The following is a 226,684-nucleotide window of genomic DNA, read 5'->3' on the forward strand; positions in this document are numbered from 1 at the left end:
TATTTTCTTTCCTAATATCAATTACATTAATTAAATTAATTGTTTTTTACTCAGAAAATATTTTGAACGTCGATTCAATTCAGTTCTGAATCCTTAATGTTGGTAATTTAATATTTTACTCGATATTGAAAATGATCTAATTGTTTATTGCAAGGTTTAGCTTACTTGATAATCTGTGATTATCATCTATTTAATAACAGGTGTCATAACTTTTGTTTAATTAGGTTTTGCATAGTAACACGTACCTACCACAAATGCACGATTAAAACTTTGGAGATGAAATATAGATAAAGTTAACATTCTAAAATATTTTTCGAAAATAAAATTTAAAAATTCTTAATTGCTTATACATACATATGCATATAGTTGATGTGAAAGTAATACTGTAGTTTTATTTTTTTTTACTTTTTTACATGTAAATCCGGCAAAAAGCAATTGTGGCATTGCAATTGTTACAACTATTCATTGTATAATACAATAGTTCTAAAAATAATGTCTGCATAATTAAAGAAAATCATTTTTGACTTTATATTGTTTACAAAAACATCAAAATTGTATGAATAATTGGAACATAACAGGAGTAATAATCCCCTAAGGTTATAAATCTGTGCGGGAGTCTACGTATTCACTTAATTCTTATATAAACTCAGTATTAGAGGTATGCCTGACCGAAATCAGTGTTACAATCATACTAAAAATACATTAAAAAAATAATATAAACGTGGCTTTTCATGGAAAAATTTTAATTTAAAAAAAATATAGCAAGAAGCACATCATAGAACAAAAGTAAATAAATAAAATACTTCTAATGACACTTAAAACATTTATTTACACTCATACGTGTAAATATGTGTTTAAAGTATTACTAGACTTATTTTTTTATTTACTTTCCGAACATTTAATAGCACGTACAAAGCTGATCAAAAAATGTTTATTAATAATTTAAAATCATTCCCAAACTATGAAAAACACGATGTTCTTTATATTAAAGTAATAAAAACGATTAATATCATTATAATTAAGTGGGTAGTTACTTTTTCACTTATTAAATTGGTTCTAGTTTTGCACACTTTTAATATGGTTAGGAAGTAGATTGTCAAACTTTGGTGTTAAGTACAAACTATATTTTTCTGAGAAAAGATTAATTGGGTGGCGGATCGTACATTTGATGTCGCACAGGTGTAAAATAAATTAAAATAATAATAAAAAATAAATTAAAAATAAAACATACAAAAATAAAAATACAAAAATAAATCAAATAAAAAATAATAAAATAAATTAAATATGAGTTTTTAGTATAAATATTATAGTGTCACTGATTATAAGAAGTGGGTAAGATTATACGCACATTGGTCATACTAACTGTTGCTGGAGCAGCCCAGTCTGTCAATTATCAAATTTACCACGTTGAGCTTATGAGGATTATTTTATTTCGAGAGATTCGAGGCCTACATGTTTTTAGTTATGTTTAAAGCTTTTGTTTACAATGTCAAATCGCCAAATAAAGCAAATTATTTCTATTTGGTAAACATCTCCTCTTTATTCTAAATGTACCTAATAAACCTTTTCATACGGTTGAGCAACCCATTATAGAAATGTCTACAATAAACTTATTTTAAAAACTGATGATACATAACATATGTTGACCAGCATTGTTGGGAGCGGATCACATCATTTGTCCGAGTTTGCTATAAATTACAAAATATTAGGAAAATCTGTTTTCCGAGGTTAGGTAATTAACTAATAATATATAGATAAATCAACTGACCGGGGTTTTATTTACTGACCGGGAGGAAAATTAATTACGTTTCTATAAGTTACAGGTATTGATAATTACATGTACCAGCATTGCAATTGTTACAACTATTCATTGTTCTATCAACTAGCTTTTTTATTCAATACCAATATTTTTACTTTCGCCAGTACTTCAGAAAGAAATTTTGACACTCATTGTTTCAAAGTATTTACTTTTAATCCTATAGTAAGAAGGATGATTAGGCATATTAAATACTAAAGTGATGATACGTACTCTCTTGAGTGGTTAGCTTAACCACATTCAAACTTTACTAAATGCTATAGGGGTGTTACAAGAGCGTTACATGTTCCCATGCGATGTATAATCACAATGGCCTGAAGCATAGAGTTGTAGATTCGCTGACATCACCATTTTGGATAAATGAATGATATTTTTTCCAAAATATCCAGTCATAGAAAAGTAGCTTCTAATTTTAGTATACTCTAAGTTACTGTATAGTGGCTTTTCGCGTGTTTGGGTTTTAAATATAGTTTAAGTCTCTTAAGTAAAAAATTTACCCCAAAACAAAAATGGGTTTGGACCATTTGCTCTAAAAGTGTCTGAGTACACTCATACCATAACTACTTTTAAAAAAATTCTCAGCCTTGGAAAATGAAAAATCACTTTTTATGTAGTGTTAAAATCTTTACCTACGAACGTTTGATAAAGTAGCCGTTTTAGTTCAGTTCTTATATTTGAAAAGATTCACATAACATCATTTTTTACTTACATAACAGCATAGTTTTACCATAGATAAAACATACTCCCTTAGTAGATTAGTCATCCTAATGGAACAGCTGAAGCCAATAGTATAGTCAGTTCTGTACCTCCAACTATAGAGGTTATGTTTTGTTTACAATTTGTTTCTTGTTATTGCAGTCATTTAAAACCTCGTTTAACCTAATAAAACGATATAATCATAAACAATAACTGGTCTCCTAGTTATATAACCAAATAGTAAAGCACAAATCATGAAAATAACCCTAAAATAATAGAAACAAAATGTTGTCTACACTAGCGATCAGTGTGGACGTACATGAACTAGACACAAAAAACAAGCTTCAAAATTTACAATGGGATGAGGAGACTCATAACAACACGGGTAACGTAACAATGAGGTTCAAGGATTGAGAGAGAAGAAGTAAAATTTGTATGATTCGAACTTCAGCTAATCAGCTGTTCAGGCCAATTTAATTGTTGAGTGGTGCAATTAGTGTTAGGTACACGTTTCGTTGCATCACTGTCAGTGGCAATGATACGCTATAAACGAAAACATAACCTTTTAAAAGTTATGAGTAGGCACGATTACTGGAAAAATACCGGTATGGATCATAAACATAAACAAATGACGTTTTTGGCCCGAAAATAAACATTATTTTAACATTGCTTAAATGGAACTGCCAAAACATATGTTCAATGCTATTAGTATAGGATTTAGGCCAACAACGTCATTTGTTTATGTTTTTATTTATTTATTTATTTATTACAAACGGCGATACACCAATACAAAAGTAATACAAATATGATGGGTTGAAAACAATGTCCAGTTTCACAGTTTGATTTAACACAGAATGAATTGAAAACAACTACATCCAACAAACAATCAAATTTTCAAATTAGTTCAAAAAAGGCAAGGTCGTAACATTTCATTTTTAGTAAGCAATAACAAATGAAGAATAAAGACTCCAAAAAATAATAACAATAACTTAAACTTTTACAAAAAATATAACAATAATAGACTTCAACAAATAGTAACAATAACAAGACGACAACAAAACCTATAATAACATAATTCGATAACATCAGCAACAATATCTTTCAACAAGAATATAACTATACAAATGATGACAATAACAACGATATGATAACAGTACGTAACAATATAATAACAATAACAATGGCCATGAATTAACGACAGATTAAATTTACAGTTTTCTTCTTAAAGGATTCTATGGTGCAACCAAAAAAGTCCAAGTCAGCGCAAACCTCATGTTTATGATCCATACCGGTATTTTTTTTAGTAATCATGTGAGTAGGTAACTATTTTTAATAATTAAACACTGTCGTGGGTAAAGTAGTGTACGAAACTCTCGTAAACAGTGTTAACGACACTCGTAGAAGTTTTTAAGGCACTCGCCAAGGCCCGTACCTTAATTTTTGTACTCGTATCGTTAACACTATCTTTACGCAATCGTTGCGTTGACCACTATAAAGACGGTATACGATATATCAAATAGGTTGAAAATGGTGTAGATGGAAATACAGCGCTTGGGAATAAGTGTCTGATGAAAAAATTGAAAGAAATACTGATTTATATATACAAGTCAAATGTACTTAGCCATATCATATCGAAGATTGTTTTCAAAAACATCCGTCGACCAAAAGCAAGGTTCTCTCGATTTCCGATAGGGTCTGATGGTTAGTGGAAAAATCTGACACCATTATATATTACCCTATACTTTTACGGTATAAATAAAATAGTAGAAAGACACATTTGTAATATTCGTATAAAATATGTTTACAACTAAAAGCTGTGTCCATATTTTAATATGTGGTAATAAATGTGTGGAACAATTTTATTTTTAAATAGCTCGACATTTGTCAAACAGAATGTGCAGTAACTTTAACAGCTCTAGTATAGCCTTTGAGTATAAAAAATAAATAAGTTGAGATTTTTATAATGTGGTAAGATTAATGGCTAATTCCGTGTAAAATGGATTACATTATAGGTTTAGCAAAATGTGATATGTTAAATCCAGGATTAAAGAGGACTGGCGAAGTTAAATTTGTTAATGAGGGAATGTGACACAGCCCGCATGATCACAATGATAACTTGTAAATGCTATTTTGTGGTTGGTAATAAATTGTGAGATTTGCTGTTGAAGTAATTTACCGCTGTGTTTTAACATAAATAGAAATTATTTAAATTATAACCCGTTCCATTCATTTAACTAAGCTATTTATATTTGTTTTGTTTGTCCCTGAAGAAGGCTAATGCCGAAACATAAAACTTTTTTGTTAAAAGTGTATGAATAGTTTTATAATAATATATATTTTAAATAGTTGTAATTTTTTAATTGTGATTTTATCATCGTGTGTGCGTTGAAATGAAGTAGTGTATGTTACACAAGTTTTTTTTATTGTACAAAATATAACCATCGTTTTATTAGTCACATTTGCAGCTATCTCTCTCTAATATTGACTGTAAGCCCTACTATTAATAGTTGTGGTTTACAATCAAAGATAGCTAATGTTGAAAACATTAGTATAGACTTGTAAACCTACGAAAGGGATTTGTGAACCAACCTTATCCTTATCACAAACCTCACGCAAGGCTCGAATTCATGCAACAGTTACTCTTCTTCTGGCCAAATAATGTAATCTACCTGCTAGCCATTTGTAAACAAGTTTTTATGCTTTTAACAGTTAGTTGTCATAAACAAATTATTATAAGAGTAATGGAATTGATTTTTAAAAGAGTTAAGGCTAATATCTCCATACTGCCAGTTTTACCGATTTGCATCTGAGCACTGATAGAATCATGTGCCATCTCTGTATGTCATTGATTAATCATGTGCTATCGAAACAAACAATTACTTGATTTTATAGCTGTTGTATAAAACAATCCCATGAATTTGGGAGCCTTGGATTGTTTTGTGTTGAATTAACTTTGAAATTTAAACCTGCAAATACACTAGAGTTGAGCTAAGCTTAGTGAGTTTTATTAAGTTTCGTAAATCCCGAGAGAGTAACAAGAATCGTGTCCAATTTGTGAAATTGGGTAAGAAATGTACTCCTTTACCTCGAGGAGATTCACTGTCGGAGCATAATCTAAACAGTTACACATGGTATTATATGGTGCAAAATAAATACTGAATACTGATATTTGAGGTAAGTGCTTTTTATACTTATTATTTTTAATAAATTTACTGTAAAAATTAACATAAATACCAGTAACCAATAGGTATGAAAAAATTTTCAGATCCAATGACTATGAGTAATATTTTACTACGCTCTTACATATACAGTACCTGGGGACCGAGCTTTGCTCGGGGAAAACCATTAGTATATTCTGAGAGTAATCTTTGGTAAATGCCATCTATCTGAAATTGCATTAAACTATAAGACATAAATTTAACTGATAACATTATTCGAACATTCATAATAAGATTGAACAAATTTACTTAGGAAAACGGCAAATAAACAATTATAAATTAAACAAATAAATGAAAACAAACAAAATGCTGACGCATCTTCAATATTTTAAATTTGATTGATAAATCTCTTCTATTACGTTTTGCCCTTAGGAGAGCAAATCGAAAAACTGATTTCCGGATAAGTTTACGGCTTACGGTTTTCTCAAAAGTTTGTATTCCTTATTAGCTTTATATAATATGAGTGAATGTTGATACTCGTTAGTGTGGTACGCGGGTCAGTAGTACCGTCCACAGGAGATCTATTACGTACTACAAAGGTGGGTTTTAAGTTTCATTTAAAGTAAAGAACAAAGTATGCTGGGTAATAAGATTCAAATCAAGTACGTGCATTTAAGAGTTTTAAAATCCAAAATGAACCCAATTCGTACCTCCCCGCTCATCATTTTTAAGCATAAAAAAATGTTAACTTAATTATGAATATTCAGAAAGAATGGGGCTTTAAAAACTCAAATTAATACTATATTCATACCCCTAAGAAGGCTGTCTAGATAATCTGCTTGGAAAACAAATGTCTATGATTTAATTAAAGATTGTGTATTTTTTGCAAATTTTAAGAACTATTTAATAAAACAAAATAAAAACTGTTGTGTTTTAGAGAAAATACAGCCAACCGTAAGTCCAAAACTCTCAAATACTGTAATATGTTTGCTTAACATCGCTGTTTAGCTTATACAGGGTGATAATTAAGTCTTAGGACGACTTTATAGCTTTAAAACGAAAAGATATATCTCAACCAAATTTGGCACGTCATTACCGGTACTGGTAATAGTAAGCTATTTTTCCGTGTACGCACATGGTGATCAGATTTGGGACGGCCTACAGGGGTAAGTTGAAAATTTTAAAGGTAAGCATATGTTGATATGTGCATCAAATTAAAGATCTTGTTTAACTATAAACACTGTCACCAACCAATCCTCAAATAGACAACCTAGTAAAAATGGCAGCCTTTCAAAAATGTCTTGAATTTGCCATTTAGAATCTTTAAACGGCTGCCATTTTTCACTCAGTTGTGTTTTTTTAGCTCAAATTTGCGGCATTGTATTCTACAAATAAGGGACCTTAAATTTTATATACAAATCGATCTATGCTTACGTCTATCACTTTCTTCCGCCTTATAGCGGGCGCCTCCCTGAGGAGGTAGCGTATACCATTGCAAATTCAATGAATCTTTGAACAGCTGTCCATATTTTTGGCACGATTGTCCATTTAAAGTCCAATTTGTGGCATTGTTTTTAGTTTAAAAGACCTTTAATTTTATGTACACATCAACCTATGCTTACCTTTAAGATTTTCAACTCCCTATGACGTATGATCACCATGTACACAAAAAGTAGCTTACTACTACCAGTAATGTTATGCCAAATTTGGTTGAGATATCTCTTTTTGTTTTAAAGTCGTCCTAAGACTTAATTGTCACCCTATATATTGATTTTGTGTTTGATTGAATCAATTTGCGTACTTTGTCTCTTGTTCTATTAACTTATTGTACTGTAAAAATAAACTCTTATACAAGCGATTCATGGCAGTACGGTAATTAAAAAGTTGGGTTTGAGCATGATTATTTCAACCTGATTAGTAAATATTCATATTAGGGGCCCGAGAGGATTGATGATACGAAACGGAACTTTTTTCCTGGAGGCTTTTATTTGAATATCATCAATCAGCTAAACGCTATGTGGTCATAGCGTGATTTTGTGGTGCTAACCCCGTCATAAGTTTAGGTCCTCCCTCTAGAATGAAAGGCTAGGTTTTGCAAATTATAAAAATGTTTTTTATTGGATAGTCCCATAAAAAAACGGTCACCCATAAACTAAATTAAAGATAGTGTATTATTCAATTTCTTTAAATTAAAAGTGGTTTTGCAAGTGTTCACGTTTCTGTTTGTTTGGGTTGAAGGCAAGCACTGTGGCTTACCTGTGTTCATAGGGCTAAGCAAAATGAGTTTGGCTGCAATATCTCAACGTTACGTGTAGTAGAGGTCAACATTTGCATGATAGAGACTTCCTACACATTGACTGACCAATATACCTATGTCATGAATAAGATGAACCAACCGAAGTTATTTCCTTAGAAATGCACATCCGCAAACGGTTATTCACTCGTTAAAAGTATCCCGGAACAATTATTTCCGCTATCAGATTCCTTTAACGTCTAATCATTTATACTTTTAACAGTGTCGAGTAATTCTCTGCTACTTTAAAGATGCAATTATATTTTAAAACTGAACCTTAATTACTGATTTAAATAACTAAGTTATTGGTTTATAGGGACTGGAGACGTTGAATAAAAAGACTCACTATTATCTTTTAAAACGTATTTGGCGTTTACGATCAATGTTTTTCCTTAACGAGCAAAAAGTATGTGTAACACATTAGGTGGTAAACAATTACATTGCTAAAATCATAAGTTTTTAATAAAGGTTTCATAAAGGACATAAAAGGAAATGTATTAAGATTTCACTTAGTAAACTAGCTTTCGTAAAGTACAACATTTTATCGAAATTTGAAAATAAATGCATACACTATTTGTTATTAGACCTATCTTAGTGAATCGTGATTCGTAGTAGTATTAAATTACTTAAGAGGGTTATTCAAGCAACGATAGTTTTTTTTTACATTTTAACAACATTTTAAACAAATATCACATTGAAAAACTATTTAAGGTTTGTAAAAGAATTACGGCCAGAAGATAGTTATTCGTGTAACTAGTAGGCGAAGTGGCTTTTTCCTGCACACGAGAGAAATGTTTAAGCACGAGCCGTAGGCGAGTGTGGAAAGTTTTTGAGTGCAGTAAAGGCAGTTTACACTCGATTTACACATTATATTTTTCCTACAGTTACTATAAATCATATAAAAAATTTGTCTTTCAAACACTGTACACTACGTGTTTAGGTTAGGTTAAATACAAACTTTGAACGAAATGGGAAACACTGCACCAGCTGATCGTAAGCGTAGTCGTAGTATCTTAAAGTGTTGCCAACTTATTTTCAAGAGTACATGGATTACATGCATAATAAAAGCATACGGTTTTGTTTTGTTTGGTTGGAATACTGGTGTGTGCCAAAGTAAAAACTGTGCACAAAAGTAAAAACTGTGCGCCAAAGTAAGACTTTCTGTACCATAATTTGTGCAAGGAAGCCGACTTTGTCGGGTGACTTAAAATTTAAAGGTTTGAAAGGGCACCCACAAGCTTTTTCTTCTATGGTTCCATTACATTTTGGAAGCATTATTTTTGCGTATTTTTTGTAAATTTTAAACCGTTTGTAATAATAATTGATAATCTTATACACAATCCTTAAATAATGTTAAGAGGAAGATTAAAACTAGGTTTAATGAAAGTAAAACAGCTGTCTTGCCCAAAGCACTTTAGAAAACCCTATATATAAACAAACGATCGGAGTCGATTTCTAGTAAGAAATAAGAATGTTTGGCGAACGTGATGATACTACGCACTGACCACTTCGAGATTTTATTGGCATTTTGAACAAACATTAAATGTTTGTCTCATGGAGAGCTGAAGATTTGTTTAACCTTAATTGTGATTAGGTAACTTTACTTCTAATTATAACATAAGAATTATTCCACTTATAAAGTACGCTGTATTTTACCATAACTTGCAAAAATGTAAAGATGCAATGGTTACTAAATGCTTAAAAATACGTTTTATTCTTACAGCCGTAGCCACAGAACTTAAATTAAATTTAAATAATTGATTTCAAAAGTTAATGTTAAAGGCACATGACCAATCCTTACACTGTACCTGCTAAATAAAATTAATCTCAAGAACTAGTTATTAGTACTAAGTAATTAGGCCTACTCGTTTTTGTACTCAAACCAAAATAGGAACTGAATTTTGAAGAGAACAATCTATATATTTATTCCGTAAGCAAAGGAATGAAAAAAGGTAGCATGGCTGTTGAGGATTCATTTTAAAGTTTAAGGTCCAAGAACGGTAGGGAAATCTTAGTACTAAGAAATTACTGTTTTTTGTACCCAAACCAAAATAGAAACTGATTGTTGAAGAAACCCATTTCATTGATTTCAATCAAAAATATCAGGTAAATCTATAATAAACAGTATTTTGGCAAATTCAATGAGTCTAGTCGCCTTCACAAGCAAAATGCAAATACATACAATTTAGAATATCTTAAAAACCATACAACTGTTGAGAGTATATTTTTGCTTTTACTTTGATTTAACTACTAATAGCTTTCAATTTGGCTAGGACAAAACATCTTCATTGAAAATCAATTGTTGAAATCCACGCTAAATAACCACATTGATCAACTTCTAAGTTAAAATGTTGTAAGGGGACTTTGAAAACAGTGGTATTGTAAACAAAAAGTTATATTCCAAGATTAGCATACCTTTTTCTTCACGTGTTATATTACTACGTGACAGAAGCTTTATTGCAAGTAACATCCTTATATTATCACATAGATAAGTCTTGTCTAAGTACAATTATTAAGAAAACTAATGGGTTGCGTGTCTTGGGACTATTTTCCAACACAATTCCCAGAAAAAAATTACTTCTTACTGCACCATGTGAATTGGCTTTAAGTATGAGTTTGTGAGTAAAATACATTAAATTTATTAACAGTATTTATCAAAGATATTGTAATTTATTTAAAAAATCTATTGCACACAGATGTTCAGAGAACAGAATTGATTCTGGAAGTTTCAGGACAAAGTAGTGAACTAATTACCCATTTAGTTACAAATAGTATTTTGGAACACTGGTTCTATAAGAGCAGTGAACTTGAAACCGTGATGGGTAATAGTGGAACTTTTTTGGTCTTGAGCAAAACATCTACTAAATTCTAAACTTTAAACATTTATTTCTCATTTTATCAAAAAGGATTATGAAATTGTTACTTTTAAAAAAAATTTTCAAGTAACAATTTCGCAATAGCCCACTAGATTAAACAACAATGATTGAGAACAATTCCGCAATCGCCACTAGTTGTATATTTACAACTGTACTGGTACACTTGTTTTTGATAAAACATACTCTGGGTGAAAAAATTCTCATTTCACAGAAATGAAAATTCCTGTTACTAAAACATAATATAAATATATTTATTACTTCTGTACAGTTTTGTACAGTTCTAAACACCGTCTTACGTGTTAACATAATCTGTAAAGTTACACAGCAAATGTGTTAAGCTTCTCCGACCTCAATACAACAAAACTTTCAATGGCTTCCAAAACTTCTTAATGACAGTTGAGTGAGGGTAGACTATTAATTAACAGGTTACCCTTAGATTACTGTTTAAGGTTTAAATAAGGGTACTTTTGAATTTATGTGATTTTAAAATATGTCTAATAGATTATGTTGTTCTATACAAAATACTTAGCAAGACTGATATCGAAGATGTTTTATGTTTAGTACTGTTAGCATTAAACACTATTTATTTATGTACAATGTATAATTCATTTGTTTTGAGACGGTATATTGTTAGCTCACTTCATGGCAGTTTGTTTATGCTACTATTTAACATTTTAATTATAAATATAAATCCTTAAAACTTTTCGTTAATAAGAATCGTTTTGTCGCCATCATAGCAAGTATTCATAAACATTTATTTCATAGACAAATTTATACTGTATGTTCAATTATTGAGACAAATTTTTAACTATAATTTTACGTTTGATTTTCTATTTCTTTCCTCTTTTTTGAACAAAACTTTAAGGAATCCACATTTTCCCGTTCTATGACGTACCTAATTTGCATTAACAATATATAATAGTCTATGCAAATCTGAGTGTGTTTATCAGAAATCGGTGAGAGGGGCACAGGATCGATTCTTGGTGTACCCCAAAAATAGTTTACGGGTTTGGTTGGTTTCCCCTTAAAATCGTCAGTGAACATTTTTAGTATTGGCACTGGCATTGATACAAAAAATTAAAAACCCCCGCCGCAACAAACCTGTCGATTAAGTTAATTTTATTTGCCTTATCAAATGTCTACTAATATATTCCACTATATGTTAGTTATACGCCTCATTAAAAAAACATAAGGTTTAGTGAGCACTTAAGCTTATATCTATAAGGAATTCCATAAAGGATATTTTTTACGGGTACTTAAATACATCATAAATTGATGTTGCAAGTTTATTAAGACTATTAACAAGTAAACTACAACACCGTTTACTTATTCTCATAAGATATTCTAGTAAGATCAAACGTTTGAGCCTTATTTGCTGCTTTGTTAGAATTTTTCCAACGTGGAGAGTTAGATTTTGAAGCTTTTTTGTAGCTATACAGTTTTTTTTCTTCGAGAATCTAATAAAATCTATTCCTCTACACAGGAATTGTGTATTGGTGAGTTATAAAGATGTTTGACTCTGCCTGAGTTACTTTTCATATTTTTAAACCCCTTGCTGAAAACGGGAGTGATGTTGTTATTTTATACAAAGTTGGTAATACGGGATGAAACTGTTTTACCAACTTCATTTTGGAGCAATATTCTGCTCCATCTTTATCCCTGGTAAACTTTCATGGCTTGTTTTCTTTTAAGATTTAATGTCTGTTATTTATGTAACTCTATATAAATAACAAAAACTTGTATGTAACTCTACTTTATAAAATATAAATGTTACTTTGTCTTGAATATTTAAAATATAGTTTTTGGGGCATTGCTATTATTTATTGCAAAGTAAGTATATTAAAATAGCTTATGAAACATTAATAACATATTTCGCTATTTAGCATTTTCTAAATTATAATCTATATCATTACTGTATAACAAATTTTGGTCAGTATTAAGACTTTATGAGACTTTTTATCTTTCGTATTTTGTATTCACCAAATTTAATTTAACAAGCCTTTTCTATAATCCGGTAAAGGTTGTAATAATGTACTTGAAAGTCTTTAACACAACTACTCATCATGATAAATAAATAATTCAAAAGTTGTACAAGCTACAGATAGCGTGTTAGGTGATGTGTTATGCCAATTACTTTATGTTAGTAAAGACATTTTTAACGTACATTTTAAGTGGTCCAAATCCTTGTGTAAGTACTATCATGATGACTGCATCATCTTTTAAAATAAATATTTTATGTAACACGTTGCCCACCTAACCAGCTGTCACACTCCTCTGTATGAAAAGTCTTGTGAGACCTGGCAATAAAGTTAAACTGACTTCTTGGATCTACAAGACTGCTCCTAACAAGAGAGCGAAGCAACGCAAGCAAAAATTTATACTTTACATAAAGTTTTCTATGTGATAAAACTTATCATACACAACATACGATAAGTTTCGTTTATACAAGATATAAAAGTGAAGCCAAATCCAGTTTACACCCTTGGAGCCATCAAACGAGGCAGATTGCTGACCAAGAGCCATTCACTGTGTTGTTACAGCTACACACTGTTTAATATAAGGTGTTTGTGACGTAATACTTCGTCTTCCGAGATTTCATCATTGGGTAAACAACAATAACTTTATTTTTTTATGTTTATTTATTGGAATCTCTCAAAGCTGTGATGTTTACACAAGTTGTAATGGCAAGTTACACAAGTTATACAATTTACATGGCAAAAATGTCGAGGCTTCCAAAACGGTACACTTATTTTATGTAATTACAAGGAGTATTAGCATTGTTTAAATGGAGAAAAGTGGTCATGCATTTGGAAAAGAAGGCATTTCTCTAATATTATTTATCCGTTCTTAACAAATAAGGTATCATTGAAAACTACATAAAATTTACTAAATTTTTTGTGTCTTGCAATTTTTTCGTAAAGTTAACGGTTTTCGTGAAATTTGGCATCAAATATTTTAAAGTGCTGCCATTTTGAAACGGTTAATGATTTTTTAGTTATAATTTTAAACTAAGATAAGTCTTAATAAGATAAACAGTTTTGCAAAATCTCAACGCTGTATCTAAAACCTTTTAGGAGTTATTAATGTTTTTGTAAAAAACACATAAATACCGACAGTTGGTAAACTAGGCACCGCAGACCCATGTTCCTATGGTGAAATGTGTTTGTCTTGACCTAAGCAATAACGCTATATACATATGTCCAGAGAGTTACGGGACACCCTGTATAAAGCATAATGCTACTGCGTCTATACTTCGAATCATAGTTGAACATCATTGTATTGATGCACAATGATTCTAGTTTAGCTCTCGACCATTAATTTGTTGTACGGAATAATTTCTCCAGTAAAATATATTCAAGTACTACTTTTGTCAGCAAAACATAGCCGACACAGAACAAGAACCTTTGATTGGATAATTTGTTTTACACTATTGCTTTTGGTTCAATTTATACACACATTGTTTATTTAATAAGCTTGGTTAAGTTTACACTCGTTTCATGTGTCCACGATCATCTTTTTCTAATTATAACTGAAAAGACATGTGAAATACATGTTAACAAATTTAAATAAAGTCGTTTGATATCGAAATTATACATCGTCAAGATGAATCTGAATTTATTAAACCAAAACTTGGGTGTGGGCAATACATAAGGTAGGTAGTCATTATAATAATTAAATTTGCCATAAAATACCTCTAAATAATCCTAGCGTAAATATAAGTAAAAATTGCAATTTCCTTCGGAATTAAGGTTCCTTCCGTTGAACTTGGCACTTTGATTAAGCCCTCAAGCTACTGATTTTCTTTTAAATCCATACTTTAGCTAGTAAAATTGATAAATATTTGTAATACCAGAGGATAACATAAAATACATAATCATTAATAGTTTTTATAATGTTTTGACTTATTTAATAATTTAACACAAATCTGACACACACACTACGCACACACTCTGGTTACACTCTGGTACACTAAGTCTTGTGTTATTTAAAACTAGCTGCCACAGTAAAATTGATGTTATATTATAGGAAATTAAATTAAATAGTAATATCTTACAAACGAGTTTTAAAAAACTTGCTTTCTGCAGATACGCTAAAATTACTTTGAGATGAAAAATATTCAATAAACCAAAATATAGCCTAAAGTCATGCTACTTTAAGACTATTGTATGAATTAATACGTAGTAAGTAGTTTGACAAGTTATTGCTTGTACAATGTACACCCACTCAATTACAGGCAGGATAAAGGAGCTGATGTCTTATTATCTAACGTAAAACAACTTAAGCCCCACAAAGTATTTTTTATCACAAGTGATGTAATATGTATTTTCAGTCAGTTTCAAAAGATGTATTTCGCACACTCTTCATCATAGTTCAAATTTAAATAGCTTAACTAACATATTATATTAGCTTTTTGACGTCCAATCAAAGTATGGATTGTTTGGTGGTCATAGAGATTTATTGGCTAGCTAATCATTCTCGTTGGTGGAATTCAAATATCACCTAAATTACAGTGATTGGTTAACTGATACCCTGGCCAATCCTAATTATCAGCCATCACTCGTCTCACCAATAAACCCTAAACCAAATTTCAATGAGTTCAAATTTTGATTGGCAAAGCCTGTAATGACCAGTTTTTCAACAAGAAATCCACGCTTTAAAATGTTTCAGTCTTGAAAACACTAACTGGCAATAATAACAATTATAACCTTACATATTGGTAGTCTGTTAATAGTTGTATTTGTTAACTAACAAACGTTGACGATTAAATATTGCAGCCTATATAGTTTGTATATGAGCTATATTTAATTCCATATAAATACAATTTTTTTATATATATATATAATTTTTTTATATTTTATATATATATATATATATTTCGGGACAGTTTTCAATTTCAAGCTTAGAACGCAAGAGATGTATGTGTACAGAGCTACAGACCACACCTGTAGTCCGAAAATGGGCCGAACGATTTTGATAACATTTACTATGTTGTAGTCCATTGAATTCTGAACAAAATTGTATAACTCCCATAACTGTAAAAATTACGGTTCAAAAGGTATTGTAACCTATGTTATTTTCCCATTTAAAAACCCAAGAAAAAACGGAAAATTTGAAATTATTTGTAATAAAACCCGGTTCTGATTGTAATTTATCTGTTATGGTCTTTATAATTCTAAACAAAATAGTCCGACCCCCACTCCTGTAAAATTACAGTTCAAAAGTTAATGCAACGTTTGTGACTTTACCTATTAAATATCATAGTTACTCTCATCGCTTACCCATGATAAAGGTTGTTGAAAAGCTAATGGGAGAAATTATGTGTCAGATTGCTGATACCGTTTATAACTCTAACTAATTATCTTCAGTAATACATACGTGAATGTCAGATACAATGATTTATTTTTAGATCCGTTTAACAAAGATAACAGTCATATATCAATTGAAGCCTTAGTAAATAAACACAATCCAAGTAGTGTTAGCTCAGTAGTCATAACTTCAGCTACACAATCCTCCAATAACGGGATCATCTCAACACAAATCTTCTTTGAAGACAATAATCTTGCAGAGTATTCGACATGACTATTGTCATTGTAGTTATTGAAAAATAACTAGGTACAAGCTTAAGTATTTAATTTCGTTCTTTAAATACAAACCTTAAGGATTTGTATAGTTTAAAATTTAAAATATAACGGAACAATTTTGTTAAATAGGTTGTAATAGCAAATTCACTTTGGCAGAATGGTGTGGTTATGTAGATGTTTACAAGATAAACTAACACTACTTGTAATTGATTACAAAGGAAACGGATTGGGAAGAACCTTGCAAGTAAAAGAGGACGGTGTGTTATGCCTGAAACGCAGAGTGAACAAGTGGTAAAGTTTGTATTTGAAGAAAATAAATAGTATCACTAAGAAAGTATAAAGAAGTATCATAAGTAGTACAGAAAGAGTTGTTTTTTTTTTTACAAGATTTTATTAATATTCTTCAGTTTATTTTTTGTTAGTGGTTACAGCAACTGTAAGAAGTTTGTACTAGGTCCTAATGATTTCCTCAGTGAAAAAATAGTTTCATTAATTCAATCATTTAGCAGAGAACTACTTTGGGAGATTTAAACCAAACTAGTGTGCCTGTTGCTCGAAATCGAGCAATTGCCAAGTACCGGTATTATACGGGCGTTATTTAAACAGTAATAACAGTCATAATTTTCGATTTCAATAAGCTTAAAAGACTCAAAGCTTATGTAACTAATTGAAATACTCACACTATTAATAACGGGCTGATATAATGAACACTTATTGTTAAAATATTTTTATCTCTGGTAAAAATATTTCATATCTCCAAGTGATTAAGTGATTATGTATCTGGATTCCTCACTGTTAGACCAGGCCTCCATTCTACTCTTCTCATTCGTAAAAGATTTCCTCTTAACCTTCTCCTGTTTTCAATATTTCTTCTTTTAAACTCAAGACATTTTCTGTTCTTCCAACAAAACTGATTAATTGTTTGGATTGGTCTATAACCTCAAGAATATTACAAACTTTATATATTTATACATTATATATTTACTACCAAGAAGCTGGCGAGTTTCTTTTTATATACAGCAGTTTTTTCGTTTTTTAATTTGTTCAATGCAATTCTTATGGTGGAAACCCGACCTTTGAAAGGGTCTCACGCCCTTAAGTGTAGAAACTTTTATAAAACCTAATGCAAAACTACAAATTGGGCCGAATCTTTTGACACCTTATACGTTGAAATTGGTCCACAAATAAGGGAGGAGTAAATTTCACAAAAAACAGCCCTCACGTATTAATATAGGAGATATAGTGGTTTGTGACTTTTATTTTTTAATCTTTTATTTTTAGACACTGTTATTTCAAACAGATCCCCGTCCTCAGTAGCTAAGTCATTACAATTCAAACATTTTCACACACTTGGACACTAGATCACTTAGACTTACCAAAAAGGACTGTAATTATATATTTTTTGTTTATATTGGAACGTTAACCGGTATAAATAGTTTACACTTACGAGTCATATTATGACAGGACATAAAGAGGCAGGGATCTTTTACAACATAGTAAAGCTATATGAAGCTATATTTAGTTCATCGTGTTAGGTTTATGCTGTAATAAAGAATTCAATATATAGATAACTATGACCATAATATTATGTCGTTCCTTAACTGAGGAAAATGCCTTAGAATTAATTCTTTGCATAGAAGTAAAATACTAAGTGATATCAAAAATGTTATCAAACACTACTTCTATTTTTGTCGTCTTGTATTAAACAATATAACCTTTATTGTACAAGTGGAGTAGAATTTATATTGCCAATCATTGAGTTGCCAACATTGTGTGTTGAACCCGAAATTTGTTGGTGACTTCATTGTGTAACTCCGGATAGACTCTGACAACTGGTTTGGCAAAATATCTTATCCAGAGCTCTTTAGAAACACACATTATACGAATGGTCTGTATATCTTACATGAAACGCATCTGTAGATTGCCTGGGATACAAAGTTCCTATGAGGAGTTTTATCAGTCTTTAAAATGGTCATATAACCTCTATAAACATAATTATAGTAGTTAACATACAGCAGGAGATTTTAATTCCTGTATATGTGGTTATTATTTCGAATTTCAAAATATAATGCTCCTGTACTTTGGCCTACAACTTTCATCATAAATATTCTTTTTCGTTCACTTTTGTGGGCAAAATTAAATAAAAATTCCTTATATAAACTATTTAAAACTAGCACTGCCTTTTTGTTAAAGAATTTGTAAAAGTTTTACTATTTAAATATTCTTTATGATATTGATTCTATTAAAACAGTTAAACTTTGTTGATCCACTATATTATCTCAAAATTAATTTTGTTCAGTAAAAACATTTAGTTAAGGGGTGAATAACTTTCAGATTTATTATTACATAGCCTTTGGCGTTTTCAGTCTTATGTCAGTTCGGAAGGTTTTATTAATTTCCTTGTTATGCAGCAGGTTGTCCGTATGCAGTCTCGTGTATAAACTTTTCTTACATTGAAAACGTATTTTCCACATCAAAAACGTATTTTCAAATCAGCTGTTATGTTTATCTGACTATTCTAATCAAAACAAACACAGTTATTTAATGACTCAGCCTGAAGTTACATACGAGTTACATAAGTTACATAAGTGCTAATTCATATGTCAGCGGATTATCTCAAGAGGGAACATTTCGATTGTTCAAACATCTCGCAATTGCGCATCACTATAGCATATGTTCCGGCGCCCACCGCTAGGAGTGTCGTGTAGCTACGGCGCACACCGCTGCAGCGTCTGCTGGTAGCATACGGCTCCTGCGCTCCTTGCCTGCAGCGGTGTGTGCAGCAACTACACGGCACTCCTAGCGGTGGGCGCCGGAAGCTTTATTTGATAGTCTATATTGTCTATGCCACAAATTATATCAATTCCTTAAGACACTTGAATCCATATGAATACAATGAATTTTTAGGTATCAGGTTTTTTGCTCAGCTTCAGTTCTGTGGAATGAGGGAATCATATAGAAATTAGGTTAATAAGTGGCAGTTGTATTACCGTCACATAGTTAGGGCCGCACTCGTAGGTAGCGTTAGTGCTGTAGCTAATTACACTATGTGCTATTAGGTGTTCGCTTTATAACGTATATTCTTAATAGTTTTACCGTCTTTTTCACCTGCCACCATGTTCACATGACCTTGTAATGTGTGTTTCTGATCATGTTTCATAAGGGGTTGTATGGGGTTAATATTGGTTTTTGCTTTTTGACTGTAAAATAATCCGAATTCCATAGGATTATGTGAATGATATAATACCCCCGCCGCAGCAAACCTGCAGACTAAGCGAATTTCCATTTGACTGATTGGATTTACACTGAAATGTCTACTTAAAAATATAACATTTATTCCCGATTTAAATAGAATTAGTTTAACAAGTACTTAGGTTTGCTGCATCAGGGAGGGTAAAATTGTTTTTTTTTTTTTTGTAAAATGTTAATAGTTAGTAAGAAATAAAAACATTTTCGAAATTTGATCAAAATATGTTCATAAACAAGTAAACTACAACCGTTTACTTATTCTCAATAAGAATAACATGGGAATTTTAAATTTACAATTTTTTTGAATTTTCTCCGTAACCGTTAGGCGCATAATAACGCTTCAATATACTAAATTATTTGTTTTTTTAAGCTCTACAAAATGGTTTGGAAATAAATTGCAAAATTTTAAGTTTTTTGGGTCAAAAATGGGAAAAACCTATTTTTACCCCATAAAACCCCCCGTAAACACCCGTTCCCATGGTCCGATCATGCTGGATCGCGAACTCGTTCGAATAAACGTAGGTTTACACGTTTGTACCAAATTTCATCAAAATCGGATCATTTTTGCTTGAGTTATCGTGCTGACGGACACACACACATATATATATATATATACATATATATATAAATATATATATATATATATGAATTTGAACGGATGGTGTTTTTGGCCTCTAGGGACCTCAAAACGAAAAAAAAATCGGTCCCGCGTCCAGGTCTTACCATGAGTACTACGGTAATAGCTTATTCCCTATATGGGAAATTCGCTAAAAAGAGCTTAAAATACAAATTTGTATTTCATGGCATTTATTGTACAATGAAGGGATGCAGAGAAAATGGTAAATAACTCAGTCGTAGCAAACCTGCAGACTAAGCGAATTTCCATTTGCCTTATTGGATTTACACTAAAATGCCTCAATAAAAATATCACATGTATTCCCTATTAAAATAGAATAAGTTTAACAAGTACTTAAGTTTGCTGGAACAGGAAGGGTAAAATAGTGTTTTTTGTAGTAAAATGTTAATAGTCAGTAAGAAATAAATGTATTTTCCAAATTTGATCAAAATGTGTTTATAAACAAACAAACTACTACAGTTGACTTATTTTCTATATGAATAACATGAGAATTTTGAAAATATAAAATTTTTGGAATTTTTTTATAATTTCTTTGTACCCGTTACTCGCACAGTAACACTTCATTATACTAAATTATTTGTTTTTAAAGTCTACAAAATGGTTTGGAAAGATATTGGGATTTTTTTGTTTTTAGGGTCAAAAATGGGAAAACCCTATTTTTACCCCAAAAACCCCCGTTCCCATAGTCCAATCATGCTGGTTCGCGAACTCGTTTGAATAAATGTAGGTTTACATGTTTATGCCAAATTCGTATAGGGTAAATATGAGTGTTTGCAATTAGCCTATATACTCTGAACCTAAAAACCCCTTGGTTTTGGTGTATGTGTTCAAAAGAGCTTTAAAAACAAATTAGTATATTGTGTCTTTTATTCTCTGATGAAGGGTTATGGTGGTAGTCTATAGGAAAAAAAGTATCCCATAAAATTTATAGTGACTACTGTTGATAAATTCCACTTTTAATATGATTGTATGTAGTGAACACACATCCAATATAATTTAGTTACACAAAGCATCCTAGCTGGACCATGAGAACATGCTTTCACAGGGGATTGTATGAGTTTTAACCTCAAAATCACATGGGTTTAGTGGATGTGTTAAAAAGGGCTTTAAAAATAAACAAGATATCCCGGGATGAAATCAAAAGCAATTAAACTGATGATGAAACTCCACTTTTTATAAGACTGGATGTAAGAGAGTGAAGACGTTTCTAGAATGAAAATTGGAAGCATCCTGGTGAAATGATGAGGACAGGCTTTCATAGATAGAGGGTTATGGGGTAAATATGAGTTTTGTTGTATTTTTAGCGAATTCCCCTATAGGGAAGTAGCTATTACCGTAGGTAGCACGGTAAAACCTAGACCCGGGAGGCCAAAAACACCATTCGTTCAAATTTTTATATATGTATATATATATATATATACGTCCGTGAACGTGATAGGTTGAGTAATTTTTGTCCGATTTTGATGAAATTTTTAAGGTGGTTCATGGTTTGATGAGGTTTTAAAGGTAAAACTTCCAGATTCCACATACTAACTAAAGTTAAAAAAAGCTAAAAACAAATACTATTTGTCATCTATTATTGTTTGATAAACCGAAAGGTGGTTTTTTGTTTAGGGTTACCATACGGAGAAAATTTACAATACAGATTACGAGATTTAGTTCTAATGCGACTAAGGATAAAGCTTCCCCATTAATGTAATTTTGTTGAATACAATAAACACTCCCTCATCAGGTTGAGTTTTACTAACCCTCTTGATTAGACCATGTGGACTGGCTTTCATACTTGCTTTATAGGGGTTGGGGGTGAATATGGATTTCTTTCTAATTTAACTTGAAAATATCCAACAAATTACAGATATTTTCTGATCTCCATTTTCATTAATGACATAAAGAGAGTTATCAAAACCAGTTTTCTTTTGTTTTTCTGAAAACTTGTTGTGGAATTTTCATCCCTCCAGGCAGGAGGTTGTTAATGATGTTCTCAGCTAAGTTTTTTTTTTTTTAAGACCAAAGATAATATGATGTTAACCCCACCAAGATTAAGTTGATAAATTTTAGCATAAACAAAATTCTCTGGACATTGAATATTTCTTAGATGGTAGCCTGTTCTGAATGTTAACCAACAGAAGCCATGGTGTTTTGTTGACTTGTCATTTAAGGTTAGGACCACACATTCACCACATCTGCACCGAGGCCTCAGGCAAGCTCGAAATTATCTGCTCTACAACACACTGTTTGAGCATCCATGCCTGCTCGATCCATTGTGCACCTAGCTATAGTCCTCGACACCCTAACTTGAGGCAACCCAAGGCTGCACGCCGTATATCTAAAGCGGCATTGGGCTGCCTCAAGTTAGGGTGGCGAGTACTATAGACAGACTACTTCGGTGTAGTCTAGTCGCCTTACTAACCAGCTCAGCCTTATTGACTGCCTTCGTTTCGTCCACACACGGGAAGAATGAGCGTGCACCTAGTTAAAATGCTGTCAGTGGGTTTGTAATTTATTCAATATAAATTAAAAATATATATTTGTGTCAAATATGCATTTTGTATTTTAAAATTTAGGAACAAATTAAATGAAAAAAATTACTATTAACTAATACCATAAAGTTCTAGTTGTGCTCTGTTCTTTAGCCATAGGTAGGCATATTACAACACTAAGGAAGCTATGGAAAAGGTATTAGGATAGTACACGTACAGTATTTAAATTTTTTTACTTTGACTCTTATAAGGATTTCCATAGCAACAAGGTAAATGTTCACTCTGAATTCGATTTGATTTTGATAAACAAGTCTAATTATGTGTTCTGTGTTTGACGTTGAATCTCTCGTCGAGAGGAAGCCCTCGAGGATGCGTGTCGTCCTTACTGACCTTGTCCGTGCCCTGCTCTACATAACAGGTATCATCTTGTGTTTTTTCTTTCCTGCAGTCCCGTTTGCCAAGTGGATCTCTGCCAAGTTGTGGGACCTTTTGAAGCAGCTTGTGAGCAAATACTGCAACACTCCTGAGATGCTAGACGACTACTGAGGTAAAAATTTACCAGACTCTACCAGGCATGAGCCACAAGCTACGGACTACATTGACTGCTGACTACGGACTATTGACTACAGAATGCCGACTACGGACTATTGACTACAGGATGCCGACTACGGACTATTGACTACAGAATGCCGACTACGGACTATTGACTACAGAATGCCGACTACGGACTATTGACTACAGGATGCTGATTGCTGACTGCTGACTTCTGACTATTATCTGATTACTACTGACTACTTGACCAGAAGGCGGGCTGATGACCCAGGATCCCCTCACACCATCGTAACATCTTATGGGAAGCCCGCCTACATCACATGACTCCGATCTACGAAGAACTGCACTACAAGCACAATGACTACACACACTTTGAGGGGGTCCAAACCCTGGTCTTGTTACTATCTAATTATTTTCATCAATGTGAAACTGATGATTGAGAGCAAATACGAATTTCAGAGTTTTTTTTCACTAATAAACAGTTTTAAATAATGAATCTAAAATTTTCTTTTGAATCTTTTCTCTTAAGAGGCTTAGGCCATTCGATAATAAAACTTAATAAATACTGTACAAATTTTAGTAGATGCTTTTAGAAATCGTCCTGTGAGGCAGAGTTTTAAGGGAATCGGTTCATACCAACCTTTGGCAAATCTACGCACTCTGGACTTAATTTTGATGTGTCATATTCTTATATTTTTGTCTGGTAAATTACCTTAAACGATGACCACAAAATAATTTGAATCTATTACATTAATAATATAATAGATGAATATGTGGTGGTTGTGATAACTTCCATGTAGCTAATAACGTATAGTTACCTCAACCTCAATGTTAGAGCTGATTATGATTCTGTTTATAATATATTCCAACGATAAAAATATATGTTACCAGAGTACCCGTCCTCGTCACGTGGAATTTGTAACTTGATTGTGATTGTTACTGTTTCACCCGTGCTTTGTGATTGCAACGGTGAGAAGATGAGGAAGAGATAGATGGAGGAAGTATATGTGGTAATCTGCATAGTTACAGCAAATACAACAGGTGTTACAATAATTTTTAGCATTTACAAAAACAAAGTTTACATAAATCCTCTTTCAAAACGCAACGATCAATAAAACCACTCCACAAATCCAACAGTAGTAATGGAAGCTAGAAAGCCGAATCTTAAGTTAGTCTGAACAAACGAATCGCAAAAGGATTAAACACAATGTATGGGCCACATGTCAGTTGAAAGATCAACCGCTGTAACAATATTTCATGATAGTGTAAGCCCGGGATTTGTGAAATAGACTAACTTATTAACCGTAAGTTCAACGCTGTGTTGTGATTAATATGATGTAACACAGTTTTCATGGAATAATGTCCACAAACCCTATGAAAACCAAGGATTATTCATTACTATAACTATGTGTACTAAGTCTTTATTTTTTTAAATGTTAACAACTTAAATTTTTACAAATAAATGGTCATAAAGTACCTTCACAGTAGACACAAGTGGTAAAATTCGTATCAGAGGTGAAACTCATAAAGTATCTACCATCCTCGTATATTTTGCAATTGACCTGGGAATTTGCCTTTTAATTTAGTTTTAGGGTCAATGGATCTATTTAATAGCCACTTAGAAACATACTCGAATATTATAACAGATACAACATGGATCATAAACGGAATACTATTTTAATGTTACCCCGATAGAGAAATTCATGAGGTATAACAGAAAAACAATGTACATGCTAAGTTTCTTCAAACATAAAATAAGCCTGTTTTGTAAACATCCTTATTGTCATTTCTCATGAAAACATTTAAATGACAAAACGTTACAGTAAACATTCATCTGTAAGACCTGTTTTTATGTACGTTTCTCTCTTGAAAAGAGTTTTACTTTTTTAAGAAATACTCATCATAAAATATGTTATCAAAATCATAAATTGAACATAAACACGTTTGTATCTCTATTGATTTAAATTATCTACTTAATCTTTTGACGGAATATTTTGCCGTGTAAAAATAGTTAAATATGTCTTAGAATGTGATCCATAAAAATCCAGTTGTAAGTGAAAGTAACGTATTTATTAATAAATATTCAAACAAATAACAATAAATAGGTAAACAAAATACTCGTAAACTTAAAGGAAGAAAAACACTAGAATAATTAGACACATTCTAAACAGTTTGAAGAAAACAAGCTTGATTAAAATTATTTTAATAACATCAAAGCTTTCTTCGTTGTCTCCGTTTGTTTAGAAAGCCTAATTAAAGCCAAGAAGGCAAACAATTGAAATGTAATGCTAATTAACAGTGTAAAAGAAATTAAGCCTTTGTCGTCCAATTAAAGTAATTTAAACGGAGGATGTAAGCATGACGAATGAGATTTTCTCTGCAAAGTGTAAACATCTTGTATTTTAGGTAAACAAACATATAATATTATACTTTTAAAATATTTCCTTTAAAACTAGTAAATATATTTTGGTTACTTTTGGTATGGTAGAAAAAAACAATATTGTGTGATATTAACATTATCTTATCTAATCTAATACTTTAATCAAGGTTAAGGACATTTGTTCTCATATAACAATTAATTACGGGTATAATTTTGCTTATGCACAATGTTTAACCGAAATTTACAGTTTTCTTTATGTTTTAAAATTATTTTTGTTAGTACGTGGGAACGTACCATATTAATTTGTTTGTTACTTGTTTACCTATTAATTTCTAACTGCCATAATAAGTTTTATAAAACAACTAGCTGGCCCGACAGACGTCGTCCTGTCCTAATGTGGTTTTATGTCAAATGCTCGTTCATTTTCAAGATGAGCACGTTCGCATGGCTCAATCACGTCTTGGTTGAAGTTCGTTCGCTACGCTCACTCACCTTTAAGTTGGAGCTCGTTCGCTGCGCACACTTGCTTTCAGGTTAGCTCGTTCGCTACGCTAACTCACCTCCAGGTTGAAGTTCGTTCGCTACGCTCACTCACCTTTTGGTAGCAAATTAGCTGTTGTCATAAATTGAAAAAAATAATAGTGCTGCATCCTGTTGGTAAACCTATTAACTTTTTAATGCTATTGAACATCATAGAATTAAATTCTTTAGTTGAACCAGCTGTTAAGAATCTTTAATTCCATTTAAATATCAGTACTCATAAGGTTAACATGGGAAACTCCAGAGCCACTGGGACGGAGCCCTTTTGACGGATCTGCACCAAACTTCACACAAACCATCCTTGAATAATGCTTAATTAATACCTGAAAGTTTCATTACAATCTGTCGAGCGGTTTCAGAGTCCATAAAGGACAAACATACATACAAACAAACATACATTGGATTTTATATATATAGATGATCAAGCATTTACATGATGTACTAAACATCCTTATTTATAATATTTAAAGCTCAATATGTTTTACGGTTTGAGAAAGATAATAGCTGAAGCTCTCTCATTTCATGTAGCATATTGTACCTACTGTATTGTATACTGTATTGTAGACTACTGTATATTGTATACAGTTTTCCGCTAAACTATATATTGTCCTAATTAAATGCAGATGCTCATCATCGTTCATAAATGTAGTACGTTGATAATTACACGAGAAAAACTACTTTGTTATTGCATATAATTGTTTTCCTTCAACGGCTCTTATAGTATCTCACGTTAGGGCGAATATTATAATTGCCGTCAACACCGTAATCCAGCTTGCCATTCCTAAAGTAAGCTAACTTCAGCAATGAGCAATGACATAGCTGATTATCGTCCAAATCGATCACAATCACTTTAAAAAAATATTACTAGGAAACTGGATACAAAATCTATAACTATAAAATTTGTTACTGGAAAGTGACACACGATAAATACACTCAATATTTCCGGAGAAGGACATGAGTCTATATATGAACCAATTGAGAGATTAGTCTCATATATAATGGTTGGAGAACTAAAAATGTTCACTTTGTTGATGACTGTTTATTGATATTATTGTTTCTAACCGCTAAAAGAGGCACTCTTTATTAAACAGCGAAACCCTATCTGATTTCCCGGAAATGAATCTACATTGGAGTAATTACCTCTCTCAATCATCTGTGGAGGGTTATCAGTGATTTACAGGTCGTTCTCATTATCAAGCCGAGGTTTAAAATATGTCGTTTGGAAATATTCAGATTTGAAAATGCACCTCATACTATACGAAATTAAAAGAAAGTGTAGGAGTATTATGAAATATTAATATGAGAGTACTAGACAGGAAATTAATTTTTCTATCACTGCATGGAAATGATTACATTGCCCACATGTAAACAGTACGCAAAATAGCTCATTTACGCAAACATTTCGAAAGCATTTTCGAGGCAATGACGTACTTTGCGCCTAATACACAAATAGCCAATGCACAATTATGTTGCATTTTCTTCGTCTCGAAATACAGTAAAATACGTTTTAATTGTACACAAATTTACTCGTTTAATTGTGCTGTATTTCAAAATCCATATTTCAACTACTCGTAACTACTTATAGGCTACAGGTGAAATGTACTTATTGAATTCTTCTACGTTTAGCTAATTTATATTACGAAACCATTTCTAAGCAAAGGAGAGAATATACAATTTGTTCAGCTATGTTTGCATAATTACCAGGATATTTTATAGTATTTAATTATAATCCATTGCATATAAATTGGATTATTTTGAATTTGTGCGCAGTACGCAGATGATATAAGTTTAACATAATTTCGTAATTATTTTTTAAGGTGCGTTTTCCTCCAACTTCAGTAACCGCGCTGCGTGCTACGCGATTAATCCAAAGAACGCTGCGTGGCCAGGAACAGCGTGATTAAAATTTTACGCTGCGCAAAAGTGTTTTCCTAGAAATCCGGCAATGCGTTGCGTAACAAGCAGATTCGCGGTTTCCACAGTAGCGTTCTGCTATGGATCAGAGAACAGTATGATGAAAGTATGTGATTTTTAGTTATATGTGACTCTATTCTGATACTGCTATGTATTTATACGAATAAAGTTTATTTTGAGTTTGACTTTGACGTAGATCTAGGAGCCATGAGGGTGCTTTTAGTACTCTTATTAATAGGCACCTGATAGACAATGAAGTCAAATTTAAGGAAACTTTTTAATTTAAGTAAAGTTGATTGCGGTAATTTTTTTGGCCTATCCCACTCCAAAGCTTGTCCTTCTTCAAGTTATTTTTAAAATCAGGATGGCTCATTTTCCACAGAATTTCAAACTCGGACACACAGTCAATTAATAAACTGTCATCATCAACAGTGAACTTGGTAACATCACTAACTTATCGTTTTCTCCATATTTCCAATGTAAACAATGGCCCAGTTCGGCAGCGTGGTTCGCAACTGACTGCTCTCGAGGCAGTGGTCCCAATCACGCTGCGCGCTGCGCACTGCGCAGTTTGTGGTTAGTCGCGCACCGCGCCGCTAGGAAAACAGTCTCATTAGTTTAAAACATCGATGTATAATAACTCTACTGGATAGCGCGCTAGGTGGTGGAAAAACGGTCCGTGCCCACCAGTCGAATTGGTGGGATACCGAGGCGGACGGGCCGAATGAACCTCTCTGATTTACACAAACATACATTCACTCAACCTGCTCTGCTACACTTATTTGTTAACATAAAAAATTCAAATTGATATATTATTTTTCTGGAAAACCCAGTGTTCATTACTATGTAGCTAGTTTTAACATTAACATATTTTTTCTAATTTATTTAGGCAAATTAAAACAGATGATTGTTTTTTAACACCATTCAAAACATGACAAATGTAGTAAGCGAGGAACTTTTTTATTTTTTGGTCAGGAAAAAAATTCCTGTGGCAAAGTTTTAGATCAAAGTATGAATTTTATTTTTCATTTGAAGCTTTTTTTGATACGGAGCCTGCTTGTATCATTTTTAAGCGATTAAAAATAGGCATAAAATCGCTTGGCGCGGCATTGGCGCTAGGAGCTCGGCCGGCTCAGCATCAGTTTACGGGATATAGAAACCGAGTTTTTAGCATTTAATTATCATTATATTACATCAAATATGGCATTACATTACGAAGAATGGTAACTAAATTTACAGGCGTATGTTTATGCATTTTTATGCTTACCGGTAGTCTATAGTTAAGAAAATTCTTTGAATCAAAGAATAAATGTTGGATTTTACAGCAGTATTTAATACCTAAGAAAATATTTTGTTATTATTTTACTTCAGTGAGAATAATGAATACATTTAAGATATTGGCATTCAATATTATACACTCATTTTACTTAGCAACATAATATGTTTTCCAAACACGTTAATCACAGTATGACAAAGAAACATACTATAATATAAACAAAATATATATTCTTAAATGATGCAAAGTCTCTCAATAATAATTGGGCCTCACCGAAGCAAATGATGACATGCATTTGTGATGAAATAATTATTGTGATATACTTTGCTCTGGTTAATGTTCAAATATAAATAAATCTAACTCTTTTATATCACCACTACATTTCTTATGAGATTTGCCTTTGACACATAGTCTATAAAGTGTGAGCAAGTACGTAGATTAATTATATCTGCTTATAAAACCTCCTTAAGTTCGTTACAATCAATTATTCTCGGAATATTTCCACAAAACTAACATAGCAATACACGGCGAGAGCGGGCGCGACGCTCGCCACTAGGGTGACTCATGCCTTTATCCCCACTCCTCGCGGACAGAGCGAGGTAGCGACGGACCGTTTTTCGAGCCCTACTTCAACCTGAGCGCGCAATCCAGGGAGTTATTATACATCGATGGTTTAAAAGGGATCGGTAGTTCCGGCAACCGCGGAGCACGAAGCACGCAGCGTAACAGGCTTAATCGCGTCGCTAGGAAAACGCCGCTTCACTTTATAAAATCAGGTTGGTTTGTAATAATTTGCTAAGAAATGAAATTTTAATGTCATTGCACATAATATACCTAAACAAAACATTTCGTTAAAATATACTTTACAAAGCATATAATGTATTTAAATCAAATTCAATCTAATTAAGTTTAACATGTTTCACAGGAAGTATAGTCAATGAAGATTCATGTTGTTAACGAAAAGCCAAACTGTTAAAGCATTAAAAGCTTTCGTAACACATAATGGACACCATTATCATTTAAACAGTTTAGGGGCTGTAATGGTACAAATACAATATTTATTTCCTGAAATACATTCTTTCCCAAGTTTTGTAAGGTTATAATAGTGGCACCAGCTATATTTACTCGTCAGGACGATGAGAATTTCAAATGCAATGTACACTTGTGGTTCGCTGACTATTCGTGCGTCTTCTTCACGGTACGTAATTTCCGAGGCACATTTAAGAGTAAATATTACTGTAACGTAACCTTTACTTACAACCAACGTTACCATAACGTATACCTCAGTAAAACAGTCCTCAAAATTATACAGCAATATAGCTCAATATAGGGAATCCTCAATAAAGAAAGATATGTGTTAAATTATGTACAGTGTGTATACAAACGGCCTCGAAAGATTTTATGTTTTGTTACTTAGGTCAAAACAATAAAAAACTTCGTATAAACATAGGTCTAAAATGTCTGTATATATGTATATGTGATTTTTTAAATGTATCTATAACTTTCGAATCCCTAAAGCGATTCGTTTTAAACCAAGTACATAAGTTGTAACAATAGGATCAATATCAACAAGAAGTATAACATTTCTAATTGTGTACCAATTCCAAATGGCAGCTATTTGATATTTTATACCCGTCCTGGGACTTTTTCCACCCGGTGTACCTCAATCACGTAGTTCATTTATTCTTTATTTTAGTACTTTAAAATAATTAAACTTTTGGCTATGACTTTCCAAATACTGTAGTATTAAGAGATCAATAGTTAAAGTTTCTTCGCAATAAAACATTTAATCGTAACAAAATTATAGTTTGTATTTAAATGGTTATTATTTAACTACTCTTTAACATAGGTTACTGTTTTACGAGGAACACAAAATATGCCTATAGGCAGCTGAAGGGAATACGTAATAAACCCTACAAAAGGTCGTTAATACCCCAGGAATGATAAGGTTCTAGTGAAATCCTAGGCTTTGCAGTTGGGTCATGGGATCGTAGTAAATCAAAATTCAATGCAATAAGTCTAAGTTACAGTATCTGAGTAACCTTAACTTGACAGATAATTCGGTTCTCACGTCTAAACACATTCTTTTTCAATGAGGTTTTTATTTTTGTTCATTTATAAATATTGCTGTCTGCCTGTTTGTTGACCCCATGAAGGAAACCATGCAACGAGCCAGTACGAACCAGGCCTCGAACCCAGGTCAGTGCAGCCTCGGTTCCCAGTCCGCTGCTAACAGAGCCACCGATTACTAGCCAATGTTCTTAGAAATAAGTTCAATTTATTGCGTCAATAAATTTACATTTTATGCCACTAATATTTACTTGGACATACGCTAAACAAGGCTAGAATATATTGGCAATCCAACATGCACTTGTGGAATTTTGTTGATTTATAAAACGCAAATTACCATTATCGCTAACACTATTTAATATTCTGTCCTACATACTGTCTATTCAGATATTCATGGATCACTTGAAAATTAAAATATCCAGTTGATAATTCACCAGGGGATGTATCATGAGTGGTTATAGTGATCAATATTCACTGACCAAACATCAACTCGCACGTAACACCACACATTTGTCTAGGTTATGTTGCTTTCATTGATCAATGTTTGGTGCGCTATACGAGGCCTTATACGGGCTGTAAGATTTCAAAACTGTGCCATGCGTTAAAAATATAATGTTATAAAAATATCCCAACTTTTAAAGCTGTTCGTGAGTGAAGTTTTTATCTGTAGGCCTATTCATAGGAATTAAATGTATAACATACAAGGGACAGTTTTAAAGTTGTCATAATTTTTAGCACTTTTTAGGCAAAATATATAAACAGGGTGTTTTTTTTTTTAAACTTGCATCTTTATTTATGTAAAACCCGCAATAGATAGAAATATGCAGTTTGCGGGATTCATTTATTGACATAGGGGGCCCAATTGTTTTGTGAATTCAACGTTACATTCACATCCCCCCCCTTTCCCCTCTGAGGCGGGTATCTTGCTATTAAAAAACAAGTTATGGGTAGGGGGAAAGGGGGGGGGGATTATCTCACAAATTCATGAGCCGATTTTAAATTTTTTTCACCAAAAAAATTTCTCATGCTCTTTCATTTGATATGTCACAAGGGGTACCTTGTCCAAAAAAAATTAAGTTCCGGGGGGGAGGGGGGAATATCTCACAAATTTATGAACCGATTTTCAATTTTTTTCATCAAACATTTTCTTTTTTCATGCTTTTTTATTTGATATGTCACAAGGGGTACCTTGCTATTTAAAAAAATTAAGTTGGGGGCAGGGTGGGAAAGGGGGGAATGTGAATGTAACGTTGAATTCAAAAAAATTTTGCCCCCTACGTCAATAGATGATTCCCGCCAACTGCATATTTATATCTATTGCGGTTATTACATAAATAAAGATGCAAGTTTAAAAAAAAAACACCCTGTATATCAGTATCACAATATATCAGTTCAACTGCATCAGCCGTACATATGATTTGTACTGAGAATGACTTTCAAACATAACTGGTAATAGACTATGTTCTCCTCTTAGCAAATTTCCAATAAACGAAAGTTATTACCGCAGGTTTCGCTGTAAGACTTAGACCCAGAGCCGTTTTAATTTTGTTTACGTCCCAAGAGGCAAAATACACCATCCGTTCAAATTCATATACGTTTATATATATATCCGTTAGCATGGTATCTTTGGTAAGCATTTTCCGATTTTGATTAAATTCTGTACAAATGTGTAACGAGTTCGTGTAACATCATGATTGGAACATGAAAACTTCTGTTATAGGGAGTTTCATAAGGTAAAAATTGTTTTCCTCATTTTCCCCCCAAAACATGTAGAGTTTAAAGTTCTTCCTCTATATGTTTGTAGATTTTTTTAAACAAATAATTTACTATACTAAACGTTAAACGTACGTTTAATGGTTACTGGAAAAAATAAGAAAACTGTAAATATGAAATTCCCGTACTATTATAGGGAACAAACTGTTGTAGTTTTGCTTGTGTATGGATATATTGTTTTCAAATTTATAAAATTTGTTTATTTCATATTAAGCTATTAATATTTTAATAAAAAATACACCTTTTACAATACCTGTAGCAGCAAACCCAAGTACTTACTAAACTTAATGTTATTTAAATAGGGAAGAAATATGACAATTTTAACGAAACATTTTAAAGAAAGTCCAACCAGGCAAATGGGATATTCGAATAGTCTATAGGTTTGCTACTGCAGGGGTATTTTATTTTAGTAAGGATTAGTAAAATACATTGAAGTACCTATTGATCCCGAAACGTTGTGTATTGTATTTTACCACTGTGATGCAAACTGTCTGCAATATACCTTTTAACAACGGTGTGCGTTGGTTGTAACATTTACAGACATATTTGAAGGGAAGGTTATTCTGCTTTTAATGGGATGTGTTAAAATTAAAGACTATGTTAGGCTATTCCGATTCAATCTTCTTTCTTATATTTTTTATAGTTTTTATAACTAAACCCAAGCTGCACTCAATCTCTAGATAAACCAATTTTGTACCTCTCAATATTCAATTCGTTTCATTCACCAGACATAGACTGGAATCTCAACATTGGAACGCTGTTATTGGTCTTGCTCTGACTCAAATTTCGTTTTCTGAACGTAAAGAGACGATCGTACAGTAGTATTAAAAAGATTCTCTCTGCTTCACGTGGGATTTAGTTATTATCAAATAACTTTATTTGATGCGTAACATGTTTAAAATCGATTAAATTATTGTGTGTGCACATAAATATTATGTTCTAATTGGTCGAACAAATTGTACGATTACTCAGCAAATTATCTCAGTCAAAAAAATAAGAATAAGGTTCTTACTTTGAAAAATTACATCATTCAATATAATCAACCTTTCTTCGTTCTGTGGAGCGATCCGTGTAGTTTCGTTTCGTATTTTAGAGGTTTTTATTTTGTATCTATACACTCAACTCTGTACAAAAGCCTTAATTTGAAATGTTGACATGAAGAATTCCGAAAATTAAAAAGATAAAACGTAAACAATGTGCTATGTGCGATTTCAAATCATACAAATTGTGAAATGTATGTTTCATTATAAATTTATTGTTCACTTACCGAGATTTCTACTTCTTGAAGCTCGCATAGGTATTTAATTCGTGCAATTATTTTTGCTCGATAGTTTGACTACCGGATATTTTTCTACCTAGGCGAACACTAAAACCATTTGTAATTGCAGATGTAAAGCTCAATAACTGATTCATAGTGGGAGTCTGACCTTTGATTTACGGGAGTTTGGAATACTCTATTCATTAAGTAACACCAAACAGTTTATATAATAAGTTATCTTACATTAAAAGAACGTCCTTTGAGGAACGCAATTTTACGTATATTTCTAGGCAGATTGTATCCCCAAAATTAACGAACGTAAGTTCTATGTACGTATTGTGGTAAGCTATGTAGAAGTAATAATTGTAAAGGGTAACCATTTGTTTTATTCCTTTTTTGTGTGTTTTCAACGCCAATTGCATTTTGAAAAGGAACGGTCCAAACCCTGGTCTTGTAACTTCCTAACGTCGACCTTTATGTTAGATAGCATAATTAATTCATAGCCCAATGACAAATTGTATCTGGGTTGGAATCAAACCATCAACCTCCATATTGTCGGTGAGCTTTGTAACAACTCGGCTATCCAGACTTATTATTTATGTTACCACAATATTTATAGCCTGAAGTAGTGTTCAATCAATCACAGTGTCTCTCTTAGCTAATTTAAGCTGCATTACTGGAGTGGGATGATATGCGTAGCTTTTCTACATATACTGTTTAATGCCTGATAAACTGTTTCTTAGTAAGGAGTAATTTGATTAAAACTCCCGGGTAAAGAGCCATGTTAGAGTCTCCAGACACAGAGTTGGTCCCATTAATGTCCCACAGCGGCAATCCCAACTTCGTGATGTCCCAACACTCGTTAAGTTGACTAAACGTTAATTTGTGTGACTGTAAAATGTTTACACTGTCACGTTAAACTTTGTTCATATGGCTCTATTATACTCAATATTGATTACTTTCTTTATTTAGATTTTTATTGTTAATTGGCTTAAGTTTTTAAGTTAAAAATGTAAGCCTACTGTAAGCAATAAAGATAAAAAGCTAATTTCACAATGAATGTTACCATTTAATTTTTTTTTTTTTTTTTTTTTTGAGGTTGGCGGCTTCTTTTAACCTTGCATTTGCCCGTCCACATAGACTAAGCGCCCGTGCATGGAACTGAACTTATTATTTTCCCATCGGTTGTTATCATTTTAATGTCCCAACACTAAGTTGACTAAACGTTAATTTTGTGTGACTGTAAAATGTTTACACTGTCACGTTAAACTTTGTTCATATACTCATATAACTATTATACTCAATATTGATTACTTTCTTTATTTAGATTTTTATTGTTAATTGGCTTAAGTTTTAAAGTTATAAATGTTAGCCTACTGTAAGCAATAAAGATAAAAAGCAAATCCCACAATGAATTATTATTTATTATTTTCCATTTATTATTTTCCCATCGATTGTTATCATTTTCAATTTTTTTTAAGCATTTTTTTGCAAAATACTGTGAACTGTTTTGTAAGAATGTTTATGGTGTATTTTAAATTCAATTGTTCATATCATGGGAAATGATGAAATATTCAATGATGATTCAAACACATGTATTTTTTTACACGCGTTGTTCTGATGCGTTTTATCGTCAATCCTCCAAAATATTGTAAACTTAACAATGTTTAGTCACAAAGGAGAGACCTATTAATATTAAGTTAATGTCTTAATTTTACTTAAGTGCAGTTTTAAATCATTCCATATGTTCCAAAATTGCGTACGTCTATATCTCATAGTGAGAACATTAACGATTATGTTTACTTTTAATATGTACTCATTCTAACATTAAACCTAAATTTGGTATTTTCTATGAAGCACCAAAAGTCATTTGATACCAGTTGAGATGGTATTTCTTAAAAGATATTGCAAATTTCTGACGTTAATTGAAAATCAAACTGTTAAAGGTTAAAACTAAAAGCACTCAGAAGGTTTGATAATGGAAACAATTTGCATTTTAACTGACAAAAGGTCTATGCAGTAATGGAAACTGAGCAAAAGACAAAGAAATACATTTCCAAACATCTTTTGTCAGTTACAAACTAGGATACTTAAGTTAGTATAAACAGAATTGACATTAAAGTTTAAAAAATCAATAAAACCGATATTTTTTTGAAATACAAAAAAATTATAAAAAAGGCAGTTTTTGTTAAAAAGGCAGTATGATAAGCCTTAAGATCTTGAACTCTGTGTATATTATGGCTAAATGTAAAGTGCACAGGTGACATTTTTTATAAAGATTAATCTCCTTACCTGAGGGGTTTCACCTCTTTAGGAAATATATTTTACTTACCGTAAGCAATTGATAACTGTTTTGATAATTTAATTGCTATTACCATGAGCTCAACTGTTTTATTACGTTTTAATAATGTACTGTACATCGATTTCTTCATAATACCATGTTTTACGTTATTCTCCCAAAGCAACCATTACACGTTTGTATGTAAACATGATTAGGAGAGCACGTGATATAATGTTATATCTCCTGAAAATTGGTGTTTTCAATATATACGTGTTAATATTTCTGACGACATAAAATTTCCGGATCACATTTGTAACATGCTACGTACAAAATATACCTTATCGCTATACAGGGTGTTTGTGAACTCTCTCGAAAAGATTCACAGGATTATTCCTTGGGTTAATACATGAATATTTTACATTTAACATGGGTCGCCGCAGCCACGTTTTCCGTCTGTCTGTCTGTATGGGTTTTTCTTTATAAATAACCTTATAACTCGAGTTTGAATCAAGGTACAAACTTTAAATTTGACACACTTGTGTATTTTAACGTGGTACACAAACATGCAAAATTTCATTTCGTTGACTATAGCCGTTTCAAAATGGCGGCCATCTAAAGTCTTTGACTTCAAATTACATGAAAACCACTAGAGTTACAAAAAAAAACACAAGAATAACAAAATGTAGGAAATTTTATGCCAAATCAAAGGACACATAGATCTTAAAGATCGGACAACAAACAGCTGAGTTATTATTTTTTTAAATAATTAATAATTTCTTTACTGGCTTTTAATTGTTATTGTTTATTCTTTAAAATCATCTGATTAAGAAATTGTTACAACAATGTAACCTTTCTAAATTGTTACAACAATGTAAGACAGCTGGTTTGCCCTAACAACAACATTTAGTTTTTTTACTAGATGGTAAATGTATTAAGTGTCCTATTTTTACCTTAACTATTGAGATCTGTTTAAGGTTACGTAATGTACGTAATGTTTTTTTTTTTTTTTTTTTTTTTTTGTACTCTGTATCAGATGATTTTAAAGAATAAACAATAACAATTAAAAACCAGTAAAGAAATTATTAATTATTTAAAAATTAATAACTCAGTTGTTTGTTGTCCGATCTTTAAGATCTATGTGTCATTTGATTTGGCATAAAATTTTCTACATTTTGTTATCCTTGTGTTTTTTCTGTAACTCTAGTGGTTTTCATGTAATTTGAGATCAAAGGTTTTAGATGTCCGCCATTTTGAAACGGCTATAGTCAACGAAATGAAATTTTGCATGTTTGTGTACCACGTTTAAATACACAAGTGTGTCAAATTTAAAGTTTGTAACTTGATTCAAACTCGAGTTATAAGGTTATTTATAAAAAACACATACAGACAAACAGACGGAAAACGAGGCTCCGGCGACCCATGTTTATAATTTAAAATATTCATGTATTAACCCAAGGAATAATCCTGTGAATTTTTTCGAGAGAGTTCACAAACAACCTGTATAAACATATAGGTAATGTAAAAGTATTATACATATCAATCACATAATAACAATAATCTGTACTATGGGATACAACTTTAACTACACATACAGTCCACTACCTAAACACCGTTATGTGTTTTAATCAACAAGAACTTAAATCTAATGAATTAACAAGTGATTCAAAAAAAGAAACTAAAATTTATAAGGTAGGGGAAAAAATAAGTTCACTGGTTGAAATTACCCAAACACATTGAATTAACAACATCAATTAACACATTGAATTATAACGAAAAGTCCGGATTTTATTTACTCAAACTAAAATATATAGAGTTTTTGTTTTATACATTCATCGTATAGATTTAATATTCTGATTGGAATATCAAGTCTTTTTTCGTTCAAAAGTCTTAAAAATTAGCTTGGAGACTGTATATTATAGCTATAAGTATGAAGTGAACTAACACCACCTTAACAAATATTGTTTACATTAAGTGTATATTATTTGTTCATGGTAATCCTAAGCTGTTTTCTATTATTTTTCACAGTGGTAGTGTAGGTTATTTAGAAAAAACTGGATACGAGGAATTGTAAAAATACTTTTCCTCTAAACCAATTAGAGAAAAGACCAACTGAAATCTACATTATGCAGTAATGAAATTACTATAATTTTAGATTACTTCATACGATCTTACTAAGCTATCAATAAATGTTATGACTGCCGAAAGAGTAAGACAAAGAAAGACTTTTGATGTATACAAAAGAAGATAAGGTATGCAATATATTACGATTACGTCCATCGTTTCTGCAAAATCTTCAGCTTACAATAAACAGTCCTTTGTCAGATTGTGTGTTCTCTTTAAACAGCGTGTATTGTTGTATTCCTTTAAAGTTCATATCTCAAAAATTCTTGTCAAATAACTAAATAAATCCTGTAGCATATTTAATTTATTTAATTCAGCTAACACTTTGAACTTCGTGTATTTTTAATTGCTTTAGTCATGTATATTTTTACAAGCTTTCTCTCATCTTATGAGCAAAGAAATAAAAGAATCCCCCAAACCAGTTTTTTTTTTTTTTGTTGAGACATACACATTAAGCGTAGTTTAAAAGTATTAAAATGTGTGAGTTATGATGAGTTTCCAGCTTGTTTAGTGAGATTTATGTCATGGAATTTTCACTAGCCTTGTAAAAAAAGAAAACATTTAAATCTCTATCGATATTGAATATCTGCCTCTCCCTCTATTATCGATTCCTTGCCAGGATCAACTAGTAACTGTTCATTGATTTTATTTGCAGTTTGAAATTTACGATGACTTGTACAAATGTATTTTAATTTTGATTTGAACTTATTTGACACATGAAAAAATACTTAACAACTTACATGAAATTTAGGGTTACTTTTTTTAGGATTAAAATGAAGAAACTATGCTGCAAAAATATTGTTCAGCTAACTAAGTTAACTTTTTAACCTATATGAACATATAAGGTCAAATAATAATTATCATAATTACAAAAGTAAAACTTTGTGCTGCTGTTTTAAGGTTACAACCCCCGTAGTTTTAGTAACACCGAGTAAAATTAAGAATTGGAATATTTATATGAAAATTTCAGTTGAGAAATCTCTTGCGAAATTAATAATTTCATTGATAATTTGGTATGTGATATTTGAATAAATGTATCGATCCATTTAATGCTAGCTTTATATTGAAAAAGTTGAATAGTATCCTACGGTAATATACAGTATTTATGAGGCTGATTTTTTTACTATACTACCATGTAGGAAAAATGTCGTGACAATGTAAAATTCTGTCAAATGAAAACTGAAATAGTAGTTAGACAAAATATTAATTTGAAAATTAAGTAAAGTAAGTCAATCAATATATGTAATAAGTAAATACCCCCGCCGCAGCAAACCTGCAGACTAAGCGAATTTCCATTTGACTGATTGGATTTACACTGAAATGTCTACTAAAAAATATAACATTAATTACCCATTTAAATAGAATTAGTTTAACAAGTACTTAGGTTTGCTGCATCAGGGAGGGTAAAACTGGTTTTTTTTTGTAAAATGTTAATAGTTAGTAGGAAATAAAAACATTTTCCAAATTTGATCAAAATAGGTTCATAAACAAGCAAACTACAACAGTTTACTTATCCTCCATAAGAATAACATAGGAATTTTAAATTTACAATTTTTTGGAATTTTCTCCGTAACCATTAGGCGCATAATAACGCTTCAATATACTAAATTATTTGTTTTTTTAAGCTCTACAAAATGGTTTGGAAAGAAATTGCTAAATTTTATGTTTTTTGGGTCAAAAATGGGAAAAACCTATTTTTACCCCATAAAACGCCCCGTAAACCCCCGTTCCCATGGTCCGATCATGCTGGATCGCGAACTCGTTCGAATAAACGTAGGTTTACACGTTTGTACCAAATTTCATCAAAATCGGATCATTTTTGCTCGAGTTATCGTGCTAACGGACACATTTATATATATATATAAATATATAAATATATAAACATATAAATATATAAATATATATATATATATATGAATTTTAACGGATGGTGTTTTTGGCCTCTAGGGACCTCAAAACGAAAAAAAAAATCGGTCCCGCGTCCAGGTCTTACCATGAGTACTACGGTAATAGCTTATTCCCTATATGGGAAATTCGCTAAAATCAAGTCTTTGAAAAGAACAGAACAAGATAGAACAACATTACTAAAGTATTTTCCTAAACAGAATAAATGTAAATATAACCCATTCCTGGGACTCCAGGATTGAGTAAAATAACAAAATGGCTAAAAGGCACCTCGTCAACGTCAGTCATTTAGTGTTGTAAGCTTGATAAAATAATCGATGAATGCCTCGAGGTGTATTAGTTTTGCATGTAAAACTAATTATTGCTTTCAATGTGGTAACTTACATTTGATTGGAAGGTAACAGTATATATAAACTGAAAGACCCATTTTAATTAAAACTTCGCACTGATTCGTTTGCTGAAGTAATCAAAACTGTTTTAATTATAATTCTCAAAATTGACGAAAGGGCTTATTTGGGTTTCGTTGGTTAGAATATTTAAAATTCAATTCAGGTCTCAATTATGTGCGGTTTGTAATTGTTTTAAACAAACTATTACGTATAAGCTTTTTGTGAAATCTAATATTACAAAGTAGAATTTGCACTTCAATAAAACATTCTTGTTATGTTATCGTACATATTTAAAACTTTTTCTAAGTTTTGTAATTAAAATTAGGATTGTAACGAAATTAATTTCTTTTTAAACATGTGTATGAAGGAGGTTACAACAAAACAAAAATAATAACTGTTATATGTAATTTTACAAAATAGCCGGTTGAAACTATAGCTCTAAGGTCAAATTATATTTTCATGCAATATCTAATGTGTCAGAAAGGTTTATTTTACAGCTCATTTCCTTCAGTTTGTTGAAACTTGTTATTAAATTTCTGTTATTTCTCGGATATTAAAGAACATTTTACTGCAGCTAAGATGTCGAAGGTAACATTTAATAAAGAAGTTGACATTCGATATCACTTTGCCCCGGCAAAAGATATTAAAGAGTTAGGAAGCAAATTAATAATTTTCTTGACTCATAAAGTTTAACTGTTTGAAATGTTTAACTCAGGATGTATAAAACTTTTAATCGTTGTATTTTTCTTCTTTGAATTGCATACGTTGAAGCTGCACTAATATCAAGAACTTGTAGCAGCTAATACTAAGAATTTCAGATAATTATCATAAAATGAAATCAACGCCCCTTTTAGTGGCTTTCCCGTATAGGGTATAAGCTATTACCGTTAGCCTAATTTCATTGTCAGCCTGATGGATTAACGGCTCTGGTAATTTTATGACGAGATGCGAAGAAGCGCCATTCTATTTGAAGAGATCGGCCAAAGATTTGGATTCACCACTTTACTTTGACAATTTGAATAATTTAATTAATTTTTTTAACCATGACATTTCCGTTAGGTTATTTTATTTTAGATTAGATACGTTATTGCCAAATGAGGATACAAAAAGTGTAAAAAGTCCTAAAATAGTGTATTTTATACTTTTCTGCTAGCCCGTAGGTTTGCTGTTGCGATGGTAATTATTAGTACAACAATGTTTTTTTTATAACCTAAACTGTGTATGTAATTGTGGAGTGCTGGAATTGTACCCCACCCAGATTGGTCACGTCACGACGAATTCTCGAACAAATCGTCGTATACGGGCCAGAATTGTACCCCTCGTACAAATTTGATATTGGTATGCACTGTAAGCCTGGGACAGTCAACAAATATAGCGGGGATCTTTTATTCTAAAGCCCCGGATTCAAATCCAACGTTTTACGAGTAATACAGTTTACAACCCATGGTACGTCTGATAGGAAATTTAATACAAATTCTAAACAAGCCATTGAAAATAATATGTTGGCTAAAAGTTTAGGAAATTTTTATTTGATTAGGCGGTGTCAAGAAATTTGAAAAAATCTAAAAATGGCTGTTGCCGGAGGTGAGTGAGACTAACTATCCAAATTGCGTATTTTGTTGCAATTGGCGTGAATAATAACGTCTTAAAATCTTTGGCACTGACTACCAAACACTCTGTAAATTACAGAGCCTTTTAAAAGCTCTCTTTAGAGCCAAGTACGTCCCAGGGGTAATGTCACATGAGACCAGAGTTTAGACTGCGCCTGGGGAAGTAGTAAATTTGTTAGACCGAGTTTAACGTGACATTGGTAAGTAAAATGTGTGCTAAAGTCCAAGGTTTACTCTCCGTCCTTTACACTTACCATTAAGCTGTGAATTATGTGGGAAACTTCATTGTTTCAATAATATATGTAAAAAAGGCTAATGTAAACCAAATATAGAATCGCCAATATTGAATTATGGATCTAATTAAAAACTTACTTATAAGTAAGTCTATATCGTGATGGAAATATTGAATGAGAAAATGTACCTTGTGATTTTTTTGTAAAAACTCCAAAAAATTAAACATTTTCCATTAAAACATTACTAATAATATGATTTTGGCAAAGTACCTAAAACATCAAGCATAAGTACTTAAAACAGTAATGCTAAAATGTGTTGACGTCTTTATGTGTAGGTTTCACTTTGAACCCATTAAAACCAAATTAAAGTACAGTAACTATTTGACAATTATCCATAAATTTTTGTAGTCAACAACACTTTTTAGCGTTCCCAACCATTAAACACGGAGCAAAATATGCTTCAGATTTTGTTAACAGGTTGAGAAGTTTTACTGTGGATTTAATAATCCGAAACCTCGTTACCATGTTTCTATTGTTCGTTGGGCTTGGATTCCAAATCATATTGTTTTGTACAATTTACCAAGTAATATGTCTTAGTATTGCTTTGCCAAGTACACGTCTTTACTTAAAACAGTAAACCAACTAACTCGTAATTCGCAGACGGTGGTGTTTTATGGATCGTATAAACCTGTAAACCGTTTTGGTCTCATCTTGAATTTTACGGCACACTTTGTTTACTTTATTGCAGGTTAGAATACTTTACCTCAGTTTAAAGGCTTGTAAAATACTTCAGGTAATTATACCAGTAACAGTTATATCGATGGCATCATTTGAAATAAGATTTTAAATACTGTGCTTTAGAAGTAGTGTTACAATTTTATAGTCAATGAGCAAAATCGGCCAACCAGTACTGATGCGTGATAAAATTTTCAGTCAACGGTAATGAATAATTGTCAAAAGCAAATTGACAGCCAGCACTAAGTAGCTGTTAGTAGCGTTATGTCATAGGCCTACGCCTACAGCAGGTAAAGTACTGAGAAAATAGTCAAGTGTGAAAGATAGATTTTAAGAATACTTCAATGACAATGTATTTTATTCTAAATCTACTTTCCAGATTAGCTCAAGTCAACAAACAAACTTGGAGTGGCTACACTAGTATTTTTCAACGGTATAAAATATTTACACAAAACACATCAGGAGTTTTAATAAGTTTATTGGATTATTGATCTACTATGCACGAAAGGATGATGGACAGTTTTATAGGTACGGTACCAGGGAAGGTCGTTGTGTGTGATAACATACATTGTTTAAAGGATGTGATGGTTGTATGTGATGACGTTCGTCGTATGAAGTATATGATGGGTGCATTTAGATAACATACGTTTACTACTGATATAATGGTTCTATGAGGTACGTTTTATATGAAAGCTTTTGTGGTTGTACCATTTTGTTTAGAGTTGAAAGGGCCATAAAAAACAGAATTTAAATCAAAATAAATTGAGTCGTTATTGTGAAAATAAGTTATTTTTGTATTTCACAGATTCTTTTAGAAAAATTCAATTAAAAATAAAAATTTCTAAAAAAGAAGAAATGCCTAGATATGCCATAGATTAGTACGGTACCCACATACCAAATTTCATCCAATTCGGACTACAGGGGTAGTCTGCAGCACTGTACACATCCATATACATTCATACATAGACATCACTTTGAAAACCACTTTTTTATTAAGGGGTACCCATAAATATATATTTCTACTTAAAGCTTTAAACTCAAAAATGTTGACGAAAACAATACTTTCGTCGAGATACGATACAATACAAACACAACAATTTTGAAAATTGTGAGGGCATCACTTACCTTTATACCATATTGTCTGGTGATATCTAGGACTCTTCACAAATGTTATACTGTACTGTTTTATATATATATATATATAAAACCAGAAATCTTGTTTTCAAAATAAAAAATACAGTGCATAAACGTAAAAATAGGAATAAGTAAAAATAGGAGTCTAAGCAATATAGAGTTTCTATGAAATATATTTTTATTGAAACCGACAACAACGTAGCACCTCTTTGCTGGTGACAGAGTTAATGGTTCGTGGGGTTTGGTGGTGGCAGACTTTATGTTGTGCGTTGTTGTGTGTCCACACCAACCGGGCTTTTGGGTTTTATAACTTTTATTGCAGTATAACTAACGGAGAATGTGTAAAACGACAGTATTTGGTTCCATACCTTTCGTACAGTTTATTTGGGATTTGGTGAATCAATTTACAATTTAAAAACGATTACAATAATTTAATAACAACAAAATGTAAAGAGACAACAATACTACTGAATAAACTTGAGGAGTATTTTATAAGATTGGATGATACCATTGACTATATACTATTATATAGTCAATGCTAGTAAAAAAATCTGAAACTAACTCAATTTTTAAAAATTTGCATTTAACATTATGAATGTACTACTTAATGACACCAAATCTAAGTTGATGAATTGTAAATTATTCTTCGTCTCCAGATTTTAATTAATGACAAATTGACGATGAGGTCTATATGCTTGTTTTCGTCATGTCTTGTCTGAAAGCTGAGCAACATCGTATATAAAAATATGGAGTAAAATAAAATATTAAAAGATAGTATATTGTTTGAAACATGAAAGAATTCATCATTGATTGTGGTGCATATTTTTTTTCTGAGCCAAAGATGTCAGATTTTTTCAGAATCTATAGATTTGTTTGATTTATGACAGCATCAACTGCGTCAGAGGAAAAAATACGTTTACGGTTGACTCTTACAATCAACGGATTGTACCACCAATTTATTTAAAATGTTTAAAACGGTCAAACTCGCTGTGTAAGGCTTGTGGTTAAATCCTACTATTAAACCTCCTTTAAACAGTAGTTTGCAAAATCTTAAAACAGAGGTCATCCAACCTGTAATAAAGTAAACAAAGTGCGTCATAAAATCAAGATGAGATCCAAACGGATCACGAGTTTACAGGTCCACAAAACTGTCACTGTCTGTGGTTTACAAGTTTGTTGGTTTATGGTTTTAAGTAGAGCATATTTAGTATCAATTGAAGGTAAGATTACATGGCTAGGCTTCCTCTATTGGACTTGTATTTTAATATTAAAGTCGACTCATTTTAACTTGTAATAACTCAAATTTGTTTAAAGTTTTTGCTGAAGAACTTTCATTCCTCATTGTGTTTGTTATGTAATGAAATGTGCTGGTAACCCAATGTGAATAAAAGATCTACCTTGCTGGTAACCTACTGAAATAAACAACATTTTTCATTCACGATTCTTTTCTATTGTTCGAATACTTTGGAAATAATAAAACCCTAATATAAATAATCAGTTTAATTGGAAACATTCCACATATTACGGTAAAAGTTTGAGTTATTCTAGCCTAAATAAATAAATTTTAAAATGGAATTCACATTTTTCTTATCAGATTGTTTAAGAGGTTCATTACATGGTAAAATTTGGTAACAAAAAATATTATTATTTCTACTTTTTGCTTACATTCACTACAATATGAGCAGTTCAATCTTTTTTAATTAACACTAAGCAAGTTTCTACAATGACCTTTGTATAATTTTAGACAGGCGTGATTTAAGAATGGGTTGTATAGTAAATCAATTATTTTGTATTCATTAATATTTAACTTATAAGTTTATCCCTACCGGTGTAATTTCATCTTGTACGGTCATCCTGTAAAAACTAAACCTCCAAAATGTAAAAAATGTTTGGTGTGTAGAGTTTAGTTTTTCTAGTGTGATCCATTACAAAATTTACAGGGGGTCTCCAGACTTGGAAAGCTGTAAATTCAATTTCACTACTGAGAATTTCAATTGACTGCCATTTTTTACTGGGTTGAGATAGATACCCTTAGTTTGCGTTGTTAAATTTCTTTTATCAAGACCTTCAAAATGAGGGGTCACTCGTGTCGATGTGTCTTACCATTTGAAATTTTTGAGTTTCCCCCAAAATCCCCCATTTCAGGGATGAACACGAAGTAGCAGTTATGTCCAAAAAGTACTTCATAACATGCCATAAAGGTGTGCAGAGTTTAGTTTTTCTAGTGTGAGCCGTTAAAAAATTGACAGGGGGTCTCCAGAGTTTTTATTAACCCTGTATACAGTGTGTATTCATTTTATACTAGAGGTCGTCCAGTGGTCAAAAACTCGACCAAACATATGTAATGTACAGACTTCTCTATTTTCACCCCACGCTGTAAATAAAACATGTAATTGTAATTTCTTCCATTTGTTTTGATATTCTATTTATATGTTGTTATTTCGTCACCTGCAACCCATATGGCCCATGTTAATTTTGTTTAATCTCAAACTCGTTTTTGGTGCTTATTTTTGAGCCTATTTTAATTTATTAAGGGATTCTGCACATCTACTGGTAAATATCTTTCCAACAGTATGCGTAGATTTTCCCTGCGATGCACAAGAGCTGAGATAAAAGGTTTTAAAGAAACATGCTTGCCTATTAATATAAAGATTACAGATTATATTAATCTTTGAACAACTGAATCAACCTTGTGACGTCCACCTGTAATGATATACCAAATTTGGATCTGATATCTTCTTTTTATTTTAACACGTTCACATTTTTAACATGAAATTTTTCATTCACATGGACCAGCGACGCACATATGCGACGGCCGGTTTCCACCCATAGACTGCTGTCGCATATTTGTGTCGGGGTTCTAATGTTATTAAAATGCTTATATCTTTGTAACGGTCTATTTGAAGGCACTGGATTCCCTGCAGAGGTCTACAGAGATGTTTGACGCAAAACTGTGTCGCTTGGTCTGTGGATGATGATTAGTGACATCACATGATAGTTTGAAAAACTGGTCTTTACGTTTCTGCATCACTGTATGTATGTATGCAGTATGTATTCTGCATTATCCTATGTAGCTTTAATATTTTTATTCAATTTTAAACTGTTTTATACTTTCACCTCAAAATACAAACAAAAATTAACTGTCGAATATTCAACGTTTGGTCTATTTCATAAAAACTATGATAATTTTCACTATTGTCTTCGCTGTAGACCGGGCGTCGCAAATATGCGACATAACAAAAGGTTATAAAAAATATAAAAAAAAAACAAGAACAAATTATTTAAAAACACGATTGTAGCGTATTACAATGTAAATGATCATTGTTTTACAGATTTTCGCCCGTGGTCTGTGTGCGCTGTTAACCAAGTGACACCCGGTCTATGCGTAAGATTCAAACGTGTACATGCGACGCTCAGTAGCGAACGTGTTAAAGTCGTCCTAAGACTTGTAACCCTGTAATATTATACATTTAAATTACTAACAGTACTCATTTTGTGTATTTTTTCAAAGCCATGAGCAATTTTAAGTTTTTTCATAGAGATACAGTAAAACCCTGGTATTGCTCTAATTCAACGTAAACTTTTTAAAGATTTGTATTAAAAGCCCAAAGATGTATTCTGTCTGACTTACTCTAACATACTCGGGTTTTTAAAGTAGTTTAGCTTAAAGCTGTACTGCTAAGTTCTTTTAAACATTGAACTATTGTTTAAAAAACATGCATAATTCACTTTTTCTTATTTTTTTAGGCACAAATGTGTTCAAACCTACATAATTAATGGTTGATGGAATATAATAAATTAATAGCTTATTCCCTATATGGGAAATTCACTAAAAAAGGTCTAGTTTGATTTAACATTTTCTTCAAATGAACACAGTTAATTGAAACCATGACTGTAATTTCAAGATTTCAACCAATAAAACCCAAATAAGCCCTTTCATCAATTTGAAGAATTGTAATTAAAGCAGTTTCGATTTCAGCAAATGAATCATTGAGTAGTTTTAATTAAACTGGATCTTACTGTTTGCTGATTCTAAACCTTCCAATCAAGGTTAAGAGTTTTCTACATTGTAAGCATTGCTAAGTTTAACATGCACTGTTTACATACATTAAGAAAAACTTTAGTAACTAGTTTATTACTATCTTAAGTTGAAGATTTTTTTTTTAGTAATCTAGTTCTTTTGGTATAGTCAGTAGCGCTGGTTTGGAAAGGTAAAACTTGTTATTCACTGTTTTGTTTGCCAAGTGTTTTTCTTTGTTTAAAAATGTAAAATGTATATTGTGCGAGTTGCCCTCGAAGAGCAGTTTTTCTTTCCAATTAATCCAATTAATTGTTCAACCAGTTACTGTATACGATTGCCAAAAAATTGTATCCTGCTATTATTAAATGGTGTGATGATCCTTAAATCTAGTTACAGTACCTAAATCAGCTGTAGGTCCATTTTTGGACTCAGCTCTAAATGTTGTAAGAGATGTTTTTTTTTTTTTTTTTTTTTTTTTTAACAAAAACTGTAGATTAATTCAAGTGATATTTAAATTGGTGAGCTAATAATAAATCAATCAATACACTCATTCCTTAGATTTAAACAAAGTTTGATAAGACTGTTTGGCTAGCCGAGTGGTTATAGTGCTCACCTAACAATCAAAAGGGCGCTGGTTCGATCCTGAAAAAAGTCAGTAGCTTTTTTATGTTTGAAACTGGAACTGGACCCAACTCTTCCTCATCATTGTGATTCAAATAAATTATCCTGGCTAATATAACAGCTGATCTGTAATGTGCTGCTTAGTCGGTAAAAGGCATTACTTCTCACACCATTCTCCACCATTTCTCAGATTGATAAACTATGGTATGGTGTTATAGGCATTATTAATTTGTAAATAATCTTTTCCTACAGTCACCCGACAAAGTTGGCTTCCTTGTACTGTTTATAGTACAGAAAGCTGCTAATTGCTGCATATTTATACTTTGCCGTACGGTTTATACTTTGCCGTACGGTTTATACTTTGCCGCACATCAGGATTCCAACGAAACAACACAAAACAGCGTGGTTCTATTATGCCCGTAATCCGTGTACGCTTGGAAATAGGTTGGCAACACTTAAAGATAATAATACTATGAGCAGCTGATTGACTATTATAACTACGATTTAACCTGTCATTTCGTGTTTATAGTTTTGGGATTTCTGAACTTTCTGGACTTTTCTTTTAAACGTTTTTAAAACATTCCTACGGACCGCGGGTACTACTTTCTCTAGGGCACCATTTGTGTTGCCAGCTGAACCTAAAAACGTGTTGTATAGTGTTTGAAAGACTAATTATTATTTATATTATAGTGACTGTAGGAAAAATATAATGTGTAACACGAGTGAAAAAGGCCTTTGCTGCACTCGAGATCATTCCGCACTCGCCTGCGGCTCGTGCGTAAACATTGCTCTCGTGTGCAGCAAAGTGCCACTTTCACCACTAGTTACACAAATAACTATTTCCTACAGTCACCCGACAAAGTTGGCCTCCTTGTACTGTTTATAGTACAGAAAGCTGCTAATTGCTGCATATTTATACTTTGCCGTACGGTTTATACTTTGCCGCACATCAGGATTCCAACGAAACAACACAAAACAGCGTGGTTCTATTATGCACGTAATCCGTGTACACTTGGAAAAAGGTTGGCAACACTTAAAGATAATAATACTATGAGCAGCTGAGTGACTATTATAACTACGATTTAACCTGTCATTTCGTGTTTATAGTTTTGGGATTTCTGAACTTTCTGGACTTTTCTTTTAAACGTTTTTAAAACATTCCTACGATCTTAATAAACAAGAAAATGCCTTTAAAGCATTTTTTTGGCGCGGAAACCACTTCAAATTACAAAAACATACGGAACTATATTCTCAAAACGCGGAGCACATTTCTTGCCGAGGAAAAATAGCGGAGTGATACGGACCGGGTACTACTTTCTCTAGGGCACCTATTTGTGTTGCCAGCTGAACCTAAAAACGTGTTGTATAGTGTTTGAAAGACTAATTATTTATATGCTTTATAGTGACTGTAGGAAAAATATAATGTGTACTATGAGTGCAAAAGGCCTTTGCTGCACTCGAGATCATTGCTCTCGTGTGCAGCAAAGTGCCACTTTGCCTACTAGTTACACAAATAACTATTGATGACAATTTTTTTGCAGAACACTGTGCCTTTTTGTGGGTAATTTTATTACAAGCAACATTTTGATACGAAAAACTATGCCAAGCGTATCTTTTAAATTAGTTTATAGCTACTACATTTTTCTCCTCACAAGCAATACTGGATCAAGAACTATATTTTGCACTTGAAACCTCCTTCCCTTGAATGATTCCTGAATTTCAATTGCCTAACAGTGTAGTAGGGTAGGGGGCAGATGGATCCACAAACTTTTTCAATCTATTCAAACTTTTAAAAGTTTAATGAAAAGTCAAGTACCCTGTCAAACTTTAATCTTGTGATCGAACCCAGTTTGACTTTTAATAAGCTTTATTGGCAGTGTAAGAATCGGAGATGCCGCAGTATACGTTGTTAGATGATTATCTCAAGCGCTAAAGAAATTGAAATTGTTATCTATATCTTAAAAGAAGAACTATGTATGTATGTATGTATGTATGGACTCCAAGACCACTTGACAGATTGTAAAACTTTCAGGCATTATTCAAGGATGGTTTGTGAGAAGTTTGGAGCAGATCCGTCAAAAGGGCTCCGCCCCAGAGGGTTTTAAGTGGTCCAATGTCAGACTTTTGGAACTACAATGTTTACAAATAAATATAATTTAAAAACAGATGTTTACTTTCACCAACTGTTGGTTTGAATAATCACAACATTCTGTATTAGTGATGATTAGGAATAGTGCCACAATATTTCCACAGAATGCAGCACAGAAAACTATTTTACTTTTAGATAAGACCAAATATATTAAACCCCAATCGCAGCACACCTGTGCACTCAACAATGTTTAAATTATTCTTCCCTACTATATTAAATAAGTAAACATAAAAAGTAAAAACCTTTATCAAAGTAAAAACTTATATATTCATACACCTAATCTAATATATAAAATTCTCGTGTCACAGTGTTTGTCTGCAAACTCCTCCGGAACGACTTCACCGATCGTTATGAAATTTGGTGTGTAAATTCTGTAGGTATGCGAATCGGACGTAAACTATTTCCCGTTTCGAAATTCTTAAAAGGGCTCCGCCCCAGTGGCTCTGGAGTTTCCCATGTTAACCTTATGAGAAATGGAATTAATGAATCTTAACAGCTGTTTCAATTAAACAAGTTGGTTCTGTTCTATGATGTTCAATAGCATTAAAGTTACAAGGATTACCAACAGGGTGCAGCACTATTATTTCTTTTACATTTATGACAACAGCTAATTTGCAACCAAAAGGTGAGTGAGCGTAGCGAACGAACTTCAACCCGGAGGCGAGTGAGCGTAGCGAACGAGCTAACCCGAAGGCAAGTGAGCGTAGCGAACGAGCTCCAACCCAAAGGTGAGTGAGCGTAGCGAACGAACTTCAACCAGGACGTGATTGAGCGATGCGAACGAGCTAACCTGAAGGCAAGTGAGCGCAGCGAACGAGCTCCAACATAAAGGTGAGTGAGCGTAGCGAACGAGCTCCAACCCATATTTACTAGCTGACCCGGCGAACTTCGTATCGCCTAAGTTATAGGTTTCCCCTAAGACAGACCGATGGAAAGAAAGTACCGTTACGTTTAATTTTCAAGATGATCTCGTTCGCATCGCTCAATCACGTCCTGGTTGAAGTTCGTTCGCTACGCTCACTCACCTTTGGGTTGGAGCTCGTTCGCTATGCTCACTCACCTTTAGGTTGGAGCTCGTTCGCTGCGCTCACTTGCCTTCAGGTTAGCTCGTTCGCTACGCTCACTCGCCTCTCTCGTTCGCATCGCTCAATCACGTCCTGGTTGAAGTTCGTTCGCTACGCTCACTCGCCTCCAGGTTGAAGTTCGTTCGCTTCAACCTGGAGGCGAGTGAGCGTAGCGAACGAACTTCAACCAGGACGTGATTGAGCGATGCGAACGAGAGAGGCGAGTGAGCGTAGCGAACGAGCTAACCTGAAGGCAAGTGAGCGCAGCGAACGAGCTCCAACCTAAAGGTGAGTGAGCATAGCGAACGAGCTCCAACCCAAAGGTGAGTGAGCGTAGCGAACGAACTTCAACCAGGACGTGATTGAGCGATGCGAACGAGATCATCTTGAAAATTAAACGTAACGGTACTTTCTTTCCATCGGTCTGTCTTAGGGGAAACCTATAACTTAGGCGATACGAAGTTCGCCGGGTCAGCTAGTAAATATATAAAGATATAGATTGTAAAGAACTATCATTATCATTTAAAATAATAGTTGTTAGCCCAGCAACGCGCGCCGGGTAACTGGTAGTTGAATGAAATGAATTAGTAACTTATCTTACCAATACAATTTATGCAAAAGAATAACACAGGGTAACTTAAATATCAAGTTAGATATGGAGTTTAAGGCATGTATAGAAATTATTACACAAACTAAAATAATGTTTTTTTTTATATTTAAAATGCATATTTATTTACAAGTTGTTCTTAAATAAATAACTTATTTATTTACAAAAAGTAGATCATTCTAAAACAAATGTCCACACTTTTTTACAAAATATCAATTTTGTAAATAAAACTTCCACTTCAGATCAAACTTGAACTACAGTGGGATATTCTTCGTCAAGTTGTCTAAACTCATAAGAAAACTTATTTCTTTCTGCATAGCAGCCAAGTTCATTGGCTAGAAGAGCCTAAAAAAACATAGAAATGACTTTAATTACACATTTTTTGTACAATTTTTACAAAAACATTTCCAAACAGATCCATGTTTCACAAAAACGACTCACATTTTTTCCAACTTGGTCTTGTCAGTCAGGTTGGCAAACACATTATAATTGCTAGATAAAACAAGTTTATAAATTAAAATTACCTTTCTGCTCTATTTAACAACCATTATTTCAGTTTATACAACTTTTAAGTTTTAGTGAAATTTCTCTATAGGGAAGTAGCTATTAAGAATTTATATAGTAAAATGTTATTTTTAGGAAAACTGTGGTGTTGTTAACTTGAATTGGCAATATAACTTAATTATTACATGAGCTTTTTTGGCAAAGGACTAATTGGTAGGACAACATGAGGTAAAAAAGACAAACCTGTAAATACACAGCTTCCTTTGCCTTGGTGTATGCCTCCATGTGCAGAAAGTTGTCTTTGACTTTGGTAAGAAGACGGATTGCATCTGCGATTACTTCCCTCCGAAACTCCGGTTCTCCCGACGCTACTGATGCAACCTTCACAACAATACTGTGGGTTAACAAAGTAAAATATAAATTTGCAGATTCTGTAAACTTGCACTTAAAATCTCTAATTTCCAAATAAGGACACAGTTTTTTAGATTATTTGGACATAAGTAGAGGGCTAACATGAGTAAAGAATATTATTTTAAATAAACTGAAAAGAATATATTGGGCAAACACAAAAGAATACATAAATCAACTAGAGGTTAGTAGCTGGTTGTATATTTATTTAGAGTGTACTTTAAAGAATAAATCCAAAACTGGTTAAGATATATTGTTAAGAGTCCTTGGAGGCTGGCAGTCATCTCGAATAATTTCAAACAGCTGCTGAAGAGTTAATCATCATCCAAAAATAGTTTTTCAAACACCAAAGAAGTGATTATAATTTAAATATCTGGTATACTATGAGATAATAAATTGTCTTTGTTGTTTTGAGTTGATTTCCAAGGGAGTTCATGGAAGCCAACGGCTAAATTGGATTTGTCCGTCATAAGATCAATGTTAATTTCGTTATTTTTAAACAGCGACTGAGGAGTTATTTACCATCTCAAAATATTTTTTTCAAATACCAAAGTGATTGTAATTTAAATATCTAGTATACTATGAGATTACAAATTTTCTTAAATTTTATTTTTTTTTTTTATTGTTTTATGACTTAGAACTAGAATGTATAGGCTCCAAGGACTCTTAAGGAACTTCCACTGCTTGATTTCTATTTCATTACCATAATAAGGAATATGAGCCTGGCACTAAAAAATAGTACAGCAGGGAAGGAAACGGCTTCTTTGCTCCACAGTTGCCTTGAGCGCCCCACTAGTACCAGTTCCTTAGTGAAATCGATAAGTTGATGAGTATCAAAGGGATATGATCCAGGATTAGAGATAGGAGAACCCAAGTGAACAAACATGTGTTTACAATGTGTAGGTTATGTTACCTGTTGTGATCTTGTTCTTGTGGTTAGACTACCACTGTTTAGAAGACTATGTCTTCATTGTCAAGTCTACGTGGACATTAAGCGTCACCAATCATTACTATTGTAATAATCATAGTGATCCAGAAGCTATCTACGCCACAATGAAACAGGTTTTTGTTCATAATATTTACCTTGCACTGAACAAACAACATGATTGCTGAAGCCTGATCGTAATGTCCTCCATGTGAGAGAACTACAAGGAGCGACTGATCCATCAGCTTGAGAGCTTGGTTGGGGAGGTTCATCTGCAACTGAACATGGACTAGGGTTATAACAGCGTGATTCAGGAAAAATTACACTTTCTGTTTATGCGTACTGTTTATGCGTGCAACAAACCTGCTACCATGTTATGTCCACAGTTTACTTACAACAAAATAGGCAAAAGATGAAAGAGAAATAGTGCACCTTTGACCCTTACTTTTACTTGTTTTTTTGTTTCAGCGTAGTTTTTTTTATGTTTAGTGGATGTGCCGGGCCGAGACGCTAAGCACTAGACTAGCATCACCCGAAATACACTCACTCATTCACTTGCCTCTCTCGTACCAAAGGAGGATTATAATAATGATAGGTCAATCATTAGTTCTTGTCGAGCAACAAGACATGCTGTGAATATCAAATCTGTACTCTGGATTGGTTAGGATGATATGCATCATGAGGGTGGCAGACAGTCTATACCCATCAAACAAACAAATGAGTGACAGATGCTCAGAGCAGTAAAGGTAGTAGATTTTACCATGTATGTAATTTCTAAAAAATATTTTTTTCATACTATATTATTTTTTGCTACTTGTTTGAACTAAAAGTCTGTATTTTATGTTTACCTGAACATAAGCCAATTGCATGGCGACCAAAGCAGTCAGATAGTCCAGGTAATGATAGTTAGCGATGGACAGAGCAGCAGTCAGTATGCACACAGCAGCAGACTGACTAGCTCTAGCAGCTAGCAGAAGAGCTCTAACTCTCACTGAGGGACACAAGGAAGGTCCTCCATCTAGCACTGTAGTCAATGCTGCTATGGCACCTACACTGTCTCCCTTGCACATGAGTAGCTCTCCCTCTCTGTAACATCAACACTATGTGCAAGGTTGCCACTCACACTTCAAAACTAATTTAACGGTTGGGTTTGATAGCGACACAGCAAGTGTTTTCAGCAATGTCACACCATGTAGTGGGGCAGCCTAGAGACACCCAGGTAAGCTGGGTTATCCTTGCTTTACATTTGGCAAGAGATGTGTACCGGTCGGGAGTAAAGTCCAAGGGTCTCCAGAGGTATTGTTGCCAACACTTCTCTAAAAAGGGAGAGTAGGCCCTAAAGAGGACGGGAAGATAAAATAAAATAATAAATATAATGCTGGAAAAACTTGAGTTTAAGGTTTATATGGCTATCAGATAGGTACCAACAATGAGTATGTAAATTTAGAGTTTAAGCAATGATGTGGACAGTACGATGGGTGAAGCGCGAATAATACCTAGATGACAATGTCCGCATGCCACCCTCCCTCTTCCAATATGGGATCAAGTAACTTTAACGTACGTCTCTTTTTTCTTAACATTTGAATTGACGTCACGTTATTCACCATTAGATAAACATAAAAGGCTAAAAAAGAACTAAGACAACTGTTACAACATAACTAAAATACAAAAAACAAAAACAACTAAAGATTACAATTAATTGATAATGTAAGGTCTTTCCTTAGCAATCCTATTATTGTATGTACTATCCGATATTAATTTCGGACCCGAAGGTCCATCTTCAGTTGGAGTCTAGGTAGACCAAATATTTATAATAGATTCCACCTGATGATTTTGACAGTTGCCGGCAACGTGTTCCCTGACTAGATTGAGGTTATCCCACACTTTTAAAAACCTTGGTTTTTGCCCCTAATCTTTATACCATATTCGTGTCGACTGTTATTTGTAATGTGTTAAATGTTAATAGCCTATACTATCTATGAAACCCATCGGGTGGATTCTACAGCTACTACAGTAAACCTTCAATAGTTCGACACTCCTTGTAGTTCGACACGGGCTGAGGCTGCCCGTCCAAACATTAGCGATCAATACTTTGTTTTGACACGATCGCCGGTCAATGACCAGGACCAGTTATTTCCAGTTAACAGAGTGAAAAACAATCAATGATCACAAAATATTTTGTCCAGTGATATTTAGCCTAATGGTTACTATTGTGATGAAAGTTGACTTGAGCATTAATTTGTCATTTATTGACTTGAGACTAATGAACAGTGAAATAAGCTTTTTAGTGTTCAATAAATTTGGGTGATTTCATTTTTATAGAAAATTACTATTTTTACTTTCCTGTATATTAAACTCCATTTACAGCCTATAGTTTGACACCCATATATATTTGGTCTACCTAGACTCCGACTGAAGATGGACTTTCGGGTGCAGGCAGCAAAGCACAATCAGTAGTTGTTGTGTTATTGAATGATTTTGTCATTTTCATATTCATTTCATGAAAGCATCAGTCAATTAGCAAAAGTATTGTTAAAAGAAAATTCAGAAAAATTTAGATTTTGACTAATTAATTTAAATAACTGGAATCTCATCTAGAGAATTAAGCAATCTACTAATTTAAGAGTGGCTTCACTAACCGTAGCAGAGCTTCCCACTTGTTGAGTGTGGCCATCTGTCTGACAGCGGTGTGAGCCGCATGCCACTGTCCTCGGTAGAGACTGCGAGTGAAGTACAACACTTGCTCACTCAGCTGCCACGAGGAGGAGTTAGGGTACCTCTCTCTGGCATGGTCCACCACCACCATCGCCAGATCATACTCTCCCTGCAAAACATTGATTCAGGATTAAGTGAGCAGTTTTGTCCACAAACAAGGAAAGGAATTCAATGTTGATTACAGGTCCAGATCTGCTTCTCTGAGAAACTCATTATCCAAATCAAGCACTTGATATCTAACCGTCAAAACCTTTTTACTTGGGATATATGAAGTACTAGCAGAGCACCCGTCCTTCGTACGGGGTTGGCATATAAGTATAAAATGCTTATTGCAGTTATACTCAAGCTTTGAGTTTGCAATGGGGGAGGACACAGTTTGATAAAATTTTGTTCATAAATTTACGGTATGATATAGTATAACACATCTACCATTGCCATAATGTTCTACCACTGCACCTAAACAATAGAAAAAAATAAATTTCAAACATTCGCACAATATCACAAATTATTCATTAAATTAAAAACTCAAACCTAACTGTAAACAATCCTACTTTGACAGTTCTCATTGTGTATCACAGCTTTTTGTTGCTGCTTAGTTCAAATTAGCTGTCATATAGCAAAAACAAAATAATAATAGTGTCGCACCCTGTTGGGAAACCTTTATAACTTTTTAATGCTATTGCATATTATAGAACCAACTAGTAAAGTTGAAACAGCTGACTAAATTCTTTAATTCCCTTTAAATATGAATACTCATAAGGTTAACATGGGGAACTACAGAGCCACTGGGGCGGAGCTCGAAAGGAATTTTGAGATAAGAATATGCCTAAATGTTAATTGGGAATGTGAGCTATCATCATGTCAAATTTCAGCCCAATCCGTCCAGTAGTTTATGTGTGATTGAGCAACGCACACACAAACTCACAAACTTTCAGATTTATAATATTAGTAAGATATGCAATTCCCTCATCTAGATCTCAATAGTTGTGAGTACCAGTTCGGTGAGTCGCAGCGCCATGCCACATATAGCCTGACACGTAGCCTCTCCGTTGTAAGAGTTGAGCCCTTGTATGGCATCTACTGAGTCCAGGTGTAGTAGCAGTTGGCTGGATAGTGAGGCCATGTCAGCCTTTCCATACAGAGTCCACAGGGCTGCCTTGTGTGCCATACTGCGATCATAACAGTGGAGTTGTCACATGAGGAAGAGAATTAAAAGAATATAATAGTCAATACATGTTGAGGAAATATAGCTCAGTTCAATCCATCATAAGTCATGGGTTTATATATTTTACCAAATAGGCTTGTATTTACTTAAAGAAGAAGTCAGAGATCTGTTAATACTGTTCAAACACAAAAATGTATGATTGATTTTAGTTAATAATTGTGTGAATTCTTGAACTAATTAAGATCTTCTACTCCCTTAAGTGTCTGGATGTTTTGTTTTATCTGTGGTTAAAACAGTTTATTATATATTAGTACTTAAAAAAATATTTCAAAATAATAGTTCAATTTTATTTAATAATGAAATACCAACTGGAACTGCTGTGTGCTGGTTCTTACCTATGAGCAACCAGGTCCATCATAGAGAACTGACAGTTTAATACATCACTTCTCATCAGAACCTGCAACATACACAGACTGCTTAGTAGTCAATCATTGACAAACTAGAATCATAGATTCAAAGTTACGACTTTCTAAAGAACTCTTACACAGAAACAAAGTACACTTATTATTTTTGTATAGGCATGTCTGTTTTGAGGTTTGATTACTCTATTCTTAATTTACTTCGCTACAGAATTGAATATAAACTACTTTAAAATAACTGTGTTATAATCTTTAGCAAAAAGTTTACCAAAATTGAGAGTTGAGTTTTCTAGTTAGGTAGACCTATTGCATTATCGTGGGCTATAACATTATTACAAATAGCTAAAAGTTAAAATGCAAACATCATAGCGACACTGACGTACATACCTCAAAAACAAGAGCTGGTTTTCCTCCAGTGGTCCCAGCAAACTGTGCGAAAGACTGAAGTCCCAGGGATGTGAGATAGTTTAGGCTTAGATCACTACACTTGGATATTGACCTCTCCATCAAAATCTCCTGAAACATGACTCCAGTTCCTTTAATGTTTTTTTAATTCCCATATTAAATAGAAAGTAGGACTTTTTCTATCATAGGCCAATAGAAATCAAATCAAATGTTTTTTTTAGAGGTTGGCAGCCTCTTTTAACCTTGCATTTGTCCTTGCATTTAACTGCCCATGCGTGGATGGTATACGGCAGTAACCAGGCACCGAACCCACGACATCGCTGCCTTGGGCCCGAAGTCCATGACGCTACCGACTGAGCCACTGACTTACCTAGAGCCAACGACTCACCTCACAATTTAAATTGGTTGCAGTATTTCAACTTCCTTTTTAACTTACAACTATTTCTTGCTGAATCATAATTTTGTTGGATTGGATATAAAAAATGAAAGTAGTATATGATAACCACCTTGTTATCCTCAGTTAGTTTGTAGAGCCAAGCTTGAGCATGTTGTAGACAAACATTGTCATTGACCTCGTGAGACAACCAGATGGCCTCCTTCAATGCAGCAAGCGCTTCAGACCTATTAAAAAAATATTTAGGCTATTAAAAACTTTACATTCACTGATGTAGGTAGACTATTGCTAATTTAATAAATTGATAAACACACAAAAAAATAAAAATATTTTGCTCCATAAGAACCAGATAGTGCCAGATCAATAGTGAGTGACCTGAAAGTAAAATTCCTCCTGTACAAATTATTAGCCTACATCAGGGGCGGCTCCAGGAATACTTTTTTGGGTAGGCCTGGCAAGGATCAAGAAAGAGTTTGATCTAAATCGTCTCAGCCTCAGACAGACTATTGCCATTATTATTTAAATTCACTATTAATAGAAATCATTCTAACATCTTTGATTATTAGTATTAATATTAATACAACCAGACATTCCATTCCCATGTTAAAGTTGTCGCCAGATTGTTAATCATAATTGCAGTATTTGATGAGAGCCACTAACAGATTGCGTTGATCTAAATCACTAATAATTACTGTCGAATACACAGACAGAATTTTAAAAAGTCTAGCAGCCGACGCCAGTATTTTACTCCAGCTTTGGGTATAATATTATTTGCTTAACGTAACAGCTGTAAAAATTTTACACAAATCCAGCATTTGGATGAAAATTAAATGACATGCGTAGGGTTTACTTATTTATACTATGTGTAATGCTATAATCATTGATACGTTCATTTATTCGGTAAGGGGATGAGAGTTTATTTAAATATACATAGTAAAATACTAGATATTGTAATTTATTTAGTTTGTTTTAGTGCAATATAATTTGTTATAACTACCTAACAGCTGGTTGAATAAAAAAATATCCTATAGAACTATGAGGTTAGTTTATTTACTCTGTGATTTTGTCATTGGTTATAGGTAATAAGTAAGATTATATAACCATTGCTGTACACGAATCGAAGCTCATGAATCTTCAAAAGAAAGCTTATGAAAACTATTTTACTACTCAACTTTTTGAGTAAAGGTTGGAAAAATAACAATGAAAACATGTTTTAATTTATCTTGCAGCTTTTTCTTTAATATGAATTTTGAACTCTTTAAACTATGCTTGAATTAGTAATAGACACGCTATACAGTGTGTAAATTAAGTATGGAAACAAATCTGTATTTTTTAAACCAAAATAGATAGAAATATTTGGTTTGTGGCATTGACTGTTAACCAAGGTTCCGGAATTTTTTGCATCAGAAAACATTTTTCACCCCTTCAGGGGGGGTTGGGGTAGGGGGTAACTTAATTTTTTTAAATAGCAACCCCTATTGAGTGACCTCTCATTTTAAAGGGTTTGTCAAAAGAAATACAATGCCGTAAACCTGAGGTCGATATCTTACCCCTAACCAGAATGGCGGCCATTTTAAATTTCGAGATGGGCAAACGAAATCCAGTGTGGATACCCATAATTTACCTTTTAAATGGGTTACATTGGGTAAGCCGAACTCCAGATACCATTATTAGATTGAAAAGTGGATGTTTTTATCGTATTCAAAATTTTGCCCCAGCCCCCAAAATAGGGGATTTTGGGGGCAGCCCCAAATTTTTAAACGCAAACCCCTATTGAGTGACCCCTCGTTTTGAAGGGTTTGTCAAGACAAAAGCAGTGGCACAAATCTTAGGTCGATATGTCATCCCTAGACGAAATGGCAGGCATTCAAAAACTTGATTGGGTAAAAAAGCGCCCATTTCACCAATTAAAAATGTTGAATGCCTGCCATTTCGTCTAGGGATGACATATCGACCTAAGATTTGTGCCACTGCTTTTGTCTTGACAAACCCTTCAAAACGAGGGGTCACTCAATAGGGGTTTGCGTTTAAAAATTTGGGGCTGCCCCCAAAATCCCCTATTTTGGGGGCTGGGGCAAAATTTTGAATACGATAAAAACATCCACTTTTCAGTCTAATAATGGTATCTGGAGTTCGGCTTACCCAATGTAACCCATTTAAAAGGTAAATTATGGGTATCCACACTGGATTTCGTTTGCCCATCTCGAAATTTAAAATGGCCGCCATTCTGGTTAGGGGTAAGATATCGACCTCGGGTTTACGGCATTGTATTTCTTTTGACAAACCCTTCAAAATGAGAGGTCACTCAATAGGGGTTGCTGTTTAAAAAAATTAAGTTACCCCCTACCCCTACCCCCCCTGAGGGGGTGAAAAATTTTTTCTGATGCAAAAAATTCCGGAACCTTGGTTAACAGTCAATGCCACAAACCAAATATTTCTATCTATTTTGGTTTAAAAAATACAGATTTGTTTCCATACTTAATTTACACACTGTATACAGTTTTAATGGGCTACTCTATTCCCGTACGTAGGACAGGCCAACAGCTCGTAATTTATAAATGAAAAACTTTTTTAAAACAAAACGTTTTTAAACGCACTAAAGTAGAAAATAATTTTTAAATATAATTGCATGCACCCCTCGTATTTCTTTTTAAATCTTACAAGTATTTATACTCTCCACATATTTAAAAATTATTTTCTACATTTTAGTGCGTTTAAAAACGTTTTGTTTTAAAAAAGTTTTTTTTATTTATACATTTTTTTTTTTGTTTGGTTGTTTGAAGTTTGATCACACATTAACAACTGGTCAGATTGGGCTGAAATATGGCATGAATCATCATGCCAATGTGAGCTATGTGTGATGGGAATGTGAGCTATCAAGCTCACATTCCAAATTAACATAATAGACATATTCTTATCTCAAAAATCCTTCGGGCTACGCCCCAGTGGCTCTGCAGTTTTCCATGTTAACGTTATGAGTATCTAATCTATATATTAATAGGCAAGTATGTTTTTTAAAACCTTTTTTCTCAGCTCGTGCGCATCGCAGGGAAAATATACGCATACTGTTAGAAATATATCAAATAACTCCCACTCCTACTTTCTATGTTAAGTTTGTTTGTGATTGGATTATAAATTTGGAACTAGAATTTTTTTGTTTATGATTTGAAATTTGGAATTCTTGATTTGACCATCGCTATCTTAAAGCTACTTGGTTATTATTCATTGAGGTTGGCAACACTTACTTGTGTCCGAACTGGGCATGCAAGATAGCCAAGTTGAGAGCAGCGTATCTGTAGCCCTTGGCTTCTTTGTCTTGGCTAGACGTGGTGTTGCGGTCAAAGTAGTGATACAGACTGTCTAGAGCTCCGGAGAACTCTTTCACCCGAAGACAGTTCAGATAACTCAGATAATGCTACGATTTAAACAACTAGTATTAGTGTATGCAGTTTAACATTTACTGATGTAGGCCTAGTGTGAAGTCAAGTTTTACTCTTTAAAAAAAACAACATTAGATGGATAATCATTACTAACTAGGTCAAAGGGTCCTTGAAGTTAACTGTCAAAACGTGCATTTTTACATTAATACTACATACTACGGTGATGTATTTTTTAAAGAAATTACAAATGAAGATACACGTCTATTCCTATTGCCTTTGCTCTTTGTGATGTAAGCAAGTTTGCTCTCTCTGTAAGCAAGTATCCAATTGCTCTTTGTGTGTGTGTAAAATATATATATTTTTTTGTTCTAACCAGATATTTTTTTATCTGATACTCAACCCTAGGTTTCCATATACAACTCTGGGAAAGACAGAATGGTAATATAGCCAGTCTTAGTCAGATTCCATTACATGTTTTTATGCGTTTGAAAGTGTAACGGTCAAAAATAGACAACTTAAAATTTTTGACCTTATACAGAATAAAAGACGTATTAAACAAGGAGAGAGGATTGTTTTATTTATTTGGAATTATGGTAGTAGCAACAAAAGGAGTGGAAAGTTACTGGGCTAAGTAAACGTTGCCCCCTCCTCACCCCAAGACGATTCTCCTAACGGCCGCTGCCTCGCCAGGCGCTAGTGTCGGGCCTCGAGCGGGGTGGGGGAAGGCAAGAGCGAGCGGCAACGGAGAGTTCAGTGAGTCAGTCTCGTCCTAGCCACCAGCGAAGTAAGACACATCCTCCCCGGTGAGTGTATTATACCCTTTGTTTACACGTTAGTAATACCGTAGCTACACTTTACCGCTCTTACGTCCGCTTAAGGCCTATTTTGCTTGGAGCGACTGTAGCGATAGTCGCACAGCGATTATCGCTCAGCTACTATCGCTGATGCGGCGGTCGTTTTGCTTAGAGCGATCGATTTTCGGCCGCAACGCGATTTTTCATAGTTAGTATTAGTTAAATACCAGCATTCACAATGGTGAAGTCATAAGTGCGTGTTGTAAGTCATTAAAGTATCTCCTCAGTGAGGAGTTAGGAGACGAGGCTCTACTCGACCCTAGTGAAAGTATCAATGGACGATCGATAGAAATTCATAGTGATACGTAGGATTTGGGACGGATACGTATCACTAGAGGTCACTAGATAGGATATAAATAGAAAACTGTAGTGATATCAATGGAAAATATATTTATATCAATCAAAAATTGTTATATCAATAAGAGTACATGAATGTCGGAAAATAAAACCTGGAGTCTAAATTTAAAAAAAAAAATTATTCATACAAAAACTGACACAGTATTAACGCCCAGCCCACACTACGTAAATAACACATAACAACTTGGAACAGTAAAACATTTTATATTTAAATTTGAATAGACGTGGATTACCTTAACAAATTTAAACACAACCATTTGAGCAATGACATTGCAAAGTTTGCTGAAAATAAAGAGTCGCCTGTTTCTTCTAAAATTTAATGTAGAAAATTAAATGAATGTGTAAGGAAATATAACCAAAACAGTACAATCGTAACAGCACATGAATAATTAATGTGAACAAAAAAGTAAATTATGGTTAATTTAACCCCTATTATGTGCCTACTGAGTGAACTGCACTGTTTTGAGGTTCTGTGCACAGTCGCTGCGCATCAGTCGCGGCGCTCCAAGCAAAACAGGACAACGCAAACTACGTCAGAGCAGTGCCCAGCTACTATCGCGGAGCGATTATCGCCACGCGACTATCGCTGCAATCGCTCCAAGCAAAATAGGCCTTTAGACGTTCGATAACATAATATATATTCGATCGTTGCTTTAAGTATTATTTCGTTTTCGTTAATTAGAAGAAGAATATACTTTTGTTTGCATTTTAGTTTTGCATAGGGGTTATATGCCGCTTTAAGTTGTTCTGGGAACCAGGGTCGCTCCCCTGACACCCAGGGTCACTTCATCGATTTTATTTGTAGCTAGTTATAGGGCCACTATCACTAGAGGTTAACCCTTTAAGTTTTAATCGTTTTGGGAACCAGGGTCGCTACTCTGACACCCCGAGTCACTTGATCGACTTTAACCGTTTGGGAACCAGGGTCGCTCCCCTGACACCCTGGGCCACTTGATCGACTTTAAACGTTTGGGAACCAGGGTCGCTCCCCTGCCACCTCGGGCCATTTGATCGACTGTAATCGTTTGGGAACCAGGGTCGCTCCCCTGACACCCCGGGCCACTTGATCGACTTTTAATCGTTTTGGAACCAGGGTCGCTCCCCTGACACCTCGTGCCATTTGATCGACTTAAATCGTTTGTGAACCAGGGTCGCTGCCCTGACACCCCGAGTCACTGGATCGACCTCGTTTGCCGTTGTTTGCCATTAGCAAACCTGGCACAATCCCTCGACGCTATCTCTCAGTTTAATCGTTAGAAGGTAGGAGTTGGTGATGATGAGCCTTACAGAATAAACCTTGGTGTTTCGAGTCTGGACAGAGTTTTGAGCCTTCTCCTACAAACAAAACTCTTGCGACCGTGTTTAGGCGAAAATCAATCTCGACCGACCCCTGGAAATTTGGGAACCTGCGCAGACTGATTTTGGGCATCGATTTCGATTCTGAACGCCCCATCGAAAACACGGTCACAAAAGTACTCTTTTAAGTGGGAAAGCAATCAATAAAATCTACAAGAACATCAATCTAAATCCAAAACTTTGCTTTGCCCTTTTAAAAATTATAAATGAGCCCTTTGGCAAAAGCTATGACATAACCTGTGTTTTAGAAACAAAAAATCAACAAAAGTTTTTGATAAAGCTACATTTAATGTTTATTTGTTGTTTGCAGTAACCTTATGGTGACACACCTGCACATACGTATTTAAAGCTTGTGCACCAGGTCTACTTACAGCTTCGTAATGCTCAGGGTTAGCTTTGAGTACTTGTCTGATGACGTTCTGCAGCTGAGCAGGAGGTAAGGCCGAGCTCTCATTATTCTGCAGACCAGCCGTCTGTCGAGCGATAAAAAGTTCAGCCTGACGGCGCGACCACAGAGCTGGCAACTCTTCTGGCAAATCAGTATCCATCTGTCTGAATACAATGTAAGTGTATGAAAAAAAACAAATGTGCAAATAATGTCCCAGCATTTAACTTACATGCTTGGTTTTCTATAACAAATAAATTAGCGTTTTTTGGAATATCCAAGTAATCCCTGGTATGAGCTATATGGTATATGGCAAAGACCTTTGCAAAGCGAGGACTACATGTGAAATGCCATCATTAGTGAACAATCTATTTTGTAAGGTATATAAAGCTTTATGCTTATGTTTTTTGATGTCATAGCCTATAAATAAAAAATAAAAAAATTTAGTAAGTATAGAATTGTTCTTCTATTTGAAAATTATAGGATCACGAAGAATGTTTTGTGATGTCGTCAGTGGCGTAGTCAGGTTTGGAGCGCCCTGGAGCAGAGTTGCTTAAGCGCCCCCCCCCCCCCTTAAACATTGAGCATCACCACTACGTATTAATGAATTTCCCTATAGGGATGTAGCTATTACCGTAGGTCTCATGGTAAGACCTAGGCCCGGGACCGATTTACTTTTTCATTTTGATGACCCATAGGCCAAAAACACCATTCGTTCAAATTCTTATATATCTATATACAGAGATATATATGTATATGTGTGTCCATCCGCAGGATAACTTGAGTAATTTTTGTCCGATTTTGGTAAAATTGGGTTTGAAGGTGTAAGGCGGGATAAACTTGAATGAATTCGCAAACCAGCATGATCGGACTATGGGAACGGAGTTTTATGGGGTAAAAATATGGGATTTTCCCATTTTTTTACCCTAAAAACACAAAATTTCACAATTTCTTTCTAAACTATTTTGTAGAGCTTAAAAAAACAAATAATTTAGTACATTGAAGCGTTATTACGCGCCTAATTGTTACGGATAAAATTCAAAAAAATTGTAATTTTAAAATTCCCATGTTACCATAACTGGACTTTATGCGTCAACTGTTGTAGTTTGCTTGTTTATGAACATATTTTTTGATAAAATTTGGAAAATACATTAATTTATTACTAAACTAAAGTACCTTTTAACATTTTACATTAAAAAAAACTTGTTTACCCTCCCTGTTGCAGCAAAACCTAAGTACTCGTTAAACTAATTCTGTTTAAATAGGGAACAAATTATGTGAAATTTTTAAGAAGACATTTTAGTGTAAATCCAATCAGGCAAATGGAAATTCGCTAAGTCTGCAGGTTTGCTGCGGCGGGAGTATTAATTTCCCTTACAATATTGATATTGATGATCATGTATTCAATAAGCGCCTAAAACACAAATTGTACCATACTAAACTTTTATTTCACAATATAGGCTATTACCAAACAGATTTTGGCACTCTTTTGTGTCATCAGAAGACACTTTTCGCTCGTGAGATGTACTATATTTTTGCCACACCACACCTCACTTTATGTTTCTTTTTCCAAACAAACTGCACCACCGCAAATAGTCACAACAGCATTGGCATCCATTTAAATTAATGGCCCTTTAATCCTAATAAAGTAATTAAATATTAAATAAATAAATACACACAACTTGACTGTCACAGCCATCGAAGTATATAACACATGGTCACAGCGCACAAGAGAAGCAATTCCACGCCTCACGTTTCATTAGGCTGTATGATTCACAAAACATACATTTCGTACATTGTTTACTATAGGATAGCCCTCAAAATGGTTTCCATCTGGTTTAACTGTTGAATGTGATTGCCAACAACACTGTTAACTGTTATTTTTAAATAGATGCATGAGTGTATTACTCCCCCAACACAATACAAAATTTCGGTTGTTACTTGAATTCTTTTACATATGAAAATGCATACAAGCCGATAAAGGGGTATTTTAGTAGTAAAATGTAACATAATAATAAACACAAAATACAATAATCAATAATAGCATTTGCCGATCAGGATTATTTTTTTTGGCCAAACCAGCTGACGACTTTTATAGCCCTTTAAAAGTGTACAGCCATGGTGGAAGTAAAATACATAGGTGTGCTATTCCCGTAATTTGCTGACGTCATCCAGATTGCAAACAAAAAATCAGCTGATGTATTGCTATATAAGTATACATTTGTTTTCATTTGATTATTGTTTTTATAATTTTTCTAAAAAATGGTGAAATTGTGTATGCAATCTGAGTGACGTCAGCATATGATGGGAATAACACACTTATAAATGTATTTTCCTTCCACCATGGTGTACAGCTAATATCCTCAACATCAACTGATTTATTTTTTGCCTATATGGAGGACATAACACAAATAACTAGTTTGGCCCGGAACGTAAGTACAGCACCTATTGAAAACAGCTGTTGTTGCTGCAGAATATGATAAAATTCAGCTTAAAATTGGTTAACAAAAATATAAATAATTTGTAAACACAGTATACATTTTTCTGCTTTATTTATTTAAAGGTGTTGGTCTTTACAAATAAATTTCGTAAAAACTAAAACCCATAAATAAAGCAGAGAAATATATATTTCACAATCTGTTAAAATTTTTTTGATTTGAGCAGTAGTTTTAGTTTTGTAAATTGCTACAAGTCGGGTGTTGTTCAAAAAGCAAAACAAATTATTTTCTAACTTGGTTTAATATGGTTAATGGTTTTGGTGGTTTAATGAGTAAAATATATTTTCCATTGTATTCAGTTATGATATTAATGTAACTAGGTAGTGACTCAAAAACATCACAAAACGTGTAGTTCAATGGACGAGTGCGAGTGAAATCTCAGCGGCAGAATATACACTGCTGCCGCCGCCTGGCTATAGGCGGCAGCGAGTGCCAGGGCAACGATCAACTATTCATCTAAGAATATTATAGTTAGGCTTAGACAAAAATTTAAAAGTTTATAATAATAATATTTGTTTTTTAGCGAATTTCCCTATAGGGAAGTAGCTATTACCGTAGGTGGCACAGTAAGACCTAGACCCGGGACCGATTTACTTTTTCATTTTGATGTCCCCAGAGGCCAAAAACACCATTCGTTCAAATTTTTATATATGTATATATATATATATATATATATATAGACTTATATATATATATATACGTCCGTGAACGCGATAACTTGAGTAATTTTTGTCCGATTTTGATGAAATTGGGTTTAAAGGTGTAAAGCGGGATAAACTTGAATGAGTTCGCGAATCAGCACGATCGGACCATGGGAACGGGGCTTTACGGGGGGTTTTATGGGGTAAAAATTGGTTTTTCTCACTTTTGACCCTCAAAACACAAAATTTCCCAATTTCTCTTTAGACCTTTTTAAAGAGCTTAAAAAAACAAATAATTTAGTATATAAAAGTATTTTTGTTCGATTGTTAGTAACGGAGAAAATAAAAAAAAAATGTAAATTTAAAATTCCCATGTTATTCTTATGGAGAATATGGTCAAATGTTGTAGTTTGCTTGTTTATGGATATATTTTGATCAAACTTGGCAAATTTTTTTGTACTAAGCTATCAATATTTTACTCAAAAACACACTTTGTTAGTTTCCTTGTAGCAGCAAACCTAGGTACTCGTTAAACATAATGTTATTAAAATATATTTAACTGAAAATCAATTCAGACAAATGGAAACTCGCTTAGTCGGCAGGATTGCTGCGGCGGGGGTATTTAATATTTACATGTTCAGAAAAGATCTTACTTTAATTTCGTATTTAAATGTACTGTAGGCCTATATCAGATTTTAATATAACAGTTTTATTTTCTTAAAGAAGTCCCACCCCCTAGAGCCTTCCGACCTGGAGCGACTGCTCCACTCGCTCCACGGTCGCTACGCCACTGGATGTCGTGCAAATCGGGATGACAAAATAGCGCAACCAACTTATTAATAACTTTGCTAGCTAAAATTTTATAAATTGATTACGCAAACTAACAGTTTTTCAAGCATTCAAAATTGTTTTGTAAGCCACAACAGAAGAGAAAGGTAGCAAACTTACTTGAGTTCCTGGAACAATGAGTTGGGCACAACCGGTTCGATCACAGAGCTCAGTTCCATGACGTTGCTGTCTACTGCAGGGGCCTGAGGCATATGAGGAAATGGCTTGAGTACTGCCGGGGGGTGCCTCGGTGTGGAAACTGAGCTCAAGTCCATATTGACGCTCTCAATCTCACTGGGCTCCTCAGGCTGAATAGGAGATTCTGTGTTCAATGTCCCGATAGATTCCAGCATAAGTGATGATCCAAACTCTGGACGGGTCCCTACAGCAGACTTGAAGAACAAATTACATCGTGGATCCAACTTCAACGACTGTTGCCCGAGCAGTACGTAATGTTTAAAGCCGAGGTAAAGGCTTATAGTTTGAGAAAAGTTCAGTTTATCGAAGAACAGCATCACTCTACGTAGATAAACGCCTGTAAAATAGTACATTTTGTAATTTTATATAAGTTAATAAATCAATTTAAATATTTGTTCATAAATTTGCTTTAGTAATTCAAAGTTTGACTTGATTTGAGCATTTGATTTGTAAATTTAAAAAGTATAGCTGTGCAATTACTTTTTACACAAAGTAGGTTTGTATGTTCTATGATAGCAATAAGATAAGGCCAGCGATAACAAATTCCACTAGTTAATAAACAGAAAGAAAAATATTCTAGTGGTAGTGAATTAACAGAAAAGGTTTACTCAGGTTTAGACCTATACCTTTCTCTGTATTAACATACTTAATCACTTTATAAAGACAGTGATGAACTAAGCCTTATTTATGTAGGCTATTTTAAGTTAAAAACTAATACAGTAGCCTACTGACTTAAATTACAATTTAGTAAAAGGATGGGATAGTTACTTGCCTATTGGACTGCCCTTGTTGACCAAACAAGGGGACATGAGAGAGTCAATCAGTAGATGCCCCAGGTTCGATATTGCATCTTGGATGCTTCCCACTTCATTGTGCGCAAACTTGTCAATCTCAGCCAAGAAGTTCTTTAATAAATCTGGCACAATGTAATATTTCGACGATTTCAACAAGTTGACAAGTTCTGCGTAATCCATATCAGGGCACTGTGTACAAAATATGATTTCAGATCAATAAGAGGCTATTTAGACCTATGTTTTAAAGGAAAAGTTAACATTTCATAATTCAAAGGATACAGGGTGAGTTTTAAATGAGTTTCCCCCCTACTTTTTTCTACATTTCTTAAGATATCAACTATGAACCACGTCAGATCATTGTAGAGTAGTAAGTACTTCATTTTGACTGGGTATAAATTTTTGGCACAATCTTGGATCCGCCATATTGGATACAAAGTTTTTTTCACAAATGTAAAGGTAGGGTTGTGACCCATCGTTTCAAACTAGATTTTTACGCTGAATACGATGCTGCAATTCATTAAAAAAAATCTTGATCCATTCTAAAGTTGTGAGAACTTTATATAGGTCATCTTTTTAATTAATTTTTTATGTTGAACTCAATGCCGCAATCCGTTTTTATTTTCATTTTTGGTTTTTAGATATTGAAATTTTAAATAAAATAATTGTAATATTTGATCAAGAATGCTTGATAACAAAAAACGGATTGCAGCATTGAGTTCAGCATAAAAAAGTAGTTCAAAAAGATAGGTCATAACACCACCTTCATATTTAAAATAATTCATCACATTTTAAAATGGCGGATCCAAGATGGCGGCCAAAAAAATACATCCATCATAGCCAAGTGAAAATAGGTAAAAAATGACTGGTGGTGTTACTTATCTTTATCTAGCATCATTTTGAGATTATGGTCTTAGTTTGTAAATGCACAATGTTAAAATGGGCCAAAAATAAAGTTATAAAAAGTCCTCATAACTTTAGAATAGATCAAGATTTTTTTAACTGATTGCAGCATTGTATTCAGCGTAAAAATCTAGTTTGAAACTAAGGGTCTGATATATGACCTCCCTCCACTATAATAAAATTAATATCTACCTCTAGTTTGTGTAGAGATAGATTTAAAGTTTAATCTAGCTATCATTATCATGCGTAGTTAGCCACATAGCATAGCCGTCTCTAGTAATAAGGCCGCGGCCTTCGATGTGGCAACGCCGCGACTCATCCCTACCCTGGTCCAACTCCGGGTATTACCGCCAGCGTTAAAACGTGCAACATTTCGCCAAAACTGCGCTTATTCACGTTTAAAGCTATGAAAATGTAGCCAGATCAATAGATTAATTTTTAGCATGAAATGCCGCTTACCATTTTTCGGATTGTATTACGAAATACTAATTAATACGTGTTTATATAAACGTATATCCACCACTTAATTCCAACCCTGAATATATTATGTTGCGCATAATGCACAAGCGATATACATTTGTAACAAAAACGTAACCATTTTGGAACCTAATGAGTTATGAAAATATATACTTTTACAAATAGGCCTAGGTTCCCTTAAAATTATTTTTAATTTTAATATGAACTGGTCGTCTAGTGGTCGAAAACTCGACCAAAAATATGTAATTTTCAGACTTATCTATTAACCCACGTTGTAAATTAAACATTTTATTGGAATTTCTTTTATTTGATTTGATATTCTGTTCATTTCTTTGTAATTTTGTCACCAGCATGGCAGCCCATGTGATTTTTTGTCTATTTACATTTATAAAGGGATTCTGCACATCTAAAGGAAAATATCTTTCTAATAGTATGCGTACATTTTCTCTGCGTTGCACACAAGCTGAGAAAAAAGGTTTTAAACACGCTTGCCTATTAATATATGGGTGATATTATAATTTTAAACTTAGTTTCGAGATATGCAAAGCTGTTTTATATTTCAAAATGTTGTCATTGAATGTTCATGCAGAACTGTACTAAGATAGAAGAAATATTGCTACACCTCTGACTAAATGCATAGGAAATGTATGCAATACATGTATAATAAAATGTACAAAACACAACTGCGCAAGACTTTGAAAACATCTTTGCCTATTTAAAATATTTCAAATTATCTGTATCAATAGTGTATTGATTTTTCATTTTGATAATACATAAGAGGAAAAAAACTGTTTGTTCATACTATTACTATTAATATTTTAGTTTTACATTTTTTATCCAATATGTTTTACTTTAGTTTTAATAAAGTAGGAAATGTGTATTTTCTTAATCAGAACGTGGTACTTGATTAAGTTTAAATTTAGGCTATAGCTCTAATCCACTCATCTTGATGCGGACCTTCTAAAGGGAAGTGAAATAATTGTATATACTCCTCAGTTTTTAATGCTTTTAGGTGGTTATTTTTACACCCCGGCACGACACACTTATGAGGCATAACACACTGTTACTACGAATACTATATTGTCTCTAATTGTGTAAAACAAACAGGTTAATCACCGGAGATGCGCCGTCTATCTGTGCAAACTAATGGCGGGAGCCAGCTGGACTATGCCTCGGATGCGACGTTGCCAGATTTCGCTCGCCGCGGCCTTATACTAGAGATGGCTATGCACATAGTCAATAAGTTTAATCATACCTGTATTAAATGGAGGATAAGCATGCAGAAGCTTCTACGATAAACAGGATATGGCATTTCAACTGGCGACTCAATCACATAATCAGGGTACTTTTTTGCTTGACGGATGGCTAAAACAGAGCAAATTTTCAGTTGGGAATAACTTAAAAAAGAAGTTTGGGCTTGGTTTGAATACTTGAATACCTACTTGATTCCTTCATCATGCCCAACAAAAGTTGGATAGATTGCGTCAAAAAGAATAAAAACTTATAAAAACACTATAAACATATATATAGGCCTATATATATACATATATATATATACAATTTAATCTGAACTGACGGATGTGACTCGGATTTTTAGAAAGGCGAGTGGTTCGTCAATCAGTTCCTTGATCGAGTACAGGGGCCTACTGACTAGGCTCTGGCGAAGTGCAGACTTAAGCCCCCCATACACGGGCGAGCATGTTCGCAAACTTGCTCGACCCTTGGTAGCGGTTCTTAGGCCTATTCTTGCTTCTCTTGTGCGCTGTGACCATGTGTAATATACTTCGATGGCTGTGACAGTCAAGTTGTGTGTATTTATTTATTTAATATTTAATTACTTTATTTGGATTAAATTTAAATGGATGCCAATGCTGTTGTGGCTATTTGCGGTGGTGCAGTTTGTTTGGAAGAGGAAAGCAAAAGTAAGCCACAAAAAATATATGGTGTAAAAATTGGCTCAAAAATAGAAAACGGTTCAGCCATATGTCCCTTCTAAGAGAACTATTAAAATTCCATCGTTGTGCAAAAACATATCTTGTAGTTTTGCTTATTATAGCCTTTCTTAGAATTATTTAATTGTGACAAATTACCACAGAATTGATTGTACACATTTGTGTAATAATATGCGAATTTTAATTGATGAACCCTCTATTTTGGAAACTCATTTAAATTTGTATTTATTGCGTTACAAACACCAATAAATATTTTTTATTACTGTAACTGGAATACATCAGAGTATCAACACCATGATGATTACAAGTGCAATCTGTCTATTGCGGCTACTTTGTAATAGCGGTAACGAAGTAATCGTTTGGAATCGGAACGGTTACTTTGTAATGAGTCCACAAGTGTAACTGGAATCATGGTAGCGGCTACATCGATGGAATCATTTAGCCTATCTCTACCCACTGTGGGTGAGTTGCAGCGGCGAACATGCTCTCGAACATATTGGTCGTCCCCACATGTTCGTGGGGAAGTATTAATGTTGGCGAGCATGTTCGTGTGTCGGGCTCGCCAGGTCCGACAAGCCGAGTGCCAAGCCCAACATGCTCGCCGCGACCGATCCCACACACGGGCGAGCATGTTCGACGCCAACACCATCACCGTTCCAGCTTGTGAACATGCTCGCCCGTGTATGGGGGGCTTTAAACTGGTTTTGGTTCTAGGGTCCGGATGGTTGTCGGTAGCGTATTGAATGATTTTATCGCTAGAGATGGGTATGAATTAAGCGTGTGGCTAAGTCGACAACGGGGTGCATCCAGGTCATAAGCTCTGCGGGTACCATAGTTGTGCTGCATGTTTCTGGTTGAGAAGTTGTTTATATTTTCTCTCAAAAGGACTAGGGTGTTTAACGTATACTGGCTGTAAACTGATAGAATGCCAAGTTCTTTAAAAAGAGGCCTACAGATGGTCGGTAGGGCCGGAGGATGTTATTAGTCCTAGCGCCTTCTTCTGCAGCAACAGCACACTCTGGGTCGCGTGGCTACCACGTACCACCAGTCCATAATTTATGTGGCTATGGAATAATGCATGGTACATTATGACTAGGTAGGGGCGTGTGATCTCATGCTTGAGTTTCCTGATCAGATATAATATTCTGCTTAGCCTAACGCATATTTTCTCCACATGGAGGTTCTAGTTGAGTTTGGAATCAATCCAGAATCCTAGCAGTTTGACCGCCTTGTCTTCGATGCCCTGTTTGAGGGTGCACGTGATGGATTGTGTTTTATCGTTACCGGTATTGATTTTGAGGCGATTCAAAACGAACCATTCTTTGGCTTCATCCAGCAGAAATGCTGCCTCGGTTCTTAGGTCGTTCAGGTTGCTGTGCCTGGTCAGTAGTGTTGTGTCGTCTGCAAAGAGCAGCATTCGCCTGTTAAGGGACAGTTCATTGATCATTATGACGAACAGGACAGGGCCCAGAATCGATACTTGGGGCACGCCGTGGTGTATTTGCCTGATAGGCCTACTATAGAAGGGTCCCTGCAGCGAAACAATTTGTTTCCTGTTTTCTTAGTAGCTGACTAATAATTTGTGGACTACTCCAGTGACGACATATTTGCCATTTGTTTGATAGGCCTTGATAGTAAACAGGATTAAAACAACAGCAACCTCGAATTCAACAACAATGTTTGTTGGAGAGCGTACCAATTGTATTTATTTCATCTATTTTGTATTCTTATATTTAAGATTGTTGTGAACTTTATTGAATATGTTTTCACTTCATTGATTTTCCTTTTGATCTGTTATATTTTTTCTAAACTACTGTGTTTTGTTTTATCACATGTTAAATATTTTGTATTGAATTAATTTAATTGTTTAAAAGGTTCAGTTTAGACTTTGGTATTAATAAAGAAGCTTACTAATCTGCTTGTGAAATAATTATTTTATCATTTCTGGTAATTATTTCAAGATTCAAAACATTTTGGCGACCGTGACAGGACATTTTCTTTAATTTAAGACATCTGGGTTATTTAATAGTTATAATAATATGGAAAGCCTAGAAAATATGAAAAAGAAAAGATCACAGATTAGAAGGCTATTCACCAAGGTTTATAATGAACTGGAAGAAGCATTTAATAATGAAGACCTGTCAATGAATGATAAAGAAACTCAAATAAAAGTAAACTTTTCTCAAATTGAAGACAAAATAACAGCATTAATGGCAATGGATGGAAAAATCTCTGATGAAATGCTGATGAAAGATGCTTCTGATGCTGATCTGGACAATGAACTGGACACACAAGAAGAATACAAGAAGAAATGGTACCTGATGAAGGCTAAGTATGAAATGTTTCTTAAAACACCTACCAACAATGGTGAGTCAAACATTTACAGACCAAACCGTAACTTTCATTTGCCTAAATTGCAATTACCTTCATTTGATGGGGATATTAGGAATTGGATTGGGTTTTGGGGTCAGTACAAAAAGATTCATGAAGATAGTGAAATTAAACCTGAAGACAAATTTCAATATTTAATTCAATCCTTGAAACCTGGTTCATCAGCTAGGGAATTAATAGATTCTTTTCCTCCTTCTGGTGAAAATTACATCAAGGCTATTGAACAATTGAAATCCAGGTTTGCACGTGATGAACTTTTGATTGAAGTTTATGTAAGAGAATTACTAAATTTAGTTTTGAAACAAGCCAACAAACAAAGTATCATGCCACTTTCAACCCTTTCTGATAAACTTGAGACTCAACTGCGTGCCCTAGAAACACTCGGGGTCACATCAGATAAGTATGCTGCCATGTTATACCCACTGGTTGAATCTGCTCTACCAACTGATACTCTCAGAGCATGGGAGCGGTACAGAACAACAAACAAAATAGGCTTAGGTGAATTTAAAGGTAGCGATCAGTCATCTAATTCAAATTATTTACAGCTATTGTTGAATTTTGTACGTTCCGAGGTCGAAAGCGAAGAACGTATAGCTCTTGCTCGGAACAGCTTTGCAGTCGACAGAGACATTACACCAAGTGACCGGCCACAGAAGAGATACCATCACCAACGTCCTGGTATGAAAAGTGAGTTTGAGAAAGGACTACTTTTACCTACAGCATCTACAATAGTTGCTACAGACAGCTCTTCAGTGGTGAGTAAGCCTACATGCTTATTTTGTAATAAAGGAAATCACAACACTCAAGACTGTTCTGGGTTACAAAAGCTTACTTTAAAAGAAAAGAGAGAGTTTGTGACAAAAAAGGGAGCTTGTTTCTCATGTTTAAAGTTAGGTCACAGCAGTAATAAATGTAAAGTTTTTGTATCCTGTGCTATCTGTAAAAGGAAACACTACTGCTTAATGTGTCCTATTTTAGAGAAAATGATGCACAGTAATACTCATGATTATGACAAATCAAATGTCATTGAAAGTGTTCAAATTAATGACAAATCTGAGTCCTTGATTGCTAATCAGAATAAGGAAACCTTATTACAAACTCTTCTAGTAAAAGTAATAGGACCTGACAAGCAATCTTTACTAGTAAGAGCATTGTTGGATTCTGGATCTCAAAGGTCTTATATCTCTAAGGACTGTGTAGAGAAACTTAAATTAATAGAATCTGGTGAGGAATCAATAGTTCATGGTTTGTTTGGAGGTATTAAAACTAAAGAGACTCCGCATAATCTTTACCAAGTAGAGTTACGTGATACAAAGGGTAAATTCGGCATTTCAGTTAATGTGCTTGATCAAGACAAGATTTGCAATTACATACCCAGATTAGATACAAAAAGGTATTTTCCTATTTTAAAGAAGAAGAATATATACCTTTCAGATATTGGACAAGATGCAGCAGAAGAAATAGAGTTACTACTAGGAGCTGATATCTTGGGCCAACTTCTCACAGGTAAAATTGAACAGCTAGATCAAACTCTGGTCGCTGTTCAGACTGTGTTAGGATGGACAGTAATGGGTCAATGTGGAAAAAGTAACCAGTCACTTATTAGCATTAGTTGCTTTGCTAAAATGGACATTTCAGATCTATGGCGTTTAGATGTTTTGGGCATCACTGATCCATCAGGTAGTAAAACAAAGGAGGCGAATGCATCAGATGTCTTGGAGCATTTTAACAAAACTATTGTAGTAAATAGTGAAAATAGGCACGAGGTGACTCTTCCATGGATTGAAGGCCATCCAGAGCTTATGGACAACAAAGTTACAGCCGAGGAGCAACTTATTGGAATGGTAAAGGAAATTTTAAGACGAAACTTGGGAAATTCTTCAGTCACGCAGGAAGAACTCTCAACAATTTTGTGTGATTGTGAAGCAACTGTAAATTCAAGACCTTTGACTTATCTTTCGAATGATGATGTCTGTTTACAACCATTAACTCCAGCCTTATTCTTACAACCAACATCAACAGTTGAATTACACGATTTGGAGGAAATTGAGTGTCTAAGTTTGAATAAAAGAGTGTGTTATATAAACAAACTAAGAAGATCACTAAGAGACAGGTTTAAGAAAGAATATTTGGCTACACTCGTTCACAATGGAAAAAACAAGAAAAGTAGAGAACCCATTATTGGAGAAGTTGTATTGATAGGAGATGATAACACAAAACGAATAAGATGGCCTTTGGGGTTGGTACAAGATGTATATCCAGGAAGAGATGGATTCTCCAGAGTCGCAAGACTAAAAACTGGAAATGGTATTTTGACAAGACCACTACAAAGACTTTTTCCATTAGAAATCACAGCTTGTGAAAAAGAGTGTATGAAAGAAAATAAACCACTTGAAGAAGAAGAAGTAGTTGAAAACGAAGTCTTTGATTTCGCTAAGAAGAAAACCAGATGTGGAAGAGAAGTAAAAGTGCCCCAGCGATTTTACTGATTTAAAATTGCACATAATTGTTTAGCAATTTTAAATGGGGGGAGGATGTTGTGAACTTTATTGAATATGTTTTCACTTCATTGATTTTCCTTTTGATCTGTTATATTTTTTCTAAACTACTGTGTTTTGTTTTATCACATGTTAAATATTTTGTATTGAATTAATTTAATTGTTTAAAAGGTTCAGTTTAGACTTTGGTATTAATAAAGAAGCTTACTAATCTGCTTGTGAAATAATTATTTTATCATTTCTGGTAATTATTTCAAGATTCAAAACAAAGATGTTAGAAGGTAGTTAGGTTATCCAAATGTCAAATAGGCTATTTAGGGTTGTTTGAACAATACCATCAACCGCCCGATTGCTTTGTTCAGCCATGGCAATTAGTTGGCTTCTTATTATAGGAGTTAAGACCGTCCTTCTGCGCAAGGAACATACAGTTCACATAAACTAACCCTTTCTATCTGTCTTGAGAATTGTTTAAGTTTCGGTTTAGCAAGCAATTCATTCATAGTTCACTCATTAATTCATTAAACAGTCCACTCATATCAAATTCATTTCAAGTGTTAACAAACAGTCCTTATTTAAAATAGATAAATAAAAGTGTTGTTTTCGTTATTCCATAACATCGGCATACCACCACACGTCACAACAAAGTTTTTAATCTTAACTAAATTGCCTACTACTTTAACCCTCCGAGTGTTATTTGTCGCTGCAGCGACACATAACACACCTTGTGTAGTGTTTTGTGTCGCTGCAGCAACTAACAAACACTGTTTACGGCGAAGGCTCTATAACTGACAAAATCGGATTGAACTGGATCGAGTTAGGTATTGTTTTATTAAGCAGATTCAGAGCTTTCTCCGGAGGTCTGTCTCTAAGCGCTTTTCATTTTAGTTCCGAAAATAGTGTAGCGGACAGCTGACGTGCGTATTTGTAAACAGCTCGGTTAACCTCGCACCGATGACTGATGTGTTTTATTACGTTTATTATTGTTTTAGTGTTAAAAATCAAAAGTAGTGATATACGTGGTGCATTATAAGAAGATTTAAGTGATTTTGAAGGGCTGTTTGATGATCCTGAAGAAGTAGGTAGTGATATTGATGTAAATTATCAGACAGATTCCTAGCTATGGTTAGGCTATGCATTCTTAGCTAAGTGCTATGTACCGAAATCTGTTTTTTTCCCATAACTTATTTATTTGCAAATCTACTTCCTTATATTATTATATATTTGTAATCCTCATAAAATTTAGAACAAAGTGGTCATTTCAAATATTTATAGGCCTATAATTTATACAATTTCATTGAGCGCAAACTTTTTTTTTTTTCCAAAATATATTTTTTTACTTAAAAAATTTTTTTGAAACAAATGTTCCTTATGTTTTATGTATAATATTGAAGCCCATGATTTTCCAAACAAAATGGTATATAGAACAGTATAATTAACATTGTTTTCAAGCTTCTCAGATCCGTTTTAATAAAACCTTGCAAATGCTTATTCCCTACACCCATTTGGGTCTTAGTTATTTGGATTTTATAGAGCTTTAACTTAACCGTCTCATCTTATTGATTAATCATCAGTAGCCTATCCTAGAATACACAGATTCAAAGTGAGAAAATTTTATAAATAATTGACACATGGTTTGTTATTTACACTACCTTCTGCTTTAATGTTACAGTACTCTTGAATCAAAATTACGACAGATATTTTGTGGGGTGTAATATGCTCTCTAATGGATTTCTTTGAAAGTGTACCGCCAAACCAGGAATCTTTGTTGGTAATTTTGTCCATTTTAATTAGTCTGCGGGTGTAAGCTTTGTTCTCGGGTGGTTAATAAAACTTTACAAAACGACAGAATGCTTTTAAAAAGTTATAATCACTAAATTATGGATAATAGGCAGTCACAACGTCTTGAAGACTGAGGTTAGACACTCCTTTTCAATTGACAACCGAACCGAATACCGAATAAAACTCCAAAACTCCACAACCAACGATGAACGAAAGATTCAAGATTTAAAAAAGTTAGGTTATGTCATGTCCGATGTCATCAATCAAATCACAGAAAACATAAATACAGCCGACGCTAGTGACTCTAGTGACTGTTACGGGTACGGTAAGCTGGCTTTGATTGGACCATGAAGTCAAATTCGCACTTTGATTAATTCATTGGTTATTGTCATTAGATACCTAATTCAGATTTATAGCATACTAGCTGTAACCCGCGGGCTTTGCCCCGTTTAACTTCTTAATTTTCAAGATTATCTCGTTTTATGGCTCAATCACGTGCTGGTTGAAGTTTGTTCGCTACGCTCACTCACCTTTAGGTTGGAGCTCGTTCGCTACGCTAACTCCCCTCCAGGTTGAAGTTCGTTCGCTACGCTCACTCACCTTTTGGTTGCAAATTAGCTGTTTTCATAAATGTAAAAGAAATAATAGTGCTGCACCCTGTTGGTAATCCTTGTAACTTTAATGCTATTGAACATCATAGAACAGAACCAACTTGTTTAATTGAAACAGCTGTTAAGATTCAATAATTCCATTTCTCATAAGGTTAACATGGGAAACTCCAGAGCCACTGGGGCGGAGCCCGAAAGGATTTTTGAAATAAGAATATGCCTATATGTTAATCGGGAATGTGAGCTATCATCATGCCAAATTTCAGCCCAATCCGTCCAGTATTTTTCGCGTTCACTTGTCACAAACATACATCCATACATCCATCCATACATCCATACATCCAAACTTTCTCATTTATAATATTAGTAGGAAGTAGGATGGTATTGCATTCTGTGGTTGCCACATAGTTTGGGATTAACTTAACCCAATATCTATGACAAATATAATTTTGTTAGATAAAATTGACATAAACATGTAACAATTTTTAAGACATTTCGTTTGCACGAATATTGTGTACAATAAATATTTAAAATTAAGGCATGTTTATAATTTCCAAAAAAATGAAAAAAACTATCGAAATGGTAAGGAGCTTAACATGTTAAATCAAAACCAGACATTTTTCGTTATTTTATGGGGTTTTATGGGAAAATAACATAATTTACAATAACTTTTGAACCGTAATTTTTACAGAAATGGGATTTGTACCATTTTGTTCAGGATTTAAATGGCTACAACATACTAAATTTTTATCAAAATCGTTCGTGCCATTTTTTAGAAAATCCGATTTTTCCGGTTTGTTATGGGTTTTATGGAAAAATCCCCATTAAAAATCAAAATGAAAAAAATGAAAAAACGCCTGGAGATACCATGGATTAGAACCTACATACCAAATTTCATCGAAATCGAACCACAGGTGTAGTCCGGCCCTAGCTCTGTACACATCCAGACACACACAGACATCACTTCGAAAACCACTTTTTTGGGTCCAGGGGGACAAAACAAATATATCCACTCAAACTCGAAAATTTTGACGAAAACAATACTTTCTCCATATACGTCGTATAGAGGGAGAAAGTAAAAATAGACTCTAGAAATAAATTAAACTTGAAGGGAATGAAACCCTAAATGAAACTATGTTCTTTTAAATTACCATTCGCACGTGCCCTAGATCATAAACTTTAAAATGAAAACACAGCCGTAAAAATTGATTTAGTACGTCGGATGGATAAGCATGTTACAGCTGGCTGGAGCTGATTGACGTTTTGGTAAACCCCAGGTCGAGCTTTTGTTTTAACTTTCCGTTTTCAATTTGGTGATATTGTCACCCTACTTCAGGAAATTCAAGCAGGAGTTCCCCGAGGAAGTGTATTGGGCCCTGTTCTCTATACATTGTTCACGGCGAACCTCCCTGAAAAACCCTAATGTCGAACTTCGCTGATGATACTGCTATAGCCTCTCATGAAAACCCTGTGATAGCTTCACAAATGTTGCAGACTGGACTCGATGGTTTCTCCGATTGGATAAGAAAATGGGGGATCCAAGTAGGGTAAATGAGAGTAAATCTGTCCACAACCTTTACAACACACACGCACACCTTTACAGATTAGACACGTGTCCTCCAGTTACCCTAAATAATGTTCAAATCGCACAGAGCAATGAAGTTGAAGCTAAATACTTGGACATGACCCTTGACAGAAGGCTTACTTGGAAAAGCCATATCTGGAACAAGAGAATTTCGTTAAATTAAAAATTTATAAATCTTTTTTGGCTATTAAATAAAAAATTAAAATTAATAGCAGCAAATAAATTGCTATTATATAAAACTATTCTGAAACCAGTGTGGACGTACGGTATCCAACTGTGGGGGACATCCAGCAAGTCAAATCCGGACGTCATCGAAAGATTCCAATCTAAAGTTCTAAGGCACATTCTCCAGGCACCATGGTTCGTTTAACGAAGTGCTTCACAGGGACAGTCGAACAGTCGAACCCCAACGGTCAAAGAAGAAATTACAAGGTTAAATGCCAAATACAGAAGTTAGAGTACCATTAACTACCTTGCTTTACATTTATTGGACGAGAACGAAGAACGACTTAAGTTGTCGCTTTTAGGAATTTATGGACTTTAAACTTTGTACCAAATATGCAAAGTTTGTGTGTTCTTAGCTTTATTTTTGGATTAAGACTAAAATTACTGTATTAAAATTTTAATATTTGATTTGCTTATTGTTCTATTTTTGTTGAACAGATTGTAAGTAAAATAAAATGTAAAAAAAACCTTCCGTGCTCTGCTAAGCCACTAAGGTCGCCTTTAACTCCAGGCCGCGGCCTTCGAACTGGCAACGTCGCAAGTGGTGTTGTAACAGCTGTTTTTGTTTGGAAGTAACTAATGGTATTTCTGTATTTACGAAAGATTGGTTACCGTACTGAACTATGACAATATTGACTCCTCTTAAAATGTACAGATATAGATTTGAATTCATATTGTTTCAATTTTCAATTCTGTATGTTTTATTTTCAATATTTTAATAATTTTATATTCATAAATTAAAAATTAAATCAATTAAGTGCGAATTAATGAGCTGATGCACGCGGATGTCACCTGTCTGCCATGTTATCTTATGGGATGTCTGTCACTGAAAAACACCACTTGCGAGGTTGCCAATTCTACAGGCCGCGGCCGTGGCTAAGCTGACTTCTGTTTTCATTTTTCAACCCAGTTCACTTTACTTCACTCCCACTGTCTTTGACTCTCTCTGGTGAAAGATTCAGTCAGCCAGCACTCAGCAGGTTACGAACGGTTCCCTTCCCTACCCCTACCCTAAGTTGCTAAGAGTTTGATTCCGTGAACAAAATGTAAACACTTAATGTAATTAAATGTTATCTGCTTTGAAGTATGTTGTATAACTTTTAGTTAACTAATCCCATTACTCTAACCTTTCTTCGTAGGTTGAGAATTATTGATATCCTCTAGTTTGAGGAACGCACAATGGCTAATACTCCACCAAATGGAGGAGGAAATAACTATAGTTTCAAGGTAGTGTTATTGGGAGAGGGGTGTGTTGGTAAAACGTCGGTTGTGTTACGATATGTGGAAGACAAATTCAACGAGAGGCATTTAACAACATTACAGGTATTTATTTCCAAAATGTACCTAAACTTAAGTTGAGTTAGGTAACTTAGGTCTAATAGTAAGTTACTTGAGTATGGCAAATAAGTTAGGCCTAACCTTTTAGTTTAGCTACCTTCTTCATTATGTAATCAATGTCAGTATCAATGTAAGGTTAAACCATAAGAACAAGATGGTTACTATTGCTGAAGACCCTAACCTAACCTTTTAGTTTAGCTACCTTCTTCATTATGTAATCAATGTCAGTATCAATGTAAGGTTAAACCATAAGAACAAGATGGTTACTATTGCTGAAGACCATAATGAAGAGACAATTCTCGGCATATTTAGAAAGCAACCATAGTCCTATTCTCAATGCTCTGCTCTCGGCATAGCTTTAGGAGTGGCCCATCAACATCCTCTTCTCTCTTGAATCTTGTCAATGCTAACTTATTAAAGATGCTTTCGGAGATAACAAGTTGGTGTTTTGAGACTTGCGACCTGAGCAAGGCCTATGATGTAGTTTCACATGACATTCTGTAGGCCAAGCTTAAGAAGTACAGTATCGGAGGCACAGTGTTGAACACCTTGAGTAGCTACTTGGCAGATTAGTGTCGCTAAACGAACCTCTTCAAGAGTGCAGATTATCCCCCACGGGGTGCCCCAAGGATCGGTGGTCGGACCTGACCTCTAAGTTCAGCATAATAAACAACGATCTACACATAAATAGACAACCTTTATTGTTCCCTGACTATACCCCAGCTTGAACAATAGGGAAAGGAGCATTGAGTAATTGAGGGCAGAAGGAGACAACATGCTAGAACAGTACAATGCTGTGAAGCTGCTAGGTTTTTAGATTGACACTAGATTCTTGGCTGGAATCTGGATCAGGCCTAGAGCCCTTGAATGTTATTAAACTAACGAAAAGGGCTAGGTGCATGTTTACTAGCGCTACCATAGACTAACCAACACAAGTAGACTTCTCATCCCATTTTAAATTTTGAAGCACGTTTTTCGTGTCTAGTTCATGTACCGTATGGTGACACTGGGCGCTAGTATCGACGCAATTTTGTTTCTATTATTTTAGGGTTAATTTCTTGATTTGTGCTTTACTGTTTGGTTATATAACTAGGGGACAAGTTGTTGTTTATGATTAGATTGTATTAGCCTATTTGGTTAAACAAGGTTTTAAATGACTGTAATAACGGGAAACAAATTGTAAACAAAACATGACCTCTACATAAACCGTACAGAACTAACACTAAAATTGTCTTCAGCTGTTCCATAAGGTTGAGTAATCTACTAAGGGAGTATATTCTATCTATGGCGCTACTCAGCAACAAAAACAATTTCATTCATCTCAAAAAAATTTCTCAAAGTGCACTGAGCAGCAGCCTAAAAAATACTATGTATCTTACCCAGATAGTAATCATAAAAAATGCTCAAACTCTATATATGGTACAGTCTAACCTTGATATAACGAACCTCGATTTAACGAATTCCTTGATATAACAAATTTTTTTAAATACCCTAGAACTCTCCATAAGACACAATGTATATTTTACCTCTACATAACGAACAAACTGGAACAACGACCTTGATTTAAAGAATTTTTCACGGTCCCGGCTAAAATAAGACACCTCAATGTAACGAATTTATCATTGTCAGAAACTCTACATAGCGAATTTAACCTCTACTTAACGAATTGTCTACGTTTCTCCCTCGATACAACGAACCCCCCCCCACCATTATTGTTTTTGAAAAATCAGTTTCTTTATCAAATGAAATGGAAAGGTGACGTCAATGATTGCGCTAACATTCGTCTGCTCCGTTTTAAGGTACGTTTTGCTTGGAGCGACAGGTGTGACGGTCGCGCAGCGACTGTCGCCGAGCGGCTGTCGCGGGACACTGATCTTAGGGATTTTGCATAGTCCTGTTTTGCTTGGAGCTACTGTCGCTAGAGCCGCGAGCTGCAGTCGCTGGGTACTGCTCCAATACCAGTCAGGAGTGACAGTCGCTTAGCGACATTTACATTTCTGATTGTTTATATAGTGAATAACATTTTGACAAGATCGACGACCTTTTATTTTCGCTATATGGCGTCGTCGGCTACCCGGACAACGCCTAGGATTAAGTTAAATTTTAGTGGTGAGGAAATTGGTAGTGGCAAAATACCCTGCGCTTTATGATTTAAAACATATCTCCTACAAAGAATAAAGGTAACGTCTGGTTGGCAATAGCTGGTTAAGTCGGGAGATCAGGTTAGTTTAATATTATGTTATTGTATTACAAGTTATTTTAATATAGGCTAGGTATTTTTTCATCTACAATACAATCAACAAAATATAATTTTCACTCTGTGAGGAGGTTGTTTATAACACTGATTTCCAATTCAAGTTATGCTTGTGTAGCCTACTGCAATTTATGGAGAAATTGAGTAATTTTATTACATTTTGGCTTGTGACATGGCAGTTTTGCAATGTTTCTCATAACAAATAACTAGGCCTATAAATAATACTTTATTGTTAAGTTTTACCTGTTTTACTAAGTGAATTTATCGAATTTATTTAGTGACTTTATACTTAGTGTGCACTTTTGAGGTTAGGTGCACTGGCGGTACCACGTCTCGTGACGCCAGGAAAAATAAGTTGTCGCTCTAAGCAAAACAGTCTACCACCCCGCGCGACAGTCGCTGAGCGACTGTCACACCTGTCGCTTCAAGCAAAACGTACCTTTTACACATCCCTGTCTGCTATCGTCGCTGCGCGCTTTGTTACAGCTGAGAACTGATTTCATTCACTAAGGACTGATGACGACGTAATTTTTAGTAAAATGTGATTGGGTGATAAGTAAATATGGTGAATTGTACAATTTTTGGATGAAGAGAAACCTAAGAAAGAAAAAGAATAGAAGAACAAAGCAAACAGAAAGAATAGCAACATTGTTATCTTAACATTCCTTTTACAAGTGTTTTTATTATATTTAAGTTGGCTATAATTATAGACTTTTATAACGACTTATCTAATATTTTTATTATTTTAAATACGATTTTTTGAAACTAAGGCAACATCAATGCTACAGTTGATGATTATTACAGTATTGACATTCCTCTGTTGTGATTTAAATCAGTACTGTATTGTAAGTAGCCTACCGGCATATCACGAGCAGTAGCTTACAAAACTCTTACTGTTTTGTTTTGTTCTTTGTGGTTCATTGCTATACAATACAGTGTTTGGCTAGGTTTTAGGTGGGTTAGAGTAAGCTGTGATTTTAAACTTACAGTTTGTAACCTGTACCAAGGTCAATGACTAGAAATGTCATGATTGTGCAATATTAAAGATCCATTCCCTTTATTACCCCGGACAATCGACGTTCTACTTTACAATGTAAACACTGTACATTGTAAAGTATTGTAGCCTATACTACTTTAATTTTGTTTTAATAAGGTCCAATCCCGACCTATATTGACTGATCCTGGTTCTGAACCTTGACTTAGCGAAATTCCTGCAAACCTAACCTCAATATAACGAACCTCGTTTTAACGAAATCCTTGATATAACGAATATTCAGTTCGGTCCCTTCAGATTCGTTATACCGAGGTTGGACTGTACTACAAAAAAGTTCAGGCCAGAGCCATTTTAATGCTCTTGGATTGTGACATTAATTAATTCGGCTTATATTTCTCTTAAACAACGGATTATTCATCTGCAGAATAAGTTCATTGTGCTCAAATCGTGTCACAGAAACCTTACCCAAAATAATACTAGGCTAATATATCTAATAATAATAATATATCTTGACAGATGATTTTCAGTGGCCTATTACGAACCCCGTGTTCCACTTAACTTGCTCTTAAGTGAGATTTTTGAAATTTACACTGCACTTTGACTGTAAAAACTTGGCACTAAGAGAATGCTAATTACCATTTAAGTTAGGCAGCTGCTGTCATAGGGAAGGTCATTTTTCCTTTGAACTAGATCTCATCATCCTTTATAAGATTCGTTGATTAACAACAATGTAAGCCTCGCTATTCACATAACAGACAGTAGGCCTATATTTTGCTTTTTTGGAAATGCAGCATTGCTTAGTCATTTGCATTATTTTTTGCCAATGAAGCCACACAAACATATTAACGATTAACAGTTCAAGAATAAAAGCCTGGTTCACTACAAGTATATTCCACTACCGGTACACCTAACATTCCAAAGAGAGATTATTGAACAATTTTTGTAATTGAAAAGGCTGAGACAATTGACATCCACATGTCATGCAATTCCAGATTTAACAGTAACCCAGCGACCAATTTATCAAAATTATGCTAGAGGGTTATTCATTTGCACAGATGTATGGTATGATGACCGACGTGACGAAGGAAAAAATAAAACTTACACAGCTTTAGGGTGGGCCTCCGTTTGAATTAAGAACCTGCCTTCTCAACTAACAGATTTTTTTCTTAAAAAAAGCATAGATTTAATCTGCATAACACTGATGAAATCGTGGAAGTGTTTACCACAAAAGATCCACTAAATACGATTTTGATACTATTTAAAGGTTCCTCCAAAAGGATTCTTCATATAATTCCTCCAAAAGAAGAGAAAACAGTTAACATAGTAACAATAACTCCTATGATGTACTGTGGTACTGTACATAAGAAATAGGCCTACCTATATTATTCATCGAATGACCAACCATATTTTGTAACTAACACAATAGAAATTATAGTTTTTACACTTATTTATTAGGTACTCATTAAACAATGCTAAATAGCCAAATATTTTATAATTTCATTCTATTTATCGCAGTTAAGCGGTGTTTACACTACCGTATTACCACGTCCATAACAGGCATGGAATGGACAGCCGTACGCAAATGCCTTGGCGCCACGGTACCGTCCCACGGCCACAAGCAGAAGTGTAGTGTAAACAGTTTTCTGGTAGAAGCGTATTCATTAAAGGCGTGTTCATTTTTATTAACGGGTGCGTTATGGATTGTGTCAACAGATTAATTAGTGAAGGTTGTACTACAATGACTGTTATTTTAGCTAAAGAAATAGCACGGCATTTAAGTGTTATTAAAAGAAAGAAGCCAAGCTGTAGCTTTCAATATTTATATATAAAATAAACAAGGTTCACTTTGATACAGTTCAAGCATTCGAATTGTTTGACCTTCCGTTAATTTTAAAGATTGCTTTGTTTTCACCGTTTCAATTGATTCTACTTGTGTTAATGTTATGGATATTTTTGTTTTCGCCATGGTACTTAAAAACTAAGACGACAACCACTGACTTTAAAGAACAATAGTTAAAACTTGTAGTTAAAGAACAATAGTTAAAACTCGTAGTACAGTACACACAACGACGAGACGGAAGACAATGACTCCTCACCACGTCTAGCCACGCCTGCAACTGGCGTAGCAACCAAACACGGTTTGGTTAGTCCTAAAGGGCGTGGGGAACAGGCGTATTGGGTTGCCACGTCTGTTGCTCCCACGTCTTCACTGTTTACACGAGGGAGAAATTTCTCACCTACACGCCTGATTTTAGCCGTGGCCCCACGACAGTGTAAACACCGCTTTAGATAGACAATAGACAAAATCTTTATTGAAATATTCCTAGAGAACATTCATGCGTCAGGTACATAAAATGTACAGTATGTACGTAAACTATTACAGTAATTTGCAATTACAATTAGAATTTTTTTCTTCTTTTTCTTCTTTTTTTTATGGTAGCTTATTGTTTAAGAATTCATCCTCAGAGTAGAACGGCCGGTCCAAAAGCCATGTTGTCAGGTGCTTCTTGAGCAGATTGGGTTGTTCTCTCTTGAGGTACTCTGGTAGGTTGTTAAAGTACAGAGCACCTTTGTAGGATGGTTTCTTCTCGTACAGACTCAGATGGTGTTGTGGGAGGGAAAAATTGGCGGCATGTCGTGTGTTGTGCTGGTGTATGTCTCTGTGTCTTGGCTGGGCTGTTTTAGTGGTGTGGATAATGACTTCTCTTATGTAGAGTGAAATTGATGTGAGAATTTTAAGGTTCTTGAAGGCTTCTCGGCAACTGTCTCTGTAGTTCAGGTCGGCAAGGCATCTAATTGCTCTTTTTTGCTTTAGGAGTACTCTTTCCAGGTTGCCTTTTGATGTTCCACCCCAAGTCGCAATGCCATATCTGAGGTGAGACTCAAATAGAGCAAAATATGCAACTTTGGCTACTTCTGGGCTGCAAGCTTGCTTGATCCTACGTACAACGTAGAGACTTGAACTTAGCTTTTTGCAGAGCTGGTCTATGTGGGGTTTCCATGATAGCTTGGAGTCAATTATGATGCCTAGGTATTTTGTGGTATTTTGTGTTTGTAGTCCCGGTATTGTAATGTCTGTGTTGTTGCGTTTGGTGGTGAAAGTCATTTGAACGGTTTTGCTTTCGTTTAGAACTAGGTCGTTGGAGGTACAGTATTGCTTTGTTCTCTGGAGTTGTGTGTTGGTTTTCTCTTCCAGATTTTCCATTGTTTTGTCCGCAAATGTGAGAACCGTGTCATCTGCGTACATGGTGGTGTGTCCATCTTCCCCAATCCAACTAGGTAGATCATTCGTGAGAAGGAGGAAAAGGACTGGGCCAAGTACTGATCCTTGGGGTACTCCTCTTTGCACGTCTACAGCTTTGGATTGGGCCTTATACTTTGTGTTGTTCTTTATGTAGGCTATTTCCACAAGCTGTTTCCGGTTACTAATGTAGCTTTTAAACCATTCTGCTGCTCTTCCTCTCACGCCTAGTGTTTCCAGCTTGAGTAGAAGAAGTTCGTGGTTTAGGCAGTCGAAAGCTTTACTAAAATCTAGGAAGAGGCTTGTTGAAGTGCTGCCTTCTTCTAGTTGGTCTAGTATGTGCTCCGTCAGTTGTATTAAGGCTGTGGCTGTCGATCTGCCTTTGATAAATCCATGCTGTTGACTATTGAGAAGGTTGTGTTCTTGAAGATGGTGTAGGAGTTGGGCTAGTACTATCTTTTCGATTATTTTTGAAAATGTTGATATTAGGGAGATTGGCCTGTAGCTGTTTCTTTCTATCGTTGGTCCATTTTTGTATTTTGGGTAGACTTTAGCTATTTTTAATTTATCTGGGAATTTTCCTTGTGAGAGTGATTTATTTATGAGGTCTGTCAGGGGTATTACTATTTCATTTTTACAGTTTTTTAGAAGTTTAGCTGATACCTCATCAGTTCCGGATGAATTTTTCATCTTTAGAGATTGAATGGCCTTTTGCACTTCTTCTTGTGTGACCCGTCTGAACTGGAGTGTGTGATGTGTTGCTGGTAAGTGGTCTGTTAAGGCATTGGTTCTAGAGTTATTGTTATTTTGGAGTGTTCGGTCGGCTATTGATGAGAAAAAATCATTAAAACAGTTTGAAACTTCTATTGGGTCGTCTATTGTTTTATTGTTGACTTGAAGATAGATTTGGTTTTCAGTATTTGATCTCGCTTCCCTTTCTCGGTTTATTGTTTGCCACAGTGCTTTAGACTTGTTTTCAGCCTGGTTTATGTGAGCTGTGTTGTTTTCTTTTCGAAGCATTTTCAAATGCTGGTTGTACTCCCTTTTTTTAATAGTTGTTCTGGCTTTGTCTTCCATAAGTCCGGTTGTTTGCTCCTTTTCTAAGGCCTTTATATATTCATTTTTAAGTCTAGCCGATTCTTGATTCCAACACTGTCTCCTTTTATGTTGTTTAACTCTTGACGTTTTAAGAGGGCAGGCGTGGTTTAGTGTTGTCTGGATGATGTTGCTGAAATTGTTGTAGGCTTCATCTACGTCATGAGTTTGTATTATAGTTTCCCAGTCTTGTTCTTGTAGCTGTGTCTTAAAATTATCTATTGTTGTTCTGTTGAAGATTCGTTTATTTTCTTTGATGTTGTTGATGATCGGTTTTCTAGTGATGATTTTTGCGATTTGTGCGGTATGGTCAGATAGTCCTGATGTTATAACTGAGGTTTCTATTTGTTGATTATCAATGTTTGAGCATATCCAGTCTATTGATGTTTCTGAGTCACTTGTAATTCGAGTGGGAGGTAGCCTCAGTCTTGAGATATTGAAGGAGGTTAGGAGTTCTTCAATTTTTTTGTTTTCATTGTCATCAACTAGGTTGTTTACATTGATGTCTCCCATTATTAATATTTGCTTATCCGTAGTGAGCACTGTTTCCAGTTGTTCAGAGAGTATATCGATGGCTTGGTCTAGGTTTGCACTTGGTGGCCTGTATACTCCGAGGACCAGCAGTGGATTCCTGTTTAGCTTCAGTTCAAAGAGCACAGTTTCGCAAATTAGTTCTGTTTCCTCGCTACTTGTGCATATGAGTGATACATGCTTTTCCCAGCCACTTCTTACATAAGCGACCACTCCTCCTTTGACATGGGATTTCCTTGAGAAGCCTCCAATAAGTGAGTAGTTTTCTACCCACGTGTTTTGCAAGTTTTGTTGTGCTACGCCGTGCTCTGTTATTATGATCAGGTCCGGGTCTTCATCTTGGAGGAAGTGTGCTAGTCTATCAGTTTTTTTAGATAACCAATTTATGTTTTGGTGTAGAATTTTAAGTCCTTGTTGGCTATTAGGTGTTTGGAATTTTACTGTACGGAGTGTCGGAGGGGATGTGTTACATCTTTGAGCTGGTTTTTGTGCTTTTCTCTGGGATGAGGGTGTTCTTCTAAAAAATGATGTTGGGAGGTGGGAGTGTTTAGGGGTTCTTGTGTGCAACTTTGGTTTTTGTTAGTTTGTAGTGTGTTTTTATACTTTGGGAGGGGTGGTTCTGCGATTTTCTCAATGTTGATGTGGTATTTGGAAAGTTCCTGGGAGCTAAGCAAGTTTGCTTGTTGTATCCAACGGCCTAGTTTATCATTACTGCTGGGTGTTATGTAAAGGAATGAGTGTGTGTGCCTTGAGATAGCAACGATGCAGTGGTGCTGCGATTCATAAATTTCTTCTCTTTTAGCAGATGTTCGTATAACAGCTATGTTTTCTGCTTGCCGTCCTTGAAATTCATGTATTGTAGATGCGTTGAAACCTAGCTTGTTTAGTTCTCTTTTCTCAGCTTGTTTGAAGACCAAGCATTTGTATTTATTTTTGTTGAGAGTGAGGTTCAGGCTTTCTAGTCCCTGATACTGCTGTGTCGCCAGTTCTTTCTCTGTCTGGTTGGTGGTTTGCATTCCTTGGCTGTAGAATTTTGAGAGGATGGCTGTGGTGCTCTTTGTGCATCTGTATGTGGTGTTTAGTATTTTTGTTGTTGTGGCTATTTCTGTAATGTTGTGGTATTTAACTTCTAGGTTCTCTGCTCTGTTTATATATGGTATTTGGTTCATGTCGCCAATAAGCAATACTTCTTTAGCAGTTGATAAAATGGCTGCAAAGAGTATTTCTCCGGCATGCATCATTAGGGCTTCGTCGATGAAGAGCCTGTTATAGGTGTTTCCTCTCTTAAGATGTTGGGTGGAGTTTATTATGAATGAATGCACGGTTCGGAAGGTGTCATTGCATTTTGCCTGGCTATGGTCTGGGTGGTTGGTTTTGTATCTCTGTCGGAAGTCCATTGCCGCATCTCTTGTAGGAAACAGGATGAGGTCCCCTGTAGCATAGTTGTTGAGTAGGAAAGTTGTTTTCCCACATCCTGGCACACCTTGGACTAAGTTCAGTTTAGTGTTGTATGAGTTTTTAATGTCAATGTGTTTTGTGCTATTATAGAGATGTAGTTCGTTTAGGAGTATTGTCTCGTCTGATACTAAGATGTTTTGATTAATTGCTATGTTGTTTGGAGCAGTTGCATAATTTCCATTACCTTTCCTCAGTAGTTGCACTAGACGTGCTCCATCGAAACCGAATTGGTAAGGTGTTGGGTGTGTTGTTTCTTGTTGGGTGAGGAAGTTTCCAGTGTTCAGGTTTATGATGGCGTATTTGTTTTTGGTTCTATTGCAGAAGTCTTGGAGTTTAGGGTCGTCTTTTTGGAGGCTGCTTATATTGTACTCCTTGTATATGGTGTTAAGGTGGTGTAGCAACATCGATTCTTTTGACTTCCAAAGTTCTCTTTGCTCAAGCATCGCTGCTTGAGCGAAGCTTTCCTCACTGTTGGATGGTAGACATGGAGGTTGATAGGTGTTAATTCCTGTGTACGTTCCCCGAGTTGTTCTCCAAGTACTGTAGTACGAGGTTTTTTCTTTTCCTGGGAATATTTTTGCTATTTTCCTTTGTACCCTGTCTGTAGTGTGGTCAATGAGATCTTCAATAATTTTTTTGTTGTCTTTTGTTTGTGTATAAATCCGGAAACGATGTAGGTAGGCATTACATGAATATTGTAGTAGTATTTGTATTATTTCTCTGATGTGTAGTTTGCTGAGGCTGGCAGTTTCTATGAATTCTTCGAGTCTGATAGAGAAAAGTACTGGGAATTTTATACAATCGTTTGCCAATTCAAGGAACCGGAACAGTTTCCTCTTCCAATTGCCATTTATTCCTGTTGAGCATATGACAATGTGGGTGTTGTCCTCGTTGTCTTGAGCTGTAATAAAGTTGTTAAAGGATAGGTTTCTATTTTGTAGTCTCCTGATTATAGTAGGTCTAGCTTCGGGTGGCAGTGTTTTGTATTCACATGATGTTGGGTGTTGTGTGTCAATAAGGTGGATGCGGCATGTGTGCTGTAGATCCTCATCTGTCATTAATTGTGTGCTTATCAGCGGGGTATCTTCTGGTGGAAATGCAAAAATCTTTTGTCCTTCGAGGCTACGATGGTCTTCCTCTGTAATCATAGATACTCTGCCGCTGTTTGTGTTCACAGATTTACTCCTAATGGATTTCCCTGGATGTGCTCTTGTTTCGGAGGATTCAGCATCTTCATCGTCACTGAGTGGAATAAGAGAGGCTGTTTGGCCCAGGTCCAGTGTGGAATTGATTGTTGTGTTTTCAATCAGTTTTTTTGGCGGGGTTTGTCTGTTTCCCTCTGTATTAGGTGTATTCAGTTTTTTGGGCGGGGTTTGTCTGTTTCCCTCTGTGTTCGGTGTATGCAGTTTTTTTGGCGGGGTTTGTCTGTTTCCCTCTGTATTAAGTGTATTCAGTTTTTTTGGCGGGGTTTGTCTGTTTCCCTCTGTATTAAGTGTATTCAGTTTTTTGGGCGGGGTTTGTCTGATTCCCTCAGTTTCAGTCTGTTTGTGACAGCAGTAGTTTTTGTCTCTTTTGTGTCTTGAGTTCTCTCTTTTTAGTTGCTTTCTATTCAATTTTTCCATATTCCCTTCTAAGGCCTTGATTTTATTTTTTATGTGTAGTAGTTCTGTGTATATCATTGTGTTTGGAGTTGACGGGAATGCATCAGAGATCGTTGTTTGGGTTTCAGAGTCTGTGTATATTGGTCTAGCTGGGTTTCTATCTACGACAGGCTTATTTTGTTCAAGTTCTTTAACTTTGTTTTGGAGTTGTTTGATGTTTGTTTCATATCTAAGGATAGTTTCAGTACTCTCCTTGTCATGTTCCTCGAACATTTTTTCTAGGCCATATCTCATTTGTTTCTCCTTTATCAGTGCTTTATCTAGTTCATCTGTTTTTTTCAATGAGGGAGTTATATTTGAATAGGATGTTTTCCTTTTCAATAATGCATTCCTCTAGTTGCTGTTGGTATATTAAGGAATGGTCTTTGGAGTTTTTCAATTCCTTTATTTCATTTTCTAGAATAATGTACTTGTTTGTCATAGCTACTAAGTTTTGTTTGAGTTCTTTATTCTCCATTAGTAGCGTGCTGCCAACCTCGGATGCTAAAGATAGTGATGTTTCAAGGTCAGCTGTTTCTATGTCACTTAGGTTACTAATCTTTTGCTCTAGTTCGTCTACACTGGGGTTTTGGACTTTGGTGTCTTCGGTACACGAATTACATTTCCAGCTTTGTATCTCTAGGTTCGTAAGCGTTTTCAGTTTTTTATCTGTCCATTTCAGGCATTTGGAGTGATACCATTGATTGCACTCTCCGGTACACAGAATGCCTTTGTGTTTAACCCCTATGTTTAGTCCCTATGTTTTTCCTATGTTTTTTACCTTGGCCTTCTCAAGAGGCAACCAAGTCGACTGCATCTATCTGGACTTCGCTAAGGCGTTCGACAGGGTTAGTCACAAGCTTCTCCTCGCCAAACTTGAAGGCCTAGGCTTTGTTGGACCTCTGCTTCAGTTTATCAGATCCTACCTTCAGGGACGCTCTTTAAAAGTTAGATGTGGGACTGCTTACTCTTACCCCATCCACGTACCATCTGGAGTGCCACAAGGATCTCACCTCGGACCCTTTCTATTCAACTTATTTATAAATGACATTGGCGACACCTTGGATTCTGAGTTCCTTCTGTTCGCGGATGATGCAAAACTTTTCTTAGAGATCTCCAGTGCTCAAGACTTCACTCGTCTTCAGTCATCAATAGATGCAGTGATGAATTGGTGCATTGAAAATTCAATGAGTCTGAACACCTCTAAATGTGTCGTTATGTCCTTTTCTCGCAGTCAGAACACTCATGAGCATGGCTATTTTCTTGGGGACGACCCTCTGCGTAGAGTTTGGAGGTATAAAGATCTTGGCATAATAACTACTCCAACACTTCATCCAGGAGAGCATATCCAACAAATTTGCCACAAATCAAGTTCCACTCTGGGCTTTCTCTTCCGCTTCACTCGAGGACTCTCCATTAATGCCTTGGTGTTGCTTTTTCGTGCACTGGTTCGTCCCATCCTCGAATACAACTCTCCTGTCTGGGCTCCATATCAGACTGGACTCATATCTTCGCTGGAGAGAGTTCAAGTTCGTTTTATTAGGGTCCTTGGCTGCAGAATGGGATATCGCTACCTTGATGCTCCCGTGAATCTCATCAGATCTCAGTTTAATCTATGCTGCTTGGAAGATCGGAGGAAAATTTCGGACGCTCTGTTTCTCATGAAGATTGTAAGTGGAAATATCGACTGCCCTGAGCTTTTGGGAGGAATACCATTCCACGTTCCTGTCCGCACAAGATCCAAGGATACGTTTGAGCGGAGGCACTACAATACTGTATATTTACAGCGAAGCACTATCCCTCGCCTTTTGCGGGTCGGCAACGAGGTCGGCGCAGTGTTGGATTTTCACCGTTCCAGCGTGGTTGCTTTCCGCTCCAATCTGTGTCGCCTCTTCTCTGTAAATAATTTGTAGTTAATGCCTACATCATGTTAACGGCACTGTGTTCAACCTTCGATCAGCTATTTATTTTTGTCACTTTAGTATTTATATCTGTTTTTGTCATGTAAGTCTTGCTTAGAGGATTCCAAACCGTGTATTTATTGTTTTGTTAAGTCTTGTTTTGTTATTGCTTTAAAAAATTTATCATGGTTTCCATCTTCATTGTTGATATGTTTTTCTTGTTCTTGTTATTGTAATTTATTCAGAATAGCCTTTATTTGTTGTTAAATTTGAGTTTGATAGCTACTACTTATTGTACCTCTTGTAAAAATGGTGTTACCGTGGAAATAAATGAATTGAATTGAATTGAATTGAATTGAATATGTTGCATATTCCACATGGATATTTTGACATGATTTATGGTGGTTTCTGATTGTCAATTTTTAGGGGGGTTTAGTTTTTGGTGGTTGTAAAATAAAGATAAATTAGCGTAAGCCTTTAAAAAGCAACCGTTGATTTCGACAGGTTTCACCTAGTTTAAAATAATAGTTAGCGCAACAACGCGCGCTGAGTAACTGCTAGCATAGACTAACCAACACAACTAGACTCCTCATCCCATTGTAAATTTTGAAGCTGGTTTTTTCGTACCTTGTTCATGTACGTCCATACTGATTGATCGCTGGGGTAGACAAAATTTTGTTTCTATTATTTTAGGGTTATTTTCATGATTTGTGCTTTCCTATTTGGTTATATAACTAGGAGACCAGGTATCATTTATGATTCGGCTATATCGTTTTATTTGGTTAAATGAGGTTTTAAATGACTGAGATTACAAAAAACAAATTGTAAACAAAACACGACCTCTACAGTTGGACGTACAGAACTAACAATGAAATTGGCTTCAGCTGTTCCATAAAGATGACAAATCTACTAAGGGAGTATGTTGCAGTCTGCCTACTTTAAAGGAACATGTTATCTCGGAAAAACTGTCGATTGTAATAAAATAATACTAGCCTACTCCATTTTATTTCATGTCAGTAGATGCCTATAGAATATAGGCCCAAGCAGAATATATTAACCTTATTGATAAGTCAAAGACATTGATCAGATTTTGTGTGTTAATAAAGACTTACTGGTTTAAATTTGTTTTTCAGGCATCATTTCTAAATAAAAAGCTGAACCTTTCTGGCAAAAGGGTTAACTTGGCAATATGGGACACAGCTGGGCAAGAGAGGTTTCATGCCCTAGGTCCTATCTACTACCGAATGTCGAATGGTGCTATATTAGTGTATGATATTACTGATGAGGACTCCTTCCAAAAAGTAAGTTACCGTACCTACTGTATTTTTATTGAACCTTTATGAATTAAAATTTTAATGATTTATACTCATTGCTCGATTTGCGGGGACGCGGCGGAACAAGGTACCTCTCTCTTTCTCGAAAGGATTTGGCATAAATAGGTACAAATCACATTAAATAGGTTATACAGTTCTGGCAACTATTTTTTTTCCAAACCAAGCACTGATTATACTGTATTGTTCAAGTTAGTTTGCCTAGGTCTATTCAATGCGTCACCTTGAGAGAATTAACCTTTTTTTATAAATCACTTAGCCTGAGTTGGTTTTAATCACCTAGGCCTAGTTAGAGACAGAGCATGTTACAAAAAATTATTGATATTTAAGATTTTAACTTGGGCCTTAAGTCCTGTGTGTTCTCTAACAACATAGGCTTACTAGTTTTGTTCCAAATATTAATTTGACCTGAAGAACTAGTGACAAAACACAAACTAGCTTACAGGTTAATTAGTGCCTGCATGCCAATAAATATTTATAGTAAAGATAAGATGTATACCTATAAATAAACGTATGTAGCCTATGTATTATAAAAATGTAGGTTACAAGAACTAAACAATCTGCATATTTAAGGCTTGTGAATTAATGATGATTGTAGAGTTGATTTCATTATGTCTGTTATCATGTTAATAATTCATTTAAGCAAATGTGTACGCCTACTGATGAGAAAACCAATAAATCACAGCTTAGAATCACTCGATCAAAAGATTTCTAGGTATTTTGAACAATAGGTAAGAAATCTTTATTTGGTAAAGGTAATAGCTTTGATTATCAACAGTGGGGTATTAAGGGGGGCTGAAGGGGCTGCAGCTCAGGGCGGCAAATTTTAAAAGTATGTTTTTTTAGTTTGAAATTTCAAAAATATATTTAGCTTAGATAAATAAAAAAAACCTTATAACTAGGAAAGTCGAAGGTTGAAAATTATGATCAAACCTTTCCACACTTTACATCCACTAACATCACGCACCAACCAAGCTTCCATCCCTAAAAACAGGCATGCACTCTCATTTGAATCAGTGGATAGCGAAGTGGCGTGATGACTCATTTTCTCGTGAGTTACTGATGCGAGCAATATTAGGTCCGATATCCACTGTTTTGTTGACACGTTTATGATGTCACTGCAGTGATCAGGTGTTTGAAGTGAAGTTTTGAGGTTAGTAAACGACATAAACAGACAGCTGTCATGAAACTATTTAGTACAGAATTGAGAGAAATTGAATAGTATGCGTTTTGAATATTAATACATTTTGTTAAATTTCAGATCATTACTATAACCATTTGATTTCATTCCCACTTCAATAAAATAAAATATAATTTAGGAGTTATCTGTTGTTAAACAATGCTACAAACTAGGCTATGATAATTTAATCATAACTTCATTTTACTCAAAATGTTTTAAAGCAAAACAATTGTTTACTTTCATATCTAAAATTATTCTTGTGGCTTTGGATTAATTACTAATGAGTTAGTATACTCCCTGGTGTGGATTAACATCCACACTAGTGAGTACTACCACTATCCACAGTACTATCCTGATAATTAGACCAATTCGTTAATACCAAGGCAAAAATGTGGTTCGGATTCCACTATAAACTGTAGGTCCCTTAATTTCCATTAGCTGTATAGGCTATTAATTAACAGCTGTGTCTAAGAAATATGTCGGCCTTAGTCACTAACAAGACTACAAGATCGCACCACTCATCCTACACTCATCTCCATTTATACTTGGCTTTACCTACTTTGTATGGTCGCCATTTCATTGTAAAGTATTAAAGTATGGAATTAAAAAATAAGAATAATAATACAGTGATGAGAATAAGATAAGTCAAAAGCTAGTGGGGAGATTCAGCTACTGTATAGGCCTAGTGGTAAAAGACAGGCGAGTTGAGGCAGACGGCACTTATTTAGTCATTTGATGACTGTGATTTGGAGTCGACTTACCCCAAGAAGCATACACGGTTGGAGGGGAGGGTGGGAGCAACCAATTGTGGATAGAAAAGGGGAGCACATCTCCAAATCCGCCTCTGATTATCAAACTTCTGTAAACACTCACAAGATTCTCGGATGCATTGCTTATGTGCACTGCACCATAAATGTTTCAATTGATGCATCAAATATGGTCTGAGGTCTGATATTTACAAAGTATTTATTTTCAAGGTTAAAAACTGGGTGAAGGAGTTGAAGAAGATGCTTGGTAGTGACATTTGTTTGGTGATTGCCGGCAATAAAATTGACTTGGAGAAGCAAAGAACAGTTCCAGTAGCAGATGCTGAAGAGTAAGTAGCCTATTTAATGGGTTTGTCTGGAAAATGTTGATTTAAGCAATTTTTTTAGCACTAATAGCAGTAGGACAATAACCGTATTTATGCTTAACCTTTTCTCTGATTCATCACAATGTTTTCCCTAAACTCAACATCTTGACCTGCTATTTACAGTAAATTTATTTAACGTAACATTTATTTTGAGATGTGTTAGAAAAACTAGGTACAACAACAACAACTAACACTGTTGTGTAGTTTTCAAATAAATTAATACAGTGTTTACTTTTTTCCTCTATCCCAACACCACACCAAAAAGTGAAAAATGTTGTCAGACTAAAATTAACTAAAGCTAAAGCCCCCCCTTGGACCCTGTAAAAATAACTTTAAACATATTTCGTCCTTAAAACACGCAATGATATAAAACAGACATCAATGTAGTTTTTATTAAACTAAATAAGCTATGACAGGAGTAGTATTAAGTTCCACATAGATAAACTTTGTGGGGCAATAGAACAACGAATAAAACAATATCATACAATATCTATGGAAAGTTGTACGCATCATCCAATTTTTACAGCAGTCAGCTGTTGACATGCAGGGCAAAGGCGGGCGGCGAGGACGGGGAAACAGCTGATTTCATGTTCCTAGTTGTCAAATTGTCTGCGAGCTACTAACTTAGACAGGCATCAGCCATCAGTGTTAGCACCACAGTAGCCTATTACCATTGACTATATAAACACTAGTGTTTAAAGTTATCTAGTCAATGCTATTACTGAATTTATGATACTATACATATTGTGACAGATCTATGAAATGGAGGAAAACGTAAGGTTAAAAAACGTGTCTACTTACTTGCATGACATATAACAGGTGAAATGGGAGAGTTTAGGACAATTGGGCGCAGTTCTAGATGTTAAAAATGGCTTTATAAAGTCACCAAACGGCTTTTAGGAGATATGGATTTTTTGTCTACAGTTGGCATATGTTTTGAAATTCATGAATGCAAGTTCGTCATAGTTCAATTTTTTAAATGTCTATTGGCTCGTGACAAAAACAAAATATAACAAATGAAATGGAAGGTTTTTGGACAGTTGGCCACAGGTATAGACATTAATAATGGCTTTAGAAGGTCAGTAAACAGATTTTAGGAACCTACAATATGTTTTGAGATTAATGAATGAAATCGTCATTAGTTTTAAAAATGTCTACTTATTCATGACAAATAAATGGGGAAATGGGAGGTTTAGCACACAGTTCTAGATATTGAAAATGGCTTTTACGCCACACTACACTATTTTGACGAAGTTCCCACGCAAGGATTTAGTCCAGAAAACAGCTGTTTGCCACCAGCTTAATCGAATGGGGTTTCATTGCGTACTACTGTACTGTAATGAGCTTTACCGGACACCAATCAGCTGATTATACTGTATTTGGGTGTCAATGAGTGGTTATAAACTAAAACATAACCTCTCTTAGAGGTTATGACTGGTGATTTTTAGTCCTTTAGTTGGTAATTTATAAGGATTTGTTTGTACAGATTAGTAGTATGTATCGTACGTAACTCGAAATGTGTTTCCCGGACTCGTATGGCAATCCCGTACTCGACTTCGTCTTGCACGTGAACAACCACACTCGTCCGATAAACACTTATTTTCAGGACTAGTAATATACTATAGAAAGTCACCAAACGGCTTTTGGGAGGATATGACCTTAGTCTACATTGTGTTTTAAAATTCATGAATGCAATTGTCATAGTTTAATTTTTTACACCACACTACACTGTTTTAACGAACTTTCCACGCAAGGATTTAGTCCAGAAAACAGCTGTTGTCGCCAGCTTAATCAAATGGGGTTTCATTACTTTACTGAAATTAGTTTTTACTGGACACCAACCAGCTGAGTATACAGTATTTGACAATGAGTGGTTATAAACAAAAACATAACCTCTGTTATGAGTTGTGATTGTTAGTCCTTTAGCGGATTGGAATATATAAGGATTTGTACAAATATGTTATTGTTAAGTTAGCTTAGAGTAGTATGGCGTAAAATATTGTACGTCAGTCGTCCAAAATGTGTTTACCGGACTCATATGGTAATCCTGTAGGCCTACTCGACTTCGTCTTGTACTGGAATGACCACACTCATCCGGTAAACACCTATTTTCAGGACTAGTAAAGTAATATAATATAATATGACTACTTGCTCATGACAAACAACAGGTGAAATGGGGGTTTATGGACAATTGGGCACAGTTTTAGGTGTTAAAAATAGCTTTAGAAAGTCACCAAACGGCTTTCCAAATTTTCCCCGGGGAGGACCCCCAGACACCCCCCAAGCCCCCCTGTAGCCCCTTCCTTGACAAGGTCCTAGAACCACCACTGAATGTACATGCAATATGCAGCAGAAACATATGCATACCTTTTATCCTGAAAGGACAGACTAATCATTTAATAGAAGGTAGTTTAAACAGGACCTGTAACCTTAACCACAGATTCCAATGTTCTCTGCATGCATGTACGCCTTTATGTGCATACACTGACATTTAATTGAGTAAGTGAGATCCCTGATCACTTTACCCAACTCATCCAGCATAGTATCAATTGACTTAAAAACTTACACGATCTACTAAAAAAAGACTACTACTACTAAAATTAACTACTACTTAAAAAAGGTCAAAACAAACACATTTTTTAAAGAAATTAAAATCATTCTTAATTAATCTGGCTCCTCATAGTATAGATGAGTTTTTAAATCAAAAATGAATTGGCTATCCCATTCTAAAATAATTCTCAAATTGTATGGTTAAGTCTTTAAGATTAAGTTGTATAACCAATTTTGTATGCTTTGACACTATTCATGTATGTAAAATGTAGTGAATAAAGATAATTTAAATTTGATTCGATCCAAATGATCAAAAGAATATGTAAGCAATGTAAAAAGTTTGACAACACAAGCTCTTAAGAATAAATCTGCAATCTTTGAAAACTATTGCGAAATTAATATCCTCAACTTTTTGCTCTTGTGAAATATGAATTTACAAAATGAAAATAGTTTTGTTTGAATTGATATTGAATTTATTTACAATTTCAGATATATTCACTATAGGCCTAGTGCTAATTTTTTTGTATTGGGAATGTCAAAATTCAGCTGTTTATGTATCGCTTTTTTTAGATACTCTAAGTCTGTCGGTGCGACTCATTTTCACACGTCAGCAAAGCTGAACAAAGGAATAGAGGAGATGTTTTTGGAACTGAGCAAGCAGATGATGGAGCGAGCGCAGGAGAGTGATGTACAGAAAGCCAACATTCTGGGACGGACGAGCAGCATGCGAAGGAATGTAGTGGTGGTTGAAGATGAACTTGCCGCATCTCAACCAGAAACCAAAACAAGTTGTTGTGGTACAACCTGAGTCAGTAACCAACATGTTCCATCGTAACAGCTACATTTATATTTGAGCTTGCTTTCAATTTGTGATAACTAAAGTATTCTGATTATTCCATTTTTTAAATATAGATTCTACAATTTTTATTTTAAACAAGAAGTTTTTGCCAGAGACACATCATGGTTGTTACGGTTTTTGTAAATAAAAACATAGCAATGCTACTCTCATTAAGGAATTATTTAAATATCAGGGACGGTAACAAATCGAAGTGAACTCAATCAATAACGGTTGAAACAGGATATTTTATTTTTTATCGATTGTGCAATTATTGTTTTTGTAACTTCCTTACTACTATGTCTTATATCATAATTTGTGAGATTTGTAAATATAAGTATAATTTATCAAACTATATTTGGGTTGTCATTTTTTTATGTCCATAATCCTTTTTTTTTTTGTTACCCTAATAAACTTTGATAGAGAGGAAGACCAAGAATAACTTGGAGAAGATCTGTACAGAAAGAGATCGAGGAAGGCAGGCAAGAGCTGTGGTGAAGTGAAGAAGGATGGCTTAGAATCTAGTGCAGTGAAAGAAGTCAAGTTAATGAACTTAGAAAATCTGGATCTGTGAAAATAACATTTTCTGTCAACACTTATCCTGTTATTTTAGATGCTTTTCTCAATCACTGTATTAATTGATTGAAGTTATTTTAAAATCACAGTACTGAACTTGTCAAAGTTTTATAAATCATGGCTCATTTAATTGACGAAATTTGTTATGTTAAGTAGAGAAATTCCCAAACTCTAAACACTAGGAAACTTGTGATCCAATATTAAAAAGAAGGATGTAAGGAAGATGCATATTAAACAAATCTCGACTTTTATTTGCATATTGAAATAACAAAGCCACATAAAATTTACTAAAACTCTTAATTTTACAAGATATACAATAATATAGACAAAGAGTTTTCAACTTATATGAAGCAAAAGGCACATCGTTTTAACCTTAAAAGATACCGGTGTAAAAAAAGATAACCGGCAGAAATACAACAGTAAAGAATTTAAATATCAGACATCTATTTGTACAAGAATTTATTAAAATGGTGTGAAATGTTTTAACGAGTGCTATTTGCAAACTTGCTATACAAGTTTAACAATAGTTTTAAGACGAGTATTGCACTAAGATGTACAAAAAAAGTCCCTCATAACCCCAAATAGTCTTAACTGTTGTATCTATCTACAATCGAACAGGTATAAAACCTAAGGACTAGAAAATAAACATTTACTTTGGACCTACAAATACACACAAAAGCTTAAAATGAAAAATAAAACGAATACAAACACAGAATAATTTAACGAAATAATAAAACTATTGTATAGAATAAATTAAACCATAATTATTACCCATGTTCTGTCATTTTACTCTTGTTCCTACTAGCTGCTGTGTTTTAACACTAAAACCTAGTTTTTGCTCCTCATTTTCATAACATGCAATAAATGTTTATTTGCTGGTGTTCCCTGTTCTATAACATAAAGAGATTTAAATTATAGTTTCACATTAAATAAATTTTGGATAATAACAAAATGTACGTTTATACATTTTTTAAATAGATACCAGTAACAGATGAAACTAATATTTTAGGCTGATACTTGGTTATAAAGATAAACCTTATTGTCCATACGTTTAAAATGTACTAAACATATTATTCAATGTTATTGGAAGATTGTGCACAATGCTATTATTTACAAAAATTGATCAGGTCTATCAAAATTCAACAACCACATTTTATGGACGACACCTAACTTTCATGCAATGGGCTATAATTTAGAAATATTTAAGTGTGAAGAATAAGTTGAACTTTTAAATTATGAAGATGTTAGTTTAATATTCTGATATGTAAAACAGCTAAAGAACTATACATGTTATTTTTCACTTATATACAACTGATACTTCAGTGATGTTCTTATGAAGTCGCTTGGAGGGAAATCTCAAGTACCTAGTACCATGAACTTATAGATCAAAAATAAAAATTAGACCTTAAAAAAATAGTTTTTAAAGATATTGGGATATGTCACTGTTCAAAATTGTGTAGTTAGCTTGAAATAGTAATTTGTATAGTCTCTGTTAAAGTGCACATTGTATGTGGAAGAGAAAACTATTAAGATGATAAAATCACCAAAGCTTCACAATCAACGTCTCTTGTTGGTTTCCAATGTATTTTAACAAGATCAGTGAGTGTGAAGGTAGTTTGCTAGTTTGTAATTATATTTTTTCAATGTAGATAGTTAAGGCTATTATAACACTACTTATTTAATCCAAATAATACAGAGGACTAGTAAAAACAATAAAAACATGTTATGTTGAACCCAGAACAAAGTTTTTGGAGAATAGTATTTCAAATTTTGCTTTCTGCTCAAAATATATAATTGAATTAATAATGAAAAATTGGAAACTCCATCTCTTTTCAATATAGCTGTTCATTTTTTGTGTGATCATCAACCAGTTAAGGAGCAAAAAACATAATAAACATTTTTAATAGAATAGATTCATAAATGATATTTTATCAAAGCTAATGTGTTTATATTTTGACCAGTTAATCATACCATAATTCTACAGAGAGCTACAGGAATGATTTAAAATTTGAATTAAAGCTAGTTAAATATTTAAATGCTGGTGAAATGCTTCAAGCCAATAACTGAATTTTTCATTGTTAATCATACACTACTTTTAAAATCACAGAATTAATACGTAGTTTTTCCTCTAATCTTTGACTAACGAACCAATTAATTGTTTTGGTTTGTGATATTTTATATCACACTGATATGAAGACACTGTGGTAGTCACTGGCCTTATGTAATAATTTTTATATAAAAATTAATAAACAAATGTATACATGTATGTAGTACTAAACTCTCATAGGAAACTATATACAACGTTTGGTAACGGCCATGGACCTAACCGGCCCGAACGATGCCAGGTATTCAATAAACATAATAGCAATTAGACTATAATAAATAAATAAAACCGAGCAAAGGGAAAATACGAGTTGTCGTGTTGGTACCACCCATCACTTGGATAACTTGCTGATCACCCTTATTAAAGCTCCATTCTCATCCTTCAGCTTCTGATTTTCACATTTCAGCTTTTCAATTAGCTGCAAAAAAACAACAACAAATTTTAGAAGAATTAATAGAGAGCAGCGTATCCTACATAAATTAGGATTATTTGCATTTACCAAAATTGTTATGTGTAATATTATTGTATGATGATGAGAAAATTATCTCCCCACTTCTTCATTTCATCTTATAATTGAGAATATTCCAAAGACAATCCATTTTGGTGAAAATGCATCCACCAAACAATAATATAAATTGCACCCTTGTGGTAAGTTGATAATGATTTATAGGAAACTAGATGATTCCTTTCTCTGCATTGTCAAACAAAACCTATGAGGTAAGGCAATTTTGAATTACCCTTGGTTTTAAGAAGAAAATAGTGTTGTAGGGTTATTACAGACGCACCTGTGTAAAATTTTGGCTTGTTTCAGTGGCACGACTAATAGGGTATGTGTTAAAGATTTGAAATAGTCACAATAATACAAGTCAATTATTGTGTCTAGTTCAAGACATAATTATCAATCTTATCAAAAAGATCTTGGATAAGACCTTTCTATTTGTTGTTTGTATGCTATTAGAATATTTATTTCTACACAAATTCACATTTTATTAGTAAGCTTCACATCTATAACAGATGACTCATAGATAACTGAGCTATTGACATCAAACTGTACCTGATGAGTGAATAATTATCACCCAAAAGAGTTGAAAGCTTTATATATATACAGCCATCACAGACAACACTCAAAGATTAGTTTGCTAGTTTATAAAAACAATCAAGTATAGAAAACCAGACTTGTACAATAGTTTCGAGGAACTATCGAGACTTACTCAAGTGTTAATGAAGACAAAACAGAAAGAAACAACAAACATACTTAAAACTGAGGAAAATACACAAAAGTCGCCTAAATATGTACAAATAAGAATGTAGTACTAGTTAGATACAAAAACTATAAACTGAAACATGGGCTATCCAGGAAGAAGTACTAAAGATTCTAACTATGCATGAAAAAAAACAAAATCAACGTAAAAGTGTATGGACAACATCGTGGAAACTGAACACAGTTAGCACCGTGGGACGGACACAAGGGCGTGTTAACGGAGATTAATTGCAAAAGATCCCATTCAGAACAGAAACGCAAGCCGGGATGATTGCGATGGACCATGCACCGAGCTCTTTACCTATTTGCCGACATTCGCAGAGGCAGTAAGTTTGGACACAACACGAGTCAACGCTCGGTTTTCCGCTCGCAATCTTTCGTTTTCTGCTTTGAGCTTTTGTAATTGCTGGAATGACAGGAAAATAATTAGAAGACAGACGAGCAAAGTTCTATATCTCCATCACTGTTGAAGCTATTGACATTAGGTTAGTTGGGATCTATTTGGTTAAGTTTTTTGAGATATTTTGTATGTGGTTGGGGGGCAAAACATACTGTTATTATTGAGGGTTTAGAACAAATTGTAAAACTGATTTTCTTACTGCACCAGCCTTCGGTGGGTCAGCACAAGTTATTTTTAACAACATCCCTAACTCATCAGTTAAAAATTTTTCAGTGTATATATTTGTGTGTGTATTTAATCTATTTGAAGTACTGTTTAACTAATAAATTACTATTTTAGTTAAAAGGAAACAACAAAGTAAATAATCTTAACATTAAAAACACTTTGTTATCAACACTCATTAAAAAGCTAATGCAATTCTAGTATTGTCATGGCAAAATATTTTTTCCTATTTTAATACAAGTTTTACATTGGCCAGGAAATGCAATTCTTTGACACTATAGTTGAATAATCATTGTATAGTTCCATTCAAAATATAAAACTGCTGCAAATGTTATTAATTGGTTAACACAACAATATTATATTGGGGAAAAAAATTTATTGCATTAAAAAAAGTTTAACCATTGAAATTTACCTTGAGTTCTTCTTCCATTTCGGAAAGCTTCCTCTCCAAAGCTCGCCTTTCACGCTTTTCCATTTCTGACATGGAATTTTTTCCAGGCTGGAAAATAAATTGATAATAATATGTACTCAGGACATTAAATAAAAACAAACCGAGATAGCCAAAACTACTAGCTAAACTATCTTTACAAGAACAACTTTTCTTTCTAGATTAGGATTTTACTGTTACGATAGAAAAAAACCTATACATAAGAATGAATGTATATACAATAAGAAGAAAAAAGAGGAGGATTAAATTCAGTTTTGTAAATCTGGTCACATTTTATTTTATATATCGACCAATATATGAAAGGTATTTCAAACTTATCAAAGCCTTTTAGATTTAATGAGTTTTTCTAGCCACATATTTCCAGTTTTATAAGATTAGATGGCAATGTTCAAATTGCAGGTATTAAATTTATGAAAACAAAGTGCCATGAAAAATTGTTGGCAACAAAAAGGGCTTTTACCTAGGCTTTTGGGGAAACTTTGTTTTAGCCATATAATCAAGAGCATAATAAAACATTACTTACAGAAGCATTTTTTTCTGCTTGCGTTTTGGATTCCTTGAGATCTTCTTCTGTTTTTTTCAATTTCTCCCTTAACCTTTCATTTTCTTGCTGAGATTCTTCATAAAGCTACAAAAACGATTCAAAAATGTAAAGAACAGTATTTACACACTACACATATAACACAGGCATAGTTAATTAGATCATTTTAAACAAGAAAAACACATACAGTAGCCTCCCTCTTATCCGGACCGAGGCCAGTCCGGATGACGGTTTTTTCGGTTAAACCTACGTCCTCAAACACTCGTTAAAACGGAATGTTGAAATGCATACTGTTTACAGTATTTGACTTAAATTTAGGAAAGCATTATATTTAGACACGTCATCACCAAATCTTTCCAACAAGAACAGTCGTTTCAGTACCGCCCACTTCCTGCCGATCTAGTCCGATCTAGTCTAGATGTGCTGATAAACACCCGCCGAGTGTAGTCCCGTTAAAAGGTGTCCGGATAAGAGGGAGTCTACTGTATAGGAACCTAAAGAACTGCATTCATGATATAAAACATTTATTTTGTTACTGCTAGGGTGTCATGAACCAATCATACATTTTTATTAACCATTGTTTTGGGTATTTTGTAAATATAAGACTTGTACGAGGGGTGTTTTTCTTCAACCTCAGATCGCTCCGTGCAGACGCTACGCGGGCATGCACTGTAGGCGACTGCGCAGCTCTCGCACTACACACTCCGCCATTGTTGACATTCAGGCATCAGTCGGCTTTGTGCTACAACCACGTAAACATGTCCGTCATTATTGATGCTCTCGCCAATTATAAATGAAGTGTGATTAGTAGTAGTGATTTAGAGTGTGAGAAGTGTGATTCGTTTTCTACAGGCTGAAGGCCATAGTGCTGCAGAAATCCATAGGAGAATGTGTCGTGTGTATGGGGGAAACTTCATGAGTGATGGTGTTGTGCTGAACGGTGTCAACAATTTAAAGATGGCCGTAATGATGTGCATGATGGAGGAGGCCAAGGATGCAAATTGTCGCTTCAGATGACCTGGTTCAACAAGTTGACAGAATGGCTAATGAAAACCTCAGATCACCATTTATTATTGCTTTGTCTATGGAATTTCAAGAAGTTTCAATGTCTGTTTTGTACTCTATTGTTACTGAACGGTTAGGCTACAAAAAAACTTTGAGCTCGTTGGGTCCCAAAAATGTTGACGGACTGCCACAAAACTTGACAAATGGTGTCAGCTTTGGAGTTCCTTGAGCGTTGTCATGATGAAGGAGACAACTTTTTGAAATCAATTGTGACAGGGGATGAAACCGGATTTATTATTACATGACGGAAACAAAAAAAGGTAATTTCCACTATGCTCTAAAATGGCTTACATGCCTAGGGGATGAAACCGGATTGAATATTACATGACGGAAACCAAAAAAGGAATTTCCACTATGCTCTAAAATGGCTTACATGCCTAGGGGATGAAACCGGATTCAATATTACATGACGGAAACAAAAAAAGGAATTTCCACTATGCTCTAAAATGGCTTACATGCCTAAAAACTTCTGAACTGTTTTAGGTAATCTAACAATGGCATTAAATGTAACAGAGTTCTTTTTATTTTGACACTAAAGAAATGGTGCACTATGAGTTAGCAGAAAAGAAAAAATAATGTTAGATCGAATAATATTTTGGACATGATGAAAACTGACATTATTTCTATATGTTGTTATCTAATAAAATAGCCCAAGAAAAGATTACATTACATAAAAAACCAATATATGAAAATGAGCTAGTATTCATAATTTTTGTTGTAAATTGTCCACAAATTAATTCAAGCGCAATATGAATATTACACAGTGTTGGCGAATATTACCTTCTTATAATCAATCTCTCCATTGGCAGTTGCTTCACCATCGGTTGATGAACTTAGCCTTGAAGATCTGCCTGACCTCTCGGTTCCACTCTGCAACACAATCCATTGACTCAGTTCAACATGTTTGTACCTTATAATCAATTATTGATACATTTTTATTCTGACGATTTAACAAAATCTACATAAAAACCTACAACAATTAGGGGAGGGACTGACATTTATGGTAAATGGTGGAGAGGAGGGTCTTGAAAGGTTTTAATCCCGACATATCTATTTCTGGATATCAATCACTGACAATAGAGTTCAAGTAAGTCGGCGCTAAAATTGATCATCTACGTTGATAACCCACATCACAGGAATATTGGTTGCAAATACACCTGAAGTTTGAATATCAATAAGTACTGTAACCAGATGTGCGATCAAGTTGCTGTGTGCGATCAACATTTTGTGTGGCAAATCCTTGACTTTGGAAGTAGCCTTTCCTGGAGGTGGAATCGGGCGAGTACCCGTAAGCTCATGGGGACACTCTAGGGTAACGTAACTTTCCGCAGTGTGAGGGCAACGGCTGGGCGCACTCCATCACCCAATCCCTGTCTGTCTCTGAGCCCGGAAGGTATGGTTATCTAGAGTGTGGGGGGTTCTCCCTGGAACCTCAATTGAGTTAAGGGTGTCGCCACCTTTGGTGGATAGGTTCATCCGGGTGGGTCCCACTTCTATACCTGCCTCCTTTTGGGAAACCCTGATGGCCTGGCAGTGATGTTGGGCTGGATGGGCAAATGAAGTAGATCGGGTGCTGGGGTCAAGCCCGCTGGGGATATCTGGGGATCTATCGCCCTGGTTATCTCTAGTTTCCCAGTAAATGGGTAGGCCTCGATCGGGTAGTGGTGCAAATAGGTGGTTGGGGTCCCAGCTGACGGTCCCCTTCCTCCTGGCTTTGATGGCGGGTTCTGCCTGTCAGGGATTAGATAGGTCCTGAGTGTTGCTCTGTATCCCTGGTTAGGATTGAGGGGCAACCCTCTTTCCGATGGGTCATTTGCCGTTTGGCAGCCGATGAGCTTGATGGCCTTAAGTCATCCACCCCATGGTGTGTTCAGGGTTGGTGCGTAAGCTCCGGCCTACGCCATGGGGCCCGGGTTAAGGATAACTAGGTACCGGGTAGTCGTTCGGGAGCCTTGGTTCTTTCGACAAAAATGAAAAATGAAAAAAAAATGTAACCAGATGTGGATGAGATTGGTTTCTTGGTTAATGTCACAGACAGATCATATTTATCAGTTTTAAGCATGATTTGGCAATAGAAATGTACTGAAATCTAGATTCAAAGGATGGTTAGAAAACATATTGTTCCAAACTGGTCAAAGAACGAATAAAGAAGTGGCTTTTCTGTAACCAATAGTAAACATGTTATCATGTTAATAAAATTTGGACCTCCTCCAAATAAACTTTAAAAATGCCAATGTAGTAAAAACACAATGAAAATTATGTAGGCCCTACATGAACATTTTCAGAAGTCAAGGTTTGTTTATTGCACACCATTTAGACCGATTTCCACGTCATGATTATGAATAACCATAAAAATATTGTTGCAAAAGAATAACTTCAAATCTTCTTTCTGATGAATTACTACAAACACACTAGTACTGAATTTGCTTGATAGGTTACCTAAACCTGGTAGATCGTTTACATTTAAACAAATATTTGTTGAAGTAAAATTTTATTTGAAATAGTCAAATAGTCTGATATGTGCTTTATTGTTTATGCTAGGACAACGGAAAATTTGAGGAAGGCCTTACAAAAACCCTTAAGTTTTGGATATTATGTTATAAAATATTGTTGTATTATATTTTTTGGTTTATGTATATTTGTTGGCTTAGGTATAAAACCATTCTACCTACTTCTGAGTTTGACAATAACAGATTTCTACTCTAAACCAAGCTATTAAATTGTAGACTAATTACTAAATTCAACAGCAAAAAGTGGTAAAATAGATAAACCTACCGTAATCAACTGTATATAAAATTAAAATTGATCCTTTAAGCACTTCTAGCAAAATTGTGTGCAAAATTACCTTAAACTGACAATGTAAGAGATACCCCTAAAATGAAATGAAACCTTGAGGTGTGTGTGTAGCACCTCATTTTAAGTGAAAGAAATCATTGCAAAATCCAGATGGCTTAAACTTAATCCAAGAACAAACCATGACAATTACTATAACATTTTCAGAGAACTATGGTAATATTATGCCAATCAAAGATGGACAAATCATACAAATTTCCTAAAGATATTTTAAAGATAACTATAAGCACACATATTGTTGCCTATACATATTTCTTAACTAAGATCCACACCACAGACCATCAACAAATAATTTCACAAAAAAGCTCAAACTTAAAAAATCTACACACAAATTATTGATTTTGAGAAAAAAATCTTACAGCGTAACCTTCGGAAGTGTCACTCCTGAGTGAGACTGCCGAGGAAGACCTTGACTTGGCTGTGAGTGGTGACGGCTGATGTCTGTTGAAGCTGTTGGAACGACTAGTCACCTGTCGGGAACTGCCCGATGACTGACGAGTTTTAGAGAATGATGAGTTGGGGGAAGTAGTTCTCATGGAATATGTTGGTGAAGCAGTCCTACCGTTTCCACTTGATTGCAACAGATTGTTTAAGTAAGAGCTAGAATATGAGTTCGGAGACGAAGACAACTTAGAGGACGAGGACGATAAGTTATACGTGCTCGAAGACGGTACCATGAGTCCGCCATAGCCGGACGTTGTTCCACCATAGGTGCTGTATGGAGAATGGTTTGAGTATGGAGAACTATACGAAGACGATGCATAGGGGGAACTGTTGAGGTAGGGAGATGAGGAAGACCCGTAGTTAGATGATGAACCGTAGTTGGATGATCCATAGTTGGATGATCCATAATTCGATGACGGCCCATAATTTGATGATGACGACCCATAATTTGAGGATGAGGGCCCATAGTTTGAGAGGTAGTTTGAGGATGCACCTTGCGCGGCGTACAAACTCCTGGGACGCGAAGAGGGACGTCGCGCGGAGCGATCATGCTGGTGGTAGCTCGACATGCTGTCAATCCACGACTGAGGCACGACGCTGCGTTGAGAGGTAAAAATACACCTGGCACACTGCCCTGCCTGCCCCACGCTCCCACACACACTAACACACACACACTCACACACACGCACAGCGACAACAAACAAGCTGTTCACTATACAGTTAATGACTCTTTGTAATAAAATGCAAAATTTGTAAAAATATAAATTTTAAACGGATGTTTAATGTAGACTATTGTAACTTAAAATTAAATTTATTACACACTTTTACTAGATTCTGAGAGAGAGACCTTCTATTACAGTAATTATATGTTATTTGTGATAGGCCCCAAACACCAAAACCTAACAAACTAAGTATAGTACAAATTAAGGAGTTACACTTATTATTTACTATACGAATTGATACATTCAGTGTTGCAAATTGTAACCACAAAAAATATAAACTTCTTAATCACCATTTCATGAAAAAATGAATCATTAAATTTCAGGAATAAACCACTTACGATTCCCGACCAAAATAATAAATGTCATTTAGACCTTAGCCAATTATGCAAGATAAGACAACACTTGTGCTAATGTTTTGTTGTTATTGTCGATGTTCTTGGAATACAAGAGGGCAAAAATGTTGGCAACGCTGTTTGAATGTCCACTAACAAATCTTCTTGATGTACGACCATCGCCTACACATAATTAAGCACACACTTGTCTTGCAAGGTTCAAATCACGTATAACAGAGACAGAACTGTCGAGACCAACTCTGATGCCAGTAACAGCAGTGATTCTGGGATCACAACACACCTGTCTAATTTCTTGCCTATTGGACGCAGCAGATTGCTACGTAAAGAAGAATCCATAAACACTAAAGATGACAAAGAACATCTCTTAGAATCCTTCCATTATAAATATCGCTACACACAAAGAAAGTCACAAATCTGAATACAAATAAGAAGAAAGAATAGGTAACAGAATTAATTTTAAGTTTCTAAGTACATTTCCCATATTTTCTACCCTGGGTATAAATTTAAAAAAATGCATAAAATTTTCACACTAAAAACACTGAGGCTTAAAATTAATAGCAAGTGGTAAGCACATGTTTTTTCACCACACTATGATGTTTTTAGCTGTTTAACATACGTTAATTGGTGGCTGAAAGCTACATTTTGCTGGCCATGCCAGCTGTCATCGTCATTTGGGGACCGAACAGGTTTTTACATCCCTAGGGCAGCAAAATGAGCTGCCCGCTTACTTTCTTAAAACATGAATGCATATTAAATACACAATGAGTATCCATAGAATAGATCGAATTGTTTTATTGTCACCGTTGCCTAGCAACTATTTATTATTATTTTAGCTGATTCCTCAAATTATTTCTTCACATAACCTTAAAGTTGTAGTTGTGTTGACTATCAGAGTGCATTATTATTGTGGTGAATAGTGAAATAAGGTATAGTGTGGTGAAAAATAGCGTTCGTACCATGGACCGAAATGGTTTTGCAGCTCTTGATCGTTTCTCAACTTCGTCTCAACTTAGAAATATACTATTTTATGTCATTAGGAAAATACTCCTAATAAGAATTAGGTATTATGTAAATTTTGATTTATTTAATTCACACCGCTTACCAAATTGTTTTGGTTATTCTAGGTAGTGAGGTAAAATATATTCTTTTACATACGACAATGCTTCCTCACAAAAATTATATGAACCATAAAACACTAAACTATGTGACATTAGAAAATTTAAATGATTTTACAAGAAAATTATCACATATTTACTGAATAAATAATTGAAAATAATGAACATGCTGTGTAATTAAATTTAACCTATCCATATTACTTAGGCTAATGAAATTACAATTATTTAATAATTAATCTAATGACAAGTAGTTCAAGAATAATTATAGATTGAAATACTAACAAAAAAATCAAGAGAAATACACGAATGGACAAGTGTTGATGCAATCATGGTCCAAGCTAGAACTGAAATGATTCTATTTCTTATCTCAGTGATATAGATTGAACAAAACATTCATTAGTATCCATAAAGAAACACACACTTTTGGCTAGTTGGCAGCCTAAAAAAAACTTCTTTGATAACCTAATTCCATGATAAAAATTTGGATAAATTGAATAATGATAGTTATTTTTTACTAGCATGATAACTGATTTAAATTAAGGGAAAAACTCATTGTATTGGCTATTAAAAATACAATAATGCATTCTTTATTCTTTTATTTATTCTAACCAATATAATCCAATATATTTATTCTATTGTAATAGATTTGGATATCACAGTCAGTGATCCAGTTAATTATTTGTATAATTTATGTAAACAACAAAAGATAATATTTAAGTTTACATTTCAGATTAATATAAAATAAAATATTCAACAGAGCTGAAATTTCATCATTTTTTTGTTCTGGAGTTTTTCTATTCCCTCTGTTTCTCTCATTCTGATTTTAAATTCATCTCCTAATATGTTTACATCATATTAATTAATCAATTTTTAAATTTTTACTAACTTATTTATTTATTTTGGACAACGTTTCCACTACAAGGAGATTTGTATCCTAGTCTTGTTAACTCACCTCTGTTCTCTATCTACAAGAAAATAACATTAGGAGAATTTAAGTTTGGTTTTGACTGATACAACAGAAATACAATAATGTATCAAACATCCAATCAAGAGTAGAAAAATTAATAGGCAGAATGAGAACATAAAAACAAATAATGGACGGCAACGTACTCAATGATTTGTTAATTCTATTGTTATTAAACGAAAAGAGGAAAACTTTGTGAAGACGTACAAGATGGGCATAGAAAGGGGAAATGAGGAGTCCAAAAATATCCCAACACCTGGATCCACTGGTACACACACTGTTTTAAACACTTTTGCAAGTAAGGTTGAAAGGATTCCTCACATTGCTCATTGCTTTTCTCAATTATCTCCCCAAAATGGAGTCCCCATTAATAAAGAAACTGCATAAAAAAATCTTAGAAAAAAAACATTACAAAACGTAATACAATCAGATCGACAGTAGATTATCGTTAGCTTAAAGAAGGTGTTAAAGTGCGAAATAAAAAAATACTATTGAAAATTACTAATGGTGTTAAAGTCAAAATTTTAATTATTCTGACACATTCATGGAGCTAGGCTTTTTCCCAATCAATGGCGTTAACTCGGATCTCTTCTCATATTAAAACAAAAAAAAATCCTTGAATGATTTAAAAGCCAGTAAAGACTTGTTGCAAATCATCAGGAACTTAAATGAAATTAGCCCTGAATTGTCAGAAACACTTTACAACAAAAGTTCATGCATGCATTAGTTTAGTTCTAAATATGACCCAAGTTTCTGACAGCAAAGAAGTAAAACACTAATGCAAGTGCTTCTCAGAAGCCGGGTTTTAAGAAAGGCAACTGAACTCAACAATACGCTTAAAGCAATAAAGGGAACCAACAATTGATGTAAGAGCCAAACTGGCTCTAACGTTCGGGTCTATTATTAGCGAGTGACTATAACCTCACTGACAGATTTTAGAACAAAATCCAAACAGAAGCATCGACAAAATATCACGCTTCAGAAATATCACCGAGAGGAATTCAGTTAGGGACGTTTGTATTTGAAATTTGGATTTATGTTCTTTGTCGAGTTCCATGGCCATGTTTTCTATATCTCACACGGAAGTTGCCAAGAGTTTGGAGTGTTTTCAAAATGTCAGAAGCTTGATTAATTTCGGTCTAATTTTGGAACGCAAACAAATTTACAAGTGAAAGAGTGAGAAGTTGGGGTTTCAATTAAAAATACTTATTTACTCGCTGAATATAATAATTTTGAGTAATATTACAACTTAATCTGAACAAGTAGGCTACTGATATAAAGTAATTGAAAACTAATTTTTACTTTTACGAGTTCTTGGAGACTTGCTGCCATCTTAGATATTTTCACACAGCTGCTGAAGAGTTATTTATCATCCAAAAATATTTGTTCGGACACCAAAGTGATTACAATTTAAATATATGTGAGATTAAGACATTTTCCTTGAAGTTTTGAATTGTTATCCAAAGGAGTCCATGGAAGCTAATGGCCATCTTGGATTTGCCTGCCATAAGAGCAGCAATTTTGAATTTCAAATAATGTTTATTTCAAACAACCGCTGAAGAGTTAGTTACCATCTCAATATATTTTTTCAAATACCAAAGTGATTGTAATTTAAATATCTAGGGCACTGTGGGATTAGAAATTTCTTTGTAGTTTTTAAATTCTTTTATGAGTGATAACGTCTAGGATACAAGGACTCATAAGGTTTAAGTTAGCTTAAAATAATTAAAAAGACAATTTACACCAAATTTAAATCAAATTACAAATACTGACAATGTTTCCAATATTTGAGTTACCAAATTTTGTTGATATCTTGTTGTGAGAAGAAGGGTTATATGACCAGCTAAAAATTTAAAATAAAATTTGTTGCCAGTAAAATTAAAAATATTTAATCCCTTTATTTTAAGAACCTAGCTATGATTTAGTTGAGCACCTATAACTCTTAACAGGTTCTTGAGATAAAACTACGTTCAATAAAGGATTACATTATTTGTTATTGGTATTAAAACCTTAACAAAATTACTTCAAAATAGTGTGGCATTTAATCAAATGTTTTCATTCTAGTTATCAGTAACATTTTATAATCCCTATTCACAATTAAGCCTCAGTTAAGTAAAGAAGTATTTTATTAGTTTATGGTATTAAGTTAAGATATCAGTATCACTACTTTTTCATCTGTATTGAATTTAAAGAAATTACCTATGTTCTTTCAAATTTAATAACAGTTATGGAAAATCAAGTTTTTATAACATAACCAATAAAAATAATTAAAAACATGATTTATCACATTTAAAGAAAAAATGTGGATTACAAAGTGTGGTGGTTTTGACTCTGCTTTCAACTAGAGAACAGTCTGACCTACACAAACCCAGTCGTAGTTGGAATCACACACAACAAAGTGTCTAGACATCAAAACATCAACATAAATGCAAATATCCAGTATCCAATTAATCTATTATTAAAATGTATTATTAATAATAATATTATTAATATTTTTTCCCACAATTACCTAACAATGTACATGTTCTCTCACTGATTTGAGAAAGCAAAGTGGCCAATTCGCTCATCAGTGAGACAATGTTAACATTGTCTCACTCTAATTACTTTGTCTCACTCCAGATTTGCAACGTGAAGGCACGAAATAGTGAGCACGTAACATGCAGACAAGGTCGTATGCGCGCGAAATACGTTGGCAGCACTGGCTGTAAATCAGCTGGTCAGCTGTTGTGCTGTTGTTGATCGTGTTGATCATTAAATGTCATATTAAAAGTTCACTTCTGTGTAAAAATATGTCACCTTTCTTTACTAATTTATTTGTTTTATTGTAACTGTAGGAAAAATGTAATGTGCAACTCGAGTGCAAAGTGCAATTGCCTCACTCGAGAAACCATTCCTCACTCGCCTATGGCTCGTGAGTAAGGATTTCTCTCGAGTGAGTCAATTGCTTACTTTGCTCACTAGTTGCACAAATAACTATTATTTTAGGTATTTAAACAATCTAAGTTTTTAAAAGTTAAAAACAGTTTGATATACTTGACATTGAGTACAAAACTGTTTGTCAATTCTAAAAAGCAATAACTACTCCATTAATTACCCACCTATTTACCTACAGTAAAAAAGTGTTCCTACAGTTAGAGAGTTTGTATATTTACCGCAATAATTTATGCATTTGTTATTGGTTACTTGTGTTTTGCTTCTAATATGTCTTATATTTCTCAAATTCTACGAGTAAAGTTTTGAAAGTGTTATCTTTACTTTACTTTATTTGTTTACCATTTGCACACAATTGACTCTTACAATACACCAGGTATCGTTCCTGTTCTCATTCAAATGTCATAGGGCTAGGAATCTAGTGCTCTCCTGCTAACAACAGTCGAGCGCCTCACTTTCCAACACTTCTCAACAGCCAATCACTTTCCCTGCCGGAATTCTTCCTCCTATGTATATCTGTCCACAAACGTTTTTATAGCACCCACTACAGTGCAGGAAATAAAGTCAGCTGTTATTAATTTTTAAAAAAATCTACAGGTTTTGATGGCATTAGTATCAGTTTTTTTAAACATATAATTGATGAAACCTCTCTGGTTTTAGTATACATATTTAATACGAGTTTCAACAATGGTATTTTTCCAGAGACACTTAAATTAAATTTATTTGTATCCATTTAGAAAAAAAAATTCTTTTACATTATAAAATCTCAGACGAATCAGCTTACTTTCATTTTTTTTCCCCAAAGTACTCGAGAAGCTCATGACGACTTTGCACTTATCAACTCAAGATTGCAATATGCCTTGCCATGTTGGGGAGGAACTTACAAAACCTTACTAAATAGATTAAGAACAACACAAAACTTTTTTATGCAGATAATTTTGAAACAACCTAAAAGAACAAGTTCATTTCCACTCTATCAACAGTTAAAAGTTTTTCCCATACAACACCTTTTTGTTTTCAAAGTTCTTAGACTGTTTTTGTTCGAAGTGGAAATAGACTTAACGTCATACCAAATATTACACGTACATACATTACCAATAATACTCTGAAACTACCCAAAGTAAATAAAGCTATTTTTTGCCACTCTTTAATATCTAGGGCCAAAATACTATAATTATCTACCACTTCAAATAAAGAATAGTTTGAATTTATTAAAGCAGTTTAGCAAAGCAACAATAACTTGGCTATCTTCTCAGCAGGACATAAATTATGTCAATAATATTCTGTTATAATAACCTTCATTGTTTATAAATACCGTACCAGATGTCAGAGAATCGCCATCAGATGCACAGTTCAATCTAAATCCAATGTTTTATAACAGATGCTAGACTATAAACTACAATTCATTTTAGCGGATAAGTTAGTATAAACAAACTGGTTACACTACTGGATCAAGTAGCCAGTCATATTTCTCTACATCTTATGTATTGTTATATTATTTTTTTTTATGGGAAATGAACTTCATTCATTCACTTAAGTGCAGTTCCCCGTCATAACCAGGTGTTAGGATATTTTTAGAACCTCCCACTCAGAAGTTAATTACCACCACTTGGACAAAACTACTCATCTACTTCACTTCTATAAATCGCTTGGTCTACGTCAGCGCTCATTACTTTTTGCAGTTTTAAATAGGATCACCTATATTTAGGGTTAATTTTTCAAAGAATTAATTGCCATCTGCTTCATCGAGGAGGGTTTTCACAGTAATTTATCAGTCCAGGGTTCTGTTCAAATTCTCATCATATGTTTTGCACGTCAAATGTTTTATTTAAAAATAAAAATTCAAATTTTACAACTCTTGGTATAACAAACTAAATACTTATATTTTTCTGGCAACACATATTTTTATTATTTTCAAACCAATGATTTCTACTCTTTTAATATACAGGGTGGCTGAAAAATAACTTGCACCCCCCCTTAAGTTTTCAACCATTTGAGATATTTGAAATCGGTTTGCGGCAACCTTCTTAGATATGAGGGGCTACAATAATTATGGTCAGTTTTGAAAATTTTGCCCTTAGGGGTAGCGGGGGTAGGGGTAGCTCAAAATTTTCAAATGACAAGTATAGTCGAGTTTGGTATCATTTTACAGGTCTTGACAAAACATAAACATTGACATAAAGAAAACCAAAATCGGCTCACTAATAACAAAATGGCGCCCTAAAACGTTTCAAATCCAAATAACTAAGAGGGTGTCAAAAAAATTAACTTGCACCCTCTTTATACTCCGCGCCAAAGCTGGTGGCGGCTGAGGGATTAGGACGGCCAGGTCGGTGAGCAGGTCCGACCTATGTAGTCCTACCTGGCGGTCCTAATCAAATCCCTCAGCCGCCACCAGCTTTGGCGCGGAGTATAGCTTTTTAACTATTTGAGATATTTGAAATCGGTTTGCGGCAACTTGTTTGGATACAAAGGGCTACAATAATTATGGTCAGTTTTGAAAATTTCCCTTAGGGGTAGCGGGGGTAGAGGGTAGCTCAAAATTTTCAAATAGTAAGTATAGTCGAGTTTGGTATCATTTTACAGGTCTTGACAAATAGGAAACATAAACATTGACATAAAGAAAACCAAAATCGGACCATTAATAACAAAATGGCAGCTAAAAATGATTGAGGCAATGGTTATTTAAAGTAATTTTGAACTGCCATTTTGTTGTTAATGGTCCGATTTCTATTTTCTTTATGTTAATTGTTATGTTTCGTCAGGACCTACAAAATGATACCAAACTAGACTATACTTGCTATTTGAAAATTTTGAGCTACCCTCTACCCCCGTTACCCCTAAGGGCAAAATTTTCAAAACTAACCATAATTATTGTAGCCCTTTGTATCCAAACAAGTTGCCGCAAACCGATTTCAAATATCTCAAATAGTTAAAAAGCTAAAGTGGGTGCAAGTTAATTTTTTTGCCACCCTCTTAGTTATTTGGATTTGAAACGTTTTAGGGCGCCATTTTGTTATTAGTGAGCCGATTTTGGTTTTCTTTATGTCAATGTTTATGTTTTGTCAAGACCTGTAAAATGATACCAAACTCGACTATACTTGTCATTTGAAAATTTTGAGCTATCCCCTACCCCCTGCTACCCCTAAGGGCAAAATTTTCAAAACTGACCATAATTATTGTAGCTTCTCATATCTAAGAAGGTTGCCGCAAACTGATTTCAAATATCTCAAATAATTGAAAAGTTACTAACACTACCTAGTAGTTCTAGTTACTAGTTAGTTAGTTGAAGGGTTCAAGTTATTTTTCAGCCACCCTGTATATTTGAGTAGTTTATTACAGAACCTAATCCCAAAAGAATACTAAAATTATCAACAAACTAATAAACGTGAGCTTGAAAATGCATTGATTTATGATTGAGCAACAATCGTAAATTAATACTTATTTATCACTTGTTGAATAACTACAGTTGCAAAAGTCAGACAATGGTAAAAATTAACAAGGAAGATAATTTTAAACTTGAACTGAATCCCCTCTAAATTAAATGTTGTCAGACTCGGTTCTTTAGTGTGTCATATGCAAGTACCAGAAACAACACCTAAATGACAATGTAGTTTATATGATTTTTTATTGAACTATTAAGATTATCTCATATGATGTTAAATGTAAGTAACAACAAAGTAAGCATAGGTCGGTTACGGCTGAGCTTTTGGTTCACATCACTTCACAACTCGTCTATTCGTGGCAATGACACGGTAACCTCATTAGCCACCAGTTCCAATACCCGTGATGTCCATTTAAAATTAGCCGTGCCACTGCCAGTGCTTTTGGCTTTTTCACAATTCCACGCAAAAGGGCAAACATAAACACCCAATTTATTTTACCTTCCTGGTTTGGTTATTTTACAATAATTTTGAATTGCAAGTTAAACTTTCCAAACAATAATGAACATTATTTGTTTAATGTCGCAACCGCAAAAGCATTTTTACAGTAAAATAAAGGTATTTAATTGTTTTTGTTATTTTATCACCATAGGCCTAGTAGTAGTAGTTTGTGTTCTTTTTTTTTAAGAGAACAGTATAAATAAAACATTGGTCTTGTAACCATCTAACTTCAACGTATTGTAATAAAGCATCATAATCAATAGCTAAATGATAGATGAAAAATGGTAACCGGTTCAGAAATTAACCCTCATCAGGACCTATTACAATCTTTTTATTTGTTAAATATAATTAAAATTCAATTTCCAGTTTAAAAAATTGTTAATACGAAAATAATAAGAATATTCTGAGGTAAAAAACATGGAGAAAAGTTGTTATTTCCCTACAGTAATAGCTTATTCCCTATATGAAAAATGCACCAACAAATGTCATAATACCAGGTGTTTTAGACAGAGGTTTACAACTAAATGGACGTGAGGTTCTAGGCAATAGGCCCTACATTGAGAATTTGTTAATACTGTATTCTGACTGATTTTTTGTAGCTTCAAGCTTCAACACAGTTAAGATATGGCTAGAGTTTCCCCAAAGTAACAATCTGTACTTCAACAAACTTTGAAAAAAGACAAACAACCTGATCTTACATACGATTGGGGGCACAAACTCTCTGAGTCGTCTAATCTATACTTATTTAATACGCAAGCAGGTTTTTTGTGACAATTACTCCTCCGAAACTACTGAACCGATTGACATGTTTTTGGTGTCATTGGAAAGAGCGTAACGTGAAGTTGTGCAGGAAACTTTCTTTTTTGGGAAATAATTAGAGAGTGGGGCCCTGGGGTCCTTTAAAGTTTCGTATTTATCCATAAGATTAACATGGGAAACAAAATTTGTTATGGAACTCCAGCTGTTGTCAGAAAAGTGAAATATTTATTGATGGTATCCATGGTAACAAAGAACAAACCCACAAAATTAAAAAAATGTAAACAAGCAGAACTAATTTTTTGTCAAATTTATTTTGATTTCACAATTCCACACAGCTGGTCCAAACATATTAAATACTGCATGATTATTAGAACAGGAACGGTATGGATCATAAACATAAATAAAATGTGTCACTCGCCTGAATGTAAACATTTAAAATTGATTAAATGGAACTGTCAAACTATATGTTAATGTCATTAGCATGGGATTCTTTCAGTTGCGTCATTTGTTGACCGAGTCTGTTCCAATATTTTTGAGCTGCTGTAATAATATTTTACAGGAAATAATTATTAGATAAATTCATGGATATAAGTAATAATTCAGATTCTTCAATCATTGCTGTTATTAAAACTGTGTATCCACAGCAAAGCTTTAGACTAAGCGAATTCCCATTTACCTGGCTTAATTCTAGAATGATATTCCCATGAAAATGGTCATTTTTTGTCCTATTTAAATAACATTAAGTTAATTTTAATATGAGTACTTAGGTTTGCTGCTACAGGGAAGGTAGGTGTGTTTTTGTTGAAATGTTGATAGCTTAGTATGATTGTTATTGGTTTGAAAATCCTGTAATACTTTACAATTGCTTGAATTCGAGCAAAATGTACACTAGTTAGAAATAATACTCTACACAGTTTTCGCCTCAAGTTACAAATATGGGTTGCCCAGCTTAGATAACAATCCAAATCTATAGCAAACGATTTAACACTTAATCTAAAAACGGTACTGAGTATTATCAGTGTTCCCACTGACACTAAACCAGTGCTTGGCTTCACACAGCAACTGTTTAGTGCAAAGAATTCATTTAAGGTATCATGACTATTCAAAAAATGCTAAATCAACCACCTAAATCAAAGAGGTAAAAGTCAGGCTCTTATCCAAGTCATTAATCATAATGAGAAAGAGATCAGGATCCAAAACCATACCCTGCGGCATTCCGCACAACACCTTACTCGCTGATGATAACACTCCCGCAACATCAACCTGCTGCTTGCGGTGAGATAAGTAAGATTTGAAAACATCAAGTTCTGTGTGCGCGCGGATGCCATAGTAGTCAGGTTATTTTAAGAGCAAACCATGAGGAACGCAATCAAATGCTATACCAGGGTTGCCTGAGTAAGAGAAGCTCCTTCAAAATAATTAAGGATGTGTTGCATTAAATATCAGGAAAATGAATTGTGAATATCTTACACATTACAAATGAGGACAGCTGTGAATTTTTCTGGAGTTAAATGTCAAAAGTTTATAATTAAAATGTTGATTTTTAATTTTTAGAGCTCAAATAGGTAATACAGTTAGTTTGGTAAGAAAAAAACTGCAATTAATTTGCACGGGATTAGCATTCATACAGTCAATAAAAACAGTGTGCAAGGTTTTTTACTCATTCCCAACATTTGATAAATTAACAACAAACCAATTTAATTGAAGTAAATTATAACATACACTAGGCCGAGGCAATGAACAAGGTTGCAAGTTTGATGCAACAATTACATAGACTCTGTGTGTCAGTCTAATCCTAAACCTGGTTGTGGTGTATAAAGAATTATAGATTTACTATAAATTAATTCATTGATTCAATGTCTGTGTTTCATGACAAGCATGTTGACTTGCCATATAATTATTTGTCTAGTTGATCAAAGGATACAATCGTTCAAATGTAAAAGACTAATATTCAATGGAAAAATAGCCATACTTTACAAACTTATTGAACTGACTTGACTAGCTTCTTTCCACGGAAATGTTAAGTTAAATAAATAGTTTTAAAACAGAAATGACACAGTGACAAAAATAGAGGTGTGCGGATAGTGAAATTTTATTTCGGATCTGATTCGGATCGGATAGTTGAGGCTCGGTTCGAATCGGATATCGGGAGGTTCGGATTCGGATATTTTCGGATTTGGATAGTTCGGCGCGGTTAATAATAAGCTGCATATGCATTTTTAACCTATAAAGCATACACTGTAAAGCTGTGTAAATAAACTTAAATGACGATTTTGAATTACAGAGTTTCAAATTAGCCACGTCCACAGTTTTCTCTCTCTTGAAAACCACAATTCACAACATTATTTTCAAAAGTTGGTTGCTTGAATTAAGTACACTAGCAGCCAAAATCTTCACACAACACTTTAGCTCAGCAGGACTGATGTCAAAACGTTTAGGCTTGTTTACTTGAGGTTATGTTTTAATGTTGTTTCCTGGTTCTCACAAGACAATGATTTCTATCTCAAGTTTATTTTCACATTGTATTTTCTTACGTTTTTGGAACTGATTATTGGCCTTAAGTGGCATTCTTGGGGTTTGCCAAGTATAGAAAACATCACTAATGCACTAAGCTGGGCTCTAGATTTGATGTTGTGGCAAGTTAATTAGGGCAATTAGGCTTTAAAACTCTGTAAAATGTGTGTATCCCTGAATTTATAAATTTCATTCAACACTTATTCACTGCCAAACATAATTCAGTAGAACCTTGATGAACCGAGAATTACACTAGCCTACAGCTTCATTACCCCAAGTAAAATACCAAGATAATTTTTAAAATTGTATTTGAATAGTATAATCTTAGTTTGTTAAAAATGGATTGTATATTCAACAATTATTGCAGTCCATTATTGTTATGCAGTATAGTCCGAAATTATTGTTTTTGATTTTTAACATCACAGTTCATTTGAAAAAATTAAAGTTGAAGCAGCCCAATGTCAAGTCATGATTGTGCAATAGTTTTTTACAAGCTTTCTCCAGACCACTGGGGAGGGTCGAGTCTGATAAGCCGTCTATTGTCTACCCCCAAGATGGTTCAACCCTCATTAGTGCCGCTCGGCTGCACTCAGTGGGGGACCCAATACCACAAATCAATCTTTTAAATGAATAAAAATATTTGGTAATAATTGTTTTATAGATTTTCACCTAGAAATTTCAATAAATTTTGTGTTAAATTTGACAAAAATCGGCCAATTTATTATTACAGTACCGATAAAGTACTGGTAATTAAATAATAGGTATAAATTAACCGATTTTCGTCAAGTTTTACCCCCTGCTGTGCGCTATGTCACAACAGCTGATAACGACATGGGTGATTAGTAACCATGGCAACTAGGCAACTTGTTGAATGCTGATGAAGGGAAACCCAAGAAATAAAAGAACAATGAGAAAGTATAATGACGTTATCTTTATACCCTTTTTACAATTGCTGTTATTGTTAATGTTATTATCTTTATGTAAGATTTTATGATTTTGTTTTATAGGTTTATAAAATAATTCTTTTTAACCACGGGAATATCAATTTATAGTTTATCGACGTGCTTCTCTTCTGAAACAGCAATACCAGATGCATAATAAAGGTCAATGACCTTAAATATCATGATTGTACAATATTGTATTTTGATGTTGAAATTCAAATCATGACAAAAGTTTGTATATTTCCCCTGGTCCCTACCATTTAATCATTCAATATACACAATCAATGCTAAATAATCGTGGTTAGTTGTAATTTTATTTTTGATTATTCATAGTTTCTACACAATAAGACAATACAAAGTCAAACCGGGCAATGAATAGGTACCCGAAAAACAACGTATCTTGTCCTTTGATTGGAATACCACTCGCCAGTCCTTTAGATTTAGGGAAGTAGTGCTGGTCTATATATAGCTTCAAGGTCGTAACCCACCCCTTCCCCCCTCACGGCCCACTCGACTTACTGTTGCTAGTTGCTACCCGTTACCCAGGCTCCTTTCGAGGTCAATGCCCAACCCCTCCCACCCTTCTATTGTGTTGCCTTCTATTGTTTCTATTCTGACTTTTTTCGGGAAACATTAAATGTATTGTTTACGTAACAGAACAGAAGTAGGCTAGATTTTTATACTTTAAAACAGTACTGTAAAAAAACTATTACACATAGCGCCCCTAGTATCAGGAGACATGCACGAGTTGTGAGTTCACCATAGTAGTTCTTTTCTGTTTTATGTCTGTTCGTTCCAGACGAATCTAATCGTAAAGCAAAGCAGCCGATAACGACGTTGATAACGACTATAAACTAGAAATCGGTATTGCATCATACGGCTTCTTTGTCCTTTGCTGTTACGTCGTCGTTGGAAACGTATTGCTGTAATTTTGTTCTGGGAAACTAATGATGGTTATGAAGATTTAGTTCTTCTGTCCAAAACATCAAAATATGTTGTCTATCCGAAAAAGTTGGATGTATAACGGATAGTGTCGGATATCAAACTTGGGCTCGGTTCGGATACGGATATCCGAACCGAACCGAATCCGACCCGATTTTTCAGATATCCGCACACCTCTAGACAAAAACCTATCTATTATCCACAAAACAACCTAACTACAAAATTGACTTTGACCTAGTTTACACCAAAGAACCTTTTAAGTGAGTTTGACTAGAGACAAATGGTTAACAATATTTTTTTTAATGGTTAGTGTTTACAGTAACTATAGGTTAATAAAGTACAAATACATTCACACAAAACACTGACCTCTGTATTGTTGACATGAACGTCTTCACCATCGACTCCACCAGCATTGTCCTGTCTGTCAGGATCAATCTCCTGAAACATTACATATTACCATGTAAGTTGTAAGTAATCCTTAGTAAAGATTCCAGAATGAAAATAACCCTACAACCATCTAGTGTTGTCAATCACTGAATTTTCATACTGTGTTGGTGTAAAACTTACTCAAATATGGAGTTAAAAACTAATAAAAAATTTTAAAATCTTTTTTGAGATTTTTGCTTACATCTATTGCGGTACTAGTACATTATAAAGCTGACTATTTAACTGGGTAAGATAACCAGTTAGTTATAGATCGATAAATCTATACTATTATAAAAAAGAGGTGGTGTCTGTGTGTGTGTATGGGAAAAGTAAACGCGAAAACTACTGGTCGGATCGGGCTGAAATTTGGCATGATGATAGCTCCCGATTAACATATAGGCATATTTTTATCCCAAAAATCCTTTCGGGCTCCGCCCCAGTGGCTCTGGAGTTTCCCATGTTAACCTTATGAGAAATGAAATTATTGAATCTTAACAGCTGTTTCAATTAAACAAGTTGGTTCTGTTCTGTGATGTTCAATAGCATTAAAGTTACAAGGATTACCAACAGGGTGCAGCACTAGCACTATTATTTCTTTTACATTTATGACAACAGCAAAAGGTGAGTGAGCGTAGCGAACGAACTTCAACCTGGAGGCGAGTGAGCGTAGTGAACGAGCTAACCTGAAGGCAAGTGAGCGTAGCGAACGAGCTAACCTGAAGGAAAGTGAGCGCAGCGAACGAGCTCCAACCTAAAGGTGAGTGAGCGTAGCGAACAAACTTCAAAAAGAACCTAAATTTCTTAAACCATGTCCTCACTCATAACTGCTATAAGCATTTGATACTTATATGCCAACCCCGTACGAAGGACGGGTACTCTGCTAGTTTAACTATAAATTGAATTGATACACAACTAGCTTATTCAAGAAAACTTATTCTTTGGAACTCTTTAATTGGGTAACATTGTATATCCACTCCATCTTCCTTAATGTATTCCTAGGCAATGTGCTTTTTCTTCCAAAATAAACTAACCTACTATGTGCTTTATGTATTATGCAATTCTAAAGAGGATAATAATAACTTTTGTGTATTTATCACTTTGGTTCACAAATGGATAAGGAATATGAATATGTCCGATACTTACATCCATGTCAACATGGACCACTCCTGTTGATCTTCTCTTGGGTCTTCTTCTTCGCTGGATCACAGCCTGGGTTGCCTGAGCGTTCCTGATGTCGTTTTCCTTGTCTTGATCTGTAACAAAGCAAATTATATCAAATCAGTTCTAATTACTTCCTACTCGAGTGGGTATAAACAGCCTTACATGTAGATCAAATATGCAATTTTATGAATACTGCAAGTTTGTGTGTATTTTTATTTATTTATTTATTTATTTTTTCTACTGTAACTTATTTTAATTTTTTTTATCTGGCTTGGTCACCACCAGTTTCAAATAGACAGAACAAAACACTGGCATCTGTTTCTGTCTACTAGCAGACATTGTTTTAAATTTATAATCCTGGTAATTTTATCTGAATGCTGTCTTTCATTTATTCTTTTTGTTATTTTATAATGAAGGAATCCCAACGGATTTAATTAATCGCAAGTGCAATAATATGTAGGGTAACAGTAAATGAAAATAGAGATTCTTTGTGTATAAAATTGTTCTTGAGTTTTGATAACCGGGAAATAGACCTTGAATCAGTGTTGTATATTGCTGGGAAACTTACATTTTTTAAATGAGCGTTTTCAGTCGAGACTCGGCACATGACCGACGCGCGTCTACTTGTCTATAGTAAAAATAAAAGTAGGCCTACTGTGTATTTATGTTTTATTCGTCATGTGTATAAGTGTACAGTTCGTGTATGTGTTTCAAAAACTCCAAGACGCACCTAATGGGGAAGCTCAAGACCTTTAGGACTGATGATGGCGATTTAATTTCGCCGAAATGCATCTCCTGTAATAGGATACATTAGGATCGACCAGCGGACACAGGTAATTTAGCCTTTTATTGATTGTCATACCGATCCGGAACAACAACAAACGACATAAAATGAAGTTATGTATAATAGTTTGGCCAGCATATCTGAAAATATGCAAACCAACTGCTGTTCTTTATATAAGAAGGTTTCAACTGATTACTATAAGATCCCCGTGCGTAGAACGGGTACACAGCTAGTTATGCATATTATTGTAATTAAGGCAGTGTTTATTTTTCCTCTTAGTCAGTCTGACACAAAGGACGTTTAGTAAAAAAAATAATATATCAAGTTCCTTTTCATGTATTTTGGGTCATTAGTTTGTAGTTTAATTACTGTAATAATTTTATTTCTGGGAGAAAATAAATATTCTTACTCTTGTATTGTTATTGTAGGGAGGTAGTGTGTCTGTAGTTTACATTGTGTAGCAGTCAATTGCCTTTACCCTACACCCTGTGTTACCTCGGAACCTCTTTTGGTTCAGTCACTTTACTTTTACTTCCCTTGTCCGAAATATCATTAATATGTCTCTAGTTCTTAGGATAGTTTGATTAATAATAATTATTTTGGTTAGAACTTTTGGTTAAATTATTTACGTTAATACTAGAAGTTTTCCTTCAAAAAACTAAAAAACTAGTAAAATTTGAAAAATTACAGCATTTTTCCAAATTGAATTCTTAAATTATTTATGTATGTGCTAACCAAGGAAGCCAGCTGCAACAGAATGACCATTGTTGTAAACTTCTTGTGTGAATAAAATCAGTTTTTCTTTCATAAATGCATTTGAGAGAAGTTCTATACCTCCAAAGCTTTTAAAATGTCAAATCTTCTTTATTTACCTTTGTCATCAGGTGGACGAGAGGGTCGTCTCAGTGGCAGTGTGACGGATGTATCCGCAGGGTCTGAGGCAGGGCGAGGGGTAGTGGTGACCGAGGGGCGTCGCAGAGCTGCCTCCAGTGCGGGGGCGGACGCTCTGCTCGGCTCTGTTCTTGCGTCTTCCAACATGAACTGTAACATCAGATCAACATCAATTAGACAGAGAAAATAGAAAGGGACTGTTCAGTAAAGAACTAATTTCCTGAATTTAACATTAAAATACACAATACATTAATTTCTTTGGTCATATTATTGAAGTATTGGTAAATTTAAAAAAAATTAAAGATAAAAAAAGACAGCCCTATTCTTAAGACCCGCATTGAAAACTGTAACTCTTGGACGTTGCTTAGGACAATTTTGATTTGTTACATCAGCTATAAAACTTGTTCCATTAGCATTTACTGACCACAGACAAACATTTTGACAAGTAGGGTTCACAGTTCACAAATAAACACGTTTTCAGGAAATTACATAACTGGGAACTGTTCTTGACCCTTTCCCTTTCGGTGATGCAAGATTTTTTATTGTTTATCCATATAGTTACAATATCAACTATGGATAGTTATCCATAGTGGATAACTATCCATTATCTATAGTCATTGGATAGTTGCACTATCCAATGAAATTTTTTATTATGTAGGCCTATGACAAATTTTACACATTTAGCCTATTTTTTCCTAGGCAAGTACAGTAGACTCTCTCTTATCCGGACACCTTTTAACCGGACATCGGTTTAACAGGACTTAACTCGGTGGAAATTACATCTCTTTAGCCGGACAATTCTTATCACCACATCGGTTTAACCGGACTAGATTGGCAGGAGGTGGGTGGTACTGAAACTACTGTTCTTGTGGGAAAGTTTTGAGACCAGTAATCACGTGTCTAAAGACAATGCTCTCCCAAATTTAAGTCAAATGCTGTATCATACAGTATGTATCTAAAGGTCCGTTTTTGAGGACGTCAGTTTAACCGGAAAAACCATTATCCGGACTGGCCTCGATCGCGAGGAGTCTGGATAAGAGGGAGTCTGCTGTACTGCTAAAATATAAAACCAATGATGCAAAGTTTTTAAGAAAGTAAAAAAAGTTAACTACAAACATAGAGAGTGTTAACTTATTGGTAGACTTTGTAACCTTATAATAAATTTTAAAATGTATGATGTTCCTGCCTTCAGAGTTTGATTATGATAAACAGTTAAACTATTTCCTAAAAACATCCAAGGCACAAACATGTTCAAAAGTGAAAAAAATAACATTCCTGTACACAAGTTTGCTACTAGTACACACAAGTGTATTTTAAACTGTTAGGTTACATGATACACATATTATTATACCAAATCATGCAGGTTAATAGTACAGCATTCATGATACAACATGTTTGATAAAAAATTGGATTGAATACCATAATTAAATGGAATTCTGCAGCCTTATTAAATTTACCAAAAGTAAGGGCAATTTAACTCAAAAATCCAAACGAGCACACACAAATATGATTTTTCTAATTATTAAACAAGCAATGAAAATTTATGGGGAAAATGTTTAAAATTAGTTGTTGGTATTTTATTCAGGAGTAATATCATTGACTATTAGATGTCAAATGTAATAAATGTAATAAATGTGTAATAAATGTAATAAATGTGATGATGTAGAAATTGAAGAATAAAAAAACGTTTCCCCAGACAATGTATAACAATGTTTTATTGAGGGATTAAGCACACGTTATGTTATGTAATCATCTAGAACTGACTATCAATACATCCATGTTGATTAACTGATTTTATACAACTATGGTAGAACTCCAACCATTCTAATCATCCTGCATCATTTTGGTCATGAAGGGACTGTACAACATTCAGATAATAAAAAATTTGGATAGTTGATCTTTTACAAAATTTGGGGTAATTTACAGAAAATAAGTCCAGTTAAACCGAGCTTTAACTATAGCGATAACAGAACACATTTGCAAAGATTTCGTGACCGCGCAGGAGGATGATGATTTTCCATACCTCGGGAGATAAAGATGATGTCCATAAGACAGTGGAAGATTTAGCCGCGATCGCAAAATAAGATGAAGATGCTTTCATGACCGTGGGGTATGATGATGGATGATGGTGTCTATACAACTGCAGGAGATAATCAAAATTTGCTGGCAATAACGTAAAACGATGACGATGTTTCTGTAACCGCGGGAGACGATGATTTGTCTACTCGTGGAGGTTTTGGATTTAGCTGATTCTTTCTGGAAGCGATTGGGATGATCAGCGATTCGGATAGTTGGAATTCGCATAATTTGGAGTGCTACTGTAAAAAAGAGTTTATTTTAGTCCTGTGAAAACAGCCATCAATTACTTATTTGTGATTCCTAATCAATCAAATAAACACAACAAAAAATGTATTTACGACTTTATAAAATACCAAACCACAGATATACAATGACAAAATTTTCAAATTTTAAAGTGCAGAAAAATAAATTAACTTAATTAAAAAAAAGTGCAGAAAAAAAGTATCCAATTAATTTCAATTGTGCTAGAAATACCGTGCAGTAAAACCATACTAGAAGATAGAAGATATCATACGGTATGATAAAAGTTACTACAAAAAAAATCCAAAACAACTAAAAAAAGCAGTAAAAATACAAGTGTGCATCTGCGCCATTTTACCTTGCCAAACCTAAAATGTTTTTACCTAGCCTATACAAATATTTTTACATATCACTTTGTACATGTTGTGTATATAACGATTGCATAGATATCCAAAGGAAAAATTGAATAATTATCTTAATATGGTAAAGAGGAAACAAATATATCAAATGTAAAGAATCAATTATTTTCCTATTTAAGGCCAAAATCCACAGTAAAGGTAGCGAAATACGCGTTTTTGGGGTAACGGATAACAAAAATTGACATTTAAAATGTGATTTTTTCTTATTGGGCCATTAAAACAGATGTCATTTCAATAAAATTATTTGCTGTTAAAAGTGTAAATAATTTCTGACACATCAACATTTTTAGGTTTGGCTGGGTGCGTGAGTCACTGACATTGACACAGACATGCGCCAGATAGCCACCTTGCTGCCGTTGTCTACACGGAGGCGCCACGAGGGCCGGCGCTCGCCCGACTGTGCCACTGTAGGTTCCGCCGTCGTGATTGTGGCAGTTATGTGTAGCGGCTCTTCACTGTCCGGCGACTAGTAACACCACCATAACCTTAGATTTTCAGTACCCCTTGCATTCAGACAGTTTAGAAGAGTTCAAGTTTAATAAAGAGCAATGTTTGTTGTTGTTTATGACACTATTCATGTACTTTGTGCTTCAATTAATAAAGAAATATTGAATTGAATTGAATTGAATGATTTTATTGTTTAGTTACTGTCACAGTTGTGGACAGTAAAAAGGGTTGTGTGCTGCAAGTGATGAATTAGTTTTTTAGAGTCAACTTAACAAGTACAGGTAGGCTACTGCTCAACATGGTAAAAGCGAATTATCTGGCTATCCAAGTTGTAATAGTGATAGAACACTTGCGGGATAGATTCTGGACCTAGATACCATTTTTGGGATATGAATTAATGATCATATTTGACAGAAGATTGAGGTTAAAATAAAACAAAACCTGAGTATGGCCCTCACAAAAAAACTTAAAAAACTAATAACTTAGGCAAAATAAAAAAAAAAACGTTAAGCAAATTTTAACTTCGGTAAAACAAGGAAACCTTCTATCAGAGCAAAATAAAATTTGTAACATTCTACAAGAAGTTTTCTAGCTTATTTTGGTAACGTAAAAAAATTTACAATCTTGTAATGATAGTACAGTAAAAGCTTACATTTAAACAACATACACATTTAAAAAGAACTCTGTAGAAGTTTTTTTTGTGTTTAAATTTTTGTTGGTAACTGTGAAAACCAGACCACGTTTAGCGAGGACTACCTGTACTTATGTGTTAAATATTAACTTATATTACTTATGTACGTATGTATAAAATCTTTCACTGTTTATTAAATGATAAACTTTACACCTAGATCATTAATTTACCAAAAAAATGTTCCGTTGGTAGGCCTACTATTTACCAAATGTGAAGTATGAGTCAAAATGAGGGTGTATTTCATTATTCCCTAGCACATTGTATGAAGCTACAAAATGACAAAATCAAAGATACCAAATGGGACTTCTCGCATTGGCTGTTACTGGGAAGTGGTTGACATTTGTATTTACAGACGAGCAGTGTTGTTGTTGTTGTCTTACCTGATCGCTGCCGCTCAGTTGTTGAGTTGCCTGCTGCAGCTGTTGTTGTTGCTTCTTCTTCACCAGTTGTTCTGCAGATTTGATCTCCTCCAGTGTCACTCCTTGCGTCGACCGCCGTGTTTCCCTCACTCGCTTGGCGTGCGCCTTACGCTGTGTTTCACTCTCCTCGTCTCGCACCGGCGGCACGAACGATCTGCCAATTAAACGTTTTTTATTTAGACCATTAGTCAATAACGTTGCTGTAGGAGAGTAGACGGTTTTGAAAAAGATTTGCAAAATTGAATGTAAAGTTTCTTCACTTTGCCCTTTTTACCGTTTCAATTCTCAAAACTAAACAAATTATGAAGATTTTTATTTACTCCAAAGAGTTGGAATTCAACAGTATGTAAAAATAGTTTACCTTGTCGATTTATATGAAACTATAGACTACCATTGCGTTTTATGTGACCAGTTCACTGCTTACAGCCACTGAAATTAATTTAAAGAAAATAAAACACCTTCCCCGCCCCTATGTAGGTACACTGCAAACACCCAAATGTTCAAAATGAAAATATATCAAACAAGCCAAACTGATGTACACAAGTACAAGTTAAATCCTATGCATACTAAAGGCAGATAACCTAGAACTACTTCTTTATTCATTGGTTAAAAGGGTTCAAAATTAATTATCCTTAAATATTGAAAACATCGGAGACCAAACATATTTGTGACGGGCTGACGGCACTATATCTCTCGTTTTACAAAAAATTAAGTATGAAAAAATTTAGAAAACCTTTAATGATGTTAACATTAAGTAGATTACTCAGTTGAAAGGTAAAAGGAAACAAAAAGTTGATCAGTTCATGCAGTTCACTGCTTCCAAGTATTTAAAAAGGCTTGGTTAAGAATTTATTGGTTGATAAGAATGCTTAAGTGGCAAAGATATGGCTCCCACCGCTTAAAACAATAAGCCTTTAGTTGAGAATAATTGACATTGAATGTAATGAATCTGACTGAAAACACTATGGTTCAGAGATATATTTAAATAAAATATAAATAACTCACAAGCACAAGTAAGTTTACAAATTTAGCTAGTACAAGTTTTCAAATTCTTTTATTAGTGTGAAGATGAAATTTTGATTGCATATCCATTCTGAGAAAAATTATTACAATAAAAAAACATTTGGTTTGTTTTACATGTAAATATTCCTAATTTCTGTTTAAACTTGATTCTAACTCAAACACAAATTTTGTTTCATAATATATTTTTCATAAAAGCATAAAATACACAAAAATTGCAAACTATGAAAAACTCTCACCTCAACTAAAAATGTCAAACTAAAATCTCCCCACTCAAACACAAAACAATATGACAAAGGATGTGTTCCTATCAATGCACTGTAGCCGTGTGTCGAGATATCAAGAACATTAGGCTACTGGGCCACTCATAATCACTTTCCCTACACTCATGGCTGAGGCACTCAATGAATCAGCTGTTTAATTGCTTCCTTTATCAGCTGTGCCCCAATACCAGCTGATGTGTGCTCAGCTGAGAATCTGTGTTTACAACCGGGAAAACCCTTAAACCAGACCTGGAGCGGTTATGCTAATGTATTCTAAATCACTGTCAATATTTAAATATGAATACTGTAAACATATTGATTGTTGGTTGGTTAGTTCTTTTGAAATTAAATATTAGTGTATGCAGCCAGCATGAAGTATTTTTTTTTTTTTAACTTGACACATTTTATTTATTAAATTATTGTAGCCTATATTTTATTATATTACCTTACATAAGATTTGGCAAAACGTTTATTTCAAAAACCATAGATAAATTAAAGCAAGTGTCAAGTCAAATAATTAGATTAAAACATTTTTCAGGGGTAGTAAGTAATTTTCAAAATCCACAACACAAAATGCTGCAATAAAATTTGATGATACTAACATGATCAAGATACTCTTTGAGATAATTTAAGATGAATGAGTGAGTTGAAATAGTTAAGTCACATTTTTAATAGGAAAAAGAAGCTGTTCACTGTAAAAAACAATTTCAATAAAAAAAATAGATGGTGAGGCTTCACTGCATGTTAAAATCGATTAATTTACCTGGCTATTCTGCTAAACTTTCAATATTTCAGACAAGATGACAAAAGAATGTTTGAATTTTGGATGCATACATATTCAGAGTTCAATCTGGTATCATGCAACAAGCAGTAAAATGGGAAAAAGTTAGTCCAAACAGTTTTTACAAACAAAAATATATTTGTTACAAACTATAAAATAAATTCAACGATGAAAGTTTTCTGACCTGATTAAACCGTACAATTAGAACCAACTACAACAACATACCAAAAATCTAAAATAATTTGAATTTGTGAAATGTGTCATCAAAAGAAAGTTTTTAACCCTAAAAAAATGTTTTTAAAACTTGAGAAATGTTTAAATTGAATGGTGGTGACTAATATAGACAGGAAACACATAGGACAACTCAACAACAACAAAGGAAGAATTTCACCATCATGCGACTGAATAATTTATATTTTGGTCATGCAAACTATTTAGAGAACCCAAAATAAAACCCGTTCTGATCTTCTAATTAATCTTCTCTTCTAACTAATTATTGCTTTCGTGTCAAAGAGAGATTGGTTGAGCAACTATTGAAGTCATATGCAAATACCATTTTTGTCCAAAAAAAGTTAACCATACGATGCACATGTGATTTGAGTAACCTCTAGTATTTTAAATTTCTATGATTTTTATTTTTTTATAATTTATTTTGGTCAAGTTTCTTCTTATTATTAATTTTACAGGATACATAATTAAAATTATTGCATCAAATTTTTAGATACCATTTAAAATATAGATCTGTTAATTTAAAAACAACTAATACTTTAAGCATAAGAATCACCTTCAAAATTGTCTTAGGACACATTGCCAAACCATTACTTTATTTTCATTAAAATTCAAATTAATGTATGACATTTTTAATTTGGCATGAAATTGTCATAATTAACTGTCAAAGGGACAAAATCTAGGTTTTTATAACCAATAAGATATGCTTATCAATTATCAATTATTTAAGATGGGGATGCCACTATGTGCGTATTTTAACCCAAATATTACTTAAGATTGACAATAAGTTTTATCACTTAGTACAAAAAATGTTTTTACTAACGTTAGTGATAATTTTAGAATGGATTATACAAAACCGAAATGGTCACATGAGAAGATGAATTTACAGTAGTAGGATAAAAATTACACTTTGTAATGGTAACCCTAGAAAGAACAAAATTATGAATAGCTAAAAACAAAGTAATGCCAAAAAAAATATAAAAATCTGCTTAAATCCAAATTTGTTAGGCAAACCAAACAAAAAAATGTCTCGAGAAACAAGATAGTGGCACGAAAAGCCATGCAAAAAGATGATGAACAAAAAAAAAACAAAAATCACACAGAGCAATCTTTTGACTTTACGCACTTGAAGAAATTTTTAAAGATGTTTCCGGGACTTAATTTGCTACCCCCGGGAGTTGTAGGAGTGGTAGGGGTCTGCAAAGGGCTTCCGGTGATCATGGCCATTACACCGCTGAAATTGTGAGGGAGTGGTAAAACTATGAAACATTACAACACGTGACTATATACAAAAATGCAGACAAAACATATCACCACTGAATTTTATCAAAATTTCAAACCCACTAAAAGGAGAAACTATTAGGCCTAACTATTTGTTACTCCCTTTCTAAGTCTAAAAAACAACAGTTATTACTTATTATTACAGTAATAACAACAATAGTTACTAGGCCTAATTAGGCAATCAATCAGTTAATTAAACTACTCAGGTTTTTATGTCAGACATTGGGTATTTTCAATAGTGAATAACTACTTGCATTCTGACCTACAAATAATATAACATCAAAGGGAAAAAGTGCATAGCATGAGATGGGTAATGACTAATGAGAGACATGTAAGAGTGTGTGAGGTGACAAGATCAATCACTGACAAAACAGAAATGACCAGTGTCTGTAATGTCCCGCGGTGTAGAATAAAAAAAAACTGTAAGCACTCAAACAGAGTTATGATTAGAAAGTTTCAATGGAGAAAAAATTATTCCATTTAATGAAGTAACCCATGAGAATATTGTTAGTATACGTGTATATTGAAGATACTAGCTTTTTTTAACTAGTTACAAAACACCAATCCTAAGCTTTTAAGGAACTTAAAATCAACCTAAATTACACAATAAATGTCTCAAAACATTATGGATTTCTGCAAAAATATTTAATTATTTTATTTCCAAATCAATACATAGTCACCCATTCAACATTAACAACCAGACAATTATTTCATTGATGATAAGATAACATTTACAGATTATTAATTATCTCACAATAAACTATTCATGTGTAATAAGCACCAACAGGATTAACAAGAAGAGTCTAATAAAATTATTAATATTAATATCAATTTACCTAAACTCATTTTATAAAATACTTGTATTGATGTGGTAAAAATACAAGTGAAGGGTACTAAACAATAGGAACAGAGTGCTTTGTAACATCCTTTTAGGACAAATATCACAATACCTAGTCCCCTGTTGTGTTTTAATCATTGACTGCAAAATACACTGTGTATGGAATCGTCCAGTTCTTTTACGGATCTCAAAGGAACAATTGATCATGAAAATATCAGAAAATCACTGTTTATAAACTTGGGATTTACTTTTCCTTTTCACACTTAAGGATTCAAAATACTAATCCACAATCTACACCAATTGAGCTTTACAAATAGTAAACTTGTTTAGCTTATGTTAATATATTTGGATGTGTGCAACTTGAACTTAAGTTTAACCAAAGGTCACCTCACACATACTGAGTATACTACAACTGGGGAATATATCAAACCAATTTCATACTCTGAAATAAATATTAAAACATATAAAATCTTGATAGAAAATCAATAACATTTTTCACAACCAAATGGTATTATGCTTAGGTCTATTAATCTAAGCAACTTTAACTAAAACTATGAACAAACGTAGAACTGGCACATACCTGCGTATGCTAGGATGAGATTGTGGGCTGGACGTTGACGTAGGTGTGGACGGAGCTGACGAGGGAGAGGAAGTAGGGGTAGTAGCCGAGGGGGAGGTTGTTGTAGAGGTGGGAGGGATGACTAGAGCTGGGGTGGAGGGGGGAAGTGGCAACCGAGTGTCCTCTCGCACCAATCCCCTCCTGAAACCAACACATACAACATTGGCAATTTTTGTTTGCACAAGATTTTCTCAAATATGGTTTTGTGACTGTTAAAAGTAAACGGTCTTTGGTAAAAAATTAACTCAATTCAAGTGTATAGTCACGAGTAAGGTGCATGCTCAAAATGGTGCTACCTTTTGGGAAGAAATGAACAACATTCAAACATATTTTATCAAGTCTTGTTAATTTTTTGATCTCTGTTTGGTGGACTATTTGTCTTATTCAAGTGGATTTCCCTGAAGAGAAGAAACAGATTTTTTTTATAACAAAATTGTTAAAAAGAAATAGATATTTCCCTAAATAGGCTAAGTAATTATTTGAGTAATTGATTTTAAACATCTAGAGTCTTAAAAATTATTAGTGAATTGTTCCATCCCCAGCAAATTGCTAATTACTTATTGTAAAAAAAGTAGGCTATTTAGGGAAATACCTATTTTTTCCTAAAGAATGATTTTATTATTTTAAACATCTGATTTTGTTTTTACATCCTCTCCCTTTACAGTTATCTTATATCTTACAAGCTGTTTTAAAGCAAGCCCTTACTGAGCCACTGAAACAGTGTAAGAAACGTGATCAATAAAACATGTTTAAATGTCTAATATAACTTTTCATAGAAGTATAATATTTTTAAGAAAAACCAACCCAAAATTTTAGTAGTAATAACTCCATTGAAAACCATGATAAAAAGGATCAATCCCTATTGGTTTTCTGTTGTGAAACAAATCTACCAAAATAACAAGTCCCTTATCAATGTGGTATGCGAAATCAACAAAAGATTACGAATAATTAGTATGCATCAATCAAACTAAATACTGACACACACAAAAAATAGTTAGTCAAATTTAATTTAATATGAAAAACAAATACAATTGCATTTGATTGACTGTTAGTAGTGTGCAACAGTGCTAACCCTTAACACTCACCTGCATTTGATCATTTCATGGACAATCCATTCAAAACACACTGTGTATCTCTCCATTGTCGAGAGATTTACTGACAACTTCATACAAATAAAATGTTTTTCACTGAGCTGCATTACACTGCTTGTGTTGCAGGATAGAACTGGTACGAGAACAGACAAGAACTTAACTGGGACGGAGCAGGTCTGCTATAATAGCAACACCTGTTCTTTGTTTGATTTGGTGTAGTCATACTTCACATTTGGTTAAGTGTACCTAGCGGTGGTAAATAAAACTGGTTTAAATGGTATGAATAACAAGTCAAATATGTGTATTTTAGTTCCCAAATTATTGTAAATGTTTGACGGGAAAGCTTGCCATATTTAGGTGCTTAGTATAGAGAACCAATAAATCTATTTTTAAAATACGATTAAAAAATTTTATTTTCTTGCAGCTGATATTTTTGACAAAAAAAAGCTAAAATATAACTCATGTCCATGCAATTGAATTCTCCTTCAGCACTAAGAGTTTAGTTTCTTATCAATATTCACTAACAAGGATTCTTTCCAAAAAATGAAATTTGTACGTTTGAACGCCTAATTCTCAATTATTTTGAATGTTTTAGGGCAATATTGTTACAAAAGAGCAGAAGGGCCTAAGTTTAAATGATTTTTGATTTTTGTTTGTGACTTACCTGAATATAAAAGAGACCATTCTTGAAGAATTACAACACAACACATACAAATTTTAAAAACTCAACATCATTTATACCATTTCCAAGTCAACAATTATCTGGCCACCATTGAACCTGACAAAACATTTCTTCCTCACTCAAGATATACCTGATTTCCCCAAAATAACCTAAAATCAAACCCTTGTGCCTATTGTTGCATCATCAACCTCAAACATCCCAAATAATTCAACATTTTTTGGGATGCATGGACAAAAGAGAAATCCTCTTTAGTGAATCTTGATGATCAACTAAACTCTTAGTGTCAGCGGGGAGTTAAGATTGTGTAATACAGAAGTTATCTTCAGTTCCATCCTGTTATCAACAATAAACCTATTTTGTATCTTTGTTCATAAGATTAGTGCACTATATACCTCGGGAAGCACTTCTCTTTGAGCGAGGCGGAGCGTGTGGGGGTGCGACCGGGGGTGTGCGGGGGATGCAGCGTGGGACACGACGTCCCTGCATTGATCTTGGCTCTCAGCTCCAGGTAGCGGCGGTAGAACCTGCCACATGCAGCAACATGCTCATGCCAAGCAACACAACACACTTACCTCCATGTCTTGTGATGTAAATAATACATAATAATTGTGATTTTTAGAATGAAGATATAGCAGCTTACTTTAGAAAAAGTCCAGGTAGGACATGGGTAGAAAACAGACAACATTTCATCTCCTTAGGGGCTTTGTCAAAACAAGTTTCAGAGATTCAAATTTCAAAGTGTACAGAGACCAAGTCTCAGGGGTCAGAAAATTGTGTTTCCAGAGAATTCTGTGTGTACTATGGTCTACCAGGACATTTTTCAGATAAGCTAGCTGCTATTCCTTAATTCTAATAACCACAATCCATGCCAAGGTATTTCCTAAAAAAAACCCCTGTTTGATTAAATTATTCAAGTGGGCAATTTTGACACACTGTAGCATAACAATTATTAAAATTTGCACAGTGATTTTACCAACTAGTAACTTTTGCTATCTAACTCTTAGGTTATGTTAGTTCACAACCAATGATGAAAATGAGACTGATTATGAAAATGGTATCGGATTGATATTTATTGAAAATTTAATTATTGATTGTTGAAAGTATACTTAAATTTTTGAAAGATATTAAAATTAAAGAGTTACTAGGCACCTTATTGGCATTAATGTAAAATAAGAGAGAAAATGAAGTATTATCAATTAACTTTTAGTGAATGTAAATAATGAACAAACATTGAACAATGATAAGTTAGTATCACAGACAGTAGTCTACAGTGTGATTATGAATTACAACGACGTTGACACAAAGTATTATTAGAACCATTGACAGTTTAAGATTTTCACTAAACCAACATAGCCTAACAATTTGAGTGCTTGGCGTGAGAACAACACATCTTTTATTTCTAAGGAATAAAATAAAATACATTCATTAAGTCACATTATCATCCAGAAAAAATTAATTATGCTAAGCCAATAATAAGTTTTAGTAGGCAAAAAAATTCAAACATTTTAAAACAAAAGTGTAAACATTACAGGGTCATTTAAACAACCAAAGATTGAATGACTTAACATAAACGTTCTGATTGGCTTTAGCTAATTTTCAGCTTTACTGTGAAAGCTACCCCCGTCACAGCATACCTGCAGGCTAAGAGAAATTCCAGTTGCTTTATTGTATTTGAATTCAAAAGGATTCATTGTAAATGAAATTTAAATTTAAACCTAAGTCCAACGTCCACTATAAAACACCTATTATTGGTTCAATGAATACCTAAGTTGATGCAGCTACTGGGAACAAGAAGCATTTTAGTTTTAATCAAAATGCTTTAATGGAATAAATACTTGCCAAAAAACTATAATTATCTCCATCATAGAACACCTGTAAATTTGGTGTGTTGCTAACCTAGTGGTTAGCGTCTCGGACTTTGGTAAGGGAGAGACGGGATCAATTCACGGCACATCCACAAAACTTTATTCTCACGTTGACCTCTTGTAAAATGCCACTGGTGTATGAAATAAAAACACCTACAAAATAAGCTATTTCAAGTTAGGCCTACTTTAATGAGTAAAAGTTCAGACAGATGCTCAGAGTAACAACGTTGTTTTCAATGTTTAAACAGAGAAAAAAAAGGTTAATTTTTGGGCTACAAAACCCCTCTTTATGTGTTTCAATCATTCTGGATTATGTTACAAATCTTTCAATCTTTGGATCAATTCCAATTTAGTCTCAAGCTTACTGGATAACGTTTCGTTTTGAAGCAAACTTCAACTAATAATTTAATTGGGTAACTCTTCAGCAGACACCCTGACAAAAACATTAAAAAACCAGTCAACAACACAATCAAAATTGTTACTGCTTGCAGTTATTAACGACAAATTTAAAACAAATAGTAAATCTGAATCTACAAAAAGCTAGCTCTAGACAAGACTGAATTGTAACTTGCTTTTCGTCCGCCTCGAAGCTCTGTGTGCGCCTCAGACCGATCTCCTTGTCCTTCTCCTCCGGAGCGATGACTCGGGGAGGTCCTGTAGGAGAGGTTATCTTCTCTGCTGGCTCATTCTCACCTATCCCTAGGGGGAAAATGTGATGATTACCACTACAATACAAGTGAACTATACAGGGTGGTAATAAAGTCCGAAGACAGTTAAATATTTTCGAAACGACAACAGGTAAATCAATAAGATTTTATACGTAAACACAACATCTAAAAATCTACTTTTTTTAGGAAAATCAATTTTCATGGGGACGTCCCGCAAGGAGTCAGGAGGAAATCTAAAATAGAAGCAGAGGTTGACATGTACATCAAATTAAAGGTCTTTACTAGCAGAATATATTGCCGCAAATTTGAACTCAAACGTACAACCGAGCCAAGAATGACAGTTGTTCAAAGATTCATTTAGTTTGCATTGCTATTATACACTTACTCCTCAGAGGAATCGGAAGAAAATTGTTAACGTAAGCATAGGTCGATATGCACATCAAATTAAACGTCTTCACTAGTAGATTACAATGCCGTAAATTCAAGCTCAAAAGAACGCCTGAGTAAAAAATGGCAGTCGTTCAAAGCTACAAAATGGCAGATTCAAGAAATTTTTGAACGGCTGCCATTTTGCGCAGGATCAACCTTTTGAAGTGTGGTATGCGGCATTGTATTCTACTAAAAAATACCTTTCATTTAATGTGCATACTGACCTATGCTTCCATTTAAGATTTTCGACCGACTCCTTGAGGGCCGTCCCCCTGAAGAGTTATTGGATCACTGAATATGTGTTAAAATAAAATTTTATGCTCTGTAACTTTGTACCAAGTATTGTAGCTCTATCTACATTATTTTTTAAAATATTAAACTGTCTTCGGACTTTATTACCACGCTGTATACAATTCCTAGGTTAAAGAATGGTGTGTTGCTAGAATAGTAGTTTGCCGTCTATAACTTTGGTGAGGGAGATAGCCTTTGACTCGTGGTACCCCCACAAATATACTATCTATTCCATTCCCATTGAAAGTGTTTGTAATACCTTTTTGCTAAAAATCCCACAAGTATAAACACACACAAAAACACCTTGAATGAAAACTAAAAGCATTCAAGGAATTTGTAAATAAAAAAGAACTAATCAAAATAAATTAAAAATGAACTGACAATATATATTTAGGTGGGGAGTAGCTTGTGACAATGTTACAAGTTACTGTATTACTGTCATCTAACACTTGGTCATCTTTTCAGCTTACGCTACAAACATTGTCTACCGATATTAGAAACAAAGTTAAAAATTCCTTAAAGCATGCAACAATCTGAAGCTATCAATAACGGAATGTGAAAGACAAAATCTTTAAAGGTACCTGAACAAATATAAGATGGGAAATTTTACACTATTACAATTATTGCTGTTAAAAGATCTAAAACACATTTGTCATATAAAAATATTTTAAATTATTGATCAAAACCTATATACCTTTAAACTGGCACAGAGGTCAAAAAAGTTTGGTTTGTTTCAAACAAATTTGTTAGCAAAACTTAAATCACCTATTTATTTCTTGTATTGAAACTTAATTCTGGAAACATATTGAATGACTTATACTTTTTAAATTTAACTGAATATTTAATAGGCCTACCTTGGTTCAATAGCCAAACTACAAAGTAAAAGTGTTACTATAGAATAAAAAAGAACTTTCTAATGTAACAAAAAAGTTAAAACTCAATAAATAGGTACATATTTTGTCTAATTTTTGTTAATTTGTTGGGCTTGCTTAGTGAAATTTAATTCATGAACCAATTAATTATGAGAAGATTTTTTTATTATTCCCCATGGTAAAATAATACAAAGCAAGATACACCTGACATACAACCTGGTAGTGGAGGCTAAGACTCCTGTACAGAAGTGATACATTGTTTGTGGCCAGTGGCATATGAGTTTCCACATATTACTGGAATCCTGACTTACCTTTTAAAGCTACATGAGGTAACTCAAGGGCAACTCATCACCTTCACCTTTACATGTCCTTCTTACAGTTAACTGTTAAACTACGATTTTATTTTTTAAAGGCTAACGGTGTGTTTGAATTAACAGTTATGAGATTTTAGTAATCTTTAATTTGAAATCCCAATTCAGCCCTAAAGGTATTGTACCTACATAAATTGATGTAGGCCTACTTCTCACAATAGCAGTTCATGATAACTAGTAGTAGTGTTTTAAACAGTTTATTTATATGTTAAGTAATTTAACAAAAGCTTTTATTGGGCCCTAGACGCAAAATGGTTCATTTTTGATTTTCTAGGAAAACTTTGATGAAACTGTTCTGTTATCCCCATTGTTTATGGTGTCCAAACGGTGATGTCATAATCAGAAATGTGACTTTTTCTTTGAACCTAATAATATTAGCACTGATTTTGGATGTGAGTTTCATCCCTTCAGGATCATTAACAAAGTTCTTGGGTTACGAGGTTGATGAAAAACTAAACTGGAAAACATATATTGATATTTTGTTCAAAAAATTAAATTCTCTCTGTTTTCAAATGTTTGTTCTGCAAAAAATTACTGACTTACAGACAAGATTGATTGTATATCATGCATTGTTCGCTTCATCAATACAGTATGGTGTTGAACTTTGGGGAGGTAGTTCAGGTATGGAGTCTGTTTTTAAATTTAAAAAAAAATATCTTAGAATCATGACAAATTCTAAACCTAGAACATCCTGTAAATCTATTTTTAGGGAACTCAAAATGTTAACACTACCATCTATGTACATTAGTAAATGTCTGTTTTATGTCAAATCTAATTTTAATATGTTGATGGAAGATAACATATTCACAATTATCAGACTAGGAACAGAAATGGTTTCCAGTTTCCTATTCATAGATTAAGTTCCTTTGAAAAGTTGCCTCAGTATTTTGGGGAAAAATTATATAATAAGCTACCAAACAGGATAAAGAATATTGATAATGATCTTAAGTTTAAGAAAGAAGTTCAGTCCCTGCTGCTAAACAAAGTATACTATTGTATAAATGATTTTTTATGTGAAACTTTGTAATATTATGTAAATATGTATATAAAATTAAGGCATTTGATTAAGTTTTTGCCGAAAAATTGTATCATGTATATTTTGCTTTTAGTTTTTAAGATGTTGACATGTCACCTGTTTTACCAGCTGTGCTGGGGAGGAAAATGTATTGTGACGAATAAAGAATCTGAATCTGAATCTGAATTAATGATACCAAGAACGTTACAGTATGCTGTTTACCATGCCAAATTAAGAATACCATTTTTTGTAACGATTCTGCATAGCCCACTGCCCAGTCACATCTTGGTCTTCGGGAACATCATTAAATTGTAGCTTCTCCAAAATATGGATGCCAGCTAGTTTTTTGCCTGTTGGACACAGTATTCTCCAGAAGACCCAGGTCAGTCTACTTTGACCTAAAGTATCTTGTCTATGACCAATCTAATCATCTTGTAGTTTACACATTGTCAATACTTACTCAGAGGTAGTGTCTTGTTAGATAAATCTCCTCCGCCTCTACTTCTGAAGGAGCCTGGTCGCCTCCAAGAAGGAGTCACTGAGTCATCATTCTCCGCTGTGCCTTGCTTGGGTGGAGAACTGGGAGCCTGGAAAAACCAAACACACATTGAAAACTAAAAATACCCCCACCGCAGCAAACCTGCAGACTAAGCTAATTTCTATTTGCCTGATTGGATTTACTCTAAAATATCTCCTTAAAAATATCACATTATTCCTCATTTAAATAGCATTGGTTTAACGAGTACTTCTAGGTTTGCTGCAACGAGGAAAGTAAAAACGAGTTTTTTTAATGAAATGTTAATAGTTTGATATGAAATTAATAAATTTTCCAAATTTTATAAAACTATGTTCATAAACAAGCGAAATACAACAGTTTACTTATCCTCCATAAGAATAACATGGGAATTCTATTTTTTTCCCTCCGTAACTATAGGTGCATAAAAAAGCTTCAATATGCTAAATTATTTGTTTTTTAAGCTCTACAAAATGGTTTGGAAAGAAATTGCAAAATTGTACGTTTTTAGCGTCAAAAATGGGAAAAATCAATTTTCACCCCATAAAACCCCCATTCCCATAGTCTCAATTATGCTCAAATATGCTCAATTATGTCAATTATGCTGGTTCGCGAACTCGTCCAAATAAATGTAGGTTTACACGTTTATACCAAATGTCATCAAAATCGGATCATTTTTGCTCGAGTTATCGTGCTAACAGACACTTATATTTATAAATTTGAACTGATGGTGTTTTTGGCCTCTGGGGACCTCAAAATGAAAAAGTAAATCGGTCCTGGATCCAGTTCTTACAATGATTACTACGGTAATAGCTTATTCCCTATATGGGAAATTCGCTAAAAAGATCAAGTATGAGTATTTTGGATTCAGCAGTACCGGTAATAAAGATATTGAGTAGGGATGGTCAAGTCTCGAAATTTCGGGAAATTTTCGGGAAATTTTAAATCTCGTTACACGAGACGAGATTTCTTTTTGGCCAAAATTTTTATCGAGACGAGAAAACAAAAAAAAAAAAATTGAAAACGCCTGCAGAAAGTCAATGCAATACCCGCAATACAGGAGCGTGTTGTAGTTGCGTTTCCTTTGCGAAGGCGTTCTCATTTAATTAATTCTTTAAATGTAAATATTACTTTAATTATTTTAATAATATTACTTTAATGACATTTGAGAAGTTTTGTTAAGTGTAAGCAGTGTGAGGAATGTTTTATTACTATAAAAAGTCAAAACAAGTAACTATTTTATAAAAATTAATATTGCTTTTATTTTATGATTTATTTTATTTTAGGATAAGTTGAACTCTATCCTAACTGATATCACTATGTTTCCTAATCATAGGCATTTTTAATAAGTTAGGCGTGATTAATAAAAAAATGTTATGCTGATGTTTTTTAATAAAAGATTGTAAATATTCTTGCCTATTATCATTATTTTTGTATTTAGACAGTCATCTAACAATGTAACAAAATCAGGTAAAAATTTTAAACGTGCATTTCCCGTTGTGTATGAGAAGGGAAATCCCGTCTCGATCTCGTCTCGAAATTTTATGAGAAATAAAAAATCTCGTCTCGTCTCGTCTCGAAATAAAAATCCAATCTCGTCCATCCCTAATATTGAGGTTATAATTACTTCAACTGAGGGTCGGATTTTAGGTGTAACTGCAGGTAAAAAAATCAAATTGGTTGATTGAGGAGTTATTTTTTTAAATTTTTTTAAGTGATAAAAGAGTTCAGCTAGGTCACATGAAAAAATTAACGTCCAGTGTCTTGAAAGTAAAGATTGTGTAAATTAGGACGGCGTGTAGGATGATAGGAAGGTTCCCTCAACTCTGAGAGTCACCAGTGGTATTGAACTAAACCAATGGCAATCAACTGTTGAGTCTACTGTGCAAAATAAAAAAAGTGACGGTGGTGAGGAAATGGTTCTCATCCTCAGGCCCACCATTTTAATTGACACAATCTATACATTGTTTCAAGACCATTTTACGATTCTCAAATAAAGGATGTAACACAGAGCACATAGGTTTTTAGGATTTTTTGTGAGGGTATCAAGCTTAACTAAATGGAATCTAGTCTAATCTGGCAAAAGAAAAATATAGCATTTTTCAAGGTGGGCATGGGTTGATTAGAAAGTCAGATGCCTCCTTCCTCTTCAACTCATGTCTTCATTAAATGAAAACACTGTCAATCACAGTGAAATATTCTAATATTTAGTGCATAGTGTAAAGTGTGTCTTTCTTATGTCCGATTAGAATTGTTTCCCTTCTGGTAACACTGCTATCGTCACAAATATCCAATTTTTAAGTAAGTTAGACAGATTTAAATTTATTAAGAAAAGCTTATTTTGTAAAACTGTAATTTGAGCAGTCATTTATTGATTAGAACGACACGTAGGGATCATTAGCTTGTGTTATACAACTTGAATACAGTGTTTGTTACCAATACACTGAGAGAGTAAACTTAGATGAAACAAGATTCTTCTAGAACCAACAACAAAACTTACTGGTGTAATAGGAACTTGTTTTGCGACTTCTGTTGAATTTTGTATCCTAGTCTGTTCATCTCTGTTGACTCTGTTGTTCTTTTCTGAAATAAAAATCAATTTTACTTTAAGTTTAAAGTAATTGGCATTGCATGGAGGGAACTGGCAGTTTGTCATACCTTTTTCACAATATAGGAACTTATCATGGGAGATCACCAGGTATAATACCCACCACCAGGTATACCTACACTGCTCTGTATCTCACATATTTTCCTGAGGTATCATATACCACATTCTCCTGTAAATTTGTAGTAAATGTAAAAGAGACTATTATGATGGCTTTTCAGTAGTAGATTGTCGATGATTGAAACAAATCTACGGGAACACTACAATATACCTAGTTATGTAGATGAAGATTTCAACACAGATTTAAAAAGGTTGAGACATAAGTAGACCTGTTTGTTTGACTTATATAAACAATATAAAAGAAATTGAAGAATTAAAATTTGGATTTCAGAAAAAAAAAAAACATGATTGAGGAAAATATTTTAAACTTTTATCTCATCAGAAACTTGATTTTTATGAAATAACAATGGTTTTTTACATGTCTTCATATAATAATTAGGCCTACCTATTTCCTAAAAGTTGAGAAAATTGTGAAAGTTTGCAACATTTCCTAAAAGTTGAGAAAAGTGTGACAAGTGTGCAGCATAGTCAAATACAAGAAATGTTACCAATAAATATTAGAACTTAGAACTCATCTGAATTTCCAATTAGGTTTACAAAACCCACAGGATTTCTTATGTATTAAGGTCGTTCTAAATGTGCTTGACATGGTATAGCAATATCAAGTAGTTAATAAAATAGTTATTTATTTTAGCATTCCCTTAAATGACAATACTCCGTACCTTCATGTAAATTACACCCTAAATAACCTAAAATGTATAAACTAGCCAAATAATTTAAAAATAATACTTACAAAAGGAAAATTATAATTAATACGTTTAAAACCTACAGGCGCAATCAACAAAATTTCAAGTCATCAAATTACATAAGCATATCTATGTACAGCTGAATTATGCCAACACAAAATTATTGCAGCTAAGAAGCAATTCAACAACTGTTAAATAAATTAAAAGCGACTGAAAATTATGTTTCCGGCAAACTCACCCTCCTCATAAATATCATAACTTAAAGAGTCATCATCATCATCATAGGAACTATCCAATGAATCAGATGTGTCATCATCATCACTTTCCTCGTCTTCTAATGCAGCTTGTAACATTACAATTAATTCTTCATGGAAAGTATATTTTACTTGATAAGTATTGATACTATAATTTTTTTTATGTCAAGATTAGTTACCAAATTATTTATACAACTATAATAATAATGACAGGATCCATCTCAAAGAATATTTATTTAAATGTTAGTCTCTTACAATTCCGAGATTATTAACATTTAATATCAGTATTATATTTTGTTAGTAAAAAATTAACACCATGAAATAATAATGTTACAAAAGTGTATTGTTGTATCTATTTAATTATGTGTCCATCGTGAGGTATTGTATACATGTACGATCAGATTGTTGACTCAGTCAATAGTAATACAGAATGTCCTACAAAGGGGTTTAGACGTTTGATTAAATAATACTAGGCAATGTAAACTAGCTTCGAAGTTTTACACAATTTTTACAACAGGTTTTGAAAATATTCTGTGAAAATGTCACCTTCCTAACATTTGTAGAGACAAAATGTCATCATATTAAAAAATATAACTGATTGGCCTCAAGCAATATTTAATGCTATGATGAACTGTCATAAATTAAATATTATAATATATCAAAACAAAAGCTTCTTGAGGTATCATATACCCCATACTTCATTACATTAAGTTTAACACTGTTTCATTACGTTAAGTTTACATTAAGTTTTTGTATTCCTTAAAAGGAGTTTTTTTTTTATATTGCCTGAAGAAGAGTTGGATGTTTAAACTAACCTTTTTGATGTTATGATTGTGACTAAAAAGTTTTATTTCCAAATCAAGTTTAATCAATTGTGAAATTGAATTATTTTTTATGTCTATATGTTGAATATTTAAGTTAGAGTTTTGTCTAGTATATATTTAATATCGGGTACACCTAGCTTTGTCAATTTTAAGAACTCTCTTATTGACCATTCTAATGCATAATAGTTAAAACACTAATTGTGATAAATTATATTGTTATTCCACACAAACAAAACAAAAATACCAGTAATAACTCACCAACTCTGCTGTCTTCACTAGGTTCTGGTTGAATCTTCAGTTGTACTTGAGGCACGATCTCAATAGGTGTATTTTCCTCGTTCATTTGTCGTTCCTTCTCCTTAGCCTTTTCTAATATCCTGCAACAAGTGTACGAGTGGTGATTGCAACTAATTTTGTTCCATATTAAATTAAGATATTTTTATAATTATATACTGGTGGCCGTTAACATGTTCTTCCAGGATTTTATCGTTTGTCTCTCAAAGCGAGAATAGCTGTAGGCCTAATGCTTTAACAAGCAAAATTGGGCAAAAAGCAAACACCTGAGTTAGACCGGACATTTAAAAAGGAGAGGACATAAAAAAGCTATGGTAAAATATGGAGGGAACCCCTGAACAAAAGAGAACCCCTTGGACACTTAGAAGGTGGAAACATAAAGTAAAAAACGACATGAGATTGTTAAAAGCCAATGATGAATACACAGAGGATCCCAGGAAGTCGAGGTAGTTAGTATGTAGGACCAAGTATCTTCTAGGATTTAAATGTCCAAGGGGAAAAATATAAGCATTATGGGTATGTATTTAACATTGATCAGTTGTCTGACAACCTTTGGTCAAAGACATGAAAACCTTGTATCTTTGTAACATCAATTAGATCATTTTAAAATCACAATGAGTACTGGTAGTGGTTTCACAAACATCCGTAGAGATAAAACTACGCAAGTATTTTATTGCTAAACAAAGTCCCACAAACTTAGCATTCAATAAACCCAGTTGGACAAATTTGTTTGAGAACAGGTAAAGAATTATTATGCAAGTTCTAAACTACCCAACACTGAAGTTTATTAATTACAACCTGAGGCTAGCAAACTAAAAAACTCAGTAACTTCAAAAGTTAACATTGACTTTGCCATTTTGGAATCAGCACTTCTTGCGAACTGGATACCTGGAGACTCTATGATCAGCTATTTAGCCTAAGGAGTCAGTCGGTCAGCACAATAACCTATATTTTATAAAAAAAGTCAAGCATTTTTTTTAACCAAGACAAACTTCAATTGATCTATTTTATTATTATGGTATTTAAGAGAATCATGTACAAAAGTGGTGAAGAAGTAAACTGTGCCAAAATCTGTCTCAGCTTTAAATTTGGCCCATATTAAAACTCGGCACCCTTTCAGTCTACACTACTCTGAGTGTTGGGGACTGTACTGTATTGAGTTTTTTGCCAGTAGAGTAAACAAATGTTGAGTTTGTGTACCTCTGACTGTGCCGCTTGTTGATGATCAGGTCTCCTTTCTCTCTCCTTAAACTTTCTTGTTTTTTCCTCAGTTCCTCCAGCACCTTCACCATCTCTGAGTCTGCCACGTCAAAGGCTGTCTGACCCTGGAAACACACACATGTATTAAATATGAGTGGCCTTCAATCATTACAATTTTACACAAGAGTTAAAATTTCAGTTAACACTTGATCAGAGAACAACATGTTTTAAAATTTCAAAGGATCGAGAATCCATAAATTTTAGTATCCGCACATCACTAGTTGAAACCTATCAACTTTGGGTGGGTGTGTGAAATCTGACCTGTCACTCTCCCACCAATGTCTAAGAAGCTGACAACTAAGCTATCTATTAACAATTAGCTTTGTATACTAAGTTGTATTAACGTAAGTTGTATTACTAAGTTGAGTAATTTTACACAGCTTCAGATCCTACTTACAACAAGATTTTTAGTGTCCATGTCGCACATATGCTGAATCAGCATTTCACATGATTCCTTCTGACCCCAGTGAGCTGCTGCATGTAGGGGAGTCCAACCGTCGGCATCCTGAGTGTCTACATCAGCACCCGCCTGCAGCAGTAGTCTGGAACATAGTGAATGGTCAATACAAGGACTAGCACAGTCAACCAATACATGACATCAATACAATCTGAGCATAGCAACTTTTTGAGAAACCTTCCGATAGAGCCCTTTAGAACGGACTGGAAAGCAGTTGTTGTCTATATTATGTAGGGCTGTTGACTGGCCATATGGAAACTTGGTCAAACAGACTGATAACAATTTTGGGCAAATGAATGGGAAACTGCTTTTTCACACTTATGACTGGTTTGTCCATCTCTAACCCTAAGAAGGTTGAAAGTTCTAGAAAATGTGATCTTGAGGCTAAACGAAATTAAATAAATTGATGGCCTTCAGTTGTTAGGATTGTCCAAGGCTGATGGATTAAATTGAGGAGTACTACTAAAGGCTTTGAGGTTAAAATAACACTAGCTATAAAACAATGTTTTCAGGTGAAACAAAATACATTAGAATAACAATAGAATATCAACAGAAGAAGAATGTCTCAATTTTTGCTTATAATTTAAAACAAACAAGTACTGTGAAAATTAACATTTCTGAATCTTGTACAAACGACAACACCTACTCAATGACATTGATGTAGCCCTTGGCAGCAGCCACGTGTAACGCAGATGCTCTTGTCTTGCTGTGTAACTCCTCACGTATCTCTCCCATCGCCAACCACTCCCTTGCATCCTTCAACATCATACGCTCCTCCTCGTTGCGGGCCTCGTCACAGTCTATGCCTGCACACATAAATATATCATTTGACTAAACTGCATGTTCAATATTTGTATAATATTCATTCTATTAAAACGTAGTTTTTGGTCGCTTTAGGTGACAGTGAAATAATATTGTTTGTTTGATCATTAATCTCTTTTGAAAATTCACCAAGTGTTATCGTACTTGGAGTGCGATGCCTAGTAGGCAACAAGTTAACACATACAGCAAAAAATTATAAAAAAGGGGGTTTGATTTAACACCATGATGGAACACCATGTTAATATATTTTCTGCTCTCCGCTCTCTGCGCTCCTCTTCCGCTCCTAGGAAAACCCAGCTTTAAGGGGACTGTGACTGAAAAAATGTTCGAAAATTGAAAAAATTATTTCTTATCTGTTTTAACGTTATGATGAAATAAACGTACGATGAAATAAAGGTGGTCACATAAATTTTGATTAAAAGATGATTTTTCACAAGAAAACTGCCAGAATTTGTGTTATAGCTCGTGTAAAATAGCTGTTCTGAATTATATACAGTTTTAACTGCTTAGTCAATTCCTGAACGTCTAGGACGGGCTCACAGCTAGTATTCCTTTAAACTGTGATCCAATATTTGTGTTATATGTTGATAAAATTAAAAAAATAACTATTGGGGTAAGCCAAGAGCCCATTTGATGGTGAGTATGTTTGTATGATTTACCTTGCTCGTCTATGTGTTGTTGCAGCATATCCTCCATTTCGTCGGACTCTGCAATGTCCACCGGCAGTTCACCATCATTGTTGACTGACGCCACATTGGCCCCGTGCTCTATCAGGAACCTGCACAACAAACCAAACAACTACAGTGAAACTATATTGCAAACGTCAAGAGTATTCTTTTTGTCTTGTCTTGAAGGCACTCCACAGAATTTGTGTGAATTAACTTTCATTAATTTAGCTTTACGATACACTACATGAATTTAACTGTAGGCATCTGCAACCGTTATTACAATTCAAAGTAGTTTTCAGCGCCAACCACAATTGCTGCCGCAAGTGTCAGATGGAGATAGCGGCCAGATACTTTTTTAATACTTTTATCTGAAATGGCGACCATACAAAGGTAGGTATTTTAACCCAAGGATAAATGGAGATGAGTGTAGGATGAGTGGCGTGATTTTGTAGTCTTGTTACTTACCAATGTCGACATTCTTAAACACGGCTGTTAATTAATAGCTAATACAGCCAATGGCAACTAAGGGACTTACAACAGCTTATAGTGGAAACCGAACCACATTTTGGACTTATATTAGGAATTGGTTTAATTATCAGGATAGTACTGCTGTTTAATTATTAGGATAGTCGTAGTACTCCCTAGTGTGGACGTTAATCCACTCTAGGGAGTATTGCATATACAAATCATGCCTATTAATATCAAACAATTTGTGACCTCCAAGTAGCAAATATTTCACTCTTATTTTGAAGAGGCTTTTAAAACTGAATCTATACACAACATAAAAAAATCCTTATCAAATATTGAACTGTTATGGTGTATTAAGTGAAAACATATATAACATATATAAAATATAAATTTAAGGGATTTTGGAATGAAACGCAGCTGTCTATCATATCATTTGAGGGGATTCTTTTGCAAGTAAAATTTGTGTCTGAAAGAACAATCAATCACAGATCAGTGATGAACAACAAAGAGTAAAAATAGACAATAGTTCTTTGTAACAAACACAACCTAGTGTCTGCTATTTGCATACACTACTTAGAAAGGGGAGTGTTGCAGAGATAATAAAACATTGTTGATACATCCTCCATGGCCACAACACACTAAAGTTTGATTAGTCAACAAGTGTATTTTAAATAATGGTGCTGGTTTGTGGAATTGATTAGCCAGGAATTTTTAGAATTAATATGTGTGAAAAAGATTGTTGTACTGAGAATAAAATTGTTAGTCAAAAATAAAGCATTCTATTTGATGGATACCAACTAGGAAAACAGGCACTAGGGGAGCGAGCTGGCGTAGTGGTTAGAGCACGGGACTTTAGTCCGTGGGGTCCCGGGTTCGATCCCTGCCAAGACACCAATGGATTTTATCTAAGTGATAATGCCGCAACCCCTAGGTCTAGCCTGAAGTAATGTGAAAAACAATCCCAGGCTCGTGCCTAGCGTCCTAGGACAAAAAAAGTACCACATTGCCTATGAATGCCTAATCAAGTGGCCACAGCTATAGCTATTGACATGGCATTAGCAATTAGATGCCTTGAAAAACATTCTGAGTTTGTAGAGGGTGAAGAATCTTAAACTAAGCAGATGTAGGGCTTAGGCTAATTGTTTTTCGGCAAAAAAGTCCCTAATTCCAAACTTTCAGGAAAGTCCTACCAGTGGATTTAGAAATAAGCTTTTGAAAATGTTGTAGTTTTTATACATGGTCACGAACAGACATAGCATGTATTAGAGAATAGGATACAAATATTAGTAGATTATGATAATTTATCATTAAACAGTATATGTTATCTGACTAGTAACTTACTTGGCTATGCTGATGAAGCCGCAAGAGGCCGTAGCATGTAGAGGCGTCCACCCCTCGTTGTCTCCTTTGTTGACATCTGCTCCATGCTTCACCAGGAACTCAACCATGTCTAGGTTGTCGTCAATACAAGCCTGCAACATAAAATGTGTTTGTCAATACAAGCCTTCAACATACACCATGTTTGTCAATACAAGCCTACAGCATAAAACATGATTCTCAAAATAAGCCTACAACATACAACATGATTCAATACAATTCTGTGACATACAACATGTTTGTCAATATGAGCCTGTAAAAACATACAGTAGAACTCCAATTATCCGAACTCCAATTAACCGAATCTCCAATTATCCGAATCGCTTATTTCAACAATTTTAAAAACGTAAAGCTACAGTAATAAGTTTTGCAAAATATCAAAGAATTGTTATTAAACACATTTAGCCAATTTTGGACTTTGATGGAACACTATTGACTTAATAACATGTATAGAACACTTGTACCATGAGCATTGTAAACTGTAAAAATGTTCTGATTTAAATTATTATTAATTAAAAGTTCACTTAGTACCGAAAATGAGTATTTTTCTTTAAAATTCCCGGAATTTTGGTAAAACTCCGATTATCCAAATTTTTGATTATCCGAATGGGGTCTGGTCCCTATTGATTCGGATAATCGGAGTTCTACTGTACTTCTATTCAAGCCTACAACATTACTATAATCATGATTTTTTGTTGATGAAATAATGTACACATACGATATGTTTGCCAATACAAGCTAAAACATAAATGTTTATTGATGCCAACCTGCAAACAAACAACAGGTTTGTCGAGACCCCCCCCCCCCCCCCCCATCGATGAGTTTGTCAATATATGTCTGGAGCATACAGGTTTGTCAAAACAAGCTACTGTACAAACAAATACTTTTGTCAATACAAAGCCTACAACATATTTACAAGCCTGTAAATCTACAACAAGTATCTTAATGCAGCAGCATTTTAACTTTTTTTTAATTTCAATAAAAATAATGAAAACAATATATGAGTCATTCTTTTGATAAATTTATTAAAAAATGCAGTGAAGCCAAAAAATAAGTCAGATAAGTCAAACATTATTGTGTTTCAAAGTAAGGGAACTCATAATCGGACGAAATAATAATAAAGAAATGGCATGTGATAACTTATTTTATTCTTCATTTCAAGCTGTTATCTTGATTGTTAAGCTATTATGATAAAAATTTAATGAATGCTAACCCTACAAGACAATAAATGAATGATTTCACAGAAAATACCAACAGGTTTAAGATAGATTATATACGATACTCTGACTACCCAGAAACAACCGAATGATTCTTGGAGAAATTAACACTTAACTTAAAAAAAAACAGTACTGTCCAAAATTTCACAGATTTTAGCGAATTTCCCTATAGGGAAGTAGCTATTACCGTAGGAGGCAATAGTCGGTCCTAGGCCCGGGACCGATTTAATTTTTCATTTTGATGTTCCCAGAGGCCAAAAACACAATTCGTTCAGATTTATATATATGTGTATATATAGAGTTAGGATGTGCATGTGAATGCGATAATGGGTAATTTTTGTCCGATTTTGATGAAATTTGGTTCAAATGTGTAGGCCTAAGGCGGGATAAAATTGAATGAGTTCGCAAACCAGTATGATCGGACTATGGGAACAGGGTTTTACAGGAGGTTTTATGGGGCAAAAATTGGTTTTTCTCATTTTGACCCTCAAAACACAAAACTTTCCAATTTCTCTTTAGACCTTTTTAAAGAGCTTAAAGACAAATAATTTAATATATAAAAGTGTTTTTGTACCATTATTGGCGATGGAGAAAATTCATAAAAATTTTAAATTAAAAATTCCCATGTTATTCTTACGGAGAATATTGTAAAATGTTTTAGTTTGCTTGTTTATTTTGATCAAACTTGGCAAATTTATTTATTTTATACTAAGCTATTAATATTTTACTAAAAACCACACTTTATTAGTTTCCTTGTAGCAGCAAACCTAGGTACTCGTTAAACCTTATGTTATTTAAATAGATTTAATTGAAAATCAATTCAGACAAATGGAAATTCGCTTAGTCGGCAGGTTTGCTGTGGCGGGGGTATTGTCATTTACCTTGCATTTATATACCACACTTGTGTGACATAAAGCGCTGACAAAACATTATCCAAGATAAACCTCTACTGATTTGTAACTTACTAAATACCTAGCATAAGCTGATTGGCCAAAAACAAAGATACAGTAGAACTCCGATTATCCGAATCAATAGGGACCAGACCCCATTCGGATAATCAAAAATTCGGATAATCGGAGTTTTACCAAAATTCCGGGAATTTTAAAGAAAAATACTCATTTTCGGTACTAAGTGAACTTTTAATTAATAATAATTTAAATCAGAACATTTTTACAGTTTACAATGCTCATGGTACAAGTGTTCTATACATGTTATTAAGTCAATAGTGTTCCATCAAAGTCCAAAATTGGCTAAATGTGTTTAATAACAATTCTTTGATATTTTGCAAAACTTATTACTGTAGCTTTACGTTTTTAAAATTGTTGAAATAAGCGATTTGGATAATTGGAGATTCGGTTAATTGGAGTTCGGATAATTGGAGTTCTACTGTATTATAAAACTTACTATCAAAATTATTTCCAAGGTTATTACCTATACCTTTGACTATTAATACAACACACAAATAGCCAATCAAGGCTAGACAAGGGCTGCTGGTGGTGTTGGTTAGTATTCAGCGTAAATATCAGACTTGGCCTACAGCTAGAGTTGGCAGATATCGTTATGCCCCTCTGTGCTGTATTTACTTGGATTGTTTGGCTGCCAATGCATTCAGCCACACACCATCAAACAGTGCAATGCCACTGTGTCATTGTTCACTGTTCCCGGCTAAACATCACAACAGGGTTACACCAAACTGTGATGTGGGATTCAGACTTGTCTAAACAACTCTATAAATGTTCAATATAACAAGAAAATCATGATATGGTCAAATAAAGCTTTGGGCTAATTGATGTGTTTGATTATTTTATTGGTTTGTGACAGTGCTTCGAAATATACTTTTTTTAATTACTTAGATTTTTTCATTAATAGGAAGTGTTGCTTTTGAAATATTTTATCCCAAATAATCAGAACGATTACAAATAATTAATAGCATATTTAATACAGTAAACAATACAGTAGTAGTTTCACTGTACACTGCAAACGCAAACTACTTGGTTTCTGCAGACAAAAAATGTGGTTTTGATTGCAAAGGAGTTTTACAGTAATTTCATTTGGACCTGTGTATGTTGGGAGGAAACCTTTCATGAAGAACAAATAAACATTGAAATTCAAAGCAGTTTATCAATCGTTTATCAGCATTATGCAAGAGTAATATATTCGAATTTTTAGACGAAGCAAGGTGTTAAAAAGGCGTTAAACAAAACCTATCTTAAAAATAGGGAAATTAGAGTTAACTTTGATAGAAGTTTCAAATTATCCTCCCCCACTAACAATCTGGTTGTGTCACGTGCACATAAGATTAGATGAAGATTCCACAATAGGCCTATTATTTTTAAGTAATGGCAAAGATACAGCTAAAAAAATCCCAAAATATTTAAAGTCATGCTATGTTTTATTGACGATTTGAATTTCCAAAAATAAATTTTTTCAACATAACAATAATAATTCAAATTGCAAAAAGACTTAACATTCCAAACATTGAACCCCAGTTTTGCACTTTAGTAACCCAGCTGCCCGCTAACAACCAAACCACAACGTCACGTCGCTATCAGTTACTATCACGGACCGTACTCTAGTCCAGCGATAGTGTCGTTGTCACACGGTAAGTTAGCTTGTATTATACATATCTTCCGACAAACTCAAAAAATTAAAATTGCAACAAGAACGAAACATTCCAAACATCATCCCCAGTTTCGCACTCTAGAAACCTGTCAGCCAATAGCCAAACCCTCGTCGCTATCAGTTACGATCACAGACCGTACTCAAGTCCAGCGATAGTGTCGGTGTCGCAGATATATTACGGTTGTCACTAGAACAGACAACAGACGGTCCGCGGTCCCGTGTTCCGGTGAGTCACAGTCAAGTTGTCCGCTGGTTCCCGGAACGTCTGGACCAGGACCAGTTCCTTATACCGTTAACGCACAACTGTCTGTCTGCTAGCGATACAGTACCTCATCCCATGCGATATACGAGTGATTAACTGTGGCGATGATAGGGTAAACATTCCGCTGCCCACTTACACACTCGCAATGCGTTGCGTTTCCAAAATCTGATTAGTTGAGTGGTGAAGCTTGAGAAACTGCATAATCTTTTATTTACGAGTAAAACAATTCCCCTTGGCCAGAACAGATCTCACCATGTGGTCCAAAAACAATATTATCATGTAGACTACTATAATTTTATTATATTACGAATCATTCAATATCATTTTGTGTGTTTATTTATTTATCTTTTTTAAGAGCTTACCAATTATGTTCTTGTATTCTACATGAGATAAAAGCAACTCCTTTAAGAATATAATGGGGAGTGGAGTCTAGATATTAACAAAAATCTAGAACTACGAGATAGTAAAATTGTTTTTTTTTTTTTTTTTGTAAAAACACTTCCATTCGTAAATATATAGGCCTACACGAATGTCTATGTCTTTCGGTTATCTATATATGTCTGGTTAAGTACAATAAATTATTTTAATTGAATTTGTTATATATTCTGGACTTTGGAAGATATAACAGATCAAATTAATGCAATTGAAGGACTATTTCTTCGTATAAGAGACACGAACATACTTAGTTGAGTCATTTAGTTCGTCAGATTTTCAAACATTTGATTTCAAACAATTGTACTACAAACATGTTCCCAATTTACCAATAACGTTTGTTATATTTAAAACATGATGATTTTACTATTATTTACTTTACTTTTATTTCAAGTGAACGGAGGGACATACTAATTTTAAAAGCATGTTAGCGAATTTCCCTATAGGGAATTACCGTAAGTGGCACGGTAAGACCTAGGCCCGGGGCCGATTTACATATTGGTGTCCCCAGAGGCCAAAAACACCATTCGTTCAGATTTTTATGTATGTATATATATAGAGTTATATATTATGTGCATGTGAATGCGATAACGGGCGTCCGATTTTGATAAAACTTGGTTTAAAGGTGTAAAGAGGGATAAACTTCAATGAGTTCGCGAACCAGCATCGGACCATGGGAACGGGGTTTTACTGGACATTTCATGAGGAAAATTGGGTTTTCTCGTTTTTGACCCTTAAAATACAAAATTTTCCAATTTTTCTTTAGACCTTTATAAAGAACTAAAAAATACAAATTATTTAGTATATCAAAGTGTTTTGTACGGTTATTGGTAACGGAGAAAATAAAAAAAAACCCAAAATAACCATTACAAACCGCAATTGTTTTTGTGTTTTCTTTAAAATGCCCATGTTATTCTTATGGAGAATATTGTAAAGTGTTGTAGTTAGCTTGTATATGGATATATTTTGATCATACTAGGCAAATTTATATATTTTATACTAAGCTATTAATATTTTACCAAAAACTCCCACTTTTAGTTTCCTTGTAGCAGCAAACCTAGGTACTCGTTAAACCTAATGTTACTTAAATAGATTTAATTGAAAATCAATTCAGACAAATGGAAATTCACTTAGTCGGCAGGTTTGCTGCGGTGGGGGGTATTTTAAACACAAATAATCCACCACTTACCCCAAGACAAATACTTAATCTCGACACGAGTTGTACAACTAGTGTTTTGTTTTAATATGAATTTATAATGAAAGTGAACGCTCAACGTATTATTCACATGTCAAACCGCTTTTCCATCAACAGTTTTTTGCGCGTTTCAAGTTCTAGGAAACCTTTTCAATAATCATTTGTTATGACATACGGCATACCTTACGTAATACTTTGGTTAAACACTAATAGAAACCGCGTACAGATAAACCTAGTTAAAGTGGAGAACAGTAACAATACAACGAAAGTAAGTAACTACACTTAGATAATTTTAAAAAGTATTGAGTTACCTACAGAAGATGGGTTATTTCAATAGCAATTACACCTAATTAAACTTTTGGAGAGAAAAGAGCATTCAAGGGGATTTGCTGAAATGCAATGTATACACTTCGTAATTAGTGTTTTATAAATTGTGGGGTTTTTGGGATATGTAGTTAAGTGAGAGTTTTCAGACTTTTCATGTAACTGGACTATATTTAATTGAAATACTTTATATGTAGACCTACAGAAAAGGTGGACTCCGAACCATAAATTCTCGGTATATCGCACAGTAGCCTAATTGGCATTGCCGATTAGTTTAAGATTACAAACAGAAGTCCAGCACTCTAACCACTTGACCGGAGCTGAGCCCCTCGTTATGTTTTCGACATATTTCTTGCCTGGAGTAGATTATGTAGCACTGAATATTATGGTATTAATACGTGGATTGTAAACAGGACAACAACGAAAAATAGGCTATTCTAGCATTTTATCGACTTAAATAACAAGTTTATTTAAGGAAAAAATTCCAAAGGTAGAATAGAAAACGGAACTTCTCGAATCCTTTCGTATCATTCTACAAAACAAAAATATTGCAGTTAGTTTATTCACACAAATGTGACCGTAAGTGCAAACAAAAAACTGCTTGAGCTAGAGCTAGACAGCAATAGTTAAGCTGTTTACTAAAATAACGTCGTCACCTACGTAATCTCCACGTTATGTTTACGAACGTAACGTACCGTAACCTCCAGCACAAGCGTACGTTCATTTTGCACGCTAAGCCACTGTAATGCTTCTCAAAACAAAGATTTACTACTTGCATTTAGCCAAGCTATTACATTGGCAGTGGAGGGCTCTATTCATGTTAAGATTGTCGTCTCGACACCTCTTCATAAGCTAATTCGTGGTTTTCCACGCAGTTAATATGAATGATTTAATAGTGACACTTTGACTGTTCACAGGATAGTGAATATCTACATTCTTACCCTGATGATAATCGTAAATAAAGCGAAATTACATGTATTAAAAATATGGAAGTATGATAGTTTGAACTCGAACAACATACTGAACTAATAGAGGTTAAACGTTGCAAAATAACGTAAAAATAAGCCAAGCCAAAAATAAACTTTTTTCAACGACAATTTCCAAAAAATAAAACATCAATTCCTACAGATTGAAATCCACTGAGAGACAACAAGCAACTGTTTATCACCAAATGAAACATGTGTTAACACTATATACAAATAATGGTTGTATAACATTGTGCTCAAAGAAAGAAAATATCACGAAAAGGATGTTAGATCAGTAATAACAATATAATAGATAACAAATACATAATAACAAATTTGAACCCAAATAATCCAGAGATTGAGCAATCAATATCTAGGGAAAGTAATAAGTTTAATCGAAAAAGTTATTCCGGATAATTTACGTCTATGTTGCTAAGATAATATAATCAATTATTAAGATAACACATGATCCTGCCGACGTCTTCCATTCCACGGGCCCTCAAATTTACCATAATAAGTTAAAGGAAAATGATATTTATTGATTGGTCACCATGACAGAAACAATAACGACGTTAGCCTTATTTGTACAGAGAATAAGTACTTATTCCCTCGTCGGTGGTGATAGAGCTTAAATAAGGTGTTTTGGTACAATCGTAGATCAAACATGCGTTGGTACAATGAGATTAAATGTGTACTAGTTTAGTATACATTTTAACCCCTCAGGAATCTGCAGTTAAACTCCAGTCATATAAAATGTACGATGACAGCATATTTGCCCATTGGACGACGAATCGTGGCATTTTCTGTGGTCATTGACTTCAAACAATAACCTATGCAATGATAAAGCCACACGGATGTCACCGGTAGAAGAATTGAACGGGTCAAACGAAAGGTCAAAACTTAATCGTATAAGGTTTACTGTCCCGGCGACCACACCCAGACTTCAGCTCCCGCCAGATATTGGTTATCTCCCGCCGAAAATAAGGAGGCTCAAACACAACATTGTATCAGTCTGTATATAGGCCTACCAACTCCACCCACACGATTGTGAAACGTGATTTTTGTGTCGATGGATAGGCTTGATATAGTAGGAGATTTACCTTAATCTTCCCAAAGCGCAAACCTGTTGAATCAGTTTAGATTACCTAAGTACTGGTAATTAGAAGTGATATTTGAAACCGCATATATAGTATTTGTATCAAAGTAGTCTGTTAAGAGTTTATTATTAGTCTACGTTTATTCTTGGGTCAAGTAAAAATACATATTTAAAAAAGCCGTTCGTTTCGATATAGTTTACTCGAATAAAAGTTAATTAAATCAAAATAATCCAAATTAAGATTTTTTTTATTTAGTTCAGATAAAGTGGTTCTTCGACAAAGTAACAGTGACGAGTGTTTGCTGACATTTTATGCAAGCCTAAAATAAACAACGAAATTGTGCCATTTCTTTTGGTCACAAATAAGCTGGTACAAATTGAAAACACCACTACGATTGTTAAACCTGCGTCAAATTGATTTGTTACACGAAGCAAACACAATTTCGCTATTTATAAACGTAAAAATGTAATCGATTGATTAAGTTGGATGGTGAAATGTTCATCAATTATCGTGTCGCAACTGCAATGTCGCCGGGTCAAGATAGTGACGTGTAGTTCAATGAGTCTTTTATACGGTTTAACAATAATATTTACTAAACAGTATTGTTTATAACATAATCACTAGGCTAACAGTAACTTTTGCAAAAAAGGCAACAGTAAAACCATGATTATAAATTTGAAATAAAAACTTCACCAATATTTTCTGAATTTTTAATTTCATGAGGCCTTTTACCAGCTATGTTGGCATCATCAGACACATCACAAAACTGAAGGTTATGTTTATGTTTAAAAATACATTGATAAATTTTAAAGAATGTAACATATGGGTAGTTAAAAATAAAAATTATTCTGTTAAATACATTTAGCTAAAATTACAAAAATAAATTATATATGTATAAAAATTAAATATGAAGTAGAATTAACTTATAACTTTGTAAATTTAGAATTTAGTAATGTAACATTTTGAATTGGACTATTATCATTATTTACTAAATTGTCCATTTTATTTATTAAAAATGATTCCCATTCATTCGCCAGATTTTTGTTATATTTTTTAGTAATTAAGTATTTTTGATTGATATTGTGTGGTCCGTTTCCTAACAATGTTTGGTATTGCAGATTTTTCTGTTCTGTTGTGTGTGTTCTTGAATCTTGATAATTGAATTGATAATCTAGTTTTCACATTTCTTTTTGTTTGTCCAACATACTTAATCTCACAACTGTCACACTGAATTTGATGTATGCCAGATTTTGTTGTATTTTCTAATTTACTTTTTGGATTTCCAAGAATGTTTTAATTTTTTAATTGAGTAAAACTATGGGTGTGGATACGATGAGCACATCGAAAACAAATTGTTATAAACAAAACTATGTAAAAAACAAAAACCCATGAATCCTTAACCAAAGATTTGTTAGATTTTAAAGTAAGATCGTAATTGCAGTAAAATTTCGATTGTTACAAGAAAGATGTGATAAAAACTCATGTTAATACTACTAACGGATAAATTTTCTCAATGAAAAAGAACGTAAGAATCAGATGGACTTTACGCCTGGACCTACATGAAAGGATTGAAATATGTCTAGCAATACAAACAACATAAAAGATCAACTTAATTCAAAAATACAAATACGTCAGTTCAATTATTAATAAACAACGATGCCGATCAATGTAATACATTAAACTCTAGGAAGCTAAACAAATTTGCCTAGATGAAGTTGCGCTGGGTCAATTATTCACACTTTACCCAATAAATTGCTTACTGAAAATTATTTAAAAAAGAGGATTAAAAATGTTATAAGTATTTTAGCCTGGAACCAATACGATATCGAATAAAAATGGCGCCACTAAGTAAAGAATGTTACGGATCAACTGAGTGCAACAAACCAATTGTTTCATTTCAAGTCGAGGAGAAGGAATTTGATTCATTCATGTCTATGATTGTGCCAAATAGCGAAGAAAACTAGGCACACCTGTTATTGTGTTTCTTTATTTAAACGTGTTTACACATTATACAAAATATGTGTTATTTTGTTAATAAACAAGTTTTGGTTTTAGGTAATATGCCATCAAACAATAATTATATTTGCTTTCCGCTTTAATATCAAACACATCACGTCGTTGCTCAGAATTAATCGTGTTTTCGTATAGACCATGATTCAAGTCAAGTTAAAAATGAGTATACATTTTCATTTTCATTTTCACTATCTTTTAGTACCTTTATTACATTTTAAGCACAATTAACAACAATTTTTAACACAGTCAATTATGGAAGGGTAATTGCATAATTGTATGAAAGAAGAATTTGAAGCAGTTTGAAAGAGGTTAGTTACGGTCGATCCGTCCAACGTGCAGCAAGAAGCGGCAGAAGAAAACAGAATAGTTCGGGAGAAAACGGCGGACCGGACCGTGACCAGAAGGGAAAAACTGCATTAATCGGAAAAGCGAGAAGCGTGGCCAACGCGGCGCGCGCGGAAATTTCACCGGCGCGGCGGTCGACGCTCCTGGGTAAAAATACGCGGTCGGACACAGGCAGTATAGACATAGACAACACAACTGGCGGTATAGACAATACAACTAGTGTAGACATGTAGGCAATCCATCTAGCTCTTCAGATGTCAATACAAATAGAATAACAGACAAAACAACTAATGAATATACACTGTCAATATAACTACAGTGATAATGAATCGACTGTGGTGTAAACAAAGTCTCCATTAGTTAATTAATACTAAATTAAATCAAACAGATGTTTAACTTACAACTAACAATTCCCCTACTAGCCCAAAACAACAACTGAAAAACACTTAATTAATTGAATTTATTCTGAACCAAACCAACATTAGGTACCACGAATATTAATCAACAACCGACTTGCGACCAGACGTATGGCAATTGTTTGTACAAACGTTGTATTTATGCTTCATTATAATGATAAAACGACTGAGATGAGGTTACGCCCGGTATGAATTACGTAGTAAGTCCATAGTCAATTAAATTGTTCTATTCTTTCAAATGCATTTTCTAACAATGTCCAATAACATAACCAAGAATTTATCCGTAATAAATTACTGGAATGACAAAATACAAAGTCCCCCCAACAAAATACTAAATAGTTTAATTCCATTTCAACAAACGACCACAGAATTAAAATAGACTGGCGGCTATGCCATAAGCCTTTAAGCCATATTTCAGCTGATTTCGACACCGCTATTCCAGCAAAAACCTTTAAATACACAACACACCGACGGTTTCAACGTAAGGTTAAAAGTACTAAATTTCAGAATCTCTTAAAATCGAACTAAAACCAATACGGATAAACAAAAACAGACCTAACATCATGTCTGCGAAATATCGGGCCTGGTTCCCCACTACACTATTTTGGTCCGGTTTACAAGTGGCCTGGCGTTGGCGAGTCCACGGGAAACCCATCTGCTCGCTGGGCCAAAACAACCGACTTCGCGAGAACAGCTGATTCACAGCTGACTGCCAAAAAACGGAGGGAACAGATTAAAGCGATTCCCGGTAATTGTAACAGAGCTAGTCTAAGAAACACGAGACTTGCATAATGTGTTAGGTAGTGGTTTCTCCGCCAACTACAGTGTTCCAGTGTTAGGAATTGCAATTTTGTTGGTTGCAAGTTTTTATGCGTATTAAAGAGTTGGTCGAATTTTATATTACTGTGCAATAAAACTGTAAAGCCTATAAATATGGTTAAAATTAGAGAACTATGTAATTTTGAGATACACGTGATTAAGCCACTAAAACGATTGCATCCTAGATCTATTAGGCCCAATAAAAAAAGTCTTTGAATATAACACGGTAGTATTATTCTTTTCCAGAAAAGGATAAACAAAATATATGCGATAGTCGTACGGATTTCAAATGTAAATTAATTATGTGTTCAGAAATAACCAGGAATGTGTATTTAGAACCTTCGAATGACGGTTTGTGGACATACTGCGGGATAAAAAAGGTGTAATTAAAAGATTGGAGTGAGCGAAATATATTACAACAAATTATTTTATGTATATCTACCGTCTTCCATGCAATTCTAGAAGCAGAGATTAGGTGGGTCCTAAATGTATAGTTTAATCCATCTACAATCCCCACAACTTAACTAATACAATAATAATATAATAATATAAATCAATCTAAACAAACTGAAATTAGTAAAAAGGACAACCCCACATTATACACGTGCATTCTACCAAACAACCACCTTGCATCCATCCATAACTAAGTCTAAACTATAGTAATAAAAAAATTGAATCATCCGGGGTTTGTCACGAAAATCCAAAAATAATTATTTTCGTCACAATTCGGTCATTCAACACACGCACACGAGCACGCACTATGATCGTGAATAGCTTATCTTGACGAATGAGACAATTTATTATCCCTCTGCATCAGCCAAATGGTGTGAAACGGGAAACAATGGCTAACTTTTGTCCCTATCTCGCAGGAGACAAGAGACACATCTCTCGTTGCATTTATAGCCGCTAATAAATTATTAGACGGCAAACTCATCCCGATTGTTAAAAAACTAAACGTGTCCAAAAGACTTACACGTGGTTAGATGTGGTAAAATAGTCTTTATCTGATCCAAATTAAACGAATGCTTTGACACCGTAGGTTAGAGCATATTTATTCACGACAGAGATTAAAACGTCGATCAAAATACAAAAATTCGATCGAGCAACAAATACAATAGTTTACGCACTCGTGGCTGGAGAAGAGTACAGCCACGGACAATGCAACACCTTGTCAACACTCAACATAGTCCACAAGCGATCAGAAAACTAATCGAGAAGTCAATCCATCTAATAAGCATGATGTGCGTGTGTCTGTCTCACCATCACGCGAAACCCACTGGACCCAATTAGCTGAAATATTGCACCAAGATTAGAATCTACGTACTACGCCCAATATTACTGGCTATCCACGTATCGCTATTCATATAGGTCTCATGTTTTGATATGAGGTTTTTGTATGTTTATTACATACATTTGTCCCCTACATTTTTGGCAGGCTGTGAATGGTGCGGAGCTAATAGATAATAGAATTATTTCATATCAAGCACAAGCGTTAACAATTTAACCATAAACTTGTTGATAGCTAACTATGTACTGAGTCAGCAAAATATTATTTACTATAGTAAATCTTGGTACAAGTATGCAGGAACTGGTAATCCGCATAGTTTGAAGGTTTGCATGGGGGATGTTTCGTTACCATTCAATAGACCATTCGACAATCAATACAAAATGTCACGTTCTTTCAATTTCTTGATTTAATTTGCAATTTTCCTGTTGTCAAAACATGCTGACGGAGTGTTACCTATAAATACATTTGACACCACACACTCGGTGAATATTGTTGTACAATGATTCAAAATAGATATGGTGAATGGTTTTGCTTGGAGCGCGTCCAATGCCGCATCTCAGTCCAGTTACACTGCTATCAACGCGGCGGGAATCGCGAAACGTCTACTTGACGGGTTTAGTTGGAACTGGTTGAACATTTTTGTGATACCCGTGCGTCAACCAGAATAATACCTAGAACACTAGTGGTACGCAATACCCTCCTATACTATTTTCTTGTATTCATCACCAATGTTTATATCGAGCTGGTTTCAATCAGCTATTCACAGGGTAATATGAAAAGCATTTATATGTAAGCTAAGTACGTCATAGAAACCAGTCAATATTTACTAAAACTGGCATATCTATTGAGTGGTTAAAGTTCTCGCATAGATATCGTAAGGTTGTCGGATTAATCCTGAAAATGTGAGAAACCTATTGATAGTTCGAAAGTAGACTCAGATGTCGTTGATTATTGGGCTTTCAATGCATTGCTCCGGCTTAAGGAACAGCTGGTCTCACACTCCATTATTAACTTATATTTGGGCTAATATACCCATAGTCCAGTCAAGGAATGAGGTGTAGAGTGCGTGAGCAGGTAACTAAGCGATTCCTTCAGAAACTTGTTCAGGGGGCTTAGGGTGTTAACATACCAAAAGTCCTGACTCCTAGGTGGTGAGCCAGGGGGTGGAGGGGGGAAAAAGGGGGGGGAGAAATGTACGCATTTTGGGTTTTTTGATTATATCTCGAAAACTATCAACTTTTTGTATACTATAGTAAATTATAAAATTGAAGAAGATTAAATTTTCTACAAGAAAAGTATATAATGTGTTTATTTTGGTTCAACAGATTACGAGTTATAACTTATTTAATTGATATCTTATTAAAATACTCCTTCCATAAGAAATACATGTAAATTAGTATGCGAAATGGGGCGAATCCTATCCGCCCAAAGGAAATATAAATTATATTCTGGAAATCTTGACAAAATTTCCAGTAATTTGACACTTTAATCATTAAAATTGATCCAAAATTAAGGCGAGGGCGAGGTAACAAAATGTCGAGTTTTGGTGTTTTTTTATTGGAAATATAAAAAAAACCTTAAATCATCCCATTTTTAAACGCTCACCCTCGCTTTAATTTTTGACAAAGTTTCATGATTAAAGTGTCAAATTACTGGAAATTTTGTCAAGATTTCCAGAATATCAGTTATATTTCCTTTGGGCGGATAGGATTCGCCCCATTTCGCATACTAATTTACATGTATTTCTTATGGAAGGAGTATTTTAATAAGATATCAATTAAATAAGTTATAACTCGTAATCTGTTGAACCAAAATAAACACATTATATACTTTTCTTGTAGAAAATTTAATCTTCTTCATTTGTATAATTTACTATAGTATACAAAAAGTTGATAGTTTTCGAGATATAATCAAAAAACCCAAAATGCGTACCTTTTTCCCCCCTTTTTCCCCCCTCCACCCCCTGGCTCACCACCTAGGAGTCAGGACTTTTGTTATGTTAACACCCTAAGCCCCCTGAACAAGTTTCTGAAGGAATCGCTTAGTTACCTGCTCACGCACTCTACACCTACTTTTGGATCATTCATTGACTGGACTACCATATCAATCGGTCTTTTCATGGAGGCAACAGCAAGAGTTTGTTCCAAACAAGTAAATTAGCTAAAGGGCACGCTACGTACCTAGATTAATATAAGTGAAACAAAAAATAAATTCAATTTCTTAATATAAATGTAATCACAATAGTAACGAGTACGAAAGCCAATCAAAGTCCCGCCAAGGTGTGCATTTCGCTTGGCACAGTTCCGCAGAATCGCTTAGTACAGTTCCAAGGAAAAGCCTACATACATGTCCCAAAAGACATGCACGTGGGCAAGTCAGAATTTGACAGAGATAACTATTGTTATCATAATGTTACTTGGTATTGCTGTAAATAAGAGAGTGTGGCGCTAAGTTATGTGTAGTATATTTCATCACTTCGGTCTAAAACAAATAACTCACGAAACGAAAATCTCACACCTTGATAAAGTAGCTCCCAAAATAGTTTTCGTCTTTATTTAAATACCCCCGCCGCAGCAAACCTGCCGTCTAAGCGAATTTCCATTTGAACAAATGGTATTTTTGGCCCCTCGGGACATCAAAATGAAAAAGTAAATCGGTCCCGAGCCTAGGTTTTACCGTGCCACCTACGGTAATAGCTACTTCCCTATAGGGAAATTCGCTAAAAGGGGAAAAGGGGGTATTTATTTTCGTGGAATAAGCAACACGATACTATGATGTAGGCCTATAATATAATACACTATGTTACAATGATACGATACCTAGCATTTTTATCATCGGGTGCTATGATCTTCGTAAAATCAACGGGCGAATTTTCGGGACAGAAAAAAATACACTGGCGTATAAGCTCGAAACCCGTTTCTTAACAATTCAGACGATTTCGTAAAAATGTCCGATTCTAACATCTACGCATCCAAACCATCAAGAGATCCCCAAGGAGCATTTAGGCTCAAAACTTAAATCGGCCAAAAACGTGGCATGTTTATAAAACGCGTAGGTAAGAAGCTGGACACAAAAGAGTGGTCTGGTGTGCCAAGTCATTGTCGTCGCCTAGGTCTAGGTTAAACGTCCAACCTACACGCATTAACACTTCCCACACCTACGAGGTGAATCTAGCTATCAAGACTACTCATCTAGCATACCTACAACTCACAACTCACTGTCTGTCGGACCTCAAACTGCTCTAAAAGTCAAAAATATCTCTACCATGAGCGAGAACACTAGGCCTATAATTAAAAATTCGTACTTTAAAAATGACCACGGTGTCACATTATGTCACATATGAGTGAGGTGTAATATATGCTATGTCAGGTGTACTGGAGGCGCCCGTGATTCGCAGTCTAGCCAAGATTACGTCTATATAACTCAGGGCAAAGAATTGGATTTTAGATATTGGCACAATCTGTGACTGGCTCACTCACGTGTGTATTTTGCTAGGCTATACAATATGTGGGGTTAAATCTTAAAACAAAAAGCCTTATTGTTCACAAAGTTTCATGTAGCGAATTAATAATATAGATAACTACCATAATCTAAACAGAGCGAATCTAAACGAAGCAAATTTAAGCATTTGGGGTTTTTATTGTCATAGACACCAATAATTATTTCCTTCTAGGCCCCGAGGGAACGACCTATTCTATATTTTCAGGCTTGTGTTTAACATAGCAACTGTTTTATAAAAAGTACTTTAAAAATAAAGTTTTGAGTTCTCAAATAAACTAATACAATCGAATTTAAATTAGGAATTTAAAGTAGTCAGAAATTTTGTAAGGTAATGTCATCCTAAGGTAGGTGGTTCATAAAAACATAATCAGACTTTCAGATTAGAAAGATTAGAATAAATACTAAGCCGACACTTGTGTGCGTAGTTCTACACAAAAATGTGTGAACGGTACAAGTGAGTGAAGGGATCAATCGATCAATGATAGGTTTGATGAGGACGATCAGCTGGTTCTTGGACAGAACCAGATTCAACAAATCGGAAAGTGGAGAACGGCAACATGGGATCAACAAACTGAGAAGCAGTGAGTCATCAACACCCGGAATTTCCCTAATTCGAAACAAATCTGCCAAAAATGTCAACAATCTGTGGACTTCCAATCCATCAACACAAGGCAGAGCCTGCAAAAGTTGTTTAAGGCCAGACCGTGTACTATAAAACCAAATTCTCAAGCACAAGTCTTAGTCCACTGTGAAACTATGTAAGAGATGCTGACTTTTATCTTAACTTTTCACCTTACTTCTATAAAACAGAAAAACTCATATCCTATTCAATATTGGGTGCACAAAGGGGTAGGTAATGTAACGCAATGATGCCTTCCAAAGAAAAAAATGGGCAACATTTTAACGTGTATTCAACCTAGTTCCCAGCAAGCACCCTCCACCCGACAGCAGGACAAGGTCACATCTCTCGTGAACTCCTCAGCGCTCAGTTGGGCGCCGCGCCGCAGCTTCACATACACGTGGTTAGCGCGAATCTACCAAAATAACCTCCCTCCAGCCCGACACGTTAAATATATCTCTTCCCCCCCCCTCCCCCCCCGGCAACTCCGCTCTACAAACGAACTGATACACTTTCGATCGCGGTGATACATATGGTACATGGTACTTGGGGTCCAACAGTTTGAGGTACCCCGTTCCCACTCTACAAACTAACTTATAGACTTTCGATCTCAGTGGTACACGGTACTTAAGGCCACCCACCTTGAGGCCCCGCTCTACAACTAAACTGATACACTTAAAGTATTACATGGTAGTGTACTTGAGGCTATCAACTTGAGGCTCTGCTCTACAATTGAACTGATACACTTTCTATCTCAGTAGTACATGATACACGGTACTTGAGGCTACCACCTTGAGGCTCTGCTCTACAACTGAACTGATACACTTTCTATCTCAGTAGTACATGATACACGGTACTTGAGGCTCTGCTCTACGACTGAACTGATACACTTTCTATCTCAGTAGTACATGATACACGGTACTTGAGGCTCTGCTCTACAACTGAACTTATACACTTTCTATCTCAGTAGTACATGATACACGGTACTTGAGGCTACCACCTTGAGGCTCTGATCTACAACTGAACTGATCCACTTTCTATCCCAGTATTACATGGTACATGGTAGTGTATTTGAGGCTACCACCTTGAGGCTCTGCTCTACAACTGGGCTGATACACTTTCGATCTCAAGTAATACATGGTACATGGTACTATACTTGAGGCCATCAACTTGAGGCTCTGCTCTACAACTGAACTGATACACTTTCGATCTCAGTAGTACATGGCTCATGGTAGGCCTACTACATGTTGGAGTGACAAGACAAAATCATCCTAGTTTTCTAAGTTTTCTAATTCTAGTTAACAAAATCTTTAGTTTTCATGTCATAGTAATGTTATTTAATTTATCTACATTTTACAACAATTGTGTGAGTGTTGAAAAGAAAAGATGGTTTAATTTGAACGGACATTTATTGACGTATTTCATTTGTGATTTTTCTTTTTATACAACACAAAAATATATTTTATAGTTTATTATTTTAGTTTATGTTCCTTTTATTAAAGATGGACTCCCCAATACCAAATTGTTATCAGCAGTTCCATGATTCATTGTTATTGAAATAAACAATGTTTGGGAAGGAGGAAGATGTAGTTGTAAATATTGGACATAGTGCTATTTAACATTTCTAGCTTGTAAAACAGTGTTTCTGAAACCAAAAATGGAGTATTTCCGTCACAGTTCCTACAAACGTCACTGCACACTCTGTGACGTTTGTTGACTTCGGGCAACAAAAAAATTAATTTTGTGTAAAAAAAGGAAGGACCCACTGATATAGCCTATTTACCGCCCTCAATGTTTTAACTTAAAACCCTAGTCACTTTTTCTCTGTTATTGTAGTATTGTAGTTCATTTAAATGTTGTGAGCCTATATTTTTTGTCAACTTGGTTTGTACTGTTCTTATATGTTGAAGAATCTTGTAATTGCCATTCATATTCATTAATATAATCAGTTTTGTTTATAAACTATGCTGTTTCCTTTGTCAGCAGGAAGTATTACAATATTTTTGTTATTCTGTAAAGATGTGATTGCTTTTAACTCTAGTTTTGTAAGATTTTTTTTTTTTTTTTTGTTATTCTGTAAAGATGTGATTGCTTTTAACTCTTGTTTTGTAAGATTTTTGTTTTTGGGTAAATTTTAGATAAATTTTTCAATTTGATGATCAGGAGGTAATTGGTCAGGTTCCGAAGAATTTTCTTACAATTTTAATATAAGGTTAAAGGCAATTTACTGTCTAAAGTGGTAGAATTTTATTCATAATAATATTTTTTTGGGCAAATTCTAAAGAGTCGGATACCAAATTTTTGTGGTTGAATCTAGGTGTCGGTGAAAAGGTTCTTTAAACAAAACTAAACATTCTTCTTTTATAGGTTTGTACTTTGAAAGGTTTTCAATATGTGCTTCGGTTGATGAGGAAACACTAGTTGTAGGTTTTACTGACATTGGTGGAGCGCGATTTTTTTTTTTGTTGACAATATATATAAATACAGTATATACCTATATATGTATGTGTGTGTGTGTGTGATTGTGTGTGTGTCTGTTAGGGCGATAACTCAAGCTAAAACTATCTGATTTGGATGAAATTTGGTACAAACGTGTAAACCTATGTTTATTCGAACGAGTTCGCAAATCAGCATGATCGGACTATGGGAACGGGGGTTTTATGGTGTAAAAATTGATTTTCCCATTTTTGACCCAAAACACAAAATTTCATAATTTCTCTCTAAACCATTTTGTAGGGCTTAAAAAAATAAATAATTTTGTATATGGAAGCGTTGTATGTTCAACGGTTACGGATATAATTAAAAAAATAGTAAATTTCAAATTCCCACTAGTGGCTTGTCTGGACATAAGTCCCTAAACAGCTCAATAATATAAACAAATTATTCGAATATTTAAACAAACTAAGAAATATATTATCTATTTGTCAGAATATATATCCTTGTGTAAAAAAACAGTTTGTTGTTTGTCTTTGTGCCTTTGTTGATGTTATTTTCAATAAATCATTCAAATCACTAGGCCTACATAGGTTTAACTCTGCTAAAGGCAGCAAACATATAACTGTTTGTGAATAAATACTGGTTTACTAAGGTAGCTTTGGTCTTGTGTTTGATGGTGATAAAAAAGGCTTCCCTGATTGGATTTTTGGAAATTGTCTTTGTCAATTATGAAAAGACAAATAAAGATGTGTTGAGGTAAGCTTAGTTCTTGGCCAAACCCGCTAAATTACCCTACCCAGTTAATATTTCTAAGTTTATACTCCTTTTGTTAAGGTTTAACAACATTAGAGTACCTAAAGTAAAGGCATCTTATTGACCAAACTTAACCCTAGATTTTTTTCTGATCGACATAAAAAAACTACAATTAGTGTAAGTTTATGTGGTGGTACCTATTCCTCTTAAAGGTGCAATTGACGTTAGATATTCTATCAAATTAGGCCTAATCATCGGCTGATTCTTAACTCTTTTGCGAGCAACAGACAGTAGGCCTACCTGTTTAAAATCGACAAACAATATCGTTTTTTCTCCCATTGGAACTTGTCATAGTTTACTTACTTAATTAACAAATATACAGGGTGTCCCGGAACTCTCTACCAATATTTTAGGGCATTGCTTCTAGGTAAGAAACATACCTAAATATCATATTTAAATTGTCCGGAAGTCCTTAGTTACTCACACAGCCGCCATTTTGTTTTTTTCAGTTATTAATTTTTTTCTAAAGAATGGTTAAACATACGAAATGGAAACTTTACACAAACATTAATGACAACTAGACAAAGCTACAAAAGAGTTATGACGATTTTTCAAATACATAAAACAAAACGGCTGCTATTTAAAATTTTGTTTCTTAAATAACTCAAAAACCATTGATTTTATAAAAATTTTAAATGGCCGCCATTTTGTTTTATGAATTTGAAAAATCGTTATAATTTTTTTGTAGCTTTGTCTAGCTGTCATAAATGTTTGTGCAAAGTTTCCATTTCGTATGTTCAACCATTCTTTAGAAAAAAATTAATAACTGAAAAAAACAAAATGGCGGCTGTGTGAGTAACTAAGGACTTCCGGACAATTTAAATATGATATTTAGGTATGTTTCTTACCCAGAAGCAATGCCCTAAAATATTGGTAGAGAGTTCCGAGACACCCTGTATATTTTCTGTACGAACCTATTCCATCTTTATTCCTTGGTTATTTTCGAAGAGTAGGTAGTCGTTGAGGTTATTCCACTTCATACAAAATACTGATTAAAATCAACTATAAATCTCAAATTTAAAATAAAGAAAGTGTAGAATACATCTAGATCGTTTTGAAATAAAAAACAAAGCAGATGTTTTCCAATTAATCTTGAATCGTTAATTATTTAGTCAATGTGGCTGTTTCATGTTAAACGTTAAAAATAAAGTAGGCCTACACAAATTTGATGCGGCGCAGAAAAAAACTTCTCTTTGAATCCAGCAGTGAGAATTCGGTAGAGAAGTTCTTCCTCTCGTGTTACCGCGCCTCTATAGAGTTGCCAGGTGGGCGCGGGGCAGAGGCGCGGAAAAGGCGTCTGCCCCTCATTTGGGTGTTTTCGGAAAGTGCTGTGAGCCCTTCGGGCGTGTTCGGGTCCGAAGTCCACCCTAGTGTCGCTAGCAACCCGGCATGTGGCAGTGAAGTTTTGTTGACTAGTGTCGTCTGGTTTTGTATTGGTAACACCAGTCCTCTAAAGGTCACTAAACAGTTGATGAAATTCTCTGTATTCATGTCTTATCTAATTATTTCATGCTCCCAAATGCGCCTCTGACGTTTCTCTTCTTCCTCTGATTGGAGCAAGCAAATTAAGAAAACATCTTCTTCATCTGAACTCGACTCAGTCATTATACACAAAATTTCACTCCGAGGAACATACAGTCTTGTAGGCACTCTGTACTGTGGCTGAACTGGATAAAGTATGCCCGCACCGCCCCACGCTTCCGCTAGAGTTGTCAGGTGGGCGCAACCCCGGGAGAAGCTAAAGGAATTTTTTCTCCGCGCCATGCCAAAAAAAAAAAAACACAAATAAGATGGATTTCCACATCCCAACAAGAATTTGAAAACAGCTTACTTGCAAAGTATACAGTAAGAACTTTAAGTATTTGATCAATGCCTCACTAGAAAAAAAATGGGCAGTGCAACACTACATCACAGTTTGCTGGATTGTTACTAAAGTTGCCGCCAGATGTAAAAAGCCAGCTTATTTACCTAAAACATATGGGATATATGGTAGTGAGCCTATGCACAAGTGTGACGACATGGATCCTGCAGCATGACCTGTTTTCCTTTTTTTTAGGCTATCAAGGTTTTATATAATTAAAACATTTGACTTATAATAAATGAAGGGCTGAAGGCATATATCACACATTGATTTACCGAGGTTTCAAGGATATTATGAAAACTTTGAGATGTCAATGTATTCGAGATACCAAGGTTTGAGATATCGAGGTCCTGCAGCAACTTAACTTACCGGTATTGGTATAACAATTTAAGATTTAAAACCTGTGGGGATTAAATTCAAATTCGGATACCGGTAGCCTATGATTTATATTTAATTTAGATATAATATAACTTAAGTTCAGTGTCAGACGGTACCATCTACTACTAACCGGTAGGCCCTATAGCCTATTATTGGCATGTCGTTCATGAATGTCAGACAAGCTACCGACTACAAAATAAGGCCAACAGAACATCCTTCATCTTTTATCAATTTTGGAGAGCGCTGATATAAGTTTATATCACCGGTAGGCCTATAGGCTTAGTCTAGATTTGAAACTCTAAATTTACTAGACCATTAAAAATTTTTAAAAATTATTAAAATCATGGTAAAGTTCCACAGAGATTTTTACCATTTCACATAATGTTTCCCTACTTCAATTACTGTACCGTAACCAAAAAACATACTACTATAACCCAGAATGCCAACCGCATAGTAAAAAGCGTTAAGTACTTTGAGAGAGCTTCGCCTGTCAATTTGTAGGCAGCGCCACCAGCGTTGCCATGCTGGCGCTGCCAATGAACTGACAGGCAAAGTGGTTAGTTAACAAACAGAATATTGAACATCCCTGTTAGATTTTAAGTCTTGATTCGACCGCAAAACTCAATCAATTAGTTCCTCAATTGAATTTGTTTGATCAACATTGCTTTGCCTTTATTTACTTATGTTAATTGTTTTGCTATTTTTTCTTGCTTTATGTTGACAATTTGTTCTTTTTGCTCAGAATCTATTGTATTCCTGTAAGCTTGCTGTCTCCAGTTTTGTTTTCCACTACCTCATTAACACCGATTTATTTTCTAGGTTATGTTTACTAGCTCCCATGGCCATAACAGCCCGGTATTATGACAGTTCACTGCCACAGCCACCTGGATTTTACCCTAAACTCTTGTTTATAAAACCAGCATTAGTTTTGACGCATTTTCGTTGGTGAAACCAGGTTTCCTTAACTGTGGTTTAAATCATCGGTTAGTTTTAACCGAAGATTAACTATATCATCGTTAGCGAGAATTTGGTAATTGGGCCTTAAACACCCCAGTCCACTGTAAAAACGTGGTTGATGTTAAGTTAATCTTTCTCTACAAGAAAAGTCCAGGAGAAAATCCATATTTAGGCCTACATTCAATATTTAACTAAGTTAAATTGATTTTAATCAATATCAAAATAATATTTCAGTTAATTCCAAGCTCAGTAACTTACCTAACTTAAAAATATATTTTAGGCTAATATCGTAGGTTCTCTGTGGAACTGTAAATAGGCCTAGGTATAGGCCTAAGTACCCAAACCTACAAATTTGCCTAACTTACTTACTTACTTACTCCCTCGACGTCGTTGACCAGCTCTTGCTGGATAGACTGAGTCAAAATAAAAATAATAATAATATTTATATACATATTTACAAGTTTGGCGGCAGGTTAGACGCAAATTTTATAAAACTCATCTAGGGAGTACAAGGGTCTTGCCAGTAGCCACTCCCTCAGTTCGTTTTTGAAAACTGAGGCCTCAAGATTTTGAAAGTACAGTGGCAGTCGGTTGTACATCCTAATTGCCAACATAGGAAAGCTGTCCTTTTTTTTGTTTAGTCTGCAGAAAGGGATATCAAGGTTGGATTTTGACCTTGTATTGTGATGATGTTGGTCTTCTCTCAATGCAAGACTAGAGATGTTGGTCCTTACGTTGTTTAGGGTGATTAGAATGTACTGGCTGTATACTGTTTTAAGGATATTGAGTTTACTAAAAAGAGGTCTGCAATGTTCGTGGTAGTCAGCGGACGAAATGACTAACTTACAAATTTGAAGGGACTGTGTATTAGACTATTTTTATCCACCGGCACATCATAACCAACGGTACAGATGGTTACAAAATGGTTAAGTTTAGTAAATTGCATTAAGCCTAACCAATGGATGTGCCTAACCAAGGCTGTCTAAGTTAGGCCTACAGATGGCAGCTTGTGTTAAGACTTACATTTCAATTAATTAATTGGCAAATAGGCCTATTTACTGTATTTACACTGGGATATGATGTAATTTTTATATGTCTACTTACAGTGGGCTATTTTTAACGCTGAATCCAAAAATGCAATCAGTTTTTGTCGGAGAGATTCCCAAGTGGCCGTAAAACGAAGGTTAGGATTACGAATCTAAGGATAATTGAGCGGTACGGTACCTAAAGTAAAGGCATCTTATTGACCAAACTTAACCCTAGATTTTTTTCTGATCGACATAAAAAACCTACAATTAGTGTAAGTTTATGTGGTGGTACCTATTCCTCTTAAAGGTGCAATTGACGTTAGATATTCTATCAAATTAGGCCTAATCATCGGCTGATTCTTAACTCTTTTGCGAGCAACAGACAGTAGGCCTACCTGTTTAAAATCGACAAACAATATCGTTTTTTCTCCCATTGGAACTTGTCATAGTTTACTTACTTAATTAACAAATATACAGGGTGTCCCGGAACAGAAAAACGTAGGCCGTAAAACGAAGGTTAGGATTACGAATCTAAGGATAATTGAGCGGTACGGTACTGAAGGTAATGGTAATATGGCGTGGTATAGACGGGTCCGTACTGAGTGAGGAGTGAGGACTGAGTGAGAAAATCAAACAACTGTATACTTGATCTAATGCGGAATGAAATCAAATCAATTCGTTTTGAAACCAAATAATCAGTTCTTATTTAGGCATGTGAGGAAGGTAGGGCGGATTCGTGACTGTATTAAGTGTTTTGAAGTGAGGTTAGATTAGGAAGGTAAAGGTTAGCGCTTGAAGCATTTTTGATATTGTTATTCCATTGTGTTTCACCCACTATTTAATTGTGCAAAAACAGTCTGGAAGTACTTAATACAGTCACGAATCCGCATAAAGTCCGACCTATCTTCCTCGTTCCTCACAAGCCTTTTCTGACATAAAATGCGATTTAAACATTAAAAGGTTGGGTTGGGATAGGTTAGATTAGGCCTAGATTAGATTAGATTATGTAATATAATTTATTCGTTGCTGATACATTAAATTATGCACTGTGGCATGTTTTCACTTTTAGACACAATGAAATTATGTACCGGTACTATGGGATTATGCACTAAGTAAGTTATGGCACGTTCATTAACAGACGTTGAGGCATTAGTCAATGGTTGAGGATTGGAATGAGGACAATGATCATGTCGGCAGTGGCCTAGCTTCTATCACAAATCCTAAAAAAATACCTATTACTAATATTTTACGTGAATTAATTCTATTTTGTTTTATAATTTATGTTGATGTGATTAATAGTTTATGTATCGTAGTTGATTTGTTGTATTTTCTAAACAGCACCAAAGTCCATTTTCTTTTAAAAATCTAGTTATTGCATATTGTAACTCTGATTTTACTCTCAGGGCGTGGTTTTGTCTGTTAAGTATCGAATGTAAACAACTGACAGCTGTTTCCAGTCCACAAACCTTCCACCCCTTTTAGTGTTAACTTAGTCGCCACTAGAACTTGGACTCGTCCATACCACAAATATGTTAATAAATCGGTAATTATTTGGTATGTCTACAACGCGATATTATGTACTTTTTTGATGTCTACTTACAGTATTTTTCACGCTGAATCCAAAAATGCAATCAGTTTTTGTCGGAGAGATTCCTAAATGACCGTACAGTTAAATAATTAATATTAAGCTTCAGTTTTGTTGTAATATTCACATATTTGTGGTATGGACGAGTCCAAGTTCTAGTGGCGACTAACACTTAAAGGGGAGGAAGGATTGTGGAGTGGAAACAGCTGTCAGTTGTTTACATTCGATAATAACAGACAAAACCACACACGACGCCATGAGAGCAAAATCAGAGTTACAATATGCAATAACTAGATTTTTAAAAGAAAATGGACTTTGGTGCTGTTTAGAAAATACAATAAATCAACTACGATACATAAACTATTAATCACATCAACATAAATTATAGAACAAAATAGAATCTATTCACGTAAAATATCAGTAATAGAAGCAAGGCCACTGCCGACATGATCATCGTCCTCATTCCAATCCTGAACCATTGACTAATGCCTCAACGTCTGTTAATGAACGTGCCATAGTGCATAATCCCATTGTGTCTAAAAGTGAAAACGTGCCACAGTGCATAATTTAATGTATCAGCAACTAATAAATGATGTTACATAATCTAATCTAATCTAATCTAACCTAACCTAACCCAACCCAACCTTAAAAGTAATGTTTAAATCGCATTTTATGTCAGCAAAGGCATGTGAGGAAGATAGGTGGCATGTGAGGAACTTTATGCGGATTCGTGACTGTATTAAGTCCTTTGAAGTGAGGTTAGATTAGGTAAGTTAAAGGTTAGGTTATTATGAACCGACTCATTAATTTATGCTACTTCCAGACTGTTTTTGCACAATTGAAATAGTGGGTGAAACACAATGAAATAAAAATATCAAAAATGCTTACGCCATATTGCCATCAGTATAGGCCTAGCTCAATGAACCTTAGATTTGTAATGTTGACCCTCGTTTTACGATCATTTAGGAATCTCTCCGACAAAAACTGATTGCATTTTTTGGATTCAGCGTGAAAAATACTGTAAGTAAACATCAAAAAAGTACATAATATCGCGTTGTAGACATACTAAATAATTGCCAAATCTTAAGATTAATTATTTAACTGTACGGCCACTTAGGAATCTCTCCGACCAAAACTGATTGCATTTTTGGATTCAGCGTTAAAAATACTGTAAGTAGACATATCAAAATTAGGCTACATCATATCCCAGTGTAAGTAGGCCTAGGGTAAATATTTACCAATTAAAATAAACCAAGGTGGTAAGTTAAGCCCATAGCCCTTAGGCCTATAACTAACTACATAAACTGGGCTAGGCCTACCAAGGGCATCTGCTTTAACTTAGGCCAATAACTCATCAAAATAGGACTAAGTTAAGCTTATGTGTGGCCTTAAAGGTAAGAACACTGAAAATGAGTATTTTAAATATTTGCGTCCAAACAATCAGACAACTATATAAATTAGGCTGATCCTAACTCAGCGATAGGCTTGGCTCTCCTAAACCAAATTTGACACTTAAAACCTTGAACGAGTTTTCTCCCGTTGCTAACTTAAATAGGCTAGTTAGTTTCAAACGACCAAAACCTAAGAACTGTATCAAAAAAGGATGTGGCCTGTGTAAATATTATAATTATAAAATAATTTGACATAGACATACCTGGTGTAAAGCAGATAATCCATCAACGTTTACTGTGTCAATCACAGCTCCTTGTTCCAGCAAACGTAAAACCTCCTCCTTGTCACCTGCTGCACATGCAGCTAAAAACACACAATCCGCGGAAAACTTAATTTTTCTGGACTTTTCAGGAACAACAGTAGATTCACGATTAGTTTCTGATTCTTCCCATCGCCTTAACTGTTCGGCCCTTTTAAAAAGAGCTGAACTAGAACGAGCCTCCATTGACATTTCTACTACACGCCATACGTTCCTTGACTACTGAAAACGAGAACTAGGCCTAATAACTCGGGAGTCTGGGAGGGGAGCGGTCTATTTTAGAATTACATAGCAGTAGCAATAATGTCCGTTGTTCTATCCTCTCTGGTTCTCTGTGTATACCTCTTTATTTTCCTATGTTATCCTCCAGATTGACTTACCATTATACTAAGCTCTAGATTTGGATATCGAATTGGGACCATTGATTACAAATGCTGTGCTGTGAGAATACTATAGAACCATAGATTAATATTCAATCTCTATGAAACAAGAAATCTTTTTCAGTAGTATCTTAAATCAACACATTGTTTCCTATTTTTGGTAAATCGCACAGTTAAAATATATCAGTTTGGTAGGGCACTTCCCTCTTTGGTTTTAAACATATACTATACATGTATGGAAAGAGCCTAGAGGACCAGTACAAGATAATAGCATAGACTAACCAACACATAATAGCAATTAGCTCTCCGTGTACGCCTGTGCGATATCAAATTTTTAATGCTTTCCTAGCAAAATGTTCCTGAATGTATCAAAGTGCTCCAGTACGAGTTGTAACATTGCGGAACGAAAATACATAGGTGTGCTATTCCCGTCATATTCTGACGTCACTCAGATTGCATACAAAAGATCACCTTCCACCATGAGTTAGTAAGATTCTATTTAGGGATCTCTGAAGATTATCTTGATCCAACACAGAACGAACCTCCACAAAAAGTTGTATAATCTTGCCAATATCGTTTATAAACAGATTAAAAAGAATAGGAGCCAAATGTGAACCTTGTGGAACTCCCGGATGGCAAAGGAAAAGGCTGAGATATGGCACCATCACATTTAACCATTAGCTGTCCATTAGCTGTTCCAGTAAGGTAGCTTTCTAGTAGTCCCAGCAGGGCTCCACCGACTCCATAACCAGAGAGCTTGGCAACTAAACGACGATGGTTGACTTTGTCAAAAGTTTTTGAAAACTCCAAATAGACACAATCAACTTTGGTTCGATGCGGTAAGGGCGGCCATACACTGAAACTCTGGTGGCGAACTCTTGGAATACATAACAAGGTTGGAGACTGTAGATCGTCCGTGAAGAAACCCATGCTGCTCATCGACTATGTATTTCTTCGAGTGGAAGTAGAGGAAATCGAGAAGTAAGCTCTCAAAAACCTTTGCCATAGTGTACTGAATAACAATAGGTCTATAGTTTATAACATTCGATCTGTCTCCGGACTTGAAAATGGGGACAACAAAAGCCTTCTTTAAGAGAGTCGGGGAAGATACCCTGTCTAATCATGATATTGAAATAAACCACTAGGTGGGGAGCAAGAACAGGAGCACAATATTTGAGAACTAGAGGCGGTATATTGTCAGGGCCAGCGCTTTTGTTGGGGTTGAGGGTCATTAGTTTCTGAAAAACATCATTTACAGTTACGATGTACTTAGAAATACTAAATGCTCCATCCTTAGTCATAAGTAGGGATAGGTAGCACATCATTGCTGAAGACAGAAGAAAAGTGATTGGCGAAGGCTTCACATTTATCCAAAGGGTCCACAGCTACAGTATTTTCAAAAGATAAGATTGGCGGAATAGCATAGGGCTAGATTTGAGATTATTGATACGTATGTGACCAGAAGGATTTAATATTTGTTGGTATGTCCTCTTCAACTTTTCTCAAGTAGTTATCCTGACATATTCTGGCAAGGCCCTTGCATTTCCTTCTAAGTGTTCTAAATTGCATCAGATCAGAGTAACAGTTGGAATCTTTGTACGATTTGTGGGCAATTTTCTTTTTAATGATACGTTTTCTCAGCTCAGCAGAAAACCATCTAGGAAAGGTCGTACTTCTGATCTTTTTTAGATGGGTGAACTGTTTTACAAGATGTCATGTCCAGAGAAGTTGTCATTTGGGATTAATTGATCAAATTTCAGAGGATAAGTTAAGTTTTGGATCGAAAGAAAGATTCCATCCAGATCACAATTGCGAAAGTCCAATACAAACTTAGGAGGCTGGTGAGAGTAAGAATTATGTTATGTAAATGAAACAGAAAGTTCAGGATGATGCATGTCCTCGTCAAGAAGAGCGTCCTCAGCCCGAGTTGCAGTCTTGAAGGGAAGAGAAAACAGATCAAGACACACCCCACGGAGATTACGGGACTGAGTTGATTTGTCTAAGTCCATAAGCTGAAGCAAGGTCATTCAAATATCGAGGAGAGATTGATGTAGGGTTGTCGTCATCACTTGACCAATCAGTATGTGGAAGATTGAAGTAACCGAGCTACAGTATGTTATCCCAGGTGCTAGCAGATGATATCACTTCATCAAATGAATTGGAGAAATTTAAATAAGCACGGGATGGATGGTTTGGAAGAATGTAGACGCAGCAAAGGACAAGTGTAGAGCCGGGAAGATTAATAGAGGCAAAAACGCATTCAGCCGAGCATGTAGTTGGGGTTAATGCACTGCTCGGAATATCATTGCGTATCGCAATAAGAGTACCACCTCCATAGATTTTAGTACTAGTATTCGTGGAACGGTCGCACTCCACGATTAAATAATTCGTGAAAATGATAGTTTTCATGAGTTTTATAATTCAAATTCGATTTTACATTTCACATCTAAGATTTCACTTACGCAATTCTTACAGCATGCAGTTTATGTAGAGATGCACTTTCTTACAGTATGATGAAGTAAGGAGGAAAATATTGTTTTGTAGTTTGGTCAATCTGCTGAGTTTGTTATAGCTAAAAGAAGCGTTTGTTTTGTGGTTTGGTTGGCTGGCCTGGACTGGAAGAAAGCCTGGGTAGGGGTTGATTGTCAGTGTTGTGTGACTGTCATTAATTTATTACTTTCTTAAATAAAAAAGGTAAGTAAATTATTTTCATATAAAGTAGGTTTAATCAGTTGATGTACATATTATATCTTATGTATAATTCGTAATAATCTGTCAAGAAAACTATGTTTTCTATGGTTGCTAACCGACCTTGGCGTTGAAAAATAAACGGCTTTAAGTTTCATGAATTCGGTACTTTTCAAACGTTGTAACGTTTAACAACTTTTCCTATTATAATTACACACTGAAGACTTTTCCCATATGGTTCTTTGATGAAATATCAATCTTCGATGTTCGCTGTTTTCATAAAGCGTTTTGGGCTCTTTTCACCCTTTGAATCAGTGTACGGCTTGGCTATGAATGCCATCGTGCATCATGGGAGAAATGAAGTAACTTAGTCAAAGTTTAAGGTCAATTAATATGGTTACATTTTGTAGTTTTCATGTATAGCTTTTGCTATTCAGAAATAAATATTATATTGACAGTTAATGGGTTAAGAAACGGACAATAATAATTGTTGCTTAATGGTCTTTAAGCCGACCAAGTAGTAGTAGGCTAACTTAAGTTACCCTACCCTTCATATTTGACAAAATTACAGAAATCCAATTCCTCTAATAACTCACCCAAAGTTTTTTTATAATATTCACTCACAATCATTTTGTTATTATGATTGAAGCAAACCATTATACTGTAACATAACTTACTTGCATAAATAAACCATTGTCTTTGTCTTTTTCATAAAATTTTCTGGGAGCTATTTTCATACCAAGTGGCTTGTCATTAGATTTATGGGTGACCTACTTTAAACAGTCTTGCATCTTTTAGTTTTAGATTTTGTCTATAAGAACCTGTTGTTTTTCTTTGTGGAAAATATTTGTTGACAATTAAGTTATGCAGTTTGTAGGCTTGGTACTGTTAAAAATAAAGATGTCTGAGTTTGAGTCTTATGGGTCAATTCATGCCAAAACTGATAGGCTATAACTTAAGTTAAGTTAGATTCCTGTATAGTGGCCAACCAAATAAAAAAATATAGGCTAAGTTATATTTTACATACCTACCTACCTAACTTAAAAAGCTATTAGTAAACTTTTAACCTAGCCTATGTCTTAACTTGCATTTTAGCCTAAGTTAACTTAAACTTAGTTATGAGGTATGATAACTTAACTTTAGTTTATTGACACAACTTTATTTTAACTGACTTACTGACACCCTCTCATCTAATTCCTTGGAACTGTTACACCAACTTTACAAAATTTAGCTTACGTAGCCTAATTATAAGTTAGCTGTCTATTGGTCGAAACTTTCTATTTTTCATTTTTAAGCTAGGTCCTAACTTAAGTTAAGTACGTTAACTTGAGGACGCTAAAACCATTCTTCATCTTTTGAAGAACCTTTAAAATTTACAGTCAAAACATCACATAAGTTAAGTAAAAAGCCTATCTTCCAAAGTTTTAAATGTATAATGTAACAGTTTAGGCCCACCAAACTTATCTTAAAAACCTAATTAAACTTCTTACCTAAAATGATAATAGGCCTAGGCTAATAACAACTCTCAAGTTTAATGATTCTGTCTCTAACTTACTAAGCTAACTTAAATTAGTTAGCGATGTTAGGTAATAAATAATCTACAGCTAACTTAAATAAGGTCTTTTAAATATCACAATTTTTCACATTGTTAAGATTTTATTTAAGTTGTCTAGGTAGGCTAAGTTACTAAGCTAACTTCCCTTTAAGATAAATATTTCATGTTCAAGACCTATCATGGTTTTCCATGGCAAATCATCGTAACAGACTGCACCGTTTTGCTTAAAAACTCATTTTGTGACCTACCAAGCCAAAATTCTAACATGTGTATTTTTTAACATGGTAAACCAAGACTAAGTACTTAGGAGCTTTGGAATCAGTTTTGATCTATGCTATAAATAATCCTTAACAACCAAAAAGGGGCACACATGCAGTCCAACACTTAAAAGTCATTTCATTTAATCACAAACCAGATTAAATTGGAATGAAATTGTATCAGGCCTTAAACACCAATAAAATTACTTAAAATCCAAAGCTTTAACACGTTAACTGCCGCGCTGGTCCGATCGGGTCGGCATAACCAGGTCGGATGGAATGACATGCCAACCCGATCGGGTCGACACCTCAGGAATGTAAGGTTTCACTTTTTGGCCGATAGATGGCCCTCACTGACAACTAGCGGCGATCAAGCGTACTGCAACAGCAGAGTATATCCCGTTCCTACTAGATAGCGTTGATTGAAGCTTCTGATGATTCTACATATGGTTTAAACAAAAATGTCAACATAGTCAAAATGTGTCGACCCGATCGGGTCGGCGTAGCTGTTTTAGATGGTTTCATCATTACTTACGATTGAAAAATGGCAATTTCGTGTAAAATAATAAATTTAATGTTCTACAAGTTGCTTTACTTTATGTATCATTGTAATCATTACTAAGAATACTGATAAGTAACTTGTATTAGGTAGGTATTTTTTATTTTGATAAAATTGTAAAAAATGTTTATTTTAAAGTTGTCGCTGGGTTTGAAATAAAAAAGTATTTACAGAATAATCTTATTTATTGTCTCAGTACATTAGTCGATAAACAAAAACTAAACATTGTTTGTTATAAATTTTTTGTTTCTGAAAGTATGCTGCTGAAAAAAATACATTTGTAAAAGAATAAAAACGTATAATTACTTAGATTCAAAAAATCTAAAACAATGTTACAGTTACCGGCACCTTCTTGTGTTCCTGTCTCTTTAGTCTACTAGTGAATGTTCATAAAACAAACAGTTCTTGCATAAGTAAGGCTTATCGAATGTTGTTACCTTTTTTAACTTCTTTGCTGCCTGCCGTCCTCCTTCATTCATCACTCTTTTGTAACACAATTTACAGTTCTTTCTCGATCGCCTTCTGTTTTTTCCTTCCCCAATGAATGTCTCAGACTCGGATAAGTAGTGATGGCCAGTTTGTCGAACGGGTTCTACAGCAGCATCTTGAATATCCAGGAGAGCATATACACTATTTTTTCCCTGAATGAAGTGATAGAGTCCGGTTTTTTTTCTATTGTTAGTACCACTTACATTCTCCTTATAAGCAAGCCAGGCATTTACCACGGCAGTACCTAGGATCAGTTCTTCTGCAATTTTGTGGTACCAACGCATTGATTTACGGACGGCAGTGCTATATAATAATCATCTTAATAACTTATACAATCAAATTTCTTATAACTTATGTGTACATTGCACCCTACATAATAAGATTAGGCTACATAAAAATACAATCAACTTAAACATTACCAATAAATTATTTTAATCATAATTTAATAACTTATCAAATTAGCAGTTGATAGATTCACTTAGGCTGTAAAAAGGATTTTGAACAAATTTTATTAATTCAATAAAAAAAAAAAAAAAAAAAAAAACAGGGCTAATAAACTTAAAAAAAATTTTGCATTGCCAGACAGTTTATTGAAAAAGCCAATTGAGTTGATTTTCAAGGAGTCACCCAATTTATCCAGTTTCCAGGGTCTTGGAAATGGGGTGCCAGACTTTTTTTTTTTGGGGGGGGGGGGGGTAGAAGGAGTGCAAGAAGACCCTACAAAAAGGGTGGGGCTCCAAAAGAATTTGGTATCACCTGGACGTTTTTTAGAAATTGGAGCTAGAATAGAGAATTTTTAGCAATCTGGAGGCATAAGACTTATTCCATCTTGAAAAAATTAAATTAATTATTATTTCACACTGATTGCTCTTAGTGATTCCGACATACTGTACCCTTATTATCGTGCAATAAGTTAAGTTAAATGTTATAATTTACTTTTAGGCCAATAATAAGTTTCCTAACTTATCTGCACGTTTTGGATGGGTATTAAAATTACACGTCTGGTTGCTTTGAATAGTTGAACCGACAGACAATTCTAACAAGATTCAACACCATCAATGAGAAACATTGATAATTTATTTCTCTTTTGAAAAGTCAAATTTGCTCAAACTTGACAGTAACTTAATTTAATCACAAATTAAGTAGGCCCCCTAAGCCTACAGCCTACTTACAGTCGATCCCACAAGACAGCCCAGGCTGCGTCTAGTCTTAAAAAGTTAATATCCAAGTATCGCAATTTTACATGTTGTACTTGAATATGCACACATTGTCTGCATCGATCTCTTATAATAATACATTTTCTTCAGACTGACTCGTATGTCAAACATAGTCCTAACCAACAATAAAATAGGGTATACCCTACTTTAATACTTTTACTAATAGCATACATACTTACTTACTTGAATACTTGATTCCTTCATCTTTGACCAACAAAAGTTGGATAGATTGCGTCAAAAAAATAGAAAACTTATAGACATTCTTAAAAGGTGACAGCATGTATTAGCCTACTTTAATTTCTGTGAATGAATAACAGATTGAACATAGGTACTCTGTAAAAAACTGTTGTAGGCCTACACTGTATTAGACTGCAGCCTACCATGTTTTCTTAGCTTGTACTAATCTTATAGATTTTCTCCTTCGATAATACTTCAAAATGTTTCTTTTCAGGTGCAATAAAGATGTTTAGTTTCCACAAACCAAAAGTCTACCGCTCAACATCAGGCTGCTGCATATGCAAAGCAAAATCAAGCAGGTAATAATATTTAAATCCAGCCTAATGGTATTTTTGTGAAAAATTAGGCTTTGCCTAGCTTTACCTAGATGTTTACAATTGAAGCTATTAGCCTTTAAAGACAACCCTTTTTAGGTGAAACTAGATGTACTAGTCCAGATTTAAAAAAAACATATTATTTTTGATCACCTCGTACAAAATATTTCTGGCAAGTTACACAGTTTGAAAATATAATTAAAACTGAATTTTGAAACCTAGCAGACTTCTTCTTACTTTCTCCCTCTAAGTATACCATAGTACAACTCCTATTACTCTATAAATTACAGTTCAAAAGTTATTGTAATATATTTATTTTAAATAGTGCACCCCCCATTGCTGTACAAATTACGGTTCAATAGTTATTGCAACTTTTGTGATTTTCCCTGTAAAATATCATAGTTAGGCCTACTCCCACTGCTTACCCGGATGATAACCATGGTGGAAGGAAAAAACATAGCTGTGCTATATCCCCTCATATGCTGACATCACCCAGATTGCAAACCCCATTTCACCATTTAGAAAAAGTTATAAAAACAACATCAAAACAAATTTATATGGCAATACAATCAGGTGATTTTTTGTTTGCAATCTGTGTGATGTCAGCATATGGCGGGAATAGCACACATATGTTTTTTCCCTCCACCATTTATGATACCGGTTGTTGACAAGTTAATGGGAGAAAGTATGTGTCAGATTTCTGATACCGTTTATTTAGTTGTACATTCACTACATTAATACAAATACAATAGGCATAGTCAACACCATCTTCCCCATCTCAATCTCTTTCTGTCCCTCCTTATCCCTTTCTACTTCAATTAATGTTTGTCACTTGTACCTCCTATGTTAAATTTGTAGCCCGGAGGTTTTTTTATCAAAATTGTCATAGTTGATGTGAGCCACCTACAGATTGCGCTGATCAAAATTACTAAATTCTGTCATGTACACAAATCTTTTTACCGAGTCAAAATTAGGGAATGACTTATGGAGCTATAGCAACTGTTATGACCTATCAACCTGGTCAGAAACAAAAATTAAGGTATAAAATAGAATTTTAGACACTAGTAGCGCATTCTATGACTGACTGGCTCACACAACTACGTTCTTTTTTAGTAAAAAATTGGCGACAGCTGGTCCATATAGATGGGATGTCTACTTCAGTATCCAATAGTCAATGTTTGTACATTACAAAACCTTTTTTGATCACAAAAATACTGACAATGGACTTTTCTCAATTCTAAAATAGTAGCTAATTTGTGTCTAAATAACTTTAGGAAATGTATACCTAAAATTAAATTTTAGGTAGCCCACAATTCTCATTGCACTAAATGTAACCTAGAATTTTATTATTATTCAACTCATATCCAAAAACCTATATTTAGCCTACTCTGTGGATAATGTTTCTGTTTTAGTTATGATTTTTAAAGTTCTCATAAGAAATGGGTTTCAAAAGCTGTTGTGCTGTGTTCTCCCTCAAATTGAATAATTGATATTAAAAGGTGGATGGATAATAATACCTACACTATTATTTTTCCAACAAACCAGAATAACAATGTGCATTTTAGCGAATTTCCCTATAGGGAAGTAGCTATTACCGTAGGTCTCATGGTAAGACCTAGGCCCGGGACCGATTTACTTTTTCATTTTGATGTCCCCAGAGGCCAAAATCACCATTCGTTCAAATTTTTATATATCTATATATAGATATCTAATATATAAAATTCTCGTGTCACAGTGTTTGTCTGCAAACTCCTCCGGAACGACTTCACCGATCGTTATGAAATTTGGTGTGTAAATTCTGTAGGTATGCGAATAGGAAGTAAACTATTTCCCGTTTCGAAATTCTTAAAAGGGCTCCGCCCCAGTGGCTCTGGAGTTTCCCATGTTAACCTTATGGGAAATGGAATTAATGAATCTTAACAGCTGTTTCAATTAAACAAGTTGGTTCTGTTCTATGATGTTCAATGGCATTAAAGTTACAAGGATTACCAACAGGGTGCAGCACTATTATTTCTTTTACATTTATGACAACAGCTAATTTGCAACCAAAAGGTGAGTGAGCGTAGCGAACGAACTTCAACCTGGAGGCGAGTGAGCGTAGCGAACGAGCTAACCTAAAGGCAAGTGAGCGCAGCGAACGAGCTCCAACCTAAAGGTGAGTGAGCGTAGCGAACGAGCTCCAACCCAAAGGTGAGTGAGCGTAGCGAACGAACTTCAACCAGGACGTGATTGAGCGATGCGAACGAGATCATCTTGAAAATTAAACGTAACGGTACTTTCTTTCCATCGGTCTGTCTTAGGGGAAACCTATAACTTAGGCGATACGAAGTTCGCGGGGTCAGCTAGTATATATATATATATGTGTCCATCCGCACGATAACTTGAGTAATTTTTGTCCGATTTTGATAAAATTTGGTTTGAAGGTGTAAGGCGGGATAAACTCGAACGAGTTCGCGAACCAGCATGATCGGACTATGGGAACGGGGGTTTACGGGGGGTTTTATGGGGTAAAAATAGAATTTTCCCACTTTAGACAAAAAAAAAAAAAAATTTTGCAAAATCTTTTCAAACCATTTTGTAGAGCTTAAAAAAACAAATAATTTAGTATATTGAAGTGTTACTATGCGCCTAATGGTTACGGAGAAAATTCCAAAAAAATGTAAATTTTAAATTCCCATGTTATTCTTATGGAGAATGAGTAAACTGTTGTAGTTTGCTTGTTTATGAACATATTTTGATCAAATTTAGAAAATGTTTTTATTTCTTACTAACTATTAACATTTTACAAAAAAAAGTTTTACCCTCCCTGATGCAGCAAACCTAAGTACCTGTTAAAATAATTCTATTTAAATAGGAAATAAATGTTAAATTTTTAAGTAGACATTTTAGTGTAAATCCAATCAGACATATGGAAATTTGCTTAGTCTGCAGGTTTGCTGCGGCGGGGGTATTTTTTTAATAATGGTTTAGCTCTAGATGATAAACAAGTGTGCCACACAATGAGAGGAAACTCACAACTCATTTTATTTTTCCTAAGTGGCAACATTTTTTAGACTAGGTTGCCCTCAGTATTCTATTACACACCATTATAATAACCTATCAAGAAGTTGATATTTGTATTTCAGTATATTGTAACCTAACGCAAGGTTGTGTTCCACTTCATTATAACATTTTTCTCAATGTTTACATTTTTCAGTTCATTATTTAAACCTATACAGTAATGAAGTTGATATTTGTGTTTCAGTCCATTTCAACATAACTTAATGTTACTATTTGTGTTTCAGTTCTTTATAACATAACTTGATGTTAATAGTTGTGTTTCAGTTCATTATAACATAACTTGATGTTACTATTTGTGTTTCAGTTCATTACAACATAACTTAATGTTACTATTTGTGTTTCAGTTCTTTATAACATAACTTGATGTTACTAATTGTGTGTTCAGTTCATTATAACCTAACTTTTGTTGATAGTTGTGTTTCAGTTCATTGTAACATAACTTGATATTAATAGTTGTGTTTCAGTTCATTATAACCTAACCTTTGTTGATATTTGTGTTTGAGTTCAGTTCATTGTAATATAACTGAATGTGTTAATATTTGTGTTTCAGTTCACGCTTCACTGATAGCAAGAAGTACGAGGAAGACTTTGTAGATTGTTTCCAGCTGGAGGAGAGGCGTGCGGGAGAGGTGTGCAATGCGTGTGTTTTGTTGGTTAAGAGGTGGAAGAAACTACCACCCGGAACGCAACGCCACTGGCGTCATGTACGTTTGTCTTTTGTATTTTTCACTCCATCCAGGCTTTAGTATCTTGTTTGTTTATATATTTTTTGTCATAAGACATCAATATAGATCTCTGGAGAATAATGAAGAAACATTTAAAACAAGATGTCTTCTAAATTGGGTAAGGGAGGAGCGAGCTGGTCATAGTGGTTAGAGCGCGGGACTTCAGTCCAAGAGGTCCCGGGTTCAAATTCCGCCAAATCACCAATGGATTTTATGTAATTGATAATGCTGCAATCCCTAGGTCTAGCCTGAAGTAATGTGAAAAACAATCCCAGGCTCGTGCCTGTAAGAAAAAATTATAAATAAGAAGATAAATTGTAAAACCAAAGCCATTTTAAAATAAGTTTATGTGTTTTCAAATAATCTTCAAACAACTGAAAAGACTTCTCCAATAACCACAGTTGTAATTTTAAGTTGGTGGTTCACTTGTCCAGCGATAGTTTATTGTAATTTATTACAAGTAAGCCTACTGTGGGGACAAATGGTACACATATAGCTTATGATAAGTAGATTATAATTGTACTATTTATAATCACCGACACATTTTGATGTAATTAACACTTAGGTATTTTTAGGTTGTTGATGCAAGGGCCGGCCCAGGAACAAAGTCGTTTGTTAAGATCAAGTCGAAGAAAAATGCCAAACATAAAATCAAAAGCAAGAAACATATTGAAGAAGAAGAAATGGATGAGGATTCTAAAAAAGCTATAGAAAACGATGAACAAAATGATTTCGCAATGAATGACATATCAGGTCAGTTTTAAGTTTTGGTGGTAAATAAAACTAGGCCTATTTATGACTAGACTTTATATCTTTGTGCAAATCCTACCCTTGGTTTGTTTACTATTTGAAAGGGCCACCCCCTTGTTCCTCTATTGATACAATACTCTGGGATTTAATGCTGGTCGTTTAAGTTAAATAGACTTGTTGGTTAATGTTATATCAACCACTACCCCACTAGGCCTACTGTTATTTTGGTTCTAGTCTAGCTGACTAGTTCCTTCAAGCTGTAATAAATATTATTACCTCCTATTACTATTAACATTGACTATTAGATTCAAGGTATTAATTAAAAGTTATGACTTATTTTTTTAGTAGTTTTCATGAAAACCCTTTAGTAGTAGACCTACATTTTTGCTTCCTTGATTAACTGTAAACAAATTATAGTTATTGTTAAAAAAATTTTACTTCTATAAATATTATTGAGCTATCTCACTATTATTAAATGGTAGTTCTACCTATGAAAATGTCAGGTACTTACTGTAGATGAGTCTTTATTCCTTGATAGATGAACCATTTCAATGCAATGTCTCCAACAATAGCTGTATCCTAAAATGTTAGACTCACCTTTTTATATCGCTAAACAAGGACTCAATAAGATATCCTTTAGTGGTCACTTGCTAACAGCCTACTGTCTGTTGATTGTCCAGGAGATGTAGAGGCGGACTCTGAACCTGCGAGTCCGAGGTCTGTGGAGGAAGAGGAGCCGATGGAGATGTATGTCCGAGGTCACAAGCACATCAACACCTCACCACCTGTCAGCAGCTTCCTGGACATGACGTTCTGGAAGAGGTATGTACCAACAAACAGTGTAATAAACATCACTTCTGCCATTTGTGCATGACTATTCATAGTCGATGATTATATTAAACCACACACACTAAGGCATGAAGGTATACTTCCTTTTAGTAAAAAGAAATTCCTGTACCGAGCTTCCCTATTTCTTTTACTCCTAATTTTTGGGGAAGTATAATTTAATTTCTGTGTACTCTTGAATAAGTTGATGTAACAAATTAGTTAAAAGTTTTATTTGTTTTCATTGACACATGACAAAACTTGTAGGTTATTTGCAAGCCTTATTATATTTTCCATCCAGAGGAAATCCTTTTGCAAAAAATCCCTACCTAAAAATCCTGTCTGAAAATAATACAAATTCAGAATTTAGGTCTTGATCAACTCAAGTTAGAACTACACATTCAATTCTCATATTAAATCTGTAGCCACTTTTAGAAAAAAAATGAGCATAGACAAATTGCTGTTGTCAATTATTACTGATTTGTGTTGAATAAACCTAGGAAAATTGAAAGGACTATACGTTTTGAATTATAGCACTTTTTTTATCAAATAAAATATTTAACTTCTACAGGATTAAATTGACATTTGAAGGCAGCGCTCCCTATGAGTGGACCATTCAACTAGGAATGAAAAAATAGCTGCAGCTGGCCCATATAAATGTGATGTCCAAAGTCTCTAAAAGTTTATACAACTTAACAGTAATGGCTACAATTGTGGCAGCAGAAGGGATCACAATAAATGGTGAATGTGTTTCAGGGAGAAAGTGTGCTGTGGAGTGATATTCAAAGGACCGCATGGTCAGGTGATTGTAGATCCCCGATTCCTCAAGCCTTGTGTGTACAAGCGTGCGCACGCACACACTCACGTTGCAGCGCCCACCACCACTGCCACTAACACTACTGCTGCTGTCGCCACCACCGACGCCTCGTCCACCAAGATCTATAGCGACAACTCATCAGACTCGGGCTACGATGAATCCTCCAATCCGGGTGAAGTAGTTCAACCCGGCCCTAGTAATAATTAACGTTGACTGCGCCTAGACATCACTTTGTTTTAAAGACCTAATTATTTCATTTAACTGTTTTCTGTTATGTATATTAAAATCGACAATCAAATTGTCCGAGTGATATTCGTCGACCCGGAGTCGCGATACGATCGACACCAATTTTAAATAAATTTGTACTTAACAACGGATAGATGGAATATTTAGGTCCGGTTTCGATGATGTTGCCAAACAATCACGACTTCGAGGGTCCAATCTTTTATATCGAGTATGAATCGAATGGCTCTGCGTGTTTATAAGATAATCCGGACGAGCGACAGAGACCAACTGTCGCAAGTCTGACTACTGCCAACTAGTGTTTAATATGTTACCATAAGCACAGAGGAGTCGTAGCAATAAGCACATGCAGTATTACACAATTGTAGTTCCTATCACGACTTCTCTCTCAGGCTCAGCTTATTACGTACAACCTTAACTTCACTCTCGACCTTTTCAGTAGTAATTTGGTTACATTATTTCTAAACTGTGAAACATAAACACATGATTTTAGTCAGGCCTTTTTGTGACTAAGTTACTGTATTTTTCTTTAATCATTAGGTTAGTTCACCTCTCATTTTACTACATACAAGTCCAGGAATTGAAGCCAAATAGTACTGTACTGTAAAATAATCGCATCGTCATTGTTTCCCAGCAATACAAATTTACAATTTACACCATTGTGCTTTTGCTTTGCTAAATGACAATGACTAATAGATTTTTTAAACTTCTAACCTCACCTTGTTCCTTTGCCATAGTTTTAAGTTTCACCTATTTCCTTTGCTAGCTGTGTACACCCGTGTGAGTCGAGTGACGTGCCTTGTCCAGAACATGGAGCCTGAGAGGGAGGCCATCTCTGTTGAACGTTGGATCCCAGGTTTATGTTAAGATGACACCCAAAGAGAAGAGTAAAGTTTGTTTCCGAGGGATTGCGAGATCTCAATGCATAATATTACGTTATAGTAGATATACTGAATGTTACATGTGTTAAGTGTTTGTCGTAACTGTTGTATTTGAAACAATAAAATTGGTTTGTCTCTATAATACCTTAAAGACAAAAAAAGTCTATAAAATTCCAGTTGACTGAGGGTGTCTGATTTACAAATTGTATATATGTGAAAAGCGGTTTTATATGCATTATTTTTAAGATTAGGAAACTAATTCTAGTCTGAAAGAATAGTGCATAGCTAAATAATATAGATTAGATGAATGTTGTGCACACGATTAATGTTAAGTGAGATGTCATAGTATATTTCATATCTCGCCTCCGTCTAGCATTGTGTTTATGCTTCGGTTGTTTGTGGTTCGTTGCTGTAGACGACCGTTACTCCATTTTACTAAGAGTTAAGCTGTATTTGTGTTGTGAGTCTGAACTAAGAAATCTTTTGTGTTGTACACCCACCTCGTAGCATAGTCATGGCTATTTCCAAATGTTTGGTTGGAACTTGTCCCGACTATTAATTATAGTCAGACTTATTTGTGATTCATTTTCTCATGTTTCGCACGATAGAGTATGCTTAAGAATTTTTTATGTCAATTTACTACTATGTGTAGAAGTTTACCCATTTTAACAATTGGATCTGATCAAGTTTTTGAGACTTTTCTTAGGATAATGGGAGTTTAAGGAAATTTATAATAATAATCACTTAAAATAAAAATAAATAATTTTTTAAAGTTTAAACTGTAATAAGTGTAGGCATTTTATATTAAACACACATATCAATGTTGGCCATTCCTCGCTCTCTGTCCTATTCAGGTTGTCCCTTCAAATTGTTTAGCAATAAAACATTGTTTTTATAATCCCCAAACCTAATTATTGTAAATTTCCTGGAAATGTATAACAAATTGGCATTCCATTTGACATTGAATCTAATAAGAGAAAACTTAAACTGTAATTAAATTAGTTTGGGTTTGCATGCTCAATCTACAGCAAAGCGTTCACTTAATGGCAATTAAATAAAATATATGAGATATTAAGATATGAGATATATTTGGTTTTGAATTAGTTGTGTAGTAGAATGTTGATCATAAGACTAAATCACTAACGTAAGCTTATTTATTTTAATGACTGAACTCATCCCATCAATGTTTGTGTTACAAAGTTTTAAGTAGGCTTATCTTGGAAGTTGAAAGGGATTTGTAATGTGTAGGTAGGTCAACTTGTTACTTATCATTCAGGGTCCGGTTATTTAAGTTCTCTTGCTACTTATTATTTACATAACATTTCTGTTATAACTTAAATTTATAAAACTACTAGCTGACCCGGCGAACTTCGTATCGCCTAAGTTATAGGTTTCCCCTAAGACAGACCGATGGAAAGAAAGTACCGTTACGTTTAATTTTCAAGATGATCTCGTTCGCATCGCTCAATCACGTCCTGGTTGAAGTTCGTTCGCTACGCTCACTCACCTTTGGGATGGAGCTCATTCGCTACGCTCACTCACCTTTAGGTTGGAGCTCGTTCGCTGCGCTCACTTGCCTTCAGGTTAGCTCGTTCGTTACGCTAACTCGCCTCCAGGTTGAAGTTCGTTCGCTACGCTCACTCACCTTTGGGTTGGAGCTCGTTCGATACGCTCACTCACCTTTAGGTTGGAGCTCGTTCGCTGCGCTCACTTGCCTTCAGGTTAGCTCGTTCGCTACGCTAACTCGCCTCCAGGTTGAAGTTCGTTCGCTACGCTCACTCACCTTTTGGTTGCAAATTAGCTGTTGTCATAAATGTAAAAGAAATAATAGTGCTGCACCCTGTTGGTAATCCTTGTAACTTTAATGCTATTGAACATCATAGAACAGAACCAACTTGTTTAATTGAAACAGCTGTTAAGATTCATTAATTCCATTTCTCATAAGGTTAACATGGGAAACTCCAGAGCCACTGAGGCGGAGCCCTTTTACGAATTTCGAAACGGGAAATAGTTTACGTCCGATTCGCATACCTACAGAATTTACACACCAAATTTCATAACGATCGGTGAAGTCGTTCCGGAGGAGTTTGCAGACAAACACTGTGACACGAGAATTTTATATATTAGATATTTCAATTTTACAGTAAACCCATTTTCATGTTTCTAGCTTAGAAAATTATAAGTAAGTTTATTGTAAAATTAAAATATTTTAATCTGTTGATCTCATATCTTGAAATGATTTGGTCAGTACCCCTCCGGAACTATAATTCTAAATAATGACTGTTGAAATGGGAAAACGATGTTTAAACTTCCAGGCACTCATACAAATCATGTAATCTAATTTCATCCTTTTGTAGATGATTAAGTGTAGATGATCAACACCAAGACGACGATGTTGTCAGTTTAGTTGTAGCGTGATCTCAACCTTTACCAACACCGGCGCTAGCGTCGTCTTGCCCCGCTTACCTTGGTGTCAGTTGCGGAACTCGAGTTGTCACTGTTGCTAATGAGTCGTCCGTAACTCGACTCGTGTGATAGCGTGGGGTTTACAAGCCGAAGCTCGGCCACTAAGGCATCATGTATTATTGTAAATACTAGTCGTAAGTGTCTTGTGTATATGTCTTGTGTTCGCCACCAGCATAAAAGATTATTTATTATCGCAGTTTAAACAACTGAAATAATTTTATCCTTTGTTAATAGAGATTGATATTTTATTATTTTAGCGCAATTTAAATAAATTTTGTTACTTAAGTTATTGTGTAGTTTTAAAAATCAGTTGTTCGTGTGAAAGAAGTTTTTATTTATATAGGCTAAAATGTTGAATTTTTATCCTGTAGTTTTATTTATTATTTTTCAATAGTGAAGTTGATATTCTTGTATTTAAACCAAAACACTTCCTGGTGATGTTAATTATATCTTCAGAATGAATCAAAACCATTAGGATATTAATTACTGCTTTTAAGTTGTTAATTAACCTTCATTTGATGTGTGCGCAAAATTAACAGTTGAGGCTGTTACAATTTAGTGTACACAATTGCTATTTATAAAGATACCATTTTTACTCTAAATCTGAATATTTATCAATGCTTTCACACAACAAATCTTAAAATGTACAAACATTTTGTGGTTGCATTTACACAAAGTGTTAAATTTTAAGATCGGCTTTTAGTAGCATAGTTTGTTCTTAGATATCTATTTATATATTTATTATAAGATCATTTTCATCGGTAGCCTAAGTTACACATTATTATTGAATGGATTTGAAATTATATTTTGATATGTTTTATCATTCGGTCATACTTTTATTATAAATATGATTAACTTTGTTAAAAGTTGTGACAAAATAAACTGTTTATAAATTTGCATGAATATATATTGTTCTCAATTGAGTTTTAGGAAATAAATTACTATTGTCTATATTTGTACCTTTTTTATTTTTATCCTTTTCCACAACAAGTTTGTTTTGCACATAAACAAAAAATATAGAAATAGTTTGTGCAAGTTTTTCTTAGAAATTAGCAGACTCAGACTACTAGTAAAATTTATCTTTTGAGATGTATAAAAGAGAAAAGAATGTTGAAAGATTTGTTTTAACCCATATTTTTATCTTTAACATTTTTCCAGTGAGTGCATCAGGGGAGTTGGATACACCACAATTACTGTAGTTAGAGCAGACCCATTGATGTAATTTTCATTCAGTCTACAGATAATTTTCCTTTCCATCTCAGTGTGTAATATTGTGAATTATTCAAAAATCAAACTTGGAATTTATTCAGACATAACAATAAAGCACTGATTAACATCGCTTGTGTTTCAATTAAAAGACTTTCTTGTAATGTAATGAATGATTTTAAGAAATTGTCATTCAACAGAATATGAATGTTTCACAATGTAACTAGGACTAACTAAACACAACAGTACATTTAGACACATCTGATATATTACAGTGGAACCTTGATAAGAAGACCCTCGATAAGAAGTCACCCTTGATAACAAGTGTCATTTTCAAATCCCCACAAAATTATTTTACCCCTAATCACATGTTATTACAAACCTCGACAAGAAGTCAACCTTGATAACAAGTCTTATTTTACAATCCCCATGAGAGTCTTGTTATCAAGGTTCTACTGTATTACAATAACAATGTATGGGAAGAGTCAACATTTTTAAGTTAGTTAATTAATATTATAGATTTATCACAATTTTGAAAGTTAATAAAATAAATAATCTTTACTTACTGATGGGACGTCACAAATCTCTGTCGTTTTTTTGCCTCCTCCACTCTTCTCTATCCTCCGCCATCCAGATTGCTCCTACACACTTTATCACATCCTTCCTGACTTGGTCATACCATCTTAATTTAGGCCTACCCAACGGACGTCTTCCTCGTTTGTATGTATGGCCTCACAAACCTCCTTCAGTCTTGTGCCTTTCTGTCTTTGAAGTGCATGACCTAACCAACTAATTCTTTTGGCTTGTATAAGCACTATTATATAAGGCTCTTTGTTTAGGGCATGTAGATCTATTTTTTCTTAAGCGCCAAACTCCTCCTTCATAGACTGGGCCGAATATTTTCAAACACCATCAAATGTCCTTAATTTCTTTTGGAAAGGACCAATGTTTCACTACAATAACACTGGCTGTATTATGGTCTTGTGTAATCTTAATTTTTAGCTTCTTGATAAAAAAAAGTGTTGTACAGGCCCCCAGGTTCCCATTGGAATTTGCTATTTTACTTTGAATCTCTAGATCTACAGAATTTGAACTATCTACATGATTAGGGTGGGGCAATGAGAACGCCACAATTTGTTTTAGCTGTCACATGTTAATTGTTGCAACAACGAATGATCAGCTGTGCTTAAAACATCAATTAAACTATGCCATTTTAGTAAATATTATGCCCAAGGCTATTAACACTGAGATTTTGATGTGCAAACCTATTTTTAAAATAGTGGTTCTTGTGCAAAAACCCAGAGATTGTTTGTACCAGATTCCATCCTTGGTCAACATGGCACTGTTCCAGATTGGAAAACAATGGTGAACTGGGTAAAATTATTTACGATAAACGCTTAAACCTAAAGAATAATCGGTGGGTGCCGCAAAACTCTTTGTACACCAGCAAATGTTGAAAGAGTGCGAGTCGCAGTAACTCAAAGTCCAAAGAGATTTGCCAGGAAGCTGTTGTTGTTGAAAGCTTTACGATGGCTCCTTTTTTTTTGGAAGGGGGGGGGGTTTCTAATAAGCTACTTGAAGTTCGAGGTTTTTCAAAGTCACCCCACAGATTTGCTTGAACCGAAGCTAAGAATTGTCCAAAAACTAAAGTGATTCCTGAAGAAATGCTGGAGGAGTATTTGATGGAGTTTTTAAGTGCCTAATGTCAAGTAGGACAAGGACGTCACTTGCAGGATTTTGTTCTCAAGAAATGGAAAAATGACTTTGTTAAGTTAAAATGGCAAAAGACAAGCTGTGTTTCAATGTGCTATTTATATCCATAGGGTGAATATTATTGATTTTGTACTGCTTACAAATTGGGGCGTTTTCATTGCCCCACCCTGTATGAGGACACCATGGCAATCGTATCGCGCCTAGGTTCCCCCACTTTCTTTTTGACGTTCACGTACAACATTTCAATTTCAACAATCTTTGGAGTTCACAAAATCAACATTTAGAAAATAAAAAAAAAACAAAAAAAAACAGCAATTTGAAAGTCAAGAAAAAATCTAATATTAGTAAACTTTTAATAGTAGGCATTACATCATGATTGATTTGTAGCAAACGGATTGATGTTTAAATTAATAATTACAACTTACGTCAATCAATCCAGTAATATTTATGGAGGACGCACGTTTTGACCTTTAGATCATCTTACTAGGTAATAACCTTGTGCAACAGCGAAGCAGAAGATGACCTAAAGGTTGAAACGTGCGTCCTCCATAAATATTACTGGATTGATTGACATAAGTTGTATTTATTAGTTGGCATGACAGTTTAACAATGAAAATCTAAAAAGGCTCTCAGATCATAAAAAGGTTTAGCAGCCAGCCATTGGAACATTTTCTGTTTTTAAGAGTGTTCATATACAGGGTGTCCGGTCCAGTCATAAGTGTAAATAAAATTTTGCATTAAACTACATGGTAATGGCGACATAATGACACACATTTGAGGTTCCCAACTTCAACCGTTAGAGAATAACAAATAAATTACGATTTTTAAAAAATTATTGTAGTTATTATGAAAAAGGCTACATTACTCTGTTTAAAATGCACTAATTGTTAATTTAAATGTCATTTTCAGAATCCGCACAAAATTTTAAATGGATATAACACATAATCGTTGGGGTACGGAAAATTATTCTATTAAAATTTCTTCGTTAAACAGATTATTTTTTATATTGACGAAAATTTAAATAATATTCAGCAATTTATTTCTCGGTTGCCCTGTTCCACTGAGTTTATAAAATATTACAATAGGTCGGCCGGTTAGAAAGCGTCCTCCTCGTAGCATTGGTGCGGGAGAGAGATACCGAGCTGTGGGAGTGAGACGGACTATGGCTCTTCCCCCACTCCACTGCCACCCCACCCCCAACCTTTTATAAATATTAACAGCAATTAAGTTATACAGCTGATCAAAATGTAAACAATTACGTTCTTCATAACTTGAGAAAAATAGGTCACGAATACTAAGGTCCTGCAAAAATATTGTATAGCCGAAATCGCATCAATATTTGAGCATCATGAAAATGTTATTATATCACTAGCAACAGAGCCCGTTGTGGTTAAATACAACGGTCTCTAGTAAAATAATGGTTGTGAAATCCATACACCACTTTACTCACTAATATTAATGGTACAGATTAAGCACGTAACATTAGAATCCCATACTTACTACAAGGAACTCACTTTAAACACAAATGCAAATTGTTAACAACATTTAATCAAAGAGAAATCAATTAAATAACAATATAACAATAAGCTGTTAAATTTTTAACACATGTTTTGAATGTTTAGATTATGCATACTGGTAAACCAATTATTGCCATCTATAAAAATTATTGGTTTGTGTGAAAACAGCCATTGGCGGAGAGGGGGAACATACCCTCCCTCGCCGTTACCTCCCCTACATGCGCTAAAAATCTCGCGCAGGTCGTTTTCTAACCGGCCGACCTATGAAATATTCCTCATTTAAAGGGCTTTACAATGGTGGATAATCGTTTTTACCTAATTTAAAATTTCCTAATGTAATTCAATCGTTATTGTGAAAAAACATGGTAGGGCAAAGAAAAGCTATTGTAAAGAATGATACATTTAAGTGCAGGCAACAAATAATTTGTAGTTTTTTTCCCACATGCAACGCTCAAGTTTAAGCTAAGAAAAGAAACACATTTTGCATAGGTCCAAGGATTTGAGCCTCGTGACTTCGAATCCAGAAAGGAGTTCTGCCGCTGGTTTCTTCAACGTGATATTGTTGAATATCACTTCCTTAAAAAAATACTATGGACTGACGAATCACGATTTACCAGAGGTGTGATAAATATTCACAGCATGCACCTTTGGAATAATGAAAATCCAAAAGCCTCCAGAGAAGCTTCTTTTCAAAAAAGTTTGGGATCAACGTTTGGGCAGGTGTGATTGGAGATCGGTTTAATTAGTCCTCATATCTTCGAAGGAAATCTGAACGGTGATTTATATCTAGATTTTCTTCAGCACTCTCTACCTCAGTTGTTGGATGAAATTGATCCTGAAATCATGCTGACAAAGAGCTAAAATCATATTTCAGCAGCATGGTGCTCCACCACATTTTACTGAAAACTTTCGGTTATTGGCTATCCCAAAACTACCCGTCATGGATTGGACGTGGAGGAAGTGTGACATGCCTCCTCAATCTCCAGACTTGAGGAGGTTAGATTTTTTTGTTTGGGGTTACATGAAAAGTCTAGTTTACTCAACTGTTGTAAACTCTGAAGTTGAGTGACGGGAGAGAATCTTTGAGGCTGCTCGGAAAGTAAGGGAAAAATTGACGTACGAGGTCACAGTTGGCGCAATTCGCAAGCGAGCTAGGGTCTGCTTGCGAGAAAAAGGAGGGCACTTTACACCTAAACTTAGATTTCACTTAATAAAAGTTGTGCTTCGGACAAAGTATGTCATTGATTTGTTTTAATGTTTTAACCCTTTGAGTGCCAACGTCCGGGGAACCGGACGTTTTTAAAACGAGCCAAAAGTGCCGACGTCCGGCCGACCGGACGTTTTTAGAACGAGCCAAAAGTGCCAACGTCCGGCTGACCGGACATTTCGTAATGATCGAACAGTTGTCATAACAACCGAATGGATACTCGGATTCTTTTAACCCATATATTAACATTGAGTCGAAAGTTACTAGATGCGATACATCGATTTTCGTTGGTCAAAATATCGAAAATTCGATTTTTACGAAATTTTAACCTAAAAATCGCCAGATCGCGCTCGGCATTTTTAGCACGACCTTCGGGAAAAATAATCGGCATTTTTTGGGCGTTACTTTTATTTCTCGCCTGCCACTCTAAGGGTTAACTATCCTTTCATATTAAAAGTGTGTATTGTGTTTTTTGCTAATGTATTGTTTTTTTAATAACAAATTTTCCAAAGTCTAAAAAAAAAACTCTTTAGTTTGATGGAAGTGCAGTATGGTCAATCATAAATTACACAAACCCTCGTCATCAGTGGTCAGCTCATAAAATAGTAAGTAAAATTTGTTATTTTTTACAATATCTCTTTTGGCTTAACCGTGATTTTTCACAATGTAGTGCGTAAAATTCACCATGGAATGGCAGTAGGTAAAAGTTGTTATACATCATTGTAAAGCCCTTTAAATAAGGAAGTTTATAGTAATATTTGATAACCTCACCAGAACTCTGCAACCGAGAAAAAAATTCTAAATGTTATTTACATTTTCGTGGATATTAAAAATAATTTGTTTAACGAAGAAATTTAAATTGAATATTTTTCCGTACCCCAACGATTATGTGTTATATCTATTTTAACATTTTGTGAGGATTCTGAAAATTACATTGAAATTGACGGTAAGTGCATTTTTAACAGAGTAATAGGCCTATAACCTCTTTCATAACAACTACAATAATTTTTGAAAAATCTTAATTTATTTGTTATTCTCCAACTGTTGAAGTTGGGAACCTCAAATTTGAGTGAAAATTTAAAAACGTACGTTTTCATGTCCCTGGCCTTTTACTTTGTAGATACTGGATTTGTAGTTTATTATTATGTGTTTTTATATTTTTTGGGACGGGGGCAACATGTTACACACATTTATTTAGTTTTAAATAGGTTCTAGGTATTTTTTCGTATTTTTAAAGTCTCGAAATTCACGACCATGACGTGTCCCTAGGGTACATTTTCCAACTTTCACCCTTTTTTTAGACTAATTATTCATGCCGAAATATATAAAGCCATATTTTTATGTCATCAATGGTTATTAAACTTACAAAAAAGGAGCATATTATAATTTTATTGTCATTGCAAACTGACTACCATGACAAAATAAGTCTGTCCCTTGATTTGGCGTCACGACCATTTGGGAAAAAATTTCAACTTTGGAGCACGACAGTGGCAAGCCTGGCGTCGATGGAGTCAGTTGGTTTTAGAGACTAGTTCGGGTTGTACGTCAGGATTGTAGTGCCGGTCGTTTCGAGTTGAAAGGAGGAATTACAAGATTAATAAAGGAAAGATTGTGTTTTTTGTAATTTTGGTGTGTCCATGACCGTACGTAGTCATTCGATGAAGTAGACATGGTGTTAATTTTTGTTTATAAGATATTTCAATTGCTAGATTAACCTAGAAGTCCACTTTGTATCCTTGAACATGAGGTGCAGGGCTGCCGCCAGAACAGAGCCAAATAACACGTAATTTCACGACCAAAGTTTCACGACCATCGCGGGTTTTTTCACGCGACCAATCCAGCCTTATGGATTAAAGTGTGTTTGGTCGTGACAATAACTTGAATATAATTGTAAATTGAACAGTTTAGTTCAATTGAAACACATATTTTTATTATAACTAACAGTATAATTGAAGGATTGTTTAGAAAGATTTAGATTATTTCAGACAATTCACGACCGTACCGCTTGTCCCTGACCATCACGTTTATGATTTCTATCATAAAAATTTCAAAAATTAAAATATCGTCATATTTTAATGTTTTATACACAGAAGAAGCACACCTCTATACAAACATAACGATTTTTTGCGTCTCAGGTAAGTTTTTTCGGAGTAATACAAACTTTAAAAAGATTTTATTGGCTTTTTTTCCATTTTTTGAGTTTTTTTATTTTTTCTAGAAAAACCAAATATACCAAAAGCTCTGTGACCTTTTTATTGTATAATGGCCATAAAAGTAAATTAGTTTATAGCAAAACATAGTTATACAAATAATATTAACTATTTTAATATTCATTTAAACGTCCGTTATGGTCGTGACAGGATTTTGTGTTTTTCCACTAAAGATGCTCTTTAAAAAAAAACTACCAAAGATATTGCGTCACCATGGATATTTTATGAAACTTCAAATGGTAATGAAATAAAAAAACTAATAAAAGTTCTGAAAAAAGGGGAAAAAATTTTGCAAAGTGCTTTTCATGAAAACGTACGTTTTTAAATTTTCACTCATTTGCGACATTCTGTCACAATTACCATGTAGTTAAATGCAAAATTTTATTTAACACTTATGACCGGACACCCTGTATATATATGTGAGAGACAGTATAGTAGATATAATACCAGAATATGACCCCACTTTCGGCGTTTTAGAGGCACTTTTAGGGCACTTTTTATAGGGGAAAAATGAGAAAAAAATGGAAGAGCTTTTTTTGGCCACTTTTTTTAAAGACCCAGCTCTCGACCTATACACCCCTATATAAATTTTCTACTTTTGTTAATACTAAAAATCACGTCTGGAATATGGCTAATTTTTTGGCCACTTTTTTAAAGACCCGGATCTCGTCCAATACAAGCCCATACAAATGTTCAAACTCCATTAAAATTTTAAATCCACATCCATTCACAAGTATATTCTCAAAATCATGCGAGGTGTGTGCGTGAACTCGGGCACGCTTATGGCTATGCGTAAACTATGCCCGACTCAAATGAATGACTGTGAGTGTAACCTAATGACCCCAATCAAAACCAATTGTCAACATTCTCTGCCTGTCTGGCGCCAGTCTGTCTGGGGCAGGTTTAGACAATTACCAAATATGTTTGATTGATTGACCTCAATTATTCAATTGTTCAATTTCAGTTTGTTCAATTTCCATTGTTAAGTTCTAAATTAATTTAGACAATTTTGTGGTATATAAGGGGGGCATTCTACGGAATCATCACTAACTCTTCCACCTGGATCTTCTTGTTTTGGTAAGTCTTTGACATCTAAGCTAGACTATTGTAATATGTTGTCGCGTGTCGGGTCATGGGATCAATTGGTGACGTAATTGATGCTTGTACTCATAGGCCTACTCTGTATTTCTTTTAACTTAGGAGTGTAGCTAATTTCCCGAGTCCATTTTTCAAAACTTAGCTGAATTGAGTCACTAAGGAACTTGTAAAAAATGTATATAAGTCTATTTTTAAACACTTAGAGTATTTTGAACAGTCACTAAGGAACTTAAAATGTATATAAGTCTATTTTAAAAAACTTAGCCAAATTCACTCATGACTTTGAGTCAAAAGTTTGCACAAGTTATTATTTAAAAACTTAGCCGAATTATACTCACTATATAATTTTGTCGAGTTCCTTTTAACATAGGTAACATAGTCTTCTCTATAACTAACACTCACTCTGTATATATGTAGACTCAGCATTCTGAATTGCTAAAAAGTATTTTTACTTAAGATTTTGGATTTAGTTTTGATTTAAAAAATTGCAATTGCCAAATTTTATTGTATGAAATTGTTTTGAATATTAAAATTTAAAATTCTGATTTAAATTATTATTTCCCATTAATTGAAATTGTCTAAAATGTAATTTCCATCATATAGAAGATGCTAACTTTGTTTTTTAGTTACATGTCAACTGTGTGCTGCTTCTCTATTCAAAAAAAGACTTATTTTGTTATTACTATTTTTAAGTGAGTCAAAATTGTGCACAAGTTATTATTTAAAAACTTAGCCAAACTTCATGCACCGGGGGACTTTGAGTTAAAAGTGTGTACAAGTTATTATTTAAAAACTTAGCCAAATTCACTCACGGGGGGGGACTTTGAGTCAAAAGTGTGCACAAGTTATTATTTAAAAACTTAGCCAAACTTCATGCACCGGGGGACTTTGAGTTAAAAGTGTGTACAAGTTATTATTTAAAAACTTAGCCAAACTTCATGCACCGGGGGACTTTGAGTTAAAAGTGTGTACAAGTTATTATTTAAAAACTTAGCCAAACTTCATGCACCGGGGGACTTTGAGTTAAAAGTGTGTACAAGTTATTATTTAAAAACTTAGCCAAACTTCATGCACCGGGGGACTTTGAGTTAAAAGTGTGTACAAGTTATTATTTAAAAACTTAGCCAAACTTCATGCACCGGGGGACTTTGAGTTAAAAGTGTGCACAAGTTATTATTTAAAAACTTAGCCGAATTATATTCACTATATAATTTTGTCAAGTCTCCTTTAAAATAGGTAACACTTACTCTGTATATATGTAGACTCAGCAATCTGAATTGCTAAAAAGTATTTTTTATTTAAGTTTTTGGATTTAGTTTTGATTTAGAAAATTACAATTGCTAAATCTTATTGTATGAAATTGTTTTGAATATTAAAATATAAAATTCTAATTCAAATTATTATTTCTCATTAATTGAAATTGTCAAAATGTAATTTCTACTATATAGAAGATTCCAACCTATTTTTTAATTACATATATAAAAATGAAGACTACATGTCAACATTGTTTTGCATCGCTCTCCAAAAAAAGCAACCTGATTCGCCACTACAAGGTAATACATAAAATGAAGGTGAAACTGTGCAAAGTTTGTGATATAATCTGTGATAATAACATGGCTCTAAAATCTCATATATTACAAACTCATAAGACTTGTAATTTCTGTAAAAGAAATGTTGTTGGTCATTTTAAAAGACATGTAAATTCTTGTAACAAATGTCCATATACAATGATTAAATTTGTTGGTGAATCGATTAAAACTGAACTTAAAAGTACTCTTCAGTCTTGTCCTCTACCAATAAAATGGACTTTAGTAAGGAGAATCAAATTTATAAAATATACAATAGATCAAAATGGAAAATTAGTTAATGAGAAAGAATGTATTGCAGATTTTAGAAGCCTTACTACCTTAACCATTGAGAAGAGAGATTTAAAGCCTCAAATTGAAAATGCCCTTTTAAAGATTGACGCTTCCATACACAAATATCAAGCCGAAGGCAGTGGATGGATTTATGACCATACTAAATATTGGCAGTTGCACGTTTACAAGTATAAGCCCCTAACTCCAAAGTCATACATTCCCACACCAAAAAGTATTAAATTGACAAAAGCAGTTTTAAATATAAAGAATGTTGATAATAAATGCTTCCTTTGGTCAATTTTAGCAGCTTTACATCCAAGGAATGCTAAACATGCTAATAGAGTCTCTAACTATGCACCCTACGTAGGTAAGTTGAACATGACAAATATAAAATATCCCGTAAAAATATCTGACATAGATCAATTTGAAAGAAAGAATAATATAAGTGTTAATGTATTTGGAGTTGAAGACCAAAAATTTATATATCCATTAAGAAGAACCAAACTGAATAGTAACACTCATATAGATCTATTATTATTACAACAAGGTCGTAAATCACATTACTGTTTAATTCGTGATTTTAATAGGTTAATGCTACGGTCAACAAAAGATAACAGTAAAAAGCATTTTTGCAAGTTTTGTTTACAACATTTTTACACCAAAGATAAATTGGAGTGTCATATAACATATTGTAAAAACTTTGATGTCCAACGAGTGGAAATGTCTAAACAAGATACATTACAATTTAAAAATTATAAATATCAACTTAAAGCCCCATTTGTAATTTATGCTGATTTTGAGTGCTTTATAAACTCTAACAACCATACTCCATCTGGATTTGCATTTGTCGTAGTAAAAGATTCTAAGATTATTTCTGAAGAGTTATATAGTGGCGAAAATGTTATGGATGTGTTTTTCGAAAGGTTGTTTGAGACTTATGACTTCATTAAAAATCAAATGGCAATATATATCCCCCTTGTAATGACTCCTGAGCAAGAGGCATCTTTCCAAAACTCAACACATTGTCATATTTGTGAAAAGCCTCTATATTTTGATAGGGTACGGGAACATTGTCATTCAAATGGCCAATACCGTGGAGCTGCCCACAATGATTGCAATTTAAACTATAAAGTAACAAAGAAAATACCAGTATTCTTTCATAACTTAAAAAATTACGATGGACATTTAATTATGCAACACTTGGGAAAGTTTAATCGTAAATTAAATTGCATAGCCAAAGATATGGAAAAGTACATTTCATTCTCTGTTGATGATTTAGTATTTTTAGATTCCTATAACTTTCTGTCCCTTCCATTATACAAATTAGCTTCCAATTTAAATACATTTAGATTCATAGACAATCCACTACTACAACGCAAAGGCGTATTTCCCTATGAATATATGACAGGACCAGATAAGTTTGCAGAGTCTCTACCTCCAATTGAAAAATTTTACAGTACTTTAACTAAAGAACATATCTCTCCCATCGAATATGAACATGCTAAAAATGTCTGGACCCATTTTAATATACATAATTTACAAGAATATCATGATTTATATCTTAAAACAGATGTATTGCTACTGGCTGATGTGTTTGAGACATTTAGAGACCTGTGTTTAAAGGATTACAAACTTGACCCCGTACATATGTATTCACTTCCAGGACTAACATGGGAAGCTTGTCTTAGAATGACTGGTATAAAATTACAATTATTTCAAGATATTGACATGCATTTGTTCATAGAAAGTGCAATCAGAGGAGGAGTCAGTATGATTTCTACACGTTACGCTAAAGCCAATAATAGATATATGGGCAAACATTATGATCCCAATCAAGAAAGTGTGTATTTAATATATTTAGATTGTAACTCGCTATACTCCACAGCTATGTGTGAGACACTACCCGTGGATGGATTTCGTTGGACGAATGAGATAGACTACAAAAACAATCAAAATGATGAGTTTGGATATATCTTAGAAGTTGATTTAAAATACGATAAAAGCTTACATGATTTACATAATGACTATCCATTAGCACCTGAGAAAATGAATGGCAAATTAATACCTAATTTAAATGACAAAACTAAATATATTTTACATTATAAAGCATTACAAAAATATGAGGAATTAGGTTTGGTTGCTACAAAATACTATAGAATTTTAAAATTTAGACAATCAAAATGGCTTGTACCCTATATTAATTTTAATATTGAAAAACGCAAATGTGCTAAAAATGATTTTGAAAAAGACTTTTACAAATTGTTAAATAATAGTCTCTTTGGTCGAACAATTATGAACCAACGCAAGTTTCATGATATATATCTCAAGGATGAGTCACTATTAACAAAATATGTCACTAATCCAAGGTTTGACTGTAGCAAAAAGTTCGATAACAATTTACATGCTATACATTTAAATAAATTAGTTGTAAAGTTTAATAAGCCGATATATTTGGGAATGACCATTTTGGATATTAGTAAAGTAATAATGTATGATTTCCACTATAATTATATGTCAAAATTTAAGAACAAAAGATTTCTTATGACTGATACAGATTCTTTAATGTATTCTATAGTTACAGAGGACTTTTACAAGGAAATAGAAAGTGACTTGCACTATTTTGATACCTCTGGATATAGTAAAGACCATTTCTTATACTCTGATAAAAATAAAAAAGTCACAGGCAAGTTCAAAGACGAATTAGATGGTCATATTATGTATGAATATTGTGGTTTAAGACCAAAGTTATATTCTTATATTCCTCTAAAATGGTTATATGAAGAAGACAAGCAAGCTTTAGAGGTGAAGAAAGCTAAAGGAGCTGATGGTGCCACAGTTAAACATCTCCTTAGACATCAACATTATTTGAACTGTCTTGCAACTGGGCAAGATTACTATGAGAATGTGACAAGAATTAAATCTACAAATCATCATCTTCAAACCTTAACCATGAACAAGAAAGTACTATCATTTGACGATGACAAGAGGTTTATTCTAGAAGATGGCATCAATACGCTTGCGCTTGGTCACTATAAAATTGATCAAACATAAATCTATATTTGCCATTATTCTTTGACCTTTCTTTGTCTATTACAAAAAAGCCATATTTAGTTTTATCCCAGCATTGGTGGCAGAGATTTCTAAATTGGTTAAATGAAAAGTCATTACCAACATGATTGTTATATACATGTTTTAAATTTAAATCATCTTGTTTAAATAATATTAGGAAATTTACATTATCACGTAAATGTTTGTGTACTTTGCTGTAAGATTGACACAAGTAAAAACAGTTAATATTTTTATGTCGACCCATTGAAAAAAATTGTGTAATATTTTGACTATTTATGTCATCAAATACAACAACTGACTGTGATTTTACATCATTTGGTGTGATTTCACAGTCAGTACACGTGTGTAATTTCACTTCGTCACACAAACTAAATATTTCAATTATTTTTTTATATTTTTCTTGTTCTAAAGATTTAGATATTAAATATAAGTTTGTAAATTTTAATCCTTCCTTTCTTACAATTAAATTGTAAATTACAACCGTCTTCCCACTTCCACTTGGACCACAAATAACACATCGAATATTGGTAGGAAATAGACCCAACTTCTTTGGTATATTTTCCTTAGTATGTACTATTTTAAATTTATGTTTTTGTTGAATAAAAGACATTTTTTATATAATAAAAATGGTGAAAAATGATAATAAGAAAACATGTAAAAAAGGCAAAGGTTTATTCTTAAAGCCTTACAGGGGTCGAGGGCTATTGAATACTCTTATAAATAATCTTCCATTTCCACTTCACATACCATCATATCGGTACTGTGGACCTGGAACGAATATACGTCAAAATCTAGCCAAAAATGTACCTCCAAAAAATAAGTTAGACTCTTATTGTAAAGAGCATGACATATTCTACATGAATAATCCCGATACCGCTGCTCGGAACAAAGCAGACATGAGATTAGCAGACTTAGCTTGGACTAGAGTAACGGCGAATGACGCAAATCTTGCTGAAAGAGCTGCAGCTTATGCGGTGACAAATTTGATGAAGGCAAAAGCAAAAATGGGAATGGGATTAAAATTTAATAAAAAAGATGGACAACTACCAGCTGTTAGAGGCCGCAAAAGACGTGCCTCACTTCCGGGGGGTGTACCTAAAAAACGAGCTAAAAAATCTAACACCAAAAGTAAAAGAGTGCGGAATAGTTAATTTAGACAGTTCATCTGGCACACATTGGACAGCATATCGTAAAAATAAAGATATTGTAATTTATTTTGACCCATTTGGAATCCAACCTCCAAAAGAAGTAATTAAATATTTTGAGGGACATAAAATATTCTATACAACCGATCAAATACAAGATTTAAATAGTTCTATTTGTGGAATTTTATGTTTATCATTCATAAAAAATTTTTGTTTATAAAAATGGATTCATTTACAATAACATTTTCGGGTACAGAGCCAGAGCTAAAGTCAGTGTTCTTTCCTCCCATAGAATTAAATGATGATTATGTAATTGGATTAGTTGATTTTCAAAGTTATAATTCTATATTTAATGTGAAAAAACCTCTAAATACTTTAACATATTACAAAGTAGAGAAAAAAACATTACCAAAGGGAGAGATCTTAGTTGATGATTTAAACCAGTTATTAGATGGTAAACTTAAAGTTATAATACATAAAAATGGAGAAGCATTAATTAATACTAAAGTCAAACTTTTATTCAAAGGGCTTATTCCAAAATTAAATAAACTTAAAGGCAACAAATTAACCATTGGAGAAGGTGATGATGTTTTCTATTATGACCACAAAGCTCCAGTTACAATAGAAATTTCTGAAGGAACATATGAGGTGGTTGAGCTTGCAAAGGAAATTCAAAAGCAAATCCCAGACTTTTTCCTTACAGCTAATAATAAAACTATGAAAGCGACATTACTTTCTAGCCACGTGTTTGATTTTACAAAACCATGTTTAGGGTCTGTTTTATTGGGATTTAAAGGTGTTTCTACTCCTGGTGTACAGTTTGAATCTACAAATAAAATAAACATTAATAATGTAAATGTGATTAGAGTAAAATGTAATATTGCAAACGGGTCCTATTTAAATGGAAACAAATCACACACCATACATAGCTTTTATCCAGAAGCTCCTCCTGGCTACAAAATTATTGAAGTTCCAAGAAATATTATATATTTTCCTGTAAATAAGAGAAGTTTAGATGTTGTCAGTATTACATTTGCCGATCAGCATGACAAGGCAATTGACTTTAATGGAGAAGAAACTACAATTACTTGTCATATAAAAAAGATATGAGAATTTATAAGAATTTATCTATAAGTATACAAAATGCTAGGTTCCTACGATCAATAGGACTAAAGTTAAAATTTTCTATTAATAAAAATGGAAGATTTTCTAGACGTTACAGGGAAATCCCAATTCGACGATAGTGTGGTTAAAATTACAAATCACTCCTATGTTCCCCATAACACTTTAGCAATAAATAATTCTGATGAAATTCGAATATGTATTAATAATCAAGATTTGCTAACTCTCCCATGTAGGAGTTATCTGTATATTAAGGGAGAAATTGAAAATCATGATAAAGGTCATTTTATAAATAATGCATTTGCATTCTTATTTGATGAAATTAGATATGAAGTCGCAGGTAAAGAAATAGACATTGTAAGAAACCCAGGAATTTCTAGTCTTATGAAAATATTGAGCTCTTACAATAAAACAACTAAATTGTCAAATGTGGCATTTGATTCTGACACGAATTTAAAAGAGTTCCATAAAAGTGGCAAGTTTAGTACTTGTTTGCCATTAGAACTGTTAATGGGTGTATTTGAGGATTTTAATAAGGTATTAGTAAATGTCAAACAAGAATTGGTGTTGAAAAGATCCAAAAATGATTTGAATTGTATATTAACAACCACTAGTGCTCCAGCCAGTGGTACTGCTGATGCAATTCCCAAAATTATACTTAACTCAATTCAATGGGTGATGCCACATGTAATACCATCAGATGGGGAGAAGTTACAATTACAAAAGATGTTATTGCAAAATAAAAATTTGCAAATTGCATTTAGAAGCTTAGAGTTGCATGAACTTCCATCATATCCCAATACTACAAGACATACATGGTCAGTAAAGACATCTTCAAGTTTGGAGAAGCCTAGGTATATTATATTTGGTTTCCAAACAGCTAGGGATAATAGTGCACGAAAAAGAACTGATGAATTTGATCACTGTAAGTTAAAAAATCTCAAAGTATTTCTAAACTCTGAATATTATCCTTATAGTGATTTAAATCTCGACTTTGAAAATGGAGATGTCTCTAAAGCTTATGAGATGTTTATGAGGTTTAGAGAGACTTACTATAATACTATCCCAGATCCTATGATTAGTAGGGCTGAGTTTATGAAGAAATATCCACTAATTGTAATAGACTGTTCTAGACAGAACGAAACAGTGAAGGAAGGAATTGTTGATATTAAATTAGAGATTGAAACTGCAGAAAATGTACCAGCAAATACATCTGCATATTGTTTAATAATACATGATAAAGTGTTTGAGTACAATCCTTTGTCAAATGAGATAAATAAAATGTAAATAAAAGATGAAAAACATTCAACAAGAATTGGTTGACTCTGCAAATCAAATACGAGAGAAATATAGAGCTTTAAAACGTGGCAAGTTTCTAGAGGCTGAAGAGAGGTTTCAAACATTCCAACCTTTAATAGAGCCATTACAAGAATTAAAAAAAATCGCCAAAACAGAGAGGCCTCGAATGGAGATTCTCCCAATGACTCCATCTAGAATACCAATAATACCAAGATTACAACCATTACAGCAATCCACCCCACAGAAATTAGATTTTGGTCTTTTAGCATCAGACTATTTAGGAAATTACCTCAGTAAAAGTAGTATGACAGACACTACATATGGTATTAGACGAGAAGCAAATAAATTTTTTATTGGAAATAAGGAAGTTGACATTGCCAATGATGATGTTACAATTGCAAATAAAACCTACAAGGGGACAAAAGGTTTGTGGCAATTGTTAACTTTAAAAGAACCTGAGGATTATACTCCGGCTGATTTGCAAAATTATAAAGAAATTTTGGAAGCTACAAATGGACATTTAAAGAGTTACAAAGATGGTGCACCAATTTCAAGTAATAGACATACTAAATATCTTAATATAATTAAACCTCTATTTAAGTCTGTTGGTGAAGGTTTGAGACAAGTGACTGGTAATAAAATAGACTATATTTATTGGGATGATCCTAATGAGCTTGTAGATAGGTTAAGACTTCTTTGGCTAAGTCGCCAAGCCGGTAACTCAGGAGTGGATAATGAAATAGATTCCATTATTGAGGAATTGAGAGAAAGTGGAATTATTTACTAAATAAAAATATGTTTATAGATAAATTTTATCGTTTATATAATCCATATAATAAGCCTGCAGAACCCAGGGCTAGTAGTGAACCTACTTTAAATTTACAAGACGATAGTTGGAATGGTTTAAACCGTAAAATTGGTAACGTTAAAGATGGGGAGTTTGTAGATGATGTATCAACTTTGGGACAGACATTAACTAGAAAAGGTGATGTCTTCTTACAAGGTAGAACTAAATATGAGTTTTTAGAATCTAAGAATAAAAATTGGAATGCTAAAAAACAGAAAATTACTAATGTGGAAAAGGGTGAAAGTTTAGATGATGTGCCCACTTTACAACAGACTTTAATACGAACAGATGGTGGTACATTTGTACAAGACAATAATAATTATGAATTTTTAGAATCAGAGAATGGTATTTGGAATGCTAAGAAACGGAAAATTACTAATGTAGAAAAGGGTGAAAGTTTAGATGATGTGCCCACTTTACAACAGACTTTAATACGAAAAGAAGATGGTAAATTTGTACAAGACGATAATAATTATGAATTTTTAGAATCAGAGAATGGTGTTTGGAATGCAAAGAAACAGAAAATTAGTAATTTGATGGAAGGTACAGATAGTAAAGATGCTGTGAATGTTTCACAAGTTCCAAAAATGGAAGCAGGCTATTGGAGTTTTAATAGTAAAAGGTTAGTACGTGTTAAACCTGCCATTGATGACACTGACTGTGTTATAAAAGAACAGACTATAACTTTTGATAAAAAAGAAAAATGTTGGGATGCCAAAAAACAATTTATAAGAAATCTACCAGAGGGGGAACATTTGGATGATATTTGTCTAATGTCACAATCTATGCATTACAATGGATCAAAATTTGTATATGGAGAAAAAAATTTTAATTTGATGGAATATAATCCTGATTTATTAGTTGCTGACCCCACATCTTTGAGTGGATTTAAGTATATAGATAATAGACCATATATACCAGAAAACTATGTATTTAAAAGAATGGAAGATAATCTATCGATTGGGGCTAATGGTGATGTATTTAGAGTTACAGGAAAGGATGATGTTATAAAAAATGAATGAAATTGCATACGAGCTTCATAAGCCTGCAAGAAAGAATTTCATTAGAAGGTCTTTTAAAGTATTGGGTATAAACGAAACCATACAAATAGATTTAGTTGATATGCAAAACTATGCTAGAGAAAATTCTGGCAATAAATATATTTTAACTTTAATAGATACATTTTCTAAAAAAGCTTATGCTGCTCCACTAAAGAATAAGACAGGGTTAGTGGTTACAGAAGCCATTAAAACCATTCTACCAAAGGGGGTTAAAAACATTCAATCTGACAATGGAAAAGAATTTTTTAATCAATATTTTAGCAAACTAATGAAAAAATTAAATATTAATCACTATCACACATTTTCTACAACTAAGGCTGCAATTGTGGAGAGGTTTCAGAGAACTTTAAAGAATTGGTTATATAGAGAATTTAGTGCTCAGGGGAGTTATAAATGGTTGGATTTACTTCCAAAGTTAATTCGAAAATATAATAATAAAGTGCATAGATCTATAGGAATGAAGCCTAACCAAGTGAATGTTAAGAATAGTAAATATGTGCATGAGAGGTTGACTTCTAAAGTAGTGCAAGTTAAAAAGCCAAGATATAAGGTAGGTGATAGCGTAAGGATTTCCAAGTATAAACATGTTTTTAGTAAAGGTTATACTCCAAATTGGACAGGGGAACTATTTACAATAGCAGAAGTTAAGAATACAAAGCCTGTGACTTATATCTTGAAAGATGAAAATGGCAATATAATCAGGGGAGGCTTCTATACAGAGGAGTTGTTAAAGACCAAGTATAAGGACATGTATTTGGTAGAGAAGGTAATTAGGAGAAAGGGTGATTCGTTGTATGTCAAATGGCTTGGGTTCCCAAGTAGCCAGAACTCATGGATTTCCACTAAGGATGTCCAAGGGAGCACATCATGAGCCGGGCATAGTTTACGCATAGCCATAAGCGTGCCCGAGTTCACGCACAAACCTCGCATGATTTTGAGAATATACTTGTGAATGGATGTGGATTTAAAATTTTAATGGAGTTTGAACATTTGTATGGGCTTGTATTGGACGAGATCCGGGTCTTTAAAAAAGTGGCCAAAAAATTAGCCATATTCCAGACGTGATTTTTAGTATTAACAAAAGTAGAAAATTTATATAGGGGTGTATAGGTCGAGAGCTGGGTCTTTAAAAAAAGTGGCCAAAAAAAGCTCTTCCATTTTTTTCTCATTTTTCCCCTATAAAA

At 34.2% G+C, this 226,684-nt stretch overlaps 4 protein-coding genes across 9 annotated transcripts; 2 read left to right on the forward strand and 2 right to left on the reverse strand.

Annotated features, from left to right (window-relative positions):
• Window positions 1–53,558: 53,558 nt before the first annotated feature.
• Window positions 53,559–81,820, reverse strand: LOC129004915 (anaphase-promoting complex subunit 5-like). Of its 2 annotated transcripts, none has more exons than XM_054433621.1 (15): window positions 81,514–81,820; window positions 74,279–74,388; window positions 71,625–71,835; window positions 70,775–71,189; window positions 66,674–66,854; window positions 63,601–63,770; window positions 60,468–60,582; window positions 59,944–60,072; window positions 59,533–59,594; window positions 58,967–59,141; window positions 57,897–58,081; window positions 56,106–56,343; window positions 55,416–55,535; window positions 54,168–54,305; window positions 53,559–53,765 (listed from the first exon to the last, which is right to left on the reverse strand). In XM_054433621.1, the coding sequence occupies exons 1-15, from the start codon at window positions 81,644–81,646 to the stop codon at window positions 53,664–53,666; spliced, it is 2,484 nt and encodes an 827-aa protein (XP_054289596.1). In that variant the 5' UTR covers window positions 81,647–81,820; the 3' UTR covers window positions 53,559–53,663. The 2 variants fall into 2 exon arrangements, with proteins under 2 accessions (XP_054289596.1, XP_054289597.1); XM_054433622.1 differs by having other exon boundaries at window positions 81,736–81,818.
• Window positions 81,821–85,041: 3,221 nt separating this feature from the next.
• On the forward strand, window positions 85,042–105,898 carry LOC129004869 (ras-related protein Rab-21-like). The gene is made up of 4 exons (XM_054433554.1): window positions 85,042–85,384; window positions 99,647–99,814; window positions 102,002–102,120; window positions 105,277–105,898. The coding sequence occupies exons 1-4, from the start codon at window positions 85,241–85,243 to the stop codon at window positions 105,512–105,514; spliced, it is 669 nt and encodes a 222-aa protein (XP_054289529.1). The 5' UTR covers window positions 85,042–85,240; the 3' UTR covers window positions 105,515–105,898.
• A 449-nt stretch (window positions 105,899–106,347) lies between these two features.
• LOC129004847 (protein phosphatase 1 regulatory subunit 12B-like) lies at window positions 106,348–188,893 on the reverse strand. Of its 5 annotated transcripts, XM_054433508.1 has the most exons (23): window positions 188,628–188,893; window positions 160,765–160,895; window positions 158,947–159,065; window positions 158,112–158,271; window positions 157,406–157,550; window positions 156,949–157,073; window positions 155,713–155,831; window positions 153,466–153,548; window positions 150,912–151,038; window positions 147,378–147,504; window positions 145,333–145,464; window positions 143,129–143,308; window positions 141,556–141,663; window positions 138,099–138,291; window positions 136,927–137,046; window positions 133,824–133,992; window positions 132,150–132,259; window positions 130,947–131,018; window positions 112,939–113,028; window positions 111,076–111,180; window positions 110,517–110,603; window positions 109,784–109,888; window positions 106,348–108,639 (listed from the first exon to the last, which is right to left on the reverse strand). In XM_054433508.1, exons 1-22 carry the CDS (start codon window positions 188,874–188,876, stop codon window positions 109,784–109,786), a joined length of 2,856 nt encoding a protein of 951 aa, XP_054289483.1. In that variant the 5' UTR covers window positions 188,877–188,893; the 3' UTR covers window positions 106,348–108,639. The 5 variants fall into 5 exon arrangements, with proteins under 5 accessions (XP_054289483.1, XP_054289488.1, XP_054289486.1 ...); XM_054433513.1 differs by lacking the exon at window positions 145,333–145,464; XM_054433511.1 differs by lacking the exon at window positions 141,556–141,663.
• A 2,778-nt stretch (window positions 188,894–191,671) lies between these two features.
• On the forward strand, window positions 191,672–207,071 carry LOC129004908 (SIN3-HDAC complex-associated factor-like). Its single transcript, XM_054433613.1, has 6 exons — window positions 191,672–191,758; window positions 196,281–196,365; window positions 199,991–200,144; window positions 200,741–200,918; window positions 201,596–201,737; window positions 202,497–207,071. Exons 2-6 carry the CDS (start codon window positions 196,292–196,294, stop codon window positions 202,762–202,764), a joined length of 816 nt encoding a protein of 271 aa, XP_054289588.1. The 5' UTR covers window positions 191,672–191,758; window positions 196,281–196,291; the 3' UTR covers window positions 202,765–207,071.
• Window positions 207,072–226,684: the final 19,613 nt, after the last annotated feature.

This window comes from Macrosteles quadrilineatus, unplaced genomic scaffold (genome assembly GCF_028750875.1).
Source record: "Macrosteles quadrilineatus isolate MER2022 unplaced genomic scaffold, UCM_ALF_1.0 Scaffold_12__1_contigs__length_5162894, whole genome shotgun sequence".
Lineage (NCBI taxonomy): Eukaryota > Metazoa > Arthropoda > Insecta > Hemiptera > Cicadellidae > Macrosteles > Macrosteles quadrilineatus.

Coding starts and splice junctions, on each gene's coding strand:
- LOC129004915 (XM_054433621.1), bottom strand. CDS start 81,646: ATGGACAAAATTACCAACAAAGATTCCTGGTTTGGCGGTACACTTTCA. Junction 63,771..66,673: donor ACCCTGAGCATTACGAAGCT/GTAAGTAGACCT, acceptor TTTAAATCGTAG/CATTATCTGAGTTATCTGAA. Junction 55,536..56,105: donor TGCAATTGGCTTATGTTCAG/GTAAACATAAAA, acceptor GTCCATGTTCAG/TTGCAGATGAACCTCCCCAA.
- LOC129004869 (XM_054433554.1), top strand. CDS start 85,241: ATGGCTAATACTCCACCAAATGGAGGAGGAAATAACTATAGTTTCAAG. Junction 99,815..102,001: donor ATGAGGACTCCTTCCAAAAA/GTAAGTTACCGT, acceptor TTTATTTTCAAG/GTTAAAAACTGGGTGAAGGA. Junction 102,121..105,276: donor CCAGTAGCAGATGCTGAAGA/GTAAGTAGCCTA, acceptor CGCTTTTTTTAG/ATACTCTAAGTCTGTCGGTG.
- LOC129004847 (XM_054433508.1), bottom strand. CDS start 188,876: ATGTCAATGGAGGCTCGTTCTAGTTCAGCTCTTTTTAAAAGGGCCGAA. Junction 151,039..153,465: donor AACAAGTTCCTATTACACCA/GTAAGTTTTGTT, acceptor TGGTTTTTCCAG/GCTCCCAGTTCTCCACCCAA. Junction 113,029..130,946: donor TTCATGTCAACAATACAGAG/GTCAGTGTTTTG, acceptor ATTGTGTTGCAG/AGTGGAACCGAGAGGTCAGG.
- LOC129004908 (XM_054433613.1), top strand. CDS start 196,292: ATGTTTAGTTTCCACAAACCAAAAGTCTACCGCTCAACATCAGGCTGC. Junction 200,919..201,595: donor CGCAATGAATGACATATCAG/GTCAGTTTTAAG, acceptor TTGATTGTCCAG/GAGATGTAGAGGCGGACTCT. Junction 201,738..202,496: donor GACATGACGTTCTGGAAGAG/GTATGTACCAAC, acceptor AATGTGTTTCAG/GGAGAAAGTGTGCTGTGGAG.